Source organism: Agelaius phoeniceus, chromosome 23 (genome assembly GCF_051311805.1).
Source record: "Agelaius phoeniceus isolate bAgePho1 chromosome 23, bAgePho1.hap1, whole genome shotgun sequence".
Classification (NCBI taxonomy): Eukaryota; Metazoa; Chordata; class Aves; order Passeriformes; family Icteridae; genus Agelaius; species Agelaius phoeniceus.
Window position 1 is genome coordinate 7,455,822 of NC_135287.1, and position 270,108 is coordinate 7,725,929.

Genomic DNA, 270,108 nt, shown 5'->3' on the forward strand with positions numbered 1-270,108 from the left:
GCTGGGTCCAGCTCTTTCCTTACAAACAGATCCATTTCCTATTTTAGCCCAAAGCAGTTGGAGTATCTACACACAGATTTGTACCATTCCCTTTTTTTTTTTTTTTTTTGCTCTTGACAGGGTTTAATTCATCATCAGCTATAATCAAGCACTGCAGAGGTCATTTTTTTCAACCTCTCTCTCTCCTTGATTTTTTTTTTTTTAATTGGAGTACCCAAATTAAAATGACATGCAAATACAGCGATGTTACTGCAGCTCTGCAGTGCCCTTCCCAGCCTGCTGGCACAGTGGCCAGCAGATCCTCCTCTGCCATCTGGTTCTTCCTAACTGAGGTAACTCCTGGAATCCTGCAGAGCAGGAAGCGCCTTGGCCAGAGCCTGGCAGCTGTTCACCTCTGGGCCTTGAGAAACAAGCTGCTGAGACAATATCTTGTGCCCATTTTTTATCATTTTTGGCCATTATTCAGGTACCACTCAGAGCCAACCTCTGTCAAGGAAGATCCCATGTGGAGAGGAGCACCACCCTTCCCAGCCAGGCTGGTGGGGAGGCATCAGAGCACATAACATCTATAAACCATTACACAACACAGGTTTTAAAGAAAACCAAGTGCCCAGCCCTTAAAGCAGGGTCACAGCCAGGCAGCACCTCCAAAATACCAACCCCAGGCTTAGAATAGAAATGGAAGGGGAAAACAGAATTAAAAATAGAAGAGTCAAGAAAAGGCAAGCGTGTTCAGCTGTGAGAGTAAGCAGATTAGCAAGATAAAAAGAGGAACAGATTAACAGAGATTAATACAACTTTATTGGAATTGGCTGGTACAGATTTCCCTCTACATCTCAGCAAGGATCCCCCCCTTCCCTTCCCCAGCAGGCACAAGCCCTGGCCCTGCACATTTTAACACAGCAAGAGTTTCCAGCAGCCCCCCTGAGCCCCTGCCACCCCCCTGCTCCCAGGGAGCCCCCTGCCCTTCACCACAGCAGGATGGGAGGAGAACAGCCCCCTCAGGCCATGCCAGCCCAGCTCTGCCTCCCAACAGCAGGGAAGAAGCCCCCAAGCTCAGGAATGCCTCAGAGGGGCAGCCCAAGGGGCCGGGTGGGCTCCAAACCCAACCCCAGCGTTGCCAGGGGGCTGTGTGGGGAAGGAGAGCGGGGTCACCCTCAGGACACAGAGTCCCTGTTCTGGAACCAGGACACCCCAAGCAGCTCTCCCCAGGGAAAGGTAAGAGCAGCTCCCAGCTCACCTCCTGCTCCCTCCTCGCCTGCAGCACGTTCCCCTGGCAATGTCCCACCCAGGCTGGCCCCACACTCCCTGCTGACCTCTCTGCTGGCCACACAGAGCAGGGGACAAAGGCAACTGTTCCAGCCAGCTCCAGAGGCAGGGTGGAGGAGGTGGAGGCACCGGGGAGGGTCCTGGGGGTGAAACAAGCCCCAGCTGGGCAGCGACCAGCCTGCAGAACCAGACCCTGCTGTGCAGGACCCCCTCCCACCCACCCACACAGCTGCTGGGGCTCACAGCATCACTCAAGGGCTGGCCAAGGCTCCCAAATGTGCTGTGACCCCTGTGCCCCATTCCCTGCAGCTCCTCAGCAGCTGTGACCTGGCCCACGAAGTGATGCTGTCTGGGGAAGGACTGAGCAGGACAGAGAACTCCCTGTGAGCACCAACACAAGGGCAGAGAACCTACACCTGCACCAGGAGCTACGTATGGGGGGCAGGTTCACGGTCACCACGGCCCCAAATGTCTCTGGGGAACAGAACACACAAACAGGAGGGACAGTGCAGGCCACAGGTGGCTGCTGTGGCTACTTCTTCTCCTGCTTCTGCTGCTGGTACCTCCTGAAGTGGGTCTGGATGGTGATAGCTGCTCTCTCAGATGGGTCAGTGACCTTGCTCTCCTTGCTGCCATCAGGGGTCACGTCACCTGGGGGGCAAACAGAGCATCCCAGTGAGCACAGACAGTGCCAGCAGCTCTGAACAGGCTCCATGGAGCAGGGCAGGGCTCTGGCATCACCCCCAGAGGGTCAGTGGGCTCCCCATTCCCCAGGCAGGACAGCTGTCCCTGCTGCAGGGCTCACAGCATGAAACCACAGGGACACCCCCGTGGCAGAAGGAGCAGGGAGCAGGAGGCAGAGCAAAGCCCAGCCTCCCTGGCAGGGCTAAGCCCTCTATTTACCCAGCCCCAGTCCCCGAAGGCAGCAGCTTCCCCACGTTTAATCAGCACGTAGGATGCTCACTTACTTTCGCACACACAAATAAGATTAGAAGCCAGCCCGGCCCCGCGCAGCAATAAAGCTCTCACGCTGACAAATGGGAGCCCTCCCCACTCCTGCCTAATGTGGCATTAGGGAAGTATTGTGAAATTCAACAGGAACTGCATCAAAGGCACTCAGCGGTGCTCCTCTAAGCCACTGTGTCACTGCTAAGCACCCCCCGAGCAGCCATCAGCAATCCTGGGGCCAGATGCTGCTGAATAAACTCACCGCTGCCACCTGAACCCATCTCCTTTGCCTGCCTGAGAGAAACTGCAGAGTAAAAGGACAAATAAAAGGAGGCATTGGGCTCCTCTCTGCCCTGCTCAACAAGACACTGCCAGCTGTGAACCCTGCCAGGGGCAGAGGCTGAGGACAGGCACAGCTGGGCACTGGCAGGGTGAGCCCTGGCACAGACACATTGGGGGTATAAAATCAGCCCCTGGCACCCCAGAGCTGCCCCTGTTTGCAGGGAGCCCCAGGCTGGGCAGAGCCCCCGGGCCATGGGCAGGGTGGCACCCCCAGCCCCCCCACACCCATTATCCGCTCAGCACTGAGAATAGAAGGGCTCAAATCCTCTTTGCTGAGCACTGCAGGGCCTCGAGACAAGGCCAAAGAGAGGAGGGGGGATGCCAGGTGGTTCTCCCAGAAGCAGGAGAAGGGGCTGTTTGGTGGGACAGCATGGCCCCAGCTGAGCCAGTGGGGCAGATTTCCTGGGAAGAGGGGAGCTGGGGTCTGCACAGACACACTGGGGTCATAAAATCAGCCCTGCAGCACTGGGACTTCACTGGCTGATGCCACACACATTAACAATTATCTCACCATCAAATACCCCTTAATAACATCACAGACAGATCTGTGGAAGGAGAAGGAGGCCAAGAAGGATGGGAAGGAGAAAGACACCAAGAAGGATGCAGGTACTGCAGTGCCTGCTCTTCTGCTGCAGCCCCAGCCCCAGCCATGAGTTCCACCTGTTTCCTGTGTTGACTGGGGGGTTTTCCCTGCCTCCCTGCCTGTTCCACACTCACCTTTCTCTCCAGAAAGCGAGTAGATGCTGTTATGCCGGGAGTTCCTGCCTCTCTAGAAAGGTAGAGAAATAAAATAAAAGTTAGTTCTGTCCCAGGCAGAGGCAGTGAGGGCAGCCCCTCTCAGCCCAGCCAGGAACCCTTCCACTTTCCCTTAAGGAAACTGGAACATGCTCACTGCTGTTCCCTTAAAGAGCACTGATTAATTAATCTGCATTTATGAAATGACCTCCAAGGAGAGGCAGGCAATAGCTTTGCATCCAAACTCAGAGCTGTGAGATGCTGCAGTCCATGGATGGATGTTGGCACTGGCTATCCTCACTGGATCTGCATTTCAAACCAGTGAGGAGGCAGCCCCTACACCATGAACCTGCAGCTCCTGGGCTGCCAGGTCTTCCAGGAGATGTTTCCATTTCTAAAAATAAGCTTGAATTTGTCTGCAAATGCCAGCTTACCCTGCCCTCCTGGCATTACATTTCCCCCTTGCCTAAACCTCCAGGCTGCCTGGCTCACAGCTGCCCCTGCAGCAGCACTGCCACCCCCTGAGCTCAGCACTGCCAGCCTCCCTCACCTCACCTGGCTGTCCTGGCAGTGACAGCAGCCTCACCTGGCTGTCCTGGCAGTGCCAGCAACCCTCACCTCACCTGGCTGTCCTGGCAGTGCCAGCATCCCTCACCTCACACCTGGCTGTCCTGACAGTGCCAGCAGCCTCACCTGGCTGTCCTGGCAGTGCCAGCAGCCTCACCTGGCTGTCCCAGCAGTGCCAGCATCCCTCACCTCACCTGGCTGTCCTGGCAGTGCCAGCAGCCTCACCTGGCTGTCCCAGCCTCCCTCCCCTGTGTGTCCCAGCATCCCTCACCTCACCTGGCTGTCCTGGCAGTGCCAGCCTCCCTCACCTCACCTGGCTGTCCTGGCAGTGCCAGCAGCCTCACCTGGCTGTCCCAGCCTCCCTCCCCTGCGTGTCCCAGCCTCCCTCACCTCGCTGTCCCGGCTGGTGCGGCGGCTCTGGGACACGCACTGGATCTGCCAGGGCAGGGGCTGGTACACCAGGTAGGGCAGGGGCTCCTCACGGAACAGGTTGGTCCCCAGCTGCACACGGGGAAGGTTTTTCAGCAGGGAAGAGCACAGGAGAGGAAGAGGAACAGAAAGAGCTGCTCAGCCACGCTCAGCACCGGAGATCCCAGCCCTCCTGCCCAGGTGGTTTAGGAGGCACAGAGGCCGTTCCCAGCAGGGCAGGCAGGAGCTGCTGCCTCCTCTGCCCACCCCAGGCAGGAGAGAACAGCACTGCAGCAATAAAGCTCCCTCTGGGAGGACTCACCTGTCTGACCACCCTGACCACGAAGAACAGCGCTGTCATCAGGGTGCCCAGCATGGCCAGGGCTGCCTCGGCCCAGCAGCTCTGGGAGCAGCACTCCAGGACCTCCACCAGCAGAACTGAGCTGAGCCTCCTTGGGCAGGCACAGGCCAAGCCCCTTAATGAGCTTACAGCCCTGCTCAGCCCGCTGAAGTAATCAGGCCCTGCCCTTTTGCTCTTCTAATCGCAGAGTTTCTCCAACAGACAGTGCTGGCATTCCAGGAAAGGCAAATCCTCTGCTCCAGGAGCAGGGACAGCTCACCCAGCCCACAGCTGCTCCCTGGGGAGCCACCTCAGCAGGGTCACAGACTGGGATGTCTCAGAACCTCCCTGAACGGCTCAGCAGTGGCGTGGGAGACTTGGCCCCAGCAGTGCCTGCCTGGACACTGTGCTGCCTCCAGAGCTCCTGTCCTGCTCTCCAGAGGGCAAACACACACCAGGGCAGCTCAGGCACAGCAGCAACTGGGGCAAAAAAGCCTGGTGGTGGTTTGTTTTCTTTCTGAGGACAAAACTATCAGCCTCCACTTGTCCCCAAGCAGCTGATGCACACCCTGCTCCCCTGGGCCTCACCTGATGCACACCCTGCTCCCCTGGGCCTCACCTGATGCACACCCTGCTCCCCAGGGTCTCACCTGATGCACACCCTGCTCCCCTGTGCTTCACCTGATGCACACCCTGCTCCCCCTGAGCCTCACCTGATGCACACCCTGCTCCCCTGTGCTTCACCTGATGCATACCCTGCTCCCCTGTGCCTCACCTGATGCACACCCTGCTCCTCTGGGCCTCACCTGATGCACACCCTGCTCCCCTTGAGCTTCACCTGATGCACACCCTGCTCCCCTGTGCCTCACCTGATGCACACCCTGCTCCCCTGGGCCTCACCTGATGCACACCCTGCTCTCCCTGTGCCTCACCTGATGCACACCCTGCTCCCCCTGTGCCTCACCTGATGCACACCCTGCTCCCCCTGAGCTTCACCTGATGCACACCCTGCTCCCCCTGAGCTTCACCTGATGCACACCCTGCTCCTCTGGGCCTCACCTGATGCACACCCTGCTCCCCCTGTGCCTCACCTGATGCACACCCTGCTCCCCAGGGCCTCACCTGATGCACACCCTGCTCCCCTGGGCCTCACCTGATGCACACCCTGCTCCCCCTGTGCCTCACCTGATGCACACCCTGCTCCCCTGGGCCTCACCAGCTCCCACAGGCTGCTGGCAGGAGGTGAGCAGGAGATGGGAGCAGGAGAAGAACACATCACCAAGCCTCCCTAGCTCCTGGTTACTCAGAGATCCCACAGCACCCAGCAGGTTGCTGGGACAATTCCTGGCTGCTCCCAAAGCCAGGGGAAAGCAGCAGCCAGAGCCAAGCTGCAGTGAGACATCTTTCACAGGTCCCAGGCTGCCAGAGCGATGCCTTGTTTGCGTTTTGTAGTTTTGGTTTTCAGCTTTCTTCTCTCTGCCTCTGCATTTGCTACCCGGTCCAGATGCTTAAAAGAATAATGGCAACAAAGCCCCAGCGAGCTTAAGTGGTCTTGGGAACTGCCAGAAGTGACCTTGACAAGGAAAAACACGAGAGAGCCCAGAGGCAGGGGGAGATGTGAGAGGTAAGTACAGCTGGATACCCAGCTACAACAAAACAGAGTGACAACCACCAGCATCATACAAAACAGGCTCATGTTGATTTAATTTATACAAAACCAGATACAGCTGCTATCCCGGGTTTTAACAGGAAAAAGGAGCACGTTTCAAACCAAGTTATTGTTTAAAAAAATGGCATTTCCCTGCACCATTAATGCATGCTTCTCCCAAAACACAGAATGGACTCAGTGATATGGCTTGGGCCACAGCTACCACAACTGTGGGGTCCCCTCTAAAACCCCTGGCTGGAAGGACTGCCCTGTGTCCTCTGAGTATGCAGTAAACTAAAAGCAAAATCCCTGCAGGAAGGGGTTTGTGCAGTCCAGCAGCAGGGGCAATACCCTTGCTTGGATCCCTCCTTTCCTAGGAAGGAATAAGGCTACTGAGCAATTACAAAAACTCTAGAAAAACAGCAAGGAAAAATAAAATAAATACATTCTTAAGAGCTTCAAAATGATGTCCATCAAAAATATATTTCCCTATTTCTATTTGCATGTAAACATCCCCGTGCCAGGCTCAGGGTGTGTGCCAGGCTCAGGGTGTGTGCCAGCACGCCGCACCCAGCGAGCAGAGCAGGGGGCTCCCCCTGCCCACCCTGGCCCAGCCCAGGGGCTCTCCCAGCACGGGGGCCGTGGGGCAGCAGCTCCAGAGCCTCCCCCAGCAGCTGTGTCAGGAGAAAGGCTTTGAAGAGGGCTCCTCACAGACGGGCTCCTTGCAGCGCAGCGTCCTCGGCAGCCGCGACGGGCGGGCGGCTCGGCAGCTTTTTAAAGCATCAAATATTTAGAGTCAGCTCGGAGCAAATACTGACAAAGACGACCAAAGAGCACGTTCCCATGAAAGCCTGGCTCCTGCCCGCTGGGCAGGGTGAAAGCCCTCCCAGCCCCAAGCACCCCAGCGGGCTGGGACACCCTCTGCATGTGGCCCTTGCAGAGGAACCTGGTGAGCAAAGCCAGGAGCCGCTGTGAGCTCCAGGAGCTGCCCATCCCAACTCCTCAGCCACTCTCCAGCCTTCCCACAGCCCTGATCCCCACGGATCTGCTGCAGGAGCAACAATTTGGGGCTCCAGGATTCATGGCAGGGGCTCCCACCCGCGCATGAAAGGGATCCCAGCTGCTGAGCTGGATCCCTCTCCCCCCAAGGGCATGGAGGATGCAGGTGGGGCTGTCCCAGCACCCACAGGAGCTCCTCACGGTGCCTGCACAGACCCTCCTGAGTCCTGCCACCATCCTGCTCCTGCTGCCAGCACAGGGCAGAGCTGCAGCAGCTGCTTTGCTGCTCAGCTCTGGCCAGCCTGGCATGAAAGGAGCAGGGAGGGCTCCTCCAGATCTGCCACTCTTGGCTCAGCTCCCACACCCCAAACCAGCAGAACATTCCCCAGGAGCCAGCACGTGCCATTCCCTGATTTTACCCCCATTCTGCTGCTCCCACATGCCAGAGGCCACCTGGCACTGCCCACCTGCCACCAAGCACTGCTGGGCACGGGGGCAGGCTCATTCCCTGGCCCATTTCCTCCAGCAGGGCCTCAGCTGGATCCACATCGTCCCCCTTGACCAGTTAACTCCAATCCTCTGTGATTCACAGCCCTGCCTTGGCATCGCTGGAATACCAATGAGGGCAATGTTGATTTATTGAAGCCCTGATATGTCACTGCTGGATTAAACAGTCTATAAAGTATATTTGGACACATTACAGGATTAGAAGAACCCGCCTGGGAAGTTCTATTTCCCCTTCCTCACTCTCTTGCAGAATCACCCAGTTTCAAGGACGTGGCCACAGACACAGTGGAGGTGCCTGGGTGGGGATCCCCAAAACCCAGCCCATGGTGGGGAGCCTGCAGAGGCCCCCCCACCCCATCCCTGCAGAGGAGAACCCCACCTTTCAGTAGTGGTACACCTTGATCTCTCTGTTTTCATCCAGCCCCAGCTGCAGGAGGCTGGGGCTGCTGCCTGGGGGCTGCTGTGCCCGTGGGGAGAGAGCTCTGGCAGCTGGGTGAAGGAAAAGCCTGGTTCAGAGCAGGGCCCAGCCCAGCCAGGACAGGAACCGGGTACCAGAGCCAGCCCGGTGCACACAGGCTGTGCTTGGCCTGCTCCATCCCAGCCAAATGGAATTGGGGGGGATTAGGGAATTCAGAGGCACACCACGCTCAGGGCAGCACGGAGCCCACGGGGATGGGGCACTGAGGAGACACCCAGAGCCCAGCACAGCCTGGGAGCATCCCTGCTCGCTGCACAGAGAGGTCCTGCCCCTGGATCCAGCCCCGTGCTTCAGGATTCCTCAAACCAGACCTGGATCCAGCTCTGGGGGGAGCCCAGCCCTCCCTGCCCCACCAGTCACACACCTGCAGGGGCCCTCACCTCCTCCAGGCTGCCCAGCAGGCTCTGCCCATGCCAAGGGCTCCATCCACAGCACCAGAACTGGTCTGCAAAGCCAGACCCCCTTCCTGCCCACCCCATCCTCCACTCTGCGCTGTTTAAATCCGTATTTTAAAATCTTCACCTTCCCTGCCCAAACTGCTCCCCTACAGCTGAGCAGCATCACTGAACACCATCACAACACAGGGAAAGGAAGGGAAACTTCCATATTTTTAAATCTTCACCTTCCCTGCCCAAACTGCTCCCCTACAGCTGAGCAGCATCCCTGAACACCATCACAACACAGGGAAAGGAAGGGAAACTCCCTCAGTCAGGTACAGCCCAGAGAGCAGCACACAGATCACTCCTGCTCCATCTGCTGAACACCCCTGCAGCACCAGGAACTGCAACAGAGGCCAAGGCCTCGAAATTGCTGCTCAGTTCTTCATTTCACACCCCTCCTGCCACCCTCCTCCCACCTTCTGCAGGAAGCAGGAATGCAATTAAAGACCAGAGCCAGGTAAAAGATACACTTTGGAATCCTTCTTGAAGTCTTTCAGCCATTTCTTGTTGCTCTCAATCATCCCCTCAATATTCTTTGTCTCTGGTTCACTGAACTTGGAATGCTGGAAGAGCCTGATTTGTTCACTGTGGCAGAGAGAGAGATAGAGAGAGGGTAAGTGGGGGAAAAAAGAGGTCTGGGAAGAAATTATCCCAGAGATGAGAAAGTGATGGGCTGCGAAAACATCTCCAGTAATATATCTACTGATAGTTCACCTTTTCTCTTTAGTAAGTAGTTCACAGTAATTATCAAATTGTAATGTACTGGTTACGTGAGGAGTGACCAATAATCAGTGCAGAGAAACAAAGCAGCACAGGGGAACTCAAGGAAAAAGTCCTTACTCTGCAGGGACATAGCCCAGCTTGCTGTCCAGGGGCACAGGAGTCCCACCAAGCCATGAGAACCCACCTGCAAAACAGACATGAAACACAGAGCCCACAAAATGCACACATGAAACACAGAGCCCACCAAATCCACATTTCTGCAAGACAGACGTGAAACACAGAGCCCACAAAATCCACATTTCTGCAAGACAGACGTGAAACACAGAGCCCACAAAATCCACATTTCTGCCTGGGTGTGCTCTCCTGCCCCACAAGGACACAGATGGAGACCCCTGGTGACACAGGGGACAGGGCTGGCTCCTCCTTTGCTGCTCCATTGGGTATTAAAGAGCAGGAGGGCAGGATCAGCCCCCATGCTGCACTTTTGGAGGCAGCTCCTCATCCCTTATCCCCTTTGCACCCTTCCTAAGCAGCACCAGTGCCCCCGCCCTCCCCAGCACTGGAAGCCTGGGACCAAACCAGCAAAGCAGGTGGGGCGAGGCCAGGAGACTCACCTGGGAAGTACCTGTGCCATTTCTCTGCCAGCATGCTGTCCACTGACTGCCCTGGGCTGGGGTAACTGGAGCTGGGCCGGCTGCTCTGGGCCAGGGGGGACACCCTGGGGGGGTTCCCCAGGGAGGGGTAGGTGGGCAGGGGGATGCCCTGATGGGGTGTGGAGGTGAGCAGAGGGGGCTGGTGCTGGCTCAGGGAGTCCAGGAGCCCCAGGACCCCGCTGAGCTCGCTGGTGATGCTCTGCACTGAGTCCCTCAGGTGCTGGATCTTGTCCTGCTGCAGCACGGGCCACAAATCCACCCTCAAGTCAGCTGAAGGAAGAAAGGGGAAGAAAGGGATCACAGACCAGCCCTGACAGCAGCAGCCTGTGTGCAAGGAACCCAGCCCTGCTGCCTGCCTGCCCTTCCTCCCCCAGCACCCTCCAGGCAAGCAAAGCCCAAGAGAAAGCAGGAGCAGCAGAGAGGGAGTGGCAGCAGCTGCTCCTGCCATGGTGGAGGAAGGGCAAGCCCAGAGTCCTGCAGGAGAGCAATAGAGATCTGCAGGACCAGAGGGAAACCAGAGAGGTTTTATAATCCACAGAGGTTTAAAAGGCAGGTTCACCCACAGATCCCATCCCTCTTATCTGCCACTAAGGCAGGAAATGAGTTTTGGCAATCAGGGGTGGGACACAGAGCAGTCCCAGACCTGCCCTGGACACAGCTGAGCACAAGGACATCAGAGAGGTGAGAGGGAAAGGCAGAACAGGCCTAGAGCCTCCCATGCTGGGCACTTACACCTGGACTGGCCCAGGTTCACACTGGACGTGCTGTTTGTGTCCTCAGAGGTGCTCAGATCAAACGTCACCACCTTCCTGCACGCTGAGCTCTTCAGTGTATCTTCATCTGAGAGCTGCTCAGGAGCAGGAAAACAAAGCCAGTAAAAGCTGCTGTATCATCCCTGAAACATAAAAGCTACTGGAAATCTGCCTGCAGTGCTGGACTGCAGTCAGGCACAGGTCAAGTGAAGGCAAACTTGTCTCCAGCCCCTGACAGCACAGTCTGAATGTCCAGAGGCTGCTGTGGCTCTCAGAGTGCAGAGGCCAAAGCAGCAGCCACGTGAAGCAGCCCCTGCAGCAGGAGGTTTGTGCTGTAAATAACCTCAGAGCTCTTGCAGGGCTGGGCTCTCTGTGCCAAGGGCAGGAGTTTGACCACCAAAGGTCTGGTTCTCCTGCATCTGCTGCTGCCCTGCCTGAGGCCACGGGGCAGAGCCAAAGGCTCCGAGGTTTGCCTTGGTCAGGAGAGCAGGCTCCATCCCAGCTCACAGGAGTGACCTGCCCTGCTCTCTCCAGGCTCAATCCATGCAGCTTTTCCACGCTGCCTTCTGCAGCCACACACTCAGCACTCTCTGGTGCTCTCACACCAAGTGGTTCCACAACCCAGCTCTGCTGCCAGCACCAGGAGAGTTTACCTCCTCCAGCAGTGAGGACTCCAGCTGGCTGAGCTTCTCCTCCTTCTTCTTCAGCAGCATCTGTCCTTTCTGCATGGCCGACTTCATCTTGTCCAGCTCCTTTGCCTCCTGCGCAGACCAAGGAGGGAAATTAAACAGCAGTGACTGAAATAATCCCTGTCAGCAGCTGGGGTGTCACCACCTCACTCTGCTCAGCACAGGAACTGCTGCTGCAGTGAAATCCCTCCAAGCCCTCAAGAGCGTGGGAAGGGGTGTGCACAGTGAGCACATGGAGCTTTCACCTCCAAACCCCCATCCAAGAGGATCCCCAAGCCCAGGGTCCCCAAACCCCCATCCAAGAGGGTCCCCAAGCCCAGGGTCACCAAACCCCCATCCAAGAGGGTCTCCAAGCCCAGGGTCACCAAACCCCCATCCAAGAGGGTCCCCAAGCCCCCATCACGGGTCCCCAAGCCCAAGGACACCAAACCCCTATCCAAGAGGGTCCCCAAGCCCAGGGACACCAAACCCCCATCCAAGAGGGTCCCCAAGCCCCCACCAAGGGTCCCCAAGCCCCCACTCAAGAGGATCCCCAAGCCCCCACCAAGGGTCCCCAAGTCCAGGGCCACCAAGCCCCCATCCAAGAGGGTCCCCAAGCCCCCATCAAGGGTCCCCAAGCCCAGGGTCACCAAACCCCCATCCAAGAGGGTCCCCAAGCCCAGGGACACCAAGCCCCCACCAAGGGTCCCCAAGCCCCCACCAAGGGTCCCCAAGCCCAGGGTCACCAAACCCCCATCCAAGAGGGTCCCCAAGCCCAGGGACACCAAGCCCCCATCCAAGAGGGTCCCCAAGCCCCCACCAAGGGTCCCCAAGCCCCCACCACAGCAGCAGGAGCAGACCCCAGGGCTGCGGGCGCTCTGTGACACCCAGCACCCGTGCTCAGGCAGCGCCCAGGGCTCACCTCCTGCAGGTTCTGGCGCACTCCCTGCAGGAGCTGGGAGCTGTGGGGACCCTGCTCGGCGCCCTGGGCCCTGTGCAGGTGCTGGTGCCACTGCAGGCTGGCAGCCCTGAGCGCCGAGCGCCGCCGGCGCAGGGAGCGGCTCTGGCGCTGCAGGAACTCCTTGGCGCTGCGCAGGGACTGCCCCTCGGCTGAGAGGTAGCTCTGCACCCTGGGGGGAAAGGCAGGGCTGTGCTGGCTCCCTGTGCTGCTGCACGGCTCACACAGCAGCCCCAAAAGCAGACAAAGAGCAGGGAGCTCTCCTGGCACAGGCATCTCACCGGTCGAGCTGCAGCTCGCTCTCCTCGGGGCTCTGGGAGGCTGGGGAAGGCTCTCTGGATGAGTGCTGGGGGTGACACATTGCAAAAACCAAGTGTTTATGGAGGAAACAGAAGTCCAGGCCCCCTAAGGATCCACTGACATCACCATGGCACTGCCCAGATCAAGCACAGCACCAGGGCTGCTCTTGATGTGGCTCTTGAAGGAAACAAAGACGTTTCTGTCCCTGCTTTTGATTTGAGTACCCCACGCTCCTCTCCACCCACTAATAATAGACAGACACCTGCAAATACTACTGAACACACAGCAAAGAGAAATCCATCTCTGCACCTCAAATGGTTTCAAACAGAAGGAACAAATGCTGGGATTTTCAAGGGAGTTTCAGCCTCAGATCTCACAAGGCAAACACCTTCACAGGCTGCTTTACTCACAGCTTGAGGAGTTTCTCTCAGGTCTTCAACACAGAGCTCAGCTTTCTTCCTTGGAGATTCCACACTTTCTTCTGCCTCCAGTTCTTTCAGAGCCTCCTGCTTGCTCCTGATTGCTTCCTCCAGCTCTCTGCCACAGGAAAAAGCAGCAGCAGAGGCACTTGATTAGCCTGCAGTGGTGTCCAGAGTGAGCTCCAGATTCCAGCACAGAAATGGCCACAGGGCTGGCAACACCAGGGCTGGGCAGGGAAACTGCTTCCCACCCTTCCTGAGCAGCTCAGCCCCCTCAGGAAAACCTCTTTGCATTTCAGTGCCCCTCTCACAGCACCTCATTAACCACCCAAGGCGGGAGTGGAGGAGACAAACCTGACCTGCAGAGGTGAAGGAGCAAATTGAAATTCACACCCTGAGTTAATGAAAAATCTGGAAAGAGCCCCCAGGAACTCTGTGTCCCCATGGGCACCTGAGGATTCTGAAGGAACATGGCCCAACACAGAGCTCAGAGGTCGGGGAGAGGCCCAGGTTAGGTTGGGGAGCTTTGCCAGGGGCACGGGGCAGATTTTGGGGTATCAGAGGCAGTTTCTCACACACACCCAATGCGTTTGTGCAGCCTCTGGCTGCGGCTCTGCAGCAAATCCACCTGGGCCTCCAGCTCAGCCTTCTGGTCCTGCAGCTCCTGCAGGGTCCTGCGCAGCTGCCGGACCGACTCCAGCAGGCTGCAGTGCTCCTTCCTGCTCTCCTCCAGGCGCAGCTGAGAGGCCAGAGCAGCTTCCTGGGGGAAAACCACAAGATCCCTGACAGTCATTTCCCCGAGAGCCAAACAAGGGGCGCACAGCTCTCGGGCTCCCAGAGCCACACTCCAATCCTGGGAAAGCAGGACTGTTCTCTTTGGGGAGCTCAGCACTAGCCCACCTCCCTGCACTCTGCTTCCCTAAAGCCCCAGTTCTGAGGTGCTGCCCTCAGCCCAGAGCAGCACAGCCCCTCTCCAGAGCCCGGGGGTCCGTACGTCTCTCTCCAGCTGCATCCGTCCGTCCTCATCCAGCAGCAGCTGCCTCCTCCTCTGCAGGGACTCCTCCTGTCACAGGGGAAGGGCAGGGCAGTGACAGAGCCAGGACACTGCTGGTGCTGAGCAGCACCTCAGGCCTGAGTCTCATGACCATTCCAAAACAAGGAGAGTTGTCAGGTTTGCTTTGTGAGCCCTCTCACTGCCCCCCAGAGCACGGAGCAAACCCAGAGCTCAGACCTGCTCAGCAAACACCAGGAATGCTTTGCCCTGCTCTGACTGGTGACAAAGCTTCACCTCTAAGTGGGATGGCAGCAGAAGCCCTGGCTGAGCTTTCCTGAGCAGTTCCCTGTGCGGAATCAGCCCAAGGACTGGCACAGGTCAGGGGAGCTCTGTGAGCCCAGCAGAGGACTCACCTGGCTCTGGAGCTGCTCTGATCTGGCTTGGATGTTCTTCATGCGGATCTCAAGCTCGTTCTCTGAATCCTGGAGCTTTCTTTCCTGCACAGGGAGCTGACTTAAAGAGAAGGGCACAGGCTCCTCCCTCACCAGTAAAACACAAACTGGGAAGTGTCACCTGCTGCTCGTGTCCATCACCCTGCACTGGTGACGGACAGGGGGACAGGGTGGGGAGCCTCCAGGCCGCCCCTCATGAGCCCCAAGGGCCAGAGGCAGAGCCTGCTGCTCACCTTCTCCCTGTGCCTCTGCTGCAGGGCCGCCAGCCTCCCCTCCAGCTCTGCCTGCAGCCCCTTCAGGTCGGCGTCGTGGAGCTGCCGCAGCCGCGCGGCCTCGCTGCGCAGCCCCTCCAGCAGCTCCGACCTCTGCCTGCGCTCCTGCCAGCCCAGGGGGCAGGGAAACACCTCTGTGAGGCACAGGGAGCTCCAGAAATGCAGCAAGGACATGCAGGGATCCCCAGCAATGCAGCACGGACACACAGGCATCTCCAGCATGGACACACAGGGATCTCCAATGCAGCATGGACAGACAGGGATCTCCAGCATGGACACACAGGCATCTCCAACACAGCACAGACACACAGGCATCTCCAGCATGGACACACAGGCATCTCCAGCATGGACACACAGGCATCTCCAGCATGGACACACAGGCATCTCCAGCATGGACACACAGGGCTCTCCAATGCAGCATGGACAGACAGGGATCTCCAGCATGGACACACAGGCATCTCCAGCATGGACACACAGGGATCTCCAGCATGAACACACAGGGCTCTCCAATGCAGCATGGACACACAGGGATCCCCAGCAATGCAGCATGGACACACAGGGATCTCCAGCATGAACACACAGGGCTCTCCAATGCAGCATGGACACACAGGGATCCCCAGCAATGCAGCATGGATACACAGGCATCTCCAGCATGGACACACAGGGATCTCCAGCATGAACACACAGGGCTCTCCAATGCAGCATGGACACACAGGGATCCCCAGCAATGCAGCATGGATACACAGGCATCTCCAGCATGGACACACAGGGATCTCCAATGCAGCATGGACACACAGGGATCTCCAATGCAGCATGGACACACAGGGATTTCCAACAATGCAGCATGGACACACAGGGATCTCCAGCATGGACACACAGGGATCTCCAGCACGGACACACAGGGATCTCCAACACAGCACAGACACACAGGGCTCTCCAGCATGGACACACAGGGATCCCCAGCAATGCAGCATGGACACACAGGGATCTCCAATGCAGCATGGACACACAGGGATCTCCAGCACGGACACACAGGGCTCTCCAATGCAGCACAGACACACAGGGATCTCCACCAATGCAGCACACCCAGGGCTCTCCTGCATTGCATCCCCAGCAATGCAGCAGTGACACGCACCCAGTGCAAGTGCAGCCCCCCAGGCAGTACCTCCTCCTCGTAGTGCTCCTGGATCCGCTCCAGGGCCTCCCTGTGCTCCTCTCTCATCCTCTCCATTCTCCTCTCGTGCTCCTTCTCCACCTCCCGCCGTCGGTCACCCATCAGCTCGCTGAGCTGCAGGGGGCACAGGGGAAGAGGCTCCCCTGAACTGCAGCACTGCACCTCCCCAAAATCAGCCTCTCACCCAGCCCAAGGGCACGGTGGGATCAGGGACTGTGTCCTGGGGAGCACAGAGCCTTCACCCCGCTGAGGTGAGATGCTGAGGGATGTCCTGCCCCCTAAGGCAGGGATGTGGGCACCCAGAGCTCTCCCCATACCTGAGAGCATGAAGGACCTTCAGCACAGAGCCACCACTCACCTCACGCTCGTACTCCTTCACTTTTAGGGCTTTTTCCTGCACTTTCTGGTCTGCTCTCTGCAGCTCCTCACGGAGCTGGGCCTCCTGGCTGCTCTGTGCCTCTGCCAGCTGGGCCTGCAGGCTGGCAATGGCCTGTCAGGAAAGGCACCCACAGAGACTCCTCAGCCTCTGCACAGGGTCCATCCCGTGCCCTCCACAGGGCACAGCACAGCCTCACCAGCCCTGCCTGCAGCACGGCCAAACACTGAGCCAGACCAGAACCACAGCCAGGGAGGGGGAAAAAACTAATGCCACCTTTAGTGACAGCATGAGGGAAAAAATAAAAAACGACACTTGGCATTCTGAGGACACCATCCTCACCTCGCGGTGCTTCTCCTCTGCTGCAGCCCGCAGCTCCTGGAGCTCACTGGCAAACTGCTCTTCCAGCTCCTCTGCTGCCTATAGAAACACGAGCAGAACAGCCTGCTGGGAAAGCTCTGCATGTGGGGACAAGGTGCACTTGCAATTAAATTCTGTCCAAAAGCACCAAAAGGCACAGCAGTGACCCCCGTCCAAACGGGATCACTGCAAGTGCCCTTATTCCCTCTGTGCTCTCCCTCCAGGGGATCTCGATGAATCCCAGTCATGCTGGGCTGGAGGGACTGGAAATGCCCCACCAGGGCTCCCCAGGTGCCTGCAGGGCTGAAGCAGCAGCCAGAGAGGTGTTGGGGGCTGATGAAGTGGCTCAGCTCAGTTCTGATCTGATACCAGGGCTGGGGGGACACACTCGATCCTTATCTTGTCTTCAGATGCAGAGTGGCCATTGAAGTAATTGTTAGTTAATCAAAAACAACGGGGGGAGCTCTCCTGCCCCCTCCCTGTGCCTCCAACAGCCCTGGCACCTGCCCCTGGTGCCCCAAGAGAGCTGTCACCAAAGCCTACAGGAGTGAGTTAATCCCACAGCTGGCACTGCCCTGCCAGCCAGGAGCCCCTCAGGCCAGCCCTGCCTGGCAATAAAGATCTCACCTTCTTCTTCTCCCTGTCCAACTTGTCCCTGAGCTGCCTCAGGGACTCCTCCTGCTCCCGTTCCAGCTCCCTCATCTCCTTCTGCTGGGCCTCTTCTGCTGCCAGCTTCATTTCCTCCAGGGCAAGCTGCTGCTGCCTCTGCAGCCTCTCCTTGTCCAGCAGCTGCTGGGATTGCCACTCGTCCCTGAGCTCCTGCAGCCTGGCCTCCTGCTCTGCCCTGGTGGGTGTGGGACAGAGCACAGAACTGGGGTCCAGCACTGCAGGGGCCTCAGAGCTCATCCCTGCTGCGTTTGTGCCCAGCCCTCCCCTCCCAAAGCAGCCCTGCACAGCCCCAGGGATGGCAGCAGAACCCCCCACCTCATCCTCTGCTCCTCTGCCTCCATCTCTGAGGCCATTTGGGCTCGCAGCTTCTCCAGTCTCTTGGCTTTTTCCTCTCTGAGAACCAGCTCTTCCTCCTCCTGCTCAGACTTTGCTAAATCTTCTTCTGGAGAGCTGACAGAAAATAAAAACAGAGAAAATGGGTTCAGTATCTCCCAGTGCCCTGTCCAGGGGCTCCAGCTCAGCCAGACTGGGCTGACACATTCATTTCCAGCCCCAGCACCAAACCTGAGCAGTGTGGGTTTAAAACTTGCTATATCATCATAGTTTACACTTCTTGTGGGGATTTTCGTTTTTTTTTTTTGCAGGTAAGTGAAATCCACTCTCATTAAATGGATGCAGGCTCCCAGGCAAGGTACCTGGATGCATGAGCACATCTGGAAGCTCCACATTTCCATATTATACCTTTTGCTACACGTTTTTTTCCCCTTCAGGTGCCATTTCTGCATCTTCCTTCACACCCAGACTGCATCCCCATGATTTGCATGTGGAGATGCTGTTTCTGGCTGCTCAGAACGTGAGCACCAAGCCCAGCAAGGTAACAGAGAAAGCTCAAGAGCAGAATTCCCCCAGGGAAAGGACCCAGCCCTGCTCTCAGACCCTGCTCTGCCACAGCCATCCCTGCCCTGTGTAGAACAGCCCCTGGCAGAGCTGCATTCAGCTCCCCTGGGGTAAGCTCATCCCTAATGCTCCCATTTCCACCCTGCTCCCAGCACTTACCCAGGATCTGAGCAGCTGCCAGCTGGGAGAGCTGCAGGCACTGAGCTGGGATCTCCCCCCAGGTTCAGCAGAACCCAGAGCTGTGGCTCTGTGTGTGTGTGTGGCCACAGCTCAGCCTCAGGATGCTCTCCTGCCCCTCTGGAGGGTGCCAGAGCCCTTTCCTGAGCTGCCCTGGGTGTGCAGATCCTCCTCACACACTGAACTGCCTGTGCCAAGGCCTGTCCTTCCTCCTCCTCCTCCTCCTCCTCCCTGAGAGCCCTGATCTTGATCCTTCCCCATCTCTGCCCCACTTCCCAGTGGTGGCTACAGCAGCACTGAAATGCCACCTTGGAAAGGCTTGCAGGAGATGGAGTAAAAAAGGAAAGTACCTGAGGGGCTTTGCTTTTTGCTGATGAAGCTTTTCAGCTTCCTCCTCCTCCTTCTGCCTCATCTCCTCCTGGAATTGCTGGGTTTTCTCCTCCTTTGCTTGAAATAAATGTATTTCCTCTTGCTCCAGCTCTGTCTCCACCTCCTTGACTATTTCCTCCAGGGATTCATCATGAGGCTGGCTCAAGGACTGCTCCATTTCCCTCTCAGGTTGCCTACCAAAGACAAAAAGCTCCTTTGGCAAAAGGGTGGCAGAAACCAGAGTAACATAAAAGGAACAGGAACCTCCTCCACAGAGCACCAACTCCAAACCAACGATCTCAGAGCCACCTACTCCAAAAGCTTCGCTGCTGACCTCAGGGGGTCACTGCTGGATGCTCTGGGTGACTGCAGAGAATCTCCAGCTGATAACTGAACCCAGCCCCAGCTGCACTCCAGACACAAATAACTCCGATTTTGGCCCACCAGAGCTCACCTTGAGAGGTCAATAAAATCTGGCCTGAGGAAAAGCCCTGGCCAGGCTGCCAGGCACAGGAGCAGATGCCATCAGGACCTGCTCCCAGCCCAGGGACTGGTGCTTCTCATGGACCAGGTATCCTTCTGCAATTGCAGCCTAAAGTGTGCTGGGAATTTGCCAGCTCCAGGCAACAGAAAACCCTCAGCACTCCAAAAATTCAAACCCAATCTGGTCCTGATTAAGTATTTTTTTCAGAGAGACAGCAGCAAAAATACAAGCTAAAGGGAAAGGAGGGGAAAATTGAGATTAATCTAGGAAGAAAGATGTTTGTTCTTTGCTCGTGAAGGCTGGGGCAGGAAGGTCTCACCACGCTGTGAGACTGGCAGGGCAAGGCAGAGGAGCCAGGGAAATAACAGCCCCAGCTCCTCAGGCTCCAGTCAGGAGAGAAAAGGTCATTCCTGCAGCCATTAGCAAAGAGAGCAAGGCAGAGCAGAGTGCTGGGGCTCTGGAACAATCCCCCTTCACCACCTGCTGCAGGTGAGCTTTACCAGGCTGCTCTGCAGAGCAATGCAGCCCCTTCCACCTGGTTATCACCGTGCTCCTCTGCCCCAGCTTGTGCTCCAAAGGAGCCCCAGCACACACACACACACATGTACACAGCTCCTGGGAGAACAGAGCTCCTTCCCCACCACGCTGTCCCCAGAGACGCTGCAGCTGCTGCTGTGCCACTGGCAGGGATGCAGAGTCAGCAGCTCACAGCCCCTGAGCTGCACAGAACAGCAGCCAGGGCAGCAGCTCAGCTCTAACCCCACTATTTCAATGCTCCCAAGGTGCCCAGTGGCTGTAAATGGGGGGGATTTGTGGGGTTTTGCCCTTTTTTTGCCCAGCTCAGCCGCACTCAGCAGGTTCTGGGTGGGAGTTCCTCAGGGAGGGAGAATGACACAGTGACACCTGCACGGGAAAGGCTTTCCCAAAGACAAAGCAGCAGCTCCCCTCATCCCAGGGAGCCCTGAGCCACAGCCCCCAGGGCTGAGCTGCTGCCCTGGCCCTGCCCAGGCTGCTCACCTGGCACTGTGGCAGGGGCACAGCTGCTGGCATGGGCACACAGCCCCATTGTGCCACCAACCCCAGATGCAGCCACCCCGGGGACAGGGGGACAGGGGGACAGGAGCAGTCACAGCCACACAGCAGGCACTGAGCCAGGCACTGAGCCAGGCACTGCCACCAAGCCCTTACACGTTCTGTGGGCCAGGAAGCTCCTCAGGATCCACCAGGCTGGCCAGGGCTCCCTCCTGCTGCTGCACAGCCTCCTCCCCACGGGGACTTCCTAACCCCCAGGGCTCCAGGGGTGTCTCAGCAGCACTGGGATCCCTCTCACTGGGCAGCACAAAAGAGGGGACAGAAGATGAGGTGAGCTCAGGGCAGGGTGAAGGGGCTGCTGCAGGTGGGCAAGGATGTGCAGGTGACACGGGTGACACAGCCATGCCTGCCAACAGGACCCGCCTGGGGCTGCCAATGCCACAGGGAAGCTCCACACCATTCCCAGCGCCTCATTTTGGGCATTTTGGGCAGCTGAGGAGATGGTGGGCACCAGCTCAGAGTGCTGGACCCCTCCCCTGGGTTATCCCACTCTCTCCAGGCCCTTGGAGAACGTGCCCAAGGTGTGCCAGCCCTGCAGCCATACTCACACTGCTGTCCCAGTCAAAGATGGGAGGGTTGGCAGGCAGGCTTGTGTCAGAAGCACAGGGAGGAGAGGCAGGGCAAGCACGAGCAGCTCCACAGGCAGAGAGAGAGAGAGAGAGAGGGGATGCTCACTGGGAAGCAGGAACCAAGTGATAAGGAGACAATTCCTGCAGGCAGAACACGTTTTTGGAGACCCTCACACCAACAGCTCCTCCAAGAATAAGGCTGCAAATCCCACAGAGCAGTCATTAGGATGGACTGCAGCTTCCTCTCACGGCTTTTCCTGGCACAGGCAGCAGCTCCTTGGTTCCCAGGGCCCTGGAGAAGGTGTGACTCTGCTGGAGGCCAAGGGCTTTGACACCACTCATCTGGAAATGCCAGGCTGGGCTCTCCAAGCAGGAGGAGCTCAAGGGAGCAGCATTCCAACTGCTCCAAAGAAATCCCCACAAGGAGGCTGGGAACAGCTGCCCCAGACAGCCCGGGAAGGGCTCTGGGACAACAGCTGGTGACCTGTCCACGTCCCAGGACACAGAAATGCTCACACCTGCCCAAGGCCACCTCTGTGGAAGGCAGAGAACTGTTCCCATCACAGCTGGGCCCTCCTGGCATCAGGAACAGACACCTGAGAGCTTCAGCCACAGGCTCAGCCCAGCAGGACCAGTGAGGTGGCACCAGGCAGGGGCCAGAGGCCACATCAGCAGCCAGCACAGGGCAGCACCAGCTCAGACCATCCTGGCAAGAGCAGGGGGAGCTGTGGGGGAGGCAGAGGCCAGAGCCCAGCTGGGGCAGCCCCAGGGAAAGGACAGGCTGGCACTTCCACTGCCCACCCAGCCAGAAGCTGCTGAGAAAGGGAGAAGGAGGCAGCAGGAGCAGAGAGGCTCAGTGGGAAAGCCCCTGAGAGAGGCTGCAGCACAGGGAGAGCTGTGCAGGGCACACCTGGGCAGGCTGCAGGGCACACCTGGGCAGGCTGCAGGGCACACCTGGGCAGGCTGCAGCACAGGGCACACCTGGGCAGGCTGCAGGGAGCACAGCAGGGAGGGCAAGGCAGGGAGGGCAGCAGGAGCTGGAGCTGCCCAGGCCTCCCCTGTGCCTCTGGTTGTGCCATACCTCTCAGCAGCTTCTGCTCCTTTCCTCTGCTCTTCCTCTGCGCTGGCTTTGCTTTGGTCTTCCTCCTCTTCCCCCAGCTCCTGGGCCTGCAGGTAAAAGCAAACAGGGTGGAGTTTGTGGCTCCCTCAGCATCAGAGACCTCAGAGGAGTTCTGCTGAGTGTCCATGGAATCAGCTGGGCCACGTGGCACCCACAGGCTGTTCCAGAGTGCTGGAGGTGCCAGGCTCCTCTCCTGAGGGTACCCAAGGGTCTCCAACCATCCCAGAAGCACAAGGGAGGCCTGGGAGCTTTCTCAGGATAAAGGATGAACTCCCTGCCAGCACTAAGGACTTGGGACACAGGTTTGGCTTTTCTTTCCTGAAGGTCATTTTACAACCCCAAGTCCCACTGAACCCCCTGGAAAGCACAGGAGAGAAATCACCCAAAACAGAAATGTCACCCACACAGAGTGCTGTGGCAGTGAAGCACAGGATGCATTGTCTGGCACCAAAAACCACATCAGGACTCAGTCCTGTCTCCCACCTGGGCTCCAGGGTGTGAGGGGCTGCACAGAGTCACCAGTCCAGGCATTTCTGACTCCAGGGTACATCAGCAACCCAGCCCCCCTGGCAGCACATGAGCATTCAGATGGCTCATTTATGGCATAGTAAACACCAGAAATATGAATAGAAAATATCTGAAACTGTCAGCTGCTCCTTCCCCCTCCTGCAGCTCCCAGATCCCTCTGTCCCTGCAGCAGCAGGGACACCTGAGGAGGGCAAGGACTTCCCTCCTCACCTGTCAGCCCCAGGGGAAGCAGGGAGGGCCCATTCCCAGGGTTTTGGGGACCCCAGCAGGTGAGCTCAGCCCCGGCTGTGCGTGGAGCAGGGCCAAGGCAGGGCGGAATTAACGCCGCAGTAATTAATGCAAATGTGCAGCAGAGCAAACGGCAGAAGGATTCCCTGCAAGTGCTGTCACCTCCCATCACATCAGCCTGGGCAGGGCCCCCACCCAGCCCCTCCTGGCCCTGGAACTGATGGCTGCAGTTCCCCAGGACCGAGGGGCTCAGCAAACCTTTCCTGGCTCCAAATGGGCTCTGTCAGTGCACCCTGCAACAGGCAGGAGCCAGAACAATGGGGCAGGAACCATCCTGGAGAGAGGGGAGCTGCTCACAGAGAGCTGCTCTGAGCCTGGGGCTCCTGACTGGGAACTGCTCACAGGGAGCCCCTCTGAGCCCCTGCACAGGGATCCTGACTGGGAACTGCTCTGAGCCATGCACAGGGATCCTGATTGGGAACTGTTCACAGGGAACTGCTCTGAGCCATGCACAGGGATCCTGATTGGGAACTGTTCACAGGGAACTGCTCTGAGCCATGCACAGGGATCCTGATTGGGAATTGCTCTGAGCCCCTGCACAGGGATCCTGATTGGGAACTGCTCCCAGAGAACTGCTCTGAGCCCCTGCACAGGGATCCTGATTGGGAACTGCTCACAGGGAACTGCTCTGAGCCATGTACAGGGATCCTGACTGGGAACTGCTCACAGGGAACTGCTCTGAGCCATGCACAGGGATCCTGATTGGGAATTGCTCTGAGCCCCTGCACAGGGATCCTGATTGGGAACTGCTCACAGGGAACTGCTCTGAGCCATGCACAGGGATCCTACAGGGGAACTGCTCACAGGGAACTGCTCTGAGCCCCTGCACAGGGATCCTGACTGGGAACTGCTCCCAGGGAACTGCTCTGAGCCATGCACAGGGATCCTACAGGGGAGCTGCTCACAGAGAGCTGCTCTGAGCCCTGGGGCTCCTGACTGGGAACTGCTCACAGGGAGCCCCTCTGAGCCCCTGCACAGGGATCCTGACTGGGAACTGCTCTGAGCCATGCACAGGGATCCTGATTGGGAACTGTTCACAGGGAACTGCTCTGAGCCATGCACAGGGATCCTGACTGGGAACTGCTCCCAGAGAACCCCTGTGAGCCCTGGGGCTCCTGCTGCCCTCCCTGTGATTCCCTCCCTTGCAATCACAGGCTGCAGGAACCTCTGGACGCCTTGGGAAGGTGAGGACAGCCCCCATCTGCAGGGCACGAGGGCAGATTTGAAGCCCTGCCTGTGGAATCACCGGATCCTTGCCCCTCCTGCTGCCCAGGGTCCCTGCAGCCCCAGCAGCTCAGTGTTCTGCCCAGCTGCATCCCCGGGGGACACTTCCCATGCTCCAGACACAGAACCAGCAGTGTGAACACAGGGCTGACAGATCCTGGGCCACCTCCTCCCCGTGCACAGCCCAGGCCCCTCGGGAGCATCTCACATCAGCTCACATCACGCTGCAAGGTGCCAGCACTGAGCACCAGGGACAGCTCTGCCTTTTCCCTGAGGGTCTGGCACTGCCCAGGCTGCCCAGGGAATGCCAGAGCCCCGAGGCTGCCAGGGCACTCTCACAGGGCACACGGTGGGGTCTGGGCTGCCTCTGTGGGGCCACGAGTTTGACTTTGATGGTGTCTGTGGGCTCCTTCCAGCTCAGGACATTCTGTGGCTCCACAGTTCTGCATCTTGAACCTCCAGTCTGGGGAAGGGAAAGGGGAAAGGGAAAGGGGAAAAGGGAACAGGGAAAAGGGAAAAGGGAGAGGGAAAGGGAGAGGAAAAGGGAAAGGGAAATAGGAACAGGGAAAAGGGAACAGGGAAAAGGAGGAAACAGGGAAAAACAGGGGGAAGGAGCAGCCTCCCCTCTCCCAGGTCCAGCAGGACACATCCCACAGAGCCTCTGCAGCCACCACAGCTCCTGCCAAAACTCACCAACGAACCCCCTCCCATTCTGTGCTCACAGAGCTGCCAGAGGTGCCTTTTATTTTTATTTTTTTTTTTTTTAACAGGATATTTTGCCAATGAATTCAAAGCAAGGCAAGCCCCTCACGGGGAAGCAGGCACATTCCTCCAGCCCAGCCTCTGAGCACAGACACAAAAGAGCAGCTGCAGTTCTGCAGGGAGCTCCATTTCACACCCAGCTCTCCCCAAGCAGGGCTGTAACAAACCCACGGTGGCTGCTCCAAGCAGCATTTGCATGCACAGAGCCTGTGCAGGGAGGAGGAGAGGGCCAGCACAGCAGGCATTTGTTTTGTCTTCCCTCCACATCTGACTGTGCTCATCATTAGGCACAAGAGGACAGGTGCACTCTGCACACACAGCCCTGCAGACAGGACTGCTCCTCTCTGCTGGACAGAGGGGACTTTGCCACTCAGGGGCTCTCCTCCAGAGCAGCTGATGTGCTCCCAATCAGGGCAAGGCTGAGGAAGCCCAGCTGCATCCTCAGCTACAGAGACAGGGCTGGGAGGGCTCCAGAGGAACGTGGGGCCGAGCAAACCGGCTCAGAGCCATGCTGAGGAGACAAGGATGGAGCAGAGATCACAGCAATCTGCAGGCAGAGCTGCCTGGGCAGTGCTGCGTGCCAGGCTGGCACAGACATGTGCACACACGTTCACTCCATGTGCCACAGACCCGCTGAAAGGAGCCCCTTTCCCCCCTGCATTAAAGCAGGCAAGGCAACCAAATGCTTAAAAATAAGCTTCCCTCCACCAAAATCTGTCAGAGGGAGTTAACCTCCTTTTCTACCCATTGATTCCAAATCCTTCCCATCTGCTTAGGAGAAAGAAAAGGACAAATACACTCACAAAAGAAGAAAGGAGAGCAGACTCTGCTCCCTCCATTCCCCCAGGAAAAGCCATTTATTTATTGGCTCTCCTGCTGGGGCAGGGACAGCAGCCAGGGCAGCTGCCTGTGCACACCCCTCCAGCCACCCCTGCTCAGGGGCTTGTGCTCCTTGTGTTCCTGCACCTCCTCCCTGAAGATCAAACCATGCACTGCGGGTGCTGCTGGGACCCCTCACACACCGAGCCCTGCCCAGCTCTGCAGGGCCCTCACTGGCAGAGCCCCCCTGATCCCCCACACAGCTCTGACCTTGCTCCTGGCGCTGTCCAGGTCAGGAGACACAGTCCCCACACCCAGCACCTCCTGGGACAGCTGGCTCTTGGAGCCCAAGCCCTGAAAGAGAAAGCAGAAAGGATCAGTCTGTGATGAGCGAGCAGAGATCCTGACACCAATATCCCAGCACAGCTCAGAACCCCCCTCAGCACCCCCTGACAGCAGCTCAGCAGCATTTCCCTCCCTGTGGGACCAAGGGACACCAGTGCCACTCAGGGAGGGCACTGTCACCCCCCAGTGCCACCAACCAACCTCGGCAGGAGGGGGTGGCACAAGGAACACCCAAAGGGGGCACTGTCACAGGCATCTTTCATGGAAAATCCTTTCCTTGGGATTTTTTTCCTCCTGAGAAGCTGAGAGGCCTCAGGAGCAAAATGCAACCAATGGTTATCTGCTGCTGTGGAATGCAACAGGTGCATCTGGGATTGGGCTCATGTGGATGTTTCTGATTAATGGCCAATCACAGCCCAGCTGGCTCGGACAGAGTCTGAGGCACAAGCCTTTGTTATGATTCCTTCTTTTTCTATTCTTAGCCAGCCTTCTGATGAAATTCTTTCTTCTATTCTTTTAGTATAGTTTTAACATAATAACTATCATAAAATAATAAATCAAGCCTTGTGAAACATGGAGTCAGATCCTGGTCTCTCCCCTCACCCTGGGACCCCTGTGAGCACGGGCACAGGGCACATCTTCCCAGCCCCTCTGTGCTACTGCTGCACATTTCCAGGGATTTCTCTGCACATTTCCAGGGATTTCTCTGCACATTTCCAGGGATCTCTGTGCTCACAGCCAGCCCCCCAAGGTGTTCCCCCTTTGGGACAACCGCCCTGTGCAGCCTGAGGGCCCTGCACACACGAGGCAGAGCCCCTGGCCACACAGGCTGGTGCCACACAGGCAATAATGACATTTTCTGCCATTTGCTGCCCCTGCTCCCACTGGCAGATGGCAGTGGCAGCTTCCTGTGGAGCTGCAGAGATGCTGATGGGCATCTGCCCCCAGCCCAGGGCTGCTCTCCCCTCCAGACTGGGGTGTCCAGCCAGGCACAGCCCCCTCAGCACAACCCCTACTCCGTTATTTTCCTTCCTGCAATCACCCAAGCAGGCTCCCAGCTCTGTGTGAGCTATTTCTGCAGGGACAGCACCTCAGCCCAGCCCCAGGAGCCACGAGGGCCAGGGGGGCACTGCTGACCTGTGCCACACTCAGCTGGGAGGGCACTGCAGAGCTGGGCACTGACCATGCCAGGGGAAGCTGATGCCCACACCCAGGGGAAAAGGAGCAAAAGGAGGAAAAGGAGGGAAAAAAAGGAGAAAAAGGAGTTTTTGGTGACTCACCACAGGCTGAAGCACCTCATGGTCGGAGCTCTTGGAGACTGGCAGGTCCTGCTCACAGCCACTGAGCCCAGATGCCTTTGAAAGCTGAGAGGAAAAACCCATCACAGCCTGCACAGGTCCCACCCCTGCAGCTTCACCTGGGCACTGCCAGCCTGGCAGCTGCTGCTGCTGCCAACACAAATCTGGCCTGTCCCAGGGAAGAAAAGGTGACTGGACATCATGGGGAAGACAGCAAGGATGGGTGTGACCCACAGGACAGGGATGGGTGTGACCCACAGGACAGGGATGGGTGTGACCCACAGGACAGGGATGGGTGTGACCCACAGGACAAGCACAAAGCACCACAAGGGCAGGAGGGCAGGCTGGGCAAAGGGCAGAGAGGTGCTCCTTGGACACCCCTGATAAAGGGCACTTGCTTCCTCTCCATCTGCAAGGATCTGTGCAGCTCTCAGAGCTCCCAGCCCACCACGCAGCACAGCGCTGGAGCCATAAAAGCACTTTAAAATTCCACTTTGCTGTGCCTAAGTGCAGCGAGGGCCCCTGCATTCCCAGCCATTTGCAGCTGCAGGGAACTGCTCGATGGGAGCACCCTGTGGCCCTGCTGACCTCAGCAGAACAGCTCAGGTGCACAGAGCCCACGGATGAGCTTGGGAAAGCAGCACCCTCAGCTCTTCAGGGCACAGAGCCTTTTCCAGGCTCAGATTTGCAGTTCATCATTTCTTACAGACACTACGCATCAGTGAACTTGAGAAATGATCAGAACCAGCAGGAAGGCGGCCAGATTGCAGAGAGATCGTCCATCAGAGCCTGAGCTCTGGCTGGGATCCTGCTCTGGAGCGTGGGCACGGGCGGGCAGCGCGGCTCTGGCAGCCCAGCTGTGGGCAGGCAGCGTGTGTGACACAGCCCCAGCCCTGCTCCTGCAGCTCTGCTCAACACTGGGAGGGCTGGGAGCTTCTGTGCTCCCAGAATCTGTGCTCCCAGCTCCAGAACCAGCTCCAGAGCCAGCCCTGGGCTCTGTCCCACTCCCTCCCAGCTCTCAGCTCGTGCGGAGCCGCGAGCGCAGCTCTGAGCAAGCTGAGAGAAACAACAGCAGGAGAGAAACAAAGCAGCACAGGCAGCTGGGCTCGGTGTGAGCTTCATTGTCAGCCCTGCTGGCCCAGCACAGGCACTGGGAGCTGGGGCTGCTCCTCCTCCAGCCTCAGAACACGGCCAGGGCATTGTGGGCAGCAATGCTGTGTGCAGGAGGGAAGGATTGCCCTGCTCAGTCCTGAAGGTGCCCAGCTGGGGATTCAGAGCACTTGTGACCCCCAGGAATGACTGCCCTGCTGACCAGGAAAGGTTTGGGCTGGCTGCACAGAAAAGCAGACAGTGCTCCACGAGCTGGCCTGAGGCAGGGCCTGACGAGACGATGGGAACAGCCAACACCAAAAGCACACGGGCAGGACTCTTACTTTGCCATCATCCAGCCTGTCCTCTGACACTGAATCTGCTGCTGCTTCTTCCCTCTCTTCCTGCAGGACCTTTTCTGCACAGGACAGGGTGTCAGCAGTGGCAGCCAGGCTGGCTGGCTGATCTGTGCCTTCCACAGGCAGAGGAGCAGCTCGGGGCTGCCCGGCAGAGCTGGGCACCTCCAGCCCTGCTGAGCTCCTTTCCCCCTCAGACAGAGGCAGCTCCTCAGCTGCAGAGGCGTCTCCTTGCACCCCAGCATCTTCTCTGTGCACTGCCTGGTCGCCAGCAGGCTCCTGCTGCTCTGCCTGGGCACACAGGCTGCTGCCAGGCTCCCCAGAGAGGGGCTGAGCTGCAGACAGAGGGCACGCAGCTCCAGAGTCCAGGGAACAACACTCTGCCACCTCTTCAGGGTGCCTCGATTCTAAGGATTCCTTCTAGGCAGCAAGTCAAACACAATTACAGACCCAATATTCTCTCTGGGGGATGCAGGAGTGAGGATCAGCACAGGCTCTCCTACAGCAAGCAGCACAATCACAAATCTTTGGGTGACTCCAAGACCTGTTTGACTTCTTTCCACACAGTCCCATTCCAAGGCAAGGGACTCCACTGACATAACCTCACTCATTTCTTGGGCTCTGACTTCTTTTGATCTGTTGTTTTTTTTATTCACAGGGTCTCAGTGGGTGAGAGTGGCTGTGGAAGGCCACCAGCCCCTGTGAGCACCCACGTGCCCACTGCAGGCCCGTTTATGCTCCCACATTGGATCTGCCTGGTGAGAGGTGGAAATTTGTAAGAGACCACGACAGGACATTTCACTCCTGCCTGACATTTCAAGCAGAGGAGAGCAGGCAGGATCTCCATCCCACCTTCCAGAGGGACAGACTGGAGGGTGGGCACTGACTGATGCAGCACTCAGAGCTCAGAAAGAGCTTGTGACTAACACAGGAGGCTGAGAGATGGGGGGAAAAACAACCCCAAATTAAAGCTTAGTCAGTCACCCAAAGGTTCCACTGCCTCTCCCAGCAGAGGGGAGGCCACAGCACTGCCCAAGGAGAGGGGAATAGCCAGGGGAAGGCTCCCTCATCAGCATCAGCATGCAAACAGAGCTGCTGGCACGTCCCACTTCCTCACTGTTTTATTAATGCCACGGTGCCTTGTCAAACATTGCCTGCCTCCTGTGCACGCCGTGTTCTGTACACTGAGCGCATATTTTAGCTGTGTATTTTTATCAGAGTGCCTCTGGAATGCTCTCAGCTCCCAGGCCAGGGCTGCAGCACTGCTGGAGCGTGTTCTGAGTGTGTCACTGCTCTGCCACACCTCCCCGGGGCTGGGAGAGCATCCAGCAGGATGGAGAGGACAGAGGAGCCCAACTCCAGGCACTTCCCAAAAATCCTGCAGCTCTGGGGCTCAGCTGCAATGCCCTGGCACTGGCAGCAGAGCCCCAGGGTCACCAAGCAGCCACACCAGGCTCCCTGGGCACAGCAGGACCCAGAGAAAGGTGGGCACAGGGAAGTTCTTTAGCCACCCTCCTTTAGTGCTTCCCCTTTTACGGGGATTAGGGTGGCTGGAAAGTTTTGCTCCTTTTGCACAACTTGCTCCAGGGTTCTCCTGAGGACATCCCACCAGGGGACCTGGCAGTGTCCAGGATATCCCAAATGAGGCCAAACAGGGCCCTGATGCCTGAACACAGGATCACACACACCCCAAAATGGATCAGCACACCAGCAATGGTGTGCACACAAAAGGGCTTCTCCCCAGGCAGGTTCACCTGAGCTACTGAAATATCCCAGAATAATCTCTTTGGCTGGCAGAATCCTGTTTGAATGGCAATAACAGGCAATCCTTTTGTTAGCCTCACACCTTGATGATCACAAATGCAGATCTGCAGAAGAGGGACCCGTGGCAGTCAGACCCACAGGAGGAGGAGGAGGAAGAGGAGGAGGGAGGCTTTTCCTCCTGCAGCAACAGACTGGAGATTTTCTCTGGATTTCAGAGCTGGACAAATGAGCTGGGTTATAACTGGCTTTGGGTGATCTTTTCACAAGCTGTAACATTCCACCCACCCCAAGTGGCACTAGCTGATGGGAAATCCCTGCCTATCAAATCACTGCTCCCAGTGAGCAGCACCAAACTTTAACCAGCACCAGAAACAAGCCAAGCAGCTGCAGACACCACAACACCACAACACCAGCAGCTGCCTAGTGCATGCAAAGCCTGGGTGGCACCGTGCAAGCAGCCAGGGATGCCAGGGAGCCACTGTCACCTCTCCCAGGCTGGCAGCTTCCTCCTCAGGGCTCCGGTGGGGCTGGGCAGCAGCAGCAGCAGCACCAGCTGGGGAAGGGCTGCCACGCTCCTCCTTGCTGCTCTCCTAGTTGGGGGGACACAGCCACTTGCAGGATTCCCCAGAGCACCTTCCCAGGCTGGGGGATTTGCCCACCCAGGACAGGTCAGCACCCAGCACCCGCAGCCCTGGAGCACAAAGGGATCAGAGGCCCAGATTCCCAAACACCGAGCTGTGGGATGCCTCACTGCTGCTCTTCTGCTGGCCAGCTCCATGAACTCACTGCTCCTGCTCTGAGCTCCCTGGGAGCCCTGTCTGATGCTGCCTCTGCTCCACCCAACATCCTGGCTCAGCAAGTCACTAAAACCTCCTATTTCCTTCAAATACAGGCATCCAACAATGACCACGGGCTACATGAAGCAGTTTTTTCATTATTTCACCCATTTCTGCTTAGATTTCCCCCTTGGGACTTGCTACACAAACCCTTGTCTGCTGCTTTGCAAGGGAGCTGGAGAGAGGCTGCTCCTAGGAATGCTTTTCTACTGCCATCTCATGGAGCTACAGAGGAATTCTATTTTCCAGTCGGGCACTGCTGTCTAATCAGGACTAGGCTGTCACCCATCTGGGTTAACAGCCTGGCTGTTGGGCAGCAATTGCCATTCCATAATGGATTCCCAGAGCCCCATCCCCACGGCACTGAAATGCCAAGGCAGCTCTTTGTTCCTGCAGACATTAACATTTCAGTGAGGAACAGGGCCCCCACAGGCTGCTGTTGTCTGCAGATGAGAGAGTCAGGGCTCTCTTTGTCACATCCACTTTAGCATAAGCCTTTGCAGATCCTGCCCAGCACCCTGAATAGGTTCTCCAGCAAAGTACTTTACAGCTTAATTTTCCTGCGCTGTGAAAAGGATAAGGAAAATACTCCAAAACACTTTAAAAGAAATTAATTTGCCTTTCAGATACTGGAACAGGATTTTCAAAGCGGTGAAAAAGGATTAATGTCAGCACAAACAGTCGGGCCAAATCACCAGAGCTGCTTACAACGCACTTCCCATTGTGCCCTTGTCATCCTAAGCCTGATCCCAGCTAAGGAAGCGCAGGGAAAGCACAGCCCCAGCTCAAGGCCTTGGCTGCACTGCCTGCTCTGAGCCTCAGCCACGGGATTTAGCAGCAGGCTGGGAAGAAAGAAGAGCAGGTTTTGTGTTGGCACAGAGCAGGGGCCACGTGCAGCCCCCGTGAGGGTCCCTGTGGAACCCAGGGACAGCAGCAGAGCATTCCCAAAGGACGCTCCCCTGTGTCCTCCCCAGTGCCAGCACTGCCAAGGAGCCTTCCTCCCCACCCCTGATGAACAGAGAGCAGAATGGAGGTGCCTCTTCCTCACCGAGCCTTCCTCCACACCCCTGATGAACAGAGAGCACAATGGAGGTGCCTCTTCCTCACTGAGCCTTCCTCCCCACCCCTGATGAACAGAGAGCACAATGGAGGTGCCTCTTCCTCACTGAGCCTTCCTCCCCACTCCTGATGAACAGAGAGCACAATGGAGGTGCCTCTTCCTCACTGAGCCTTCCTCCCCACCCCTGATGAACAGAGAGCAGAATGGAGGTGCCTCTTCCTCACTGAGCCTTCCTCCCCACCCCTGATGAACAGAGAGCAGAATGGAGGTGCCTCTTCCTCACTGAGCCTTCCTCCCCACTCCTGATGAACAGAGAGCACAATGGAGGTGCCTCTTCCTCACCGAGCCTTCCTCCACACCAAGTGCAGCAGCACCTCTGACCCCAGAGCCTTTTCCTGCTGCCCCCTGGAAAAGCAGATTTCCCCCTTGCCAGCTCCACCTACCTGCCTTTATTTTCCCTGTCTGAGATGAAGCAGAGCTCCAGCCTGGGCAAAGACGTCTCCTCAATCCCAGCTCCCAAACCACAGCCACCCCAAGCACAAATGTCCCTTCAATGCCCACCCCACTGTCCTCTGTGGGCCACACCTGGCTTCCCCCAGCCCTGCTGCTGAGCCTTCCTCTCCTTCCCTCTGTTCCTCTCACAGGAAACTCGTCCCTCTGGCACTATCCCTGCACCCTCATCCCCTGGCAGTGCCTCCCCTGCCCAGCCCAGCACCGTGGTCTCACCTCAAAGTCAAAGCTGCCTGCCAGGGCTTCAACATCCAGGTACACGTTTCTTAACAGCCTTGAGGTCCCATGGAAACTCTGAAGGATAAAAAAACAAACAAATAAATGGCCAAAATTGAGTTCTGACCTGTGCAATGCCACAGGAGGGTTCCCCAGCAGTGAAATTGGGCAGCAGAGCCGTGGCAATGCACCTACAGCCAACTCCTCTTGGAATGACACCATGGCAGATGCTCACTAAAAGGGATTCCTTATGAAAATAGGACCAGATGATTTTGGGGACCAAGCAGCAGAAAGAAAGGAGAGCACAAATGACAGCCCAGGGGCAAACGGAACAGGGGAGCACCAGGAGGCTCCAGCACTCTGCCCACAGCCAGGGCACACAAATACCTCATTTTCACTGTCTTCATCTTCATTCCTCCATTTCTCTGGCACTGCCACGTCCAAGGAACTTTTCTCTTCACAGATCAAATCCAGCAGGTTCCTGGTGTGCCTGGTGGCCTTTGGGACCTCTGCAGGCTGTGAAGGCCAGGAGCCAGGGAAGTGAGGGGTCAGACACAGGAAAGGGGAGACACAGACCCACTGAGACACTGAGCTGCTGCGTTCTGGCAGTTTCCTACCGCTAAACATCTCTGTTTATTTCTGAAGGTGGTTATGTCTATGTTTTGCACACATTTTGCTTTGGCTTCCTTTAAAGGGTCAATTTCTCACCATTTAACAAGTTCTATTGACCCTCAGGCCGCTTTCTAGGAATAAATAAACAAAGCATTCCACATGGTTGTAAACCTTACACTCAGCGGGACAATAGCTCTTTTCATTTTATTCTCAAATAGAAGAGTGAAAACAGTTTATTAAATTGCATTATCTGCATTGTTTGCCATGCTTCATTTGGACACCAAATTCTACTAAAACTCAACACACTTTTTTCCTCTTCAATATTTATTGAAACAATTCTTTCAATCTGCCAAAGACAGCAGAAGAAAGCTCACCACTAATTTAGCACTAGAAATAGAAGAAAAGAAATAGCTTTTCAACATACAACAGTGCTTCCAAAGTGAGAGAAGATGGCAAATCCTGTCATTTAAGTGTCCCCACGCCTGTGGCCCTGTGCAGTGTGCTCCCAGGGCACATTCCCAGGGGACAGGGAGCCTCACCAGCGTTCCTTCCTTGGGGGTGAGGCTGGAGTCCACCACGTTGGCCAGGTCCAGGCTCAGGGCCCCACGGAGGGCGACGGAGGAAGGTGGGGTGAGGCCACGGAGAGGAGAGAGGCTGCCCAGGGCAGGCTGGATGGGGGCCAGCTGGGAGCCTGGGGGCTGCAGGAGCACAGGGAGGTCACAGCACAGCTCCCACCCCTGAGCCTGGGACGGGACAAGGAGCTCCCCTGGGCAAACAGGGGCTGTGGGACCAGCCCTGAGCTCCCCTGGGCAAACAGGGGCTGTGGGACCAGCCCTGAGCTCCCCTGGGCAAACAGGGGCTGTGGGACCAGCCCTGAGCTGCCCTGGGCAAACAGGGGCTGTGGGACCAGCCCTGCTCAGAGACCCCACACCCAGCACACGGGACAGGGCAGGAAATGGGGGTTGGGTCACTCACACTCTGCTTTCAGAATCCTCAGTGGGTCCTGGCTACTCCCCTCCCTCCCAGACACACCAAGAGTGGGTGTTTACTGCAGAGTGTCTCACAGCCAAAATCAAAGGTGATTCTGTACCCGGTGTTCCCATCCCAGCTGATTCACTGCCCATCACCCAGGTGTGGGGTCACAAAGCACTTTGTGTCCCTGTCATCCTCTGCCCAGCCCTCCCCAAAGCACTGCAGGCAGATCCTACTCACAGGGAGCTGTTTCAGGAGCTGCTTCTCCTTCTTGTCCTTCTTCTTCTCTTTCTTCTCCTTCTTGTCCTTCTTGTCCTTCTTCTCTTTCTTCTCCTTCTTTTCCTTCTTCAGGCTGCCCCGTGCCAGCAGCTTCTCCCTCTCCCTGATGACCAGCTGCTTGTAGTGCTCATCACAGGGGTGCTCCCACGTGGAGAGGCCACTCTCAAAGTTGAAGAAATAGATGTCACCCCCTGCAATATCCTGGCTGCAGGGCAAAAACAGCAGGGAAAGGTGAAAGAGCACAAATTAAAAATACAGTTGCACAGGCCAGAACACCCCTGCTGATGGTGGGAGCACCTGAAGCTCAGGGAAGAGGAGTGTGATGTGTCCAGGAGGCCACAAATGTCCCAGTGTGGGAAGCAGCTCTCCCAGGATGCTCCTACCCAGCTTCCCAAACCCTTCCTCCCCTTCTGCTGCCCCAAAAAGCCTTGAGCTCCTGATACCCCACCAAAGCCAGTCCTCTGCCAGCTGGAGCCGTTCCCCTTGTCCTGTCACTGGGAATGCCCAGCACAGCTGCTGCCAGAGCTCTCACCAGGCCTTCCACTCGGGGGGCATTGGGGTCACCAGGCACTCCCTGGCCAGCCACAGCAGCTCCGACTCCTTGTCGGGGTCAATCCCGATTGTTGGTGCAAAATCCCGGATTTCTGGGGAAACAGAGAGCAATCTGTGAGCTTGGTCCCCCCAGCAGAGCCACCCTCCTCAGGTGAAGCTGTGGGCACACTGGGAAATCCCGAGGCAAAGCCAGCAGCAGAGTCCTGTGTGCCTGTGGAGCCAGGCTGGGGACAGGGGCAGTGACATTCAGCTCTGCCTCCGCTGAAATCCCCCTCTGTGTTCTGCCCTCTCCAGCCACGCCAGAAACCAACCCCTGTGTTCTGGACACACCTGGAAGTGACCTGAGTGCCCGAACCCCCCCTCCCAGCCCCTGGGAAGAGGGGCTCACTCACCCTGCTCCTTAGGAACGTAGGACTCATTGTAGTCTTCTTCCAGAATGAGCTGGTCCCCGATGCGCACGGCTCCTGCCATGGGTGCCACACCTGGCATGGGGAGGAACCACACAGAGTCACAGCTGCCCTCAGGAAAGGCAATTCCTCAGCCCCAGCACATGGCAGAGCCCTTCTGCTGCAGCACACACAGCAAAACTCAACCAAAGAGCCTCCACACACACTTCCACGGGCTGTGGAAACGGAGAGCAGAGCTGAACTGGAACAAAGGTATAACCACATCCCCCAGGCCTCACAGCTCCTACAGGAAAGGTGCTTCAGGCACTTTCTGAGCAGGTACAAAATAAGCTGAAATGAGACAAGGAAGGAAGAGAAAGCAAGCACCTTTCCCAAAGCATTGCTTTGTGATTTAACTCCCAGAGCACACCACAGCTGGGCCCTTCCAGCCCATCCAGCACGGTTCCCACAGCTGGAATTCACCCAGCTCACCCCAAACACCCTCACCTGCGGCTCTGTGTGGCCACATTTGGCCAGCACAAGCACTGTGGGACCACAACTGCTGCTCAAACACACAATTGAATGCCAAGGTCAAACATTCCAGCCTAACCCCCCCAAATTCTCAGTGCAAAAAGCATTCCTGTGCTTTCCTTGTGAGACCCAAGGGGTTGTGGTACCTGCCAGGTACCCTCAGTGACAGCAGCCAGAGCAGGATCAGCACCTGTGACACGGCCAGCACTGCCCTCTCCACCTCCCTGCGTCCTCAGCCCACTCTGTATTTATAACTCTTATGTAAAGTAAGTCTTAGAGGCAGCCACTAACTAATCCTGGCACTCCCAGCTGATGATATCCTCAGGAGATCCAAACCACACCAGCAGCACTGAGCTCCCACCACTGCCCCTCCCAAACATCCCCACTCTGAGCGTTTGGGTGTGGGCACCTCGCTCAAGGCCTTCTGTTCTTATTTTCCTCTCCCAAAACTATCTCAGCCCCGTCTCCCATCCCTGGTGTTGGCACCGGGGGATGAATGATGGGCTCACTCCTCTCTTGGAGAATTTGCCTTGCCACATATGGGGGGGACCTCGGTGCGACCTTTCAGTGCTTGAGGGGCAGCTGTAATAGATGGGGACAAGGGGGAACGGCTTTAAACTAAAAGAGGAGGATTTAGGTGAGATCTGGGGAGGGAATTCTTTCTGGTGAGGGAGGGGAGACCCTGGCACAGGGTGCCCAGAGAAGCTGCGGCAGCCCCATCCCTGGAAGTGCTCAAGGCCAGGTTGGATGGGGGGGCTTGGAGCGAGCTGTGGTAGTGGAAGGCCCATGCCCATGGCATGGGGGTGGAACAGGATGATTTTCAGGTCCGTTCCAACCCAAAAAACCGTTCTATAGCCCTGTGCAAACAGAACCGAAGCCTCAGTACAGCCGCCGCCGCGCCAGCCTGGAGCCATGGAAAAAGCGCGGCGAGCAAGGAGAACAAACAGCTTTGGTTGATAGGGTATTTGAAAAAGTAGGGGGAAAAAAGCCATTTTCGCCCGTATCACGACAGCACCCACGCGACACTCGCACAGCCCGGAGCCCGCGTGCGGCGGGAGGCCGGAACCGCGCGGCGCGGGGCCGCTCCCCGCAGCCCCCGCTCACCGAGGGGACCCTCCCGGGGCCCGGGCCCGGCTCCCCGCCGCTGTGGGGCCCCTCCCCGCCCGCCGCTCACCGTGCCGCGGGCCCCGTCCGCCGCCCCGCGGGTGCCGCCGGTTGCCGGGAGCGCGGGAGCCGCCGCGGCCGCTGCCCCGGGGCCCGCCCCCTCCCCGCCATTGGCCGGCGGGGCGATGCGCGCCACCCCATTGGCCGCCGGGGAGGCGGGACGCATGGCGTCACCGCGGCGGGGCCGCCGAGGGCTGCGGTTGCCATGGCGACGCGTGGGTACCGCCCGCGGCCCGGCCCGGTCCGTCCCGGCGCGTCCCGGTGTGTCCCGGCGGGGCGGGACGGGGCAGCGGGACGGGCACGGGCAGGGGGACCGGCCAAGGGCCGCGGCACCGGGCAGGGCCGGGGCGGGTCTCTCGGCGAGCGCTTCCGCCGGCGGGCGGGCTTTCCGGGGCGGGTCCGTGCGCGCCGCCATGCCCGCCGCCGCCGCGCCGCCCGCCCGCCCCGGCGCGGCCGCCCCGCCGAGGCGCGGGGCGCTGCGGGCCCGCTGACCGCGTCCCCCGAGGGCTCCCCGCGGCCATGGCGCCCGCCTGGCCCTGGCTGCTGCTGTGGCTGGGCGTCCTGCGCGCCCTCCCGGCCCCGCCGCGCATCCGGCTGCCGCTGCGGGGCGGCGCGGCCCCGCCGTCGGGGCTCCGGCAGCGCCGGGCGCCGCTGGACGCCGAGCCCGACAGCGCCGGCAGCTTCGTGGACATGATCGACAACCTGCGGGGCAAGTCCGGGCAGGGCTACTACGTGGAGATGACGGTGGGCAGCCCCCCGCAGAAGGTGAGGTGGGAGGGGATCCCCGCATCTCTCGCATCCCCCGCATCTCCCCCATCCCCTGCATTCCCCGCACCCCGGGGGCTGCGGGTGCCCCTCCGGGCCGGTGCGGGGCTGCGGGGCGCAGGGCAGAGGCGCTGCGGGTGCCACCATGGCTCCGCGTGCCTCTCGCCGCACGGCCCGGGCAGCATTCCTGCTTCTCATCGCTCCGGCGATGCTTTTCCTGCTGCCTTTCGGCTAAAACTGGCCGCAGGGCCCCGCCGAAGGTGACCCCAGCGCTCCCGGGGCTGTCCGGGCACTCCGGGCGCGGTGGCCGGTGCTGCGTGTGCCTCTACGTGCGGGCGAACCAGGCTGCATCGCTCCATCCCTCCCTTCCCGCTCCATCCCTCCTCCCTCCGTGCCTCCCTCCCCGCTCCCGAGCCGAGGATGCCGCTGGAGCTGCGCGGGCTGTGGGCGGCAGGCGGGTGGGATGTGGCTGCGCAGCCCCGTGCCCGCCTGGAGCGGGCACATGCGGGCACGGAGGAGCCCACGGCCGAGCCGGGCTTGGCAGCTCCTCCCAGCACAGCCCCGGGCGCAGCTGCTGCCTGGCTCTGCCTGCTGCTCCCGGCCGCGGAAATTCTCCAGAAATCCTCCCGAGCTCGGCTTTCCCGGGGACCTCGTGATGGTTTTCGCTGTGCAGGAGTTGGGGCAGCGTGGGGAGACAAAGTGCAGGAAAATGGGATGGAAAGGGAGCCGGCAGAGCAGGCGTTGGTGCGTCACCAGGCTCTGATCCTGCTCCATCTTTTTGTCAGCATCCCTCACATGCTGCCCAGCTCGTGTGGCACTGTGTGCCCGCCTGCTGGGGACAGGGTGAATGCTGAGGGCCAGGTGCCAGTCACACAGCACAGGACAACCAGCTCCTCCCCTCTTTTATGGATGAGATCGGGGAGGTTCCCACTGCTAAATCCTTTTGTGCCCATCCTGATCCCCGTTGTCACCAGCAACAAGTCTAGCCCAGGGGTCCAGCTCAGTGATCAAGGCTCCAGGTTCCTTCAAGCACAGGGCCACATTCCTTTATGCCTGCCGTCACTTTTTGGGTGCTGCCAGAACAGCCAGCACCCACACAGGCTCTGAAATAAAGGCTGGCTTTCCCCACGAGCTGGCTGTGCTCTGCATGCGTGGTGGGAGAGAGAAACAGGAGCAAGATGTGGACGGAGGAACGATACCACTGCCTTGGAAATTGCATCTCTGGGAGCACTATTGTGTTGTCCCTGTGTGCCTGGGATATATTGCCTGGCAGGGTGTGTTTAGGAGGAAAAATAAAGGGAGGAGATTATTTCTAAAATCTGGTTTTAAATGTGATTTCATCATCTCCTGCCTGCCACGTGTCGCAGCTGCCAGATAATTTCCGTGCGAACCACCTGTTCCAGGCACCCGCGCGTTCCGGAGCCAGCCACCCTTTGGGCAGCATCTCCCAGCCTTGGATTGCTTCCAAATGCAACCGTGGTGCCTCTGTGTGTGTGTGTGTGTGTGTGTGTGTGTGTGTGCTGGAGCAGAATCCCTCCAGGCATTGCAATGGAATGAGAGGATTCCTATGAAAGAGTTGGGCTGTGCCTCTGCAGGAAATTGGGAGCCTGCTTGCCCCGGGGTGGGTGCATCCTTCCCAAAGGCTCTCACGAGGCAGGGAGATGGTGATCCATCTCCTCACCTTTCCTTTCACCTTCCCGATGCTGACAAGGAAGTTTCTGTATCCCCTTGTGCTTTAATTTTGGTTCTGAGCTGTGCTGTGCTGCCAAGTCACCGTCAGCAGCTGATTGCTCACACATTCCATGTGCCCAAGCATGTTGGTTTCCCTGGCTCCCCAGAACGGGCTGATTCATAAACACACAGGGGAGAGGGGTGAGCCGAGCAGCAGGAGCTGGTGTTTTGGGACAGATGGCCCAGGATTGGTGCCCCAGGAGCAGCACACAGCTCTAGGGGCATGTGTGGCACAGAGCCAGTGCTGCTGCTGAGGTGCCTGGAGGGGCTGTCACTTCCAGGGACAGGTTTCAGGCAGTGCAGGGACTGCCACACATGTCTTGGCCTCCCCAGTTCACGTGCCATGTCCTGGCCTGAATGGATGGCTGGGCTGAGTCTCAAGGATCTGGGTCCTCTCCACGTGGGTCCTGTGCGTGACCCCTTGAGCAGGATGGAGCCTGTGAGTTTAAAAGCCCTCCCTGCCTTCTCTCCCTGCAGCGTCAGCTCAGCAGGTCCTTCTCCAGGGAAACCAGTCTCCTCTGGGTGCCCTGGGGATTGCAGATGAGCTGTGTGGAGCAGGTGGCCCCTAATGGCACAGAGCTGGGAGCAGCCCTGGGAATGCAGGTGCCGGGTTGCCAGGCTGTGTGGTGGGTACTGGGGGGTTGAACGTGCTGCTCTGGTCTTTACCCACGGCCTGAAACGTTCCCCTTGGCAGGGAGGTGGAGCTGGGGCACTCAGGACATGCCAGCCCTGTCAGGGAGAGCACTGGGCAGCTGCAGCCGGTGCTGCTGCGATTAACACAAGCGCATTAACCTCCTTCCTCTGCCTCTGACTGCACAGATTAGGGGCCAGAGCCCTGGAGCTGCTGCCCGGGGTGCTGCTGTGAAGCAGCTCCTGGGTCTGGGGCCAGGGCTTACCCCGAGTTCTGCTGCCCAGCACTGCCAGGAGGCTCAGACAGCCCCAGTCCCACCCGGGCTGTCCCACCAGGGCTGTCCCCCCCGGCCATCCCACCTCTCTCCTCACCAGGGCCTCAGGGTCAGCTGAGGGCAGGGTCAGGCTGGCCCACTCCTGCCCTGCCAGTGGATGTTTGCCAAGCATGGTAATCCTGCCCAGGCAGGAATGAATCAGGAGCAGGGCTCAGCATATGGGTGGTGATTAGCGGGCACAGGGACCCACGGGGGCTGCCCACCAGCAGTGCCAGCAAATCTGCTTTCCTGGCAGGGGGAGCCTGTGCACCCTGTGTTGTGCTGCTGCTCTCCGGCCCCAAGACACCTGCCAAGTGCTTCCTGAGTCCTGCCTGTGCATTTGGGGGCTGAGGCCGAGCGAGGAGCTCGTGCTCTGTTTGCACAGTGCAGGATGGTGTTTGCTCTTTGTGCAACTCCCTGATGTCGCTGCCTCCTGCTCCACCTCCTCCTTCTCTCCGGGCACAACAAAAGGGGGTCCCACTGCACTCATGAGCCTTCCTGTCTTTCTTCCTTCTCCAGCTGAATATCCTGGTGGACACAGGGAGCAGTAACTTCGCTGTGGGAGCTGCACCACACCCCTTCCTCCGGAGATACTACCAGCGGCAGCTGTGAGTATTCTGGGGGCACACAGGGCACAGCTTCTCAGGCACACTGCTTCTCCTTGCTGCAGGTCTGGCCAGACCCTGCCAGGTACGGCCTCTGGAATGGCTGGGTGCACACAAACCCTGCTGGTCTGACTCGTCCCTTTGCTGCAGGTCCAGCACCTACCGTGACCTGCGGAAGGGGGTGTACGTGCCCTACACCCAGGGCAAGTGGGAAGGGGAGCTGGGCACTGACCTTGTCACCATCCCCCATGGCCCCAACGTCACTGTCAGAGCCAACATCGCTGCCATCACGGAGTCTGACAAATTCTTCATCAACGGCTCCAACTGGGAAGGGATCCTGGGGCTGGCATATGCCGAGATTGCCCGGGTGAGTCTTGGCTGACAGTCCTGGATGTCAGCACCAAAACGCTTCAGTTGCCTTTATCCTTGTCCCTGTTTGTCCCCTGGGGCACAGCAGTGCTGCTGAGGGGAGCTCCCATGGGTGCAGAGAGCTCCTGGAGAAGGGACAGCACTGACACATCCCTGTCCTGCCTCTGCTTTCTCCTCCCACCAGCCCGACGACAGCCTGGAGCCCTTCTTTGACTCCCTGGTGAAGCAGACACGGGTGCCCAACATCTTCTCCCTGCAGCTGTGCGGGACAGGCTTCTCTCCCAACGAGACAGAGGCCGTGGCCTCGGTGGGAGGCAGCATGGTGAGCCCTCCACAGGTGGCTGGGGGGTTCCTCTGTGGCACTGCCAGCGCGTGGTGGCAGCGCCGTCCTGTCTGCCCTGCAGATCATCGGTGGCATCGACCGCTCGCTGTACGTGGGTGACATCTGGTACACCCCCATCCGCAAGGAGTGGTACTATGAGGTCATCATCGTCAAGCTGGAGGTCAACGGGCAGGACCTGAACATGGACTGCAAGGAGGTGAGTGGGCAGTGGTGGGACCTGCCCCACGGGCACTGGAGGCACCCAGCATTGGTCAGGGAAGTGGGCTGGGGTCCTGCACCTGGGTCACTCGTCCTCTTCTGCCCCCCCAGTACAACTACGACAAGAGCATTGTGGACAGCGGGACCACCAACCTCAGGCTGCCAAAGAAGGTGTTTGAGGCTGCAGTGAAATCCATCAAAACAGCATCTTCGGTGAGTGGAACCCATCCCTTCCCCACAGACATGGGCTAGGGGCTGTGGGCAGTGCGGCTGCCCCTCACCAGCCTGGCATCTCTGCTGCCTGCCCAGCTTGGCCCCGCTCACCTTCCCTTTCCCTCTGGTAGACGGAGAAGTTCCCAGACGGCTTCTGGCTGGGGGAGCAGCTGGTTTGCTGGCAGGTGGGCACCACCCCCTGGCACATCTTCCCGGTCCTGTCCCTCTACCTGATGGGGGAGGCCACCAACCAGTCCTTCCGGATCACCATCCTGCCCCAGGTGAGTGCTGGGCTGGCCAGACCCGGGCTGGAGAGGGCAGGGCAGGCAGGGCCACGCTGGATGGACACAGCTGCCTCCCGTGCCCCCTTCCCTGAGCGCTCCTCTCGCCCTGCAGCAATACCTGCGCCCGGTGGAGGACGTGGCCACCTCTCAGGACGACTGCTACAAGTTTGCCATCTCCCAGTCCTCCACGGGCACCGTCATGGGCGCCGTGATCATGGAGGGTTTCTACGTGGTGTTCGACCGTGCCCGCAAGCGCATTGGCTTCGCCGTCAGCGCCTGCCACGGTGAGCTGGGCCCGCGGGGAGGGCATGGAGCGGAGTGGGTGTGTGTCACAGGCATCTTCTGTGAAAAATCCTGTCCTTGGGGTTCTTCCTCCTGAGAAGCTGAGCGGCCTCAGGAACAAAATGTAAACAATGGTTATCTGCTGCTGTGGAATGCAACAGGTGCATCTGGGATTGGTCTCGTGTGGTTGTTTCTAATTAATGGCCAATCACAGCCCAGCTGGCTCGGAGTCTCTGTCCGAGACAGAAGCCTTTGTTATCATTCTTTCTTTTGTTATTCTTAGCTAGCCTTCTGATGAAATCCTTTTTTCTATTCCTTTAGTATAGTTTTACTGTAATATTAAAATATATAACAATATTATATAATATATATATAATATTAATATATATAATTTTTATTTATATATATATATATAATATTAATATATATTATAAAATAATAAAGCAAGCCCTCTGAAACATGGAGTCAGATCCTCAGATCCTCATCTCTTCCCTCACCCTGGGACCCCTGTGAACACGGTCACAGGTGTGCAGAGACCAGACCGTGCCTCCCCTTCCCACAGTGCACGATGAGTTCCGGACGGCGGCGGTGGACGGGCCCCACCTGCACTCCAACATGGAGGACTGCGGCTACAACATCCCTCAGACGGACGAGTCCACGCTGATGACCATCGCCTACGTCATGGCGGCCATCTGCGCCCTCTTCATGCTGCCCCTGTGCCTCATGGTGTTCCAGTGGCGCTGCTTCCGCTGCCTGCGGCGCGACCACGACGACTTTGCTGACGACATCTCCCTGCTGAAGTGACGGCAGAGCATGGGCACGGCCCCGGGGCAGCAGGTGAGGCAGCAGGGCAGGGGCCTTGCTCCTGGGGTGTGGTGGAGTGTGGGGAGCTCACACCCTGGGGACTCGGTGTCCGTCAGGGCCAGCAGCCAGGGGAGCCCCGGCCCAGGCTCCATTTGTCTGGGAGCTGCAGCAGGAGCGTGGCACAGGGCAGTGGGAGAGCTCAGCAACCCCATCCTGGGAGCTGAGGGCAGCTTCTCTGCTCCAGCACCAGGACAGGACCAAGCTCTCCCACCGAGCCTTGCCTGGTTTGATGGAGTAATGCTGATGAGCCATCCCCTGCCTGTCCCCATCCATCCCTGTGCGTCCCTTTCCAGCTCACCCCGCTGGGAAGCTGCCAGCCCAGGCTCTCTTGTAGGGAGCTGTGCTGCAGCTGTGCCTCCCCTGTGACTCCCTGCACTGAGCCAGACTCCAGGGATCATCCTGGAGCCATCCAGCCTCGGGCTTTTCAGAGACAGCCCTGCAGGGCCAGCCTGGGCTGCCCAGACAGGGCTTTCCCTGCTGCCCCTACACTGCTCACTCTCACATTTCCCCTGCGTTTTCCTGCCTTCCCGAGCTGTGCTGCCACTGCTGCCAGCCCCAGGACTCCCTGCACCCTCCTGGGACAGGCAGGAGCAGGCACCCATCCTCTCCTGGGACAGGCAGGAGCAGGCACCCATCCTCTCCCCACATCACACGGAATGGGAAACTCCCTGCCCTGGCTTCCAGCATCAGCAGTGGCTGCCATGCAGAAGCCAGTGCCAGGAGTGAAGTTCCCAGCCCTGGCAGGGGCTGCTCCCCAGCCCACCCAGCCCTTCGAAAGCCATAGGGGAGCCTGGGCCCCCCCTGCAGCCCGCCCAGCTCACCGCCAGCGCATCCCACGGCACAGCAGCTCCTCCCTGCTCACTCCACACGTCCAGGCCTGGCTGTGAGACACCCTGGCATCCCGGGGACAGGCGGCAGCTGCGGGAACTGCAGCATTTATTGTTTTGTAAACACATGGTTGTATTTATTTTCTTTTTTTTTTACAAAGCGTGTCACTGGTAGCGCAGCTGCGCGTTGAGAGCGTGTACAGAGCCGGTCCCACGTGTACAGAGCACGGCCGCCTCTCACCTGTACAGTATATCCATATATCTCTATTTTTAATTCTAGCCCTGAAAGCCACTGTTCCAACGTTAGGGGTCGGTCCTGTTTTGTTTTGGGTTTTTTTTAAATCTTTTTAGCCTTCTGCTCAGCCCTCGGCCGCTGTGGGCAGCACGCAGGGCCAGGGCTCACGCTGCAGCCGTGTGTGTGTGTGTGGTGGGAGCACGTGGTGGTGGCTTGAGGAGGGGCTGCAGGGCTGGAGCACGTAGAGCAGTGGCTCACAAGCCCAGAGGACCCTGAGCACAGAAGGCACCTCTGTCCTCAGAGAGGATTTTCGGTGTGTGAGGACAGCCCCTCCTCCCCGTGCTGCAGGGTCACCGTCCCTTCCCCAGAGCAGACACCTGTGACCCTGCAGGCAGTGGTAGTGCTGTATTCCCTTGCTTCTCTGCCTCCAGCCTGGATAGGAAAGAGCCCAGACACAGAGATTCCACAATTGAAAGGCATAAGTCCTCCGTGAACAAAGAGGGGATACCTGCAGTGCCAGGGCCGAGCTGGCAGCTGCCCACGGAGCCACCGGGTCAGGCAGGGACAGACTGAGCACCCACAGCAATCACCGAGCACAGAGCTTGTTAATTAAACCCTGCAGCCAAACGTTTCTCTGGGAAGGCAGCGAGGCAGCCAGGAAACACAGGCAGAGTAGGAAAGCAGCCAGCCCTGCACGGGGCACTGCCACAACAGCCCCCACACTGCCCCTGCTCACACAGAGCCCCCCGGCCCCAGCCTCGCTCCAAACCCCAGCCAGCCACTCCCTGCAAGAGGACAACGCTCTGCCCCCACCCTCGTGCCTGCCCAGGACCCCCAGGACCCCAGAGACTCTGTTGTGGACTACTGCCTTAAAACACACCCCGAGCGCGCGCGCCGCAGGAGCCGGGTGGGCACCGGGGCTGCCCTGCCCTCCTGGGGCACAGGGGCTGCCAGCAGTGCCCAGTTCTGCAGCAGGTGGGCACCAGGGGCTGCCCTGCCCTCCTGGGGCACAGGGGCTGCCAGCAGTGCCCAGTTCTGCAGCAGGTGGGCACCGGGGGCTGCCAGCAGTGCCCAGTTCTGCAGCAGGTGGGCACAGGGGCTGCCCTGCCCTCCTGGGGCACAGGGGCTGCCAGCAGTGCCCAGTTCTGCAGCAGGTGGGCACCGGGGGCTGCCCTGCCCTCCTGGGGCACAGGGGCTGCCAGCAGTGCCCAGTTCTGCAGCAGGTGGGCACCAGGGGCTGCCAGCAGTGCCCAGTTCCTGCCACAGACTGACAGGAAACGGAGGGGATTTTTCGAGAGTCATTGCAAGATTTTCAGCGGTGCTGAGCACCTCGCAATCCCACCGAGATCCATGGAGAAAGGGTTGGTGAGCCAGCCCGAGCTTTAGGAGGAAGGACAGGAGGGGGAACGCAGGAATTTTGACAGGTTGGTTTATCCCGAGCTGCAGCGCAGCCGCGTCCCTCCGCTCCCTCCCCGGGCCCGGGGACAGCAGGGATGGGATGGGACAGGATGGGACCATGGGCTGTCGCTGGAGGCTCCAGTACTCTGTAACCCAGTGTCTATGTAAGAACAATGAATGTTAACACGGTAAATTATTATGACATTAAAATAAATGACCACAAAAAAATCGGCTCTTCGTCCACAACTCGTTCGCTGGCAGGAGGGGAAAAAGCAGGGGAGGAGTGGCAGGGATTGGGGGTGGTGAGGCTGCAGGTCACGAGGAATGGCCCTAGGAAAGGAGCTGATGGGAGCCAAGTGGGAAGAGGTGGTTCCCAGCAAGCAGGGAACGCTGACCCTCATTTGGAAGAAGCCAGCAAGGCTGCAGAGTAAGAAATGAGGAGCTGCAGCAGATCACTGCATAATATACACACTTTATTTATGAATTTGTATGTTTACAGACTTTCTATACACACATTACCTATATAATAAAAATGTACATGTGTATACATGATCGTATAAATATAGAACTGTAGAAATCTTAGAACTGATCCTGTCTATTCACAGCAACTCCTCCCAGGGGCCCACGTTGTCCCAGCAGCCGTCATTTGAGGCTTGGGCAAAAGGGGCAAGTGTCATTCGTGTTGGTCTGTGCCCAGAATTTGATGCACTGGAAGAGAGAGAATTAGTCAAGAGCCACTGGGCCAACCCAGAGGTGCCATCATTGTCCACAGCACTCGCTTCAGGGCTGGTTTCCTTTGCTCCTGCAGCCTCCAGCACAATGTCACCATGAGGAAGGAGCCCTTGTCACCCCTGCAGGACCATCAGGCCCTCCTCAACAGGAGTTTCCATTTCCTTGGGCTGGAGGTCCCAGAGCTGTTGGGATGGGGGGCTGCCCACACAGGTGACCCACTGCCAGACCCATGGGACAGGAAAGTCTCCTCCTCTTGCCAAGAGCTCCTCTCTGGCATCCCCACCCAGACACCTGGGCAGCAGTGGCAGCTCTCCCCTCACCCTGTGTTCCAGGTCCTTCCAGACTGCCTTGCTCCAGCATTTAACCCTCACGGACACAGCACAGGCTCAGGGACACAAGGGCAGCCTGTTCCTAAAGCCACCACCCACTGGCCATGCAGGGTGGCCCAGCCAAGAGTAAAGGATGGGATGACAGGATGCAGGGAAGCTGTTTATTGATCGTACCCTTCTCCTGGCAAGGTGTCAGGACAACAAGGACTGCAGAAGGGTCACCTGGAAGGACCAGGAGGAGGCTCTGAGCAGCAGAACACACTCACCTCCTTGTGCAGCACGTGTGAGCAGGCCATGGGGTGAAGGTCACCGGGCTGCACCAGCTTCTGGCACATCAGACACAGCTTACAGGCAGCTGGGGTCTGCGAGGGGCAGTGAGGGAAAGAAAGGAGGAGGCAGGGAAGTCAGACACACAGCTCTGACCACGGATTCAGCTGCAGCCCAAGGCCACAGGGTGTTCAGTTCCCTCTGCCCACAGCCATCACACCCATCATGTCTGGTGTCCCTCTGTTCCGGTGTGAAACCCAAAGGATCTGTGCCCCCAATCCTTCCCCCTTCACCTCAGCAGCCCAGGTAGCCGTGTGAGGAGAGAGCTCCCAGCTCCAGGGGCTCATCCCATCCCTTCAGGACCCCCAGGCAGGCTCCCCCCTCCCCAGGGAAGACAAGCAGCCTTACGTGCGACGCCGTTCCTGGGTAGGCGACCTGGGCCGGGGGCAGGAACATGGGCGTGCTGATCTGAGGCAGGGGAGCAGAGAACATGGGGGCTCTGATCCGGCCCAGAGGCTGCAGCGAGGCCGAGGAGGCACGTCAGAACAGCCCGGGAGGAAAGGACAGAGGAGTCACCCCAGGGAAAACTGTTCCCAGGTTACGCTGCAGTCAGCAGGACAGGGAGCCCAGGGACAGCCCTGACACACAGCCTGAGCTCTGTGGGGAGCCAGGGAGCAGGGGCAGCTCTCCTGCTCCCCAGGCAGCTCTCCCTGCTCCCCAGGCAGCTCTCCTGCTCCCCAGGCAGCTCTCCTGCTCCCCAGGCAGCTCTCCCTGCTCCCCAGGCAGCTCTCCTGCTCCCCAGCCAGCTCTCCTGCTCCCCAGCCAGCTCCCCCTGCTCCCCAGGCAGCTCTCCTGCTCCCCAGCCAGCTCTCCTGCTCCCCAGGCAGCTCTCCTGCTCCCCAGCCAGCTCTCCTGCTCCCCAGGCAGCTCTCCTGCTCCCCAGCCAGCTCTCCTGCTCCCCAGCCAGCTCCCCCTGCTCCCCAGGCAGCTCTCCTGCTCCCCAGCCAGCTCTCCTGCTCCCCAGACAGCTCTCCTGCTCCCCAGCCAGCTCTCCTGCTCCCCAGCCAGCTCTCCTGCTCCCCAGGCAGCTCTCCTGCTCCCCAGCCAGCTCCCCCTGCTCCCCAGGCAGCTCTCCTGCTCCCCAGGCAGCTCTCCTGCTCCCCAGGCAGCTCTCCTGCTCCCCAGCCAGCTCTCCTGCTCCCCAGCCAGCTCTCCTGCTCCCCAGCCAGCTCTCCTGCTCCCCAGCCAGCTCTCCTGCTCCCCAGCCAGCTCTCCTGCTCCCCAGCCAGCTCTCCTGCTCCTCAGCCAGCTCTCCTGCTCCCCAGGCAGCTCTCCTGCTCCCCAGGCAGCTCTCCTGCTCCCCAGGCAGCTCCCCCTGCTCCCCAGGCAGCTCCCCCTGCTCCTCAGGCAGCTCTCCTGCTCCCCAGGCAGCTCTCCTGCTCCCCAGCCAGCTCTCCTGCTCCCCAGGCAGCTCCCCCTGCTCCCCAGCCAGCTCTCCTGCTCCCCAGCCAGCTCTCCTGCTCCCCAGGCAGCTCTCCTGCTCCCCAGGCAGCTCTCCTGCTCCCCAGCCAGCTCTCCTGCTCCCCAGCCAGCTCTCCTGCTCCCCAGCCAGCTCTCCCTGCTCCCCAGCCAGCTCTCCTGCTCCCCAGGCCCCCTTGCAGCAGCCCCCAGGCTGTCCCACCTGAGCACCGGCTGCTGCCCGCTCCTGCTGCTCTGCCAGCTTGGCTGCCACCAGCTGGTTCAGCTCCTCCATGGTCAGGCCGGCCATGGTCCTCCGGGCAGTCTTGATCTGCTGCAGGATGTTGGTGAGCTGGGCCCTGCATGGACAGCAGCCTGCTAAGAGCTCCTGGTGCTCACACAGGGGGATCCCTCAGCCAGTGCTGCCTGCAGGAATCCGTGTGCTTCCCCTCCAGCCTCCCGTGAGGTGAGCCATGTGCTGAGGAGCTTCTGTCCCCAAACCACTGGGGATAGCGCAGGGAACCCCCAGAGCCAGGCTGAGGGGGCTGTGCCCAGATATCCCTGCCATCCTGCAAAGCTCCCAGTGATCCCCAGCACTACAGCAAACCTGCTGGAGACCACCACCTCTGCCAGCCTCCCTTCCCACAGACACCAGGAGCCCCCCTTGCCCTGATCCCAGCTCCCAGAGCCCTCACAAGCCCCTGCCCTCCCCAAACCACCAGCAGACCCTTACTTGTTGCACTGAGGGAAGCGAGTGAGCAGCTTCTCCAGCAGCTTCTCCAGCTTGTCGGCCGGCTGGGCCCGGGGGAACTCGGGGGCGCCGCCCAGGCCGGGCGGAGGAGGGATGGGGGCAGCGGGGGCCATGTGGGGGCTGTGAGTGCCCAGCAGCGACGCCACCACCGGGCTGCTCCTGCCCTGGGAGGCAGGCAGGGGTGGGGAGGCCTGGTTGGGCCTGGACATGGCAGGGTTCAGCAGAGGGAAGGACAGAGCCCGGGGGTCGGCACTGGGCATGACCATGGGGACGGGGACGGGCCCGATGGGGAAGGGCAGCCGGGGGGTCAGGGATGGGTTGGGCTGGAATGCCGTCAGCATGAAATCTGTCTGAGAAAGAAAAGTAGGGCAAGAGGGAAAGGCTGGTTAGAGCAAGAGCACCTGGAAGCAGAGCTGAGTGCCCTCCTCTGCAGGCAGCAAGGTGGGAACTGCAGGCACTGGTGGCTGGAAAGGGAAGGAGACCCTTCCCCTCCTCTCTAGTAAGCCCAGACAGGGAATGGGCCATCCCACACATGGGAATGGGAATGGGTCATCCCACACATGCCCAGCACCAGGCAGGCTGTGCCAGGGCCTGGCAGCACCATGCTGTGGGGCTGGAGAGGCACTCACTTCTGAAGGTGGAGGAGGCAGCGTCGGTGTCGGGATCTGGGGGAGGCTGCTCAGCTTTGTGCCATTCCTCACCATCTGGATGTGGTCGTTGAACTGATCCTGGCGGAGAGGAAAGAAAACAGGCAGGTCTATCAAACCTAAGCAAGTTTGGGCATTCTAAGGCAGGCGGTGGCAGGCCCTAAAGTGGCCTCCACTGTTTGGCTCCACAAGGAACAGAGAGGAGCTGAAGGGAGGAGCACTGTGTATGTGAAGGGCTGCTCACTGTGTATGTGAGGAACTGCTCACTGCTAGGCTGGGAGAGCTCAGCAGGAACTTACTCGGACGCTTTGCTTGGTCATACGTATCCTGTTCAGCCTCATCTCCCACTCCTGCTTTGGCCTCATGGTCTCCAGCGTGGGCGGCGCAGACCTGCAAGCACAGCTGAACTTTCCCACTTGCAACTGTGCTCTCACTGGCTGCAGAGTGGGAACAGCAACCCCCACACCCTCCTGGCTTCCCCTCCTCCAGAGGGGTGGGAAGGGCTCACCCCCAGGTGGGGCACCCCACAAGGGAGAGGGAATGACCTGGGGGACACAGGGACACCACAGCCAGCAGCACTGGCTGGTGAACAGTGACAGGGGACAAGCACAGCCCACATGCCCTTGCTGTGGGACATTATTGAATCACACTGATCCAGTAAGAAAAGCACAGGAAATCCTGAACTATTCCAGTCCAACCTCCAACATAAGCAGAGGAAGAGGAGATGGGACACGGGGACACCTGAGTGACCCTCCCTGCCACTTCTGACACAGACTTACTTGAGGTAGGTGAGGTGTAGCTCTGCTTCTTTTTCTGCTTCTTCTAGTTTCAACACCAGCAGCTCCTTCCGGCTCTCCAGGGACAGGATCTATGGACAGAGGCTCAGTTTTTGTACTCCCATTTCTTGCTGCCAGCCCAGGCACTGGGCAGGCTCCCTGCTAATGCTCCCTGCACTGACACGTGTTCATCTCTCCTCTCATCCCACAGAGTGAGACTTGGCCTTGCTCCTAATTTCACAGCACTGCCCATTACCCAGCTAGAACCTCAAACCAACCACCCTGCAGGGAAGGAGTCACCTGCTCACCTCTGCTTTCCAGGCCCGCTCTGTCTCCTCAAGAATGTTCCTGTTGATTTCATTGTGCTGGTTCTTCAGCTTGTCCAGCTCCATCTCCCACAGCTGCCTGCACACAGAACAGAACAGAACAGAACAGAACAGAGCAGAATGAGCCCCCTTAGGCTCAGGCACTGGAATGGCCCCAGGGGATGGATCCCAGGAGCTCTGGATGGCTGGGACATGGAAGATCAGCAGTCTCCAGCTCCCTGGGCTGTGTGAGTCACTGTCCCAGCAGTGAGCTGTTCCAGAGCACACAAACAAGCAGCGTGCAAAGAAGCTGGGCCAAACGAGGGGAATTCCCCTCAGCAAAATTCAGTCCAACCCCAGGGAAGATCTGTACCAGGAATCAACCTGAGCAGCTGTGCTGTTCTGGTCCTGGAGAAGTTTAAAGCTGGGCATTTCCACCGGTGCTTTGGGAACACCTGGAGCATCCCTGCCCAGCTTTAAATACCCAGAGCTTAGTGTAGCTGGACAGCTGTGGGGAGCAGACAGGGAAATCAGTCTGCCCTAATTCTGGGGAGTCGAAGCTCAGTCAGAAGTAGCAGTTACAAGCTGAGTCAATCCACCAAGCCCAAACTCTAATCTTGTGGGATCTTTATGTCACAAGTATCCAGGAGTCTGCTTGTGACTGGGATCAAGGAAGATTTAATCCAGAGCCCTGATGCTGAAAGAGGAGATAAAACCTCTAGGGCACGTAACTGGCCAGCAGTGCTGGCTCATTGTCTCTCCTCTGTCCCAACCAAAGCACTGGATTCCCCCTGAGGCAGAATGACAGGAAGGAACAGTGCTCTGGGCAGCACTAATCAGGTGAGGGATAAGAGCCTTACTTCTCATCAGACTGCTCTGCAATCAGAGAGGCAATCTTGTTTTCCTTCTCCTCCTGCTCCTTGAGCAACCTGCACGGGAGAAAAGGGACAGCACAGCTGGAATCCCAAGGGAGCAGGGCCCACATCCAAGCATCCCCAGGCCCAGCCCCACACCACAGGCTGGGGATGGCTCCCTGCACTGTGTGTGGGAAAACAGCCACCAACAGCAGCCTCTGGAGCACAAATGCTGCTGTCTCACGGCACTGCACAAAGGCTGTGGCACAGAACCAGGCTGGCTGCAGGCAGCTGAGCTGCTCCCCCTGCACGTGCTCTGCCACCGGCACTTGGGGGAAAAGGGCTGAGCACTCGGAGCCATCGCTGGAGGAGTTTTACCCAAAAACATCACCGAGCCCTCAGAATAAAAACCAGACCTCTATGACATAACAGAATGGCTCCATAAAAATGCCAATTCAAATATAGGGCCTATCCTAAATTCATCCATGTACAGGTCTGACCTAAATACTCGCTGCTTCCTAAAAGTTTAAAGCTCTTTGCTCCATCAGGCTTATATCACGGTTAAGCAAGGTCTTCTTCCCCAAAAAGAAACACTTGCTTTTCTGTACAAATACCTTCTGCCTTTCTCACAGAGCTTCTCAATTTCAGCTTTGAGATCCTGCTCTTTCTGCAGGAATTCTTTCTTTTCTTTCTCCATCTTTTTCTTAGTCTCTTCTCGCTTGATCGTAACATCCTGAATGGCTTTCAGGATCTCCTGGAGTAAGAGAAGCATCACACAGATACAGAGCAAAATTACCAAGTAATGGTTTTGATTTAAAATACTTTTTTTTTTTTGATTAATTGATTAATGAGATTACACAGCAAACTCTTTATTTTTAGCAGACTGAGTCAAGATATAAATTGGTTGTTATGAGGAAACTCAGGAGACTGATGCTCTGGACTGCAGGTTCTCCTTCCTCTTCACAACGACTTTAAAATTAATTACAGGGCGGGTTAAACAAAAAAAGTTCTTCACCAAATACCTGGTGGTTTTTCATCTCCTCTTCCCTCCGCTGCTGGAGCTGCTTAAGCTGGACCTGCAGCTGATTCTCCACCTGCCTCTGTTTGTCCAACACCTCCTGGTACCGCTCCTTCAGCAAGGCCCTCTCGGACATCATCTTGTCCTGCAGTGGAGAGCACAACTCCTCTGTGACAAGGACAGCCTGTAACAGCCTTCAAGGCTGACATTTGATGGTCTTGGTCTTTTCCAACTGCAATGATTCTGTGATTCTATTTTGACAGGAATAAAGTGGGAAGAACAGCTCCAGCTCGTGTGGCTGGGAGTGTGAGCAGCAGAGCCTGAGCACAGGGCTTTGATACCCACCAGGTTCTTCTCGATGTCCTGGTCCGTGTTCACGTCTGCATCAGCTGCCTTGAAGTCGGTCTGTGAAGGGAAATGATTGAGCTCAGCCCCTGCAGTGACCAGGGGGGGACTCCAAGCCCTCCCTGGGCACCTGTTCCAGTGTTCTGCCACCCTCCACAGAAAGGAGTTCTCTGTCACATTGTGATGAAACATATTTTAGTTTATGGCTATTGTTCCTCATCCTATAGCTGCGCACCAACAAAAACAAGCTGGCACCCTCCTCTGACACTCCTTGGAGATATTTATATGCATTAATGGGATCCCCTCTCAGACTTATCCAGCCCAACCAGGCCCAGCTCCTGCATCCTCTCCTTATTAGAGAGATGCTCCAAACCCCTCATCATCTTCACAGCTTCCACTGCATCCTTCTTCAATAGCTCCTTCTCTTTCTTGTACTGAGCAGCCCAAACCTGAACACAGCACTCCAGACGTGGCCTCACCAGGGTCAAATTTTAATTAAAGATTAATTAAAATTCAAGCAGAAAACTGGGCACACAGCAGCGGTACAGATGTGTTTTGCCCTTCAGTCACAGATTATTCAGTTCTTTGTCCTCTGGGTTCCACAGGAGCCTTGCAGAGCCCTGGCCCCGCACAGCACAACCCCGGAGCCCCGGGGGGAGCAGCACCCACGGGCACCGCGGAGCCCCGGGAGCTGCACCCACCTGCACCGCGATGTTCTGCGACGGCCTGGCCGGGGCCGCCTCCTCGTCGGGCTCCTCGGCCGCCGCTCCGCTCTGCCCCGCGGCCTCCGCGCCGCCGGGCCCGGGCTCCGCATCGCCGCCGGAGCCGGGGGCGGCCGCGGGCTCCGCGTCCCCGCCGGGCCCGGGCTCGCTGGGGCTCTCCGGGGCGGAGAGCGGGCTCCCGCTGCGGAACGGGGACATGGCTCAGCGCTGCGCCGCGGCCGCGTCCCGGCTCCATCCCGGCCCCATCTTCGCTCCATCCCCGCTCCATCCCGGCCCCATTCCGGCCCCATCTTCGCTCCATCCCGGCCCCATCTTCGCTCCATCCCCGCTCCATCTCGGCCCCATCTTCGCTCCATCCCCGCCCCATCCCGGTGCCGCTGCCGCCCCGCCGCCCCCCCCCGTTACCTGCCGGGCAGCGCGGCGGGGCCGGGCTCGCAGAGGCGCGGCGGATCGGGGCCGTCGCCCTGCGCCTGTTCCAGCGCCATGGGGGCGGCTGCGGGGCTGGGCCGGGCCGGCGGAGCGGCACCGGGCGGCACCGGGGGGCACCGAGCGGCACCGGGCGGAGCGCACGACCCGCGCCCCCGCCGCGCCGCCCCTTCCGCCCCGCGCCCCGGCGGATGTGACGCCGCTGTCAGCGGCACCGCGGTTCCGGCGGCGGCGGCGGCTCATGCCCGGTGAGCGCTGCGGGGCGGCACCGGCGGGCGGCGGGCTCCGGGCGGCGGGAGGGATGCGCACCGGGCCGGGGAGCGCTGCCGCCGGCTCCCCGCGGGCCCGGGCGGAGTGGCGGAGCGGAGCGGGGCTGCTGCGCCCGGGGGTGACCTCCGCGGTGTCCCCGGTGCCGGTGCCCGGCGGAGCGGGGAGCGCCGCGGCTGCCCCGGGGCGCTGCGCGGTGCCGCTGCCGGGGCGCTTAAAGCCCGACTTGTAGGGAGAGGAACGCGGAGTTCGGTGTCCAGCGGCAGCGGCAGCTGATGAGTTGTGTCAGAGGGGAATGGACCGGGTTGAAGGAGGAGAAGGGCCAGGAGTGTCGAGCTCCGGGCACGGCCGAGGCAGCGGGATCTCGGGAGGTGTTTGCCCCGCTCTGCGGTGCCGTGGTTTGCGGGCTGCGGGTTGAACCGGGGCTTGACGGTGATTTCTGCCCGTGCCAGGGAAAAGCAGGTTCCTCCGGTCGTGGAGCAGGTGAGGAACGAGTTCGGTGGGCTCCTGCAGAAGAGGAACCGGCTTTGGGCTGCCCGCCGAGCATGGCGGTGCCCGTCGTGTTTGTTCTGGGGAGCCACGCATCAAGAGTTTCTTATCAGTTCCTTATCAGAGGCAGGAGGGGGAAGTGGCTGCTCCTGCCAGCCCCGCGCGGTGTTTCCTGGCCCGGGGCTGGCACCCGGCAGGGCAGGGCAGGGCTGGGATCGATCCCTGGGTGTGCCTCCCGTTCTGAACCCTGGGAAGGAGCCGCCGGTGTTTCCCGGGAAAGGGATCTGCCGTGCAGCGGGTTGGTGGCAACCCCTATGGGGCTCTGTGGGACCTTCAGGTGGCCCTGGCCACCGTGTCCCTCATCAGGAGGGGTTGTCACCAGTTTCACGTCTGCTGTTACAGCCCTCGTGTCTGATGCCGCATTGGAGGCGGGGAGCGCCGCTATGGAGTGCGGGGATGGAGGCCACGCTCTGCATCCACACGTGCCTTTGGCTCAGCGCTTCCTGGATCCCCCTGGCCTCGCCGGCCCTGGACACTGAGGGCAGCCACGGGAAGCTGACGTGGGCCGTCAGCCTGGAGGCGCCCGAGGAGGAGCTGGAGCAGCGGGCAGAGGAGCTGGCCCGGACTGCAGGGCTGGTGAACATGGGCCGTGTCGGGGAGCTCAAGGGCCATTACCTCTTTGCCTACCAGCCCGATGGCCACGCAGCGGCTGAGCACGAAGCCATCAGGAGATCCGTGGACACTTTGTTTGCACAGCACGACAGCGTGCGGTGGCACTCGGAACAGAAGCTTCTGAAGCGCTCCAAGCGCAGCCTGCACTTTAACGATCCCAAATACCCCCAGCAGTGGCATCTGGTGAGTGCTGTCCCAGCTCCTGCTGTGCTCCCAGGCTCGGGCTGTCCGTGTGGCCACGGGCGAGCTGTCGTGCAGGAGGCAGAGCAGCCTCTTTCTGTGCTTTGGAGACGAGGGAGCTCGCTGAGAGCTCACCCTTCCTGCCGTGTGCTTGCTGTGATGATGGGAGGAAGCAGCTCCTGCAGCTGGTTGTGCACTGGTGGCACTGGGGTGGGCAGAGGGCTTTGGCTGGAGCACACTGTGTCCCCCACCTCATGGCTCCAGCAACTGTTGCTTGTTGTCATCCTCAATTAATCTTCCCTGACTGTCCTGTGAGTCCTTCCCGTGCTGGCCCCAGCCCCACACTTCATGTCCAGTGCCCCCAGGAGGTCCCCTCAGCACTGACCATGTCCCCTCACTGTCCTTTCTGGTGCTTAGAACAACCGCAAGAGCCCCGGGAAGGACATCAACGTCACGGGCGTGTGGGAGCGGAACGTGACGGGGCGCGGGGTGACGGTGGTGGTGGTGGACGACGGCGTGGAGCACACCATCAAGGACATCCAGCCAAACTACGTGAGTGCCTGTGCAGGCTGCAGGCCAGGCAGACAGGAGTGTGTGAGAGCTTGGAGTCCTGCCTGTGCCATCACTTTGGCTCAGCCAGGGCGGAAAGTGCCAGCAGCAAACCTTTCCTGGGAGGTTCTGCACCCAGGTTTTGGGGTTACCTGCCTTTGTGCAACCCGTGGGAGGCAGCTGGCATCCCTCTGACCCACAGCAGTGCCTGGAGCTGCCCTGGTTGGTCCTTTCCCCACAGCAGCAGCTGGCAGTGTTGAGCAGCAGCCCTATGAGGAAGCAGCCTCCAAGTTCCCGTGACGCCCAGCCCGTGTTGTGTTCTCTTAACTCCTCCTTTTCCCAAACTGAGGAGAGCAGAGCCCCAGTCCTGACCGTGGGTCTGTTTGCAGAGCCCAGAAGGCAGCTATGACCTGAACTCCAACGACCCTGACCCCATGCCTCACCCCGACGAGGAGAACGGGAACCACCACGGGACGCGCTGCGCCGGGGAGATCGCGGCCGTGCCCAACAACAGCTTCTGCACCGTGGGGGTCGCCTTCGGCAGCCGCATCGCGGGTAGGTCACCCTGCCAGGGCCTGCCTTCCGTCCCTGGGTGCTGCAATAGCATCACTAGAGCTGGACAGGACCTGCCTGAGCTCGGCTGGCCCTTGGTGCCACAATAGCGGCACGGGGAGCAGGAGGGTTTGCCCCAGATCCAGCAGGACCTGGCATTGCCTCAGCTCTCCAAAGCTGGGCTGACCTTGCAGGGTGAGCACAGCGGGGCAGCCTCGAGCCGGGAGTGTGTGTGCAGTTTGTGCAGCTCGTGTGACCCGTGTTCCTCACGTCCCTTGTCCTCTGTCCTGCAGGCATCCGAGTGCTGGACGGGCCCCTCACGGACAGCATGGAGGCCATTGCCTTCAACAAGCACTATCAGATCAATGACATCTACAGCTGCAGGTGAGCCCTGGGACCCTGAGCTGGCTGCCAGCCCTGCTCTGCCTGGGGATGGGCTCACAGCTCGTGGCTGAGTGCTCACACCAGCTCCCATCCTCCTGTGGCTGCAGTTAGCCTTGATAACCTTGTTATCAGATAGCCTTGTTGTTAACCACAATCCTGTTCCTGGAGACCTGTCCTGGGCTCTGCACAGCTCTCACAGGTGTGAGGTGTCCCTCTGTGTGCTGCTGCAGCACATCCTCTGGGCTGGCTGTGCTGGAGGGGGCACTGTGCTCCCCTCTGTGGTCAGGCAGCCCCGGCTGAGCCGTGTGACGGGGACTGGAATGTGTGAGAAGCCTCTTGTTAAATAAAAATCAAACATTTTGTGCACTGGAGTCTGACCCAGGGGCACAGTGCAGACACGACAGCCATGTCCCAGCAGCGAGGGGCCATCCTGATGGGTGGGAAAGTGCAGTGCTCTGCAGTCCCAGTCATGGCTCTGGGAGCAGCTGGGAGCTGGCTGTGGTGACAGGAAGAGCCTCCTGTGCCTCCTGGGGCTGTCACCTCATGGTGTCTCTCTTTGCAGCTGGGGTCCCGACGATGATGGGAAGACTGTGGATGGCCCCCACCAACTGGGAAAGGTAAATCCCAGCTCCAGCAGCCCTGGGGGAGCCTCCAGGGCTTGTGGCTGTTGCCTGCCCGTTCAGGGGGTGAGGGACATTGCTGTGACACTCTGCACATCTGTGTGTGTCCCTCGGTGCCAGCAGAGGTGTCCCTGTCACTGTGGGGTTGGGAGAGGCCACGCTGCAGCAGGAGGGCAGGGCAGGGTGAGCTTTCCAAGCAGAGGCTGCTTCCAGCAGGGAAGGGCTCTTTCACAATCTATGGAAGGTGTGGCACTGACAGCTTGTGCAGCCCATGAGGTGCTCTCTGCTCAGGAGGCCGAGCTTTCCCTGTGCTCAGGGTGGCTCTCCAGGCAGGGATGGTGCCCTTGGATACTGGGAGTAAATAAGGGGGGGTGGGATTGCAGTGGGAGGAAGAGTCAGAGCTGAGGCTGCTCCTTCCCAGGCCATTAAGGTTTTCTCCAAGTTCCTGTGCTGCAGAACTGCTGCAGAACACACCCAGCCTGCCTGTGCTGCAGCAAGGGGTCACCAAGGGGCCCCAAAACCAGCAGTGGGGTGTGGTTCTGCTCCAGTGCTCTTCTGCTGTGCTTTTCCAACCACAGCTCGGCAGCGCTGACAACCGAGCTGTTCGTTCACCATAACAAATAGTCCCCAGTCCTGCAAGTTAATTTATTCCCTTCCTGCCTGCAGAGACAGCTGGAACAAGCTCCAGGACACAAAGCACAGGCAGAGCTCGCTGTGCCACAGAGAATGGGCAGAATGTGCCCTCATCTGCCAGGGGAGGGAGAGCAGGGTGGTCACTTCCAGTGGGGTTGTGTTCTTGCTCATCCCTCAGACGTGTCCTTCCCCTAGGTGGGAGCAGAGTCTGGGCTGAAATGTGCTGCCAGGTGGGGCCCCAGCTGTGGCGTGTGCCAGCAAAGGCAAAGCCCCGGGGTCTGTGGGGCTGGGCACTCAGAGAGGGGCAGTGGGGAGCCCTGATCACACGTGCTGGGCTGGCTGCTGCAGGAAGCCCTGGGATCAGTGTGGAAGGAGCCCCTGCCCCGGGATCAGTGTGGAAGGAGCCCCCAGCCCTGGGATCAGTGCAGAAGGAGCCCCCAGCCCTGGGATCAGTGTGGAAGGAGCCCCTGCCCTGGGATCAGTGTGGAAGGAGCCCCTGCCCTGGGATCAGTGTGGAAGGAGCCCCCTGCCCTGGGATCAGTGCAGAAGGAGCCCCCAGCCCTGGGATCAGTGTGGAAGGAGCCCCTGCCCTGGGATCAGTGTGGAAGGAGCCCCCTGCCCCGGGATCAGTGTGGAAGGAGCCCCCTGCCCTGGGATCAGTGTGGAAGGAGCCCCTGCCCTGGGATCAGTGTGGAAGGAGCCCCTGCCCTGGGATCAGTGTGGAAGGAGCCCCCAGCCCTGTCCCTCTCCACAGGCTGCCCTGCAGCACGGGGTGATCGCGGGTCGCCGTGGCTTCGGGAGCATCTTCGTGGTGGCCAGTGGCAACGGGGGCCAGCACAGTGACAACTGCAACTACGATGGATATGCCAACTCCATCTACACTGTCACCATAGGTGAGCCCTCTGTCTGCTCCTCTCCCAGCCTGGAGCAGTGAGGTCATCCCAAAAGCACAGAGCCTGCCCATCTGGGAGCTGGCTGGATGCCGGGAATCTGTGGGGAGTGTCTGGGGACAAGCCTGGCAGTGGCTGGGGGGTGCTGGGCTTCAGCCCCCATCCCTGCAGTTTGGGGCTGAGCTACAGAGCAAGAGGAGGCCAGAGAAATTCCTGCCTGTGCCCAGGCCTCCCTCTCAGGGCTGTGACAGACTCTGCCATGTTCAGGGCATGATCTGGAATGCAGCATTCCCAGCATTTGTGTTAGAGGAGAAGTGTGAGATCCACGTTCTCCAGAGCAGAAGCTGCGTGAGGGGCAGGAGATCTGTGTGACACTGAGCACAGCGAGGGATTATTTATCATTGCTGCCCTTTCTGTAGATCTTCCAGGTGGGCAAAACACAGGCTTGGTTCTGATTTCCCTGCCCAGCTTCCAGGCCCTGGAGCAGCACGTGGCAGGAGAGGCTCTCAGGGCATCAACACCCCCAAGTCCCAGCAGTGGGAGCAGGGCAGTTTCACCCAGGGGGTGCCTCTGCTGTTTCCCCAGGAGCTGTGGATGAGACAGGCTCCATGCCCTTCTATGCTGAGGAGTGTGCCTCCATGCTGGCTGTCACCTTCAGCGGCGGGGACAAGATGATGAGGAGCATCGTGAGTACCTGTGTCCCCTGTCTGGGCCACCCCAGGGACAGCCAGGACATGGCTCTGTCCCCTCTGATTCCTTTGTATTCCCTCTGATGTGCCTTTAATCCAGGCCCTGCACAAACAGAGGGAGGCTCCTGTTTCTCAGCCCCTCAGTGCTGCCCAGCCAGCCCCCCTCTCCCTGCTCCCAAGGGGTGCTGGAGCATGGAGGGCAGGGAGAGCCTCGGGCTCTTTAAACCACTTGGCCCCAGCTTCTCCTCTGTTCTGGCACGTGGGCCTCTCCCAGCCGAATTTTTAAGAATATTTTTATCAGCTTTTCCCTTCTTTTGCCAAAAAACGACTTCTTGTCAACAACACGTCCTTTCTGCCCGAGCCAAGCAGCCAGGGCTGTTTTCCCCCCTGCAGGCCTGACCCAGCCTGTCCCTCCCTTGGTGCCAGGCTGCCCCCAGCCCAGTGGTGTGACCCCTTCCTGTCCTGTGGGGCCAGCAGAGACTGCAGAGCCCACCCGCCCCAGGGCAGCCTGGGGGAAGCATCGCTGCCTCCTGATATTTAGGGTTGGGTTGGCCACGTTTGGAGGATCTCCCACCAGGACAGGACTTCCCAAATGCACTTTCCTGTGCTCTGTGCCTGCCACAGAGCAGCTGAGTCCAGGCTTGTCAAACAGGGCTGGGGAAACCTGGGGAGCAGGGAGAGCCTGGGATCCTCAGGCACCTGGCTGGGACCCAGCCAGCTCCTCCTGCAGCCCAGAGCCAGGGCAGGCCACAATCTGCCACAGGGACAGTAAAACCCAGAGCAGGGCTGATTCTTGCTGCCAGAAATCCCTGCAGTTGTCCCAGGCTGGTTTGGAAAGTGCTGACCCTGGGAAAAAAGGGAAACCAGCGAGGGCTGTGCTGCATTCCATCAGGAGCTCCAGGCTCAGGGGCTGCTCTGGCTTCCCCCAGCACGGTGTGAGCGCTTTGGAGGTCACAAATACACATTCAATTTAAACACTGGCTTTGTGGGACACTAACAGGGGAGCTGGCTCTCCATGGGGCAGCCAGGGCGAGGTGCACACGGAGCCTGGGATCAGCTGTACCACAGTGGCTCCTTCAGCCAGCCCTAGCCCTGCTGAACCCCACACAGCCCTTTTCAGGAGCACAGTCTGCTCCTGGGCACCCTGCAGCTCGCTGCAGTGCTGCCAGAGTTAACTCAGAGTTCATTTCCCTGCAGCCATCTGCTCCAGCTTTTTTTTTTTTTTTTTTCTTTTACCAGACCATAAACTTTGTGTGGTTTCCTTAATGGGAAGAATTTAATACAGCTTCTGGCACTGGATGTGTTTCCTACTGAAAGTTTGTGCTCTCAGGGTGCTCTGTGTGGGACACTCAGTGTCCCAGTGTGAGCTGGAGCCACTCACAGCTGGAAGAATGGGATGGAGCCAAGCAAAAACACAAGAAACCCTTCAGATTTTGGGCTTTCTCCCCACGGGGAGCAGAGGGAGATGGATGCACTTGCTTTGCAGTGAGGTGGCACAATTTGAGAGCTGCCTGATGCCTCTTCAGAGGCTGTGTGTGCTCTGCACAGCCCCACGTGGCCCCTGCAGTCTGGATGTGACACTGATCAGCAGTGACAGTGAGGAAGAGCCCACACTGTGTCTGCCAGGGGTTTCCCTCAGAATTCCTTAGTTAGGGCTAGTTCCTCTCTGTGTCTCCAAAGGGAACTGTTCTCCATGCCCCATTTCCCACCTGGGATCACTGTCCCATGGGAGGTGGTGGACAGTGAGGTTGTCCCAGGGACCCCTCCTGACTCTGAGCAGGGCCAGTGGTGTCAGGCTGAGCTGTGGCTGGCTCGGGGCCAGGAGCACACATCCCTGTGCAGCCCAGCAGCCTGACAGGGGCCTGTCCCCCGTTCCTCGGCAGGTGACGACAGACTGGGACCTGCAGAAGGGCACGGGCTGCACTGAGGGGCACACGGGCACGTCGGCAGCCGCCCCGCTGGCCGCGGGGATGATCGCGCTGATGCTGCAGGTGCGGCCCTGCCTCACCTGGCGCGACGTGCAGCACGTCATCGTCTTCACTGCCACCAAGGTGAGTCCCTCCTTTCCTTCCTCCCTCCCTCATCGTCTTCACTGCCACCAAGGTGAGTCCCTCCCTCCCTTCCTCCCTCATCGTCTTCACCGCCACCAAGGTGAGTCCCTCCCTCCCTCCCCTCCCTCCCTCCCTCATCGTCTTCACCGCCACCAAGGTGAGGGCCTGGCCCCGCTCCTCCTCCCTCCCTCCTTCCCTCCCCTCAGGGTGCTGCAGGATGCTGGGCCCTGCTGTGCACATCCTTGTTTGTGTCTGCTGCCCCTCCATAAATCTCTGCCTCGTCTGCTTCTCTCCTCACCCCCTGTTCCTTCCAGGAATGTGGCTGAGGCATTTTCCCCTGTCATGATAATAAATGGGTTGTTTGCCTCAGGAATGCCTCCATCTGCCAATGGAGGGGTCTTCCAGGGGCTCAGCAGGTTCCAGAACTCAGCAGGTTCCAGGGCTCAGCAGGGTCCAGGGGCTCAGGAGGTTCCAGAACTCAGCAGGTTCCAGGGCTCAGGAGGTGGGGCTGGCCCAGCCCAAGGGCTGCCACCTCTGCAATGTCACCTCACAGCCCAGGCAGTGGGAAACAGGAGCTCTGCCCTGCCCTGGCCTTTTCCGGGCTCTCCAGAGAACTGGGCTCCTGGAAACAGGCACAACAGAGAGCTGGGCAGCAAACACAGCCCTGCCCTTCACCCAGAGCAGGAGTGGGAACTCACTGGAGGGATGGGGCTTCTTCCTCACCCCTCTGGGGAGCAGGAGGCCGTGTCCAGCTGATGCTGTGCTCTCTTTGGCATGGGACAGTGTTTTCCATAACTTCCAAGCCAATGTTGCCAGAGCAGTACAACTCAGTAAGTGATGGGACCCAGATCTGTCCTGCCCCAGCTCTTGGTGATTTAAAGGACTCGGTTCCTTCTCTCCAAGGCCTCTGCCATGCCACAGGCAGTGGTTTGGGCAGCAGGGAGCAGCTGGGATGTTTCAGAGCAGAGGCATTTGTGCCCTTTTGTGCAGCTCCATTTCCTTTCTGAGGAGCTGGAAGCCGCTTTGTCCTGGGATTTGTTTCAAACAAGGATCAACCTGTTCCTTTCTAATAAGGCCATGTGGGTTTGCTTCCCCACGCCTGTGGGATGTGTCTGGGCCTCCTTCCCTCCAGGCCTGGGGGTTCAGGCTGCCTGAGCCCCCAGGTGAGCAGAGCCCCTGTGTGTCTCTGCAGTATGAGGACCGTCACGCCAAGTGGGACACGAACCAGGCTGGCTTCAGCCACAGCCACCAGCATGGCTTCGGCCTGCTCAACGCCTGGAGGCTGGTGAACGCTGCCAAGGTAATGCCCTGCCCTGCCACACCTGCCCTGGGGGCAGGCACAACAGCCCAGCCCAGTGCAGCCCCATGGCAGGGACAGCTCCTGTCCCGCTGACACCTGGGGTGACACCGCCGCCGTTCAGCACTTTGGCCACCATCCTGCTGGCCCTGCCTCCGAGGCTGCTTTGGGTATGAGCTCACGAGGCTCCCAGCAGTGCCTGAGAGCTGCTGCTCTCCAGCACTATATATAGCCATGGCGAGGGCCCTGATCCACGGCACCAGGAGCAGCCCCAGCACCTTCCTCCCTCCACAGGGTCTGTCCTGCCCCAGAACCAGGCTGTGCTCAGCTGGCAGCTCTGGGGGAGTGGTGTGCTCACAGCAGGCTGGGGCATCCCCATCTCTTCCTCCTCTGTCACACGGAGCCCGGGGCACATCCCTTTGGCACTTGGTCCCAGCTGTGTGTGGAGCTCTGTGCAGCTGTGTCAGGTCACTGCCACTGCCAGCCGTGCCCCCGGGGTCACAGGGACCTCCAGGCTGCTCCCTCTTCCTGCAGACACTTGGGTGCTGCTGTTCCCTGTCCCCTGTACCAGGGGCTGGAGTGGAACAGCCCCAGCACACCACTCAGAGCCACTGTGACAGACACAGAGCTGGGGAGTCCCAAACCTTGATCAGCCCTCCTGGCTGCCAGGCAGTGACTTTCCCTCCTCTCCTGGGCATGTGGGCACTGCTCCCATCCCTGGGGTGTCCCAGAGCACCATCGGGAGAGGCCCCTTGGCCTGGGCCCACATCCAGCGCAGGAGCAGCCTGTGGGAGCTGGAGGGATGGGTGTGCAGGGAGGCTGCAATCCGTGCTGAACCCTCTCTCCTTCCCCTGGCAGATCTGGGAGTCTGTGCCCTACCTGGCCTCGTACGTGAGCCCCGTGCTGAAGGAGGGCAGGAGCATCCCCTGGCTCCCTCAGGAGCTGGAGGTGGCCTGGAATGGTAAGAACAGGTGTGCCATGGATGGAGAGCAGAACCACCCTGCCCAGTGAGAGCAGCTGTGCCATGGATGGAGAGCAGAACCACCCTGCCCAGTGAGAGCAGGTGTGCCATGGATGGAGAGCAGAACCACCCTGCCCAGTGAGAGCAGCTGTGCCATGGATGGAGAGCAGAGCCTGCCCTGCCGTGTGGCACAGCCATGCAGGACCAGCCCTGGGCTGCAGGAGTCCAGGAAGGGGTTAAATGCTGGGCTGCCTGGGCTTTTTCCGCTGCCCATCCCCAGGGGATCCCCTCCCCACATCCCATCCCTGCTCTGATGTGTTTGGGGAGCCAGACGGGCTCAGGAGCAGGGCTGGGCAGCGGCCAGAGCCGCTCTGCTGCCTTTGACCATTTTAGGAAATGCTGCAGCTCCCGACTTGGCCGGGCTGTGCCGAGCAGCAGCGGCTGCTCCAGGCTACCAGGGGCAGGGAGAGCTGAGCCCAGCCCTGCCCGGCCCCCAGCAGGCCTGCAGGCAGGGGACACTGCTGCCTCTGTGACCTGCCTGTCCTGCCATGTGCCCACATCCCCCTGGCAGGGGCTGGAGCACCCTCCCAGCTCTCCCCACTGCAGAGGGGCTGTGGTCAGCAGCTCTGGGGTCGTGAGCATTCCTGGAGCTGGGAACAGCTGGAGATGGGCTGGGCCAGCCTGGACACCTGGGTTCTGCTGCCAGCCCCACACAGGGCAGTGGGGAAGAGGCAGAGACCACGTGTGTGTCCTGTGAAGTGGCACCACAGCCCGGTGGGGCTGCCTGGCAGTGGGGACTCCATCCCAGCCCCACCAGCCCTGACCAAGCCCCCCTTCCCTTTCCCAGTGACCCCTGCCGACCTGCAGCTGTCTGGCATGAGGACCCTGGAGCACGTGGCTGTCACTGTCACCATAACCCACCCTCGCCGTGGCAACCTGGAGATCCGGCTGCTGTGCCCCAGCGGGATGATGTCCCTGATCGGCACCACCCGCAGCATGGACTCGTGAGCACCGAGGGCACGGGGCTGGGGCCGTGTCCTGCCCGCTGCCTCTGTGACCCCTCACGGGTTGTTTCCCCTCCCCTCTTGGCAGGGACCCCAATGGCTTCTCTGACTGGACCTTCTCCACGGTGCGCTGCTGGGGCGAGGAGGCGCAGGGCACCTACAGGCTGCTCATCAGGGACATCGGTGAGTGCTGCCCTCGGGCCACCCTCAGCACTGGTGGCAGCTCTGTGCCACGTCCCAGGAGCTGCCAGCTCATGGCCTGGTTGGCTCAGAGAGTTCCCCACTGGACCAGCCCGCTTCCTCCTCAGGCGACGACAGCCTGAGGCCTGGCACCTTGAGGCAGTGGCAGCTGACCCTGTACGGCTCCTCCTGGTCGCCAGCAGAGATGAAGGAACGGCAGAGGTAGGGCACCACGTCCCCCAGGGGTAGAACACCCCGTTCCCAGCAGAGGGGGCCTGGGGGGTTCATCCCTGCCTCCCTGTGAGCAGTGGGTGGGTGGGAGCCGTGTTGCTGCCAGGTGAGGCCGGGGCTGCCCTCACACCTCACAGGCCTGCAGAACACAGCTCTGTGTGCTGAAGGAGACAGTGCAGACCCTTTGTGGGCGTTTTGGAGCCCCTCCTACCCATGGGAGCCTCACAGGGTGTCTCTGTCCCCAGGCTGCTGGAGGAAGCCATGAGTGGGCAGTACCTGAGCAGTGACTTCTCCCTGCCCTGTCCCCCAGGGCTGGACATCCCCGAGGAGCAGCGTTACACCATCACAGCCAACACCCTCAAGGTGAGCCTGCCTGCAGGCTGAGAGCCCTGCATGCCTCAGGATGAGCTGGAAGAGCAGGACCCTGCTCTGTGCCCTCTCTGCTGGGCAGTGGGCAGGGCCCTGAGTGGGTTGAGAGCTGTGTTTTTCAAGGGGTTTCCCTCTGCAGACCCTCCTGCTCTTGGGATGCTTTGCCGTGTTCTGGACATTTTACTACATGCTGGAGGTTTGCCTGACGAGGAACGAGGTGGGGCTGGACCTGGCCTGCTCCAGCTCCAGCAGCTGCAGGTGGTACCAGCAGGGCAGGAAGCACCGAGCCCTGGAGAGCGACCTGGAGATGGAGTCGGTGCCACTGTACCGGGAGAAGGACGTGGACGAGGCTGAGATGGAGTGTGAGCACCTGGAGCCTGCCCAGGATGGGCAGAAGGGGTCCTGGAGCCCCACACACCCCAAACTTTCCAGCAATGGCAGAGCTGGGAGCTTCCACGAGGCAGCCCCCACTGGAACGGGGTTCCTGGGCAGGGAGGCATCGACTGAACTCCTCGGGGAGGACAGGGAGCACCAGCCCTGCTGACTGGGGCTGGGCTGGGGCCCTGCCTTGGTACGACCTGCCTGGGCTCGGGCAGCACAGACTCATTGCTGAGCCTCCACGGACCATTGCCACTGTGTCCTGCGGGAGGTGGTGCTGGAAGGGGCTTGGAAACACGGAGAGAGGGCTGGTACTGGAAAGGGAGATCCCCTTCCCTCCTCCTGGAAAACAAAGCAAGCCTTAAACCCTTTCCTGGTGGAGCCTGCCCTGCTGGACGCTCAGGGCGCCGTTGTGAGCGGGGTGCCATTCCCACCCAGCCCCTTCCTGCGCTGCAGCAGGGCCAAGACGTGTCCCTTTGTCCCTGATTTCTGCAGAGCCAGCCTGGAAAATGAAGCAGGGCCCCAGCAGCCTCCTCTGCAGGCAGGGACCCCGCAGCACTGGCATCTCCCTGGGCTGGCAGCCGGCCCCTACCCACCAGTTATCCCAGTTTAGAAGCAGGGAGTTATTTCCCTCATCTCCAGCCAGCGCTTCTGCCTGCCCCCGTGCTCCAACGCTGCTGATTCCTCCTCTCCTGCGGGCACAGAGCAGCTGTGGGCTGGGGGAGGCAGGAGCCAGCCTGGCTGGGGGCAGGATGGGCTGTCCCTGTGTCACTCTGCTGGCAGGTAGGCCTGGCTTGGGCTGGGGAGGGGAGGCTGAGTTGCTCTGGCAGTGGCTCGTCTGAGCAGGGTTGGCTTCTTCACATGGCTTTGGGTTCGGTGGTTTATTTTTTTAAAGCTGGGGTTTGTTTTTTAATCAGCAAAGCCCTTTTGTGTAGCTTTCCAAATAAAGCCTGAAAAACCCTCCTCTCCCCCGCCTTCCATCACTCTTCTGCCCTCCCAGAGCTTCCTCACTGTGGAAAAATGTGTCACGGAGCAGCTCCCAGCCCCGGGGCCAGACCCAGTGCTGGGGTGCTGCATCTGGGGGGGCTGTGAGCCCTCTGTGCCCTGGGGGAAAAGGGGCTGCTCCAGGCAGGGGGAGGCAAGGGCTGGGCCAGAGCATTGGCAGGAACAGGATAAAAGCGGCTGTCATGGTTCAGCGGGGAGAGGGCAGAGTTTTCCAAGCCAGGTAGGGAAAATCCAAGCTTTTCCCGGGTTTGGAGGTGGCAGAAGGAGCAGCTCCCTTTTAGGGAGAAGGACTTGGTCTCTCCAGGCGCCACCAGCAGGGCGGGTGGCAGGAAACCTCACCAGGCCACGCTCGATGAATATAACCCTTTAATTTTGACAAAAACGAAGTACAAAACCGAGGCCAATTCTCTCTTCTCCCCGTTGCAGGGATCTCTGCGGCGGTGGCGCGGGGCTGGTGCGGGCAGGGCGGGCGGTGCTCCCGGGTCCCACCCGAGGGTTCCGGCTGGCGGCGGGGGTGCGAGGCCGGGGGCTGCGGGGGCTGCCCGGGGCTCGGCGCTGGGGGCACGGCCCCGGGCCGGGGGCTGCGGCGGGGCTCGTGCGGCCGCTGGCGATGGGGCGATGGGGCTGGCGGGCGGATGCTCCTCAATAAATACCAATGGATGGGCGGCGGCGCTGGGCCGGGGGAGCGGAGACGGCGGTCCCGGCTGGGGAGGGCTGGGGGCGGCGCGGCAGTGCCTAGCTGATGATCTGCCGGGGCCGGCCGTAGCTCATGCCCGCCTGTGACGCTCCCTTGTTGGTGCCCATCTGTAGCCCGATGATGTTCTTGCCCTCCTTCAGCTGGCTCTCGGTGAACTCCCGCTTGTGCTCCTGAGCTTTCCTGCGGGGCACAGGGGGAGGCCGTGGGGCACCCGCACCCCCGGCTGCTCGGGAGCACCCCCCGATCGCCAGGAATGTCCCAGCCACCCTCCCTCCCCAGCTGAAGGTCGGGCATCCCAGCTCCACGCGCTTCCAGGCACAGCAGAGCCGGCTCTGAGCAGCCACAGGACAAGGCAGTCCCCATGCCCAGCTCTGCACTCCCGCACTTACTTCATGAACCAGTTGGGGTCCCCGTGGTAGTTCCCGTCGTTCTTGGTGACTGCCAGGCTGCCCAGGGCCATCAGCGTCCTCTGCACCGCTGCCATGTCCTTGGCTGCCCAGGGAGAGAGGGGCATGAGGATGGGCACGGCACAGAGGGACCCCCTGGGACCCCCAGCCCCGCCTGCCCCCCTCCCGCACCTTCAAACAGGTCCACGGTCTGGAAGATGTCTGTCTTGACCACGCCGTAGTCCTCGGCCGCCTTCAGGAACTGGGCAATCTGTTCCATCTGCTTGAAGACCATGGTGGGCGGCGCGTCGGGGATCTTGACGGGCTTGGAGCCGTCGGGGTAGAGGCTGTTCACCAGCCTGCTGAGCACCTGCCACAGAGGGGAGCCTGGGCTTGCTGCACTGCCCTCAGAGCTCCCCGTGCTGCCCTCGGAGCCCCCTGTGCTGCCCATGGAGCCCCCCATGCTGCCCTCAGAGCTCCCCACGGCTGCCCAGCCCCAGCCCCACTTACAATGCCGTTCTTCAGCCAGACCTGGAAGCCCAGGCGGCCCCGCTCAGGGCGCCCCACGGCAGCCCCGCACTGCGCCACGATCCACTCCACCAGCCGGTCCTCCAGCTCGTCATCGTACTTCTTCTCGATCTTGGACTGCACGTCCCTGCTCATGCCATAGGCTGGCCCTTTGTTTGCCATGGCTGCGGTGCTGGGAGACCTGGTGGCACGACAGAGACAGTCAAGCTGTGGAGATTCTGTCTCCTCTCCAAGGACCCCTCAGACACCATGGTGTCATCTGCCTGCTGCAGTGGGACAAGCCCTTCCAACTCTTCCCTCGCCCTTCAGCTCCATCCAGGTGTGTTTGGAGGAAAATTCACCACCATCAAAATCTGCCCAGACAGACGGTTGGTGTCCTGGCAGAGATGCCTCATCCCCAGCTCAGACTGTGCACAGGAGCAGCCTCATCCCTGTCCCTTGCCAGCCCTTGGTTGGCATGGATGTCCCTGCTGTGACCCATGCCAGGATCCAGAGGGCAGGGTGACCACATCAAGGCTGGCTGGCTGTGGCACAGTAGGGTGGCCATGGCACAGCAGAGTGGCCGTGGGATGGCCTTGGCACGGCAGGGTGGCCGTGGCACAGCAGGGTGGCCATGGGATGGCCTTGGCACAGCAGGGTGGCCGTGGCACAGCAGGGTGGCCGTGGGATGGCCTTGGTGCAGCAGGGTGGCCATGGGATGGCCTTGGCACAGCAGGGTGGCCGTGGCACAGCAGGGTGGCCGTGGGATGGCCTTGGCACGGCAGGTCCAGGAGCTGGGGAGGAGCACGGGTGAGGCGGGAGCAGCGGGAGCCGTGCCCGTGCCCTTGTAAGGACATGCTGCGGGCAGTGATGGCAGGTAGCCGGCTGCAGGCAGGCCCCGAGGGTGCCAGGGAGGATGCCAGGGAAGATGCCAGCAGGGAGAGGCTCTGGGAGTGGCAGCCAAGCCTTTGGTGGAGCTGGCATCGCTCCCTCCTGCCCAGCTCCTTGCTTGGCTGGGAGCCTCCGGGTGCCTCCATGAGCAGTGTGGATGTCCCAGATCCACACCGGCCTCCAGTGGGCTCCTCCTGACCACGGGGCACCCCAGCTCCCGTGGGCTGGGCTGAGAGCTGGCACAGCTCAGTGCAGGAGAGGACACGACCCTGCTTGCTGCCAGCAATGCAGGGGTGCCCCCTGAGCCCCGTGATTAATGTGGTGATACCCCACGAGCCCTACGGGCAGCGTGTGCCCAGACCCCATCATGGGCACATCCCGTGATGCTACAGATGCCCCAGCAATCCCACTCCGTGCCCTGGCCCCACCTGGCTCCGAGGGGTCACCCACGGCTCCCTCGGCCACACGGCGCTGCCTGTCCCAGGGCCCGCCAGCCCCGTCCCCATCTCCCGAGCACAGGGCAGAAACGGGCACTGGGGGCTGGAGCTGCCCCTCCATCGCTGCCCTGAGCCCCGCACGGCCCCACCGCGGGGACCCGCGGCTGCCAGCCCTGACGGGAACGCGGTCCTGAGGGGAGCAGCAGGACAGAACCTCGGCAGTGACCCCAGCGTGAGCGGGGGAGCCCGACCCTCCTCCGGGGAGCCGCATCCCCATCCCGGGGAGCCGCATACCCATCCCGGAGGAGCGGAATCCGCGGCACCCAGGGAGCCGCAAATCGCAGTCCCGGGAGCGGTGCCTGTCCCAGGTACAGGGTCCCCATCCCGGGAGCAGCACCCCCGTGCCGGGGGCTGGCGTTCCCACCCCGGGGACCCTCCCAGCCGCCCCCCTCCCCCGCGGCAGGACTTACAAGCGGCTGCGGACGGAGCGAGGGCGATGCTCGGCGAGGGACCAGCGCACTGCCCCGCGGGGACCCCGACCTTGTGCTAAAAGGCGGGCGGCGGGACGGTGATGTCAGCGGGGCGCGGAGCCCGGCCCCCCCCAAACCCTCCCTCCCGGGGCGCCCGGCCCCGCAGCGCTCCGTGACTCCATCCCAGGCACCATATTTGGGGAAAGACTCCGAAAAACCAGCGACGAAAGCCCGCGCTGGAGCATTCCCCGCGTGCCTCCGCCCCAGCGCGGCCGGGGCCAGGGCGGAACCGGGCCGGGGGCTGATGGAGTAAATCCTTTTATAGCCAGGCGGCAGCGCCGAGGGCTCCTGCTCTGACTTCATGGCTGGTTTTCCCGTGTGCTCACCACCGGCCGCGCAGGGTCCCCCCCGCGGGGACGCTGCGGGGGCACGGGTGACACCCACGGGGTCCGCCCGGGGCTGCCGGGACCGGCGGCGAGGCCGCGGCATCCCGCGGGCACCGCGCCTGGGCAGCCCGCACGCAGATGCCGGGATTCCCTCTGCCCGCGGGCACCAGCTGGAGCGGGTCAGGGCACAGCGGGGCACGCAGCAGAGCTGGCACCGCGCTGCGAGGATGCCCCAGCTGCCCGGGCATCCCTTACCCACCTGTGGGGCTGCCAGTCCCCTTGTGGCCCACAGGCCAGGGGAGGTGGGCTGCCAACGGCGGTTTGGAGGCTGTTTTGGCAAGGAATGGTCAGGTATATCGTGGATCATCAATTACAGAACATGCTCCTCTAGGTGGGTTTGGGCACCACCAAGTCCTTAGAGTTTTAGGCGTTGGTGCTCGTAGTTCTCGGGCGGATGCCTTTAGCAGGGGTAAGCATCAAGATTTAGGGCCAGGCATAGTGGGGTATCTAATCCCAGTTTGGGCCCTGGCTTTCATGGAGTCCAATTAATCATTGTTCTAAGATCTTCTTTGATGTGAAGGCCTTACTGGCATCTTGGGCTTGTGACAGCTCAGTTGCTTTTTAACCTTAGCTACTTGGATAACCCCACCCTCCCCACATGCGCTCTGCAGGGCAGCATTTCCCAGCCCCTGCAGCATCTCCCCCCTCCCAAAACCCTGTGGGGAGAAGGGACCCCTGGCAGGCAGCAGAGGCACGGGCAAAGTGCAGACACTTTAATGCGAGTCCCTTCCCAGCAGATCCCCGCGGGGAGCGCGGCACCTCGGTGGGCAGTGATGGGGACCCACTGTGGCCACCCCTCCTGGGACACTCCTGGAGGAGACACAAGTGGGGCCTCTCCGGCCACTGCCACCACCGTGCTGGCCCCACGCACCCCCCCTCCCACCCACTCGACTCAGGCACTGAAGAGAGACCCACACCCACGTGCTCGGGGGGCCACGGGGCTGCTGGCACGGCGCTCGCCCCAATCCCCCCCGTGCCCACGGGCACACGGACACGGAGCAGCAGCAGCAGCAGCACTTTTCCAGTGTCACTTGCCACAGAGGACGGATGCTCTGGTGGCCCCCCGGCCCCATTTTTGGCTGCGACGGGCCCAGGGATGGGCACGAAGTGCCTGGAGGGACCCGGCTGTCGGGGAGGAGGCAAACCAGGACCCCAGGGCTGTGTGGGGAGGGGGACAGAGTGGCTGGCAGGACCTGCAGCGCAGACATCCCTCCCCAGGGGCGGGTGCCCCTCCCGGGGCTGCAGCCGGGCGTTTGGCACGGTCCCAGGGCAGCGGGTGGCTGCAGGCTCCTAGAAGACGTAGATCTTGTCCCGCTGGACACAGTCCAGGTCATCGTCCAGCGTCAGCAGCACCTGTGGGGCGAAGGCAGTGAGGGGAGCGGGGCACTGGTGACCTGGGGACAGCGGCTGCCATGCTGGTGGAACCAGCACCTACCAGGAAGGAGCCGAACATGGCAATGGAGGAGAGGAAATGCCAGATGTCATGGTCGTCAAAGAAGTCGAGCAGGATGCAGTCACGGTTGTGCTCCCGGGATTCAGCTGGTGTTTTCTGCCAGGCACAGGGCCAGCGTCACTGCTCCTGCCCATGGCCACCCTGCCCACCCTGCCACCCGTGCCACCCTCCTGCTCACCTGCCAGGTGCTGAGCCCCTGGAAGAAGAAGAAGAGGGCGAAGCCCCAGACCACGGAGGTGCTGATGATGCAGAGCAGGGGGATGAGCTTGATGCGCTCGCCACTGCGGAGCTGCGGGAGAGGCCGGGGTCACCGTGTGGGCAGGAGCTGGCAGCAGTGCCCACCCCTGCCCTGCCCTGCCCATGGGGCCCAGGGCTCAACTCCCACCTTCATGATAATGTAGAAGGCGAAGTAGAGGAGGAGGTTGCAGATGCCGATGGCCAGCAGGTAGGAAGCAAAATCATTGGGGCGGACTATGAGGCCGTAGGCAGCGCTGGGGAGGCAGGGACAGGCAATGGGGTCAGCCTGGGGGTCCCCCTGCCATGCCCACTGTCCCCAAAGCATGTCTGCAGCCCCCAGGAGATCAGGCAGCACGTGGGGACTCCGGGGTGCCACAGCTGCAGGGGGACCTGTCATGCTGGGCTCACAGCTGCCATGAGCTGCCAGTCCCCAGCCCAGCTCCATGGAGGGATGGCAGTGCCACAGGAGAGAGGTGGGGGCAGCAGGGATGGGGAGAAGCAGGGTGGGATCTGCCACGTGCCCAGCTCTGCACTCACAGTGACCAGTTGATGATGTTCCCCATGACCAGGAGCACCATTCGGTCCTGCAGAAGAGGAGGGGGCTGTGAGGGGCTGGAGGAAGCTGCTCTGGGGGGGCTGCCAGGGACGGTCTCTGCAGAGCCGGGGGCCCCGTGCCAGCACTCACCACGTACATGGGCCCGCTGCACTGCCGCACGCAGTCCGTGTACAGCACGTGCAGGATCCTGCGCAGGATGCCCGAGTCTGTGGGGACAGGGGAGGTGACACAGGGGGGCCACCACACTGTCCCCTCCCACCTCGCTCCCGGTGCCCCCCCTCACCCAGCTTCCAGCGCCCCATGTAGTACAGCTGGGTGCTCAGCAGCAGCGTGGCCACGATGTGGATGACGGAGAAGACGATCCAGAAGGCCGTGTTCCCCTTCCCAAAGACCTGCAGGGCAAGCAGGGGGGCGGGCAGTGAGCCCTGGGGGCAGCCAGCCCCCCTCCCTCAGTGCCCACCACACTCACCACGCCCACCACGGAGAAGAAGATGACGAGGGCCAGGCAGGCGTAGGCGCTGTAGGCGCTGGCGTTGATGTCCGGGTGACGCTTCTGGTAGAGCTTCAGCATGCAGAGCCCCGCAATCATGTACATGAAGGAGGTGTCTAGGGGGGCACAGTGGTGAGAGGGGTGTGGGTGGCCCTGCTGTGGGTAGAGGGGACCAGGGGGGGCACTCACCGAACTGGAAGTTGGTGTAGTTGGGGCAGACGTGGTAGCAGGCGCTGAGCAGCCCCTCCATCATGAGCGCGGTGCCCATGGCGTAGAAGAGCCCGAAGTGCTTGGGGATGCCGCACTCCTGCGGGGCAGAGGAGAGGCAGGGAGGGGAAGTGGAGGGTCCCGGGAGGCTGAGCCCCCCCAGGCAGCTGGAGCCCCCCAGGCAGCCCCGTCCCTCACCAGGGCGTGGGTGTCGTTGCGCAGCAGCGCGCGGTTGTAGTTGATCTCGCGCTGCAGGATGATCAGCAGGAAGAGCAGACCCAGCAGCACGTAGCCCAGGTTGCTGAGGATGTTGTTGAAGGCGCTGCGAGGAGCCGGTCCCAGCATGGGTGCTGTGAACCCCCTCCCTCCCTGGGGTCCTGCTGCAGCCCAGCCCTGGGCACAGGGGACCCCCAGCACCCTCCACCAGCCCCCAGCCCACCTGAGGTTCCCCAGCGGGTGGGCGCACAGGAAGTTGTAGTAGCAGATGTCCTGGTTGCCAGTGACATTCACCACCTGTGGGCACGAGCAGGGTGAGGGACACAGGGGGCTCCCAGGGACGTCCCCACCATGCTGGGGAGCTCAGTTTGGGACTGCAGCCCCCAGAGCTCCCAGAGAGGAGCCCCTCCCCGCTGCCCTGGGCACACTCACCGTCTGGTAGGTGATGACGAGCTGGATGACGGGCAGGGCGTAGAAGACAGCGATGGTGGCGATGTTCCTGGGAGAGGGTGGGGCTGTCAGGGGGGCCCTGCTGTGCACCCCAGGCTGGGACACTGCTGGGTGCCCCCCTCCCCACTGCCTCCCACTCACCAGAAATAAATCTGGTACTTCTTCCGCAGCACCCGCTTGTCCTTGCGCGCCAGGTCGGCCACGCACAGGTATTGCTGGAAGGAGAGGGGGGTCAGGGGCCTGCCTGGCCAGCAGGGGCACGCTGGGGCTGGGGGGGACACGCACCTTGGTGCGGATGACGTTCTTGTCATAGTCGATGTCGGCCAGCGTGTCGTAGTCGTCCTCCTCCACGGAGCTGAGCGAGTCCAGGCGCGGCCGACTGGTGACATTCTCCAGTGACCGCTCCCCTGCGGCCGGGCCGGGGCCATCAGCAGGGCCCCAGGGCCATCAGCAGGGCCCCGGGTCCATCAGCAGAGCCCCAGGGCCATCAGCAGAGCCCCAGGGCCATCAGCAGGGCCCCAGGGCCAGCCCGCCTTGGTGCCCACCCCTCAGAACCCCAATCAGCCCCAATTAACCACTGGGCTGCCTCCCTGCCAACTCACACTGGGGACAGGTTTCAGCTCCCTACAGCCCTGCCCTGGGGACAGCTGGTGGCTGTGCCCACATGGGCAAGCATTGCCCCATGTCTGTTCCCCGGGGCTCTGCCACGCTGGGGAACACCGAGGGCCAGGGGCTCTGCAGCCCCGCAGGTGCTGTCCTTGCTCTGAGGGAGGGGAGCGGGGGTTCTGTGCCCTGGGCACAGCCTGGGGCTGGGCAGATTTCGCCTTCATTGGCCCGACCCTGCCCAGTACCAGCATCTACCCATGGGAATGCTCAGTGGCCTCGTCGGGGCGGAGGGCGTGCGCCGCTTGAACTGCTCCTGCCCTTCAAAGGAAAGCCAGAGTTACTGAAGCAGAGCTCCCTGAGGTGTGTCACACATGGAAACCCCGCTGGGGGCTGCACCGAGGGGCCAGCAGCCTCAGGACCCTTCCCAGAGATGGAGGGGACAGAGCCAGGATGCCAGCGGGCATGAGGCTCCGCAGGGCTGCAGCCACACAACTCACCCACGTAACTGTAGGAGACTTCTGCTGAGCCCAGGCTGTCTGTGATGCCCTCGGTGCTGCTGGAGGAGCCGTTCCCTGCAAGGACAAGGACAAAGGACAGGCAGAGGCTGGGCACAGCCCATGGGCAGGGCTGAGGGACAGGGGACAGTGTGTGGCACTCACCGAAGGAGCCGTAACCGTAGCTGTCGTAGGGGCCGTGGTTCAGGAAGGAGTCGGGGATGCTGCGGGAGTGACCTGTGGGACAGGAGGGTCCCTGTCACCCTCTGTGGCACCCCTCACCCAGGGCTGCAAGGCCATTGGGCACACAGCAGCTCCCACCACCCCTGCCCTGGCACGGAGTGAGCTCAGAGCCAAGGACAGAGCTGCACCTACCCAGGAGTGATGCTGGGAGTCCCCGGAAAGCCACGAGAAGAAAGAGATAGACCTGGTGAGATGCACAGCCCCAGCACAGCCCTGCCAGCCCCACAGCAGGGACCTCCCTGTCCCCCTGACACTGGGATTTACCCCCAGGGACTCAGGGGGATACTCCTGCAGAGGCAGAGGCTTTGCCACAGGCTCAAGAGGGCAGAACAATGAGGAATTCCCCAGGCAGAGCCCTCCATGCTGCTGGCTGCTGCCTCCAGCCCTCACCTGTGTCCAGGCTGGGCGAATCCATGGCTGCCAGGAGCCCCTTCCTCTTGTGCTGCCTGCCGAGGGAAGTGGCTCTCAGCCCGTCTGTGACACTGCTGGGGTGAGGGGACACGGCCCCAGGGTCCCCAGCAGGGCTGTGCCCACGGGCTCAGCACCCACGAGGGCAGTGACACCCAGCACTCACCGGCAGCTCTCCCAGCAGGCGATGAGCAGCGTGAGGATGTAGAAGGAGAGGAAGATGCCGAGGCAGAAGAGCACACTGCGCACGTAGGCCTCGGCTGTGCAGAGCCAGGACAGGCCCTCAGCAGGGGTGGCACCTCAGGGGCGCTGCCATGGGTCCCCACAGAGCACCCCCAGCCCCCCCAGCCCCTCCCAGACTCACAGGTGATAGCGGGTGACACCATCACCTCCAGTCTCTTCTGCCGGTTGTGCTGATCCACGGGCTCATCTGGAAGAAGGCAGGGACAGGGCTCAGCTCTCTGCCCTGTCCCCAGCTTGTCCCCACACACAGCCCACGGTGGCAGCCCCACTGCAAACCTGGAGAGGCATTCTTGGACAAGGGGTAGTAGGGCAGAGCCCCCCCGCACGCCTCGTCCTCCGTCTTCACCACCACCACCACATAGAAGCTATGGCTGGGGAAATCCTTCTTCTGCAGCAAGAGATGGGGTCAGCAGAGCCCAGCAGGGGATCTCCCATGCCAGAGGTTATCCCAGGGACGTCCTTTGTGGGCTCTGGCAGCACCAGGCAGGGCCCAGGCACAGCTCAGCCCTGTGGCATAGCCCTGTGCCCACCTGCACCGTGATGGCCGCCTTCTTCGTCATGGTCTGGTACATCCCGATGAAGGCCACGTTGTTGTCCAGGTCGTAGACAGGGCACTGCGGGGGCAGAGGGGCCGTCAGCCCCCATGGGCACCCCAGGTCAGCCAGAGAGGAGACCCACTGCCCAGACCTACCAAGATGTCCTGGATGGAGATGACGGAGCAGGGGAAGGCCATGGCTGAGGTCACCTTCACGATCACCGAGTCCACTTCCTCGGGGAACTCGTACTTGAAGTACTGTGGGGAGAAAGGTCCCATTGATTGCTGCCATGGTGGCCACGCTCCCCTCCTGGGCGCAGACCCCCTGTGCCACGCCGTGCTGGCTGCCTCACCTGCGGCTGGGCGGCCGTGGCATTGAAGCTGAACCTTTCATTGGTCCTGCAGAGAGCACGGGAGAGGTGATGGGTGGAGAGGAGAGCCCACAGTCCCTGCAGCCCCTACAGGCAGCGGGCAGGGAAGGGGACCAGGGCGCAGGGCTCCCCTCACCGCAGCACAAAGTTCTCCACACGGGTGACCCGCAGCTGGTAGGAGGTGTTGAGGGAGAGCGTGGAGACATCCACGTAGAAGTGCTGGGTCTCCACCTCAGCCTTGGTCTGTGGCTGGCAGAGCGTGCGGCTCACCTCCTGGTACGCGTATTTCCGCTGGTACCTGGGCAGGGAGAGCCCAGGTGTGTGCCCAGCCTGCCCTCCCAGGGACCCCTGCGTGGGGCATCCCAGCCTTGGGAACTCCTGCGTGGGGCATCCCAGCCTGGGGAACTCCTGCGTGGGGCATCCCAGCCTGGGGAAGTCCTGCGGGGAAAGGAGGAGTCCCTGCCCGCCCCCTGGTACTCACAGGCCCCGGAGGATGAGCGGCACCTGGAAGGAGACCACCGCCTCCTTCTGCCTCACCACGAAGAGGACGGGCTGGTCCTTCTGGTCCGAGAGGACATGGACCGACACCCGCACGCCCTCGGTCTGCAGGGACAGGGGCAGTTGAGGCGTTGGCCGGGCAGGTCGGGCCGCGGCGGCTCGAAGCGAGGGCTGGACTTTGCTCGGCCGCCGTGGCAGAGGCTGCCGTGCCCGGCGCACCCCGCAGCCGCCCCGGGCACGGTCAGCCCGCGGGGGACGCGACCACCCCGGCTCACCCTGTTCCTGCGGACGCTGTGGTTGAAGGCGTAGATGTTGAGCAGGTTGGCGTGTACCCAGTCGCTGTAGGTGGTGTTGAACTGCGCTTCCTTCTCGTGCACTTCGCGGTCCCCGTGGGGCAGGGGCTGGGGCCGGACGGGCGGCGGGGGCAGCAGCGCCCCGGCCAGCAGCGCCCAGGCCAGCACGGCCGCCCCGGCGCCCGACATCCCGCCAGCATCCCCGGCCAAGGTCCGCGGGGCGGGACGGCACGGACGGCACGGAAGGGACGGGTCGGGACGGGACGGGACGGACGGACGGACGGACGGGGCGCTCAGCCGGGGCGCGCCCGGGCGCGCTGCGCCATGGCCGGGCCGGAGCGGTGCCGGGCGCGGTGCGGGGCTGTGCCGAGGCGCGGAGCCGCTCCGGGCCGATCCCGGTGCCGGTCCCCTGTCCCCTTCCCGTTCCGCACCGCGGTAAACACGGACCGGCGGTGACGTCAGCCCCGGCGCACGCCGAGCGCCCGGCCGGGGAAGTGACGCGGCGGGCGGGGCGGGGGGACCGGCCCGAACCGGGGGAACGGCCCGAGCTAGGGGAACGACCCGAGCCTTGGGGACCGGCCCGGACCGGGGGAACCGGCCCGAGCCTTGGGGACCGGCCCGGACCGGGGGAACCGGCCCGAGCCCGGGGGGACCGGCCCGAACCGGGGGGACCGACCCGAGCCTTGGGGACCGGCCCGGACCGGGGGGACCGGCCCGAGCCCGGGGGAACCGGCCCGAGCACGGGGGAACCGACCCGAGCCCGGGGGGACCGGCCCGAACCGGGGGGACCGACCCGAGCCGGAGGAACCGGCCCGAGCTCGAGGGACCGGCCCGAGCCCGGGGGACCGGCCCGAGCTCGAGAGACCGGCCCGAGCCCCAGGGACCGACCCGAGCCCGGGGGACCGGCCCGAGCACGGGGAACCGGCCCGAGCACGGGGAACCGGCCCGAGCACGGGGAACGACCCGAGCCTAGGGGGAACGGCCCGAGCTGGGGGCACCAGCCCGGCCGGGCACCCCCGTCCCGCAGCACTGAGCTCCGTACCTGACCCCGCGGGGGAAGCCCGGCTCCATAGGGAACTACACAAGGGATGCCCTGTCCTACGGGGCAGGCCCTGTCCCATAAAATACCCCAAAGGGGAGTCCCTGCTCCATATGGGATCACATAGGGACAGCCCTGCTGTATAGGGGAGCCCCATGGCCATATAGGACCCCGGCTCCAAAGGGGAGTCCCTGCTCCATATGGGATCCTGTACAGGAAGCCCAGTTCCCTGTGGAACCCCACAGAAAAAGCCCTGGTCTGTAGGGCAGATCCTACCCCATACAGAACGCTGTAGGGCAGCCTGTCCTGTATAGCCCCTGCTCCATAGGAGACCCCATATGGAGCCCCTGGCCCAAGAGGGAAGCCCGGTGCCGTGCAGCACTGCAGGCACCCACCTAAACCCCTTGCCTGGCCTCCCTGCCCCTAAAGTACCGGAGGACATGGAAGAATCCTGCCAGAGGACGGGTGGCTCTGCCCCATCCCTTTCTCCTGCTGCTCTCTGGATTCCTACTGGGGTTCCTGCACCCTTTCCCGTTTGTTACACCCTTCACCACCAGAGATGGAATAATTCAAAGTAACTTGAGAGTTTTCCCATGCTTGGGGGAAGCAGGAGTGATGCCACAGTGGATTTTTGGTGTGTCTCCCAAAACACCTCCCAGTTCCAGCTGTTGCTGAGCCTCCTGCTTCCAGGCCTCTCTCCAACAGCTCTGTGACCTTTCTATCCCATTTTATTTGCCTGCAGCTGGGGGTTTTGATTTAAAATCCCCCTCTGAAGGGGCTCAGCCCTGTGTCGCCTCACTCAGAGCCACTTCCTGGGCTGGCTCTGACATCCAGGACCGCTGCCAGCTTCCTGCTCTGCTCCAGGGGACAAACGCCACGAGACAAGGCTCTGCTGCTATTGTGCACTTTATTTCTCCGGGCCCTCCTGTCCCTGAGGATCCCACAGCTTGGACAGTCTGCCCATGGTTTCCAGGTGCAGGTGGTGGCGCTGGAGGCAGATGGGACAACCTCAGGGACAGACATGCGGGAAGAGAAGCAGAATTCCGGCCGACTCCTCGGCCCTGGTGGAACTCGAGTCGCCTCTTGCAGGATGGCTGTGAGTGGGATTGCGTGGGGATGTGCAGTCCCTGTTTGTTCCAGGGCCATTTGAGATCAATCTCTCGGGAATCCAACACAGGCCGATGTCCTGTCGAGGGCCAAAATAAACCAGGCCCCTTCACCTGCAGCACCGTGCTCACAGGTTTGGGTGCAGCACCCAGATCTGCACGGGGAAAGGAGGAAAAACAGACAAAACCAGCCCCAAACGGAGTGGGGAAAGCAGGAATTAAACGAGGAGCAAGGATCTGGCAGAGCACAACTCCCAGAGGCGGGGAGGACCCGCAGTGGGAGCTTTGGCAGCGCCTGCCCGGCCCCATGGAGAGCTCCAGGAGTGACCAGGACAGGGCAGGAGACGGCTGGGCACACACACACACACACAGGCTGCGACACAGTGGGTGAAACATTGACATTTATATTGAAATATGCACTAACAGTGACTTCTACCAGCCGATGCATTTTTGCCAAAGCAGAATCACAAAGGTTGTGTCCCGGGGAAGGCTCAGGGCAGCGGGTGGGCAGCAAGGGGAGGTATGGGGGCCTCCCTGCTCCTGCCTCACCCTCCCCGGCACCTCACAAGACTCTGTCATTTCACATCTTTTGTTTGTTTTCCTCTCTGCTGCATAAACACAAAACTGGACATGCTCACTCAGAAGAGGCCACAGCTCCAGCCCAGCCCTGTCCCGAGGGACATCCAGAGCTGGAACTGGATTTTTCTCACAGGAGGCACTCGGATTTCAGCACGGGGTGAGCAGGAGGCAGAGCCCCTCTTGCCCACCACACCTCTCAGGTGAGCAGGGCAGTTTCCTGCCAGGCAGCAACAAGCAGAGCCGAGAGCACTGAACCAGCACAGAGCATGGCACCTCAGCAAGCCAAGCCTAAGCAGAGCCAGCAGAGCCTCCCTAGTGATGCCAGAGCCTGCCAAATTCCCCGGGCCACTCGGCACCCTGCCCACGGGGCTGGCTCACAGCGAGCACAGGGTGCTGAGCAGAGTCAGAGCTTTACTGCAGAGTACATTCCTGGTTAGCATCGCTTCAGCCAAATGCAGCAGCAGCAGGGAGGGAAGGGAGCAGGGGTGCAGAGATTAAACTAGCCCATGGCCTTTTCTCACAAGCCTGGAGATGGAAAGCTCTCAGGGAGCAAGAAGGGTTTTATCCCAGCTCCCTGAGGGGGCTGGGGATGGGATAAACCCTTCCCCAAGAACTCTCCACTGCACTGTACTTTTAACATTTGATTTTCCACTTGCCCTTCCCCAATATTTCCAGCCAAAGCTCATGGGAAGCACGAGCAGTGCTCTCTCAAAGCCTGCCCTGCAAGGCCGTGGAGCTCCAGGGAGCAGCACCCCTGGTCTGGATCATGGGGGTAGGATGTGATCCCTCCTCTCCCATGGCACTCTGCAGCTCCCTGTGTCTGATCCTGGCCAGGGGAATGCTTCACCTTTCCTTCATCTGTGTGTAGATCACATATACTGGAAACAAAACACACACTATGCATGCAATCCAGGCAGGAATCCTGCTATGATCAATCCTACAGGAGGAGGGGGATGAGGTGGGACGTTAGGGGATTCCTCAACGCTAGGTCAGAGTTACACACCAGCCCTTGGCTACAGCAAAGGGCAGACAGACTATGTACAGTACCTATGGGCTTCAGCAAAGCCACCTGACACCTGAACCCCTCCCTTGGAGCACAGAGTGAAGCTCTCTGTTCCTCCCAGGATTACCTGCCTGGCAACCCACAGGAAGCACAAACCCAGCGTGGCACCAACTGAGCTCCAGCTCCAGCAGGTAAGGCAGGGAGGAACAGACTTGGTTTAAGATAGGTTATTTGCAAGTTATCAATTCATCTAGGGCTCTGCCTCTCGGCTCCAAACCGCTTCTTTCTGGAAGAGAAGCTCTGAGTTTGAAATGAAAAGTTGTTTTGCTACAACCAGCCCTCTGAACTACAAACCAAACCAAAACCGCACGGAGCCACAGCCCTTTAGGAGGGCACCTGCCCCTCTGGCTCCCTTGCTCGAGGTGAGGAGCAGTGTCTAGAGCAGGAGAAGCTACACATTAACTCCACTTTTTACTCTAAGAGGCCGTAGTTGCTCAAATAAAATGTTTATACAAGTAAACCAGTAGTGATAAGGAAATATACACCTTGGGATCTGTAAAGCTTCAGAGTGATTTAGGCCTTGCAGCCAGGGACTCTTCATGTGGGTTTGCTTTAGAAAAAAAAGGATGTAACAGTCATACTTAATAAAAAAATAGAAAACAAACTGCGAAGAGCCCAGGCACCTCAGAGGGATGTCTGTCAGTTCCAGAGGAGTGAGGAAGTGACTGCCAATTACTGGATCATTAAAATCCTACACTGAGCAACTGCTAAAAGCCAGCAACATCACAGGCAGCAGGAGCAGGGGCCAGCAGCAGCACCCAAATGGGAGCATTCCCAGGAGGGCTGCGTGGGAGGAAGGGAAGGTGCCCCCGCTAGCAGGACTGGGGAAACGAGCACAAGACAAGCACTGGGGAGTGTTACACGAGTTCAGGTAACTGTTTGCTTCTTTGAATTTCTGAATTCCAGTTTCAAGCTGCTTCAGAAAGGAGTGAGAAAGCAACACGTGTCATTTAACCCCCCCTCAGTAAACAAACAAACAACAAACAAACAAAATAAACCCAAAACCGCCTAAAAGGTGGAACCGAGTTTGGAAAAATGCATCTGTTCTGGCTTTTGCAAGTGGAATGTGATTCTTGTTCCCAGGCAAATACACAGAGCACGATGGCTGCAGCCAGGAGCGGGCTGTCGGACAGGCTACAGGGGGTCTAGGACAACCACGGGGCAACAAGACATGAGAGGGGCACAGAGTGACAGTCCTGTTCTCGTTTCAAATGAGGAATGGTTTAAAAGTAAAACTCTTCTTCAGCTAATTTCCTCCTGCAATAAAACCAACCCAGCCGGCCCTCGTATGTACAAGACCAGTTAAACATGAGCCTTCCCCCTCAAAACACTAGGTACGGACATCCGGTAACATTCTACAATGGAAAGTGCTTTAAGAAAGAAGGATTCTGTAGTGCCAGTGACAGAACTGATCTGATGGGCTGGATGATGCTCTCCACGCTGACAGCAGCGACTCAGGCCAGGGCAGCTCGTTTCTCCTCGGGGGTCTCCTCCAGCAGCTGCATGATCAGTTCGTGGAGGGGCTTGCAGACCTTGGCGTAGCCCCCGCCCGTCAGGTGCAGGAAGTCGAACATGTCGTGGTAGGAGATGGTGCCATCCGAGTGCACGAAGCCCACGTCCACGTCCAGCAGCTGCACGTTGGGCAGTTTGGGCAGAGAGGCTTTCAGCAGATGGTTCACCTTGGCGTTCTTCTGCCGCAGCGGGTTTGGCTTCTCTCCACGAGGTAGCAGGCCCTGGCACGGGAGGAGGCAGAAAAGAGATTTGATGCTCTGATGGCACCAGGAGCCCTGCTTTCCCTTCCAATTCGGGCTGCCTGTCAAGACTTAGGATGTCTGTGACAAGAGGAAATCATCCCTTCAGTCGGAATTTGTCCATTCAGGACTAATGTGAAATGCAAGTGAAGGAGCCAGATGAGCTCCGAGCACTGACTGGCAGGGAAACTGCTTTCTTTTATTTTTTAAATGTATCAGCTTGTGCTCTTTCCATACACTTCCAGCTCCTCAGCAAGACAGGCGGCAACTTCCTCAGGACAAGGAAGCCAACTAGGATTCCCAATGCCAGCTGGGATTTGGGCACCTATTTTCCTCTTCACAGGGGAAACATTAACATTAATAAGGGGGATAGTTACTGGGAATGAGTCCACCCAGCTCTGGAATGGCCAAAGGAGGGCTCCTGCAATGCCAAGCCAGTGAGGGGAGGCACAAAGCAGAAGGCAGATCAGGGGACTGCCCTCCCAGCACCACCCAGTGACTCCCAGTAAGGCAGAGGCACAGCCCAGGAGCAGGGACGTACCAGCACAATCACTTTGGCCTGTGGCTGCTGGGTGTTTATCAGGCGCACGATGGCCTCAATTCCCCCTGCGACTTCTTCTGCTGTGTTTTCGTGGTTATTTGTTCCAACCCAAACAACAATGACCTGCAAGGAAAGAAAAACGTTTGCAGCTTTTCCAGAGGCAAGTGGTAACAGGGCTGATGACCCTGAAATCCCTGCATAAACATCATCTGTGGCCAGAGAGCTGCAGGGAGAGTCAGGCTCAAGAGTTCAGCCCTGGGGCTGGCACTGCCCACTGCCCTCAGGGATGGCACTTGTGCCAGGCCTGCAGCTGCAGGGGACCTTCACTGCACACCTGGATACCCTCACTAGCTCTGCAGCTCATACCTTGGGTTTAATGTTCTCCAGTTCACCGTTCTTCAGTCTCCATAGAACATGGCCCGTGGTGTCTCCACCAATCCCAAAATTCAGTGCATGGAGCGGTGAGAAGAGCTCTCGCCAGATCTGCAAGCAGAAACCAACATGCAGCTTCAGAGCAGCATCCTGCCTGTGAGGCAGAGACACCACACGGGGTCCTCGAGGTCACTGAGGGCAGGCACGAGCCCTGCTCTGAAAACTCTCTCCACAAAGGGCACTTAGACAAGAACGAGGCTTTATGTGGAGTCAGAAGAGATGGAGCTGCTGAGGTTCAAGCTCTCAGACCTGGCACAAAGGAAGGAAAGATCTCTGGAGCAGTGATTTGCTGCACTCATCAGAGCCCCAGAGCGCTGATTTACTGCAGACCATGGTGTCCCTAAGCACAGGGCCTTTGAAGAAGGAGTCTATGACCTGATTAAATCCTTCTCTTCCCCAGGTAACAAAACTAGAACAAAGGGAAGCAGCTCTTGCAGAACAAAGCTGCTCAGCTGCCACCACAGCAGAAGAGAACTCTTCTTTCCCTCAATAATTTTAGGGAGGAACCAGTGGAACAATGCCCCTGGCACCCTGAATTCTACAGGGTGCTAAGTGTGTTCTGGCCATGCCAGGTACAGCCACAGGGAACTCCATGGCCCTCAGGAGGCTGAGATCTGAGAGCAGCGGGGCTGTGCACGTGTGCCAAAATGCAGGCAGCCGGTCCTGGCCTCAGAGAGGGAGGCAAAAGCAGCCAGGTAAAGCAGTGTCCAGGCCCTGGGGAGTTCAGGAAGCAGGGCAGGAGGGCCTCAGGAGACAGCAGTGAAAACGGGAACAGTGGAAGTCATCAGTGATACACATGATCAGCCACTGGGTTGGAGAGAGATGCTCCAATTGCTCCCAGCCTCCCTCCCCTCCCTACCTCGTACTGCTGTAGCAACTGCACCATGGAGTCCCCCACGAAGAGCACGTCGGGCTCCTTGTCCTTGCAGTCCAGGACAAACCGATTGTGCTGCCAAAGAGAGGACAAGGTGAGCTCCGGGTGACACTGCCCCAGGGCATCCACCCCTGCTGCAGCACAGGGACAGCTGCCCTGCCAGTTCCCCCCGCCATGCCCTCCAGCAGCCCTGCTGGCATTAACCCCTGAGCTGCTGGACACTGCCCCCAGCTCCACAACCCCGGGAGGATCCCGGGTTGGATGGAACTTGGCGTGGTTTAGTTCATAGCCATTGCTCCTTGTCCTGTCACTGAGCATCACTGAGCAGGGTCAGGCCCCATCTTCTGGAGATTTTGTGTGGATTGATGGGATCCCCTGTCAGTCTTCTCAGGACTAACCCAGCTCAGCTCCTGCAGTCACTCCTCATCAGAAAAATGCTCCAATCCTCTCTTTGCCCCATCATGGCAGGACACACAGGTGTGACACAGGTGTGACAGCTGCCAGCTCCAGGCTGTTGTGATCTCGGGGTCCCAAGTGTAGCCTGGCCCAACACCCCCCCAGTGAGGAGGATCCCCTGCCAGCCTTACCTGTGACATCCACCTGTCATCTCCCTGAATGTCCTCAGCGGCGTGTGGGACTGCTGCCGGGTTGGAGTCCCCCATGCCCATCCTGTTCCTGTGGGAAGAACAGTTCACAGCTGCTCCAGCAGCTCCCACAGCAGCAGGGCTGGCAAAGGGCTGCAGGAATCTGCTGCACACAACTCCTGCCTGCTCCTGTGCCTGCTGGCAGCTGGCTGGGAACAGCAAGACGGATGTTGCTCCATGCCAGAGTGACTCTGCAGCACACGTTCCCCTGGAGCCAGGCCCCGATGGATGCCCCAGCACAGAGAACAAAGCCCAGCTCCAAGGATGCTCTGCAGCCCCACACCTGAGCCATGAGGCTTTAACAGCTCAGCAACAACGGCTGAGACTCCCAGGATAAGTCCCTATTAGTGCCCAGGGATCCAGCTTACAGCTGCTGAGCTGCACAGTCCAGGTGGATAATCTGGCTCTGGGAGCAGAGCAGCGTGGTGGGATTGATCCCATTGATCCCAGAACCATTACAGATCGGGAGGGGTCTCTGGAGATCACCCAGTCCAGCCCCCCTGCCAAAGCAGGGCCAGCTGGAGCAGGTGACACAGGAATGCATCCAGGTGGGTTGGAATGTCCAGAGAGGGAGATCCCCATCTCCTGGGCAGCTGTTCCAGTGCTCTGCCGCCCCGCAGGGGAAGAAGTTCCTCCCCACGTTGCGGTGGAATTTGCATTTTAGTTTATGGCCCCTGCTCCTTGTCCTGCTGGTGGGCATCACTAACGAGAGCCTGGAACCATCCTGTGGCGCTCCCTGGAGATATCTGTGCGGATCGATGGGATTCCTTTCTCCGGACTGGCCAGGCCCAGCTCCCCATCATCTCCCCATCACAGAGATGCTCCAGCCCTTCATCATCCTCGCACATCCCAGAGGATCTACGGCGGGAAGAGCAGCGGGACGATGCTTCCCGCGGCCGCCGCTCGCAGCCCCCCGCGGCGGGCCGGGCCGGACCGGGCTGGGCTGGGCTGGGCCGGGCTGAGCAGGGCGGGTTCCCCCCACGGCCCCCTCCCCTTCCTCCTCCCGCTGTCCCCGCTCCCCGGCGGTGCTGGCGGGCGGGCGCCGCCCCGCCCCGCGGTGCCCCCGCACTCACGGCGGCTGCGGCTCCTTCCCCCGCGACTCCATGGCGGGCGCGTCCCCTCCGCTCGGCCCCGCGCCTGCGCCGCTTCCGCTTCCGCTTCCCCGCGCGCGCCCCTGCCGCCGCTTCCGCCCCGCGCCCGCGGAACTCCCGCCCTCCCCGCCGTGACGTCACTGCGGCGCTCCCGTGACGTCACGCCGAGGCGAAGCGCCACCCAGGTGGGGGGTGATGGAGTCACTCCCTGATGGAGTGATGGCACGAGGAATCCTCTTCCTGTTTATCGTGGGTTTCACCCTAAAACCGCGGCACCTCCCGCCCCTCGCCGTGACGTCATTCTAACGCCCCTGACGTCATTCTGCCCTGCATGTGCGGGGTCCCTGATGTCCCTACAAGGAGTCATGTCACAAGAACAAGTTTCCAATTACCGTGGGTTCTGCCCCAAAACACAAGCAGCTCCCTGGCCCCGGGGATGCACCAGATGGGGCGGTCTCACCATGACATCATTCAGCTATCCCCACTGGAACGTGACGTCAGACTCATCTCCCATATCTCACTGGTTTCTCCCCAAAATCGCAGCACCCACGGCCCACCTCAGCCTCTCTCCATGACGTCATTCTCCTCCCGAGATGACGCGTGACCCAGGTGTATGTGACCGGGGGAGGGGGGCCTGTCCCTGATGGCGTGACGTCACGCGCGGCAAGTTTCCCATTTCCCGCGGGTTTCTCCCCAAACCCGCAGCGCGCTCCTTGCTCTCCCCTCTGTCCGCCGCGCGGGGGCGCCCTCCGCGGCCCGCGCGCCCGTGACGCGAGCGGTGACGTTAGAGCGCCGCCCCCGTCGCCATGGCAGCCGCCCGCCCCCCGGCGCCCCCCCGCGGATGAGCTCACGCGGTGCCGCAGCCCCGCGGGGGGGTTCGCTCCGCGCGACAAGATGGCGGCGGCGGCTGCGGCGGGAGGAGGCGGCGGAGCGGGGGCTCCCCCCGCGGCCCCCCGGCTCTCCCCGGCCCCGCCGCCCCCGCGGCCCCCCGGGCCCGCCCGCATCGGCTACTACGAGATCGAGCGCACCATCGGCAAGGGCAACTTCGCCGTGGTGAAGCTCGCCACGCACCTGGTGACCCGCGCCAAGGTGAGTCCCCCGCGGGGGTCGCGGCGCCGGCCCGGTGAGCGGGGAGCGAGCGGGGAGCGGCCCCGAGCCCCCCCTGCCCCGGGCGGGCGCTGCCGGGGAGCGGGGCCGCTGTCACGGGTGACACGGGTGTCCCCGCGGGTCCCGTGGCTCCGGGATAACGTGGAGGTGGAGCGGGGGGATGCTCCCGCGGTACCCGGAGATGCTCCCGGCGAGCCGGGGGGGCGCGGAGCGCAGGTGGGGGACAGGTCGTTTCTTACCGAGACGGTGGGAATCGATCGTGGCCGAGCCCTCCGGGCCGTGGGAAAGCGCAGGGAGCAGCGCGAGGAAGGAAGGGCCTCCCGAGGGAGCGGCGGATCCAGGTGGATCCAGGTACGGCCGCGCTGCCAGGTGAGCCCCGGAACACGGCGGGAGATCCGGGTGGATCCCGGCACGGGCGAGCCCCGGAGCGCGGCAGGAGATCCGTGAGGAGCCGCTCTGTTGCCGCCGTGCTCCCGGTGGTGCCGGTGACACCGGGCTCCCGGGCACGGCTCGTGGTGCTGCATGCAGCAGTGCCAGCCCGGGGTGGCCCCGGAGCTGCGGCAGGAGCGGGGCTGGCACGGGCAGGCAGCAGACAGGCCCGAACCAAAGCCCTGCGCCTGCCCTGCTCTTGGCTCCGCGCTGGCTCCTGGAAGCGCTGCAGAGGGAGGATGGTGTTGGCTGGCCTTGTCCCTCTGTCAGTTCCTGGGCTTGTCCCTCTGTCAGTTCCTGGGGTTATTCCTCTCTCAGTTCCCGGGATTTTCCCTTTGTCAGTTCCTAGGGTTGTCCCTCTGTCAGTTCCCGGGGTTGTCCCTCTATCAGTTCCCGGGGTTGTCCCTCTATCAGTTTCAGGGATTATGCCTCTGTCACTTTCTGGGGTTTTCCCCTCTGTCAGTTCCAGGAGCAGCATTGTTTTGAAACGGGAGGAGAAATCCGCCATCGCCTTGGTTTGTTGGAACTCTGGCTCTTTGCCCGGATAATAAGATGAAATTAATTTCAGGGGCTATTTAAACATCAGTTATAACACCTCCTGGACAGTTCTTTTCAGAGCTGGGCTGTATTTGCCTGCCCTGACGGCTATTTTGTGCCTGCAAGTGCTCGATGCCACAATTTAACCTGCACTTGAGGCTCTGTGCTGTTGTTCTCCCCGTGATGAACCTGAACCTTGCTGAGAGTAACAGGGTGATGGGTTCAGGTGCTCCAAGTGCAGGGCACTGACCCCTCTGGAGATCATTCCTGGAAAATGAGGGATCTAGCTCCAAGCTGCTTTCCTGTTCCTGTTTCCAGACTCCCTCCTTGGGTCAAGGTTTCTTCTCAGTGGTGCTGACGCTGAAGTTTGCAAAACACCAAACCAGAGACCATCTTTTGTGCAGGAATAGTTGATTTTGTCCAAAGAACGGCAGAGTACACACACACATTTTGTCTGGAAATTGTGTTACAGGTTTACAGGGCCAAGGCTGGATTTTGCATGTTGGCCTTTCATGATGGAAGGGGACACTAAGCTTGGAAAGCTTTGCTTTGCAGCAGTGTACACTCATTCCTACTGCCCTGGAATGACCGAGGGTGGGCTGTGGAGTTGAGGAAGCAGCTTTCTGGTGGGATGGTGAGGTGCTGGGGACTCTGGAGCAGCGGCTTTGACCTGCAGCACCTTCCCTGCATGGAGGAGACCCAGTCCCTGTCCCTCTGAACTCTGGGGGCTCCCCGAGCCTGGGGAAATACCTGTGCTGGAACAACTGCCATCTGTTCGGCTGAGCTGGGATAGCTTGGAGCTGAAACTTGACCTGGAAGCTTTCTTAAGTCCGAGGTCAGGTTTCCTTTCAAATCCCAGCCTCTGGAGAGGAGTGTGAGTGAACGGATTGGATTCTGCTTGCAGACCCTGAGCACTGTGGCCTCAGTACTTTTCCTTCACTGACAGAGCTGTTGCTGTTGGCTCTGGGAGAGGAGTGGGGAAGGAGAAAGGAGCTGCTTGGTTCAGGCTCTGGGACTCATGAGATTAGGGGGGAGGCGTTGATGTAAATGCATTGGAAAGGCCAAATCCTTATGGGGAAGCATTTTTGACTGGCAGCAGAAATACAAAATAATGCTACTGCGAGCTTGTCTTCATCACAGTTACACTTTTAACACTTTGACTTAATGGAAACAACTTGGAAGCGAGTGAAACCTTGGCAAAATGGTCCCATTTAGGCATCTGAAAGAATTCTTTGATCACGAAACGCAGGCGCAGCCCGGTTGCTGCCTGTGCTGGCAGCCCCTTCCTGAGGTGATCCTGCTCTCGCAGTAGTAGCTGCGTAAGAGAACCGGGCAGCTCAAATATAGCCACCAAATCCCTGCACAAACTTGACCCCGTGTCACATTCTCTTAGAGAAAAGCGGGTTTGCTCGTCACGGCCCCTCCTCGGGAACCGCGCTCCTGCACCATCTCAGACGGAATTCCGCTCTGAGTGGCTGTGTGAGCTTGGAAATGATGTACCCCGTGATTTGGGGCCTTTTCCAGAAGGTGGAACTAGTGATGGTGTGGGCTGGTGTCCATTGCTGAGCCTGGCGTTAGAGGTGGTCTGTGGATGGGTGTTGGATCCTGTTTTCCTTTCTGATGGACATTTACCAGGTCAAGTGGACTTTGACATGACAGCTCGAGATAAACAGCTGGAGCATTCCTGGCTTGTGTCCCCTTTTCCCTAAAAAGAGAAGTGGAGGTAGTTGGGTCCTGATCTTAATGGACTGAGATTTTCCTGGCCCTTGGGAAGTTGAGCACTGCATTTGCTTAGAGAGAGGAGCAGAGCGCCTGGCCCTGCTGGGCTGGCACGTTCTGCTGACACCCAACGTTGCAGTTTACATAGAACTGCATTTCAGGAGCTGAATGTGGGTCAGCAGTGCTGGGGACACTGAGGAAGGGGAATGTTAATCATCCCAAAGGGCAGGAGGCCTGTATTCATAATTGTCTCCGCTGGAGCCGATGGAATAGAAGGGAACAGTCTGCAATTTACGTATTAACCAAGGCAGCAATTTACATTCAGTCCCTGCCCATGCAAAGTTGGACTCTTGTGCTCTGTCAGAGCTGCTCTGATGGCTGGGCAGGAGCTGGAGCCACTGCTCTGACCTGGATGAATTGGGCACCTGTGGGATACCTTGCTGCATCCCTCCTTCTGTCCCCCTTCCTTTGTCTCTTCTCATCTTCTACAAGAAACCCTTGTTTCTGTGCTAAAAATCTTCAGAGTGACCTGCTGAATGAATTGTTTTCCACAGAATTTCCATTTATAAATCATCCAAGTGACTTCATTAGAATTCCAGCTCTGTTCAGGCAGTGGGGTTGTTTTTAATGCCACATTTTTTCACGAGGGCTGGTCAGGGAATGTTGGTGAGTGTGCCAAGGAGCACATACCTTATGTTCCCATGCCCTTTGGGTGCTGTGTTTGAATCTTCAGGAGCTGTTGGGGCTGAGGAGGACAGAGGGACGCTGTGGTCGCTGGGCACTGCTGAGAGCTCTCTGCTGTCCTGGTTCCATCCCTTCCCTTCCATCAGCTCCATGTGGCTGGAGATGCAGCTGGGGCACGGGGCAGCACATACCTGCTGTGGCTGCGCTGCTCTCACTGAGTGTTTCACTGGGACATAGGAGTCACTTTCATGTCCATCTTCCTCTTGAAATGGGATTGACAGTCCTGGGAGAACACAGCTCCTGCCCAAGTGCAGTGATCTTCCTGCTGTGCTGCCTTCTCTTCTTGAGGGCTGGTTGTCAACTTAGGTTTGAGTTAAATTTCAGTAATATCTGGATGGGCAAAGCTCAGAGCATGTTTCACTGTCGTGAGATCCTGTTTAAGGGGTACCTGGAGTTATTTTAGTGGGTAGTCACCCAAATCCATGATGCTTTAATCCTTGGCAGAACACAGCCCTTCTACCAGCACAAGCACTGGAGAAAGGCTGGAATTGAGCTGATTTTTATTGAGGTTTTCAAGGAGCTAAGCCTTTTCTGGAAAACGGGAGGCAGCTCTGCCCTCACTGGGAGAGGACATTCCCTTCCATGAGACAACAGGCTTAATGTCTGTGGTTTGTCTTTGTGTGAGTTGGAGTCATCAGTGGAACACATTTTTCACCAGAGTTCTTGGAGGTGGGCAGCGTGGCACTGGAACCCAGGATGAAGAGCAGGCTGGCACTTCATGGGGAGTTGGGCTTTGCTCTGGGAGGGCTCAGGCTTGGTTTGGCACACTGGGAGTGCTCAGGCTTGGTTTGGCACACTGGGAATGCTCAGGTTTGGTTTGGCACACTGGGAATGCTCAGGCTTGGTTTGGCACACTGGAAGGGCTCAGGTTTGGTTTGGTTTGGTTTGGCACACTGGGAGTGCTCAGGTTTGGTTTGGTTTGGCACGGTTTGGCACACTGGAAGGGCTCAGGTTTGGTTTGGTACACTGGGAGGGCTCAGGTTTGGTTTGGTACACTGGGAGGGCTCAGGTTTGGTTTGGTACACTGGGAGGGCTCAGGTTTGGTTTGGTTTGGCACACTGGGAGTGCTCAGGCTTGGTTTGGCACACTGGGAATGCTCAGGCTTGGTTTGGCACACTGGAAGGGCTCAGGTTTGGTTTGGTTTGGTTTGGCACACTGGGAGTGCTCAGGTTTGGTTTGGTTTGGCACAGTTTGGCACACTGGAAGGGCTCAGGTTTGGTTTGGCACACTGGGAATGCTCAGGTTTGGTTTGGCACACTGGAAGGGCTCAGGCTTGGTTTGGTTTGTCACAGTTTGGCACACTGGGGATGCTCAGGTTTGGTTTGGTTTGGCACACTGGAAGGGCTCAGGCTTGCTTTGGCACACTGGGAATGCTCAGGTTTGGTTTGGTTTGGCACAGTTTGGCACACTGGAAGGGCTCAGGCTTGCTTTGGCACACTGGGAGTGCTCAGGTTTGGTTTGGTTTGGCACAGTTTGGCACACTGGAAGGGCTCAGGCTTGCTTTGGCACACTGATCTCTGTGCGCGGGGGCTCCAGGCCTTGCCTGGTTTCTCTGCTCCGATGCAGAGCGCTCTTGGCCCAGAGGGTGGGAGAGCCTTGGTGGCTCTCTGTGCTGCTCTGGCCGTGCTGCAGCGAGCACGTGGCTCTGGGCTGACTGAGGGCTGCTCCCTGCAGCCAGCTTGCCCGTGTGATAAGCCCCGTGCCAGCGTGCCCTGACTCATCGGCCTCGTGTCAGATGGGATTGTTCAGTACCGGTGCCACGCGTTTTGTAATGGCCCACACCTGCTCACCTGTCATCAGTTATTTTCTTTTGCAGTGTTTGGTGGTGCTTCACCTGTCCTGCTTCTTATTTCTCCTGGCCAGAAGGAAAGCCTCTGCTGTGGATGGCTAATTCCTCAGGCAGCATGATCCTGCTGCTCACAGGGCCTTTGTTCTCCTCGCCTGTGTGCTGCAGGAGAGTTGTATTTTAGTTCTCATTTGGTGGGGAGACTTAGCAAAAGCCTAAAAGCTAGAAATGAACTTTGGCTAAGCAGAGTTGCCACAGTCAGGATAAGAGGGAATATTTCCTAAAACCTCAGAGAGCCATTGCCTGTATCAACTTTGGCCTGAAGTACTGACATTTTATGTTTCATTGCAATGTTTTTCTTGCTATAGCAAATAACATTTGATTTCCAAGATGTTAATGCCAGAGCATGATTGAATTGTAGACCAGGCTCCTTCTTGAGATGCTAACAGGTGGAAACAGGAGAGCCAGCTGACCGTGGGCAGGGTTGAGCTGGGGGGCCTGTGGCATGTGTCCTGAGCCTTTCTGGGCACGGAGAATATTCTAAGAGAGCCAGGATAGTTAATACCTACCTCTTGGCTGTGTGGCTCTTAGCTTATCTGGGGGGTGAGGTGGGTACAGGTTCTGTACCTCTTCAACCTGGCTGCCTCCCACCTCCTCTCTGGAGTCCCTTCCTCCCGAATATTTGCTGTCCCAGAGCTTTGGGGCTGCTGCAGCAGGAGGCAATCCACACCTGATGAACGAGGTGGGGGCACCTTTGGGCAGGTACAGAGGCTGCCCTGTGAGGAAAAGCCACTGACAGGAGCAGGAGGAGGAAGGGCTGTGACAGACAGGGATCAGTGTCTCTTTTCCAGGAGGGTCTCACAGAGGTTTGGTGAATGCTGCAGAGGCCTAATGAGGGTTTCTAGAAGCTGTCTCCTCATTTGTGTTTGAAGGAGGAATTACGTGAGAGGGAAATAAGGAAATGGCAGTGTGTTGCTGGGAGACTGGGCTCCTTGGGTATTAGACATTTTCACAGAGAAGCAGCTCTAAGCTCCTTTTTCCCTTGTCCTCTCTCTGGGTCCTGTATCAGCCCTGTGCAGTGGCTGTACAGGGTGCTGCCCCTTCTTGCTCTCACCAAGACGATTGCATAACAGCTCTGTGTTTATCCCCTTGAAAGTAAAGCTTTGGGAAGTTGCTCCAGCGTTGCCAGCAGAGTAGAATTCACAGTTTGTGGTGGAAGTTCTCCCTTCCTTTCTGGCTGAGAAGATTCTCATGAGAGTTGTGACTTCCCTGTGTGACCACGGCGGGTCTCGTGCTCTGCACACCCCCAGCAAGATGCTGCATTTAGCTGAACCTGCACCAGCAAAGGTTGGACTGGCTTGGAGCTTGCACAGGTTTAAACAGAGCAATTTGGAGATTCTCTAGTTAAGCCATTGTACTCATTTAATGCATTCAGGGCCTTTCTGCTGATCCCAGGCCAGGGGTTTAATATGCTGCGTTAACACTTAAATGAAGAAACCACCGAAGGCTGATTCATTATTAGTCATTATGTGTCTTTTTCTAGTAATTCTGACCCCAAGTCTCTATAGTTGAGGCTAAACCTCGCCCTCTCTGCTAAATGGCCATCAAAAGGGTTCCATGAAAAGGGAATTATGTGGCTTCAGCCAACTTTCAAAGTAGTCGAATCATGCTATCCCACACAAACAAACTCCCACAGCCAGTGGAACTGACACGCTGAGCTCAAAAATAGCCCAGTGTGTGTGGGGGGAGCCGAGCTGAGCTCTGCTCTGCACATCAGAGGATGGGCAGGAGATCCTGGGGCAGCACAGCAGCAGCAGAGCTGGGTCTCCCTGGAGCTGTCAGACCTGGCTGGCTGTTATCTTGAAGCTTTGGGTGCTTTCAGAGTGCTTGGTCTGATCCCAGAGAAATGTTGCTGATGCTTCTGGTTTCTTCTCTGCATCCAGTGTAGGGGACAATTTCCAGCTAGGGCAGCTGCAGCTTGGAAGAGCTGCAGGAAGGAGCTGGTCCTTGTGCAGTGCAGGTGTGCTGGGAGTGACTCCAGCATCCCTCTGTGCAAGATATGGAACTTTATCCTGGGAGGTGGGCTCGGGCCTGCACTTTGTGGCTGTAACTCCATAGCAAGAGTGCAGGGGCTCTCCTTGGAGCTGCTTTGGCCATGGAAGGTTTGAAATGAAGGTATCAATGAGTATTGGCTCGTGCCCTCAGCTGCAGTGGGTGCAGGAGTGGCCGCCTGTGCAGGGTTTGTGACGGCTGTCAGAGGCAAACACAGCACTGGGAAACCTCCCCGTGGGATTTGGGAGCTGCAGTTCCTGAGAAGCTGTCTGAAGGAAGGTGGGGATGCAGACACACAAACCAGACGGGCTCTGGCACAGTGCAAGGTGCAGCAGCAGGCTGTGGTTCACCTGCCTGGATGGCAGTGCTGGGGTCAGCTTGTGCACAGGGTGATTCAGCACAGCCTGCAGCAGGTCAGCTGAGCCACGGACAGAAACTGGCCCTGTCCTCCAGGGCCTGCAGTGGGAGTCCAACCCGCCTCCCAAATCCTGCCCTGGCTGCCTAACTAGGGCCTGCTGACAGCAGTGATCTGTGTGTTGAGTTACCGCCTCGATTTGCAGAGGGACGAAGGGACTGGCCTGAGCCAGTGTTGTGCAATGCAGGGGTGCCTGTTCCCCAGGCCCGCTGGGGTGTTGCCATTGGAGTTTGGGATCTCCTCGACGTTCGCCACTCTCCTGTATGGTTTGGCTCTGCCTCCAGCTCCTTAAAGCGTCGGCTGCAGTTATAGAGCATTAATTACAGTACATTTGGAAGATGGTTTAGAAGAAAAGGAGTCTGTGGGGTATCAGCGTGCGACTGCGGGCCCGGAGCTGGAGGCCAGCGTGGTTTGACAGGGAGCCAGGCCCAGGACGACTGTCAGAGCTCCATTAGCTGAGCACACGCCTCGGCACCGCTGGGAATACAGAGAACGCGGGGCCGCGGCAGCGCATTAAAGTGTTTCAATTAAAGTCTGCATTTGGAGGCTGTGTGCGTCTGCTGCCTTTCAGCAAGCAGATGGATGTTTCTTGTCTCCTTCCAATAACTTTTAAAATGTGGTTGGTCCTGTTGGAAGGAGTTCTGAATGAGAGGGATGCAGCGAGGTGTTTTCAAGGCTGGGGAAGTGTGCGTGGATTTCTGCAGCAGAAGGGAAGACACATTTTTTCCAGGCTTTTCTTACCTACACAAGTCAGTCTCAGCTTGTCCTGGCTCTTTGGCTGTCTTGGCCTTCAGCTGTGCCTTTTCCTGCATAACCTCTGTCTGTGCAGAGAGTTTAATTGCAGGAATACCTTTGGAATGTGTATGGAGGATAGCAGGGATGGGTGTGTGACAGGCCCATGGCCATCACACTGTGGGCACAAGGGTTTTTTTAAGGCTCTGGGATTTGCTGTCATGTAACCTGAAGCGTTTCTGAATTTTTTACCTGTGTTCAGGCTCATCAGGTACTTCCAGGTGTGTTTCTGGCCCCTCTCAGGGACACTATCTTTAGAGCCCTGAGGCTTCTTGCTGTTGGGCGAAGGCAGCTGCACTGAAGCTGATGCCTAAAAACTAATTGTGGCATTTCGCAACATGAAGTGCTCCTAATGGAAGGAGTACGTTTATGAGCTGTGTGTCATTGTGTGTGTGAAGTGTGATCAGATAACACGCTGAATTGCAGCACTGAGCCTAATTGGAGCTGGTTCCTGTCTGTGGAATGGAAGGATACAGTCTGTTCGGGTGTCGTGCTGCTCCTGCAGGCTCGCAGGAGTCTGGAGCGGTGCTGATGCTCAGGGTACCCTTGCCAGGTAGATACAGTCTTCAGACAGTGACAGCGAATAAACTAGGGGAAAAATGCCTTTTGTCGTCACGTGTATATCTAAATTCTTAAAGATGTTTGTCTGTGCCCCTTTCAGCTGAAATAATTAGTGCTACAGGAAAGGGTTTGCTTTTGTCAGTCACTGTGACAGTGTGATCATGTCTCTGCGCGCCCCAAATTTTCCTTTAAGCTCACAGCACTGGCAGCAACCAAAGATGAAAAGTATTAGTCTTGGTACTTAGTCCTTCCTCTCTGGATGTGCTTGTAGGAAATCCTTGGGCTGTAATCTGGCAAGTGGCTCTGTCAAGGTTATCAGCCTGGCTGGAGTGCCGCTGACGGACGGGCTCCGGGCAGCCTGCGCGGCTCTTCCCGGCTCCCACCGAGCCAGCGCCGCTGCCGGGAATTGTCCTGGCCTCTCCCCTGCCTTGGACAGAGAAAGCATCATGTGCTGGCTGATTTATGGCAGGTTTGCTCGTTCCCAGGTGGCCGGCAGACAATGGTGCTCTTTTGTTGTAGCCGGTGTCCTCTGCAGCCCGAGGCTGGAGCAGCTGGGGCTGCTTTCAGCAGTTTTGGAGGTCGGAGGACCCCCCCAGCAAACTGATTATGATACAGCTTAGCTTGTGCTCTATTTCTTTGCACATGTACCATTAATGAAATCGAACTGCTCCCCAGCAGCCATGGAGGAGCATGTTCTCAGCTCTACAAAGCCCATCTATGTTCTCCCATCTCTCTGACACAGTGAGGGGGTTGTCAGTCGTACAGCAACTGTTTGTTTTCAAGCACAATCTCATTGGAAACCAATAAAAATCATTCTGATTCATTCTCTGTACGAGGATTTTAATACTTGGCTTCCACAGAGGCTGTTTTTCCCCTGAGCGGCTCTGGGAAGTGTAAGATTTAAAAAAATCCAAAGACTTTTCCTTTCTGCTGGTTAATTCAGCTGGTTTATGTTAGAAACAAAGTGCAGAGCTGGTGGAGAGGGAAATCACGGTCGCTCCCTCCCCCTTGCTGCAGCGTGGGTGTCGTGTGCCCACTGCCCTGGCAGAGCTGAGGTACATGGGGAAACCTGTGCTTAGTCAGAACAAAATATTCATGTGTTTTTCATCCAAGCTGAGACTCCCATTACACAGTAAAATGACAAGTGAAGGCTGACTATAGGTATTTTCCCACTCAGTGGGCGCTTGTGCAGTTTCTGAGTCATCAGCTGACAGTGTGGGCCTTAGTCTCTGCTTTTCCTCATGTGTGTGTGCGCTGCTGGTCCCAGTTTGGTTCCACAGACACAACTGGATCCTTGTTTTCACTTACCATTGACACAGTCGGGAATGAACTCAGTCCCTTCATGTGAGCCCAAAGGAAAATGGGGTGGTTTGGTGACTGGAGTCTGGGATTTGAGATGCACCACCTTCTTTTAAGGTAAGGTGGGCTACAGCCCCTGATTATGAGATCACTGAATTGTCTAGTTCCTTTTTGAGTGATGGTCAAATCTCTAGAACTTTTGTAGGGCTTAAAGGCAGATGGGTTTAGGATATTGAGGAGGTGTAACTGAAGTTGCCTGGAGCAGTTGGCAGTGACCAGCACGTGGCTGGACCTGCTCCCTGTTTCTGGGGCTCTTGGGGTTCCTTGTTGCTGTGCCATGCCAGTGAGGTGCAGAGCAGCAATTGCTTTAGTACAGCAGGAAATTAGTGGGAAAACTAAACGTGTCAGAGCTTTCACCATGGCAACAAAGCCCAGCTGGCTCACAGCACAGCGAGACAAAAGCGGGTCAGGTCTGCACAGAGCAAGGTGGGAGCCTTCTCCAGGCTGAGTGTCTCCAAACCTGCCCCTTCTCCTGGGGAAAGGGCTGGTGAGGTGACCAACAGCAGGATTTGGAGCTGGGGATTAAAGGTGTGCTCCACTGATCTCATTCTTATGTCATCAAGGCACCTGCCTTGGGAAGTGCCACAGCCCCAAGGCTGCAGGAGCTCAAGGAGTGTTTGGACAATGCTCTCAGGCATATAGGGGGATCCTTGGGGCTGTCCCGTGCAGGGCCAGGACTTGGATTCCATGGGTCCCTCTGACTCAGGATACTGTATGATTCTGTGCTTTTTGCAGTGGATGGGAATGTTTTCTAGAGGCCACGCAGTCACTCTGATTGTTTCCCTTTCCCTGAAACTGTTTGTAAATAATGGAGAGGTTGTAAGTCTGCCTTGTGTGACAGTGCCCAGACACAGTTGCTTAATTCCTGGGCTCTTTCTCTCGGATTTGTGAGCGGCCCAGAGGTTGCACGAGCACTAAGTCACGTTCTGGTGGCACACCATCCGTTTGCTTATCTGTCTTCTCATTCCATGTGTTCCAGCATTTTCAGCTCTTTGGTGAGGTCAGCACAAGAAGGGTTGAGGGCAGTGGCAGTGCCAGTGACACGTGGAAGGGCTGTCTGTGCTCTGACAGTGTCTCAGCGTGGTTTGGCCATCCCCAGCCAGGCTCAGCAGCGGGCCCTCAGCGATGCTCCTGCCGTGCTGCTGCTCAGGAGTTGTTTTCCTCATAATTGAGCGGGATATTAAAAGGTTTATGGTTTACAGTTACAGGCGTTGCTCCGGCCGGAGGAACGTCGAAATCGATACGGCAATTACTGCCTGGCTCGTCACGGGTTGTGACTCTCACATGCTTGGGGAGACAAAAGTGGAAGTGGCTGGAGGAGTGCCACCAGCGGGGTGGCCACGGGCTCGCCTCCAAGCCAGGGATGGGGTGCTGGGCAGCATTCCTGAGACGAGGATGGGGTGGCACACGAGGAACTTGCAACTGGGCTGTCAGTTTTGCAGAGCACGAATATTCAAAGAGAAAAAAAGTAACTTTAGAAGCGCTCTAAGAGCAAATTTTACACAATTTTCTTGTTCTTGTCATCTTCTCTTTGGATTCGTCATCCAGGCTGGGAGTGCAACTGGAGGAGGGTAATGGCAGCAGTGACCAGGCCTGGGTGGCCCTGGTCGGGAAGCGCCGCTTCCTGCCGGATTTGCATCCCAAGCCCTAAGTCAGCACTTCGGGGCTGTGTGTGGTAGGGTGCCCTGGCTTGTTGGAGTGAGTCATCATTCAAATAGACACCAGAGCAAACGTGCTTGTCCAAACAAGAGCAGCTCTGCAGAGGCTGCTCCGTCTGAGGTGAGCAGCAGAAGGCTTCTTGTTTCACCACCTGCAGGTCTCCCGGTGCCAACCCTCGCGCAGTGTCAGTGTCGGTGTCGGTGCTAGCACCGCCTTCCCTCCCTGCTGCCTGCAACAAAGCTGCCTTCCTGTGCTCCGAGGTCAGATCCTATCGCCCTGGAGGGAGCGGTGCTCTGGGCCTGGCAGATGTTTTCCTCACCAGGTCCCAGAACAAAGGCTGCTCTGCACATTCTGCCATGGTGCCTCCTGCCCCTCGCTGCTGGAAACCTCAGCCCTGCATCTGAGTGTTGGGATTCCGTGCTCCAGTGGTTTTGTTAGAATAGGAGTATCAAGTCCCAATTAAAATGGTGATTAAGATAGCTTTTTGGGGTTTGCTAGCTGTTTTTTTCTTATCTTAAATGTGTCTGAAGATCTTGAACAGCAATTCCAGTCCTCTGTTTGCTTTGATCCTTTGGTTTCAGGAGAGGCTGCGAGCAGCTCTGCAGGAATGGCATGTGTCACAGGAGCTTTGTTTGAGTCCTCTGTGCTCCAAATTCGGGGCTGGAGTAAGAAGTGTTTATGATGTGTGACTTGAGTGAGTCACCTCGAGTTGGAGGCAGCTGTCAGCCACGGGGACCTGCACAGCCCAGCCCATGTGCAGTACACCTGGCTGGGGTTGTCCCGAGCAGGGCACCTCGCTCAGCAGGCTCCTGGCTGGCTCTGCTCCTTCTGTCACACAGAAACCATTAAAGCTGTGTGAGAAAAGCACTGTCACGTCAGCTGTGCTCTGCCTCCTGCCATGCTCCTACCTTGTCATCTTTGGAGGGATTCCTCCCCCAAATGCCCTCCCAAAGGCCAGCAAGAGAGTTGTGCCCTACACAAAGGTGCAGATCAGCTCCTGCTGGCACGGTCCTGCTGCTCTGGCCCTGGTAGCATCCATTTGGGGTGACACACTGGGCTCCCAGTGTGGGAATCCTTCCATGGAGTTCATTTTCCTCATTGTTGGCAAATTGTGAGCCAAATGTGTACACAGTTTAGAGCAACAACTTCCTATTGACAGTGCTTTCAGAGGAGCTGTTGTTTATAAAGTGAGGGATTTCCAGCTTTGTTTTTCTCTCTCTCCAGTGCAGAGTAAACTCTTGGAATTGAATGTTTCATTTTTCGACTGCCTGATAATAGTTGTTGGATTCTGCTGCTGTTGGTGAAGCCCACAGGCTGAGGGGACGGCTGTACTCTGTATTTTGGATGTTTTAGATCTATATGCAGTGTCAGTCCTCAGAGGATGGATGGGATCTGGGTAACAAAAGGTGTGTCAAAGGGAAACACAGATGTCCAGCTGAGCCTTACACCTTGCCTATGTGTGATATCAGTAGAAAGGTCTTGACACAGGCTCTGTCTGTGTTCCAGCTGGAAGAGAAATGGGAACAAGAGAAAAAATGGCAGGAAAATAGGTGTATCCCTGCAGTTTGGTCTGTGTGTGTACAGGACTGGGGGCCTGAGCAGTGCTGTGCTGCTGTCCCGTGTGCTCAGACTCACTGCTCAGGTTTTTAATCCAGGCACTGCAGGAGCATTGCCAAAAGCTTGGAGGGAAGTGCAGGAGCTGGGATCCATTGGGCTGCTATCAAGCTGGTGTGTACAAAGTACCTTTTGATGCCATTGCCCAGCCAGTTCCATCTGGGTGAGCGGGGCGAGCTCCTCTCTCCGCATGGTTGGGCTTCGCGCCAGGCTGTTCCATCTCACACACACGGATGAGAATGTTGTAAAAACACAAATCCCTAAGCCTCTCCTGGTGATGTTACTGTCATTACTCTGCTGGTCGTGTTCAGAAGTTGGGGTTTAAGTGGTTCCTTGATTCTGCCCTCTCCTGTGATATGTCTCAAACCGCCCCTGGAATTAGTGCCAAGCGCCATGGTTGGGAGTCAGGTTGAGTGACGCCTTCGGCAACCAGCTCAAGATCAGCAGGAGGAGATACAAGATACTCGGGTGCTGCTCGAGCTGATAGTGCCAGAGAAATATTTAGCACATAGGTGACACTTCTAATCTTTAAAGCACTTCATAAACATTGGCTAATCCCACAGTGCAGTCTTGGTTGGCAACCTATCTGTCTTCCCTGGAGAGAACAAATGGCTGGAGGACTCTGGGAAGCTGCAGTGCAAGGCTGTGATAGAGCTTGGATTTCAGTTGGATTTTTAAAAGTATAATTCAAGCTACAAGATCCGCTGCTTCTGTGACCTGAAGCACATGAACTGCCTGCACTTCACTCATACCTGGAGTGGGGGTTCCCTGTCCTCATTCACGGGACACGGGGCTGAGCCTGCAGCCAGGCAAGAGAGGATGAGGAGAGGCTTCAGCTCACCTGCTCCCTTCAGCACAGCTGGGGCCTGGCCAGGCAGCTGCAGGAGGTGCTGTGTGAGTACCAGCTGTACAGGAGAGTCATGAGCAGTCAGGGTGGGAGTCCTGAAAAAAAACCTGTGGCAAAATGCTGTTGTACAGCTGCCATTTGCTGTGAGGAGGAAACCTGAATGACTTCTACTCTTCAAGAACTTGGCCTTTTCCTTCAGCATCCTGCTGTCATGGAAAGAGCAAATCCATGGGCAGGGAAGGTCAGTGCTTCCATGTTCTCCTGCAGCCACGTCCTCAGTGGCAGATGAGCACTGTACCCTGTGGGTGAGTGAAAGGGAGCTGGGAAAGGGCACTGAGTGTGATACCAGGTGAGGCATCTCCTCGAGCCTTGGGGCGTCCCTGACTCCAGTTCTGAGAGTGCCCAAATCCTCAAGCTACCGGCTGAGGAGGGAGGAGAGGCTCTGCCTCTCATGTTGAAACCGGGGCACTGTGTAGGAAGGAACGTAAGATTTGTATCATCAAAGGGCTGAAAGCAAGAGAGAACATGATTTTGTAGCCTAGTGATGAGGGAACTCCCCTGGGAGGGGATAGGGATCAGCTTCCATCTGTGCTCCAGGGACTGTTTATGTATTTTGTGTTGAGAATTGCTGGATGAGGCACATCTCGAGCAGCAGTGAGTTACTGAGGAGTAACTGGCAGCTCTGCTGGGCTGGCTGGCTGTGCCTTACCACCAGTGGGGCTGCTGCACTCACCTTGTCTCTTTTAGACTGTTTTTAGGACAGGGACCGTGGTTATTTACAGCTGAGTTACCAGAACTTAGAGAAATAATAGACCTCATCCCACTGCAAGTATTAAGCAGCCACAGGAGTACTACCAGCCTTCTACAAGGAAACTAAAGTGTGTTTGTTTGACCTCCTTCAGACACCTGAAGGTGTAAAGATAATGCAGTGTGTGAGACAGCTTGGACCAGAAGATGGTGGTTATCTGGAATTACGAGGTGACGAAAACCAGTGTTGTTTAGATCTGGCGATTAAGAGCCTTCCTTTCACTTCTGATTTACTACTCGAGTATCTAAATTGCTTAATGAGAGAGAGTAATATGGAAAACTAACAAGGTAGGAAGCCTGGTTTCCAGTAAAGCTTAAACCACAAGGAGTTTATCACAACCTGGTGGGGGGCAGTCCTGCTATGTATTAATAAAGAAACCAAAAGGCTGTCTTTGCTTCACAGCTCAGAAGACAGAATATATTCTGTATTTTTTTCAGGCCTTGGTTCATAAAAGATGGCAAAAGGCAGCCAGGTGAGGTGCACAGAGCTAACTGCTCGCTTGCTACCGGGAGTAGAAGCTACAAGGGCGTTGCACCAAACAAGCCCGGTCCTGTAGCATTTTGCTTAGATAAAAGATACAGAGAACCCTGGGCAGTAACCTGCAGTTATTTCCAAGTGCTTGTGAGTTAATGAGCCGGTTCTGTGGGGCTGCCAGGTCAGGCAGCACAGCTGGGAGGAGGCTGGGGCAGGGAATGGTGTGACCCTGGTGCCAGGAGAGGGTCACACCATTCCCTGCCCCAGGGTTTGGGGTAAATAAACTCTGATCTCTGCAGATTTTCTGTACAGGATCAATATGAGTGATAGAATTCACCGTGAGCTGGCAGCGAGCGCTCGCAGCCCAGAAAGCCAAGGGTGCCCTGGGACACATCCAAGGCAGTGTGGGCAGCAGGACTGGGGAGGGAATTCTGCCCCTCTGCTCTTGACAGACCCACCTGGCGTCCTGCACACAGCTCTGGGATCTCCAGCACAAGCAGGACATGGACCTGTTGGAGCAGATCCTGAGGGGGGCATGAAGTTGATAAGAGGACCTCCCCTACGGGGACAGCTGAGAGCTGGGGCTGCTCAGCCTGGAGAAGAGAAGGTGCTGTGGAGACCTGCCAGCACCTTGCAGGATCTGGAAGGGTGGTGAGGTCCTGCACAGGCTGCCCAGAGCAGCTGTGGCTGCCCCATCCCTGGAAGTGTCCAAGGCCAGGTTGAACAGGTCTTGGAGCAACCTGGGATAGTGGAAGGTGCCCGTGGCCATGGCAGGGGGTGGAACTGGTTGGTATTTAAGGTCCTTTCCGACCCAAACCATTGTGGGGCTCTATTCCATGCTCCTGTCAGTGGGCATTATCTGGCAGCTCAGCTCTGGCTGCAGCACGCTGCCTGTTGGCTGGGGAAGTTGTTTTGATTAGCTGCATCACCCTCGTGTGTGCAGGGATGAGTGTTTTCCTCACCCCTCCATAGTGAGGAGACTATCAGCTCGTGTGCAAGAGGAAGGGTCTGAGCTTTATATAATCTGTTGGCTCAAAGACTTTTCAGAAACAAATCTTGCAACGGAGCTAGAGGCTAATGACAGCAATATGTCTGCTGGCAGGCAGCAGTGATTCAGAAGAGCTTTGGATCTATCCATATGCTCCTTTCCTTGCGTTACTTCTCAGCAGAGCCGAGTGCACTTGAGGAGGGGTTTGAGGAGGGTGTGTGGCATGGAGAGATTCCAGCTTACCTCCTGTCGGGGTGAATCCACTGCCTGTCAGCGTGAGGGAGTCATCTGCCTCTGTGCTGTTACCTCCTGCGTCAGAACATGTCATGGCCCTGGAAATAAACCCCCACCTAGGGAAGAATGGGCTGTATTTAGAATTGCTGGGGTGCTTCATCTCTGTAAATGAATGTCCTTAAGCAGCCACTGCAAGAACTGTGATCTGTGACTGGATGCTCTTTTGGAGTGCAGCTTCAGGAGCCCAGGAAAGCCTGTGTGTAATGCAGAATTCCTGCTGGTGTCAACCAAGACTTGCATTCTTCACTTCTTTCTCCTTAGGTAAATGGCTACAGTGCTTCAGCAAACCCTGTCAGCTCTTTGAGACAGGGAATTTCTCACAATGCTTGTGGAAGGATGAGTCCCACCATTCCATGAGTGTTTTGGGATACCATGAGAGTGCAGTGGAGCTCATGTCACCCACTCAGAGCTGCAGTGGTGAGGAGGTGGCCCTGCTGCACAAAGAATCCATACTTTAGGGGTGGTTTAGGTCTTGCTTTCTGCTTTTTATGGCTCTTACCTGGTGGTTTTGTACTGCAGCTGATAAGTTACTGCTACTGCTCATCCTCCTTCCTGCACACCTCTGCAGGGATGTGCAGCCGAGGCAGGGATGAGTAATGCCTCTGGAAGAAGTGTTACCCTAACCTTTTATTCTGGGTGCGTACATCGAACACTCGAACCTCTACATTTTCCATTGCATTGGATGACTGTACATTCCTATCAGATGATTCATTGGATTAACATAACTTTTCTGTGAACCAAAATATCTCCTCAGACCCTCAGAGCTGAAGGGATCTTTAGCAGATGCACTGTTGGATGCTCCATGTGTGCCTTCCCCAGCCCCGTGCTGTGTACACACGGGCTGGAGTGTGAGGCTCTCCTTTCTCTCCCCCTACAAGTGCACTTGGTTCCCTCACATTCCATTTCAGTGACGTTGGAAAGCTTTTTTCTTCCTTTTTCCCCAGAGGGACTGAGCAAAGCTGTTTACCCTCTGCTGGCCAGCTTCCCCTTGGAGAGCAGGGCTGGTGAACACAAGGGGGAAGGACAGCAGAGCACAGGCTTGGGGTGGGAGCAGATTGATCCTCACCTGCTCAGGTGCTGTGCTGCTGCTTATTCTGCTTTGACAGCTGTTCTGCAGCTCTCTTTGGGCTTTCAGACTGGCCCTGAGCTGAGGGGCTGTGCTTGGGGCTCTGTAGCTGCCTGTGCCCGTTGGTGATGGAGTGCCATCCCTGCAGTGGTTCCTGCTTCCATCCCTCGACAGCTGCTCCTTGGAGAGTTGCAGGCTGCAAAGCTGCTGCCCAGAAACGAGGCGTGCTCTGTGTGAGCAGCACAGCTCAGCTCACAGCTGCCAGAATCACAGCCTGGGTGCCTGTGGTACCACTGTGGAGATGAGTGGATCCCAGGTTTGCAGGGAGATAATTCCAGGCTGTTCCTCAAGACTTGCCGATGTGGGGGCTGATTTGTTCCTTGGTTGTTGTGAAACTGCCCTCGGTGTGCGCCTTATCTCAGAGCTGCTTGCCTGTCCTGCTCATGTCCTGCTCCTCCTGGAGCCCTGCTCCTGCTCCCAGGCAGGTTTCCAGAGGTGTTTATCTGCGTGCTGCTGAGCTGCAGTCCTGGATGAGTTTGTTCCTGGGCAGTAAGCTGGGAATGATTTCAGCTGGGCAGTGCTGGAATGCTCTGTGCCCATGGGGAGCTGTGGACTGTGGACCATTGGGTGTTATGTGTGCAGTGACCTCGTGTCCTGCTCTTCTGGTGACGTTCAGTACCTTGATGTCCCCTGGCTCTGGTCCTCTCTGTGGCCATTGAACTCTGGCTACACCACGCCATGAGCTGGCCCTGCAGCTGTGTTCACCTGTGTTAGGGTGTGAAACTATTATTTAAACACTTACCTCCTCTTCATGTGAATGTTTTTTGTCATTTTAAGCATCTCCAAGTTGTTAATCCTGCTGGAATGATGGCCCTGGCTTTTGCAGCTCCCTGGGATACAGGGCTGTGTGATCTGAGGGTGCAGCTGATGACTTTATAGCAGCTCTCACAGCCTGACCTCGGAGCCTGCTGGTTGTGTCTGGGAATGAGCAGAGGAATGTGAGGCGCAGAAGCTGTGGCTTGTAGGAAATAAGTTTTTGTGGAGCCTGTCTGATGGCAGTGACTGGCTCCCCAGCAGCCTTGTGGGCTCTTTACAAGGTGCACATATTGGTCCTGGATCATTATAGTTATCTCAGATATCACGTTTATTGTCTGACACTCTACCCCATTCTGCAACCAGGGAAAAATTCTTGTTTTTCCTGAGGCAGCTGTTGCATTTATGGAATTTTTGGTATGTGCTAGAATAGAAACTCATTTTCATTTTGTACCTGAATCATAGAAAGCCAGGCTAACACGACAGAGCTCGTTGCTGCAGAGACAAAAGTTCTCCTGCACCACACAAACCTCTGGCTGTGCTGGCTCCACTCAGCTCTTCCCTGTCCTCACTCCCCCACCTTAGCACACCTGTAACTGCACGGGGCAGGCACCCAGGGCAGCTGCCTTGTTGAGGGGGATGTTCCTGGAAAAGTGACCGTACCTGCTGTGGATTGGGGAGCAGCACCCCTCACCCAGCAGGGTGGAGCAGGAGCAGGACTCTGCATGTTCCCTGCAGGCTGTGGAGAGCAGAACTGGCCTGAGCATTCCCCTTGCATGCTCTGAACAGAGTAAAAAGCAATCCTTGGGCATGCAGGATCTCCTCTCTCCTGGTGGCTGACATCTTCCTGATCCTGCTGCTGGGATTGAGCTGAAATAAGCTGATCTGGTTGCTGGCACTCAGAGCAGCCATCAGTTAGTGTGGCCAGTCCTGCAGCTGGTAAATAAGCTTTGTTTTCATCTGCATCTAGAGAGAGAAAAAATACTAATCAGCCTGGTGAGACAGCGCCTTCAGTTTCTTGCTGCTATCATTCAAATTAATAGAAATCTCATTTATCTCCTTCTGGTGATATATGTCCCTGGAGAGCAAGGTCATGGCAGATGATACAAATGAATGAATAGGGGAGATGGGAAATATGATCTGAAATTCCTGCAGGCTCGCTCATCTCGCACCCTCCGTGTGTCAAGGGAGCCTGGATTTACGTCACTGTGCCTTACATAAGGATCTATAATGTGATAGCTCCCGAGGTTGTGTGGGTCTTGGGAGGCTCCTGTGTAATTGGTTCAGTATGTGCTCAGCAGAGCTGCACAGCTCTCGTGGACAGCTCTGCAAGGCTTGCTGCTCAGGAACCTTTATCCAGCCCTAATGCTTTTTTTTTTTCCTATAGCATCACCATTGTCTTTGGGGTTTCAGCTGTTGCAGGTGTCTCAAATGGTTAAAAATGCTTAAGGGGGGAAGAATTCACTTAAGGTTAAATCAGCTCCCTGAAGCTGAGCACTCAATATTTCACAGAATCCCAGAATCACTGAGGTTGGAAAAGACCCCCCAGGACCATGGAGTCCCAGCTGTGCCCCATCCCCACCTTGTCCCCAGCCCAGGGCACTGAGTGCCACCTCCAGCCCTTCCTTGGGCACCCCCAGGGATGGGAACTCCGAACCTCCCAGGGCAGCCCCTGCCAAGGCCTGAGCCCCCTTTCCATGGGGAAATTCCTGCTGATGTTCACCCTGAGCTGCCCTGGCCCAGCCTGAGGCCGTTCCCTCTCCTCCTGTCCCCGTTCCCTGGGAGCAGAGCCAGAAGGGCCCCCCTGATCCCCCTTTTCTCCAGGCTGAGCCCCTTTCCATCTCCTCAGCCTCTCCTGGGGCTCCAGCCCCTTCCCAGCTTCATTCCCTTCCCTGGACACAGAGGCAAGGAAAGAATTTGGGTAAATGTTGATATCAAGTGTGAATAAGCAAGGCAATGTTTTTGGATTGCTCCACTTCTCTGTGCTTACTTGTACAGCTGCAATAAATCCCTGCCCAGGACTGGTCAGTCACTTGTTCGATCAGCTGCCCCCCTCTCCTAGTCCAGGCACTCCAGATGCTCCCTGTGCCCTGGCCAATGTGCCTGTCCCCACATAAGCAGAACTGCACATGAGGGCTCGATGCAGAAGGTCGGTGCTCAATCCCTTGCAGCTTTGGGGCACACTCAGTGTTTTGGCTGCAGGGCTGGGTGCGAGCAGGCACTGCTGGGCCTGACATTTATGTCGTGGTCTTGTGATAGTCCAGGTTTAGAAGGCAGGCAGGCAGGCAGGCAGCTTGTTTTACTGGGCACGTCACCCGAGAGCCGTACAGTGTGAGCTGCTGGCTGCAGCCCCTCTGACTGTACAGCCCAGCCAGGAGGGCTTTGGAGCACTGGAGCTCCAGGGCCACGTAAAAAACTGTGTGTGAGAAACCTGCCCTGCACTGGCTTTGTGCTCACAGGGATGGATGGAGCAGCCTCCCTCCCTTGAGATTGGACTCTTGTCATCCTTGAGATAAGAAAGAGTCACTTCAAGTCGCATCTGCACTTTGAATTTTATTGTGGTTTTGTGTGGATGTGCAGAAGAACAAAAACCTGCTTTCTGAGTGACACTGAGGTGCTGGAGGCTGTGCAGAGAAAGGCAGTGGAGCTGGGGAGGGGTCTGGAGCCCCAAGAGCAGGCGAGGCTCAGCCTGGAAAGAAGGAGGCTCAGGAGGACCTTGTGGCTCTGCACGACTCCCTGACAGGAGGGGACAGCCTGGGGGTCAGGCTCTGCTCCCAGGGAACAGGGACAGGAGGAGAGAAAACAGCCCCAAGTTGTGCCAAGGGACATTTAGATATTAAGGGAAATTTCTTCACCAAAAGCATTCTCCAGCCCTGGAACAGCTGCCCAGGGCAGTGTGGAGTCCCCATCTCTGGAGGTGTTTTAGAGCCATGCAGATGTTGCACTTGGGGACACAGATTGGTGGTGGCCTTGGCAGTGTCACATTGTCACATTGTCCAGCCTAGACAATTCCATGATTCCAAGGCAGCAGCACAGACCTTTATTTGCTGAGGCAGGGTGATGGTGGTCTGTTCCATACACAGCACCTTCCTGGGCTGCCATTTTCAGTTAGGAGTTCTTAAAACAAAGTCCTGTAAGGGAAATGAAGCCCTGCCTTGGCAGCCCTTCTGTCTGATCTTTGGTAAGTGCAGATGTGCATCTTGGAACAATTTACTCCTGGTTGTGTTTAGGGCTACCAGAGTGACTGTTCATTCCCACATATGGAGCATGGTTTCAGAAGGTAATTTAAACAAATGGAGCGCCACTTCCAATTTTTCAGGCTTCTAGTTTAGGAGCCAAAATTGTTCTCCTGGCTCCAGCTTGCCCACCCTGGCTGTATCAGTTCCCACATGGCCTGCCAAGTTTGCAGAGAACTATCTATGGTCCCTTTTCCCTTCTGAGGAGGCAAAACTCCCTTGGCTGAGCGTGGTTTGGGCTTTGTTGGGACGTGGGGCGGGGCAGGGTGGGCAGGGAAAGCCCTGCCTGGGACTGACCTGTGCTGTTCTGAAGTCACAGGGGTTTTGTGAGCCCAGCTGTGCCTTTGCCCGTGTGATGGGGTTAACACGAGCCATGAGGTGCTCCTGGCTCCTGCTGGATGCTGCCAGGTGCCATCGGTTCCTGCTGCTGCACTTTGGGAAGGGTAGTCTGGGATCAGAAAGTACCCTGGGCTGTGGGGACAGGGAAAACACACCTCTGTTTTGTGGCTGTTGGCACTGGAGGGTTGCCCTAATACGTAGTTCTTTTGCTGTTCCATGGCTCTCACTGGACTGTTAGGTCTAGGCTAAGTGAAATGATTTAGTAGCACATCAGCTTGTGCTTGTGAAACTAAATATTTTTGTTCTACTGAAAGCAAATGGAAATGTGTGGTCAGTGTCCTGGTGCAATAAGTCCTGACCTGCTGCTTGGAAGAAGTAGGAAATGCAGTGATGAGGGAAAAGTGATGTATTTGAGCTTGGTGTGTGTGTGTGGATGGGAGCAGTGCTGCACCCCAGAGAGGCACAGCAGTTCCCCAGGCACTTGCAGTGGCCAGGGGCCCATCTCCTCTGTGCTGCTGTTACTCAGTGGTCCCGTGAGCTGTGAGTACCCACTGCCTGCCCTGGGCTTTGTGCGCGTGGAACGGCTCAAATACCCAAAATTCAGACGCGCCGAGCTGTGTGCTGCAGACTTGGTTTAAGACCCCCAAACGGATCTGTACGTTGGCTGTATTTGTTTGGTTTTTGTTTTCTTGCAGTTTCTGCACATATAAAAGAGGCTTTGTCCTCTGTGGGCCCTGAATTTCCCATGTACAAGGAGAGGCATTGAGAGAATTCCAGGCTGCGGCTTTGCTTCCACGTGCCCCTGCTGCATTTACCTGTATTTAGTGCGTGTCTCTGACTCAGTGTTTACTCTTCAGTATTTAAACATTCCCTAGAAATTAAATCTTTTAAGAACATTATTCTTCACACCAAGTGCTTGTAGAAGCCCAGTTGTGCAATGCCTACGCTCATGTATTGGCTGCTGTCTTACTCCCTCGGAACAGGATTTATGGTGGCAAAGCAAAGCAGCAGCCACAATTAGAATTTGGGTACTACAGCGCTGAAGTGCTTTCAAAATAGCAGTGTCTGTGCTCCAAAAATACTCCATTGTCCCCTGCTTTGAGAGCTGGTGACAGCCATGGTTGCCAGCCTCACGTGAGGGCTGTGTTGGTGCAGAGGGCAGGATCTCCCTCCCAAGTCTGGGGGCACCTGAGCCCTTGGTGCTGCCTCTTGGCACCAGCAACGAGTTTGATTTGCATGGCTGGCGCAGCAGGGATCAGTGACACCCATTGCTGTTTGATCTTTGGCCCTTTGCCCCGTGCTGTCACCAGCCTGGGGCTAATGGCCGTGTGTGACATTTGGGAGCCTGGCTGGGGTGATTAGTGGGACGCTCCAGTCCAGACCTGAACTCACTCCTCGGAGTGCAGAAAGCGAATCACGAGCCCGAGGTCCATCCTCAGCCCTGCAGTGACGCCCAGCCTGTGTCCCAGTGGCTGCCCTGCTGTGAGCCAGGCTGCTGGGGTGGCTCTGGCAGCCCTGGCACAGGGCACTGTCCGGGTGCCCTTTTGCTCGCACCGTGCTGCGCCACGCGGCCCCGAGAGCCTGGGGCTGGATCATGCCTTGGCTTTGAAGTAGGGTTTCAGCTCCTGAGCATGTAATCTGTGGGTTTAAGTCATTTCTGCTGATAAGGGAAATCAGATAGTCTTGTTGGAAGTGGCTTGTAGGCTTCTCTAGTGTTGTAATTCAGCTCCGTGCCCAAGTGAAAGGTGATTCTTTAACAAGTTGGTCCGTGCAGTTACTGCTGTGGAAGATTCTTCTGTCAAGCTTGCTTTGTTATGAAACAAATTCAAATTTCAAGCAAATCTTTGTGGTTTTGGGGGGAGCAGAAACTTCCTGAAGTTCCAAGAGGCAGCTCCTGTGTTCTGACATCACTGGGAGGTCTTAGTGGAAATGGCTGCACGGGTGTTTTGTCCTCAGCAAGCTGGAATGAGATTCCCTGATTGTCCCTTGCTAAAAGGGAGGGAATTTCTGCCTTCACTCAGGTAATACCACTGTAGAACATCAGTTTATTTTAGTCTGGACTTTACAATCAGACCCAAGCTGCCAACCTTTCACCTTCCTTTGTTATAAACTCTGCTGAGGGCAGGCAGGGGGCTGGGGCAGCCGGTGCTTCTCCCCCTAACCGGGGGTAAATCCATGGTGCTAAAGCTGGCACAGTTTGGTTTGCTTCTCCTGCAAAGCCTGGGCAAGCTGAGGGTGAGGAAGGGACTCTCCATCGCTTGGATGTGGTTTATCTTGGTTGTTGAGGGTTAATGTATTGAAGCCTGCATTCCTCACAGTTTCACTTTTGGCTTCTCTTTCTAAAAATTTCCACTCCATTTCATAACAGTTCTGGAGTGAGGGGTGGTGATACTCGGGAACCTTTGAGTCTGAAAATGTTCTGTGTAATCGGGGGCTGGAGGCAGCCACAGTTGTTTTCAGGCCCAGGGGAACCAGTCTTCCTGACAATAACATTAACCCTCCCTAAATCAGCTAATTGAAGGATTTTTAATTAACTTAAGGGGTGGGGATGGTAAATAGAAGCAGTGGTTTTGAGAAGAAAATTGCTTTCTGCTGTAGTCTTGTGACTGATGAAAATTCTGATGTTTGAAGCTAAAAAATAGTGTCTCACTAGTTTGATCATTTCTATTGCTTTTGGAGCCAAGCACAGACTCCAGTGACTGGGTTTTGTGGCACGTAACAAACATCATTATTGATGGAGGAGTGTCTGAGAGGCAAACTACAGCCTTCCAAAGCTTTATGTGCACACAAAGGCTGGATTCAAGATTTTGAGTGTAACAACTGCACTGACTTTGTACTGAAAATACTTTGGGTGTATCCTGATAGTTCTGCCTCCCAAACTGATAACCAGAGCTGGAGTATCTTTGACAGGCTGCACTGCAGCACAAGAAACTTTCCTGAGACTCAATGCCTCCATCAGTGTCTCTACAAGACATCTTGTGACAGGGCCACTGCTTGTTTGTTCCCATAGAAACTGCCATCTGATCGTGGCAAACTGCACAAAGGCTCCTGCTGCAAACGCAGCGTCTAAAAATTCCTCAGTGTATCATCCAGATCTGGCATGGTGCTTTATTCCTCTCTTTCCTGGCAGAATCTCGGCCCCTTCCCGCTCCGTGGGCTCCAGGACCCGCAGTGTTAATGCAATTGGCACCTTGAAAATAATCCTAGAACTAGAGGTGATGGTGTCACCTCCTAATTGTGGTCTCAGAGGTGCTGGCAAGGGAGCAGTGTTTGCAGTCTCTGCCAGCAGCAGGATGATGCACATGGAAATCATAAATACTCAATAAAAGGTATTTGATGTATTTAAAATCTTCAATATTGGGGGAAAATTCCTTTTCTGTAAGTGTGTGGCTGTTGCTTTTGACTTGTTTTGAATATCCAGCTAGTTTGACTTTGGTATAGAAAAAACCCAACACTTAGAGGTTTAGGAGAATATCTGTGCAAGTCTGTTTGGGAGCCCAGAATCCCACATTCCCAAATGGACCTGGTGGCACATGAAGAGGAGCAGCGGTTCCTTCCATCCTCTCTGCCCCTGTAGGTTTTGTGTGGTGATCCCAGGGTGATATTTAAGGCTGCTGCAGCCCTGGTGTGAGCAGGAGCTGCTGCACTGGTGCATGGAGCTGCACACAGGGTACATGCACGCTGCAGCTCCCGTGCATGGTGCAGGGCCCAGCCTCCCCTGGAATGCAGCAGGATCCGGAGCAGGAGCCCAGCACGGAGCCAGCACCACGCTCGGGCTGCTGGGCTGAGTGAAAGGGATTGTTATACGGGATGACAGATTCCTCTGGAGCTTGTTGCTGTTTGCAGAAGGGAAGCCAAGACATTGGTGCTTAATATCTTCCAGAAGTCCTTGGCTTTAACCCTTAGGGAGCCTCAGGAAATCCACTGGAAGCCGGTGCAAAGGCAATCCCAGGCAACCAGCAGCAGGATGAGAGGACGTGATGGCCCCAGGCTGTGCCAGGGAGGCTCAGGTTGGACATCAGGAGGAATTTCTTCACAGAAGGGGCTGTTGAACATTGGAAGGGGCTGCCCATGGAGGTTTGGAGTGCCCATCCCTGGGGATGTCCAAGGAATGCCTGGATGTGGTGGCACTCAGTGCTCCGGGCTGGATGACAAGGTGGGGATTCCATGGTCCTGGAGGTCTTGCCCAGCCCAGATGACTCTGTGACTGTGCTGCACGTTCTGGTGCAGTGCCAGGTGCTTTCCCAGGATGCAGTTTACTGCAGGAGCATTTCTGTGGTGCACGGCAGGCTGGGGAGCCCAGCCAAGGGCGCCCCTGCTGCGTGTGTTGGTTTGTCATTAAAAAATAGCCATTTTCTATCATTACAAAATAGCTACTCTTAACTTGTGCTGCACCAGTGCTGGGTGCTCCATATGGGTTAGACAGGAGTGAGGTGAGGTATTCCCTCTCAGGAGACCTCTCAGTCCAAGTGGTGTTCTTTGCAGGATAAGCATTGCTTAAAAAAATCCAAACCCTAACGTACAGTGTGTTCTCAGCACATCACTTCATGCACACCAGCTTCTAAATTTCCTTTTTTCGGAGCTTTTTTATTTTATAATCCAGAAATTCAAAGCTGCCTCTGACTGCACACTCTGTACCTGAAATGCACTATTTTCCCCTGTCACTTGCATTTTTAGGTCACGACTGAATTAGAGCAAAATGACAATCCAGGAACTTTGTATAACACTTTCAAAACCTGCTTGCTGTAATATCCTGGCAGCTTCTTAAAGACTTGTCTTGATGTTTGAGCCAGGCCTTTCCCATGAAACCTGGCAGGTGACTCCATGTCTCACGGTCCCGCTGCTCTCAGGGATGGTCCCCACTGGGGCTCTGTTCCACAGCAGCATTCCTGATGCATCTCCTGCTGTCACAGATTTCTTCCTGCGTGCAAATACATTTCCAAAACTCTGCTGCTAAGCAACTCTCTCCAAGGCTGGAGAGTAAGGCATGAGGAGCAGCTGAGGGAGCTGGGGGGGCTCAGCCTGGAGGAAAGGAGGCGCAGGGGGGACCCTCTCATTCTGTATAAACTCCTGACAGGTATTGGAAGGGGCTGCCCAGGAGGAGGTGGAATCCCTGGAGGTGTCCAAGGAAGGGTACTCAGTACTCTGGGCTGGGGACAAGGTGGGGATTTGGCACAGGTTGGATTCAATAATCTCAGAGGGCTTTTCCAACCTCAGTGATTCTGGGATTCTTTAAATGCTTCAGTGGCAACCTCAGGAGAGGTTTGGAGGCAGAATCCTGCACAGAAGTCAGTTGCAGTGTTCAACTGACATCTCCTGAAATAATACTGACAGGTGGCTGTTCAAGGTGTTGGTGAACTGAACTGGATTTGTTTCCATGAGATGTTTAGGCTGCAGTGCCTGAGTTGAGGGGAGAGCAATTGAGCGAGTGCTTTGAACGGGCAACCTGGACTGGAAGGGGACCAAGGCGGGCAAGTGTCCTCCCAGAATTTGATTTCACCTCTTGGCTTTGCTTGCCTGCAGGTGGCTGGGAGGCCGAGCTGTAGCTCGAGCAGGAGTGCAGTCAGGCCTGAGCAGAACTGCAGTGCTCCCATCTGCTGTCACAGAGGCTGGAGCTGAGCCTCCTTGGCCAAGCAGTCGAGCTTACGTGACCGGGCTCTGCTTTTTCACATCACATTTGTTAGTAAACCAGTTTGCATCGATTTAAATGCACCTCCATGAGCTTCTGCACCAGTTTAAGTGCATTCAAAAACCGGTTTTAATTATCAAGTGCAGTCTTTGTGTAGTAAGTGCCAAGAGTGCTTTTAATTTGCATGGAAGCCATGGAGGTAGTGCTGCAGACTGTCAGCAGATCGTGGGGCTGCACCACAGCCATGGTCAGGGCTCAGCCTTCATTCCTTCCGGTCAGCAGTGTCCTGCTGCATCCCACTAGAATTCCTGCTGATGCCACAGGCAGGAGCTTTTACAACCTGCCTATTACCTCAGCCTCTTTTCCTTTGGCTTAAGCTGATTTTTAATACTTGTTCTTAGATATTCTGCTTTTATGGTCCAGGCATGGAGGAGTTTGATGAACTGACCTCCCAGGCATGCAGCTCTTGGTGCCTGCTCTCTGTGGATGGACGTGTGGACATGTTTCAGGTAGCAGCACTCACTGTAGGCTGCCATTTGTCTGTGTGGTTTGCTCTCTTCCCTCACCAGGATAAATAATTTTCCATGCCACCTCTAATTCACGTTCTGACTCCTGTGAAGTTCTCAGCCTTGCATCTGGGAAGCATTACAGGAATTTTACAAGGCTTCTGAACTAAAAACAAATTACTGGCATAAATGTCAGCCGAAGCTGTTGGGGCTGGAGGGGTTTTCTGCTGTAACAGAGTGAGAAATGAAAAGGCAGGGAGGTCAGTGGGAATGCAGACAGGGCACGGTGTGAAGCTGTGGAATCCAGCAGACAGGAGTGGTGTGGCTATCCCGTGCTGTGTTTGAGGTGGTTAGGTGTGGCTACCTGCAGTCTGCTGTGCTGAGACTTGCTCTGCCTTCGGCTCAATCCCATGGAGTCTCTTGCTGTAGCCCAGGAGAAAAAGGCAGCACTGGCAGGGACCAGGAGATTCAGTGTCTGACCAGAACTTTAAAAAGCTTTGGAAATCTTGTCATTAAGAAGGATAAGGGCTAGAAGGAGATGTGGTGTAGCTTAAGGGATTCCTGTTCTTAAGCTGTGCGTGGCTGACCTCCTTGGTTGCCGCTTGGTCCTCTGAGTCCTGCTCAGCCTGAAGCCCAGGGAAGTTGCTGAGCAGCCATCAGGTTTTGTGGGGCTATGTGCAAATTCCATACAGCCTGGGTAGGCTCTTCCCAGCCCTGTGTGGAGTGCTGTGGCCTGTCCCTGTGCTCGGCCTCTTCCCAGGTGTGTGTTTGCAGCCCCAGGTGATGATTCATGGCGCTCGCCCTCGCGACACCTCCCGTTTGCAGCGGGAGGTTCTTCGTGCACCAGGATGGTTTGTTTATCTAATTGGCATCTCCAGCTCCCTTCCCTATGCCTTTCTCTGCAACCCCAAAGCCCTTGATGCTGTTCAGCATGCTCTGATGTAGTGTGTGTCAGCCAGGGCAGGTAACTCTGAGTCTGTTGTTTCCCGCTGTTGCCCCAGGTGATGAAATAATGAGGAGAAGCTCTCCAGGAGGGTTTGGGACCTGGCATCCAGGTGAGTGTGACAAGTAGAGCTCTAGCAATGTGAGCAGGCTTTCTCGTGACTGGCAGGACATTATTTACATAGCTATGCTGTGGCTGAACATGACAGAATTTACCTCTCAGCCCTTGCAGCTTCAGAATGGGAAAAAGTTTGCATTTGGGATTAAATCACCAGTGAACTGGCACTGAGGCTGTGAAGCAGCAAGTGTCAGGTGGGGGGCACTTACCTCTCAGACCTTTTTGATAGCTTCTGTTGGAAAAGAGAAGCTGCAGCTGCTGGCATGGGGTTAATCCAGGACTGGGAAAGGAGGAATGCAGCAGGGATAAAGGCTGGGATCCTTGGGGGTGCTCTGGGTGAGCTTCCTGTCCTGTGACATCTGCAAGCTGCCCTGAAATGATGAGATTTCCTTACCTGAGTGTAGCTGGTTGTGTGAGCCGTGGATGTGAATGTGGGGTTTGTGCTTTGGCCACTGAAATCCCAGCTGTGCTCCCTCTGGGACGAGGAGAGGTCACGGCAGAGCACGGCGCTCACACAAGCCGGGTATTAACACTGCAGCCGGCCAAGAGGATTTGGGTGTATTGACTTTTCTCGTAACACCATCAGTATTTTCTTCACCTTGTGCAAGACACAAGTCCCTGCATTGATTGTGCAGAGGGATGTGGACAAGGTGAGAACTTCCTTCCTGAGCTAATGCAGCTTCTCTGAGCACATCTTCGTCCACAGTTTCCTGCTTTCAGTTGCTGCCAATATTTGCATTTGTGCCACCTCCAAAAGCCACTGATGTTGCTGCAGACTGGCCTAGTTTTATTTGCTGTATCACTTTGACTTAGGTAGGTTCTGTGTTGGTTAATTCTGAGGAGGAGATGCCCCCGTGTTACCCATGAGCTTGCCAAGAGAAGTCTGGGAATCAGCAGCATCAGTGCTTCCCTTTTGTCAAGCACTTTCTTATGACTAAAAACGGTACAAATTGCCTGTTTGCATGGAGAGAGCTCGCTCTTGGTGACCCCAAACACACCAGCAGGCTTGTGCTGACAGCTTGCCTCAGAAACATGTGCCTCTGCCATCAGAGTGTCCGTGTGGCGTTGTGTGGGGTGACATCCACCCAGCAGAGCTCCTGAGGAGGACACGGCCTGCAGTGGCCTGGAGCTGACGCTGTGGTTTTGTGTTTTTATCACAGCCCTGTGTCCATATGCCACTTGAGTGCCTCTGTGTGTGCCTCATACACGTATCTCCAGCGTGCTTCCTTAGCCCTCTGTTTTCCCCCTTCTTCACTGTAATTCTGGTCTCTGCTGCTGGAGTTCTCCTGTGCAGCTCTGGTATCTGCTTACAGCAGTGATTTTTACCCCTCCAGCAGCTGCTTAATCCAAACAGGCCGTGTTCCCGAGCTTCCCAAGTGTTTGTGGCAGGCAGGAGCAGCTGGAAGAGCTGTTCCCTGCCAGCCCCTCTGACAGCTCACGTTGTCAGCCCGGGAGGGCTGCAGTGGACAGGGAGGAGGGGGCTCCTTTGCTCACTGCAAATGCAGGAGGAATTTGGGTGGATGAGCCTCCTCCAGGTTTATGAGCTTGTTCCAGAGACCCTCTCCGGTGACAGCTCTCAGTGTGGCTGCCACGTGCCTCCATCCATGGCACAGGACACCCTGGGACTGTTTACTGAGCCTTTTCCAGGAGGAATCTGGAGCAGGAGGACTCCCCAGGACAGTTCTAGGAAATGTCTTGCTCCCAAATAAACATGTTGGTTTTCTCAATGCAGTTGCTTTGCCGGTGCCATCTGTTGGCTCCCATTCCATGGAGGAGATCCGTGCTGATTTACAGGAATGCCACTGCCATAATTACACTTTTACAGTGGTCACTGATCACACTGAGCACATGGGCTCCTTTGGGAAGAAGTGAGAGTTTCTGATTTTCACTCAGGCCACTGCAGAAACAACTGAACTAAAAGGGAAAGGGTGATTTCTTTATGGAATGATCACTCATGCAAGAAATTTTATTTATCACTGGATTATATTAGATCTAAGCAGATGCCTGGCATGAAGGAGCAGATTTTAGCCCAGGCCAGGGTCTCTGGCTTGTTCCTTTGTTCACAGCACAGAAATAAAAGGAAGCAGTGTCCCATGGCTCCTTTCCACTGAAAACAGACCGTGCTTCCACCTCTTTCTCGCTCAGAGCCTTTGCAGGCAGCTGGAGCAGTGCAGGGCACAGTGGCTGTCCTCTCCCTGCCCATCCGCCTGGGCACCCAGCAGCTCATTTCCCTTCCTGTTGGCAGGGCACTGTGCATTCAAGGAAGTCTGTCTGGATTGTTATCCACACTCAGCTGAGAAACAAGACGTCCACAGAAATTTTAACTCCTGCAAGTTGATATTCTCCTCTCTCCTGTTCCAAGCCTTGTGCCTTGTTTCAGAGCCCCTCACCTTGGCATATTTAGCTCTGCTGGCTGCCAGATTTGAAAATCTGGTATCTCAGAGCAAAGTAGGAATTTATAATGTTGTTTATGTCACACTTTGAGAACTTCAGGAGAATCCTGTGAGTTTGAGAGCAAGAATTGTCCAGGCTTTGTGTGCTGGGCTGAAGGAAGTGGTCAATGCTCAGGGTGAAGAGGCAGCCTGGGCTCCTCCCCACATCTCTGAGCATTCTGGGATGACTGAAGCCACCTTGCCTTGCCTGACACATGCCTTCCATCCCTCCTGACTGATCCCATGGGATGCAATGGGATGTGCTGCTACAGGGATGTCTGGGTGCTCCTCTGTGGCCCCCAGAGTTTTGGTACCCCTCCTTCCATTTTCCAGCTACCCCTTCTGCTTTCATGTGGTTGGAATTTCCACTCCTCCCCACAAGGCTTTGCCTGGTGTGCACATCCACTCAGCACAGCTTTGGGATCACAGGAGTTACAGAGCAGAGTTCAGCTGAGCACCAGGAGGAGAAAAATCTGGAAAAGCAGTGAACGAGCCACCTGCAACCTGCAGCTGTCACTTGGAGCACCTTGCCTGCTCTCCACCAATTGTTTCTAGCTACTTGTCATTTCTCCCAAGTAACAATTCCTTCCCAAATTACTAGTGCAAGTTTTACTTGGATGCAAGAAGGAATAAATGAACTGTTTACAAGTGGCGGGAACATTTTGTTAATTGGTAGCAGCATGCATGCTCCAGGCTTGGCATTTATCCTCCTGCCTGTAAGCTTCATTAACTTCTGATAAAAGAATAGTTAATTTCTCAGACTCCTTTTTTAAAGTATTTCATTGTTTGAGAATTTGGATCATGGTTTTCTTCCACTTCTACTTGTGCCTGAATTTTTGCTTTACTTAATGATGTTTAGTGTTCCTCTCTATTTTATGTGGTGTTTGTAAGCATGAGGGAATGCACTCGATTTTGGGGTTTATTATAACTGAAGCTGATTCCTTTTGCATAAATAATTATATATATATATATATATTTGGAGGCAGGGCAGTTATCACCCTGACAAGGATTTTATCATAAAATACGAAGGTTAGTTTTCATATGCTTTAGATTTTTCCCTTAAAGATCCTTTTGTTTGGCTGTTTTTCTCCAATTTCTAATCTCCAATAAATAATTAAATAATAAAATAAAGGGCTGAATTCATTGTGGCCATCCCTTGAGCTTTAGATGGAGTCAGTGTGGCTGGTGCAACACAAGGAGCTCAGCCAGTCCCTTTTCTGTTGAAGTCCCAAATCATCTTTCGAGGGAAGGGGGAATATCAGCCAGCTAGGAGATGCAGGAATAGAGAAACCAACCTGATCTGTTCTGGAAAACCTTTACACCAGTCCTTCCCTCTGGAAAAGTAGTGATTCTCCAAAAGAACCCAAAGAGCAAAGCTTTGGAACAGACCAGCTGCAGCTCCCCTGCGGAGCCCCGGGTGGAACATCAGCCCCCTGAAATCCTGAATTCCCTGCGTGTCCCTGCTGCCCAGAGCACAGGGGATTTCCTACTTCCACCCTCGCAGGGTCCTGAGGAAGCTCTGCATTTCCTGAAACCGAAGCACGAGGTGCTTTCCCCAGGATTTTTCAGGAGACTTTTGCCTTTCATGTTGCATCGGTTGCTGGAGGCATTTGTGTGGAATGAAAACATTTGGAAGGAATCCCTTCAGGTCTCTCCTGCATGAAGGGTGGGTTTGGGTTTGGGGCTGCTTGGCTGAGCTCAGGATGAGATCCTTCTCAAGGAGAACATCTCCTGAGTGCTGCAGGTCTGCCTTTGCTCCCCATCCAGCTATTGTGTGTCTTGTGGGTGTGGAGTTTCACTCACCGCGTGGAAATCCCGCAGCGTCACGGGGAGACGGGGAGGTGGCAGCCTGGTGCTCCCTGCCCTGGGTTATCAGGGAAAACCAGAGGAATTCAGTTCTGTTGTGTCTGGCCCTGCTGACCAAGTTGGGTGCAATCAGATGCTCTACATACCCTGAACTTGGCCGAGAGTGTCAGCTCGAGCCATATAATTAAGCTGGGAAATGAGAGTTCCTTAGAGCAAATACAGAGCTGGGAATGAGTAAGGAGCTCAGGAATACTCCAGATCTGTGGATTTTCATTTACGTCTTTGGGCCTGAAAATGACTCATGTCTCTGGGTAGACATCTTGGCTTTGCTCTCGGAGGAAGCGTCTCTTAGCTTTTACGTGTATTTATGCTCCAGCTTTACAAAAGCCCGTTCTTGCAGGAAAACCTTGGGTGCAAAGCATGTGGAGAGTGTTTCCCAATGCCCCTCTGGCTCTCTGTGCATCCCCAGCTCTCTCCTGAGCACTGTGCCTGGGTCCCTGCGGTGTGGATCCGCGCTGGGCTGCCCCTGGGGCTCTGCCCCCCGTTAATCGCGGCCCCGGTGCCTGGCAGCCCCTGCTGCCGTTTCACCTCGTGCCTGGGCTCCAGCCCCTCCTGCCAGCAGCTCCCAGCGCCGAGTGCCAGACCTGGCTGCCGTTCAGCTCCCGCTCCTGCTGGAGGAAGCATGCTCAGTGACTTGGAAGGCTGGAAGCGTTCCTGCGCTCTGAATTAAAGGTTTCAAATGAAAGAAACAGCTTATTGTGCTTGGGTGCCTTTTCGGGATTCTGCTGGGTTCTGCTCACATGCAGGGCGGTTATTGCTCTGGCAGGGATTTGATCATAAAATATGGGACTTAATTTTCATGTGCTTCAGATTGTTCCCTTAAAGAAAGATTCCCTTAAAGGATCTGAAGCTGCTTTTGTGTGGTTGTGTGCGTGCCTGTGAGAGCATCCCTTAGCCCTGCCCTTGGGGCTGGCACTAGGACAGGGACATGTGTTTGGGTCGTGTGTCCCCGTGGGTTTGTGCCCGTGGTCCTGGCACACTGCCGTGCACAGGGCACTTGTCCTTGTCCCCACTGAGCTCTGGGGTCTGGGACAAGCCAAGCATTTCTGTGTCAGATCTTTCTGGCTGTGCATCCTCAGTGGTTTTCGTGGCAGTGCTGCTTTGCATGCCCTTCCCCAGGCCTTTGCATGATCCTGCAGCCTTCCTGGGCAGGACTTGTGTAAATTAGGCGCTCCAGCAAAGCAACCAGGAGATTTGTAGAAGCAGTTCTTTTCCCAGGGAGAGCCCTCTCCGAGTGAGAAAACCTGCTGGGGGATGGGAGCTCATCCCACAAATCCCCAGACTGGAGCTGCTCGCTCAAAGGGGTGTTTCATGGTGGGGAGGAGGATACTGAAGGCTGAAATTTGATTTAGAAGCAGCAGGGCAGATGTTCCTCTGCCAGGCAGAGCAGCTTTTTCTCTCAGCTGTTTTCTCCATCAAGGTTTCACTCTGCCTTTTCTCTCCTGTTCATCCTGGCATTCCAGAAAAGATTCCTGTCCTTGCTCTCTGTGTGTGGATGAAACAGGGCGCCCAGTGGACTTGAGGACAGGTGGTTCTTAGCACAGAAGTGTCTCCACATTTGGAGTCTGGTGGTTCCACAGTCCATGCCCAAAAGAGCTGGGAGCTGCCAGCACCAGGGAGGTGGAGGGAAAATCTTGGAGACTGGAGAGCAGCTGACTGGAAGCACTTAGACTTGTTTAAACTCCATTAGTGTAGCGTTACAGAGCACTTCTGGTTTAAAACAGATAAATAAACACCTCAATTGTTAAAAGCCTGACACTACCCCCCATTCCCATCCCTGCTGGGTTTATCAGCCCTGGTGCAGGGAGCTGCTGTGTGGATCATGCAGCTGGGTCAGTAACTTCTCTTCTGTTTCCCCTCTGCCAGGTTGCAATAAAGATCATTGATAAGACTCAGCTGGATGAAGAGAACCTGAAGAAGATATTTAGAGAAGTTCAGATCATGAAGATGCTTTGCCACCCACATATCATCAGGTTGTACCAGGTAGGAGCATTCAGCCATGGAGCTCCCATCCCTTGACTCCACACTCGGCAGCAGCACTTCCCCCAGAGCTATCCCTCCATTCCTTCCACATGGAACTGGGAAAGCCCTTGATGTTTTCAGGGTCTCAAAGTGCTCTGACTGGAGGGGCAGGGGGAAAGTGTAGCTAATCCTTCTCTTTCTGGGCCATCGTGCTTCCGCTGTGGGCTGGCCTCCTGCCACTTGTTTATGGCCATTGTGCTTCTCAGTTTCCCAGTTGAAACCGGATGCAGGTTCCCCTTCTCCCTTGAAGGGAGGGAGTAAATCTCACCCAGGAGCGGGACTGGGCTCTCCTCTCCCTGCCCAGCTCCCTGTGGCCCCCAGGCCCTGCTGATCTGCTCAGCCCTTTCCTGGAAGGGGATCAATACTGGCAGCAGACCTGCTTTTGAATATTGTTTGCAGACTTTTTTTCCAGCTTGTTTGACTTTTTTTTTTGTCTGCAAACAAAACCCCCAGAGGCAGAAGCCACGTAGTCTGCCCTTTACACAGGTAGCTGGTTGTGCCCCTCTGTGAGGAGGGTGCAGCAGAGTGATGGGAGCAGAGGCATTAGGGACTCTGCTTCCCATCTGTGCTTGAGTGATATGAACATTTATTTGGACTCCATAGAGTTAAAACTGAGTGGAAGTGACAGAGGTTAATGTTTAGCTCCTTTGGCCAAACCATGTGTGAGATGCTTACAGGGACTGTGGCACTTTCAAGGTACCCAGGGAGTGTTTCTTTGCAAACTTACTCCTTAAACCTTTCTTTTGAGCCAAAAAACCTTTTTAAACCTGTTTCATTCCATCTAAAGCTTTTGATGTGGTATTGAAGAGGTGACACTTGGGGCTTGGCCTTGTTTAGGGTGGGAGAAGAGCAGGGTGGCAGCCCTGAGAAGTCTCCCAGGCTGCTGGAATGGACAAGACCTGGGAGCAAATGCTAATGGGAGGGGAGACAGACCAGGAGGAGGAAGGTGCAGGTGCAGTGTAATGTGTAGTTACAGATTCAGTGTTTGAAACTTGCTGTTTCATCCTTACTGTCCCCATTCCTGTCATCCCCGCACATGGCTCTGGGAAGGATGGGAAGGTTATAGTTTGGATTTGATGAAAGCAGTTCCCTGTGTTACAGGGGGAATAAAGGTGGTTTTAGGGTATTTCTCGCTGCACTCAGCAGTCTCCTTATGTGTCACTGCTGTGTCCTTGTGTGCAGGTTATGGAGACGGAGCGGATGATTTATCTGGTGACAGAGTATGCCAGTGGAGGGGAAATATTTGGTAAGTACATTTATTGCATTCTTTAATCAGATAATGCACTTGGTCAACTACAGTAAACTGAAAATAGCCACCACACTCTCTTGTTTCAGCCGAGAGGTGCCCTTCAGCCTGCAAACTTTCCATTGACAAGAGGAGTAAAGGAATAAATGAGACCAACTCAATGGAAAAATAGCCCCCATAACCTCTGTTTCTTCTTTGGGTTTCATTGACAGGTGGTGCTGCTCCTCTTTCGTGCTCACTTTGGGATTAAAGATGTTGGAAATAGTCATGCAGTTGGATTTTAGTGTTGCTGAGTGCTTTGTTCCCCAGCAAGTTATATGAACCTTGTTGATGATAGTGGAATTGTTGGGATGTGTCAGTAGCTTTCAAAGAAACAGGCAGTCCTGCAGTTCTGGAGGGTTTTGTGCTCAAAACCATGTCTTGTCTTTTCTTTTTGATATCTGATGTTATCGTAGCAGGCATTGGTTACATTCCTTCCAAGCACCATTGTCCCAGAGAGTTTTGGCTGAGTGTTCTTGACCACAGGAGCTGTTCCTGAAAGGGAAAAAAGTATCTGGGTAGCACAGCTGAAAGAGCTGTGGGCTGATTGATTCATTTGTTTGGTGAGCAATAGCAAAACTTATAGAAACAGGAATTTACTTATACACTGGAATTTTGTACGGGTGACAGAGTCGGGATTTTGCAATATTGGTTTGTACTGGCTTTGCCAATATGAGCCTCCAAAAAGGGGGAAAATCCTGTGTGCTTGAATTAGCTTTGTCAAGGAAGTGAGGACAGTCACACGTGGTCTGTCAGCTCCTGGGAGCACTCCCCCTGTCCTTGTCAGTCATTGCAGAAGATTCACTTTTGATTTTACTTCTCATTTCTCTGGAGGAGAAGCTGAGTTGTAATAAAAGACAAAGCTTTTAGTGAAGCAAGAGAAGCCCCAAATTAAGGAAGCTAAAAGCTGAAAAGTGCTGGTTTGCAGCCACTACAAACTGCCACCAGTTCCTCAGTACCTCTGTAGATGGTTGCCATGGCTTCTTGTCAATATTGTCCATGTCCCTTGGATTTCTCCCTGAGAAGGTGACAGCCGAAGGGGAAGCAAGTGACAGCTGATGTTTGGGAAGTGTGGATTGCCTGGTGAAAAACTGACTTGCTGAGCCTTCCAGTTGTTTATTCAAATATGAATCATGGCGCTGGACACACTCAGCAGTTCCAAAGGCTTGTGAAATTCACCTTCCCATGCACAGCAAAATCACCTGCACATGTCCTGGAGTTGGCTTGGGCATGTATCACCACAGAAAAGTATAAATCTCTTTTTACTTTTTCTCCCTCTTCTGTTGAATTTGGCAGGGATGGGCTCATCTTTTTTTAAATCTAGAGCTATGTGCAAGCTCACATACAAACTTGGAATGAATTCTTTGGTTACAAAAATAGCCTTCTGCGTGAGTCGAAGTGAAAACCTAATTGCTTTCTGAAAGATTTTCTGCTGTAGTAAATTCAGCTCATTAGCATGGCTAATTTCCATGTTGCTGCCCAGCATTTTATCCTCACTGATAGCTGGGAGCAGCCAGCTCTGCAATAGCGTGAGGCATCTCCAGACCCAAGCCAGGAGGTCGTGCCTCTCTCCCCAGTTTTGAGGATTCTTGGGCACTGCCCTCAGTGCAAGAGCAGAGAGGGGAAAACTCAAGTTTCAGCTTTTTGTATTCAGGGTTTCCTGAGGAGCCATTGAGACTTTGTTCTACCAGCGGAAGCAATTTGCAGGGAGGAAGCAGGAGCCCATTCTGGGGAGGTTTCCTTGCAGTCCTGCATCTCCAGCGCTGAAGGGTCTCACGTCCTTGTGTGCTGGAGACAGAGCCCATGGCAGCGTGGGCAGCTGGGCTCTCCTCTTGGGTAAAACCTCACCTGCCCCTGCTCTCAGCGCCTGCCCCTGCTAGGGCAGCTTGGGAATGGCTGCAAGAGCTGCAGGGATGGTGTGTGAGGTGTGTGTGGGCAGTGCAGCCACTGGCACCGTGCCTCTGACTGGGCACTGGGGGTTCTCTCTGAAATAGCCTGTGCTGAGTCTCTTCAGTCTTCTTCTGGCTCATGTCTTAACACCTGCATGATGTAGGCATTAAAATGCAGTGCTGGAGCGTAAGGGGGGCTGACAGCTGTGGTGTTCTGGGGGCCAAATGCCTTGTGGCATTTGAGTGCAGCCCCATAGAACCAGGGTTGCAGCATTGTGCCATTGCAAACTGCAGGTTTTTGTAAGGAACACAAATTGCTTCTCTGATGCTTTCAGAACTTCCCAAGGCTTAAAGCTGTCAGTATTTCCCAGGCAGTGCCAGAGGTCAGAGCTTTCAGCTGCAGCAGCAATGGTTTCTGTAAATGGCTGCAGTCAGTCAGTCAGGGCTGGCCATGTGTCTGGCCTGTCCCTGCCCTGGGAGCTCCACAGGGATCCCAGCTCAGCACCTGGGAGGGCTGCACCACCTGTTTATCCCAAGTTCCAGTAAAGGGCTGAGCACTCCTTCAGCGGCCAGGCTGTGCCGTAAGAGTCTTTGATTCATCTCTTACTGGAAATGTTTGATAATTCACTTTGTTTGCGTAGCAGGGACCAGGGACAGGCCTTGGGTTTGCTGTGGGCTCCAGCAGCCAAATGTAAATTGTTATTTTTGTCCCTGTCCGTGTTTTGCGTGTGGTTGGGTCTCTGGTTTGACATTATGAAGAAATGAATGTCTCCTTTTAAACATAGGGTGGTCTCTATTCCAGGTCCCTCGAGTGTCCTTTTTTGAGGTCAGATGGAATATAGTCTAAAAATCTGGTTTGCTTTCAGATGTTTACTATGAAAACTGTAAATAATCTGCAGTCCTCACTGATGGAATATGAGTTCTTGGTTGATTATAAAAAAAAAAAATCACAGGAAATTTAGAAAATTATCATCTGGTTGATGTGGTTCCCACGTCTGCCCTGTCTCCCCACCCGCCCGCTTGTCCTGAGCACTTTGAGCCTGAACTGGGCAGACACATTAAACAATGTTGTGGTGCCTGTCTCTAGAAGGTCAGACTGCTTCTGACATCACAAGGTCACCAAATTCACTGGAAATGTGACTTAATCCCCCACACAGAGGAGATGTGAAGCTTCATCAGCGTTTGTTTTCCAGACAGAAAGCAGCTTAAAAGCACGAGGCGTCTGTCCAGAGGCGGGGAGTGGAAACTTGTGTGTCAGTGCTCTCTAAACCAAAGGTGATTTTTTCCCAGTGTAGGATTGGATTGTTTTTTTAACACAGAGAGCAGCGTCAGGTGCCTCATGTAAGTAGGGAGAGCAGTGACTGATGTGTGTAGGGGTTGTGCAATGAAATGATGCATTCCTTCCCCTCTGGAAGGCACCCAGAGGAGCATCGCTGTGCACGGCCCAGCCAGGCTCTGGGTGCTTGGCACGCTCAGAGCAGGGTGCTGGCTCCCAGCTCAGCACTCAGGTCAGCCCTGTAACCTCCCCTGCATGGGAGGTTTGTGCAGAATAAGCTCTCAATGGTTAATTTTGGCATACAGTTGCCCTTGGTGGTATGTGAAGTATTCTGTAGCCTCATTGTTTCTGTCCTTCCTCTGGAGCTGGTGCAGAAATGTCAGTGGGCTCAGAGCGCGGTGCCTACGTGCAGAGCCTGCGCCTCTGCTCCCAGTTCTTCAGCAAAAGTGAAATTTCACGCCTAACCTAAAAAGGGCTTTTTGCAGCCTAAGCAGGATGGCTGGGCCGAGGGGCAGCAGAGTTTCTGGGTGAGAGGTGTGGGGCAGGGGTGCCCCAAGTGCCAGCATTGAACGCGGGTGTCACCGGCTGTGCAGGGACTGGTGAACTTGGTTTGGGCAGAAATCCACTTAGGAAAGCCTTGCCGAAAGACACCTGCTGCAGTAGCTGGGTTTGCTTTCTTGCCTGCAGAATTGTTAAAATATTTCAGAATTTGTTGAGAGATTGGAGCCTCGTGCTTTGTTTCAAGGGCACTTGCTGTATGGACAGGCTGGCTCCAAATCCCAGTGGAGCAGAAGGTGTGAATGACCTTGTTTAGGAGCTGAGCTATTACCTGTTGATCAGTGGCTTAAATTGGAGCAGCCCTTGCTGTGCTCTGCTGTCAGTCTCCTTAGAGTCACAAATTTATGACCATGCAAATGCCTTAATGAAATACGACGGGGCAACTTGAGATGGTGACTTTGCTTTGCCCAGCGAGCGAGCTGAGGGTCAGACTGGACTTGGTGATGGTTTTCCTTCTCCAGCCCTGGTTCAGATTTGCTTACAGAATAAGTTTATCCGATGAACAAGAGTTAATTGACAAGTTCTTTGAAAAACACCTCGAGTCTGTTGCACAACGTGAGTGGGCAAAGGCAGAAGTAGGTTGCTGTGCAGTCAGGAGCAGCACAACTGCTTTGATGGATCTTGGTAATTAGTATTTACTGCGAGTCAATTATGTCGCAGGTATTTTAATGAATGGGTGACTGGGGAAAAACACAACCACCCGATGAGAAACCTGCACAAGTGATTTATTGTTATTATTTTCAAGAACAGATATCTGTATTGAGCCCCCAGTTTAATAGAGTTTAGGGAGGGATATGGATAATTTCAGCCTAATTTTGGCTAGAGATGTTTTGAGGCCAACTCGATGGCCTGACCAAGGAGTTACAACCTCCTGAAGTTACCTCCTTCTTTCTCTGCCTTTTCTGCTGCCTGTCTCCTGCCTGTCCATCCCTACTCCTGGGACAGTGACAAGTGGCTCTTGTGAGCCTGGTGCTTCCAGGTTTTAAGTGGACTGAACTTCAGCTGGGTCACTGCTGTGTGCCTGCCTTTGTGATCTCTTGGAGAGGCTTTTCCTGTCCGTGTGTGCAGTGCTGGCTTCCAAGGAAAGCCCAGCTGGCAGCAAACACTACCTTTGAGTGAGAGTACAGGCTTTCAGCAAAATATTTGGGAGTGCTCAGATTTCCGTAGTGGAGGCCAGCTCCATTTTTATAATGAAATGCTTTCTTGGATTTCGCATCGATGCACAGAGAGGGAGGATGTTCAAGCCCTCCTGCAGCTGCTGGTAGCTGTGCTGGCTGGAGAGCTGAGGTGAGCAGCTGCTTGTGGCTGTGAGTACCTGGGAACTCGCTGGTTCCAGCAGGAGTTAGACCAGAGAGACGTTTCCTGGGGAAAAGCAGGGGGAAGGAAGGATGCATGTGGCCAGGAAGCTGCACCTCTGAGGTGATGTGGTACCGGGCTTGGGGTCTGACTGAGGGCAGAGGCTGGAAAAGCTTCATTTTTATTTTGATGAAGAAAAGATTCTAAAACCTTTGCCCTTGTGTACAAAACAGTTCTGATTTTCCAGGCCTCCCCTCAGCTGTCCTCTATATAACATTAATTTCCAAGCCAGCCCAGGCGAGGACCGGTTGGCAGCGGTGTGCCCATCCCTGCCTGTGCCTCCTCCACGTCTGCTGCTGGAGCTGGGAACCACGCTGTGCCCACGTTGCTCCCACCTCCCCAGCTCTCTCCACTGTGTCCATAACCCTGTGTTCTCCTCACCTCACAGATCACCTCGTGGCCCACGGGCGCATGGCCGAGAAGGAAGCCCGGAGAAAGTTCAAGCAAATCGTGGCTGCTGTCAACTTCTGTCACTGCCGTAACATAGTCCACAGGGATCTGAAGGCAGAAAATCTCCTCCTGGATGCAAACCTGAACATCAAAATAGCAGGTGAGCTAAGCTGAGCAGTGTGGGAGGAAGGCAGCTGCTTTCAGGAGTTAATAAATGTAGGCACTGGCTGCTTCCAGGTATTCAGGGAGAAGGAAACGCGGTGCAGCTAAAGGAAGCTTTGGATTTCTGTGTGGCCTGCTGCCCAGAGCTGGGACTGCCAGGTTGTAGCCAGGAGATTTATACCTCCCTTCGAGTAGTGCAAAGTAAAAGAAGAAGGGAAAAAAGGCAGGTTTGGCTTCCCAGGCTGCAGACACTGCAGCGTTCTCTCCTCTGGGTGATGGGTGAGACAGTGTCACAAAACTGACCTTGTTCTGAGTCCTGCTGCTGGTTCAGGGCTTCCTCAGAGCAGGTCAGGCTAGGTGAGAGAGCAGGAATGGCAAAGTAGGGATGACAAGGTGGATGGGGGAGCAGTGAAGGGGAAGCTGTGCTCCTGGAATCGTTCTTGATGTGCTGTGACAGAGCCAGAGTGGCCTCAGTGCTTTGGGGCTTTATTCCCTGCAGGGAGAGAAGCTGAAGCAGCTGAACACAGGGGCCCTCACTGCCTGCTCCTGGATTTTGCAGGGATTTTTTTGTCACTAACTGCCCTTCCAGAGAGCTTCTTCCCTGGGCACTTCTGTCCTGACCTAACACAGGTGCATGTCTGTGATCCTCTGACCATGAGACTGAGCCTTGGCTCATCTCTGGGGGGCACTGACTAGGCTTGACTTTACTGGGCTTGGTGGGATTATGACCAACTGAACCAACGAGATTTAACATTTAAGAGCTGGACTCAATCCTCATGGGTCCTTTCCGACTCAGAACATTCTGTGATCCTGCCCTGGTCATCTCATTTCACAGGCTTTGGAAGTGGTAGATCTTGTACTCAGCATTTAATTCTCCCAGAGCCTAGAGCACAGCAGAGCACCTTTAGAAAGCACTTGGTTGCTCCCTCTCCCAGGACACTTCTGGGTGAGATTGCTGTCTTTTACAAGGGTTTGTAACTTGATTTTTTTAAGTGCTGAGGGCTACAAAACTTCACTCTGAGCAATGTTACTTCTGGGACGTGGGAAATACTCCTCTGTCTAGATAGCATCTTGAAGAAAGGAAACAGTCTAGCTCATTGTTGCTGTTCTCTCGTGTACCATCCTGAGGTGTTAGATTAGAGCTCAGCACTCGGTTTGTGGTAAAATCATCAGCAATTTCTTATGCTTCCCTCACACTCCATCTGTGGGGAGGGAGTGGGGAAGGAATAGGAAGGAGAGCAGGACTTCATGGACTTCCCTCTGGTGCTTAACAGTGTGAACCACGTCCTCCTTGGCACAGGGATGATAACCTGCTCCTCACTGTCCTGGGAGCAGCAGATAAGGGACAGAGGCATTGCTGATGAAGCAGGAGTGCAGCTCCTTGGAGAAGGAGTGGAGGGGCTCTGGAGCTCAGGGAGAGGCTGCTGGGGAAGTCTCTGAGCAGCACTTTCTGGTGTTCCATGCAAAGGCTGCACTAATGGTTTGAGGCCATCTTGTGTTCACGGGAAAAATCCGCTCTGTGTGGAGGGGGAGGGTGCCTGGCAGACAGCGAGAAGTTAAAAACTAACCCAGGTGGAAACTGGAATTCAGCTGGATTTGCTGGAGAAATGTCCACATGAGCAGGCTGAGAAGCTCTGGAAATTGTGGAGACCTTTTTTTATCTGAGGGAGTTGGAAACTATTTTCCTTCCAAATCTGTGCTCCCAGAATGACTCCAGGAGATAGTCCCCACCCTGGTGGTGGCAGTGTTTGCCTTGGCAGGAAGATCTGTAGTGCTTTGAAAAGTAGCCTGGAAAAGCTGATTTATGGTATAGGATTTTCCAAGTATTAAGTTTTCTCCCTATAACTCATCAATTACAATTTGACACCAGTTCTTCCATTGTTTCAAGAGGAAAAAAAAAGAAAAAGTGATAGCAACAGATCTGCTTCACAGCAGACCTCCCAGGAGAAATGCTAGAGAAATGCACACACCAGTTAGAGAACCAGCTGAACCTTCACTTATTGGGCCAAACCCATTAACTGTGTCTAACTCAAACTTTGGAGCCTTGCAGACTCTGATCAGTGCAGATTTTCTGGCACTTTCTGCCTGACATCCATTTGAAGCTTTAAATCCCTTCCCTGGCATTCGGCAGGTGCCAGCTCCCGGGGTGGGCAGTGCTGCTGCTCTCACTGGTGGTGGGCACTCTTTGGGCTGGGTTTTGATTGATTCATTGATTGATTGATTGATTGATTGCTGCCTCGCTATTTTTCCGTAAACAGCGCGATCCCAACGCCGTGACCCTCGCTCTCATTTTTCCCATGGATGCTTTTTCTCCAGTGTACCTTCTCAGAGGCTGAGTCAGTAGCTGCTGGCACTGTGTTCCCTGTGCTCCCAGCCCGAGAGTTCAGCCAGGAGTTGATGATTGCTAAACAGCCCAGCCTTGCTGGGGATGGTTTCGGAGAGGAATCTGATCTATGCGTCGCTTTGCATTCGTCGGCAGGAGTCAGCTGCTCCTTCCTCTCCTGAGGATCAAATCCCTCTTGGGCAGAGACTGAAGCCACTCCCTGAGCTCAGCTCCAAGGAAACTTGAGGGACTGGACCCACTGTTTTGTAGCAGGGATGTTTGTTTTAAATGTTTTCCCCGTATCATATCATTGTGACTCACCTTGCTGCTCAAAAATGCCTCTTTCCCTCTGCATCTGTTTGTGGAATGTGACCTGATTGCTCCCTGAGGATTTGGATTTATGCATCTCCTTGGCCATAGATTTTAAGAAAGTTTATTTAAGTTGTAATTTGTGTTTTTGTTTGGTTTAGATTTTGTGCTTAGTTGCTCCGGGGTTTTCAAGTCCTCCCATGAACTTTCCTTGGGTTTTTAAAGCCCTGCTGTTTTCCGCAGCCTTGACCTCAGTCCCGCAGCGCAGGTGGGATCTGGAAGCTGTTTCCAGCCTGGGAACAGTGTCCCTGGGCAGGATCTGCTGGCTCCAGCTCCCTGCAGAGCCCAGCAGCCTGCCTGCCTGCCCTGAGCCCAGGAGGGGCTGGGCACAGCAGCACCCCTGCCCAGGGAGAGGCTTCACCCTGAGCCAGGGCAGCTCTGGGACCCGCTGGCCCCGTTCCCCTAAGGACAGACTCTGCATTTCCCCTTCTCCCCACCTCCTCTCCCTGCCCAAAAGAGCTGTGAATCCCTGGATGAATTTCAGCACCATGGGGAAGGGGTGAAGTTTCCCAGCTGACCAATCTGCAGGAAGCAGAGGAGGGTGCAGGAGGCAGCTGTTGCGTGTCTGTTCCGAGGCTGCGGTGCTGCCAGCTGGCATGGCACAGCCCTGGAATGGCACAGCCCTGGAATGGCACGGACCTGGAATGGCACAGCCCTGCCCCTGCTGCTGGCACTCGCTGTGACCTGTGCAGCAGAGTGGGGAGCACCTCGGGCCTCTCACCTGAGCAGGGCTGGAGCTGCTCCTGGCTGTGCACTCCTTGGGAAATCCAGGTGGTTCCCCAAGGCCCGCTCGTGTGCTTACAAAGACAAATCAAGTAACTAAACTAGGATAACTTGCTCAATATATGGGAAGTGCCAAAATTCCACAGTCATAAGGAGTTTATGTCTAAACCTGATACAAATGCTGTGTGTTGGGAAATGCATCCAGTGCTGCAGCGTTTATTGCTGGCTCCGGTGGCCGTAACTCAGGCGATTGTTCCATATCCTGCCTTGAACGTGAGACAGCAGCTCAAAGGCTTGCAGAGGTGGAAAAGACAATTGTGCAGCTGTGTGCTATTTCCCTGGAATTGTCCTCCAATGGCTGACTGGAGGTTTAGATGGCTTCACTGCCAACAGTAAAAACCCAATGGGCGTGTAAGTGCCTTGTTTTGATTCCACAGCGCCTTTAAAGAACATTTACCATCTCTGCTCTGTTTGGAGCTGGGCTTGGAGCAGTCTGGTGTGTACTCCAGGTGTTTCCACAGGAGCAGGCTGCGTTAGGTATTCTCCATGTGCATAAATCATCTCCACAGTGAGAATTTCCTCCCTGCAAAGGGACAGGGAGAAGGGATTTGGCTGTGTCCCCCTGGAGCTGAGCTGGCCGGAGCGGTGCCAGGTGGGCTGCTGGGTTCTGCAGACGCTGTGCAAAGGAGGAGAGGAGTCACCTGAAATTAGGTCATGGAAAATCCTGTAAGGAGAACAGCAAGAGGGAGCACGGACTCAGCAGTTAGTGCATTCTGGGGAGTGCTGGTGGGATTTGCCTGCCTCTGGCACAGAACTGTTGGCATCACTGCTGATCCTCACTTGGAATTCCGTGTGGAACTGGTAGTTAATTGGTAACTAGCTGGTAATATTGGGTAATCTTAAACGTGTTAGAGAAAACATGTGGACACCTCAGAACTCCTCTCTGTGACTGTGATTGCTTCAATTCAATTAAGAAAAAAAGGAAGGAAACTTCTTTTTTTTTTAACAAGAACCAGCTCCCTTCTCTTGGATCCAGACTGGTTTCCTTGCCCTTTGCAGTGCAGGTCCCAGCTGTGAGCCAGGGGGAGGCAGATTAATTAACAGAGAATGCCATTAGTGCCCACATAAACTGATGGTTGGCTGCCTACGAGGTGAAGACCTTTCTCTTTCAGGATTTGTTATTTACTCGTGGTGAAGGATTTGACTGTTGGTAGAGCTGCCCACCATAACCCTGTAGTGCTTTCTGGAAGAATCAGAATTCCCAGTCTTTTTCCTTTTGCACTCTGTCCTTGCTGGCACTGCCCAGAGCTCAGGGCACCAGGGAGGGTTGGAGTTACCACCCCTGGAGGTATCCAAGGAAAGACTGGACATGGTACTCAGTGCTCTGGGCTGGTGACAAGGTGGGGATCAGGCACAGGTTGGACTCAATGACCCTGGAGGTCTTTTCTAACCTCAGTGATTCCATTTCCAGTGTCTGTGTACCAGTTACCTATTACAGGATGTACGTGACCTTACCAGACTCAGCAAGTCACTGAAATACCATTTGTTCAGGACAGTTGGAGTGAATCACATTCCTCTCATCGGTTCTCTTTGTTCTTTCAGATTTTGGGTTCAGCAACATCTTCACCCCTGGCCAGCTCCTTAAAACCTGGTGTGGGAGTCCTCCCTATGCTGCTCCAGAGCTCTTTGAAGGCAAGGAGTACGATGGGCCAAAGGTTGATATTTGGGTATGTGATGAGCCTCTTCCTCTCTGACTTTGATCTGATTTTTGCTGTGTTTGTTTGGCTTTGCTTCCTGAGCGCTCAGTACATGTCTTGGAGAAAAGCCCTGACACAGCAAAAAGCGTTTTCCAAAGGAACATTTCCAGAGCTGCATTCTGGCTACTCCATCCTGTATTTTCCCCGTGGGGAGGTGCCAGAAGCATGCCTTGCCCAGGGATGGGTTTTCATTCAGTGTGGTGCCGCTGACGGGGTTTGTTTGGTGCAGAGCCTCGGCGTGGTGCTGTACGTGCTGGTGTGCGGGGCGCTGCCCTTCGACGGGAGCACGCTGCAGAACCTGCGCGCACGGGTGCTCAGCGGCAAGTTCCGCATCCCCTTCTTCATGTCCACAGGTAAGGGGCTTCTCACTGCACCTCCCTCAGCTTTTTACTGCGTTGTGGGGCATGAATCCACAGCAACAGCCCCGTCAGAGATGGGCGTTTGTGTCCTGCTGCTGCAAAAACACTCTGATAATAAATCTTGGGTGTGGAAAGTGTGATTAATTTTCATTTAAAATCAGCTTAACAAAGAGTCACGTGGAGGTACTTGGTTGCCTGCTGTCAGGTTAAGGAACAATTCTGCGTGGAGTTTCCTAGCTGAAGACTTCCTTGCTTGCTGTCTTATCTGGGGAAGAGGTTCTCTCCATGCAGAAAATTCTGCTAAAATATGGAGCTTTCAAAGCAAACTTAGATCCCAGCCTAAGCAGGAGAGCCTCAGCAGTCCCTCTTGGTGACAGCACAGGTGTAATATGATGGCACAGCAGTGGACTGGAGAACATTCTAAGGGTCCTTTGCTCTCAACCTCCAAAATCCACTCACATCAGGATGGGGGGGACAGGGTGACAGGGCTCTGTGTAGCCAGGGTGGCTTCTCTCCTTCCTGGCACAGGGGAGTCAGTGTCTGCAGCAGTGAGGCACGATGGGGACCAGCAGGTGTGAAGTACAAGGAGAAGCAGTATTTCTGTGAGGTGACTCCACAGAGGGGAGCTTGGAAAGGGAACACTGCAGCAGCCATGTCCCTCCCCGTGGGTGACCCGGCCTCTCTTCCCTGGCAGAGTGTGAACACCTGATCCGCCACATGCTGGTGCTGGACCCGAGCAAGAGGCTCTCCATGGAGCAGATCTGCAAACACAAGTGGATGAAGCTGGGGGAGGCTGATGCAGAGTTTGACAGGGTGAGCAGCAGCGAGCAGGGTCTGCTCAGTGACTCAAACGGGCTCCGGGCACGTGGTGCTGCAGTGTTGGTTCTGCTCTTTGGGAACACTCATTCCCAGGCGTGGCCTTTCCCTTTTCTCTGTCTCCTGGCCTTGCTTTCCACATCACTCCTTATCTATGTACATTTTTTATCTTCCCCTGTGGCACTGGGAGCTTGGGGCAGTGGATTTGGATCGGTTGCCATCAGACCTCACGCCAGCTGCAGCCAGAGCCCGGTGCTTGGGCTCTTGGGAGCTCTGTGACTCATCAGTGTGCCTTTGGGAATGTCAGCTCTGACTGTGTGCCTGTGCCCTCACAGCTGATAGCAGAGTGTCAGCACCTGAAGACCGAGAGGCAGCTGGAGCCGCTGAACGAGGACGTGCTGCTGGCCATGGCGGACATGGGGCTGGACAAGGAGCGCACGGTGCAGGTGAGGCCTGGCATATCCTGCCTGCTCCTCTTGGTGATAAATGGCTGTGTTTGGTGGCAGCTGAGCAGCCCCACACAGTATAAAATGTGTTTTACCACTGCCCAAGAGGGGGTGACCGCTGTGCTGTGCCTTGCAGTCGCTGCGAGCCGACGCGTACGATCACTACAGCGCGATCTACAGCCTGCTCTGCGACCGCCTCAAGCGGCACAAGAACCTGCGCATCGCGCCCGCGCCCAGCATCCCCCGCACCATCACCTTCCCCACCTCGGCCAACATCCAGGTGCCTCCCCTGTGCCAGGGTTCCTCCAGCCCTGCGAGGCCAGCCAGTCCCTTACCTGCTAAACCCAGACTTGCTCGGGGGTGCCCACACCTTGGCTGGGTGTCAAACGTTCCTGGTCTGAGAGTTTGGGGGGGGCTTAGGGTGCCCTAATCCTGAGTTAGGAATAGTTTGTGCATTGGCTGAACATCCTTCAGACAGTCTCCTGCTCCCTTAGTGACAGAGGGGAAGGAGCTGAGGCAGTTATTGGGAGCTGGAGTTCCCAGCCCAGGGCTGCTGTGTGATGCTTCCTCCCCACCTGTGCTGCTGATGGAGCAATGAGCACGTGCTCTGGGAGAGGCCAGGCCATGAGGGAAGCAGAAGAGATGCTGACCCTGCCTGAACAGAAGGAAGGGGGGTAAAAGAGGCAACCTCTTGAGAATAAGCAGCTCTTCACTGGCTCCAGGGTCACCTCCCTGTTCCAGGTGCTTAGGGCTGGTGTTAATCCAGCAGTGTTTGTAAAGCAATGCTGTGTTTGTGTCTTCTGACCCTGATCTCTCCACTCAGCAGACAGAACAGACAGGCAACACCATGAACATCAACGTGCCCCAAGTCCAGCTCATCAACCCTGAGAACCAAATTGTGGAGGTGAGGCACATCCCCATAAGCCCTGCAAAGCTCTTTTTCTGGCTCACATCGAAGCCTTTCCTTTGATCCTCATGTTGCATTTCAACATCTCCCACGTTTGTCCTGCCCAGACTGATGGAACAATGAACTTGGACAGTGATGAAGGGGAGGAGCCATCCCCCGAGGCTCTGGTCCGCTACCTCTCCATGAGGAGGCACACAGTGGGAGTGGCTGACCCACGGTGAGTACTGCACTCCAGCCTGCACATTCACCCCAGCACGTGGCTTTGGTCCTCCTGGGTGTTCCTTTAAAGCTGCCAGTCCCCCTGCACAGCTTGGTCACTATTTTAGATGGGGATGAGGTACTTTCCTCCTGCCCTTCCCGATCAGTTCTGGGTAAGCTGTGCTTTGGTCAAGGCAGGTGTCTCATCTGAGCTGCACTGCCGTCATGTCCAAGGTGAAGCTTTTGTGATAAATGCCATTGAGGTTAATGCCCAAGAGCTAATTCTGCCAAATCTCAACATGGAGGGGAAAAAAAGGGACAAATAAAACCAAAGAATGGCTTGGCTGCTCTGTGTGACCATTTTCCAGAGCAGTAAGAAGCTTTTTGTGAAGGGAAGCGGGGTGTACTGGGTCTGTGAGGGGTTTCCTCACATCATGGCTAATTCCCTTCTCCAAATGTGGCTGTACAGGACGGAAGTCATGGAAGACCTGCAGAAGCTCCTGCCTGGCTTCCCCCGTGTCACTCCTCAGGCTCCGTTCCTGCAGGTGACCCCGAATGTGAACTTCATGCACAGTGTGCTGCCCAGGCAGAACCTGCAGCCCACAGGGCAGCTGGAGTACAAGGTACTGCCCCTGATCCCTGCTGTGCTCTGTGCCCTGCCAGGTGGGAGGGTGTTTGTCACTCCTTGGACTGCATAAGCCTCAAGAATTACCCTCTTTATGTATGACTCCAAGTAGGTTTAGATCAAATACTAGGAAAATATTCTTTATTGTGAGTGGTGAGGCACTGGAACAGGTTGCCCAGAAAAGCTGCAGATACCCCATCCCTGGAAGTGTCCAAGGCCAGGCTGGATGGAGCTCTGAGCAGCCTGGGATAGTAGAAGGTGTCCCTGCCCATGGCAGGGGGTTGGAATGAGATGATCTTTAAGCTCCTTTCCAACCCAAACCATTCTGTGATTCTGTGAAAAAGCTGAAGAATGAAAGAGCAGTGCAGTATGAAATGAATAAATGGGCTGGGGAGAAACAGGACTGTGCTGCCTGGCTTTGAGCTGCAGGTTGCAGCCTGCCTGGCAGCTAAAGCAGCGTGCAGGGAGCTGCAGAGTTAAACCCTGCTCATGCACTGACACTGCCTGCCCCTGCCCCACATCCCTCGAGATGCTGGTGACATCCCTGAAGCCCAGAGGGCTTGTCCTGTCCTGCTGTGTGCCCTGGGGCTGTGGCAGGGTGGGTGACAGTGCTGTGTGTGTGTTGCAGGAGCAGTCCCTGCTGCAGCCCCCCACGCTGCAGCTGCTGAACGGGATGGGCCCGCTGGGCCGGCGCGCGTCCGACGGCGGGGCCAACATCCAGCTGCACGCACAGCAGCTGCTCAAGCGGCCCCGGGGCCCCTCACCACTCGTCACCATGACGCCAGTGAGTAGCACAGGGAAGGCACAGAGCTGAAAATGTCCCCTCCTGCAGGCAGAGGTGGCCGTGCCCAGGTCACGGCAGGCCCGGCGCTGCAGGGATGTGCCTGCTCGCTGCCCAAGGTGCTCCTGCTCCCCTTGCAGCACTGCCGTGCTCTCCTGGAGGAGGCAGGTGGGGCTGTGTGCTCCTCTCTGGAGCTGAAGGTGTCTGTGCACTTTTTAATGGTTGCTTTTGTCCTTCGCTGATCCCATGGAGAAAACCCAAGTGTCCATCTCAGGCGCGTTCTCGCTCCCTGGCTGCATCTGTATCAATGAATTCCCCAAGCAGCAGCAGCCCTGCCCAGGCACTTGGACTGGGGAAGGAATGTTGGAAGGGGTTCTTGGCCAGGTTTCCTCGGTGCTGCAGAGGAGCCAGCACACAGCCCTGTGGAAGCTTGTTTGGGAAGATCAGGTGTCCCCTGCATGGAGGGGACCGTGCTGGGTGTCCCCTGAGCCGTGGCTTGTCTCTCCACAGGCTGTGCCAGCTGTCACCCCTGTGGACGAGGAGAGCTCCGATGGGGAGCCGGACCAGGAAGCTGTGCAGAGGTAACTCCCACTGTTAACATTTGCCCTTCCTACCTCCACAAGGCTCACCTTGCCTGTTCCAGAGCTGATTCAAACACAGCCACCTCTTCAGGGCACCACTGGTGATTTTACAGCGAAGGCTCAACACTTCTGTTCCTCTGGGTGCTGATTACTGTAGGCAGTTGCTCCTCTGGCACTTCTAGGTGCTTGCAAAGCTGGATTCCCCTGAAATGGGTAGCTGATTGAGCAGTAGGTTCTCCAGAAACTCTTGAAACTGCTAAATTCCTTTGCTTAGTGTGCACCAGCATGCAATCCACACTAACCTGCCAAGTGAGTGCCGAGGGATTCCCCTCCCTGCTGGGTGCTGGAGGTGGGAGAATCTCCTCTGTGGCCTTGGGTGCCAGTGCAGCAGCTTTTGTATCAAGACATGCAGTAAACATTCAACTCTGATGCCTCAAACAAAGTGAGCTTGCTGGAATTACGGGTACCTCTAGCTGCTAATTATAGCATCAGGCCTTAAAATAGTCTGCTCCAATAAGGGAAGCATTATTAGCTCTCAGGCTGGGAACTTCTGTTCTCTGTGTCTGCTCTAAACACATTGTAGGAAGTGGGTAGAATGTGCTTGTACTTTCTCAGTCCATCAACACACTAACCATGGCCTTGCTAACATTTTCTTAGGAGCTTTTGCATAGTTTCCTCTCTGCTAACCAGCTGGGCACTACGTGTGGTGGGTGCTCCTGCTTCTTACCTCAGATTGGAAGAGCTTTCTGGATCCCCCTTTGTACAGGTCATCACCTGGGTAAGGGAGTGGCTCCTCAGGGGCTCACGAGGGTTCAGCTGGGGGTTGTTGCAGGCAGGGTGACACTGGGGTGGGTGCAGATCATGCTCCAGAGCCTTGGCCAGCTGTGCTCCTCTCAGTGCTCCCAGGGAACAGTGGGTGTGAGCAGTGACAGGCTGTGCACTGAGACTCCCTTTGCATACCTCAGCCTGGAAAGTCAACTTGTAGCCTCAGTAATAGCTCCAACAGCCATTAACAGTTCTAATATAGGGCCAGTAATGTCCTCTGACAGCACCTCAGACAGCAGGTGGTCTTCTTGGCTGTGCAAACATAAATCTCATTCTTGGCAAGGGCATGCCTGGACATCTTACCTGGGCAGATTTTCACTATTCTAAACCTGAAGGTTTTAGCTGAGCCTTTAAAGCATTAGCTCAGCTGGAAACATTTTGAAACCCCTCTGCAGTGTTTTGCAAGGCACTGAAATGTTCAAATCCCACTGAGAACCAAGTCCCCTTGGACTCAGAGGTCACTTCACTGCTCTCCACAGTGCTGCCCTAAGTTCTTTCACAGCACATGCTCTTCTTCCACCAGATGGCCTTGAAAAAGCACCATCCAGGTTGTGTGTTAACTTGTTCTCCACCCCCTTGTGTTGCAACATGTCAGTAGTCATCAGAGGAGAAGGGTAAATAGCATTAACATCAGGGACAGATGCAAATATTTAGCTTCTCAGGACACTGCCCCAAATACTCTGTTTGCAGCCACCAGTGAGCAGCTTTTGCCCTCCTTAATCTGACCTTGAAAGCAGAGCACAGTCTTCTCTCTGTTCCAGGGAGCAGTCACATCTCCTTTGAGCTTTGGGAAACTTTCTTCCACCCAAAACGCTCTTAGAGCTCGTGATTGGATTGTTCCCTGGAGGGCTGAAATAAAATGATCTTAGCAAACCACAACAGTAAAGCTCTTTGGGAACCTTTCCCTGTCTACATCAAATGATTCTTAAACAGCTAATGGCACGGGCTTTGGCGGGGCACCACGGCACTGTTAACCTGCTGCTTCTGCTTAAGTGGCTTCAGCAGCAAACAGAGGCTGGGTTTGGGCAAGTCTGTGCTGCTTGCTGCTCTTTCTGCTTCCCGGGGGCAGTAGCTGGGTAAAAGAGCAGAGGTGAGGCCTTGCAGGTGTCAGTGCCCGAGTGGTGCCTGGCCTGGTTACTGGAGCTGCCTCGTTGCTATTTGTGTTCACAGGGCACAAAGGGTTCAGCTCATCCCAGCGGCCTTGAGCAGGCACAGCCTGGTGCAGGGCCAGCCCTGGGCAGGGGCTTCAGCCCCTCTCTGCCAGCTCAGCCGTGCCAGGAGCAGCAGGCAGGCAGCAGCTCTCAGCTCTGCCTGGCCCTTCCTCACATCCTTGCCGGAGCAGAGGCTCCGATTTCCTCCTCCCTGATCCTTGGGGGCTTTGCAGGAGACCCGCAGCTCTTCTCCAGTGCACAGCAGGCTTTTGTTTAAGCTGTCGCCTCCCAGCCCAGCCCTGGTGCTGGTGGCTCCGGAGGGAGCTGCTCGGTTCCCGTTCCCTGCGCATCCCGGGCCGTTCCCGACTTTGAGCAGGGACTAGATGGCGCACTTGGACCGGGCTGGCACAGCCTGCCTCAGCCCAGCCCTTCCTCAACTCCTCGGGCAGCCTTCCCCTGCTGGGACGAGGTGGCCACTGCTAGTGGCCGGAGCCAGGGTGGCCCAGGGTGGCTCTGAGGAGCCGAGGCTCCCGGGCAGAGCAGCAGCTCTGCTCTGTGCCCAGCTCCCGCTGGGTTACCTCTGCCCGGGCTGGGGCACAGGGCCAGACCTGCTCTGCTGCAGTGAATGCCCGCTGAGGGCAGGTGGGTATTCCCAAAGGGACATACCAGCATTCCCCTTGAGGTGAAACGTGGCTTTCCTGCTGGGAAGAGCAAACGGCTCCTCTTTCCTTCCAAGGCCGGCAGTGGAGCAGCAGCAGCTGCAGCTACATTTGTCCCCAAAGCACTGGGAAGCCAGTGCTGTGACGGGCATGGGCAGCGTGTCCATGGTACGTTCTGAGCACTGCACAAGCTTCTTCCTTCCCGTGTTCTCTGGGTTATCTAACACTCCCTGTTTTCGGAGTACTCCCATCAGTCTCTTATAAAATGTGCTCCTGCTTGTTGCAGATACTTGGCAAATAGGTCAAAAAGGCACACTCTGGCCATGACCAACCCTACAGCTGAAATCCCTCCAGACTTGCAGAGGCAGCTAGGACAGCAGTCCTTCCGACCCCGGGCTTGGGCTCCACACCTGGGACCCGACCAGCACCGGTGAGTAACGGCACCGGCCGGCCGGGCAGCTTGCTCAGGAACCCTGCCCAGGTGGCCCTGGAACGGAGCACTGAGGACATCCCGCTGGCAGGGAGGGGTGAGGAGGAGGAGGAGGAGGAGCAGGGACAAAGAGCAGACCCACAGAGCAGAGGGTGTCTGACCCCCTGCCTGCAGGGACCAGCAGGAACCAGCTGGCTCTTCCCTCCAGTCCCGCTTTTGTGGCTGGAAGTGATTGCTGCAATGGCTGCCATCACAGAAATATTGGGAATAAGCTATTTTTTTTTTAGAGGAAAGCTTTTCCCTGTGTAATGGTAGGCATCGAAGTAGCACATTTGCTACAGAACATTTTTGGAGGCAGATGCAGGCAAAAGATTGCACCAAGAGTCATCCACAGCAGAGCTTAAAACCCTCACTGTTCTGCACCAGAGTTGTGTGTTCTGACTGCAAAGTCTCTGTGCAAAGCTCCTCGAGAGTAATTTCATTTCTCACCTGAACCCTTGATGGGAATGATGTGAGAAAAGGAATCTGGGTGGGGAAGGAAAGAAGACCAATCACAGTGTTTGGGAAAGAGGGAACTTTTGAATTAGATCTAAATACACTCAGGATGTGTGGGAGGGACAGTCCTGGTGAGGCATTAATGTGACAGAGCCCTCGTCACAGCAGCCAACCAGAGATGCTAATGCCACAGAAGGAGCTTAAATTCCTCTGAACAAAAAAAAAACCCTTCTAAAAATGCTTAAAAATGCTCTGACACCTCAGTGCTAGGAGCAAACCAGCTGCACACTGGGGTTTGCTGCCTCTTGGGAAAGCAGTGGCTGCCAGGCCAGGCTGGTGCTGCTGTTCAGCCCCTCAGGCAGCTCACAGTGGCAGGCTTGACAAAGCCCTTTTTATTGGAGCCAGAGACCTGCTGAGCTGAGCACTGATGTAATCAGCAGGGACAGGTGAACTCTGAGCAGACTGAGACAGTGCTAGTGCCACGCTGGAGCTGGAAAGCCAAGATAAGCACCTCTCTGCCCTCAAGTTACTCTTCAGAGGTGCCTGGGGGATGGGAAGAGCAGAGGGGAAACATTTCTAGGGCCACAGCTTGATAGGAAGAGGAGTGCAGCGTGCAAAACAAGCAGAATGTGCTGTGTCCTGCTTTCAGGATTGCTGCAAATCCTAAAGGTAAGCCAAGTCCCTCACGCACAGCAGGAACGGAATTTTTACAAGACTTTAAACACACTTACCCTGTAAATAACATTGGTGTCACCTCTGGCTCTTGGCTCTGGAGTCCTGAAGCTGTTGCATCATGAGCAGGGTGGTATCTGCTCGTTCCACTCTTGGTGTTGTAACGTGCTGTGAGCCTGTCCTGTGTTTTTCCTGTGAAATCACAGAAATTTCATCTGACCACGGTCTAAACACAGTGTTCCACAGTGAGTTCATTACATACCTGGCACAGAAATTAGCAGTCATTGTGTAAATAAACCACATTATTGAACGGCAGGTGGGTTTTATTTTAGCCCTTAACCTATTTTAAGCCATCTTATGTGTGTTCTTATTTGTCACGTTAAATGTCTGAAAGCAGAATTGAAGTCCAGCTGTACAGGGAAGTGCAGCTGTTCTGCCTTGCCCACACGGGTTTCAAAAACTCAGCATGATTTTATCTGTAGCTTCTGCTTTCCACCAATGCAACAGGAGAACAAATGGATCAGGATAATGGATGGGATGGCTTCAAAAGGCAGGAGCACGGCTCTTTCCTTGGAAGGAAGCTGAACTGTGTCCTCCCAAGGCAGAGACAGGGACAAAACAGAACCCAGCCTGCTGGAAGTGGTGCAGCATCAGTCACCTTGTGACAAGGGGAGCTGGAGCAGGCCCTCAGAGTGACCTCTGGACCACTCCAGCTGCAGCCAGGCAGGCTCCTGCTGGGTTTGGTGTCAGAGGTGCTGTAAAGACCATGTCTCCATGACCTTCTCACACACAAAGGCTGCTGCTGGAGCCTGTGCATTAAATGCTGCTTGCTGGGTTCTGGAGATGGCATCTGCAGAATCTTTACAAAAGAAATCCTTTAGTGATGGGATAAAATCCTCCCTGTGAGGTGGGGAGGCCCTGGCACAGGGTGCCCAGAGCAGCTGTGGCTGCCCCATCCCTGGAGGTGTCCAAGGCCAGGTTGGACAGGACTTGGAGCAACCTGGGCTAGTGGAAGGTGTCCCTCCCAGCCCAAACCATCCTGTGTTTCTGTGATTTGCACAGAAATCAGGTTCCAGAGATAGCACTTGCCCGGAAGCCATGAGGGCAGGCAGAGCCCCAGTTGTTTATTGTGAGGCACGTTGTGCTGAGTGTCTGCCAGGTTATCTCTGCTCCTGATAACACAGATGGCACCTAATGGCAGGGCAGGAGCTCAGTGATAATGGGGAGCCCCAGCTTCGGGAGAAAACAGCTCCTGAAAAAAATCTGGCTCCCTCTGATGGCAAAGAAACCTCATTGAGAAGGGGAAGTGCTTGAGGTGCCTTGGGCACAGCTTGGTGCAGATGTGCCCATTCTTATTGCCCAGTGTGGAGCACCCAGGCAGCTGGGAGGCTGGTGGAGATGGAAAGCCTGTGCTGCAGTTTGTGTTTTGGCTGGTGTCATGTCTCTAACCCCCTTCCCCCTGTGTTCAGTTCTATTTACAAGGACTCCAACACTCTGCACCTCCCCACCGAGCGCTTCTCCCCGGTGCGGCGCTTCTCCGACGGGGCTGCCAGCATCCAGGCTTTCAAAGCCCACCTGGAGAAGATGGGCAATAACAGCAGCATCAAACAGCTTCAGCAGGTGAGAGAGGGCCCTCAAAACAGCCTCCACCAGGAATTCTTACTGCCTCGGTCTTGCTGCTTCAGGAGGCAAAAGAGGAATCTTTACACGCTGGGGCTGTTCCTGCCCTGTATGACTGCAGCAAACCCTGGGTGTCCTCTGGATGTATGAGCTGTTCACCTGCAGTTGGGCACTGGGGGCATTCCTGCCCCCTCTTTTCTGGGGAGAACCATCATGCTGTGCCCACCCATGGGTGTCCTGCCTGTCCCACCAGCACTGTCAGACAGCAGCTCCTGCTCTCCCACATTTCCTCTGGCAGCAGTTTGGGGCTGTTCCAGGGTGTCCCAGGAAAGGGCAGCTCCTGAGTGTGTTGTGGGATATTCCCTGCACAGCCAGGCACAGCTTGCCAGTGGCTGGAGCAGGATTTGGCCCCAGGACAGGCCTTTCCCCTTGCAGCAATGGCACAAATGAGATGCTCTCCTCACCTTGAAGTGTCGTTCCCAGAGCTTGCTGCCTGCATTAAGGGAACACAGCAGTGCCAGCTCAGTGTCACGTGCACCCGTTGCTTTCCTGGCTTTTTGCCACGTCCCTGCACACCTGATTCTGTCAGAGGGAATGGATTAGGCTTGCTTTGCCAGCTTTTCTCAGAGGGGTGGGCTGCAGAGCGTGCCATTCCCACACAGCAGGGTACTGTGCACCAGAAGGTCATTTTTGGGACGTGCTGGATTCCTTGCAGGAGTGTGAGCAGCTCCAGAAGATGTATGGTGGGCACATGGATGAGAGGACGCTGGAGAAGACGCAGCAGCAGCACATGTTGTACCAGCAGGAGCAGCACCACCAGATCCTTCATCAGCAGATTCAGGTAGTGCAGCCCGAGCCAGAGCTGCTGAAGGCTCAGCTCTGTTTTCCTGTGTTGCTGCAGACACAACTCGTGAGCAGGTCCCGGGGGGATTGAGGGAGGGGCGTTTGCTGGGCTTGCTGTAGCGGGAAGGCTGAAGGATTTCAGCAGAGATGTTTGCACAGCTGCTGTGGTAGCTGTGGCAGCCAGGGCTGCAGTCAGGGACTGACACTCAGTGAATCTGGATATGTCCTGCTTCACCCAGCAGTGTTTCTAAATTTACTGACTGAGACATTGACTGCAAACACTTCTTGTTTTCTTGTGGTGCCTGGTTCAGGACTGTATCCGGCCTCCCCAGCCATCTCCACCCTTGCAAGCTCCATGTGAAAACCAGCCAGCTCTGCTCACTCACCAGCTCCAGAGGTAAAGAAATGGCTTTAGGACAGCTCTGGGTTTGACTCTTCCTGAAGCCCAGGGATGAGCTGACACACTCAGGAGAGGCCAGGCTGAGTTGGAGGTTTATGGAGTCAGAATGACACTGACACTTCCCAGGTGAATGTGCCTGGTCCTTTGGGCTGGATTCTCTCAGAAGGACTTTAGAATCAGAGAAATCTGATTCAAAGGCACAGACCTGCTTTGAGCAGAGGATTGACAGTCCTGGCTTTTGAGTGGCTTGAAGCTCTCTCATGCTTCCTTGGGTGTCTCACACCTTGCCAGGCCCTTGGTGAGCTCAGCCTCCCTGCCCTCAGCACCCTGACTTGTGGGTGAGGGAGGCTGAGTTACGGGAAATGACAGCAGGGTGTCTCACCAGGTGCAGTGACTCAGGAGGTGAGTCTGCAGTGTCCTTGTCCCCAGGTTTCTGTGGTAGCCACCAGGTCATGCTCACTCCCTGTGTGATTTGGACAAGGGAGGTGGCTCTCAGAAGAGAAGCCAAGCTGCAGAGACCTTGGGATCCCCAGCAAGGGCTCGATGGTGTTTATTTTGAACAAGACACACAGTGTTTGGCATCAGTTCTCACAGTTGAGACAGCATCTTGACAAGGAGCGGGTCTGGTGAGAAGGTGCTTGTTTCCCTGCGTAGGTTACGGATCCAGCCATCCAGCCCACCCCCAAACCACCCCAGCAATCATCTCTTCAGGCAACCCAACAGCAGCCCGCCCCCCGTGAGCAGCAGCGTGCTCCAGCCCCATGGTAAGCAGTTCTGGGAGCTGGGCAGGGCCGTGGGATCCCATCAAAGCCTGCAGGAGCAGCCTGGGGTTGCCAGGGCTCCGTTCCCCCCCAGCCCAGGCCCTGCACAGTTTGCTGATGATGTAAAAGATTCTCCATCTGGCAGCAAGGGCTGCTGTTATCGAGAGCTCAGAGAAGCTGCCAGCTGGAATGTGCTGTCAGGTTCCTTGTCACAAGATCCTTACTTATCTCTCCCGGGGGTGGGGAGGAAGGGCTGATATTCTCAGGTTTATGCAAATCCCTGTCAGCTCCGCAGAGTTTCTGTTTTGGTGCAAGGGGCTCTGGCTGTGACCTTTGCACGCTGGCACAGCATGACAGAGCACCCATACGGACACATACTGGGCTCCCAGCCTGGCCCAGAGTCATGGAATGAATCACAGCATCACAGCCTGCTTTGGGTTGGAAGGGACCTTAAAGATCATCCCTCTCCAGCCCCCTGCCACAGGCAGGGACACCTTTCACTAGCCCAGGTTAATCCAAGCCCTGTCCAGCCCTTCGGGGAACAGAGCAGATCTCTCTCCCAAGGCTCACCCTGGGCCAGCAGAGGTGCTGAGCGTCTTTGTTCCTTGCAGGTGCTGCCTCCCAGTCCCAGTTCCAGGGGATGCCATCCCACAACACGATCTTCCCGCAGTCGGGTAACTGTTCTCCTCCCCCGGCCATGGGGCTGACGTGCCTGGCCCTGCAGCAGCAGCAGCAGCAGCCCCAGCAGGTCACCATCCAGGTGCAGGAGCCCGGGGACATGGTGGGCAGCAGCCTCCTGCCCGGGGCCTCCCACGCCCGGGGCATGTCCCTGAGCCCCAGCGCCAGCCAGATGCAGATGCAGCACCGTGCCAACCTGATGGCCTCGCTGAGCTACGGCCACCGGCAGCTGTCCAAGCAGCTGAGCGCCGACAGCGCCGAGTCGCACAGGTGAGGGCCCCTCCTGCCTGCGGGGCTCGGGCAGCAGGGAGGGGCAATGTGAGACACACTGCCCTCACCACTCTGCCTTGTGCCTCTGCTTGCTCCCTCGCCGGCCCTGGGAAGGACCGGCTGAGCCGGGCTAGGGCTGCTGTGCCACGTGCCTGGGGAAGCCCCTCGGTGCAGGAGCAGCTCTGGCTCCCTCTGAGCAGCACAGTCACTCGTCCTTTTCCTTGTCCTTGCAGTCTGAACGTGAACAGGTATCCCCCCGCCAACTACGACCAGGTGCACTTACACCCCCACCTGTTCCCGGAGCAGCCCCGCGTTTCCCCCAGCAACTACAGCCCGCCGGGAGGGGTGGGGTTCCCTGCAGCCCAGCAGGCTCTGAAGGTCCCACAGCTTGAGCAGTACCCCAGTTTCCCCCCGAACGCACATCAGCAGCAGCAGCAGCACTACACGGCATCGGCACTACAGCAGGCACTGTTGTCCCCGACCCCGCCCGACTACAGCCGACACCAGCAGGTACCACACATCCTCCAGGGACTGCTCTCCCCCCGGCACTCGCTCACGGGGCACACGGACATGCGGCTGCCCCAGGCAGAATTTGCACAGCTCATCAAACGGCGGCAGCAGCAGCAGCAGCAGCAGCAGCAGCAAGAGTACCAAGAGTTGTTCAGGCATATGAGTCAAGGGGATGCTGGGAACATGGGCACCAGCATGGGACAGAACCTCTCGGAGCGCCAGTCGTTGTCTTTGCCTTATCAGAGTGCTGACACGTACCACCCCCAGAACAGCCCCCAACATCTCTTAAAAATCAGGGCGCAAGAATGTATCCAGCAGGTCCCTGCCTCTGTGCCACCGCAGGGATACGGACACCAGCCAGCCCTGTTCCACTCGGAGAGCATGGAGGAGGACTGCGCCTGCGAGGGAAACAGGGACAGCTTTCCTGACAGTAAGAGTTCAAACACATTGACCAAAGGTTGCCACGAGAGCCCTCTGCTTGTGAACGCAGGAGGGCACGGGAACCCCGAATCTTTGCTAGGAACTGCTAACCCCGCGCAGGAGCTGGCAACGCACCAGTACAGGCATCAGCCCGCATTCAGGAATAAGGTGCCCAGCAGAGGTAAGGCTCCCTGCTGCCCGTGCAGGCCAGCTGTCTGTCTGCCCGTGCAGGCCAGCTGTCTGTCTGTCTGTGCAGGCCAGCTGTCCATCTGTGCCAGCCACTCACCTTCCTGCCCAGGACGCCGTCCCACCCGGCACACCAAGGGTTTCCTGACATGCTCTGCATAGCACAGAATTACCAAGATTCTTTCTGGCTTTTGTGGCCTGAAGTAAATTGCAGGCACAGCCTCTGTAATAAACAGGGTTGAATAAGGAAGGAGCCCCATGGGCTGCTTCCCTTGGGAATTTGACCTACTTCTGCAGGCAGGTAAAGACCAGGGCCCAGCTTGGTGCCATCTTTTCAGGGGTGCTGCATGGTGGCCACAGATTTATTCTTGTTGGTGATGTTCCCCATCCCCTGTAAAGAGGGGATAGGAACAGCTCAGCTGCCAGCACACCCCAGCTGTGGCAGTGCAGCCATTTATTCCTGCTCTTAAGCACAGACCCTCTAGCCCAGGCACTGCTAAAGCTCCCACAAACACACAGTAACAGTGTTGGTCAGTGTCCTGTGGCTCCAGCAGCCTCGCAGTCTCTCTGGCACTTTGGGAAGCAGCAGCAGCAGCAAGATTCTATCCCTGCTTGAACTGGGAAGGGTGGATTCTGGAGAGAGTGAGTTTAAACTTGCCATTAGGATCTGAAGACCTTTCCTGCTCCTTGGAAGCAGCTGCACCTTTGCTCCTCAGTGGCTGCTCTGGCAGCCCTGGGCTGTCAGAGAATTCCTGCCTGAGCTGTAATCACAGGCTCCTCTGCAGGAAAAACACCCCTTGAGCCCCTTGCTAAGAGGGCTTTGAGGAGAGGCTGAGTGGGCAGATCAGTATTCCCTGCAGGACTCGGGGCGCTGGGCTGCAGCCACCAGCTGGCCCTTGGCACTCGGGGCCCTGTTGCGGAGGAGCTGTGTCCAGGGCACAGGAGGCCCAGCTTTGTTCAGGGACACAGCACGGGTTTGTTGGGAAAGTACCGGGCTGGAATAGGCTGGCTCGGAGGGCTGAGTGGGGCTGCCAAGCCCTGGCCCCCCAGAGCGTGGGCGGGGGGCAGGGACAAGGCTGGGCTGTGCTGAAATCCTCCTCAATTCTGAATTCTCTTTGCTCTCAGAGCTCTGCTTCCCTGCTGTGCTTGGAGTGGGGGGAATCGCCCCAGGCCCAGCGGAGATTGGAAGCTCTGGAGGGGTGTTTGGTGTGAAATCATGAGTCTGAATCTTGTCACTGAAGCCTGGTAGATGGACAGTGAGGTCTGCTGAAGTCAGAAGCCAAATCTCAGCCCCCACACTGCTGGTGCAAGGACTGGTTACACAAAGGAGAAGGACTTTAGACTGCAAGGCCTTGTAAATGAGTAAAAGCAAATAGATGTTTACAAATAGGCTTGTGTAAGCCCTTCTGACAGGGCTGTTTGTAGTAAACTATGTCCTGGGATGCAATTGCTTGTACCGTTTTCCCTATGGCCTCCATAACCCACTTGGACTCAGGCCTGCGCTGCCTCAGGTCCAGGCAGAGTCACCTCAGAGCTTCCCAGGTACCCTCACCTACAGCAAATCCTACACCCCTGGGCTTTCCTGGTTTTGACCTACACCAAATCCTACATCACTCAGTTTTCCCACTGTTCACCCACACCAAATCCCATATCCCTGGGCTTTCCCACTACTGACCTACACCAAATCCTGTATCCTGGCTTTTCCCACTCTTTTCCCTAGACTGTGTGATGAGGGTACAGTTTGAGGGTATCTTCCCTCCCTGCCTCAGCTCCCCAGATGGGTTTCCCTGGAGCAGAGTGTAGTTTTCCTGTGGCTGGGGAGTGTCTGTGCTTCCAAGGGCGCGTGCTAATGCCGATCACACAGCTCTGGATGTCTGTGCAGCAGCTGCCAGGGATGGCAGCCGGGGACCTTGAGAGCCGACCAGATCTGTTTGGGATGTGACTGAGCTGCCTGTGAACAGCCCTGCTCCAGTTCTGCTCCAGCGTGGCCGTCCCGGGGCTGGGAGCGCTGCCCATGGGAAGCCTGAGCAGAGGGAGCCGGGCTGGCGGCAGCGCCGTGCCAGCGTCACATGCCACGGGGACACAAAGGATGTGGGCATGAAAGGCTCTCCTCTGCAGGGCTGGGGGTGTCAGTTCGGGCTGTCTGTCCCTTGCTCTAGAGCAGCATCCCCAGAGGTGAAGTGCTGCCATTGGGAAGCAGCTGTTTTTGTGTCCTGGCTCATCCAGGCCGAGGGAACTCGTCACCCACAGCACAGGGGCTGGGGCCGGGGCTGTTTGTGGAGCTGGAGCAGCAGGCTGCTGGCCCCAACCACTGTTCCCACACTTGGAGCAGCATCCCAGGCCGTGTGTGGGTGGCACTGATCCGCTAACATCTGTTACCTCATGTTTTCCTTCTCTCTTTTCCGGGAAAGCTGACTGCTAACCGCACGTAACCCCACGGTTGTGCAAAGGAAGGGGGAGGCTGCATCTCTGCCTGCCCTGGGACAGGGCTCCGGCAGGAATGCCACATTCCTGATGGAGGAAGGGCCCGGGGAGCAGTGTGCTGCCTGTGCTGTCCATGCTCTGCCATGCTCTGTCCATGTGCTGCCTGTGGGCAGCGTGGGGACCACATGGGATGGGGTCTCACTTGAATTCTGCTGAATTTGTGGACAGATTTTGGGACTGCTCTGCGCGGGGGCAAGCATGATCCTTGTGGGTCCAGGTGGGGATGTTCTGGGATTCTATGAGATCTCTTTGGGGAGCAGTTTTGTGGCAGTTGCAGTGTCAGCTGGGCCGTGCAGTGTCCCAGCACAGCAGGACATCACTTCCCACTGGCCAAAGCCCTGGGAAAGCTCTGGCTTTGCGAGGGATGTACCTGCAGCTGTGTCACCTCGGGGCAGCTCCCCAGCGCTCGGGCGTTTGTGCTCAGCAGGGTCTGCACTCAGCGAGCTCAGCCCCGATGGAGGCTCCTCCATGGCTCAGGACTTTATCCAAAACATCGTGTACTTGATGATGAGAGGCTTTGCCAGATAGGAATGTGGCCTTTGCCCTCAGTCACAAGAGCTTGCAGTGCAGATGGACTTTGCCAGGCAGAGCACTCGTGTGCTCCCGCAGCCAGATTGTGGGAGGGCAGGGAGAAGTCATCTGATAAAAGTGAAGATCCTGGCCAGCTCTTTCAGCAGGATTATGTTGCTTACAATTGCCAAGGGGCCCTGCTGGAACATCCCGTGTTGGAGGCTCCCCCAGCTCTTGTGTAACAATGTGGGGGTCGAGCTGAGGCTCGAGGGGAAGGCAGAAGTGGGAAAGGGTCTGGTTCCTGTGCTCCTGCCCCACTGCCTCCAGCCTTAGGCTGCTTTTGTAGACCTGGTGGAAGGCAGCTAGCATTGGGATCTTTTGGGATATTGATGGGAGGGAGAGGCCTCTGTGGGTGCAACTGGGGGCACTGGTGCTGTACCACTGTAACTGGAGCAGCCGGGGGTCCTCTCCCTGCTCTGCCAGCAAGGAGCGTTTGTGTGTGGCACAGGAGGCTGCAGGTTCCTTGTACTAACCTGTCCTTTTTCTGTCCTGTCTGGTTTTCAAGAGTCCATCGTAGGGAACTGCATGGACAGGAGCTCCCCTGGCCAAGCCATGCAGGTGCCTGACCACAACGGCCTGGGCTACCCCGTGCGCCCCTCGTCCAGCGAGCACCCGCGGCCCCGCAGCCTGCAGAGACATCACACCATCCAGAACAGTGATGATGCCTACGTAGGTGCCTCTGCCTGCCAGGTCCCTGCTCTGAAACAGCCTGGCCTGCCTGGGGCCACACAGGGCTCTGCAGACACAGCCAGCCCAGCAGTGAAGGAGCTGGTCAGGGTAGCCCAGACCTCAGTGCTCTGTGCCCTCTGGGGTTTGGGGTGCTGGGGAATGTCCTGCCCAAATCTGGATGTGGGCTTTGCTACAGCTCCCTTCTGCTGTAGGTGAGACTGTCAGCTTCAGTGGTTCAGTGGTGCCCAGTGACAGGACAAGGAGCAATGCCAGAAACTAAAACACCAAGTTCCACCTCAACATTAGTAAGAACTTTCCATGGAGGGTGGCAGAGCACTGGAACAGCTGCCCAGGGTAGGGCCTGGAGTCTCCCTCTCTGGAGACATCCCAAAACCAGCCAGATGTGTTTCTCTGTCACCTGCTCCAGGTGTCCCTGCCTTGGCAGGGGTTTGTGCTGGATGATCTCCTGATCATCCTTCCAGCCCCAGCTGTGCTGTGATTCTGTTAGTTCAGAGGCATTTGGACCATTCAGTCCATCCTCCTTTTGAAGGGACAGGCTACACTCAAGCTGTGCCTTTCCCAACCCTTGCTGAAGGTTTGCAGAGGCTCCCTGGGCACCCTGTCCACGGGCAGATGGGGAACAGCAGGACCCTGAGCTCCCCCTGAGTGTGTCCTGCCGTCTCCACAGGTGCAGCTGGATAACTTGCCTGGGATGAGTTTGATGGCAGGGAAGGCGCTCAGCTCGGCCCGGATGTCGGACGCCGTGCTCAGCCAGTCGTCGCTGATGGCCAGTCAGCAGCTGCGCGACAGGGACGGCGAGGGTGAGCAGGGGAGGGGGCCTGGGCAGCCCCTGGGGGAGCCGAGTCACTGCCACGGCTGCTGAGTCTCCTCTTTGCCCTCCCAGAATGCGGGGAGGGTTTGGAAGGTCAAGAGCACGCGAACCTGGGCGACGGCAGCCAGCACCTCAACACCTCCTGCTACCCCTCGACGTGTATCACGGACGTCCTGCTGAGCTACAAGCACCCGGAGGTGCCCTTTGGGATGGAGCAGGCAGGGGTGTAACCAGGAGGGAGTGAGTATCCCTGTGTCCTTCTCTCACCACACCACACCTCGGGCCTCACTCCCATGGGTCGCCTTTCCTGCTCATTGCTCCGGTGCTGGGGTTGGACCATCCACTCAGAGCTCCTGTGCTGAAGCTGTTTGCTGTGCCCCGTGTGCCCAGGGACAGCATCCCTCCTTCCAGGCTTGTGCTGCACTCAGACCCCTCTGCACAGCAGGCTCTCTCTCCTGGGGCAGGGTCAGGAATGGCCTGGGAGTGCTGGAGGGCTGTGGGAGGAGATGTGCTGTCCTGGTGTCCCCTAACATCTTCTTTCTCTCTCTTGCAGGGTTTGTGTACAGCTTTGAAATGAAAAGGTCCATTTTAAACCAACAGTATCTAGCAGCATTGCGCCAAATTGCCGTAGTATTTCTGACTAACTGGAATACCATGGCCCCCTTCCTCATCCTCACTTCATCCAGTGTGTCGTTCCTTTGGGTTCTTTAATTTCTGCCACACTTGCCTGTAACTCCAGCTACACCCAGAGCCCTGAGCCCGACACGGAGGATCGGCCTCGGCACCGGGGCTGCTCTGGGGGCTGGCCCTGCCCGGGGCCCCACGCCGGGCTGAGCCTCCCTGGAGCCTGCCCTGGGCAGCTCCAAGGGGGCTGGAGCCGCTCCTGGATGGAGGCCACGCTCTCCTTCCCCCCTGTCCTCTGCACTGGGGGGTCTGGGCCTGGCAGGGCCCTCCCCACCCCGGTGCAATTCACTTCTTGTCTCACCTCTGTCTGCTCTGTTCCCTCTCGTGTGTCGGGGTGCTGACAGGATCACCCCTGCCCTGCCCTCCCTCCCCTTTTCTTTCCAAATCTGCCACGACTTGGGGTTTTTTCTTTTCCTGGCTAATGTAGGGCAGACGGATTTTTCTTTGTTTCCTTCGCTTTTCCTCCCGATCACGTAGGAATTGTTTTTTTTGGTAAATGTTGTTTTATTATTATTGTTATTAATAAAAGGCAAAAGGAATTTCTGTTTGAGAGAAATTTTTAACTAGATTCTGTTCTATATGAATTGTGACTTGCACCTTTTGTTCAAAGTATTTTATTTCTTTTAATGACATTGTACTTGTGACTGGTTTTCTCTCGTGCCAGTGGCGACAGTGGTAATTCTCCTTATACAGTCGGGACGTGCAGAGGTCTCTTCTTTGTCCCTTTTCCATCCTTTCCGTGGTGGATGGAGCGGGAGGCCCCCCCGCCCCGGGGCTCAGGAGCACGTGGTGTCACTCTTGCCTTTGGGACTTGACAAGCTCCAGCTCAGACCCTTCTTACTGACATTTTTTCCGGAATATTTTTTAAAACTAAAGGAAACATCGACCCAGCCCTCCTGACTTTGCACAGAAGGAAGTGTGAAACCAGCACGGCAGAGGTGACTTTGCTATCCTTACCCCGTGCCTCTTCCCGGCCTCCCCTTCTCCGGGAGAAGACGCTGACAGCTCTGCAATCCCGAGAGTCAGAGAGGAGGGAAGGAAGCTCCAGAGCCCGGCCCCGCGGGATGGAGCGGGAAGGGTGGGGAACGCCGAAAGCCTTTTGCTCTGTCCCTTTGGTTCATTTTCCTTTTGTTTACATGACACTGTATCCTGGGAGAGTCGCCGGGCCCCCCCCAGCAGCAGCTGCCCCGCAGGGCCGTCACCGTGCCATCCGCAGTATCACACTTTTTTTATCATGGCTTTGTATTGTAGTAATCAATACGCGCAGTATATGTTGAATGTATATTAATATACTTTGCTATTATTTCTGTTTTTTGGAAATGTCAGAAGTATTTTTTTTTCTTCCTCATTTATGTTGGACTAAAAACGGAACAGGAAAAAAAAAGTTTCAGTAAATCTTCAGTCCATTTTTTGTGGGTCACTTGCAACTAGTCAATTAGTTGGACAGTGGGATCATAACAAATAAAACCATGATTATGATCTTCCCTGGGCTCTTGTTTGCCTTGTTGCCCAACACCAAAGTCCAAGGGGCGGCAGCTGCTGTGTCCCCAGCCCATCCCTGGCGCTGTCACTTGCCCGGGTCCCCAGCAGCCCCCCCTGGCCGGGTTTCCCGAAGCCCCCCGGCACCCGCAGCCCCCTGAAGCCCGAGCCCGGCTCGCCGTGGGGCGTGGGGACCGGCAGTGCTGCCGATCGGAGCCTGCCCGGCATCTGCTGCCCTGGGGCTTTTCCAGCTGCAGGCAGGGTCTGAGAGGCGCGGGGAGCTGAGCTGTGCCTGCAGCACCTGCGGGGGCAGTTCCCGTGCGATGCCCTGGCGCTGCCCAGCGGGCTGCCACGGGCTGGGGCTGCAGGGAGCCGGTGCCACACAGAAACGGGAGCATCGTTCCCCTATAGCAGCTGCCCTGGCGGTGCCAGCCCTGCACAGCCCCTGCAGCCCCTCTGGGGACACGGCCCCTCTCTCCCCGTCCCCTCTCTCCCCTCGCCTGGCCGGGCTCAGCCTGATTCCCGTGCATCCCTGCACTGGTGGCAGTGGGACAGGGAAGCTCTGGGGCTCGGGCTGAGGGCGGTTTTGTGGCGGCCGTGCCAGTGCTGGTGCCTGCTCTGAGCCTTCCCCTTGCCCAGGTCCCCAGCGAGGGCCGGCGTGGGCGGGCAGGGGACCTGTGAGCTGGGGACACAGCGGGAAAAGGGGGTGACGTGAGCGGCCCCGTGAAGGACGGGGCACAGACCCGCGGCCGAGGCGAGGGGTCCGGGTACGGCAGGCCAAATCCCTGCGGGAATAAACCTTGTCCCCGGGCCCGCGGCCAATCCCTGGGGGCTGCGAGGGGCCCCGGCAAGGCCAGCGGGAATCTGGGTCACCGGGAGCGTAAACAGCTCCTTGGCCGGCGAGGCGCGTCCCGCGGGGAGCTCCTGTTTGCTCGCCGCCCCTGCCAAGCCGCGCTCCGCGGCGATGCCGCGATCCTTGAACCCTGCGCGCACATCGGGGGCCGCCGCTGGCTTATCTCCGCGGAACTGCCCCTCCGGCATAAATAGCGGCGGCGGAGCCCCGGCCGCTCAGACGGGACGAGCAGCAGCGGAGGAGAGAGCTGGTAAGAGCCCGGGCTGCCCCGAGGAGCCGCCGGGACAGAGCGGGACCCCTGAGCCGGGCTGGGGGCTCGCCCCCCCCGGGCTGGCTCTGTCCCGGCTCCCCGCGCCCAACTCCCTTGCTCTGCCCGCAGGTCCAGCGCGAAGATGAGAGCCGTGGTGCTGACCCTCGCCCTGCTCTGCCTGACGGGTAGGTCCGGCCGGGGCTGCGGATCCCCGCGGGATGGAGCGGCACGGGCGGGACGGGAGCGCCGCTGGAAGCCGCCGCTTTCCGAAGCGCTTTGCCTTGGAGCCGGGCTGCAGCCGAGGGGCTCCCCGGTTCCTCCCGAGCCGGGCAGGACCCCGGCAGGGCTGGAGCCGTCCCCGGGCGGCGCGTCCTGAGCATCGGCTCTCTCCGCAGGCACCCAGGCCCGCTCCTTCTGGCAGCACGATGAGCCCCAGGCGCCCCTGGATCGCCTCAGGGACATGCTCGATGTGTACCTGGACTCCGTGAAGGCCAGCGGCAAGGAAGCCATTGCCCAGTTCGAGGCCTCCACCGTGGGCAAACAGCTGGAGTAAGTGGGGGGCGAGTGGCGGGGGGCTGGGGGCGCCCGGGCGCCGTGCGTGACCTCCCTCCCTCCCTCCCGTCCCGCAGCCTGAAGCTGGGCGAGAACCTCGACACGCTGGGCGCGGCCGCCGCCAAGCTGAGAGAGGACATGGCCCCCTACTACAAAGAGGTGCGGGAGATGTGGCTGAAAGACACCGAGTCCCTGCGCAAGGAGCTGACCAAGGACCTGGAGGAGGTGAAGGAGAAGATCAAGCCCTTCCTGGACCAGTTCTCTGCCAAGTGGACGGAGGATCTGGAGCAGTACCGCCAGCGCCTGGCACCCCTCGCCCAGGAGCTGAAGGAGCTCAGCAAGCAGAAGGTGGAGCTGCTGCAGCAGAAGCTGACCCCGGTGGCCGAGGAGGCGCGGGACCGGCTGCGCGGGCACGTCGAGGAGCTGCGCAAGAACGTGGCCCCCTTCAGCGATGAGCTGCGCCAGAAGCTGAGCCAGAAGCTGGAGGAGATCCGGGAGAAGGGCATCCCCCAGGCCGCCGAATACCAGGCCAAGGTGGTGGAGCAGCTCAGCAGCCTGCGGGAGAAGATGACGCCCCTGGTGCAGGACTTCAAGGAGCGCCTCACCCCCTACACCGAGAGCCTCAAGGCCCGTTTCCTCAGCTTGCTGGAGGAGCTCCAGAAGACCGTGGCCTGAGCTGCCGGCCGGCGCGGCCAGGGACTGACCCCAGCCCCGCTCCGCCGCTGCCCCGGGCGCTCCCTGCCCTGCCCCGGGCACTTCTCCTCAGGGGGCTCTGGGGACAGGCTGCAGGAGCCCTAGGGTGTCCTCCCCGGAGACCCCCTCTTCCCCTAGAATTCCCTCCCCAGCCCGGCGTCGCTCTCAGCTTTGCCTCCCTTTTGAGAAATAAACTTGACTTAAGTTATTGGAGCTCGCTCAGTCTTTGCAGTGGATGCTGGAGGGGGCAAGGGGTGCTCTGAGCTGGGGGTACTGGGGGATCCAGAGGGACTGGGGAGACAGGGAACTGCTGAGGGGTGCCCTGAGCTGATGAGGGGAGCCCTGGGCTGCTGAGGGGAGCCCTGGGCTGCTGAGGGATGCCCTGGGCCGATGAGGGGAGCCCTGGGCTGCTGAGGGATGCCCTGGGCCGATGAGGGGTGCCCTGGGCTGCTGAGGGATGCCCTGGGCCGATGAGGGTTGCCCTGGGCTGCTGAGGGCTGTCTTTGAGTCCAGCTCTGCCCGAGGTGCAGCTGAGCTCAGCCCCACACAGGGTGCTGGGTGTGTGGCACTGAATGAGCAGGAGTTTTTTGGAGCATCACCCGGCTCCTGCCACCCTGGGCACCCCGACACGGCCGTGTGTACCCTGGTGCTGGTGTCTGTCCCAGCCCTCCCTGCCCCTGCGGGTCCCACTCCTCCCAGCCAGCCCCCAGTGATGGCAGCACAAGCGTTTGCATCAGCCCCGCTTTATTGAGAGCACCACGACACGGGGGGGAGCCGGGGGTCCCCAGCCCCGACGGAGCCCGGGCAGCCCCTGGCGAGGCTACGAGGCCGGAGTCTTCTTCAGGAGCTCGGCCAGCTGCTCCTTGAGCCACGCCAGCCGCTGCTTCGCCAGCTCCGCGTTGTCCGACAGCCACTGCCTGCACCGGGAGGGGAGAGGAGGGCAGGGGAGGGCAGGGGGTCAGCGCGGGGCCCTGGCCGGGTCCCCGGCACCGGGAACAGGGACAGGGCTGGGGTTCGGGGGCACCTGGCCTGCTGCGCTGCCTCCGACTCCCGCACCCTGCTGAAGGCGTCCTTGGTCATGGCCGAGACTTTCTGGGCCAGCTCCTGCACCTTCTGCACCAGCGCCTTCGGCTCCTCGGACGTGTCGGCCCCTGCAAGGGCGAGCCTGGTGGCACTGGGGGCGCGGGGTCCCGCGGCTGTGCCCCCCCCCCGTGTGCCCCCATCGCCCTGAGCCCCCACCCCTCCTGCAGCGCAGCCCCCGGCCCTTACTCGCTCCCAGCGCCAGGACGGCCGTGCAGGCGAGCAGGAACAGCAGCGACGCCTTCATGGCTGGGGAGAGAGCAGAGCGCACGATGTGGGTCCCGACCCCGTCCCCTTCCCAGCACGGCCCTCGCCGGGGATGTCCCCACTCACCTGTGCCGGGCTCTGACGCGGGGGCAGCCCCGGGCTCTCTCTTTATAGCCTCCCCACGGCCGCCCGGGGGATTCGTGCAAAGGTCAGGGCAGGGCGCGGGGGGGCTGCAGGGGCGCTGCGTCCAGCCAAGAGTTGGGAAATGCCGCGGGACGGAGCTGCTGGGGCCCCGCGTGTCTGTGCGTGTGTGCACACAGCCGAGCGTGGGCACACGCGTGTGCGCAGCCAGCGCGCTGCCCGCGGAGGGGACAGCCCGGGCACGCACGGCACAAGGGTGACATCCAGCGGCCCTGTCCCCGGGCACATCGCCCTCGGGCACCGCGAGGCTCTTCGGACCTTGGCACTGCCCCTGCCCGGCCGGTCCCTGCCCTGCCCGCCGTGCCCTTTGCCCGCAGGGACACACGGCCGCGGCTCCGCTGTGCCCGGGGCTGGGCCGGGGGCTGCCCCCGGTGCGTGCTCAGAGCCCGATGCCCACGGCCGGGGACACGCACGGGTCCCTGCAGCATCCCCAGCCCCCGTGTCCTGTCACACTGCCACCCATCCCAGGCACTGCCCTGCCAGCACTGACAGAGCCACTGCTGCCTCCACAAAGCACTGAGGTGTCCCCCAGCCCAGGCCCTGTCCCCAGGAGGGGCTCGGTGGGTCCCCCACTCCTGTCTGTCCCTGTCCCCCTGCTGGGGGCCGGCGGGGCCGCGGGTGATGTCAGGGCCCTGGGTGATGTCAGGGCTGCGCACACGTCAGGCACTTCCACGTTGTGACCGACTAAAGTCCAAGCCCTTGCTGTGTCACAGCCTGCGTGGAAGCTGCAGGAGCCCTCGGGCTGCATAAATAGTGCTGGGAGCTGCCGGCTCTGCAGCTACCGCGGCACTGGCAGCACAGGTGAGCAGTGCAGGGAGCCAGGAGGGAGCCGGGAGGGAGACGGGAGGGAGCCCAGCTCTCCATGGCCTCTGGCTGGGGGCTGCTGGTCCCTGGGCCTTCCTTCACCTCTCTCTGTGCTCCCGCAGGAGTCCCCAGCCCTCAGGATGGCGCCCAAGGCGGCCGCCCTTGTCCTGCTTCTCCTGGCGATCTCAGGTGAGGTGTTGTGCGGGTGCCCGGTGCCAGCAGGGCGGGGATGGCAGCATCCCCGCTGTCGCTGGGGGAATGGGACTGTGCGGGTCCCTGGTGCCAGCAGGGCGGGGATGGCAGTGTCCCCGCTGTCCCCGGGGGGATGGGACTGTGTGAGCTCTGACCCCAGCACCCCCTGCAGGCTCCCGGGCTGATGTGAACCCTGACGAGGTGGCCAGCGTGATCTGGAAGTACTTCACGGAGCTGGGCAGCAATGCCAAGGACACGGCGGAGCAGCTGCAGCAGACCGAGCTCAGCAAGCAGCTCAAGTGAGCCCAGCCTTGGGACCGGGGGGCTCGGGGGGCAGGCAGGGCCCGGGGGTGGGGGCTCACAGGCCCTGACGTGTCCCCTGTCCCCAGCACCCTGCTGAAGAGCAACCTGCAGAGCGTCAGCGCCTACGCCGAGGACCTGCAGCAGCGCCTGGAGCCCTTCGCCATGGAGCTGCAGGCCAAGCTGGCGCAGGACTCGCAGCGCCTCAAGGAGCAGATCCAGCGGGAGCTGCAGGAGCTGCAGGCCAAGCTGGCGCCCTACGCCGACCAGGTGCACCAGCAGATCGGCACCAACATCCGGCAGCTGCAGGCCAAGATGGGCCCGTACGCCGAGGAGCTGCGCTCGCAGGTGGATCAGAGCGCCGGGGAGCTGCGGCGGGCGCTGGAGCCCTACGCGGCCGAGCTGCGGGAGCGCCTGCAGGACAACGCCGAGAGCGTGCAGGCCTCGCTGAGCCCCTACGCCGAGCGCCTGCAGCAGCAGATCGACGGCGGCGTGGAGAGCGTCAAGCAGCGGCTGTCGCCCGTGGCGGACGAGCTGAAGGCGCAGGTGGAACAGAGCGTGGCCGAGCTGCGGCGCGGGCTCAGCCCCTACGCGCAGGAGGTGCGGGACGGGCTGGAGCGGCAGCTGCAGAGCCTGAGCGCGCAGATGGAGCGGGCGGCCGAGGAGCTGCGGGCCCGCCTGGCCGCCAGCTCCGAGGAGCTGCGCGCCCAGCTGAGCCCGCTGGCCCGGGAGCTGCGGGAGGCGGCGAGCGGCGACGCCGAGAGCCTGCGGCAGCGCCTGCAGCCCCTGGCGCAGCAGCTGGAGCAGCGCCTGGGCCAGAGCCTGGAGACCTTCCGGCAGCAGGCGGCTCCCTTCGGAGAGACCTTCGGGCAGCAGCTGGTGCAGCGGCTGGAGGAGATGCGCGGCAAGCTGGACTCGGGCGCGGCCGGCGTGGAGGATCACCTGGAGCTGCTGGAGAAGGAGGTGCGGGACAAGGTGGCCGCTTTCCTCAGCACCGCCGCGCCCCCGCAGAACTGAACCGCCCCGCCCCGCCAGCCACACACGTTCCAAACGCTCCTGGCCACTTGAAGTGGCAGAAATAAATCTCCTTGTGATGCACGTGCTGCTCCGTGTCCGTCCTTCCTTCCCGCAGCATCCCCCTGTCCATCCTCCCCTGGGGTGGGGTACCTGGGGCACCTCAGCTGCTCCGAGGGGGGAGCATCACCCGGAATCAGCAGGGAGAGGGAGCAGAGGTGGGGTCAGGCGGGTGGGAGGTGTCTGTGGCGGCACCCAGGTGAGCCCATGGGTGAGCCCAGGCCGCGCTGTCCCCTGAGCACAGCTGGGGACACCCAGGGGGGGCAGAGCCGCGGGGTGCGGCCAAACACCCGCAGCGCGGGGTGGGGATCTGCGGGTGGGGACAGATCTGTGGGTGGGGGACACTCGCCTCGTCCCCGCGGCGCAGCAAGGGAGCTCGGCGGGTCAGCGGCAGGGGAAGGGGCCTGAGGCGCTCTGCCGGCGGGACGGGACGGGACGGGACGGGACGGGACGAGTGAGGCGCGGCCAGCGCTGCCTGGAGCGACCTCACGTGTCGGCGCAGGCCGTGTCGGGGAGGGAACCGCGCGGACTTTGGTGCCGCAGCAGCGCTGCCGCCCGCTCGGCGCTTCACCCCGACCTTGGCCCCGCAGCCCCGGTGCCCGGGCTCGTTCCCGGGGAGAACCAAGGTGGAAAGGAAAGGACTCGAGCGCGGCGGTGACCGGCGGGAGCGCGGCCTCGGAAGGGGAAGGTGCGATCCCGACCCGCTCATCCCCGCCCGCCCCGCACAGCCCGAGCCGGGCTCGCCCTCCCGCGCCCACCGCGGGGCTCCGGGCTCCCTTTGCGCCCCGACAGGAGCGGCACCGCTGTCCCCGTCCCGCGTTCCCCGCGGGATGCAGCGAGCGGCGCCGGGCCAGGGCCAGCCCCGTCCCCCGAGCCCGGGGGACAGCGGCCCCCAGGTCACCTGCCCGGACCTCCACGTTGTGTTTACACGGAGTGAGGTCCAAAAAGCCTTCCCGTCCCAAAGCCGCCTTATCGGCCGCTCCTCGGCCGCCCCCCGAGCCTACATAAGGGCGGGCAGCGGCCGCCTCCGGGCGGGAGGGACACGGGAGGCGACCCGAGCCAGGTGAGGGGCGGGGGCCTTTAAGTCTGTGCGGCCGGAGGAGCTGGGCGTGACTCCAGCGGGGCAGCCGAGGTGTTCCGGGACCCACAGGTGTCATGGGGAACCCCGGGGGTTTTTAGGGGAGCTGCGGGTGTCCAGGGGACCCCAGGTCCTTGCGGGGAGCAGCGAGGGGCCGTGCAGCCCCCCGTAAGCACTCGGACGGCTCCTGTCCCCTCTCCCGCAGCCCGAGCATGCTGCTGAAGGCCGCGCTGCTCCTCTCGCTCCTGGCCGCCTGCCCAGGTGGGTGCGGGCCCGGGGCGGGCTCAGGGGTCCCCCCGGGGGCTGCGGGGGCGGCCGGGCAGCAGCAGCAGCGGCGCTCCCGCCCGCAGTGTCCCCGGCCGAGGCGGCGCAGAGCGGGCTCTGGCAGTACCTGAGCCAGCTGACGGGGGACAAGGACAGCCTGGAGCGTGGCCACAGCAAGCTGGGCAGCGACAGCACGTGAGTGCCGCGCCCCGCTCCCCTCCGGGCCGGCAGGGCAGGGCCCGCGGGGGAAACAGCGTTTATTGGGGTGCGGGGCACGGGGGGGCCGCGGTCACTCGGGGCTCTCGGGGGCTCTCTCGTGCAGGAACCTGAAGGAGAGCATTCAGGATGGGGTCAGCTCCATGGGGGCCTTCCTGGAGAAGCTGTCCCCGCTGGGCAGGGGGCTGCAGCCCCCCCGGCTGTACGAGGACCCGGCCAGCCTGCGCAAGGCCCTCCGGAGGGAGCTGGACAGCCTCCGCCTGCAGCTGTCCCCGTACGTGGACGAGGTGCACCAGCAGGTCGGCAGGCAGCTGGACGAGCTGCGGCAGCAGCTGCGGCCGCTCACGGAGGAGCTGCTGGACCAGGTGTCCCTGCGGGCCCGGGAGCTGCGGCGGCACCTGGTGCCCAGCCGGGAGGTGGCGGCGCAGCTCCTGGACGGCGCTGACGAGCTGCAGCGCTTCGTGGCTCACTACGGCGACAAGATCGCCTTCCACACGGAGCAGGTGAAGGACATCTTCCAGCCGTACGCCGAGCGGCTGCTGAGCGAGATCCACCGCAACGTGCAGGAGCTGCACCGCGGCGTGGCCCCGCACGCCCGCGCCAGCCCCGAGCAGCTCAACCAGCACATCCAGGAGCTGTCGGCCAAGCTGACCCGCAACGCGCAGGACCTGCACCGGCAGATCCAGCGGAACCTGGAGCAGCTGAAGGCCAAGCTGAGCCTGTACCCCGGCGGGGCCGCGGCGCCCCCGGGCCGCTCCCGGGAGGCGCTGGCGCGGGAGGTGCAGCGGCGCGTGGAGGAGTTCCGGCGGGACACGTACGCGCAGATCCAGGCCTTCACCCGGGCGCTGGACCAGGAGACCGAGGAGATGCGGCTGAAGCTCAGCGCCCGCCCGGAGCCGCCCGAGGGGCCGCTGGACGCGCCGCCGCCGCCCGTGGAGGATCTGCGCGCCCGGCTGGACGCGCTATGGCGGGACCTGGCGCTGAGCCTGAGCGAGCGGGGCGGGGAGGGCCCCGGGGGGGATCCCGGGGAGGGTCTCGGGGAAGGCCCCAGTGCGGGCCCGGGGCAGCTCCTGCGCTGAACCCCAATAAAGGCGCCGCCATCGCGGCCCGCGCAAGTCACATGATCCGCCCGAGCCACGTGACCCGTATACGTCATCTCCCCGCGCCGCCGCCTGACGCGCCACCATCATGTCGGCCCTCGGGGCCACCGCGGCGGCGGCTGCGCCCGCCGGGGCCCTGTTCCGGCCCCTGAGCGCCGAGGACGGCGAGCAGCAGCCGGCAGAGATCGAGTCCCTGTGCATGAATTGCTTCCGCAACGTGAGGGGCCCCGGGAGGCCGGGCAGTGGCGGCCTGCGGGGACTGGGGGGCACCGGGGCCTGCGGGGGCCGAGGGAGAGCAGGACAGGGACGTGCGGGGCCAGGGCCGGTACAGGGGGAGAGCAGGACAGGGGTGTGCGGGGCCAGGGCCGGTTCGGGGGTCTGTGGGGTTAGAGGACGCACACCTGTGTGGGCTGGGCTCGGGGGTCTCCAGTGGCCGTGGGGAGGGGCGGGCAGGGGCTGCTGGGGGGTTCCAGTGGGGGCAGGAGCGAGGAAGGACCTGCTGGGGGCCACAGCTGCTCTCGGAGCAGGGGGCGCTGGTGGGGTCGGGAGGGCTTTTCCAGGAGCTCCTGGGGGGTGAGGGGAGGTTTGTGGGGTAGGCAGAGGAGGGGCAGGGACCTGCCCGTGCCGGAGGTGCTGTCAGGGCCATGGCCCCAGGCTCGGTTCCCACAAAGCCCCTCACTGCCCCCGCAGGGAGTGACCCGGCTCCTGCTCACCAGGATCCCCTTCTTCAAGGAGATCATTGTCAGCTCCTTCTCGTGCCCCAGCTGCTCCTGGTCCAACACAGAGATCCAGGCAGCGGGCAGGATCCAGGAGCAGGGCGTGCGCTACACCCTGGCCGTCACCTCCCGCCAGGTGGGCACTGCCCCACCCTGCCCTGCTGCAGGCCCAGCACCTGCACATCCCTGGCTGGGCCAGGCCTCTGGGTTCCCCCTGTGTGCCAGGGGAGGCTCAGGCTGCTCCCTGCTCTGTGCAGGACATGAACAGGGAGGTGGTGAAGACCGACTGTGCCTCAGCCCGAATTCCAGAGCTGGACTTTGAGGTGCCTGCCTTCAGCCAGAAGGGAGGTGGGTGAATGGGGCCGTGCTTGGGGGGCTCCTGGGGATGCCTGGGGTCTGTTCATGGTGTTGTCAACTCTGTGTTCTTGCTTTGCCAAGTGCTCACCACCATCGAGGGCATCATTGACAGAGCTGTGGCAGGCCTGGAGCAGGACCAGCCCACCCGCAGGGTAAGGGCTGGAAAGGGAAACTCCTCAGGGATGGAGAGTGCTTGGGGTGTCCATCCCCTGCCTGCTGCAGTCACACGGGGCTGCTGGGGACAGCTCTGTCTGTGCCACAGTCACCTTTGGGCTGTCCCCAGCAGCTGAGCCCCACCTTGAGCTGTCCCCATTTTAAGGGTTCTGTGGTTCCATGTCCCCTTCCAGGCAACAGACAAAGAGGTGGCCAGGAAGATAGATGAGTTCATTGGTAAACTGAAGCAGCTGAAGGAAGTCAGCTCCCCCTTCACCTTTGTGAGTGCTCAGGGCAGGGCAGGGCAGGCCTGGCAGGGTGAGGCTGCAGGGCATCTCCCTCAGGCCCTCCCTTGTCCTGCAGATCCTGGATGATCCCTCTGGGAACAGCTTTGTGGAGAACCCGCGGGCACCACAGAGGGACGAGGCCCTGCTGGTCACTCACTACAGGAGGAGCCCCCAGCAGTGTGCCCTGCTGGGCCTGCAGGTGACTGCAGCAGCCCCTGCTCCTTGCCCTGCTCCCTGGGAGCCCCAGCAGGGAGCAGGAGCTGACTTTGCTGTCCTTGCAGGGAGAGGAGGTGGACGCGAAGCCGCCGGACGCTGCCGAGGACCTGAGGGACGAGGTGGGGGCTGCTGCAGCCTCAGGGACACTCAGGGACACTCAGGCCAGGTGCTCTGGGCTGGCTGGGACCTTCAGGCTGCCCCTTCCCTCCCCAGGTGCTGCAGTTCAACACCAACTGCCCCGAGTGCAACGCCCCGGCCAGCACCAACATGAAGTTAGTGCGTATCCTTGCACAGGGCTGGGGGCACTGCATGCCTGGGCTCTCCCTGCTGCTCCACAGGCCTGAGGCAGCTCTCAGCTGGGGCCTGCTGGCGTGCAGAGCTGACTCAGGGCTGCTCACAACTCCTCTCAGTGGGGTTCTGCCATCCCTCGGCTGCTGCTTTGATGTTTGCCTTGACTCCCTGCTCCAGAAATCCCCCACTTCAAGGAAGTGATTATCATGGCCACCAACTGTGACTCCTGTGGGCACAGGACCAATGAGGTGAGCTGGGCAGAGGGCAGGGAGTGGAGCTCCGTGCCTGTGTCCCTGAGCTCTGCTTCCCACCTGGGCTGCTGGGGAGGGAGACTGCACCTGGGGCTTTCTGCTGGCTGCTGAGGCCACTGTCCCAGCTTTGGAGAGGCCTCTGGGCTGCTGGGCTGAGCCTGTTAAAGCACAGGGGGAGGGCTGGGTGTGAGCTCACTGCCAGCTGTTTCCAGGTGAAGTCTGGAGGAGCCATCGAGGCGCAGGGCACCAGGATCACCCTCAGGATTACAGATCCCTCCGACATGACCAGGGATATCCTGAAGGTGCAGTGCCCAGGATCCCTGCCCCGTCCTCCTGGGGTATGTGGGGGGCCCAGCACGGGCTCATGGGGGGCTCCCCTCTGCAGTCAGAGACGTGCAGCGTGGAGATCCCTGAGCTGGAGTTCGAGCTGGGCATGGGAGCGCTGGGGGGGAAGTTCACCACGCTGGAGGGGCTGCTGAAGGACATCCGGGACCTGGTGAGTGCTCCTGGGGGGCTCAGCCCCCTGGCTGGCCCTGCTGGGGGGGCTCAGCCCCCTGGCTGGCCCTGCTGGGGGGGCTCAGCCCCCTGGCTGGCCCTGCTGGGGGGGCTCAGCCCCCTGGCTGGCCCTGCTGGGGGGGCTCAGCCCCCTGGCTGGCCCTGCTGGGGGGGCTGGCTGCCTCACAGCTGCCTCACCTGCCCTTGCAGGTGGAGAAGAACCCCTTCACCCTGGGGGACAGCTCCACGGCCAGCAGGACAGGGAAGCTGCAGGAGTTCATTGGGAAGCTGCAGGACGTGAGTTTACTCTGGATTTTCTGTGCTCTGCACGGGTGCAGGAGGGGCTGAAGGATTAGGAGGAGCCTTAGTGGGACATGCTGTGTTCCTGCAGATCATAGAGGGGAAGGCCCAGGCTCACTTCATCATGGACGACCCTGCAGGCAACAGCTACCTTCAGGTACAGCCCTGGGCCCTCGGGCTGGGCTCCCTGAGCCCTTTGGGGGGTTCATTTCCCTGGCACGTGGTGGCAGTGGGCTTCCCATTGGAGCTCTGGGCACCAGGAGATGCTGGAAGCCCTGCTGGCTTTGTGGGGGTGCCCAGGGCTCCCAGCCTGGGGGCACAGGGGAGTGCAGGAGCTGTGCCCTGTCCCCACAGAACGTGTACGCCCCGGAGGAGGACCCGGAGCTGAGCGTGCAGCGCTACGAGCGCACCTTTGAGCAGAACGAGGAGCTGGGCCTGAACGACATGAGGACAGAGGGCTACGAGGCAGAGCCGGCCTCGGGCCGGTAGCGGGGGAGCCCAGCCCTGCCACCCCCCTGCCCCAGCTGCGCCAGGGACCAGGACTTGTGTGGGGCCAGGGCTCCTCTGCCCTTCCTGGGGCCGGGGAGCTGTTCCTGCCTGCAGCAGCGGCTCGGGGCCTCCCTGCGGAGCTGTGCTGTGAGCTGCTGCTGCTGCTCATTTGGGGCACGGGGTGGCTCCCCAATAAAGCTGCTTGAAAACGCTGATGGCGTCGTGGCCTCCTGCTGCTCCATTCATAACCGCCACCGCCGCCTGGCCACGCCCACGGCCCCGCCCGCAGCTCCATTTATGGCTTTGGCCGCCGTTTGGACACGCCTACAGCCCCGCCCTCTGCTCCATTTATGGTATTGGCTGACCACACCTAAAGCTCCGCTCCCACTCCATTTATGGCATTGGCCGCCGTTTGGCCACGCCTATAGCCCCGCCCTCCGTTCCATTTATGGCCTATCCGCGGTCTGGCCACGCCCATCCCGCTGGAATTCCATATATGGTAGTGACCACGCCTATCTCAGCCCGCCACGCTCATGCCCCGCCCCTTCCTGTCGGCGCCGCAGTTTTGCGTCAGAGCGCGATGGCGGCTCCGGGGCTGTCGAAGGCCGAGTACCTGCGGCGGTACCTGAGCGGCCCCGCCGAGCCCGGCCCGCCCCGCCGCCGCCGCAGGAGGAAACCGCCGGCGGGCACCGCCAGAGGCGGGTGAGTCCCGGGGAAGGGGCAGCAGGCGCGACCCTGTGCGCTGCCCGGCCTTGGGAGCCGCCCCGAGCGCACCGCCCCGAAATCCCCGCTCCGAACCGAGCCCCGAGACCCCGGGGCCAGGACCCTCCCTGGGGCTGCCCCGCCGCGGATTCCCCCGGTCCCCACCGGCCCCCGGGGCTGCCCCGCCGCGGATCCCCCCGGTCCCTGACCGTGCCTCTCCCCGCTGCCAGGATGCGGATCGTGGATGACGATGTGAGCTGGAGCAGCATCGCCGCCGCCCCGGAGAAGGAGGAGGACGAGGAGGACGAAGGGGACATGCCCGTGGTGAGCGGGGAGCCCCGGTGGACGCGCTCTCACAGCCTCAGTCTGTTCTGGCGCTCACCTCCCGTCTCCCTTAGGGAAGAACTCGCTGGAGCGCCTCTCTTGTGGCGTGTTCTGCCTCGGGGGTGGGCGGGAGCCCTGCAGGAAGGAGGGAGCTCCCTGCGGATCCAGGCAGCCCGTGCTCTGCGGGCCAGCATGGGGCTCTGTGCTCCAGAACGGCTGCTGGAGCAAGGCAGAGGGACTGGGGTAGCTGCTGCCTGTGTGAGCAGTGGGAGCTATGCCTTTTGCTGAGCCCCTGGTGCTCGCTGGGTGTTTGTAGGTGGCAGAGTTCATTGATGAGCGCCCCGAGGAGGTGAAGCTCATGGAGGAATTCCGAACAAACTCCAAATGGAAGCTCCTGGGAGGTGAGAGCAGCCCCTTCCACCCTCTCTCCCTAATGCCTGGTTTCTCCAAACCATGATGCAAGTTCAAAATAATCCTGCAGGTGCTGGAGTGCTGCTGGGCTGTGCAGAGCCCTAGTAATGGTGATTGCAATTGTTTTCCCTCAGATGAGGACTCGCAGAGTTCGGATGTTTCGGGACCTGCCAAGTCTGCCACAAGGTATGGGGGCTCAGGCAGGAATATTGCCTTCTGCTTGGCTGGCTTTGTCTGTCTGGTTCTGTGCTTTGCTGGGAAATGTGGGCACTTCTTCCAGCTGGAGAGCCCCTGCCTGGGGTGGGGCACTGGCAGCTCTGGGTGTTTGTGACACTGCCAGGGAGACTGGAGTGATGGTCCCTGTGAGTTTTAATAATGGCGGAGACTCTCCCATTGCAGCTCTGCTGGGATCCCGGCTGCCTCGGAGGGTTTCTGGGGTCTGCTGGGGCTCAGGGCTGCAGCATCCCAATGAATCCACCTTCACAAGCTGTTCCCAGCTCTGGGGTCCTGCTGTGTTTCCAGACAAGCCAGGCACGAAGGGAGCTCACTGTCACCTTCTCTGCCCTCACAGGCGGCGGCGCCACGACTCCCCAGAGCCCTCGGCCCCAGCAGGGAAACACAACGGCTCCCTGGGGCTCTCTGCTCCCAGGAGACAGAGACACGACACCCCGGATGTGTCCCCTCCCAGGAGACAGAGACACGACACCCCGGATGTGTCCCCTCCCAGGAGACAAAGACATGACACCCCTGACCCATCCCCTCCTAGGAGGCACCGTCACGACACACCAGACTTGTCACCTCCCAAAAAGCAGCGTCGTGACACCCCAGATCTGTCACCTCCACGGCGGCGGCAGCGTCACGATACCCCCGACCCCTCACCTCCCAGGAGACAGCGACATGACACGCCAGACATGTCACCTCCCAGGAGACAACGACATGACACACCAGACATGTCACCTCCCAGGAGACAACGACATGACACGCCAGACTTGTCACCTCCCCGGCGGCGGCCGCGACATGACACCCCAGATCTGTCTCCTCCCAGGAAACAGAGACATGACACACCAGATGTGTCCCCTCCCAGGAGACAGAGACATGACACCCCAGATGTGTCCCCTCCCAGGAGACAGAGACATGACACCCCAGATGTGTCCCCTCCCCGGAGACAGAGACATGACACCCCAGATCTGTCCCCTCCCAGGAGACAGAGACATGACACCCCAGATGTGTCCCCTCCCCGGAGACAGCGTCAGGATTTGTCACCTCGCAGAGAGAAGCTGGGGTCCCCGAGTGGGAGGAAGAGCAGAACGAAAGGTGAGTGTCACACGCTGTGTCCTGGGGAGCCGCTGGGATCCACGCTGCCACAGGTGAGTGCTGTGTGCTGCTGCTCTGCTGGCACAGCTGGCAGTGTCTGTCCCTGTGAGCACAGCTGGCAGTGTCTGTCCCTGTGGGCACAGCTGGGTGAGAGTTCAGCCAGCCTGCAGTGCCTCTGCTGCAGCCTGGGCTGTGTGCACCTAAGCGTGTTCCTCCTGGGGGAGTCAGCAGACCCTCCCTCTGATTTATCTCCTCCAGGACGGGCTTCTCCCACCCAGAGGGACCAGCAGAGGTCACGGAGCCCTCCGGAGCACTCCCCGACCCACTGGGGTGCCAAGGGCTCTCCCAAGAAGGTAAAGGCTGTCTCTTTCCCTTCCAGCTGTGGAAGCCCAATGATTGGGAAACTGGGGAAGGTTCTGGCTCTAACAGGGCTGTCCCTGTGGTTTGGGTCACCCCTCGCTCTGGCTGCCCCTCTCAGCCAGCTGTAAATGGGATTTGTGTGTTCTCCAGGCTAGCACGATGTCATCCGGAGCCAAAGCAGGCCTGGTGTCGGCTGATGTGCTGCAGAGGGAGAAGCAGGAGCTCAAGAAGCACGAGAGGAGCACCAGGCACCTGGAAGGTGGGAGTGAAATGCAGCCTGAGCCCCAGCTCACTCCTCTGCTCTGTCAGGCCCTGGCACTGGGATGCTGCTGGGAGCATCCCTGTGGAGCTGCAGCTAAACACGCTGCTGAAAACCTTGGCCAGGGTCTCTGCTCCACATGGGGAGTTCACAGCAATGCCAGGGAAGTCACAGGGAGTGGGAAATGCTTCTCCTCTGCAAGTCTGAGGGAGCCGATGGATAGTGAGAGCTCAGGGTCTGTGTGGGGCAGCAGGGAAAGCTCAGCACGAGCTGAGATCCTGCCTGGCTTTGGCTGCCAGGCTCTTTGGGAGATGAGGACAGGCCAAAGAGAAGTCACAGTTAAAGTCATTGAATTGTCTGGAGATGATGAAATGTTCCAGAATTGTGACTTGAGGCATCTGTCCCCCCAGAGGAATCCCGGAACGCTCAGACCGTGTTCCGAGACAAGTCCGGCCGCAAGAGGAACCTGGCCCAGGAGCAGCTGGAGCAGAGGCTGAAGGCTGAGGCAGAGGCCAAGAGAGAAGAGCAATATGCCAAGTGGGGAAAAGGGTGAGGAAGGGACTCCAAAGCACACTCCTTGGGTTCCCATCTCCTGATGTTAGTTTGGCTCTGCTGCCAGACTGGTGTTGTGCTCTGAGGCTGAGCCTAGCACCAGCACATGTTCCACGTGTCTGAAAACCCTTCCTGTGCTGGAGGTGCTCTGGGAATGCTGCACAGGCAGTGGGAGTTGAGGGGTGTGACCCCTCCTGCACATTGAACCACTCCCAAGGAGTGATGGCTGGGGTTTGGGTGACACAGTGTGTTTTCCAGGCTGGCACAGGAGAGGCAGCAGCAGCAGAACGTGGAGGATGCAGTCAAGGAGATGCAGAAGCCCTTGGCCCGTTACATCGATGACCAGGACCTGGACCGAATGCTGAGGGAGCAGGAGAGGGAAGGAGACCCCATGGCTGCTCTCATCAAGAAGAGGAAGGCCAAGGAGAACAAGGAGAAAGGTTTGCCCCTGGAATACACCTGAGTATGGTTTAATGTGTCGGCAGTGCAAGCACAAACAGCCAAGGGGAACTTGTGGACCCTCTGGAGTTCCTGGCCTGTTCCCAGTAACAGTTGCATGAGTTGTTAGCTGGGAGAGCAGGGCCTGCTGACTGAGAACTCAGCACTTTGTCACAGGGAGCAGCTGTAGCTGGCTGCCAGGAGCCTGTGCTCTCTACCTGCAGACACCTCCTGGGTGGGAGGTGTGCTGAACACAGCTGAACACAGCTCCTCTGCTCTTTGTGTTCCAGAAAAACCCAGGTACAAGGGACCAGCACCTCCACTCAACAGGTTCAACATCTGGCCCGGGCATCGCTGGGACGGTGTGGACAGGTACTTGTTCCTGTTGGAATAACAGTAAAAATAAAGGAGTCCTCTTCAGGGCATTGCCAGTTATGTGGTGAGTGAGGGGGTTGGCACTGCAAGGTTGAATGGGTTCAGTTACAAATGGGTGGTGGGACAGATGGGACAAGGCAGGTGAGGAACTTCAGAGGCATCAGCTCTCGGTAACCACAGGTCCAGGTGGAGACTGGGCCAGGGTAAATCACTGGAAAGGTTGCAGGAGTCGGGAGAGCTGGAGGCAGCAGCTGCTGTCACTGGGTGTCCCTTGCAGGTCCAACGGGTTCGAGCAGCAGCGCTTCGCCCGCATCGCCAACAAGAAGGCAGTGCAGGAGCTGGCCTACAAATGGAGCGTGGAGGACATGTAGGGAGACCCCTGCAGTGCCCACAGGCACCACCTCTGCCACAGCCCTGAGGAGTGGCCTGCTCTCCCTGCAGCCAGCCCCGTGCTCGGCATTCAGCTGCCCCCTGGGCCATCTTCTGAGAGACCAGGCTGGATTCCCCTGGCAGCCAGAGCCTCCAGCTCCATGGGAGGGACTGGTTTCTTGTTTGTTTTCTAACAAACTTCTGTTCTATGCCAAATGACTTCTGAGGGCAGTTCCCAAGTCTTCAGGTGTCCTAAATCTCAGGTGAAAATCTGCTGAACGCTTGGGCTTGGGAGAGTTGCCCTCATTCTGTGGGTCAGTCTGCTCCAGAACTCAGGTTAAGTGGAACTTCTGAACTTCTGTCAAGTTTTGCAGTTATTTTGCCATGTAGATCCCAGAGTCACCAACGTGCAGGAAAGTTCAAACTCAGCTTCTCCTGACCCTGTCCAAGCAGGAAACTGGGCAGGGAATGCTCTGGCACTGGAAGAGAGAACTGCAGTGCTGCTGCATTGGGCAGCACGATCTTCAGGAGCCTCAGCAATTCTGCAGGGCTCCATTTTTAGCGGAAGTAAATGTGTGGAGAGTTAGGACTTAAGACCTGGAATTGCTTCCCTCATAGTTTGGAGCAGCTGCTCCCCCCAGACCCCTCTGGATTTGGGGCTGATCTTGGCACTTGGCTCGCTCCAGTGGAAGGTGTAACAACCCTCTCCTGTCATCAGATTTGTCTGTCTTGGAGCTTCCCTTAATCCCTGTGTGCCAGAAAGCACTTGTGGAAATAAATACAGTTGTTCTTGTTGAGGTCCCAGGGAGCAGGGATGAATGCAGGCAGCAGTTTCCATGGAGATGCCTTGGCTGCAGCAGTGGGCAGGGCAGGATCGCTCCTTTCAGGGATTCTCCAGCGTTGGGAGGGCTGTGGGTGGGAGGGACAGCAGCACAGTCTGCCCTGGAGTGCCAGACTCTTGGGACTCCCCTGCTTTTCATCCCTGTGCCACATTTCCAGCAGCCCTGGAATTGCTGTGTTTACCTGTAAATAAATCCTTTCTTTTTATACTCGATTCTGCGTGCTGGTGCTTTTTCCAAGGCAGCTGAACCATTCCAGCCCTGCTGCCCTGCTGGGCAGGAGATGGTTTGGGAGCAGGGGCTGGTGGTGTGAGGTGGCAGCACATTTCCAGGCAGCTGCTTCCAGCTGTGCTTCCCCCTTCTGTCACCAAGGCCCTGTTCCATTCCCCCCTGCAAACTGAGGCAGCTGCAGCCTCCACAAGAGCAGTTCCACTTGACACATTCGTTTTTGCTCTCACTTAATCTGAGTGCTGCTGGAGATGTGAAGAACCTGCTGTGGAATGATTGGATTCGCCCTGGTGGGCAGAGCTGGATGCTGGTTCCTTCCCCACCTGCCTGGTGACAGTGGCTGCTCTTGCAGAGCCACAGCTGCCAGCAGCTGCCTCGAGTCACTCTTGGGACTGTAGGCTGCTCTTAAGGAGGAAAAGCACTTTTAAATGCTTGTACTAAACAAAATGTGCTTAGGACCTGAAAATGGCATCAGGTTCTGCTCTTGCAGCTGACTTGGAAGGCTGGGGTTTTAAAATTTTAGAGGCACTACCCTGGGGACCTCCTTGTTCATCACAATGCTGCATTTATACATCTGTTACTCGTTCACTACCAGATATTGTATTTTTAGGAGATATCTGTGAGGAAAGGGGGGCTCACGTGGTGAACACCTCCCTCCCTGGTGCCATCCCGTGTGCTGCCTGGGGAGAAGGGAGCTGGGCTTGTCCCTGTGCCCTTGTTCTCCATCCCACATCCCTTGTCCCAGCTGTGGCCTTGTCTGAGCAGTTCTGGCAGCAGAGCAATTGCAGAATGCTGTGGGATCCTGTGGGATGAGCTGGGTGATGGAGATGGAGCAGTGACACCAGCACTGGATCTCTTCATTAGTGGTTCTGGAAGGGCAGAGCCCCGGTCTTGGCATCGAGCAGCAACTTTGATTAGCTTTAACCCAAAAAAATGAATATTAAAATCTTAATTTAATTTAAACCACTGTCATTCACAGTCATGGCAAACAGCAAGCAGAGTAATTATTATGCAAATGAGACAGATAGAAAAATGATTAATAATTGCGCAAATTAAAAATTATTGTAAACATCCTGTGAGTGGTGATAAGTCGGGGAGGAGCGAGCGGGGGAGGCAGCGGGGCTCAGCCACCTCCTGCATCCCGATTTCCTCATTAGCAGGAGCAGCAAACCAGGAGCCCAGGGCTGCCTGGGGGAGCAGGGCCAGGCTGGGATCCGCTCCAGCCTCTCTTCACTGTGGGAAACGCTGGGTTTAACCATTTCCCCCTCCCTGGGGTTCCTGTGTGTCTGTGTGTCCCTCTGCAGCCTGCCAGGGGATGCCAGCAGTGCTCCCCAAAGCTGCTCACGACCCTGGGTGCTCCCCCCGACAATTACCAGCTGATTTGTCTGTGTTTCTCTCTAATTGCACAGCCCTATTTTTCCCCATTTTCCTGTTGTGCTTTTTCCAGGGAGCAGGATAATTCCAGTCCCAGGCTCTCCGTGGCTCCTGGGCTTCCAGGGGCACCGCTCGTGTCAAGGACGAGCAATTAAGCCCGGCCTCGCACAGCGTAATTAGATTTTTGTTGATGAGCTCGTGGTAATGTGTTTAGTTTAGATTAAGAGCTTAATTCCTGGGGTGTGACACTGCCTGTCCCCAGGAGCCTGTGGGACACGAGTGGGGCTGGTCCTGGGAGGGACCCTCGGCCACCACCCTGCCCGGTGTCACCTGTCCCCACAAAGGTGAATGTGGCTGCTCCCCCCGGCTGCCTCTTGCCTGTTGTTTTTTTAGCAGCTCCAGCAAAGTGGTTTTTGGCAGTGTTGTGTTATTGCTCCGTTTTCCTGCTGAGTTCTATTATTTTTTAATTAAAAAGAGCCTGAGATTTGTCATTTAATGTCTCTCTAAGCGGCAGCAGCTGCAGGTCGTGGGTGCTCGGCAGAGCTGGTGGCTCCCTGAGTCATCCTGGGCTCCCAGCACGGATCACCTGGGCATGGGGGCACAGTGGGGCTCCCCCCGGGCACAGACACCCCCTCTGCCTTTTGGGGAAGAAGAGTTTGCCCTGGGGACTCCATCCCACAGCGGGGCTGGCAGTGAGAATCCCTGAGACTGGCAGGTTAGTGATTGTATATGCATATGTGCACTTTCCCTAATTATGGAATAATTAGGGACACGCAGAGATAAAAATTACTAATAATATTTACTCTAGACTCTATTTTTTTTCAATAACCTCTCTCTCTCTTCCTCCTTCACCGAGTCTTGGTGGAAATAACTTTGCAGATCCCAGCTAATGAATATTTGTAAATGCAAGAACATTCGGCGCCGGAATATCCAGAGGGCATCCTCTCTCTGCCTTGTAATTTTTTTTTCCACCAGATATTTAATATTTATGGTTCCACAGCCTCGTGAATAAAGAGCCACACGCAAACCCCCAGGAGCTCAGGGGCCGGGATATTTATGGTGCTTCCTCTTTTCCTTTTCAATTACAAAGACACCTCACATAATTAAGTGCTAATAACCTTGTTAATCTAAAATTGATACTCTTTCTCCTGGCTATCTCTTAATAGAATTAAAAACAGATTAATAATCAAGGGTAGGAGAAGTTGCACGGGATGCAGGGAGAGGGGGCCACGCTCGGAGCTCCCGGGAGCCAGGCTGGGATGGGCAGAACCAGGAAAGGGCTGCCAGGGAGCTCTGCTTCCCCCGTGCTCTTTACACAGCTTAAATTTTTAAGACAAACAGCCATGTAACACCATCTCCTAATGAAACTGTTTTATGTTAATTAATTATGTATCAAGGCTCATTTTCATGCACGGCCCGGCTCCGCTTCCCCTCCGCCGAGCCTTTGATCTGTCAGAGGCTAAACGGGAGATAAATAATCAAATGGAGAGGCAGCCTGGATGGAAATAAACACGGCTTAGATGTGTTATCTGGAGGGTGAGCAGGGCCCTGGTCATGGGGCTCAGGACTCAGCCACGCTCTGCTGCACCCCCGGGCTGGGGAAGTGTCTGTGCCTCAGTGTCCCTGGGGACAGCACCGTGTCCTGTGCCTCAGTGTCCCTGGGCCACTCCTGGGGACAGCACCGTGTCCTGTGCCTCAGTGTCCCTGGGCCACTCCTGGGGACAGCGCCGTGTCCTGTGCCTCAGTGTCCCTGGGCCACTCCTGGGGACAGCGCCGTGTCCTGTGCCTCAGTGTCCCTGTGGCCCCCCTCCAGCAGAGGATGTGGGAACAGCCCATCCTTCCTGGGCAGGTGGAAGGGATGCAGGTGAGCACCCGTGCCCTCACCCGTGCCCTCACCTGTGCCCTCACCTGTGCCCTCACCTGTGCCTCTGTGGGTGGCAGAGGGGAGGAGCAGCCCTGGGTGGCTCCCCTGGCGCATCCTCGCTCGGGTGGCGGTGCCAGGGTGCGAGCCCAGCCCCAGGGACGGTGCCCAGCGGTGCCAGCCGGGCTCCGGGCACCGCCGCCCTCTGCAGCCACCAGCCCGGCCGTGCGTCCCCTCCAGCCCTGCCCCGGGCCCTGCCTTTGGGCTTCTGAAGGCTCTGCCCCAGCGCTGCCAGCTCTGCTGAATCCGCACATCGGAGCCGCAGCTGCCGAACGCCCTCGGGAGCCCTGGGGATCGCTCGCAGCAGCAGCAGCGGGGCAGGGGGCTCGGAGCTGCCCAGGGCACAGCACGGGCCCTCGGCCAGGGGCGCTCTGAGCTGCTGGGAGGGTGTGGGGTGTCCCTGAGCAAGGATGTAAAACAGCAGGACATGGTGCTCTGGTCTGCTCGGACACCTGGTGATCACTCACAGGTTGGACTTGATGATCTTGGAGGTCTTTCCCGACCTGAACGATTCTGTGGTTCTGTGGGGAAAAGGCAGCAACATCTCCCGCGTGTCACTTGTGTGCAAGCAAGGAAAAGAGATTTAGCAAGAAAACCCACAAAAATCAAGCAGAGAGGGTGCTGCTGCACTCTGAGGAGTGGGATTTGCCTGCCGAGGTCCTCCCTGTGCCACCGTGGCTGCAGACAGGGATTCCCTGCCAGCCAGCTAACCAGGTCAATGCATTTTTAACGGGGCATAGGAAATCTTTATATTTTCTGTCAGGCTCATTCTTCTCCCCGTCTCTCTGTGGGGGCTGAATTATTTAATGCTGAATATCAAGCAGGGCTGGTTTCCCTGCGCTGGCTGCTGACTCTGCATTTTGGGGCTGCTGAGATTGGCAGCGGCTGAGCTCTGAGCCGGCCTGGGGGAGCCCGAGCAGCAGCACATTACCGGCCTGCAGCCAGATTTATGGAACACCTCGGGTCCTCCTGGGTGTCTGAATTAGTGGGACAGGTCTGGAGAAGGGATGGGCAGTGCCGGAACAGGGTGCTCATAAATCACACCATGCCCCGTGTCCCTAATGCACCTCGGTGTGCAGCCAGAACAACAGCTGGAGTTTGGGGTGAGCTCCGTGCTGGGGAAGGAGTTTGGGGATGATCTCCACACTGGGGAAGGAGTTTGGGGATGATTTCCATGCTGGGGAAGGAGTTTGGGGATGATTTCTGTGCTGGGGAAGGAGTTTGGGGATGATTTCCATGCTGGGGAAGGAGTTTGGGTTTGATTCCCATGCCGGGGAAGGAGTTTGGGGATGATCTCCACACTGGGGAAGGCTGGGAGAGCAGAGCAGGGGATCCAGCAGCCTCAGTTCAGCACATCCCTGCTCTGGGGCACCACGGTGGGCAGGCCTGGGGTGGCAGGGACCTGTGGCAGCAGGCACAGGTCGTGTGTGGCCAGGAGCAGCCGTGGGCACTCAGACACAAAGGGCTGGCTTGTGTATCGGGGCTTATCTCTCCCATTAATGGCTTTCTAAATTGGTGGCAGTGGAGCAAAAAACCCAATCTGAACTCGGAGCATGCATGATTACTATTGTAATAACCTTGGCTAATAAGAATATGATGTGGTGTTAGGCTGGGAAAGAAAACACATTTCTCATTAGCTTTTTGATTAATTACTCCACATAATTTCCTAGGGGGACATGCCTGGGACTGATTGCCTTTGCTTTTGACGCGTGGAAGTGGTTTACCTTAAGTTAATAATTTTCTCGGTGACATTTTAATGGCAGGCCTCAATTAATCTCCAGCCATGGGGCAAAGGCCAGGCCCCTGCCATCCTCTGGGGGCTCAGAGCACCCCCCTTGCCCACCCTTCCCCAGGACAGGGCACAGGAGCTGCCTGGGGGTGAATGTTAAGGTCAGGCTTGGGCAGCCCTTGGCAGAGGTTTGGGCTCCAAGGTCCTGGACCCCCCTGTCCTGCCCCACACGTGATGCTGTGGCTTCTCAGGGCTTTAAATACCAGGGAATGGAGCAGCTGTGCAGCCCAGTGCTCCCCCAGCACTGCCAGGGATCCAGCTGTTCCCAGGCATATGTTTACATGGCCTGGAAGCACCGATTTCCTTCCGTGCCTTATAATATAAATATTTTACAGGAGCTAAAATATTCAACACTTGTTTGATGTTGCCACATGGAGTGGGATCAAATGAGGGTGGGAAGGAGGGGAAAACAGGAGAGGGGAGCAAGCAGAGACTCATTTGTTTCCCTGCCTGGAGATGGAATGATGCTGCATATTTCTGCATCAGGAATCACCGGGAACAGCGATCTCTGCTCCTGCTCCCCAGCAGGTGCCTGGCTGGGGCAGCTCTGCAGGGCATCTCTGGTGTGCCTGGGGGTGGGACTGTCCCAGGGGCTCCTCCTGCACCTGGGACCTGCATCCCATGCCCCAGGTGCATCCAAAACCCACCCTGCACTCTGCAGCCGAGCCCATGCTCTACACAAACTTTAAAACATGGGCAGGTCCAGCCAAACTCCTGCCAGCTGAAATGTCAGGGTAATTCCAGGCCTTGCCCTGCCATTCCTGGGGCTGTTGCCTCAATGCTGGGCTGGAGGGATGGGGATGAGGGTGGGCACGGCCGGGCAGCGCCCCTGGGCATGCTCACCTGGGGCAGGTGCTGGCCGGGAGGAGAAGAGCAGCAATATTTATGTTTCCATCCAAATGCATGGATCAAAGCTGACACTTTAATCTGCTCAACAACATCTCAAGGATAAAAAAGTTGCAGGCAAATCACAGGCCTAAATTGGTAATATATTTCTGCTTGTCAGTTGACAAATCACTTTACAAACCCCTTCTGCATCTTCCCTCAGTCCCTGGTTTGCTGCTTTGGGCTGTGTCAGCCTTCACCCCTGGGTGTTGAGGTGTTTGTGCCGCACTCCTCCTCAGGAGGGAGGCACTGGAGCTCAGAGCAGGCTCTGGCAGCAGCTGGGAGAGCTGGGGCTGCTGCTGCTCAGCTTTTCTGCCTGTCCCAAAGCAGCTTCACTGCCCCAGTGAGGCTGGGGACATGCCCAGCCCAGCCCAGCGTGCTGATGGTGGCACAGCAGCCCTGTGGATGCAGGCCAGGCTCCAGTGGGGAGCCAGGAGTCCCTGCCAGACCCGGCTCAGAGCAGAGGGATCCTGCAGGGAGACAGCACTCGCTGCCAAGGGCTTTTTCTGCCTTGACTTCTTTTTATTGAGTTTCTCTTTCTCTTCTTTCCCTCTCCTGGCCAGTGCCAGGCCGAGTTGATGAATTATCCCAATATATATTCTGTCTGGAAAGAAAACACATATCATATGTATCTTTGACAAGTTATTATTCTTCCTTATCAGAATATGTGTGCATCCAGCCTGGCCATAACTCACCCTCGGCGGGATCCAGCCCTGCTGGGATGCTCCGGGTGCGGGGACGGGCAGGGGAGGGGGCCTGGGCGGAGGCGAGAGCACCACGTCGAGCTAATTCAGCGCCTGCCTCACCTCCAGCTGATTGCTGCAAATTAAATTTCACGCCAATGAGCCGGAGGAGGCGGCGTGCGGCGCGGGGGAGAGGGGATGGTGCGGGCACGCTGCGGGGCTGGCACAGCTCCTGCCCCACGGGGGCACTGGGGGGGTGTCTGAGCCTCTGGGCTGGCCCTGAGCCCCCCCAGCCCTTCCTGTCTGAGCCCTGAGCCCCCCAGCCCATCCTGTCTGAGCCCTGAGCCCCCCAGCCCATCCTGCCCAGCGCCCTGAGCTCCCCAGCCCATCCTGTCCATGGACCCCGGGCTGGCCCTGAGCCCCCCCAGCCCGTCCTGTCTGAGCCCTGAGCTCCCCAGCCCATCCTACCCAGCGCCCTGAGCCCCCCCAGCCCGTCCTGTCTGAGCCCTGAGCCCCCCAGCCCATCCTGCCCAGCGCCCTGAGGCCCCCAGCCCATCCTGTCTGAGCCCTGAGCTCCCCAGCCCATCCTGCCCAGCGCCCTGAGCCCCCCCAGCCCGTCCTGTCTGAGCCCTGAGCCCCCCCAGCCCGTCCTGCCTGAGCCCTGAGCCCCCCAGCCCATCCTGTCTGAGCCCTGAGCCCCCCAGCCCATCCTGCCCATGGCCCTGAGCCCCCCCAGCCCATCCTGTCTGAGCCTCTGGGCTGGCCCTGAGCCCCCCAGCCCATCCTGCCCATGGCCCCTGTGCCCGTGCCCCCACAGCGGCAGTGCCAGGGTTGGGCACGAATCAGAAATCAGAAATCAGAAATCAGGAATCAGAAATCAGGAATCAGGAATCAGGAATCAGGAATCAGGAATCAGGAATCATTCCCAGATGGGTGAGCAAACATTTTGGGCTGTTCCTCCCTCAGTGACAGCCTCAGGCCCTGCAGTGAAGCCAGCAGCAGAGCAGCTCTGCCTGCAGTGGGACAGGGCACAGGGCTGGGCTGCTCGGGGTGCAGGGTGGGCTCTCCCAGCTGGAGCCATCCAGGTGTGCTCAGCATGTCTGGATGCAGGGCTGCCAGCAGCAGGAGCGCTCCCATCCATCCCTGCTGCAGAGCCTTTAATGTTGGACTTATTAAGATAATAACTGCTCCATCTCCGCCGGTTTGAAACATGATCTAATAGGAATCTTACAACAAAAGTTGCCAAGCAGCCAGGCCAGGATTTACTAATAGACTCCGAGCGTGCTGTAACTGAGATGGAAATTAATTTAGTGATTAGGAGATTAATAAATGGAGCAGAGCATATCCTTTCCTTTAAAGGCCGGGAGGAAGCACTGGGATGTGGCGTTCCCGTGGAGCCTTCACGGGAAGTGTTCAACTCTTTAATCTCCACGCTTCCTCCCGGCTCTGGGGCGAGGCTGCAGGAGAAGCTGTGCTGCCTCATTTTCTCTTAAATCCCATCTTCTTCCCCAGCTGTTTGTTAGAATTCTTTTGTCTTCACTGGCACCTGAGCCTGGCACCTGGGGAGAAAATTCCCGATCTGCCCCCTCCAAGCCGCCTGAATCCGGGCCAGCGGCAGCACTGGGAGCACAGGGGGGAAGGAGGGAGTGCTGCTCTGAGCCTGCCCCTCTTTGTTGCTGCTGGTTCTGCTCAGCAGCAGCTGTGCATCCATATTTATTGAGGGGAAGGGAAGGAAAACTGTCGGTAATCCCAGGGCACTGGAACATGTTGTAATTACCCGGGCAGCTCGGCCGGCGTGGGCACACGGGGGATCCAGGGAGCCCTGGGTCACCCCGAAGGGCAGACGGGAAAGGTGGGGTGTTAAACATGCTCTGGGCACTGCAGGGGGAAAGGGGATTGATGCACAAGGGGAGCTGGTGGCCTCCTAACCTGTGGCCCCTTGGCTGGGGTGAGGTGAGAGCTGCTTCCCTCCCCAAAATGCTGCTGGCACCAAAAGCTCGGGTGGGAGATGGTGAGTGACAGGGAATGTGGCAATAATTCCCTGGCTGTGCTCACAGCATGGCCAGAGGGGGTGAGGTGGGCATCGGGAGGGAGATGCCAATGCTCTGAGGGCACAAGGTGCCCCTGCACCCTGGGTACCCCTGGGCCAGGGGCAGGAAATGGAGCCCAGGACACCAACAGAGCTGGCAGCTGCTTTCTGCTGGCATTTCCAGAGGGGAAACGTGATCTCTTACAGATGCTGATAAGGCTTCTGAGCCAGGGCAGGAGCTGGAGATGAAGGGGAGCATGTGTGTGCGTTTCTTCTCCCTCACTTTTTCTCTCCCTTGCTATCTCCAGCACAGCCTTGCAAGAAGAAAAACTTGTGGGCATCTGTGCTTTGCCTCTGCTTTCCCTGGGGACCATCAATATGCAGGGACTGTTACCTGGGCCGGGGCCTTCCCCTCTGCTCCTCAAGGTCATGCCAGGAGCTCCTGGCTGCCAAGGATGGTCCTGGAGCAGAGCAGGGCTGCTTGGGCACAATGTGCTGCCCTGGAAGAGGAGGAGGATTAGGATGGGTTCGTGTTGGGGTCCTGCTGGTGGTGTTAGAGTGCAGCCAGGCTCCAGGACCCACTCCCAAATCCGTGGTGCAGTATTTTCCCAGTGGAAAATCCACCCTCCTGCCCTCAGGGAGTGAAGGTGGGCGGACAGCATCCCTGCTGAGGACGTGGTTTCTGTCCATCCCTGCTCCCCAGGTCCTGGCACTGGGATGAAGGCAAATATTTGGAGAACGGCAGAGCCCGGCTTGCTTCAGACAGAGCCGGCAGCCTCTCGGAGGCTGGGATTAATTTGAAGGAATTTACTGGTGGGGTTTGTGGCAGAAAGAACAGTTTGCTTATTTCACACTCGTATGGCCACCTGCTACGAACTGTTTGTTCAGTTTCAAATTCTTTAATTAAAATCAACATAAAACAGATTGAAAACATCCCAAGAAGGGGATGCTTGATTTGCTGGAGGATATTGCAGCAAACGAGCCAAAGCACTCAGAGGACACGGGATCAGGGAAGCGCCCTGGGTGGACACTCAGGTGTGCCCGCGCCACCGGCCTGGGGCTGGGGACAGGTGGCCCTGGGGCATCTCAGCTCCAGCACCGGGGCAGGGTGGAGGCGCTGCCTCCTCCTTTCTCAGGATTCCCTCCCCAGCGTGGCCGTCCCGGCAGCGCCCGGTGCGGTGGCGGCTCAGCCCTCGGCGGAGCTGATCAGAGGCCTCCTCCAACAAACATCAAAGCTTCAATTAACGGGGGCCGCGTGCGACCCTCTTGCAGAGCGCAGATAAGAATAGAAATTTCCCTTGGAAAACGGATTTGTGTTTGGCTGCGTGTGCCGGGCGGTAAATGACCTGCGCCGGAGAGGGGCCGGGGACAATTACGGTGCTCATTGGGAGCCGGTTATCTGAGGGAAACAGGCGCGCTGCTATTTAGCTGTCTAATATCCCAGTGGGAGGGGAGGCGGAATTAAAACCCGTCTCTTTTCAGAGCCATTTCAATCTGAAGGATTCTTCCTTTATGCGGTGGCTTTTCATTTCAAGGGGCTTCTTCCTCTCTCCCGGGCCCTGATCTGCGTGTGGCCGCCTGCAATGGAGAAGGGCGGCGAGGGGAAGGAGGGCTTGGCTGGGTCTGCACCCTGCCATGGAGCCTGGGGGTGCTCGGGGAGAGGAGCAGCCTCTCCGTGGATTCATCCCAGTGCTGGCGTCTCCCGCTCCAATCCTGGTGAAACAACAGCAACCACGCGGTGCAGAAAGTTAATCCAGAGCCAGACAGGCGTTTTAATCACTGGAAAGGTTAAAACAAGCCCTCCCCAACTGTGCATGGGCTCCCACCAGCTCCCGCGCTCCTGCGGGCCTGGGAGACCCAGAGCACCACGACTGTATTGATTCAATTATTCTCTACAATGTAATACTCTGCATTTGTGTGATAGCAACAAACAGAGTTGAAAGACGTACAAAAATAAATGATCTGAAAGTTAATATGGCTGAATGAGCAGCTCTGAATGAGGGGAGAGCGCTTTGGTTTTACATTGTGGAATCAATGGCGTGCAGAACAATGTCCTCCCTTCCCCGGGGCCCCGGGGGCCCTGCCTCAATCGATCACTATGCAAATTAATTGAATTCATGAAACCTGCATCACTGGGTAATTGATGCTTCTTATAATTACCTCCAAGTTATGAGCTTTTAGGGGATTTCATTGATCCCTGCTCGGGGCCGGGGCCAGGGCAGGTTCCGGGGGTGAGGCTGAGGCACTGGGGGCTCACTGGGATCCCTGGGTATGCCAAGCACTGCCCAGAGCCTGGATGCTGTGTGGATGCAGCCCCTCAGGAAAGCACCTTCCCCTCCTTGGGGCCCAGAGGATGCAGAGGTGACAGAGGTGACAGGTGCCACGGGAGCACGTGGCCGGGCCAGCCGTGCCTGGCTGGTGGCTGCTGGGAGCGAACAGGTTGTATCCAAAGGGATAATAGGCTTATACAGCGCATTATTTAAGAAAAAGGGACAGGCAATTGAGCTCTGCAGACTAATTAGATTAAACTGATGAGCTCATCAGTATTGTGTGTAATTAAGATCAGAGCTAATTGCAGCACTTTGATGCCCTGCCTTATCCGAGGTGTCCCTTGCCCAGCTAGTGGGAAATGGCTGGGCTGCCTGGGCTTCTGCTCCCTCCAGGGAAGAGCAGGGGACAAGTGACTGTGCTCAGTTCCTGCTGAGCTGGGGGCCAGGCAGGAGGGAATCTGCAGGTTTGAGCAAAGAGGAGAGAGCAAAGGGGGAGTAGGACGGGCTGCATGGAAAGTTAGAGAAGCAGAAGCCAGCCCAGGTTCCAGGGGAACTGCAGCCATTGCTTCCAGGAGGATGGACAGGATTTATCCAGATGGACACTGCCCCATGAGACAGACAGTTGTGGCTGTGGTGTGGCAGCAGGAGCAGCCTGGGTACAGCTTTTATCCTGCTCTTCCCTGTTCCTGTCTGATCTTTCTCCTGCTCCTGCACCACCACCTCCTCCCCGCTTCTCTCCCGTTATCCGCCCACCTCGCTTCTCTCCCTCTCTGTCTCACCTGCCTCACCCTCCTGCTGCCCCTCCCTGACACAGAACCGCTCTGTGCCCCTCCAGGGCTGCACTCCCGGGCCCTCCTGCAGCCCTGGGCAGGGGCTCCCGCCGTCCCTGCCGAGCCCCTCCCGATGCTCCCCTCCCGCTCCCGCCCCGCGCTGCGCTCCCTCCGCTCCTCCGGGCTCCTTGTCTCCGTCTCCAAGGTTACACCAACCGCTTCCCGCTCCTCTCCCGAGCTCCCAGCGGGATTTCCCGATGCTGTTCACCAGTTGGGTTTTGTTCCTCGCTGCCTTTCCCAGTTCTCCCGCACCTTTCTGCATCCTGCCACTGCATCGTTCCTCGGAGAGCATCGCTTGCACCTGACTGAAGGGAGGGCAGGACTTTGCAGCACCTTCTCTCCAGAGAAATCCCCCATAACTCAGGCTGAGCATCCAGGACCCCTCCAGGCCATCCTGGCCGAGCTAGCGGCCATCGGGGGGACCCTGGACAGCTCCCCTGAGGTGGGGTGGGTTCCTGCAGGGGCTGCCTTAGGAGAGCTGCTCATCCTGGTGGGAATCTGGACAGCAGGAGAGCAAACGGAAACATACAGCATTTCTTTCTTTCTTGTGAACATACAGCATTTCTTTCTTTCTTGTGAACATACAGCATTTCTTTCGTTATTGTGAACATACAGCATTTCTTTCTTTCTTGTGAACATACAGCATTTCTTTCTTTCTTGTGAACATACAGCATTTCTTTCTTTCCTGTGAACATACAGCATTTCTTTCTTTCCTGTGAACCTACAGCATTCCTTTCTTTACTGCTGGCTGCAATGGCAGCTGTGGGGGCAGGAGCAGGCTCAGCCCCTGGACAGGAGCCCTGAGGTGCCTCTCTGCCTGTCCCCTCCTCACAGTGGGGCTGCCCAGGGCTAGAGAGAGGCTGGGAGTCCTTCCAGCCCCCCCTGCAGCAGGTGTCCCCTTGGCACACCCCTTCTGGGCGAGCATTTGGGGACACTGCCTCGAGATGATGACAGGGAGGTTTAACTCTAATCCTTGCTGCGAGGCTGTTTGGTTCTTACGGCCTGGGAAGTGACGGGGGTGGGGGAAGCAAGCAAACCCCAAACCCCTTCCCAGATGCACGAGCAGCCTGAAATATCCCTGGCTTCTCTCTCTGCAATAACTGCAGGGAACAGGAGCAGATGTTTATAGGTCACGCTGCTGGTTTTTCCCTTTCTTTTCGACCGAGTGTTTATTTTTCTCTGGTTTCCCCTGCTAGTGAGGATTCGGGTGGCAGCATCCCCATTCCGCGGGTGGCAGCCGAAAGCCCGGCAGGTGCCCCCGTGCTGGGGGGGCTGTCCCGGGCACGGCGGGCCCCGGCAGCGGAGCAGGGGCGCGGAACCCGGGGGGACACGGGCAGAGGGGTGGGTGGGCGAGCCCCGGGCTGTCCCCGCGGCGCGGACGGGAGGTGGCACTGCTGTACCGGCACAGCGCCCGCAGCACCCGCATCCCGCTCGCTGCGATCGGCGAGGGGCTCTGACAGCACCCGCATCCCGCATCCCCCATCCCGCATCCCGCATCCCGCATCCCGCATCCCGCATCCCGCATCCCGCATCCTGTATCCCGCATCCCGCATCCCGCATCCCGCATCCCGCATCCCGCATCCCCCATCCCGCATCCCCATCCCGCATCCCGCATCCCCCATCCCCCATCCCGCATCCCCCATCCCGCATCCCACATCCCGCATCCCGCATCCCCCATCCCGCATCCCACATCCCCCATCCCCCATCCCCCATCCCGCATCCCCATCCCGCATCCCGCATCCCGCATCCCGCATCCCACATCCCCCATCCCACATCCCCCATCTCACATCCCACATCCCCCATCCCACATCCCCCATCCCGCATCCCACATCCCTCATCCCCCATCCCTCATCCCCCATCCCACATCCCCCATCCCGCATCCCCCATCCCGCATCCCGCATCCCACATCCCGCATCCCGTATCCCACATCCCGCATCCCGCTCGCTGCGATCGGCGAGGGGCTCTGACAGCACCCGCATCCCACATCCCCCATCCCGCATTCCCCATCCCGCATCCCCATCCCGCATCCCGCATCCCACATCCCCCATCCCGCATCCCGCACCCCCCATCCCGCATCCCGCATCCCGCATCCCCCATCCCGCATCCCGCATCCCCCATCCCGCATCCCGCTCGCTGCGATCAGCGAGGGGCTCTGACAGGACCCGCAGGGCTCCGCGGTGCTCCCGGCCGCAGTGTCCCCGCCTCGATGGCAGCCTGGCTCCCGCCAGGTCGGGACTGGCCGTGTCCCCGCGCCGCTGGTGGCACTGCGGTGATGAGGGTGCCCTGAGTGTTGGCCTCATGGGCTGTGTCTGTCCCACGCTGCTGTGCCGGTGCCCCAGGAGCTGCGCCAGCCAGAGATGGCCCCACAAGGTCCTTTTATCCCTGTAGGAATAAAGGCTCCTTCTGCCTCCTGATGGGCGCTCAGCTCAGCCACACGCGGGATGCAACAGGTCCCGAGTGTGGGCCCCGTGCTTTTGGGGTCACAGTAGCCTGCCCTAAACACCCCCAGTGCCTTTGGGGTCACAGCAGCCTGCCCTAAACACCCCCAGTGCCTTTGGGGTCCCAGCAGCCTGCCCTAAACACCCCCAGTGCTTTTGGGACCACAGCATCCTGCCCTAAACACCCCCAGTGCCTTTGGGGTCACAGCATCCTGCCCTAAACACCCCCAGTGCTTTTGGGGTCACAGCATCCTGCCCTAAACACCCCCAGTGCCTTTGGGGTCACAGCATCCAGCCCAAACCCAGCCGGGGAGGGGCTGGTGCTGCCCGCACTGCCGGGGGTGTTGCCAGATGCATCCAGCTGTTTCTGCTGGCACAGGAGAGGGACAGGAGGGCTGCTCCTCCCTCTGGGGGCACGTTCCCAAAGGAAAGGTCTTGGAACAGGAGAGATTTCTCTCTCAAGGCTTTTCTTTGTCTACAAGCTCTTTTGGCGGGGGGAGTTTGGAGCAGAGGAGAGTTCAGACAGATCTGATTCCCCTATCTCAGACAAACACACTCGCCTTTCCCTGACTGCAGATCAACAGGACATGTTCCAGGGAAAGATCATCTCGAAAGAAATGGATTTTCCCCCTACTGCTTTGCCATTTTTGCTTGTATTTCTGAAAGACGGAGTGACGGGTTGTGAACTTTAAGGAGCGATTTCTACTCCCCGCTCTCGTCTGACATGTGGGCAGTGGGACTGCGAGCCCGAGGAGGAGACAGGGCTGAGCAGCTCGGGGAGGATGCCGAGGGCGAGGCAGCAGCTTCCTGACTCCCAAAGCAGCTTCTCCTCCGAGCCTGCCGCAGGGAACTCCGCGCAGGGTGGAGGGGCAGGGGCTGCTCCGTGCTGGGGGCAGTGCCCCGGCAGTGAGGGCTCGGCGCTAATTGCAGCCAGCAATAAACACCGAGAATATCAATAGAATGATGGCATGTAATTAGTATCCAATGGCTCGTATGGATTTCTGCGTTAGATCCACATTAACATGAGATTCTCTGATCCCGAGTAGCGTTAGGAACAAATGCTTAGGGATTAGTCCGGGTGCAGTGATCCTCGCCATCTCCAGGGAGAGGGAGGTCCCTGCAGGTGTGTCGGGATGGCATCTGTCCCGTCCTTCCCCTTCCCTGGGCTTTCTGGCTCTTTTCCCAGCACAGAGCTTTTCCAACAGGTCCTGCCCAGCTGGGCTGGCGGCGTCCACAAACAAAAATCCCGAGAAATGGAAATGAAGTTTCTGAGCTCCACCCAAACCCGGCGCCCTCCACATTAAGTGAAGCCCCCCCACCAGCCCCGCAGCCTTTTGAGTTTTGTATGAAACACTCATTATACCTTTGGTGTGACAAATGATTGAAAAGTGTAATTTGAAAGCTAAGCTCCCCATCACACTCTTCCCTATTGTTTATTTGCCAGCTCCAAACGGGTTGGCTGCCAAGGAAAGTAATCAGAAGGTAATAGCCTGATATCGGATGAATCCCCAGAGCTGCCAGCAAGCTGGAAAACTACAATCTCAGTGCCGCCTGCAGTATTGATGCGCTGAAAATAATTGTGTAGAACAGCAGAGCTGGGATCAAACTTGGGCTGACACTCGGCATTGTACGGCTCGCGGTCGGCGCGGTCTGATGTGGTTATTTGTGACTGGCTCGGGGCAAGGCAGCCAAAAGCGTCTCAGGGAGAGCTGCCGCGCTCTGTTTGCCCATGTAGATGAGAAAACACCTTCCCAAAGCAAAGTGCATCTCTTTATCTCCATCCCTCCCTCCCTGCCTTGCCTCTTGCTTCCCCTCTTGCTGCGATCCCGGGAAAGCGCTGATTTTATTGAGTGTGGCAAGTGGCAGTTCATTAAAAAGTGGGAGCAGATGGGGAAGGGATTGTAGAAGAAGATTAATGATGCGCACCGACAAGTAAATCGGCCCAGGTTCTGGAGTAAACACAATCACGCCGGCTTCCTGGGAGCGGGTAATCCTCCTCTGTCAGCTTGGGCCTCGTTAGCCGGCTGCTGGGGCTGGAGCTAACGAGCAGGGATGCCTTGGGAGCCCACGGCAGGCCTGGCGTGGCCAGAACCCGGTTCTGGTGCTGGTGCCAGCAGGGACTGGGAGCAGGCATGGCTGCAGGGCTGGCACTGGCTGCTGGAGGCCATCGTGGTGCTGCCCTGCCCAGGAGAGGCCGTGAGAGCATGGCAGCCTCTTGTGGGGGTTTCCAGCACGGTGGGCTCTGTGTCTGGCAGCCTATGGTGGGGCTCTGTGTCTGGCAGCCTCTGGTGGGGCTCTGTGTCTGGCAGCCTCTCGTGGGCCCTGCTGGCACAGGGGGCTCTGTGTCCTCACCAGTGCAGGGTCTCTCTGTGCCTCCCTCCCTGCCAGCTCTGCCCTGGCTGAACTGCTCCTGGCTGAGCTGTGCCCGTTCCCTCTGGCAGTGCCCAGGGAATCGTGGATGATGGATGGCCGGGGTGAGAGGGAGCCCAGTGCCCTGCAGCACTGCCCAGCTCCCGTGGGAGGAGCAGCGTTCCCGTCCGGGATGCTTGGGATGCTTGGTGACACCGCCTGCCTGGGGGAGCAGAGCTGTCCCAGCAAAGGGAGGAGAGTGGGGCTGCTCCCATTAAACCCCTGCCTGCAGCCTCCACTCTCAGCCATGACAAAGCTCACCTGTCCCTCCCTGCCCCACCTGCCCTGCCCTGTCCTGTCCTGTCCTGTCCCGGGGCTCTGTTCGTCCCCTGCCAGCCCTGACCTCGCCGTGTGCTGATGGAGAGGCTGTGCACTGATTTAAGCACAGGCTGCAGCCGTCGTGCAGCAGGACAGCTGCTCCTGCCAGCCTCCCCTCCTGAGGACAAGCCTTTCATTATGGATGGGGCTGTAATTTTGCTGCAATTTCCAGAAAAGCGCCTGGCTCCTTGTTTGAACACCAGCAGGAGCGGGATGAGGGCACATCCACATGTGGTGCATTCAGCAGTGGCAGGGGGCCCGGGGAGCTGCTGGCCCTCGCTGGTGTCAGGGATGTCACCCTGGGCAGCTGCAGAGCAGGATCCAGGCAGGACAGGGCTCTGGGATCCTCCCAGGCTGGCATTGCTGCTGTCACCGCTGCTGTCACCGCCCCTGTCCCCGCCTCACCCACCACCGCAGCCACCCAGCACAGGGGGACGCTGCCAGGGAGGGCCACTGCCCAGCTGAGCCACCGCCAGGGGCATAAATAATTTAATAAAGGAACTTTGGAAATTATATTGCCCTAAATAATATAATAAACCCTAATTTACTCACATTTATCTCCCGGAGTTTTTTGTGAAAGCAGTAATCTTGCATCTTCTACAGTGATGGATTAGCAGGAAGGAAACTCCGCTGGGGAATAAAAACCCACATCGTGTAGTTTTTGACATGTTATTATTCAGTTTTATCTCGGGTTGCTCATTCCTGGGCCATTACTCATGTTCACAGGGATTTTTCTCCCCCCTTATTTATTTATTTTTACCATGACCAGAAGCTGAGATGTCAACAAATCATCCCGCCTTTCCCTGCTCCGTTTGGAGGGGACAGTGTGGGGGTCCTGGTGGCACCCCACGCCACAGGGCGCTGCAGGGAGGATGGCACCATGCAGGTCCTGCCACCCTCCCCGCAGCACCCCGGCCGTGGCAGCCAGGGAGGGACACAACTTAATTAGCCCATGAGTTTCTAAGAAATCTGATCGATGGGACAGATCAGAGCTGTGAGTCCTGCCTGTGCTGAGGGTGCTGGATAAAATAACCCGGGCAGGGAGCCGGGCCCTGGCAGGGCAGGGTGCCAGGGGACGACGCTCCAGCAGCCAGGGACATGCCAGCACCTCGGGCCATGGCCCAGCAGGGATGGCACGGGTGGCACTGCTCCCCTTCTCCGTGCCAGGGGGCTGCAGTCAGCACCGAGGACACGAGAGCCCTCGGGGAGCTTTAATTATTCCTAAAAGTCAGCCGTTATTGCTCATTAGCAGCTGTGAGCGGCAAGGCAGGATGCGCGCCCCAGCACTGTGCCCTCGGAGGGAAGGATTTTGGCTGCCTTGCTTAAGTCACAAGGAGGTTATTAAATAACTGCAATTACACGAGGAGTGCCGGGATGGTGCCTCTCATTTATTAGCACTGCTTTGTTTACTCCCAGCCTTGAAAGGAATGGTAGAATTGGAGCAGCAGGCAGTGCCCAGCAGAACCATGATGGCATCAGAGCGGCCCATCCCAGCGGGATCTCCCACAGAAAAAATATTGGGAAAAAATTCCTTACTTTGAGGGGGTGAGGCCCTGGCACAGGCGCCCAGAGCAGCTGGGGCTGCCCCTGGATGCCTGGCAGTGCCCAAGGCCAGGCTTGACTGGGCTGGGAGCAGCCTGGGACAGTGGGAGGTGTTCCTGCCATGGCAGGGGTGGCACTGGATGGACTTTAAGGCTCCCTCCAACCCAACCCTTCCTGGGATTCTTTGATCCTACAAAACCAGTCCCCACTGTGGGGTTGGCAGCCCGGGACTGCCCCAGCCCCACTCCCAGCCAGCTCCAGCCCCAGCTGAGGACAAGCAGGCGGCGTTTCCTCCTCTGTGTACAAATACAGAGAGCTCTGTTTGTTTGGGTGTGCTGGAACGTGCCTGCTGCATGCACACACACAGAAATATAAATATAAATATAAATATAAATATAAATATAAATATAAATAATATAAATATAGATATATGCACAGGGGCCGGGCTGGGAAGCACGCAGCTCGCAGTGGGAAGGGGTTGGCAGAGCAAAAAACCCTGGAAGACATCCAAAATAGGGGAATGACAGTACATATGGGCCGCCTGGATGATGGGGGAGGCAGGACTGTGTTCCTTTCCCCACCACTGCTGCAGGCACCGCCCGGGGGCTCCGCCAGCCCCTCCTGATCCCCCCCACCTCCCAAACGCCCTGTGCATCATCCCAGTGTAAGAACCAGACTGGAAGAAGCAGAACCCCCTCCCCTGCAGGGCTGAGCTGGAGGGGTGCAGAGCGGGCTCTGTGATGCTGCAGGGGACCCACAGCCCCTGCACAGCCTGGGTCCCATGTGGGGTTTCTGGCCCAGCTCTCCCACAGCAGTGACCCCCCAGACCCGGCCAGCAGCTCCCTGTTTGCCCAGCCCTGTCCAAGTTTGCTCAGCTCGAGCCTGACCACGGTGAGCAAACGAGCGGCTGTTTATCCTCACACTAATGAGGAGCTGAGTGAGGGCAGCTGGGCAGGACAGTGTGTTTAGTGTGTTTTCCAGGGAACACCCATCCAGCACCAGTTTTCCAGCGAGCCCAGGCTCTCGGTGGCACTGGCATCTGTTCTCTGCCACGTCAGTGCCCAGCACTGCCCCCGAGCTGCCCGCTCTCCTGGGGCACCAGGAAATCTCATTTACTGCAAGCAGGGATGGTATTGAGCCAAGCCAGGAGATGATCAGGGGCCCCTGGAATTGTCAGTGGGGATGCTTAATTAGAGCTCAGTGAACACTCATCATTCCTGCTGCTCTGCTCTGATCCCGGCTCCGTGTGCCCGGGCTGCCCCAGCACAGGGAGCCGGCTCCAACCTGAGCTCCATCCTGGGCTCCATCCTGGGCTCCATCCTGGCTCCAGCCTTGGCTCCATCCTGGGCTCCATCCTGGGCTCCATCCCAGCTCCATCCTGGGCTCCATCCTGGGCTCCATCCCAGCTCCATCCCAGCTCCATCCCAGCTCGATCCTGGGCTCCATCCCAGCTCCATCCCAGCTCCATCCCCAGCTCCATTCCAGCTCCATCCCAGCTCCATGCTCATCTCCATCCCAGCTCCATCCCAGCTCCATCCTGGGCTCCATCCCAGCTCCATCCCAGCTCCATCCTGGGCTCCATCCTGGGCTCCATCCCAGCTCCATCCCAGCTCCATCCCAGCTCCATCCCAGCTCCATTCCAGCTCCATCCCAGCTCCATGCTCATCTCCATCCCAGCTCCATCCCAGCTCCATCCTGGGCTCCATCCCAGCTCCATCCCAGCTCCATCCCAGCTCCATCCCCAGCTCCATTCCAGCTCCATCTCAGCTCTTTCCCAGCTCCATCCCGGCTCCATCCCGGCTCCATCCCATCTCCATCCCCAGCTCCATCCCAGCTCCATCCCAGCTCCATCCCAGCTCCATGCTCATCTCCATCCCCAGCTCCCTCCTCACTCCCTGCTCCTGCCCCTCAAGGTGAGCTCGATGGGGGTCAGCCCTCTCCAGCGCTGATTGCAGAGCTGGCAGGAGCTGCTAAGATTTCTAATTAAGATTAAAGAATGCACACAGCTTATAAATGCTTCCTAGGAATGTATAATTTGATTTTCTTGTTTCCTCGTGTCTCCTGCTCCCGAGGCAGCTCAGATGGCTCCTGGCCACAGGCTCCAGCTGCCCCTTACCCATCCCAGGGATGCAGAGCCGGGTCCTGGTGCCTCTCCCGCAGCATCCTGGGCAGGGATGGCATGGAAAACACCCTGGTGAGGGCTCTGCACGGCAGGGAGGACGGGCAGGGCGCCCCGGCCGGGTGCTGTGTCGTTCTGCATAAGGAGGAGGCACGATGAGCCCACGGTGCCTTGAAAGGAAGCTTGGACGGGATTTCTGTACCAGGAGGGCCGCTGGAGGACCCCTCTGTCCCCTGCCCCGGCCCTGGCCCTGCTCCCAGCCCAGGCACCGGCCCAAGGCGAGCCCTGAGCAGGCACAGGGCCGGTACCTGTGCAGGGGGGACAGCTGTGCATCAATATTTATTCAAAACTCCCGGGAAACCTGGATGAAGTGTAATTATCTCAGCTCAATCAACCAGGATTAGCATAGCATCCAGTCACCCATCAGACGGGGTTTGATTTCGGGGATCAAAGCCGGCTGCAGCCGCTGATGAGGCGGGTGCAGGGAGGTGGGAGCGGAGCTGCGGCCGCTGCCGCCTCTGCCCGGGGCTCCCCGCTCACTTTTCCCTCCCAGAGCCATGGGGTGAGCGCCCACCGCGCTCCTCCTCGCTCCCCCTCAGCATCGCCCCCTCTGCTCCACTCCCCGTAATTAACAACTAAATATAGATCTTAATTAAGGCGCTGATGAATTTAATTTGGAGTGGCATTACTGCCTTAACTTCCAGAGCTCAACGCCTTGTTTGGATAATGTATAATATAAGCTAAATGAGTGCTTACTTGTTACCACCATAAATAATTCCTCACAAATCCCTTCAGATATGTCTCAGTCACTAATCCATCTCCTCCTACGGAATATGCACAGGCACCAAGCCTCTTCCTGCAGATTTGAACATAAACCTTGAGCCTCATGCCAAATTCCCCCCTGTGAGCCTGCTGGGGAGGGACAGGGAAGAGGTGGCAGGGGAAAGATGGGGACGTGGGTGTGAAATCAGCTCAGCCCCGAATCCCCTGTGAGGAGCCTGGGCTGGGGATGCCTGGCAGCTGCCAGGAGGCTCCTGGTGGATGAGGAGTCCAGGTGGGAGCAGGTGCTGCAGCCCCTGGCTCTGGCACACGGCCCTGGCTGGGGGATACAGGTGGGTGTGCAGGGATGGAGCTGGAGGGGGGCACAGGGGGCACCACGCGGGTTAGGCCTGGTGGGAGGGAGGCTGTCAAGTGCAGCAGGAGGCCGCATAGTCAGGAATCAGCTCCTGCCTTTGATTAAATAACTCCCACAATAATTTTCCTCTGCAGAGCAAGTCCAGAGCCGTGTTGGGAGGAGAAATAAACCCCTGGGTTTGCTCTGCACTCAGCCCCGAGCCACGGCTGTGTCTTGCTGCTCAAAGGATTTCTGGGAAAGCTCCTCTGCTTTCATTCCTTAAACACAGAGCAAAACAATCAATGGGATTGGATATCACCTAAGCCCTGCTCATGGGGAGCAGTGGTGAGAGGATGGAGCTGTTCCAGCCTGAGAGGGAGCACGCTCAGGAGAGGCCACAGCCGGGATTCCCAGTGCTGCCACTGCCCTGGCCTGCCACAGCAGCTCTGTGCAGATGGAACGAGGACCCTGCCTGTCCCTGCGAGGCCCAGCTGGGACCACCCCTGCTCCAGGCTCCCACTGGGACCCCTTTGCTTTGCCAGCCCTGTGCCTTCGTTTTCTCACCCAGGGCACAGCACTCCACAAGGGATCCAGTCCCACTCTGCCTTTTGTCACTTCAAGGGCATGGAAAACTGATCTGAGACCCTTCCAGTTTGTTCATCACTGGAAGGAAATAAACATTCCAGATCCTGCCTAATAAAATCATGTTGGTGGCAGACACGTTCATGAGGGAGTGACCTCAGGGAAGGGCCAGTCCTTGGATGGCCAGACAGGCTGTGTGACACCATGGGTGTCCTTGCTGCCTTCCCAGTGGGTCACAGCAGCCAGGCAGGGCTGGAGGAGCGACAGAGCTGGGCCCCCACCCTGTCACTGACAGCAGTGCCAGCACCCTGCTAAGGACAGCAGTGCCAGCACCCTGCTAAGGACAGCAGCTGCCCTGGGCACTCAGCCATGCCCTGTGCCCTGTGCCCTGTGCCCTGTGTGCCCTGTGCCCTTTGTCCTGTGCCCCATGTCCTGTGCCCTGTGCCCTCTGTCCCCGCTGTCAGCGCTTCCCTGGAAGGGATGTGGCCCATGGCAGTGAGATAAAGGCTGGTTCACCCCATGCTCGAGGCACAGGGACATCATGACAGGGCCCTGGCCAGGCTGGGCACTGCTCCCTGCCCCGGCCCTGCCCCTCCTGTCTGCTCCACTTCCCTGCTCCTGCTGTCCTGGTACAAATCATTTGCTCAGATAACAGATGACGTGTTTGTCCCAAGGGATACAAGCCTGAATATTAGGATGTCAAAACCAGCTGCATTTGCAATACGTTACTGTCAAGCGGAGAATAAAAAGGGAGTTGCAGTTATTTAATTTGGTGCCAGCGCAGGAGAGCGGGAGCAGGGGGAGCAGTGGCTCCTTGCCCAGCTGGGATCCAGGTCCCTGGGGCTGCCAGGGGCCTGGGGAGGGCAGGGCTCGCTGCTGGGAGGACGCTGCACTGCTGCCTCTGCTCCCCTCACGCCCAGCCTGGGAATGGGGGAAGCCAGGCAGGGCACGGGGGGCACGAGGCAGCTCATTCATCCGCGCCAGCCAAATTTGTACTTGAAAACATTTGTTGGGAAAAGAAAGGCTTTTTTGAAGGCAAACATCCCAGCTCCTTGGGGAAGGCTCTGAGCTTGCAGAATACCAATTAAAAATATGAAAGTGCTTTTAAAGAAACAAATGTGTGAAGGTGAGTTCTGAGGTGGGGAGAGGGGGCTGGGGGAGGTTGGCACACGGGGTCCTTTGGCAGTAACCAGGCCAGGGCAGAGCAGTCCCTGCTGCACATCAAAGGCAGGAGCTGTTTCCTCAGGTGTCCCAGGTGCCAGGGGCAGCTGCCACCTCCTAGGGCAGCACGTGCTCAATGGCACCGTGTCCCTTTTGCCCCCCTGAGCCCCCCATGGCTCACGGCAGCACCACCTGGCCCAGGTGACCTTCCCAGAGGTGGCAGTGGGGCAGGGGACACTCGTCCTCTGTCACCTCAGGGCCTGGTGAGTGACAGCCTGCCCGTGGCAGGGACCAGAGCCTCCCTGCTGATGCTGAGATAATGCACTGGGTAATACTTTTTGACATATTTCATTGAAATGTAACAAAATATTTGCATAGCTTTATTAGATAAAGGGGAGCTGACTGGAGGCAGAGCTCGTTTGGAAATACGATGTGAAAATTCATTTAAAATGAAAGAATCTGGAAGCTTAAGTTTATGGTAATAGATTGATCGCCCAGAGTAGCTAATGACTGCCAACAAATAGATCTCAGCGGCTGCATCCTGCTCCCCTGCTGCCCTGGAGTTAACAAATCCCCATTTAGGGGTGAAACGGGGCTGTGGGTGCCGGTTCTGGCCCAGACTGGGAGCACTGGGAGCACTGGGAGCCCGTGGGGCAGTGGGACGGGAGGAGGAGGAGGAGGAGGGAAGGGGCTGTGTCACTCCAGCTTTAATTTCCATCTCCTGATGCTCAGGCAGATTGGAATGAAGGCACCAAAAAGCTGCAGACGAGAGGTGGGGAAATTAATAATGTCACAGTAATAACAGTAATGAGTGGCTGTGCGTGTGCTAATTAGTTTGGAGCCCTGTCTGCAGCTCGGGCCCACCTGTGCGTGCCAGGTTCCTCAGCAGGGAGGAGCTGCCAGATGGGAGCAGCCCTGCTGCCCCCTGAGCTGGGCTTTGCCCTTAGAACCAGGGAACTGAGCTAATCCAGAGCTTTCCTTGGTGGGAGCAGCCCTGCTGCCCCCCTGAGCTGGGCTTTGGCCATAGAACCAGGGAAAGGGGCTAATCCAGAGCTTTCCTTGGTGGGAGCAGCCCTGCTGCCTCCCTGAGCTGGGATTTGCCCCTAAAACCAGGGAAAGGGGCTAATGCAGAGCTCTCAGAGCTGCCCACCTGGGCTGGGCTTTGGCCATAGAACCAGGGAACTGGGCTAATGCAGAGCTCTCAGAGAGGGGTGGCCCCTCCAGCCCAGGGCTGGTCACAGGAGCTGTGCCAGGTCCTGGTTGGCACCAATGGCTCCTCCTTTGCAGCCCAGTGGGACAGGGTGGTCCTGGGGGCACTGCAGGGTCCCAGACCAGGCTGGAAGGGCCCAGAGAATTATTTTCTCCCTGCTTGCAGCGTTTCCCTGGATCCCATCAAGCCCACGAGCAGCCCCAACTCAAAGCTCTCGTCAGGAACCAGCTGCCCATGGCTTCTCCTGGCACCTGTTCCCTCAGTGCTGGCGTTTCCCTCGAGGGGATGGTGCTCAGGAGGCTGAGCAGAGAAACCTGCTGCTCACAAGGGGGGAGCTGGAGATTTTTCTGCACAAAGCTGCACATGGGAATAGCAGGAAGGGTTTGCTGCTTTCCTCATCCCTGTCTCCTGTGTGGATGCAGCTCCCATTAGTATTCGGGGCTGGTGGGAGCAGCCACTTAGGCCTGGAGACAGCTCTGCACAGGCACGGTGGAAATGTCTCTGTAAGTGACCGTGGGTTTGAGTGACGCGCCCTTCTTAAGCTAAATAAAATGAAAGATAAACCTCCTAAAAAATACATGAGCTAAACATCCCTTCCACACTTCATTATGCAAATGGCTCTGCCCATCGCCGCAGCAATTAGCTGCTCCCTCGAGCTGGGGCCAGGGAAACCAAACCGGGCCTTTCTCCTCCTCTTCCTGGCTGGGAAGGGAAGGGGAAGCATCCAGCCATGGGCTGCTTGTGGCTCCGCAGGGCTGGGCTGGAGTTTTGGGATGTTCTGGTGTGAACGGTCACCTCTGGTGACAGCTGTGTGCCCTGGCCAGGTTTGGGCAGTGAATACCCAAGGGAGAACAGATGGGAACAGATGAACCCTCTCCCCTCTCTGGCTGTGGGCCCTCCAGGGCTGGCAGGGTTTGCTGGGAAGCAGGTTCAGGAAGAGTTCCTGCATGGGAAGGGGTCAGGGGTTGGACGGGGCTGCCCAGGAGGTGGTGGAGCCCTCCAGGGAAGGGCTGGGTGTGCACTCAGTGCTCTGGGCTGGTGACAGGGTGGGGATCAGGGCTGGGTTTGATGGTCCTGAAGGTCCTTTCCAGCCTCAGGGATGCTGTGCTGACCACGGTGGGTGGCACTGCACTGGTGAGAGCGGAGGTGGCACTGCACTGTGTCCCCTTCCAGCCATGGGTCACCCATGGTTCCATCTCCACTTGCCTGTGTCCTTGTCAGGGCTCTGTCCCCTCAGAGTCCCCCCTGCCCCTGCACACCATGCAGATTTACAGGTTATCAATCCTGCTCTGGAGCTGCTCCATCAGTGAGATCCCTCCCTGCTGGTGCCCGGGCTCTGCCAGGGCCCTTATCAGGTTTGCAATTTGGGATCTGCGTTAAGTGCTCAGAAATCAATTTTCAGCTTATTTTGTGCTACAAAATTTGCCATGCCTGGATCTCTGATACTAATTGAACAAGAGCAATTGATGTTTTAGTAGTAATTAAAGATGGTAATTATTACCAAATCTCCCCGTGGCCCTGCATGTTTGCTTTGGACTTGTCAAAACTGGAGGCAGGTGGAATCAATCTTAATAAAGTTGGGACTTCAAAGCTGCTTCCTGGTAATGGCTTTCCACAAGGTTGGTGAGGAGTGGAAGGCAGAGATGGAGAGAGAGCCTTGAGCCTTGTAGAGGGCAGGGACATTAACGGGACCTTTCCAATTAAATGAATTTTAAAATCTTTATCCAAAATGAAAACTCCCCATGGTTTTTTCATCCCAGAGTGGCTGGAGTGGCATTTGCAGGCTGCAGGGATGCCATGGCTGTCCCATTGCTGCTGGCCCGTCCCCTCCCCAGCAGTGAGGGGCTCCTGGGCCTGGCTGTGCCTTCCAGGGTCACAGTGCCCAGCCCTGACAGTGGGGATGCATTGCTGAGCTGTTTATCAGCACCTGCTCCACCCAGCGGCGCCTTTCCCTGTGCTGGCAGAGCCCAGCATGCCCTGGGGACACGGGGGATGAGTCTGGGACATGGGGGATGAGTTTGGGGCACAGAGGATGAGTTTGGGGCATGGGGATGAGTCTGGGGCACAGGGGATGAGTTTGGGACATGGGGATGAGTCTGGGACACAGGGATGAGTCTGGGACATGGGGATGAGTCTGGGACACGGGGGATGAGTTTGGGACATGGGGGATGAGTTTGGGACACGGGGGATGAGTCTGGGACATGGGGGATGAGTTTGGGACACGGGGGATGAGTTTGGGACACGGGGGATGAGTCTGGGACATGGGGGATGAGTTTGGGACACGGGGGATGAGTTTGGGACACGGGGGATGAGTTTGGGACACGGGGATGAGTCTGGGACAGGCGCACTCCCTGGGGACACGGGGGATGAGTCTGGGGCACGGGGATGAGTCTGGGATATGGGGGATGAATTTGGGACATGGGGGATGAGTTTGGGACATGGGGGATGAGTTTGGGACACGGGGATGAGTCTGGGGCACAGGGGATGAGTCTGGGACACGGGGATGAGTTTGGGACATGGGGGATGAGTCTGGGACATGGGGGATGAGTTTGGGACACGGGGATGAGTTTGGGACACGGGAGATGAGTCTGGGGCACAGGGGATGATTCTGGGACACGGGGATGAGTCTGGGACACGGGGATGAATTTGGGACACGGGGATAAGTCTGGGACACATCCCATGGGGATGCACTATGGTCAGCAGGACGGGAAGGAGGAGAAGCCTCTGTGCAGGAAGGCTGGCAGTGCCCAGCTGCGTTTTGGGGCGGGTGTGGAGATGCTCCAGCCAACAGGGGAGCATGCAGAGACAGAAACCTGCTGCCTGCATCCACCTGCTGCTGCTCCTGTGCCAGGCAAACCCATCTTTGGGCTGAAAGGGCTCCTGGCTGGGTTCTGCAGGCTCGGGCAGGACCGCAGCCTCCGTGTCCCCATGGAAACAGCTGCGGGATGCTGCAGAGCAGAGCAGAGCAGAGCAGAGCAGAGCAGAGCAGAGCAGAGCTCCTGCAGCCCCAGCCCCGCTCCACAGCCCCGCTCCCGCCACAAGAGCCCTCGAGCAGGGGGGGCTGAGCCCCAGCTCCCTTCTCCCTCGGGAGAGCGAGACCCTCTCTTCAGGGGAAAATGGAAATGTAATCAGATCGGCTTGTGTGGAGCAAATAGAAAATCAGTTTTAATAAAGGCAGAAGAAATGCAAAGCAGCCGCTTGTGACGGAAATGGTGCTAAATAGGCGCCTCTTTAAGGAGAGCTGCTCCGGGGATGTTTATCGGGAGAGGCACGGCCCTGGGCTCCCTCCTGCTCCTCTGCTGATCCCGGCGGGCAGCAGCAGCAGCAGCAGCAGCAGCTCTGGCATTGGGGCAGGGGCAGCTCCCTGATGGGACTGGCATTGGGGCAGGCAGGGGCAGCTCTGTGCTGGGACTGGCATTGGGGCAGGAGCAGCTCCCTGCTAGCAGCAGCATTGGGGCAGCAGCAGCTCTGGCATTGGGGCAGCAGCAGCTCTGTGCTGGGACTGGCATTGGGGCAGCAGCAGCTCTGTGCTGGGACTGGCATTGGGGCAGAGGCAGCTCCCTGATGGGACTGGCATTGGGCAGGAGCAGCTCTGTGCTGGGACTGGCATTGGGGCAGCAGCAGCTCTGTGCTGGGACTGGCATTGGGGCAGGAGCAGCTCTGTGCTGGGACTGGCATTGGGCAGGGGCAGCTCTGGCACTGGGCAGGGGCAGCTCTGTGCTGGGACTGGCATTGGGGCAGCAGCAGCTCTGTGCTGTGAATGGCATTGGGGCAGCAGCAGCTCTGGCATTGGGGCAGCAGCAGCTCTGGCATTGGGGCAGCAGCAGCTCTGTGCTGGGACTGGCATTGGGCAGCAGCAGCTCTGTGCTGTGAATGGCACTGGGGCAGCAGCAGCTCTGTGCTGGGACTGGCATTGGGCAGGAGCAGCTCTGTGCTGTGAATGGCATTGGGGCAGCAGCAGCTCTGGCATTGGGGCAGCAGCAGCTCTGTGCTGTGAATGGCACTGGGCAGCAGCAGCTCCCAGCTGGGACTGGCACTGGGGCAGGAGCAGCTCTGTGCTGGGACTGGCACTGGGCAGCAGCAGCTCCCTGCTAGCAGCAGCACTGGGGCAGCATCATCCTCCCTGGAGGGGCACGGGGCACCCCCATCCCAGCGCCCTCCTGGGGCAGCCCCTGAGGGGGGAGCGGCTCCCCCGGCACCGGGGGCTCAATTATTGCTCAGAGGAGCCACTTTGCCTTTATTGCCTCCATTTATTACCCGGGGGCCAGCGCCTGTTTTCTGAGGCAGCTATCTGGTTACATCGTGGCTGATAAGCAATGCTGGTCTGTCTTTATAAGACAGCCAAAATTTATCACTTTCCACTTATTTATTTATTTGGTGGGGCTCTGGTGGTGGCCTGTATTTTTCTTCCAGTGACGTTTTGCAAAAGGCTTTATTTTCCAGTTCAGCCCCAGGGGGAAAAAAGCAAACCCAGCCCAAAAGAGGAGACAGCTCTGTAATGAACCCCACAGGAAGGGAGAGCAGGAGATAAGAGTGTGCTGGGCCCCACGGGGCAGCCACTGCTGGGTTCATTTGCCAAATGAGCTCTGGGGTGGTGCCCAGGTGGCTGAGGCACAGGGTGAGGGGCTGAGATGGGGGTGGGATGGGTTTCCCAGTCTGATCCCCTTCCCAGTGGTGTGGGATGGGTTTCCCAGTCTGATCCCCTTCCCAGTGGGGGTGGGATGGGTTTCCCAGTCTGATCCCCTTCCCAGTGGCTGTGGGATGGGTTTCCCAGTTGGATCCCCTTCCCAGTGGCTGTGGGATGGGTTTCCCAGTCTGATCCCCTTCCCAGTGGCTGTGGGATGGGTTTCCCAGTTGGATCCCCTTCCCAGTGGCTGTGGGATGGGTTTCCCAGTCTGATCCCCTTCCCAGTGGCTGTGGGATGGGTTTCCCAGTCTGATCCCCTTCCCAGTGGCTGTGGGATGGGTTTCCCAGTCTGATCCCCTTCCCAGTGGCTGTGGGATGGGTTTTCCCAGTCTGATCCCCTTCCCAGTGGATGTGGGATGGGTTTCCCAGTCTGATCCCCTTCCCAGTGGATGTGGGATGGGTTTCCCTGCCACCATGCCCAGCTCCTGCTGGGGAGCCATGGATTAAACACCTCAGCCCTTCTCTCTTCCTCACTCTGTGCTTTCCCCCACTGGGAAGCTGCTCCAGAGATAAATGGCAGCGCTTCCCCTTTTCCACCAGCCTTTCCAGAAGGAAAGGGTTGGGTGTTTGGGGGGCAGGGGGAGTGGGAAGGCACACAAAGCCGAGGCAGGATCAGTAATTGGCCAGCCGTAATTTCATAATTCATCTCTGTGAAACACAATGAAATTAAAAGAGTTTAGATTCCAAAGTGTAATGATCATCAATTAAATTCTGCCGGGGCTGAGCTTCCCTCTCATTTGAATTTTATTTTATTATTATGACTTCTCTGTGATTGCGAGAGGATGAAAACAAAAGCTGCTGCTGGAGGTGGTGGTGGTGGGGAATTAGAGCCAGCAATTACTGCTGGGTGACAGAGGGACCCAGGGACAGGCGGCGGCTCCTCGGCCCAGGCAGGGGCATCCATCATCCTGAGCCTAATCAGTTAATGCTGATAAACTGCCAGCAATAACTGACAATTGAGCTGGGGGCTCTGGGCTCGGAGTTCATTCATTTTGAAAGTGCCATAACTAACCCATTAAAGCCGGGAAAGCACAAAAGCAGGGCCCCGGCCCCTGCCTGCTGCCCTAATGAAGGCTGCTGTTGATTCCTTCAAGTGCGGATGATGATGTGTTTAGCGGCTATTGATGCCGGGGGTTTAGCCCGGGCTGGAAAAGCCGCTTGATGCTTTGAAGAAAGGAGTTTGTGTTTATCCCTGGGTGCGATAATCCCGGGCTGGGGGGGCCGCGGGTCAGAGCTGGGGCTGAGCTGTGTCTGCAGGGCCCCAAAGTGTGTGTGATGATGGCAGAGAGCTGCTGTTCCCTGGGGCATCCCCTCATGGGATGGATCCTCGTGTCTAAATTCCTCCTCGTGTTAAATTCCTGCTGCAAAGGAGCCGGGCTGGGCGGCAAAGCTGCCCTGGGAGGGTCAAACACATCCAGCAGCACAATCCAGCAGCAGAATCCAGCAGCAGAATCCAGCACAATCCAGCACAATCCAGCACAATCCAGCAGCACAATCCAGCAGCACAATCCAGCATAATCCAGCACAATCCAGCACAATCCAGCACAATCCAGCAGCACAATCCAGCACAATCCAGCACAATCCAGCAGCACAATCCAGCACAATCCAGCACAATCCAGCAGCACAATCCAGCACAATCCAGCAGCACAATCCAGCACAATCCAGCACAATCCAGCACAATCCAGCACAATCCAGCAGCACAATCCAGCACAATCCAGCAGCACAATCCAGAGCACAATCCAGCACAATCCAGCACAATCCAGCAGCACAATCCAGCACAATCCAGCAGCACAATCCAGCAGCACAATCCAGCAGAATCCAGCACAATCCAGCAGCAGAATCCAGCACAATCCAGCAGCACAATCCAGCACAATCCAGCACACATCCAGCAGCACAATCCAGCAGAATCCAGCACAATCCAGCAGCAGAATCCAGCACAATCCAGCACAATCCAGCACACATCCAGCAGCACAATCCAGCACAATCCAGCACAATCCAGAGCACAATCCAGAGCACAATCCAGCAGCACAGCCCTCCAGGAAAGGCACTGGGGATGCTGCCTGGAGCTGCTCCCCACCCTGCAGTCCCTCCTGCCTCTGCCAGTGCTGGCAGGGAGCGAGGGAAGGCTCTGACACGGGACACAGCCCCAGGAGCCGACAGTGCAGAGGCCGGGCACAGGGGATGCAAGGGGTGATTCCCTGCCCCAGCCCTGGCTCATTCCCTGCCCCAGCCACGGCCCCTGGCTCTGCTCAGCCCTCTGGCTGTGGCCTGGCTTCCATCACAGCCACAGGACAGCGGTGTTCTGATTTACGCCCCCAGGGGATCTGCTCAGCCAGCGCTCCGCAGGGAACGGCTTCTCCCATAAATGACATCAATTATACAGCTGGATAGAATACAGAAATTACACGGCTCTCTTAGCTGTGTACCAGGGGCTGGAGGTGCACTTTTCCCTTGGTGGGGGCGTTTCACCCACACGCCCTGCAGTGCTTCCACCATTCCATGTGCTGGGATGTCTTGCCCAGCTCCCGATGTCTCATCCCCCTCAGTCTGGTGCCTGCATTCGTCTGGCTCCCGCTCCCAGGCACTGTTTTTTTTCCACCTTTGTTGTTAGACTGAAGAGCCCTCTATTATCAATTTTTTTTTTGTTCTCTGTGTAGGTATTTAAGACTTTGATCAAGTCACCTCATCACCTTCCCTTTGTTAATCTGCAGAGACTGAACTCCTTGAGACTTTTGCAATGAGGCAGGAATTGTGCCTCTGTGTCCCTCGGCTCCTTTGAAATTCCCAGCCAGAGAGTCGAAGGTTGGGCACCTGAAAACGAGAGGGTACCTGGAGAACTTGCCCCATCGGGGCTCTGTGCTTCTCTCCTGCTTTTGCGGCGGGCTTTGACACTGTGTGAGGGACTGTCGGGAAGTTTCTGATCGTGTTTTTCCTTTTTTCTCCCCGATGGATAATAACTCCTCCTCAGAAGCAGATTTCCCAGGGAAACGCCGTCTCTTCTCTGAGTGTGCTCTCTGCCCTGAGCCAGTGGCCCATGCTGGGATCTGTGGGGTCTGTGGCCAGAGGAGCTGGGGAGCTGCTGTTTCTTCCCGTCCTTGCCAGCATCCCACCCTCCCACACCCCGCTCTTGTCCTTCCCTTCCCTCTCAGTGCCACCAGCAGCCCCTGGTGTGTTTGGAGAGGTGGCAGAGCAGCACCCAGGAGTTGTTTTCCTGGCAAATCTGCTGTGCTTGGCGCTGTGGATCAGCCCAGGAGGAGCAGCTTTCATGTGGGCCCTGCAGCCCCCTCTGCACGGCGCTTTTGGGGCTGGGCTCTCCTGGGAGCCCGCTAAAGCTGATCATCAAAGCTGCTGAGACTTTGCAGGGAGCAGGATTGCAGACAGACTAAACGGCTCTGAGGGGATGTTTCACCTCAAAGAGGTCTGTTTGCCAGGCTGGCTCTGCATTTCAAACCCTGGCTGCGCCCTGGGCCCAGCCTGGTCCCCAGAGGAGCAGAGTGCAGCGTGTTTGATGGGCTCCAGGCTGGCATTGCCTGGGCTGTGCCTCTGAGCCCCACGAGAGGCTGGTAGCTGTGCCAGCCCTGTGCCAGCCCTGTGCCAGCCCTGTGCCAGCCCTGTGCCAGCCCTGGCCATGGCTCTGCCCCTTGTCCCCCAGACCCCCTGGCTCTGAGGCTGCCCCTCCTTGGGGGCTGCTTGCTGCTGGCCTCACACCACGGGGCCTTCCTCCCTCCCTCAGCCTCCTCTGCCAGCTGCCCTGGCGTAATGGGTTGTCAGGATGGTGAGGATGGACGGGGCGCACGGGGTCCTGATGAGATGATACAGCAACAATTCCATTTCATCTCGAATTTGACATTAAACTTTAATAGTCTCAAGGACAAGAAGCCAAGAGATATCAGATGTAATGAGATAAAGCAAAGTTTCTCTGACAGCAAATTTGATCACAAATGGGCTCTGAGATTGCTTCTTTGATATAAATGAAACATAATTCATCTTTCAGTGCCTTGAATGGGCTTTGAGGCCATGTGTAATAACAGTGTCGCCATTGCTGGCTCTGACAAGTGCCAGCGTGGCACAGGCAGGAAGGGCCCTGAGACGCTGCTGCTGCTCCTGCCTGGCCCTGCTGGGACGTGGAAGTGGCAGGAGCTGGAGAGGGGAGCCACAGGCAGGGACAGGCAGCGCTGCTCTGCTCCCCAGCACGGCAGAGGGGCTTCCAGCATGCTCCTGTCTGTAGGAACCCAGCAGCTGAGCTCCTGTGCTGCATGCAGGGATTTCCAGCCCCCTGCTCTGGCTCTGCACTCGCCTGGCCAAGCACAAGGCAGGGCTCAGCCTTGTCGCAGACACCTTTCCATGAAAATCTTTTCCTTAGGATTTTTTCCTCCTGAGAAGCTGAGAGGCCTCAGGAATAAAATGTAACCAATGGTTATCTGCTGCTGTGGAATGCAGCAGGTGCAGCTGGGATTGGGCTCGTGTGGATGTTTATAATTAATGGCAAATCACAGCCCAGCTGGCTCGGACTCTCTGTCCGAGCCACAAACCTTTGTTATTCATTCCTTTCTATTCTTAGCTTAGCCAGCCTTCTGATGAAATCCTTTCTTCTATTCTTGTAGTACAGTTTTAATATAATATATATCATAAAATAATAAATCAAACCTTCTGAAACATGGAGTCAGATCCTTGTCTCTTGCCCAGTCTGAAAACCCCTGTGAGCACCATCACACAGCCTGGCATTTCCTGGTGCCCCTTGGCACAGCATCCCTGGTGGTCCTTGTCCCCCGGGCAGGATGAGGAGTGCCTGGCAGGATGAGGAAGTCTTTCTGCTGCAGTTGCATTCGTGTCAAATATCTGTGGAGAAACGACCCGGCCCTTTTTGCATGATAAAGAAGCCTGAAAATCGAGGATGGCAGCTGCTTCATTTCCTGTTGGTTTTTTTTTTTTCTAATTTTTATTATCATTAAATTGCTTCCAGTGACCTGTAATATTTTTGTACAGTGGCAATTACAGCTCTTGGAGGATTAAACTGCACTCACACACACACACAGAGCCCGCTGGCTTCATCTAAAGGGCAGAGCCAGGGCTCCCTGCAGCGAAGGGAGCTGCATCCCATGGAATAACCCCTCTCTCTCCTGCCAGTGGCCTCCAGCAGGGCAGTGGTGAGAAGAATTCTCCCCTCGCTGCTCCTCTCGTGGCCAGGAGCACAGAGCAGTGGGATCCAGCCTGGCTGTGCAGCTGCAGCTCCCTCATTGCCCCCGTGCTGCTGGAGCTGGAGCACAGGGGTTGAGCCCGGCGCTGATGGGGCCCTTCCTGCCTCCAGCTCCTGGTGAATATGAAAACTCCAATTGATTCCCTCTAATAAATGAAGCAGTTGGATGTCTCATTTGTAACTTGACATCCACGCCGGCGCTTCAGCTGCTGCTGCTCACCCCTGGCTGGGAGACGCTCTTATTATTGAGATGGTTTTGTGCAGAGCCATTGCCGTGTGCAGGCACCAAGCTGCATGATTGTCCTGATGGGCTCGGGGCTGGGGAGGGGCTGCTGGCAGGGCCAGGGTGGGACAGGGCTCTGGGGGCTGTGGGTGGCTGTTCTCTGATCAGAGATGAGGGACAGGGCTGGGGTGGCTGTGGGTGGCTGTTCTCTGCCCAGAGATCATGGACAGGGCTGTGGGTGGCTGTTCTCTGATCAGAGATCATGGACAGGGGCTGTTCTCTGCCCAGAGATCATGGACAGGGCTCTGGGGGCTGTCGGTGGCTGTTCTCTGCCCAGAGATCATGGACAGGGCTGTGGGGGCTGTGGATGGATGTGGCTGTGCCCGCTGCCCTCCCCTCCTTTCCCCTCCCCTCGCTGTTGCCCTTCCTCCACGGGCTGCAAACAATCAGGACAAATCAGAAACCCTCCCCTGGCCTCAGCAAGGCGCTGGGAACTCGGCATAGGAGTTTATCCATCCTAAATAATAATGCACTGGAGCTGCCAGCTCCCCGCTGGCTCCATTTGCATGATGCTAAAAATCAATGACCCGGGTGACTCCTTGGTGGTGAGCAGAGCCCAGAGGACTTGGAGCTGGGCTGTGCAGGGATGCTGGCAGTGAGGAGGCTGGTCCGGGCTGGCCATGCCTGCCTCTCACACCAGTCTGACAAAGGGAGCTGGCTGCTGCCAGGGCAGAGCTGGGGCCGATTCAATCTTTGTTTAAGGGCTTTAAGGGCTCCAGAGCTCCATTCCCTCCATCAGGAGGGAGTTAATTACACAGGGAAGGTGGGAGGTGGGGGCTGAGGGCATTTCTGTGGAGGGAGCAGCACGGACAGTGTGGCAGAGGGAGCCAGCCCTCGGCACCACCGTCTGCTTGTGCCCCTCCCAGCACATCTGGGGGCAGCTGGAAACCTCCAGCGTGGTGCCACCTCCTCTCTGCCCCTGCTTTTCCTTCCTCTCCCCCATGGAATCTCTGGAAAATGGTGCTTTTCCCAGGAATTCCTTGGAGCTCCTCTCCAAGGCCAGTGCAGCTGCTGCCTCTCCAGGCCCTCCATTTGAGTCTGGGATTTTGTTTTGGGATGCCCAGAATTGGTTTCCACTTCCCTGTCAGGAGTGGGAGGCTCCGTGGCAGCCCCTGCTGCTGCCACTGGGCTGTGCCAGGCCATGGATTATATTCCTGCTTGCTCCATGGAAGATCCCTGGTGATATCAATTAGGTTTGTCAGAGGCACCCAGGGGAACGTTTCTGCTGTTATTTATTTATTGGTGTCGGGGCCATTGCCGGCTCCCAGAGCGAGACACATAATGTCTCTCACCTTTCTTCACTCACACTCCCTCTCCTGCTTTTTATGCTCCTAATAAAGCCCAGCAAAGGTTATTTCCAGAGGGGAGAGGCTGCTGTGGGTTCCCTGCCGTGCTGGATGGAGCCTCCCTGGCTGTGCTCACCCTCCCTGAGCCAGAGCACGGCTGGGCCGTGTCCCCTTTGCCCTCCTGCACGACTCCCTGAGCCTCCTCATTCCCTCTCCAGTGGAGCTGCCAGCTCAGTGTGCCCTGGGCAGCCCTGGCACCGGGCAGAGCCAGAGGCACCCTCAGCCCTGGCAGCCCCGAGTGCCACCAGCTCCTGCCACAGGTGCCAGCAAGAGGCACCAGAGCAAATTTAATTTGTGAGAAAGCGGTGCAAATAATTAAAATCTGTCAGGGCTGGAGGCAGAGAGAGATGGGAGGCATGAAAGGAGCCTTGGTGACTCCTGGGTACATCCACTGAGCAGCTGCTGTGTTCTGGTGCGAGGTGCAGGGACAGGGAAATGTCACTTCATGGTGTCAGATTCTGTGTGCCAGGTCCCTTCTCTACTGCAGGGAGCTGGGGGGTTACCAGAGTGAGGATTGGCTCAGGAGGAAAAGGTGTAAGCAGCCTGAAATGTAGGGTTTGTCTTGGACCAGGCAGGGATGCTGGTGCCCAGGCTCTGCAGAGCTGCTGCCTGCACACCCCAAGGAATTCCCCAAAAGGCTCAGCTCCCCTGCTCTAGAGGACGCTGCTGGGTTTGCTCTGCGCTGTTGGAGGGCTCTGAGCTCCTGTCCTGCAGCCCGGCTGCTCTGCAGGGCCCGTTAATCTGGCCGGGATGAAATACTGCTGCCTCCTGTCATCATCCATCTCCCGCTCCCCCCGAGGTCAAGTGGGGCCCTCCCGTCCATCCCAATGAGCAGGGCAGCCCATAAAACATGGTTTATGAGCGCTGCTAACGAATCCCTCCCCTGAGGCGTGTGCTGGGAGCAGCTCCTCTCCATCCCCCGAGCAATTTCCTTGGGGCTCCAGGGGGTTTATTCCAAACCGGTGGGGTTTCTTAGGAAGATCAGTGTGCTTTATTGTCCCCAGGCTCTTGCTGGGGTCCCTCATGCTCCTGCGTCACCCCCATCAGGTTTGGGGGGTCCTGCCGCTGCCACCCCCCCGTGAATAAATCACTGCACCCCATCTGGGAGCTGCCCAGTGGCAATGGCCCGGCTTGCTCCAGCCCCATGCCGCGGAGTGAGTCCCGTTTGGATGTTAATGCCTCCAGGATGGAACCTGCCCGATGAAATGTTAGACTTGCAGATGGCTTTGGTAAATAGACCTTGGGAAAGGCGGGACGGAGCTGCTGCCTCATCGCAGATACAGCAAAAAGCAGCACTTTGTGATTAGGTGTGAGATTCACTCTCGCAAAATGGGAGTCTCCAGGGGCTCTTTTCTGGTGAGAAATCCTTTAAGTGCATAAATTTATGGCAGTCTTTATTTCCCCAAACAAAAAGAGGTCCCCGGCTGCTGTGGGCGGCTGAATGGGCAATTAGGGAGTGAGGAGCAGGAATGGATGGCAGCCCTGGCTGGGTGAGGTGGTGGCCGCTCATATCCCACCCCAGCGCTGGGGGCAGTGGCACAGCGGCTCACAAGGCTCGGGGGAAGGTGGTGTTGTGGGAAATGCCTCTGAGACCGGGATTAATCCATCCAGTGCTGCACCCTGCGGCTGCTGCTGCTGCAGGGAATGCAGGAATTGCGGGCAGCCAGGGGGATGGAGCCTTCTGCTCCTGGGGAAGCGCTTGAGCATCATCATCTGTGGGTGGGGAAGCGGAGGCAGGGAGCAGAGCTGCAGCGGGGCAGGGAGAGATCTCCTTCCCTCCTGCCTGCCCTGGGAGCAGAGCTGCAGCCGGGCAGGGAGATCCTTCCCTCCTGCCGGCCCTGGGAGCAGAGATACAGCAGGACAGGGAGATCCTTCCCTCCTGCCGGCCCTGGGAGCAGAGCTGCAGCGGGGCAGGGAGATCCTTCCCTCCTGCCGGCTCTGGGAGCAGAGATACAGCAGGACAGGGAGATCCTTCCCTCCTGCCGGCCCTGGGAGCAGAGATACAGCCGGGCAGGGAGATCCTTCCCTCCTGCCAGCCCTGGGGGCAGAGATGCAGCAGGACAGGGAGATCCTTCCCTCCTGCCTGCCCTGGGAGCAGAGCTGCAGCGGGACAGGGAGATCCTTCCCTCCTGCCGGCCCTGGGAGCAGAGATACAGCGGGACAGGGAGATCCTTCCCTCCTGCCGGCCCTGGGAGCAGAGCTGCAGCCAAGCAGGGAGATCCTTCCCTCCTGCCTGCCCTGGGAGCAGAGCTGCAGCGGGGCAGGGAGATCCTTCCCTCCTGCCGGCCCTGGGAGCAGAGCTGCAGCCGGGCAGGGAGATCCTTCCCTCCTGCCTGCCCTGGGAGCAGAGATGCAGCTTGACAGGGAGATCCTTCCCTCCTGCCGGCCCTGGGAGCAGAGATACAGCAGGACAGGGAGATCCTTCCCTCCTGCCTGCCCTGGGAGCAGAGTTACAGCAGGACAGGGAGATCCTTCCCTCCTGCCTGCCCTGGGAGCAGAGCTGCAGCCAAGCAGGGAGATCCTTCCCTCCTGCCGGCCCTGGGGGCAGAGATACAGCCGGGCAGGGAGAGAGATCCTTCCCTCCTGCCGGCCCTGGGAGCAGAGATGCAGCGGGGCAGGGAGATCCTTCCCTCCTGCCGGCCCTGGGAGCAGAGCTGCAGCAGGACAGGGAGATCCTTCCCTCCTGCCGGCCCTGGGAGCAGAGTTACAGCGGGGCAGGGAGATCCTTCCCTCCTGCCGGCCCTGGGAGCAGAGTTACAGCAGGACAGGGAGATCCTTCCCTCCTGCCGGCCCTGGGAGCAGAGATGCAGCAGGACAGGGAGATCCTTCCCTCCTGCCTGCCCTGGGAGCAGAGATACAGCAGGACAGGGAGATCCTTCCCTCCTGCCGGCCCTGGGAGCAGCCCGTGTCTCAGTTGCAGCCGAGGATGGATTATTCCAGCCTGGCACACGGGCTTCCTTTATTTTCCCCACGAAAAAGCGAGCCTGGATTTGAAACACCTTTAAAAATGCAGATAGTGGGGCAGCCCGCCGTGACCCCTGTGCACGATACAGAGCAGGGCTTTAATGGGAGCCTTGCATCCATTCTTATCTGCAGCGCTGGGAAACGCTGCCAGGAAAGCAGACAAAGGCAGTGCCGGAGCTGGAGCCCGCATTTAGCACGTATTAAACCATTTGTCTTTTGCTCCCCTGCTGAGCAAGAGCACACGGGGCTGCTGCAGCCCCAGAATCTGGGGAGAAAGGCAGCAGAGGCAGGCAGGGTGTGAGGGGAGAGGGCCGAGCTGCATGCAGAGTGCAGGGTTTTCCTTGAGCTGCTTTGCTCTCTGGCAGAATCTTCCCGGTCTGGCAGTGCCTTCTCCCAGGTAACCAGCAGGAGCACCGGAGGGAAGGGCCTCAGGAGAGGCTGAGATGGACATTGGGACCTGTTTCTACACTGAAATTGTGGTCCAGACCTGGAGGGATTTAAAAGTGATGTAAGTGTGGCACTTGGGGGTCATGGTTTAGTGGTGGCCTCGGCAGCGCTGGGCTGGGCTTTTCCATCCTAAACAATTCGATGACCTCTCTCCCCTGCCCATTGCTCTCCTGAGCATTCCTGGGATTGGATTTGGGGCTTCACCTCCTGGCCCTGCGCTTCTGCTGGGGAGCTGGGAACATCCATTGGGAGCCAGAGCTCTGATTTACCCACCCCAGATCTCCACTGCTCTGGGTATTGCAACATTCATCATCCATTCACTCCAGAGCAATCTCCAAATGATCCTGGCTCTGAGCAAGCACGGCTGCACTCACTGGGTGTCAGCAGGGACTGAGATTTCCTGTGCCCACTGCAGCCCTCAGGGAGGAGCTGGTGCTGTGCCATGCAGGTGGAGGGGGCATGTCCCACCTGCAGGAGCACTGGGAACACCCAGATTTGTGTGGGGCATGAGGCAGGAACAGCTCAGGTGGGGCTGGTGGGGTGGGCACGGACAGCACCTGCAAACCCATGGATGTGGGAGGGTTCCTGTGGGACAGAGATGAATGGAGGAGCCTGGCGGAACCCCCTGGGGAAGGGATGGAGCCAGTGGGGTGCCAGCTCCTGGCTGAGGCACCGTGCCAGGCTCAGCATCACACCCCCTCCACTGCCATCCTCATGGGCACAGCCCGGGCTTGGCTTGACAGCATTCCTGGGAAAGTACTGTAAATAATACATGAAGTTCCCGTGCAGTTCAGGGCTCCGCGCTGGTTTACCAGCAGCTGTGGCGCATTCCCGTCTGACAAACACGGCTGGTGTATATTCTGGATATCCCATCCCGGTGCCAGGCTCACAGGGAGGTGTCTCGGGTCAGTTCCCGTCTGACAAACACCCCGGTGTATATTCTGGATACCGCACACCTGTGCCAGGCTCACAGGGAGGTGTCAGGTCAGTTCCCCTCTGACAAACACCCCGGTGTATATTCTGGATATCCCATCCCGGTGCCAGGCTCACAGGGAGGTGTCAGGTCAGTTCCCCTCTGACAAACACCCCGGTGTATATTCTGGATACTGCACACCTGTGCCAGGCTCACAGGGAGGTGTCAGGTCGGTTCCCCTCTGACAAACACCCCGGTGTATATTCTGGATATCCCATCCCGGTGCCAGGCTCACAGGGAGGTGTCAGGTCAGTTCCCCTCTGACAAACACCCCGGTGTATATTCTGGATACTGCACACCTGTGCCAGGCTCACAGGGAGGTGTCAGGTCGGTTCCCCTCTGACAAACACCCCGGTGTATATTCTGGATATCCCATCCCGGTGCCAGGCTCACAGGGAGGTGTCAGGTCAGTTCCCCTCTGACAAACACCCCGGTGTATATTCTGGATATCCCATCCCAGTGCCAGGCTCACAGGGAGGTGTCTCGGGTCAGTTCCTGTCTGACAAACACCCCGGTGTATATTCTGGATACTGCACACCTGTGCCAGGCTCACAGGGAGGTGTCAGGTCGGTTCCTGTCTGACAAACACCCCGGTGTATATTCTGGATATCCCATCCCAGTGCCAGGCTCACAGGGAGGTGTCTTGGGTCAGTTCCCCTCTGACAAACACCCCGGTGTATATTCTGGATATCCCATCCCGGGGCCAGGCTCACGGGGAGGTGTCTCAGGTCAGTTCCCGTCTGACAAACACCCCGGTGTATATTCTGGATATCCCATCCCGGGGCCAGGCTCGCGGGGAGGTCTCGGGTCGCACAGCTGGGCTGTTTGCCGTGCATGAGGATGCGCCTGCGGGAGCATCCCCGTGTAAACACTGCCGGGAAGCTCCGCTCGGAGCCGCCCCGCCGTTAGTGAGGGAGTCTAATCGCTACATCTAATTACCGAGACGGGGAAATCGATACGGAAGATTTCCAAGTGGCTTAAAATACCCTGAATTCCCTCCCTTGCAGGCGGCTGCTGGCTGGCTGCGGCGAGCTCTGCAGCGTGGGGGTGATGAGGCTGCGGGGCTTGACCGGGTGAGGGAGAGGAGGGTTGGGGATGAAGGAGGCTTGGCTGCCTCTGGGCCGTGGGCAGCGCTGACAGAGAGGGGAGTGGAGCTGGCACAGGGGGCTGGAGGGCACCTGGACTCTGCTTTGGGGGCAAAGCTTTCAGTCTGGGGCTCGGCTCCTTGGGTGGGGGTGTCCTGGCTGGAGGAGACACAGGGAGCAGAGGGCACCCATCCAGGCTGGATGGGGATGGGGACAAGGAGGAGGAAGCCATGCCGGGTTTGTTTTTGTCTCAGGCTTTTCAGAACACAGGAACAAACATTTCCTACATCCCACAGTGAATACTCGGGGCTCAGATTTAATCTCCCATTTATTCACATGCTGATGAGGCCCCAAGCATCCCTTTCCAGGAGCTGTTGTTCGAGCTTCCCCAGCCCCTTTCTCAGCCAGAAAAGCTTGTAGAGGCTACAAGCGGCCTTGGCTGCCTTCCTGCCCGAGCAGCAGGGGGGTCAGAGCCCCCATCCCATCGCCCCCACCCGCTCTCCACCCCGCGCTGCGGGGGAAGCGAGCCAGCCCCTTAATGAGATGAGCTGGGGCTCTTCCCTCGCTCGGCAGCTAATTGAGGTGTGCGAGCTGCTCTCCCGTTCGGCAATCACCGGAGTTTGTCTAAATCCATCGCGGAGGATCAAAGGGCCGGGCTCTCCAGCCTGCCATGCCCGGGCTGCTGACAGTGCCTGCTGCCACTTCCCTGAGTGACTGCTTGACACAGTAAATCTGTGGGAGAAGGAGGCAGTTCTGATCTGCTGTCATCTTCCCCAAATGCTCCTGATGCATTTTCTTTCCTCATTACACATGAGATGTCAAGTCCTCACCTGTGAGAGTGCAACTCGACATCTCCCCTGCGCGTCCTCCTCCCCCTCCCGGCTGACAGGGTCCCTGTGGAGGTGAGGGAGCTGCCCCCCACCTTCCCAGCGCTGCTCCCTCACCTGGCACCCTCCTGTCCCGTGCTGTGCCCCTCTGCCCCATGGAGCACAGGACCCGGGGTGTTGGCTGCCCCATCCTCCCCTTTTTTGGGATGAGCCTCTTTGGTGCCTGCAGCTGTGGGGACGGTGGCCTGGCTGCGGCTCCAGGAGCTCCTGCGGGACTGCCGGGGCTCGGGGAAGGGCGGCAGAGCCGTTCACCTCCAGCCTGCCTCTGCGAAGGAGAAGGAGCAATTAGCAGTCTGATAGCAAGATTAATAGCAGATGCTCATAATTAACTCACTGTGCATGTAAGCAGCTATTGTCTCCATTTTGCCCTGCGTGGATTGATATTCAGGAGTGACTCATTACGGAGACAGAAGCGATTTTGCCTGCGGAGCGCAGCCACCAGAATGGAAATTGCAATTAGAGTTGGCTGTGTCCCTGCCAAAAGCTTGAGGAGCAGCCACTGGGTGGGCCAGGCCCCCCTGCCTGCCCTGGGGGGCTGCACTGGGCCCCCCAGCCGTGCCCAGGCCTGGGGGCTCCCCTGCTCCCAGCTCACCCCAAAGGTTTGTGGCTGCAGAGCTGGCCCAGCCCAGAGACAGATGAAAAATGGCTGGAGAAGCTGGAGAGTGGCCAGAAACTGCTGAGACTTGCAAAGGGAAGCAGAACAAAGCGAGGTCAAACGCTGTGGTGCTCTCCAAGCCAGAAAAGCCTTTTTTTCCCCTAGAAATGCCATCCAGGCTGGCCCCTCCCATACTGGTGTGTCAGGTACCCTGTGGCAGCAGCAATGGGGACTTTGCAACGTGTGACACCCCAAGAAGGGCTTTGTGTGTCTGTTAAAGGGTGCAGGAGCAGCTTCCCTGTGCCTGGTGCTGGTTTTGGGGGCAGGAACACCGTGGGGCACCTGGCCTGTCCCTGCCTGAGCCCTGTGAAGGGCCCCAGCCCCAGCGGGGCACATCAATCCCATCAGGGCCCTCCAGCACATCTCTCAGGGCTCCAGAAGGGCTGAGCGCCAGCCAGGACACCCAGGGGTGACTCGGGGCATGCCCTGAGCCCAGGGAGCCTGTCCAGCCTGGTGAGAGCCATGGTGTGAGCCCTGAGCCCTGTGGGGTTTGATGTGAGGCTGTGGCTCATCCTCCCCTCTTTTGGGGTGAGCCTGTGCTGTGTGCTGGTGGCTGCTGAGCTGCAGGCACTCTCTGGCCCGGCTCCTTTGGCCATCCCAGTAATTGCTTGTGTCAATTCACTTCCCTGGAACAGCTTCTCTGAGGAGGGCCCTCCCTGGGGAGAGCTGTAGAGCTGCTGCTGCTGCAGTCTATCTTTTGTGTGGTTTTCTCCCTCCCTGCCACCATCACCTCGCAGAAGTGAGACTGAGGCAGGAAAGGTTTATTTGTGTAAGCCTGTGAAGGATTTTCACTCTCTGCCACAGCAGGCAGCAGTTCTGTCCCTTGGCCCAGCAGGGATGGGGGTCCTGCATGGGGGGATTTGTTGGGGGACCTTGGGGGGCATTGCTACAGCACCCACACCAGAATAACCACGGGTGGGCTTTTGGAGAAATGCTGGCTCCCCTAGAAACCTGTGTCTATGAGCAGCTGAGCTCTGCTGGAGAGGTGGGATGGAGCTGGAGGGATGGATGCCAGGAGCAGCACTGCCCGTGGGGAAGGAGGGCAGGGATCCCTGTCCCTGCTGCTGTGGGGCTGTGGTGGTTCCTGTCACCTGGTGAGCATCCTGTGGCACTTGGTGTGCATCCTGTGGCACTTGGTGTGCTCTTGACACTTCAGATTTGGCATGAAACAATGAACAGGTGGGGAGCCTCCATGGCACCCATGGCACAGGGAGTGTTTCAGGGGTGGCACAGGGAGTGTTTCAGGGGTGGCACCCGTGGCACAGGGAGTGTTTCAGGGTTGGCACCCATGGCACAGGGAGTGTTTCAGGGGTGGTATCCATGGCACAGGGAGTGTTTCAGAGGTGGCACAGGGAGTGTTTCAGAGGTGGCATCCATGGCACAGGGAGTGTTTCAGGGGTGGCATCCATGGCACAGGGAGTGTTTCAGGGGTGGCATCCATGGCACAGGGAGTGTTTCAGAGGTGGCATCCATGGCACAGGGAGTGTTTCAGAGGTGGCATCCATGGCACAGGGAGTGTTTCAGGGGTGGTATCCATGGCACAGGGAGTGTTTCAGGGGTGGCACAGGGAGTGTTTCAGGGGTGGCACAGGGAGTGTTTCAGGGGTGGCACCCATGGCACAGGGAGTGTTTCAGGGGTGGCACCCGTGGCCTAGGGAGTTCTGTCACACTCACCTGCTGGGGGGACCCTCTCCAGCCCCATCCTGGCCGGGTTCCCTGGCTGGGAACGCTGCAGATCCGTGCCTGGATGCTCTGGGTGGGCTCAGCCCGGGCAGGCCATGGGCAGAGGAGCAGCAGCAGCCCCACAGCTGCTCCTTTCCTGGGCTCTGGGCTGCCAGGCTGGGCTGCCAGGCTGGCAGGGAAGGAGCTGGCTCTGCCCAGCCTCCAGCTCCTTGCTCCTGCCTCTCCTCCCTGGCTGGCGCTGCCATATGGTAATGCATATTTAACTGGTATTTACATTCAACAGTGTCTCTCTGCAGCTCTGTTTTCCTTCCCAAACGCTCTAATTCCTGCCGGCTCCCAGCTGGGGAGGCCGGGGAAGGCGGGTGCCCTTGGCAGGGGTGAGAGGGGCTGGGCTGGTGCTGCCTGCAGGCTCCTGCTCGCTGTCTCCTTTGCTGGGGCAGATTTCCTGTCTGCAAGCCAAAGGGCAGAGATGCCAGCCCTGGGTTGGGAGCCCAAAGTGTGCTCTGAAGGCAGAGGAAACCCTGCAGGGAGCTGCTCTTTGGGGAAAGCACCTGGTGTTTCCAGGGAAGGTGGGAGAAGGTTGTGTTTGGGGCTGCACCTTGGGTGTGCTGGGTGTCCTGCCCCAGCCTGGCTTCCCCCAGGGCTCCCACCCACCCCAGCCCCTGGGTGAGGGTCCTGCTGTGCCAGGAGAGTGCTTGGCACAGCCACTGGCACCAGCAGGCCTGGACATGTCCTGGTGTCTCTCTCTGGCGCTTTTACCAAAGGCTGAGAAATGTGAAAACCAATTAAGACCAGAGGGGAACTGTTAAGGCAAAGAAACAAATAGCTCCTGTTGCAATTGACTTTGCTCCTTAATCCTGGTGCTCGGGAGCTATCGTTATTCCAAACATACCGGCATAATAATTAAACATAATTACTTGTAGGTTCTGGGCCGGTGACTATCTATACTGAACGCTCCTAATGAAATTTCTATTAAGCACACACTGACTGGTTAATAAATAATAACAAGGCCTCAGTGTCTGGTCAGGGAAGGGCCCTGCTGTGTCCAGGAGGGAGAGGGCTGGGAGCAGAGGGCTGTGGAGCAGCATTGCCCCGTTCCATCCTGCTGTGGAGCAGCATTGCCCCGTTCCATCCTGCTGTGGAGCAGCATTGCCCCATTCCATCCAGCTGTGGAGCAGCATTGCCCCGTTCCATCCTGTTGTGGACCAGCATTGCCCCATTCCATCCTGCTGTGGAGCAGCATTGCCCCGTTCCATCCTGCTGTGGAGCAGCATTGCCCCGTTCCATCCTGCTGTGGAGCAGCATTGCCCATTCCATCCTGCTGTGGACCAGCATTGCCCCATTCCATCCTGCTGTGGACCAGCATTGCCCCATTCCATCCTGCTGTGGAGCAGCATTGCCCATTCCATCCTGTTGTGGAGCAGCATTGCCCCGTTCCATCCTGCTGTGGAGCAGCATTGCCCCATTCCATCCAGCTGTGGAGCAGCATTCCCCTGTTCCATCCTGCCGTGGAGCAGCATTGCCCTGTTCCATCCTGCTGTGGAGCAGCATTGCCCCATTCCATCCTGCTGTGGAGCAGCATTGCCCCGTTCCATCCTTCTGTGGAGCAGCATTCCCCTGTTCCATCCTGTGCCATCCCCTGTTCTCCAGGAGGTGCTGGAGCCCTGAACACCCTGCAGGGCCTGGCTGTCCCATCCTCACCAGCCGTGGGGGTCCCCACCAGCTCCTGGCCCTTAAAATGCAGCCTGGGGTGACCTGTGAAAGGCCCTTCAGGGACTTTGGTCTCTCTGTATTGATGTAAAAGCAAACGTTGGGTAATGAGGACGTTTTCGGAGCTCCAGAGAGAGAGAAATCACCTGTTCAGCTCAGAACATTTTCCTTGAGAATTAATCCTAATATAGGATCCAATTATAAACATAGAGGGTAATATAATGGCCTGAAACATTAGTCAAGGCAAATTCTATAATTGATGAGTGCTAATGTGAAACAGTTGGAAAATGAGGACACATTTTGTTTTTAAATCCTCCCTCCTCCCCCTCCTCTGAGAAATCCTCGGCTTTGGGAGCTGGAGCACTTCAAGAGAACAAAGACCCTTTGAAAGCTCCTTTTTTTCCCCCCTTTCAATGCTTATCTGAAAGGACATCTCTCTCCCCTTAGTTGCTGTAATCATAAAAGCACAGGTGACAAACTGCTTCGTACCAGGCACCATCAATTCCGAGCTGGGGATTTTATAAACACGTTTGTGTCTGTGTGTGTGTACACACTCGGCAGAGGCAGCAGCGGCTCCGTGCCAGCAGATGATTCCTATCAGCCCCCCGGGGGAAGGCAGCCAACCAACTTTTAAAGGAACAACTTTAATCTCGGTGTCCCCTGGGCAGGGACAGGGGGCCTGGGACGCACCGGGTCCCTCCCTGCCCTGTGGTGATGGCGGTGATGCTTGGCAAACATTCCACAGGCGAGCTTTGCTGCTCTTGTGAATACTTTCATCCCTGTTGGGCTTTGCTGCTGTGGGAAAGGAAGATAAATGTAATGTCAGGGCTCAGAGGTGCCCCACACAACGTCCCTGGGCAGCCACGGGATGTAGTTCTGAGTTTCAGCAGCCTTACCCCGATTTTCCCCCTGCCCAGCTCACCCCAGCACAGCTCAGAGTCTGCTTGGCTCAGGGGCCTTGCTGTGATCCACGAGCACAGGTAAAATAGGGCTGCCAACCCCTCATGGACACTGCCCACAGCACTGGGGTGAAACACCTCTGACAGGCACTGCTGATGAAATGGGGCGATGGATCTGCAATCCACGTGTTAGGGGAAAGGAAGGAATGTGCCCACCCAGCCCCAGGGCTGTGAGCCCCTTCCCTCCTCACAGCTCTGAACGAGCAGAGCAGCAGCTCCTCAAAGGCCAAACCCAGCCCAGGTCCTGCTGCTGCTGCTGGGCAGGTTCTCCCTCTCCCTCCTGCACGGGGCTGGGACCCTCCTGGGCTGGGACCCTCCTGGGCTGGGACCCTCCCTGCCAGTGCCCAGCATCTCCTGGCCCAGGGCAGCATCCCCTGGGGCTGGGCAGCCGCTGGACCTCGCTGCTTCCCAGGGTGGCAATCCTCTTCCCAAGGGGACAATCTCATTCCCAGAGTGACAATCCTCTTCCCAAGGGGACAATCTCCTTCCCAAGGTGACAATCTCCTTCCCAAGGGGACAATCTCCTTCCCAGAGTGACAATCTCCTTCCCAAGGGGACAATCGCCTTCCCAAGGTGACAATCTCCTTCCCAAGGGGACAATCTCCTTCCCAGAGTGACAATCTCCTTCCCAAGGGGACAATCTCCTTCCCAGAGTGACAATCTCCCTCCCAAGGGGACAATCCTCTTCCCAAGGGGACAATCTCCTTCCCAAGGTGACAATCTCCTTCCCAAGGGGACAATCTCCTTCCCAGAGTGACAATCTCCTTCCCAAGGGGACAATCTCCTTCCCAGAGTGACAATCTCCCTCCCAAGGGGACAATCCTCTTCCCAAGGGGACAATCTCCTTCCCAAGGTGACAATCTCCTTCCCAAGGGGACAATCTCCTTCCCAGAGTGACAATCTCCCTCCCTCTGCAGGCTCTGAACTCCCAGGTGATTTCTTGTCTCTGAGCAGCTCCTGGGGCCCGCTGTGTTTCCCTTGCTGTGCCAGGATGGCTCTGCTGCCCAGGCTCTGCTCCTTGCTGTGATCCACAAAGTGTGTGGGGCAGATGAGGCTGGCTCAGGCTGTCACACACTCACAGCAATAAATAATAAATAATAATAAATAATAAATATTAAATAATAAATACCTGGCTCTGGAAGCAGCGTGCTCACCCCTGTGGAGAAACTTCCTGCGTTTTTCCCACTGGTGTTTTCCTCCTCAGGCTCAGCCCCGGGTGGGCAGAGGTGAAAGTGGACTGGAATGAATTCCCTTGGTGGGCTGGGGGCTCTGGAAATGGGTGGGGGGTCTCAGATGGATGGGAAAGGCACAGGTTGGATCAAGCTGAGCACCCCAAAGCCTCAGGAGCAGTGGGTGGGGGAAGCTGGGGCTGGTCAGGGGTGCAGGGCACAGCTCTGCCCCTCACTCCAGCACTCTCAGCCACCTTCCCTCAGGCTTTCATCTCCAACCTTTTGTCAACGATAAAAAGCAAAGGGAAAGGGAAAAGAGAAAAATCCGAGGAGGTTGAAAGTCGTCCTTTGAGGACAATTTTATTGTTGCTTTGCCGTCTGAGTGGCTGAATCCACTGACAATCGGTGCCAGGCAAACACCTGAGCTGTGTGAGCTCACGGAGCTTTGATCCAAGCACACCCAGCCCGCTGTGCCCCTCTCCCAGGCTGCCTGCACACCCTTGCATGTTTGCATGGCTGCTTCAGCTCTGTTTGCCTGCTGCACTTGCACTGCAGGGGGGTGCTCAGCCCCCACCCTGGGGGCTGTGGGGATTGTGCCACATTCCCGGGCCACATTCCCGAGGTGTGTCCACATTGTCCCACATTTTGCTCTTGGAATCCCTGTTCAGATGCAGGGGTGCCCATCTGACACCTGGGGTATCTCAGGAGCTCTCAACACCCTCAGGGATAGCAGCAAGGCAAAGGCACAGCCCAGTGAGGCCAGGCTGAGCTGTCCCAGGGCACCATCACAGCCTGGTGTGCTGCAATAAAATCTCATTTTCACTCCAATTTCATACCAGCAGGCAGTTTCCAAGCTCTCAGAGCTGTAAACAGCCACGGGGGGACGTTTCTTGTGCCCCTGAAAAGCCCAGCCTTGGTGCTCAGCCTTGGCTTGCCTCATTGCCCCGGGGTGGAGGCTGGGGCACCTTTCCTGGCTTTGGGAGGTGTTTTCTTTGTAATCAGGAGATTTCACACACCAGGAGATGGAGGGATGAGGCAGGGAGTGACTGGCCCAAGGTGGCTTGGGGCTGTTTGTGCCTCTCCTTGGCTGGTGCCCGGGCACTGTGAGCCCTGGCATGGCTGGCAGGGCTGGCACCAGGCTGGGCACCGTGGTGCACAAAGTGACATTTGAGGACAACGTGGCAACTTATTGCTGAGCAGAGGAGAATAAATCTGCGGCGCAGGGGTGGAGGCACAGTGCTGTAAAGCAAAGAGCCAATATAACAGTCTACATAACACCATTAGTCTGCAGCCAGGCAGTTGATATAGAAGGAGAGATGGCGTGAGCCAACAGGTCCCCGCTTTATTTTTTTCCCCGTGTTTAATACAGTGTTCTGGAGCTGCTCTCCATGCTCAGCGTGTTTTATTGTTTTGCTCACCCTGAAAGAGGAACTGCTGGGGCTTTGATAAATGGATGGAAGGGCTGGGCTGGCTGTCGCTGCAGTTTTCGTGTGTGTTCCGACCCACAGGCCTGGTCCCTGGGCACCCCCTTTTCTCCTGGCCTCTTCCTTCTGCTCCTCTGTCCAGTGCTCATCCTGAACTCTGGTTGGCACCCAGGATGGCATTTGGAGCCTGCCCAGAACTGTGAGTTTATTCAGTTACTGATTTTTTGGATGAAAGGGAGCTGGGGGACTGAGGGGAACACAAGTGGCAGAAACATCCACTGGGACATGGAGCCCTGATTGCCCTCCCTGGAGGGACATGGAGCCCTGATTGCCCTTCCTGGGAGGACATGGAGCCCTGATTGCCCTCCCTGGAAGGACATGGAGCCCTGATTGCCCTCCCTGGAGGGACATGGAGCCCTGATTACCCTCCCTGGAGGGACATGGAGCCCTGATTGCCTTCCCTGGAGGGACATGGAGCCCTGATTGCCCTCCCTGGAAGGACATGGAGCCCTGATTGCCTTCCCTGGAGGGACATGGAGCCCTGATTACCCTCCCTGGAGGGACATGGAGCCCTGATTGCCCTCCCTGGAAGGACATGGAGCCCTGATTGCCCTCCCTGGGAGGACATGGAGCCCTGATTGCCCTCCCTGGAGGGACATGGAGCCCTGATTGCCCTCCCTTGGTGCTGGAGCCCAGGGCTGGGTCTGTCTGGGTACCCTTGGCTCAGTGTTCCCGTTAGTTCCTCGCCCCTCTGAAGTGCTGGAATCCAAAGGGCAGTGAGGGATCCTGGGGTGTCCCTGGGCTCTCCCCTGCTCCTGCCTGCCTTGGGGTGAGGGTCTGGCCCCTGGAAGGCTCCAGGCTCGGCTCGGTGTGACCACAGCACGGGGGGAAGGTTGGCAGAAGCGCTGAACAAACCCTGCAAGAAGGAGCTGGGGAAAGGCGCTCCCGACTGAGAAAGCAATTTTGGAAGACAAATGTAATCTGAGGATCTGAATATCCACAAGTGAAACAGGGGGGAAGATAAAAGGAGCAAGGAGTCAGGGAATCCAAGCACTTCAAAGGGGAAGGGAGCTGGCTCATGGATTTAGCAGCGGTCGGCGTGGAGCAGGGAGCCAGCGCGGCGCAGAGCCGGCCCCGCGCGGGAAGGGGAATCTGAAAGGCAAAATTTCAGACGCCTGATTCCCCCTGGGTGAAATTACACAGAGAAATATTCTGGCAAAATACGAAAGGGACTGAGATGAAAGCAGAGCCCAGAATATACATTGCACAGGAGGGACAGGGGGCTGCATCTCCAGGGCTGCATCTCCAGAGCTGGGGGCCCGGGGGCATCACCTGTGCTCAGGTGCTGGGGGAGAGCTGAAAACTGCCCAGCTTCCCCTGGGGCTCTCAGGTATTGATTGGAGCTGGACAAACCACACAGAGATGGGCTGGGGGGGCTCGTGTGAATCTGGGGTGTGGGAGAATTTGCTGGTCTGGAGCTGGATGGGCCATGACAGTGCCAGGGAACTGGAACTGAACCCTCCTGGTTGGGCCATGACAGTGCCAGGGAACTGAACCCTCCTGGATGGGCCATGATGGTGCCAGGGAACTGGAACTGAACCCTCCTGGCTGGGCCATGACAGTGCCAGGGAACTGAACCCTCCTGGCTGGGCCATGACAGTGCCAGGGAACTGAACCCTCCTGGCTGGGCCATGACAGTGCCAGGGAACTGGAACTGAACCCTCCTGGCTGGGCCATGACAGTGCCAGGGAACTGGAACTGAACCCTCCTGGCTGGGCCATGACAGTGCCAGGGAACTGAACCCTCCTGGCTGGGCCATGACAGTGCCAGGGAACTGAACCCTCCTGGCTGGGCCATGACAGTGCCAGGGAACTGAACGCTCCTGGCTGGGCCATGATGGTGCCAGGGAACTGGAACTGAACCCTCCTGGCTGGGCCATGACAGTGCCAGGGAACTGGAACTGAACCCTCCTGGCTGGGCCATGACAGTGCCAGGGAACTGAACCCTCCTGGCTGGGCCATGACAGTGCCAGGGAACTAGAACTGAACGCTCCTGGCTGCAAGGGGCAGGGTGGGGTGGCACTGGCAATGCCCTATGTGATGCCCCCAGCTCAGATGGATGGGGACAGTGGGGACAGGCTCTCTGGAGCGTGACCTGCCCAGTGTGAGTGGCCAGGAGAGGGAGGGCTCGGAGCAGGGAAGGCAGGGGCGGGTGCAGAGCAGGAACAAAGGCACCCCATGGCTTGGAAAGGTTGCCTTTGCTTGTGGCTGAAAGCGCCGGGTAATAATAATCAAGATTTATTGCTTGGCAATCACCATGGCAACATCAAAACACAAGTGGGAGAGAGATGCTCCCCGGGGGGCTCCCTGCATCTCCTCCTGCTGCTCTCAGCCCGAGCAGGAGGAAGCAGAGCCTGGCAAAGGGAGGCTGGGTCTGCTGCTGGATGAGGGAGCTCCCCCAGCCGCCATTGAGCCCTGCCTTGCAGCAGGGACACTGCTGTCCCTTGCCACCTCCTTTTCAGGTGCCAGCCAGCTGCTGGGTGCAAGCAGGGTGTGGGAAGGAGAAAACGCTGTGTTTCCTGCACTGGAGGTGCTGGTGGCTCCTTGTGCTGCTCCAGAGGAGGAGCAGGCTCCTTGCTGGCTCTGGGACTGGCACCAGCTCTGTCCTGCTGCCCCTGGGCAGCTCTGGATGGAGCACTCGCCCTGCTGGCACCATCTCCAGCCCTGTCTCTGCTACCAGAGCTGCTAAGCCTCCATAAATATGCTTTTATTAATCAAGCAGTGTTTGTTTAGCATAAACCAACTCCCCTGCTAAATGGCTGCAGGAGCAGCACGTGGTTCCCAGCCATGACTCAGGGCTGCCAGTGCCGCTCTGCAGGGCTGGGAGGGCATCATCCATCTCTGCTCCTCACTGCCAGCTGCCTCTGGAGCCCTGGGCACCGCGGCCTGGCTCCATCCCGGCTGCTCCCCTCGGGGCTGGGTGCTGGCAAAGGCTCCCCAGGGCTGTGCTCGTTCCCTGGAATGTGCTGAGAGCAGGATCCATGCTGAGAGCACATCCCTGCTGGTGGGAAGGGGTGATGGAGCCCCCAGCAGGGAGCACTGGCACCCCCCTGGTGCCCAAAGGGCACAGCTGGCCAGACAGAGCCCGAGCCTGGGGCTGCAGCCACGGCCAGGAGAACACAGCAGAGAGGATCCCTCTGCAGGGGCCGCTGCCTCTGCCCTCTTTGGGAGCTTATGGAGAGATTGGAATGGGGGGAAAAGCAGCTCCTGCCTTTGAAGGGGCAGCCAGGCTGTGTCTGCTGGGAGAGGAGCTGCAGGCTGCCGCCTCCTCCGCTTGCTGATCCAATGCCAGGCTGCAGGGGCTGGAGCAGCCTGTGGAGTTAGCAAAATCCTTTATTTTACATTTGATATCTTGTTCAGATCAATAAGGATTCCTTGAGCAATTCGGGGGCTTGTAGTCTCCTGATTAGCTGTCCCTTTATCCAGTTAGATTTTTCTTATCTAGAGTAATTGTTGTTCCAGAGAACATCTACGGCTGCAACATGACCTTAGCAGCAAGGGTACGGCTCCCCGAGAAATACAGCTCCCCACCCGGGCCCTCCCCGCCGGCCCCCACACCTTATCTCCCTGTAAATTGTTGCTGCAAGCTTTTGTTGCCTTCCCAAGGTGAGCCGGGGCGATCCAGAAGGCAAATAAATAAATCTCCATTGCTGAAAGGCCCCGGCGCTGGCCGTGGGAGGAGGAGGAGGAGGAGGAGGAGGAGGAGAGGAGGAGGGGGGATGTTTGCTGCTCTGCTGCTGGTGTCCTGCAGGCTCTCTCCAGCAGATCTCTTGTCCCATGGTCTTTGACAGGAGTTTTTTATGAACCACTGTGGCTCCTCCATCTATTCCCAGCCCCGGCACCTTCGGTGGGTTTGGGCTGCAGCCTCAGATTGGAAATAAATTGATGGCTAAAATAAAACCCCTCTCCAGATGGGAGGGTGATGAATGCGGGAGGAGAAGGGGATGCAGGGAGGTTTCTCTCTTCTTGAGTTGCTGCTGAACATTTTGGTTTTGCCTCTGGCTCCCAGGGATGCTCCTGGATGCTCTGGCCCTTTGCCTGAGGGGAATGTGGTGTCTTGGGTTTTCCACTGGGATTTCATCTCTCCTCCTGATGGGATCTCTCTTTGCCCTGAATAGTTAATGGAAACTAATGCAGGGCTGCCACTGGAGGAGAGCTCGACAGCAGCCCCTCAAATGGCACCTGACACCGGCAATTCCAGGGAAACAAACAGCTCCATTAAGCTCCCTGCATGCCAGAGGCTCCGGGGCTGCTGTCTCCATGGAGCACCTGCCTCTGCTCCTCCCTGGCTGCTCTGGGAGAATCACAGCCACGGCTTTTCCTGTGGGATGCCCAGCTCCTGAGCGCTGGCCTGCCCAGCCCCAGGGGGATGCAGCTGGCAGCTCTTCCCAGAGTGAATTACAAGGAACCAGGGACAGAGACGAGGTGAGCTCGGGAAAGCAGCCGGTGGCTGGAGGTGTGGGCGGCTGGGTGTTCTTCCAAACACCTGGCAAATGAGCTCCCCACTGGCTCTGTGGAGGACCAGCACTGCTGAGACTGAATGTGGCAAGAGGCCCAAGATGTGATGGGAAAAATTATCAACTCCCCCAAATGCTTCAGCATTTCCAAAATAGACCTGAGTCCCTTCAGGTTCTGACTCTGCTCTGGTGTGATCCTGCAGGAGGGAGGAATGGACAAGGATGGGATGGGATAATGGGATGGGATGGATGGGATGGGATGGATGGGATGGGATAATGGGATGGGATGGGATGGATGGGATGGATGGGATGGATGGGATGGGATGGATGGGATGGGATGGGATGGGATAATGGGATGGGATAATGGGATGGGATAATGGGATGGGATGGGATGGGGTGGGATAATGGGATGGGATGGATGGGATGGGATGGATGGGATGGGGTGGGATGGGATAATGGGATGGGATGGATGGGATGGGATGGGATGGGATGGGATGGGGTGGGATGGGATGGGATGGGATGGGATGGGATGGGATGGGATGGGATAATGGGATGGGATGGGATGGATGGGGTGGGATGGGATGGGATGGGATGGGATGGGATGGGATGGGAATGCCAAGTGGGCACAGGGACAAGGACAGGCACCTGCTGTGCCCAAGGAGTCCTTGCCCAACCATCACCAAACCATCCTCGGGAGCACCCAGGGAAGCCAGCCTTGTTTATTTATGGTTTCTTCCTTTCCTCTCACTCCCTGTTGTGTGCAAATTGCCTGGAGACTCTGGAGAACCCTGACTGTGTTTAGGTGCCCTTCCAGCCCTTTTCCTGCTTGGCTGGGGGCGAGAGCACAGGGCTGATGGACCCACGGCTGCACCCCCGGTCCCCTCAGCACCCCCGGTCCCCTCAGCACCCCCCGGTCCCCTCAGCCTCCCCCGGTCCCCTCAGCACCCCCCGGTCCCCTCAGCATCCCCCGGCCCCCTCAGCACCCCCGGTCCCCTCAGCATCCCCCGGCCCCCTCAGCCTCCCCCGGTCCCCTCAGCATCCCCCGGTCCCCTCAGCATCCCCCAGTCCCTGCAGCACCCCCCGGTCCCCTCAGCATCCCCCGATCCCCTCAGCCTCCCCCGGTCCTCCCCGGTGCTGCCGCCGGGAGCCATGAGGGGGAGCTCAGCTCATTCCTTCCCTTCTCCCGGGCTGCGAGCGGGGCTGGAGCGGCTCTGCCGAGGGTACCGGCGGCACCGGGGAGCCCTCGCTGCTCTGCCCGGGACACCGGGCGGGTTTCACACCCCAAACACCCCCTGGATGTGCCCCGAGCGGGGGCAGGAGCCTGGGCAAGGCAGGACTGCTGCCCCTGGGGAGCCAGGGTCCAATCGCAGCATCCTCATCCTCATCCTCATCCTCATCCTCATCCCCATCCCATCCTCATCCTCATCCTCATCCTCATCCTCATCCTCATCCTCATCCCCATCCTTATCCTTATCCTTATCCTCAACCCCATCCTCATCCTCATCCTCATCCTCATCCTCATCCTCATTCTCATCCCATCCTCATCCTCATCCTCATTCTCATCCCATCCTCATCCCATCCTCATCCTCATCCTCATCCTCATCCTCATTCTCATCCCATCCTCATCCCCATCCTCATCCTCATCCCCATCCTCATCCTCATCCTCATCCCCATCCCATCCTCATCCCCATCCCCTCCTCATCCCTATCCCCATCCTCATCCCCATCCTCATTCTCATCCTCATTCTCATCCCATCCTCATCCTCATCCTCATTCTCATCCCCTCCTCATCCCCATCCCCATCCTCATCCCCATCCTCATCCTCATCCTCATCCTCATCCTCATCCTCATCCTCATCCTCATCCCCATCCTCATCCTCATCCTCATCCCCATCCCCATCCCCTCCTCATCCCCATCCCATCCCCATCCCATCCCCATCCCCATCCCCATCCCATCCCCACCCCATCCCCATCCTCACCCTCACTCTCTGTCCCTGCACCGTGTGTGCCACCCTGGGGTGTCCCAGCTCCTGTGGGTGCTCTGGGCTGGCCCCCCTGGCACCCCTGTGCCCACCTGCCAGGTGAGGGGGCCCAGCTGGGCTGAAGGAGCCCCTCAGGGTCTCACCCAGGGCTACAGGGAGATCCCCAGCTTGCAGGGAGTCTGAGGCATCCCCTTGTCACTCCTGGCTGACCCCTGACTTGTGTCAGCAACAGCAAAAAGGGCAGAAAATAGGGGAGATTTTCTGAATTTCAGTTTTCTGAGAAAAGGAGAAATCCCATCCTATGTCTGCAATTATTTTATTATGCAGCACTAATGAAAAATACACTTGAACATCTAAAAAAGGCCTATGGTAAAGAGTTACTTAATGGAATAAATCACTCTAAATTAAGCAATTATGCCTTTGATTTTTTTTAATTTTTTTTTTTTTTAAATTTAAACCACCAATTGGCCAAAGGTGCTTCAGTTGTGTGAGATAAGGGCTGTGGGCACAGGGAGGGCAGAGCCCAGGGCTGCTCCAAAGCAGGGCTGGGTGTGCTGGGAGCCCCTGGATGCTGCAGAGCTGAGGGGGTGTGGGTGGGCATGGATGGGGCGGGGATGCAGGCACAGGGCCCATCCCAGGTCCCTGCTGGCAGCTCGTGCCAGGCCCATGGAGCCTCTTCCACCACAGCTCAGGCAGCTGGAGCAGGCCAGGGAGCAAATAAACAAGCTGAATTAATAGCTGGGCTCTTCAAGGTGGAAATCAGGCCTGTAAATTAGGCAGGGATAATCTTGTGATCCCAGGAACTGAGCTGTGTAAATACGGCCAGGCTAACGTGCCCCGGGGTGAGGGAGCAGCCCTGCAGGGCCAGGCAGGGCAGTTCCACCTTCTCCTCCCTGGGAGAAGCCATCCCTGGGCAGCTCTGGGCCAGCAAACAGAGACTCCTGGGTCCCTGTGCCATTGGCACCTGCTCTGGTCCCAGCTCTGCACCCAGCCCCGTCCCCAGCTCCACCCTCCCTGGCTTATTTGTTAAATATCCTGTAATTATAGAGAAATAAAAGGCTCCTACAGACGAGGGGGTAATTATACTTAATAGGAACAGAATGAATATTCCTGGTTAACCATTTGGGCTGGGGAGGCAGATGGCACACGACCCCAGCTTCCCCGAGCGTGGCAGCCCTGGCAGTGCTCTCATTAACCAGTTGCTCTCATTAACCAGTTGCTCTCATTAACCAGTTGCTCCCTGGCTTGGGACCAAAGGCCTTCATTGGTTGATCACCCCTGCTGGCACTGCTGGCTGATCTGGCCTTGTCCTTGAGCTGGGAGCCCTCCCTGGCTCTGGGGAGGCTCTTTGGGCTCCTGCCCTGCCCTGCTGTGCCCAGGCCAGAGCTCTGGGTGCCCCCTCCTTGGGAGCACAGCCCGGCTCACCCAGAGGCGCTGGCAGGGGACAGGCACTGCCCACAGCGCTGGGGATGCTGCTGCTCCCACCCAGCCCCATGGGAGATGCAGGGGCTCCCCTGCTCCTGAGATCCTCCTTGCCCCTGGCAGTTTGAGTTTTGTCCTGTCTGGCACCGTGGTGAGACCCCAGGCAGAGAGGCTGCAGTGTGGGCAGGGGCTGACAGGGGCCAGGGGGGCCCTGTCCAGGGCCTGGGGAGGAGCTGCCCCTCAGGAGCCCCTGGGGCTTGGGCAGCCCCTCCTGGAGGCACCAGGGCTCCGTGTCTGCTCTTGGCAGCCCCTTTGAGCACGGGCACTATGGAGTGTTCAAATACCATTAATAAATACAGCAGCAGCCACAGGGAGAGCTTGGTATTTACTGTAAATTCAGCATCTAAACAGAGACATCGTTTTGTCTTCTACGCTTTAACACCATTCATAATTCCGTGTTTTAGCAGACTTCCCCTGGGGCCCCGAGATGCCTTTTCTATTTGAGGCTATTCCCAACCCCTGCTGCGCCCCTCCAGGGCTGCCTGCTGCTAAAACACACTCAGGGCTGCTGGGGCTGAGCCACAGAGGCTGTGCTGTCACCCAGAGCCCTTCTCTGTCCCCTTCTGAGACCCTTGGGCCCCTGCCCTGGTGGGAATTCACTGGTGCTGCTGCCTGTGTGTGTGCTCTCCTCTGGGTGAGTGTAAATAAACACATAAAAATATAAATATATGTAGGTTTGATTCATCACAGTGGCCACAGAGCCTCTCTCCTCCTCTGAGGGCCTTGGCAGAGCAGAGCACTCGAGTCCCCTCTTGTCTCATTTGGGGCCAACCCCCCCAAACCTGCACCTTCTTGCCCCCCATTAAAAAACTGTGAAAAATGGATTTAGCGAGGTGTGAGCTGATGGCGCTGGGCAGCTGCTGTCATTCCCTCCCCACAGGGGCACGGTGCCCTGCAGAGGGTGAGGGCAGCCCTGGCAATGAGCTGTGCTGGGCCTGCCTGCCCCAGGGCCTGCCCGCCCCAGGGCCTGCCCTCCCTCCCGGGCCCAGCTTGCTCGGGAGCCGCCAGGGGTGAATTTATTGGGCTCTTTCCATTTACCTGCCCTCCCTGGCAAATGAACGAGTGTGCCTGGGATGGGAGGCAGCTCAGGTGGACCCAAGGCAGATCCCAGGGGAGGTCTCTTGGTGTCCTCTCCTCATTTTGGGTCCTTGGTGCTTCCAGCCCCTCTGATGGGGGATGCTCTGGGAGAGCCTCTCCAGGCTGGGGCTGCAGGAGCCCCTGTCCTTGCTGGGGCAGGTTCCCCCTGCTCCCCATCGTTACCCAGCCCATCTCCCTTCCCTCCGCTCCCAGCTCTGGAGCTCAGCATCCAGGGCATCAGCTCTGCCTCTCTCCCTGTTTTCCTCCTTCCCTGTGCAGTCTTGGGGAACCCCAAGGGCTTTGCTGGGGGAGCCCCCGGCCCTGCTCCTGTTCCCCCATCCCAGCAGCTTTAGGGCTCCATGTGGGAGAAGGAAGGTTTCGCCACCTAATAAATTTAGATTTAATTTGCAAGTGAAAAAGAGTGTTTTCTTTTGTAGCTGATGCTACAGCCCAAATGTCTGAGCTTCTAGGGTTTAAGTCTAATTAACTGCATTTCACAGCTTATTTAAAGAAAAGAATGGAGGCATTAAAATTGTAAAATCTAATTTTTAAGTAAATCTTTCAGCACAAAATGAATGTCGCAGTCTCCCAGCCGCCTTGGCAATATATCTCTTGTCTTCAAATTTCAACATGAGCTTTTGCAAACATGAAATTATTCATTAGACCGTCTGGTAAAAGGATAAATAAGTGTCGCTTCACATCCAAGATCTCCCGGTTTTCCATTTAGCAAAAGATTGGTTTATTCAGGATTATGCAGAGGGGCCGGTGGGAGGCGGGAGGGAAGGGAGAGCCCAGTGGCCACGAGCTCTGCGTGGACTCTGCTGGGCCGTTTGGGCAGTGAATCTCCCTGGAAAATGAATGAGTCCATGAGCCCAGCCCAGCCCTGGAGTTCTGTCCATTTCCCTGGAATTTTATCCTCTTTATTTTCCACTAAAGGCCAGCATCACTGTCCCACAGCCCTGCCCTTGGCTGTCCCCTTCCACACTCCTCACGCCATCAAAGGGAGCTTGTTCTGCCCTCCTTAAAAAGGAATGGGCTTTATGGAATTTAAACTATTATTTTAACAAATCCATATTTTTTCACCACTTTAAAATACCCCAGCCATTTGTCCTTGGCTTAATTAAAATCACAATTAGCTGTAGGAGCGAGGTGTTCAATGTGCCCTGGGATGTGCCCGGGATGTGCCCAGGATGAGCCTCGGGATGTGCCCCAGGATCTACCCCTGGATGTGGTTGGCATGTGGCCAGAATATGGGCGGGATGTGGCCGGGATGTGGCCCTGGATGTCCCTGGGATGTGCCCCGAGATGTGGCCGGGATGTGGCCGGGATGTGGCCCGGGATGTACCCCTGGATGTGCCTGGGATGTGCCTGGGATGTGGCCGGGATGTGCCCCAAGATGTGGCCGGGATGTGGCCCGGGATGTCCCTGGGATGTGCCCCGAGATGTCCCTGGGATGTGCCCCGGGATGTGGCCGGGATGTGGCCGGGATGTCCCTGGGATGTGCCCCGGGATGTGGCCGGGATGAGCTCGGCCCAGCCCAGCCCAGCCCCGGGCGTGCTGCTGCCGAACTCTGCCGTAATTAACGGTGGGGTGCAGAACTCAGCAGAGAGGTAATTAACAGCTGAGGAATGCTCGGACAAATGACGCTCATTAGCACACCCCGGGATCCCGGGCTGGAAACGGGGTGTGAGGATGTGAGGGATGGGTTGGCACTGCCGGGCACGGTGTGGGGCACGGGGAAGGGGGTCCCCACCTCCCCTCCCTTCCCCAATGCCTGCAGCACCGGCCAGGGGATCCCAGCATGGGCTGGGATCACCCGGAGGAGGATGAGCTGTGTCAGGGACAGCAGGGCTGACACGGGGCCCCTCTCTGGTGACAGCCTCATCTCCTGCCCTGCACTGAGGGACGGCCTGGGGCTGCCTCCGGGATGTGGGGGCATTCCAGGGAAATAATGACCCACACAGGGGCTGGCCTCCACTGAAATACCTCAAAAATGACTGCTGAAGTGAGATGTCTCTGGTTTAATTTCATTTTACCAGTATCACACAAAGGAAAGCAGAGGAGTGGCTGGAATCTTGTGTCAAGCCAGGGAACTGAAATGCAGGGAGCAGCATTGGTCCTGAGTCCAGCTCATTGCTGCCAGTGTGGCCCTGCTGGTGCTGAGGGATGGCTCCTCTGGGAGGGGGCACACGGGGCCCTAGAGGGGTGTTTGCCTCCAGCAGAGCGAGGTCTGGGCTGGTCCTGGGAAGCAGAAGCTGATTTTTCCCCAGCCAAGGCAGTCCCATCTGATGTCTGCCCATCTTGTGCCTCTGAGCAGGGCAAAATCCTGCCAGGATGGAGGCGGGAGTGGGAGCAGTGCTGTGGGTATCTCCTTGCAGCGCTGCTATTTCTTGTTGGTTTTTAATTCTGAATTACAATGCGTTTCTGCAGGCTCTACTGTATCCCTGGAATCACGCTCTGTGCTAAATCAGTCTGTGGCAATCAATGCTTTTCTAATGAGCTCTGAATTCCTGATGTCAGGACATTGTGCTGCTGCTTGTTTTCTCCCTGCCCTTCCTTTTCCTCTGTGTTATTCCTGTGAGCTGCAGAGCACATATTCCATGCATATATATATATATATATATATACAGACACACACACATATATATATATATATGTTATTTTTTTTCCCTTCCTCCCCTCTGCAGACCTCATTGGCAAAGTTAATGGTGTGTTTCTGGAGTAATTAGAATGATTTAAATGGCCTCATAACAAAGTTCTTCTGCAGGAGCAGAGGCTTCTCACCCTCTGTATCTGTCACCTCTGGGCTGGGAGTGGTGGTGGAGGGAAAATGTGGTAGGAAATGGAGGGGAGCAGCCCCTGGCCGGCAGATCTGGGTGTGGGCAGGTGGAATTAATCATTCATGGGCAGCAGCCCGGCAGGGTTTGCTTGCACACCTGGACATCGATGGCAGCGAGGGGATGGGTGACCCCTCTGTCCCTGCCCTGGAGCTGGCACAGCAGAGCTCAGCTCCTCCCGTGCGTGGGAGGATCCCTGCCAGCACCACAAGGTTCAGGAATGTCTCCAGGCTGGCTTTGGCTGCAGGAAGGCGCTGGCTCTGCAGCCAGTGGTGCTGTGGAAGCCGTGGCTGCCTCAGCCGTTTGTTGTCCCCTCCTGATGAGCAATCCCAGACCTGCTCCGGCCAGCGCCAGCCCCGGGCACCCGCAGGGCTGCGAGGAGGGGCCCATCCCCACGGGACTCCCAGCCCTGCACGTCCAACACCTGCATTTGGGCCCCAGGGATGCTCTCGCCATGGCAACCGCTCCCGTGGCCAGCGGTCCAGCGTCCCTGGAGCATCCCCGGGAGGCAGCCCAGTGTCACCACGGTCCTGGTGCCCCACTGGGATGGAGCCTGCCTTTGGAGTCTCCTCTCGTGCTCCCAACAGCGCCTCAGAAATTAAGAATCAATCCGATTATTCAAGCCCATAAACAACATCATAAAAATAACATCAATTTGCACAGAAAGGCGCTGCATTAATGCGCCGAAATAATGATGCACTTTTACAACATAAATTTACAATCAATCTTGCTTTTAACACCGTGAAACAACAGTTGGAGGAGGATCAATCCTTCGCCTGAATTAGACGCTTGAGTCAGAGATGCTCCGGGGGTTATTTTTGGAAGCTTTTAGCGCCCAGGCTCTGGCAGGGCTGGCGCTGCCGGCTCCGGCACTCGCGGCGAGGCTCCGGAGGGGGCAGCGGCAGCTGCGGGGCTCTGCCGTGCCTGCCCTGCCTGCCCAGCACGGGGCTGGGGCCGGCAGAGCCGCGGGAAGGGCAGCAGGGAGGGGGAACTGCCAAGGGCAGGCTGGGCTGGGGCAGCTTCCAGCCCCCAGCTGGGCAGAGAACACAGGGACCCATCCCTGGGCAGGAGGGAGCACAGGGACCTATCCTGGGGCAGGAGGGAGCACAGGGACCCATCCTGGGGTAGGGGGGAACACAGGGACCCATCCTGGGGCAGGGGGGAACACAGGGACCCATCCTGGGGATGGAGGGAACACAGGGACCCATCCTGGGGCAGGAGGGAACACAATGACCCATCCTGGGGCAGGAGGGAACACAGGGACCCATCCCTGGGCAGGGGGGAACACAGGGACCCATCCCTGGGCAGGAGGGAGCACAGGGACCCATCCTGGGGATGGAGGGAACACAGGGACCCATCCTGGGGCAGGAGGGAACACAATGACCCATCCTGGGGCAGGAGGGAACACAGGGACCCATCCTGGGGCAGGGGGGAACACAGGGAGGGACCCATCCTGGGGCAGGAGGGAGCGTGTCTGACTGCCCTGTCCCGCAGAACTGCCCCAGCCTGGCTGCTCTGTGTCCCAGGAAATTGCGTGTTCCTGGATAAAGCCACACAACTGCGACTCTGTGTGCCGGCCTTGCCAAAAACCATCCCTGGCATTTCCCCCACCTGCTCTGTCCTGGAAGGTGCCCCAGGAGGCTCAGCAGTGACCACAGCTGCTGCTGGCCAGACCTGCATCCCCCCCAGGAAATCCTTCCAAGCACCTTCCCAGGAAAGGCCCAGGCTCTCTGGACTCCAGGCCCTGTTGCCACAGCTTTTTAGCACGGCTTTCTATTTTTATTATTTTTACTTATAAATGGGCCCCAAAATGAAATCTCTGCTTATGGAGAGATTGATTAGTGAACCAACTCAATTATGTCTTTAGCCGAGAGCTATATTAAGTAATGCAGCAGAATTATTGCCATGTGCAGATCCAGTTTGTTAAGCAGCTGTTGGCTGGCCCGAGGAGGAGAAGATGGAGGTTAAAATGTTGTTGTTGTTCTGGAGACCCCCAGGGACCCCAGGGCCATGGGTGGCTGATCCCCAGGGAGGCAAGGGGACAGTGTGAGCCCAGCGTGGCTGAGCTGGGGCTGCTCCCCAGGGACCCCAGCTCCAGGAGGGAACCAGCCCTGGGGCCAGGCTGTCCCTCTGGGCCCTCTCCAGCTGTGGAGCCTCTGCACATTCCCTGGGTTTTGGTGCCTGCCTGGCTCTGCCATGGCAAAGGGCCCACAAAGCCACAGCTCAGGGAGGGATGGAGCAGCAGCAGGAGCATATTTTACATTTCACTTCCTGGCTGATGGGTGTTCCTTGGTGTGGATTCCCTTCCCTCTCCTTGTCCTGCTCCCATGCCCACTCTGGACGCTCAGTGCTGGGGTTTGGGGCAGCTGCTGTCAGCACACTGTAAATAAGGGCTGGGAGACACTGACAGCCTCTGTGTCCTGGGTTACAAAGAGCAAGGCTGGGGAATGCCCACCCCAATGCTGCTGGGCATTCCTCTGGCTCTGCAGGGTGCTCTGGGGGCCCCTCCTTACAGCCCCTCATAAAAGAGCCCGACAGCTCGTTCTGCCCCACAGGCTCAGGTGGAACAATGAGTTTTCATTGCTGTGCCATAAACTTTATGGAAGTGATAAAGGAATGGAGCTCTGTGCCTGTGTGTGCTGGCACCAGGGAGTGCAGGGGGGGCTTTGGGCACCCTGTGAGTGATTGGTTGGGTCAATGGTGTCACTGGGGCTCAGCAGGGCTCCCCTGGCTGGGGCAGGAGGGCTCGGGGGCTCTGTGGGGCTGTGGGGGCCAGGAGGGACATGGACATGTGCAGGGAGAGTCCCTGAATTAATCCCCAGCCCAGCCCTGTTCCAGCTGCACACACAGGTCCCACGTTTTATTGACTGTGGCACCTTCCTCTGTTCCAGCCTGACATTTCGGGTCCTTCCTCCTCCTCAAAGCTTTGCTTTTATGATAGCTCAGCTCCCCAAAGGCAGCTCTTTTCTCCTGCTGCTTTTCCAAACCTCCTGAGGATTTCTTTCCCTGCTTATGCTCAAAGCTCATCCTGTTCCAAGCCCCTGCCACGAGCAGGGACGCCTCCCACTGTCCCAGGCTGCTCCAAGCCCTGTCCACCCTCGCCTTGGGCACTTCCAGGGGCGGCCACAGCAAGAATTCCTTCCCAATATCCCATCTAACCCTTCCTTCTCCAGCGGGAGCCATTCCCTGTGTCCTGTCACTGCAGTTCCTGGTGAACCCTTGCCATGAAATTCACCCCAGCCTTGGGAGAAGCTGTCTCCGTGATCCCAGGGGGTTCCTGCAGGCCCAGGGGTGGTGGCAGGGCTGTGGCACTGCCCTGGTGCCCTCAGCCTGCCCCGTGGGCAGAGGGATAGCCTGGGCTCAGCAGCACAGCCCAGAGCTGCAAAGTGCGCTATTAAATATTTAATTCAGCTTAACAAGTCAATAGAGCCAGTGCTATCAGAGGGTCGGGGCTCGCTCCCAGCCTGCTCTGATTAACAAAGCACCTGGGCAGGCAGGATCTGCTGATCCAGGCAGCCAGGGCTGTTACCCAGGCTCGAGAGGCAGCATTAACTGGGAAGCATCGATTTCGACATTAGCCGGCTTTTACATTCGAAAGCAGACGATGCAAGGACCTTCAATTATCTTCAAAGCAACTGAAGGGAAGGAAATTGGTCTTAGATGTGGTAAATAGACTCCACAAACTCTACTGAAGCATGCAAAGATGTACACAAGGGAATTACAGATCCTCGCCTAACTGGCTGGAGTTTACTCAAAAATGTGATTGGAATTCTCCGCATTTCACGGGAGGATGTTTTGGAGCTAATCCGATCTGGGGCCTTGTTAATCTGATTGGGATTATTCCTGCAGGAAGCAATCTCCAGCTGGTGTTTCCTGAGGTCAGCCCCTGTGCAGGAATGCTTGGAAAGAGAGACTTCCTCCCAAAAGAGCTCCATGACTTATTGCCAGTCAGCTCACTGGCTTTTCTGATACCCTACTGTATTGCCTGCATACATGGAGCCAGATTTCCCCAGGAGCAGCCAGGGAATGTTCCTTTGCTCCTGAACCACCCCTCTATCCCTGTGGCTGCTGTGCACACAGAAAGTTCTGTCCCAGCTGCCCCAGAGCCTGGTGGCCCCTGTAGGGCAGGGCTCCCCATTCCCAGGGGAATCACCCTGAGCTCCCCATCCCACACAGGGATCCCCTGGCACAGGATTCCCTGGCACAGGGGTTCCATGGCACAGGGGTTCCATGGCTCAGGGGTGTGATGGTGTTCGCAGGAGTCTTAGGATGAGGGAAAAGACCAGGATCTGACTCCATGGTTCAGAAGGCTTGGTTTAGTATTTTATTATATATATTATATTAAAACTATACTGAAAGAATAGAAGAGAGGATTTTCATCAGAAGGCTGGCTAAGAATAGAAAAAGAAAGAATGATAACAAAGGCTTGTGACTGAGACAGTCCGGACAGCTGGGCTGTGATTGGCCATTGATTAGAAACAACCACATGAGCCCAATCCCAGATGCACCTGTTGCATTCCCACCTGTTGCATTCCACAGCAGCAGATAACCATTGTTTGCATTTTGCTCCTGAGGCCTCTCAGCTTCTCAGGAGGAAAATCCTAAGGCCAGGAATGTTCATCGAAGGTGTCTGTGACACAGGGGTTCCCTGGCACCGCTCTCCCCCCGTTTGGCTCCGTGCAGGATCCCAGCCAGGCTCCCGGCGGTGCTGCCTCCCCAGGGCCCTGTGTAGAGCACACCCAGCAGCATTTCCCACTCACCACCCTCTGCCTTTCCACGGGGGACAGCAGCGGGCCCGGCTCCCCGTGTCCCTGCTCCCCAGGCAGTGCTCAGTCGCAGGTGATTAATGGTCCCCAGGAGCAGGGCCCTCCCTGGGAGCCAGCGCTGCTCCCCCTGTGCCAGCAGGAACCCGCAGCAGGAACACGCTGCTCTTACTGTGCCGAGGCTTACGGGAGGAAAGCCTGTGTAAAATGGTTTTTTTCTCCCAGCCTTGGTGGTTTCCTCAGCCCCAAAGGTTGCACCGAGCAAACACACCAGCTCCTCCCGAGGAGGATTATTGACTGGGAGTCACTCACTGTGTAAACAGGGCTGGCAGGTTGGATGTGCAGCGTGGCCGTGGCACTGCTCCCATTGCTCCCATTGCTCCCATTGCTCCCATTGCTCCCATTGCTCCCTGGGCTGGCTGGGTGGAGCAGGGCTGGCAAGGCTGGCAGGGGGACACCTGGCATAGGCTCTGAGGGCACGGGGAGGTGCAGGACTCAGGCCCTGTGCTGAGGCACCGCCGCCCAGCCCAGCAGGGGCTGTCTGCAGCAGGCCAGGCTGGGTTTGCTCTTCCCATTGCTTAGCAACACAGCAGGGCCCGCGAGGAAGAGGAGAACCACAGGGGGCTGAGCTGGGCTGCGGCTGTGCTCGGTCACAGCAGTGTCAGGATGCTGTCCCTGTCCCCATCCCAGCCTCTGGTGATGGAACTGGGCTCTGTGGGAGTCTCAGGCCGTGTTTATTGCTGTGTTTGTTTCAGTCTGTGTGGAATGGGTGCTTTATGCTCTGCCATGGTGGGTGGGCACTGCTGGAAGCAGTTTGGGGCATCCTGAGCTGCCTGCTCGGTCAGGTGGAGTGCTGGCACCTGGGGTGTCCCTCCCAGGCTGGGACAGTGTCCCCTAACTGTACACAAGGAGCACCTGTGGGGTGGACAGCCCTGGTCATGAGCCCCTTCATGGGAACGCTGTCCATGGGAACCCCAGGCTGGGCTCTGTCCCTGCACCAGCCCCAAAAGGGGCAGCCAAGGGTGAGGGATGGCATCCCAGCTGAGCCTGGCCTGTCAAGGAACCTTCCCTGCAAACTAGGCTCTCATCAGAGATTTCTGAGGAGCAGAGCAGCTCTCAGCCGTGAGGCAGCAGCGGGGGCTCGGCACCAATGAATGGCACGAGCAGAGCTGCTGGGACAGGGCTGTCACAGATGGGTTTTATGGAAAATCCTGTCCTTAGGATTTTTCCTCCTGAGAAGCTGAGAGGCCTCAGGAGCAAAATGCAAACAATGGTTATCTGCTGCTGTGGAATGCAACAGGTGCATCTGGGATTGGACTCATGTGGATGTTTCTAATTAATGGTCAATCACAGCCCAGCTGACTCAGACTCTGTCTGAGCCACAAACCTTTGTTATCATTCCTTTTCTATTCTTAGCCAGCCTTCTGATGAAATCCTTTCTTCTATTCTTTTAGTATAGTTTTAATATAATAACTATCATAAAATACTAAACCAAGCCTTCTGAACCAAGGAGTCAGATCCTGGTCTCTTCCCTCACCCTGGGACCCCTGTGAACACGGGCACACAGGGGAGCAGCAGCGCTGAGCTGCTGAGGCACACGGAGGGAAGGAGCCTCCCTGCCATGGCCCGGAGCCAGCGGGGTTTGTGCAGGGACAGGGGGGGCAGTTCCACGGGTCTGGTGCTGGGAAATCACTCCTGTGTTTGGATGGAACACAGAGCTCCACAGCAATGAAAAAGCCCAAACACAGCCTGCAGACTCTCGACCACAGCACGGGGACCTGAAAGCCTCGCTGAGGATTTTATCTCCCCTGGGTATGGCTGATGGGGTGCAATGGAGTGAGGGAGAGCTCGAGCCCTGAGCATCCCCCAGCCCAGCCTGGTGGGAGCAGCCCTGGGCATCACACGCGGCTCCCCAGAGCTCCCTGCAGAATATTTTATATTTTTACCCCCAAGTAATCCGCCCTCACTCTGTAATTACCCTTCTCCAGCCACATTTTCTGTTCTCTGGTAATTAAATCAAGCAGCACAAGGGCAGAAATACCTCATGAGCTCCACTCTGGCGATACATCAACACCTCGGAGCTGCCAATGCCTCAGTTTTCCTGCACAGCTCCCCACTGCTCATGGGGAGCAGACTGTTTCCTCTCATTGCCCATCTCCTGGGACCCTGTGCCAGGCTGTGCCAGGGGATGCTGCCCCAGGAGCGAGGTGCTGCCTCTGCCCAGGGGTTCCCGAGCACTGTGAGCCAGCGGGGGCCCAGGGGCAGGGCTGGGGGCTCAGTGCTCACCTGGAGCAGCAGCCCTGGGTGGGTCAGGGCTGGCAGCTCCAGCAGCCCCAGCCGCGGGCGCCTGGCCCGGGCTCTGCTCCGTTTGCCTGGGATGTGCTCCAAAGCGTGGCCAGTCACTGGGAATTTTCAGCCTGAACGGTGATTTGGCTCCATCCTGGAGGCAGCAGAAGGTTTCCTGTGCTGCCGGGGGGCTCCAGCAGCTCGGGCAGGGACTGTGGTGCTGTCCTTGGGGCTGGAGGGGGCTGGCAGGGCTGGTGGCAGGGCAGGTGCCAGAGCTGGGAGAGGACGGGGACACCCTGGGATAACGCATTCCTGGGGTGGGACAGGGCAGTGCCCACTCCTGGGGTGGGACAGGGCAGTGCCCACTCCTGGGCAGGGACAGGGCAGTGCCCACTCCTGGGCAGGGACAGGGCAGTGCCCATTCCCGGGCAGGGACAGGGCAGTGCCCATTCCTGGGGTGGGACAGGGCAGTGCCCACTCCTGGGCAGGGACAGGGCAGTGCCCATTCCTGGGGTGGGACAGGGCAGTGCCCATTCCTGGGCAGGGACAGGGCAGTGCCCACTCCTGGGCAGGGACAGGGCAGTGCCCATTCCTGGGGTGGGACAGGGCAGTGCCCATTCCTGGGGTGGGACAGGGCAGTGCCCACTCCTGGGGTGGGACAGGGCAGTGCCCACTCCTGGGCAGGGACAGGGCAGTGCCCACTCCTGGGGTGGGACAGGGCAGTGCCCATTCCTGGGGTGGGACAGGGCAGTGCCCACTCCTGGGGTGGGACAGGGCAGTGCCCATTCCTGGGGTGGGACAGGGCAGTGCCCACTCCTGGGGTGGGACAGGGCAGTGCCCATTCCCGGGCAGGGACAGGGCAGTGCCCATTCCTGGGCAGGGACAGGGCAGTGCCCACTCCTGGGCAGGGACAGGGCAGTGCCCACTCCTGGGGTGGGACAGGGCAGTGCCCATTCCCGGGCAGGGACAGGGCAGTGCCCACTCCTGGGGTGGGACAGGGCAGTGCCCACTCCTGGGGTGGGACAGGGCAGTGCCCATTCCCGGGCAGGGACAGGGCAGTGCCCATTCCCGGGCAGGGACAGGGCAGTGCCCATTCCTGGGCAGGGACAGGGCAGTGCCCATTCCTGGGGTGGGACAGGGCAGTGCCCATTCCTGGGCAGGGACAGGGCAGTGCCCACTCCTGGGGTGGGACAGGGCAGTGCCCATTCCTGGGGTGGGACAGGGCAGTGCCCATTCCCGGGCAGGGACAGGGCAGTGCCCACTCCTGGGGTGGGACAGGGCAGTGCCCACTCCTGGGGTGGGACAGGGCAGTGCCCATTCCCGGGCAGGGACGCTGCATGCCCAGAGCACCCAGTGCCCAGCAGCCCTGCCCGGGGAGATGGGCGCTCCTCCCGCCCTCCGAGCTATTTATCCTGGGAGAAACAGAGGAATATTTTGTATCTTTGACAAAGCAGCACTTTACAAGCGGTTGACACTTTATTAACTAATCTCTGATACTTGAGTAATTTATTATGTTTAAGCTGGTGCCATCAAGTCTCTCAGCAGTGTCCGTGTGCGCCGGGAAATAAATTAAAGACTGTCCAGAGATACTTGGCTCATCGCTGTGATTGCTGGGCTGGCGAGATGGAGGGCTAAGGTTCTCTCCTCCTGCAAATTGGAAATTAGGAATTAATAAGATGACAGGCCAGAGAGCCCCGCTGGCTGTGTCTGGCACAGAGCTGCTGGAGGGGGAGCGGGCACGGCGCTGGCACGGCGGGCACGGCGCTCGTGGTGCCCATCCAGTGAAGCCTCCTGGCCTGGTGGCAGCACTTCCAGGGAGTCACTGGGATAATGTGGGTAATTACAGCCCTGCCAGGCGGGCATCAGCCCTGGACAACGTGATGGAAGAGCTGATGTGGGAGCTCGTTAATAAAAATTTAAAGCAAGTGATGCAGCAAACGCCAACCAGCGCGGGGTGTGGAGCACGGCCCCTGCCAGGCTGAGCTGGGATCGCTCTGATTCCATTGCAAGCTTGCCTGGTAGAGGCATCAGTGCTGGTGAGGCGCTCCTGGGCTCCGGGACATGGCCCAGTTGGGCTCCGAAGGTTTGGGATGGAGGCTTGGGGTCCCCTCGGGGCTGGGGGGCACCGGCTGGGGCAGCTGGCAGCTCTTCCCACAGCGGTGCCACCGGGAGATGCTGAGCTGCCCCATCCGCCCGTTTCCATGGCAACGCACAATTCCTGGCTGAGAGAGGAGGGAGCAGCCCTGGCAGGAGCCGCTCTGCTGCCGAGGCTGGGCTGGGGCTGGGGCTGAGCCTGGGCTGGGGCTGAGCCTGGGCCGGGGCCGGTTCCTCCTCCAGCAGCCACAGCCCACGCGAGCGCTTGGGCACAGTCCGCAGGTAATGAAAACCTGTATCATTAACAAACAACAACTGAAACTTTAATTACTCAGGCTGCACCTGGGTTTCCCCCTCCCCAAATTGCCCAACTCAGGGAAAGAAGCAGGAGTAGGGAAGGAGGCTGAGGGCAAAACCTGATTACATTTATTAAGCCAATACAAAAACGTGGTGCTGTAACTGTAATTAAATGAATTTAAAAAGCGATTTGCTCCCAAAAATGGGATTTGACAGCTCCTGGGGTGCTGCATGGATCTGGCAGGGGAAGTGGGCAGGATGCAGCCCCCAGCCTGACCCCCCCAAGGTGCCCAGGTCTTTGCTCTGGGGTGTTTGCTCGACTTGTCACATGCCTGGCAGGATGGATTCTGGGGACAGGCACAGAGCTCTGTCCTGCCTTTCCCATTGTGGCTTGGCCCTCAAAGGCAGCTGAGCTCTTGCTCTGGAATGTTGGGTTTTTGGGTGAGACGTGCAGGAAAGAGAAGGGAAAGGCAGAGGAGAAGTCACCAGAGGAATATCTCCACTCCCTTATCACATCCCATTGGATGCCTGCCCTCTGTAACCTGCCTGGTGCCAGTCAGGGGACGGTTCGTGACTTTGTTGAAAGTGAAAAATCATCTGCTGAAAGATGAGAAAAGTGCTGGCTTGGAAGTGACACGTTTTTGGCCCAAGCTGCTGGGTCTGGAAAGCTGCTCAGAGGAAGCAGATTGCTTTCAGCCAGAGAGGGTTTGATTGAAAACCTTGTTTTCTGTGGGAGGGAAGAAGTTTTGACAAAACGTTTTTATGGTAACCTGGGCCCTGTCTCGCCGCCGGCTCTGGAAGCCGCTCTCTCCTCTCACTGGAGCTGCTGTGCTGAGGTTTCATCTGGAGGATGCTTCTGCAGCCAGGCACAGGGTGGGGATGGGGCAGCACCGCTGGGGTGATGGAGCACGAGGGAGGAGCTGCCCCAGCCTGCTTTGGCTTTCCCCTGGTCCGTGTCAGTACCCACAGTGCTGCTCCCAGATGGCCTCTGGCTGCCATGGAGGGCAATGGGCTCCCTGTTTTCACAGCCTGTGGGTTCTATTTTGCCATTCTGCCTGCTTTAGTCAATGATGGAGGTGGCTTCTGCCATGCAAAGCAGGTCAGAACCCGAGCAAAGGGTTTTGCAAGTGCCCTGGACTGGGAAGTGGGAAGCACCGAGCTCTCCTCTCTCCTGTCCTGCTCCTTGCTCCAAGGGCATGCTGGCATCTAACCACTCTTAACCACTGGCTTTGAGCAGTAGATTATAAGTTAAATTATAAGTCATGCTCAGCTCTCACCGGGCTCTGTCTGTTCTGCCTGTGCAAGAGATGCTCCCCGAGCCCAGCTCTGCATCCAGGCCAGTGCAGTCATTGCGTCTGTGGGGGGCTGAAAAATGCAGGAGCCTGCTCCTTCCCTGGGAGGGGGGCAGCTCAGCCTTCAGCCTCCTCCTCAGCCTCCTCATGGCCCAGGAATGGGCAGCTCAGCCTTCAGCCTCCTCCTCAGCATCCTCATGACCCCAGGAATGGGCAGCTCAGCCTTCAGCCTCCTCATGACCCCAGGAATGGGCAGCTCAGCCTTCAGCCTCCTCCTCAGCATCCTCATGGCCCAGGAATGGGCAGCTCAGCCTCCATCCTCCTCCTCAGCATCCTCATGGCTCCAGGAATGGGCAGCTCAGCCTCCATCCTCCTCCTCAGCCTCCTCATGGCCCAGGAATGGGCAGCTCAGCCTTCAGCCTCCTCCTCAGCCTCCTCATGGCCCAGGAATGGGCAGCTCAGCCTTCAGCCTCCTCCTCAGCCTCCTCATGGCTCCAGGAATGGGCAGCTCAGCCTCCATCCTCCTCCTCAATATCCCCTGCAGCCCGGGAGCAGCAGTGGAGCCGTGCTCTGCCTCCATGGGAGTCCAAACCCTCCTGCTGCTGCTCTTGCTGCAGCTGGCACCGGTTCCTCACTGCAGCTTCCAGAAGGATCCCATTTTACCCCAAGCAGTTGTCCCGAGAAGCCCTGGCAGTGCCAGGGGTGCCCAGCCCACCTGGATGGCAGCTTGGCCCGGGTGGGGTCACACAGTGATCCTGCTGTGGCACTGCCTCGTGCAGCTGGTGGCATGCAGCAGGAGGAGACCCAAACCCCCAGCACTCATGGGGGTCTCCATGCTTGGCATGGAGCAGGAGGGCACCTCCCTCTGGGCTGGAAGTGCCAGTCCAGCTGTAGGGACACAAAAGCCCCGGGCAGAGCACAGAGAGGATTTGTTAAGGCAGCAGGAGCCTCCCGGGCAGGTCTCAGGGAGATGAGAGAGCTCTGGAGTTGCCCGAGTTGAGCAGAGCAAAGTGCTGGCTAAGCTGCTCCTCTGGCTCACCCCTCCGTGCAGCTGTAATGGATGGAGAGGAGTGGGACTGAAGGTCCTGGGGGCAGAGCAGACAGCGCCTGAGCCATCAGTCAGGTGCAAAAGCAAAGGAGTCACATTTCAGGGCAGTAATTTTTAATAATTTATGAGTTTCACTCGGTTCCCAGAGTGTTATTACCTCACTTAACATCATTTACAAATTACACATGATCCCATCAATTGTAGTAAAGTGAGGAAGTGTCTGGGAGACGCTCAAAAATCAAATGCTATGGAGCAAATGAGGATTTATGGAGCCGGGCGGGCTGCAGGGGTGGCGAGGCAGCCACACAGTGCTGGTGTCACCCCCCTGACCCACCCAGGGCTGCTGCTGCTGCTGCTCCTGCACTCCTGTGGCCCTGCCACCAAGCGTGGTGGCTGCAGAGGCCGACAGAAGGGACAGGGAAGAGCTGTGGGCCTGTCCACGTGTGTTCTGTCCCTTCCCTGCAAGGAAGGAAGGCAGCAGGCGAGGAGCCCTGGTCCTGCTCTCCTCCTCCTCCTCCTCATGGTTAGCGCTGCATCCCAGGCGAGCCCGGGAAGCGCCACTTCCTCAGTGGCACAGAAACCTTCTCCATGGCAGGGGGCAGGGATGCTCTTCCAGACGGGCACTGGGCCCTGACGGGCGGCACCAGCAGCGAGGCCTTCGGGGGCTCCAGCAGAGCCCCTGGCGGTCTGGAGGAAGGCAAGGGACTCCCAGTGGCTGCAGCCCGTGGCAGGAACAGCTCACTGTGCCCTGTGACCCCTGTGTTCACAGGGGGCCCAGGATGAGGGAAGAGACCAGGATCTGACTCCATGGTTCACAAGGCTTGATTTATTATTTTATGATATATGTTATACTAAAACTATACTAAAAGAATAGAAGAAAGGATTTCATCTGAAGGCTGGCTAAGAATAGAAAAGGAATGGAATGATAACAAAGAGTCTGAGTCAGCTGGGCTGTGATTGACCATTAATTAGAAACATCCACATGAGCCCAATCCCAGATGCACCTGTTGCATTCCACAGCAGCAGATAACCATTGTTTGCATTTTGTTCCTGAGGCCTCTCAGCTTCTCAGGAGGAAAAATCCTAAGGACAGGATTTTTCATAGAAGATGTCTGTGACAGTGTCCCCCGTGGGATGCTGAGCAGGGCTGGGTACCCTGGTGTGGGCTGAATCAGGGGTCTGGGAGAGCCAGTCCGAGCACCTCCAGCGCCTCCTTTCTGTTAATTAAAGGTATTAATTGGCATGCACCTGTTTATTTCCATGGTCCTCCATATCCGTGGTCCTCCCGTCCATGCTCTGTGTGGCACGGGCAGAGCTCCCTGGGTGGGGAGCTGCCATCCCCACATTGCCAGGGATACTCGTGGGCTCCACGGCCAGGAACTGCCTCATCTACAAACAGATTATTTTTAAGTGAAAAGACAGCAGCAGCTGCTTAAATGCATTGACTTGCTGGAAACCACACGGATTTGGATACCGATGGCACCGAGCGCTATCGCTGAGGTGTCTCGGCCCATCTGCGTAAAGCAACTATTGATTTTGGTTGATATGCATCGATTCTAAGAAAACTGCCCTGCTTTGAAAATGAACTTCCAGTAGTTTCAAGGGAAGAAGCAGCAAGCGGCGCCGCTCTCGCAGGGCCCCCTCGTTTCGTTAAAGGTGGCTCCAGCATCTGAAAAACGGGAGCGAAGGCAAACAAATAGCTCGGGGGGAATTAAAACGCATCGATCCTCGGGGCAGGGGATAATGGCCTCCGCTAAAAGCTTTTGGAGACGTTAATACATCGCTTTGAATAAAGATCTGCCTCCGCCCGCTCCTGCTGGGGCGGGAGGTGCGGAGTTCAGGGCTGTGCTGGTTCTCAGGGCTGGGCCATCTGTCCCTCCCTGTCCCTCGCTGTCCCTTGCTGTCCGTCTGTCTCTCACTGTCCCTTTCTGTCCCTCGCTGTCCCTCCCTGTCCCTCGCTGTCTGTCTGTCCCTTTCTGTCCCTCCCTGTCCCTCCCTGTCCCCCTCTGTCCCTCACTGTCCCTCGCTGTCTGTCTGTCCCTTTCTGTCCCTCCCTGTCCCTCCCTGTCCCCCTCTGTCCCTCTGTCTGTCCCCCTGCAGTGTTTCCTCCTCGCTGGCATTTTAATTGGCAGGCAGGGCAGTGCCTGGCCAGCGGGTCCTGGGCATCCTGACCTGGCAGAGCTGCACACCCAGAGCAGCAGGCACAGAGTCCATCTGGGAGAGCCAGTCCGAGCGCCTCCAGCAAGTCCTCTCTGTTAATTAAAGCTATTAATTGGCATGCAGGCTGTTTATTGAAAGAGGCAGTGGCCTCTGCGGTGCCTGGCAGCAATTAGAGCTGCCCAGAGAGCCGGGCACAGGGACAGCAGAGTTTGGGAGGCACTTCTGTCCCGGCCTGGCAAGGACAGGGCTGGTGCTGGCAGCCCAAGGAATGCCCAGCTGGATCTGTCCCTGCTGTCCCCAGTGTCCCCCAGAGCACCCAGAGCACGCTGTGAGCCAGACCTGCTGCAAGCAGGAGAGTTGGGATGGCAGGGAACACGATTCTGCTGAAAGATGTGTTGGGTGAGAGATGTGTTTCCTTCCTTGCACGGATTAATTTGCACCACAAGCCACCAAAGGGAGGGACCCTTTGCTGCTGTACTCATGATCGTTCCTGAGCAGCCTGGGCACTGTTCCTGCATGCCAGGAAGGGCATGGGAGGCAGCCCTGGCCCTGGCACCGTGCCCTGGCCAGGCAGACAGCAGTGACAGCCCCAACACTCCGCCCTGACTCTGTTAAAGTCCTTGCACTTCCATCTCTGAGCGCAGTCTGGGAGCGACACGAAAATTAGATCTAATAATGAATGATTACAACTTCCAAGGTAAGTCTAGTTGGTTGACTAATCAATTTGGTTAAGTGAAAATCCATAGCAAATGAGGCAGCCGCAGTACAACATTCCTCCATCCAATTTAAATTAAAACACCAACCATAATAATTTCACAATTACTCTGGGAGGATGCACCAGGGACTTGGCCCTTGAGAAGGGAGATGTCAAGGACTGCAGCAGAGGCCCTGGGAGCGGGCAGGAGCAGGGAGCAGCCTCTGGCATGGCTGGCTGCCCATCAGGTGCCCACAGCTCCCAGGTGAGCCCAGCCCAGGAGCTGTGGAGGGGAACCTGCTCCCTCCCATCCCGTTGTAATTCCTCTGTTCTGCTGTGGCAGGAATGTGAGGGACAGGAACACGAAATCCCCTGGAAAGTCGCTGCCGCAGCAGCCTTTAGTGGCCTGAATTATTGATGTGAGTGCAGTTGTGCTGTGAGCCAAACTGTGCCCAAAATAAACCCCAGCAGCCCTGGGGTCTGCATTGGGCACGGGGGCTCCGGGGCACGGGGTTGGTGGTGAGGGGGGCCTGGAGGGGGCACCAGCCCTTCCTGCTGCTGTTCCTGGCTGTCCCTTCACCTGTGGCCAGGGATAATGAACAATCCATGCCCTGGGGCTGCCAGGGTGCCCAGTGTGGTGCTTCCCCGGGGGCTGGGGCCAAACTTTGTAGGACTGTGGTGATAAATAATGGAGCAGCTTCTTCCCCCGTGGCTGTGGAAATGCTCCTGCCTGGAGCAGGAGAAGCCTCTGCACGGTTTGGATATAAAGGGTCAGGCGGCGGTGAGGGAGAGCCAAGGGACATTTATTTTCATGCTGGAATGCAGAGGTCCCTGCACGGGCACTGGCTCAGGAGCAGCACAGATCTCAGCGTGGTGGCTCCTGATTCACCTTTCCCAGCCTGGGGAACGGGGGTTTGTGCCTGAACACACAAAATGGTTGCTACCATTGCTGCAGGAATTGTAGCATTTCCCCTTGGAAAGCTTCGGGGAAAAGAGATGATCAGACGTGGCTCGTGTAACAGATGGATTTATGGATTATTTGGAGCCTCTTGTGCTAATTTTGCAAATGCTGTATGTCTGCAGGCTCTTAATAGCTGCATTCCTGGCTAAATGGATAAAGAATATGTCCTGTGGGGACTGCAGGCTTTGGGGAATAACTCATGCAAGTGCTCCGTGCTGAGCGCAGGTGGTGAGGAGCTCCCTCTGAGGACACTCAGAACTGCTTGGTGTCACCCAAGGCCCAGGAGGACAAACCTGGTGCAGCAGGGGTGTGGGGTGGGCCCAGTGCTGCCCTGGCATGGGGGATGTGTGCTCTGATGCAGAGGGGCCTGTGGTGGGACCAGGGGATGGAGCCCCCGGGGTCCCATTCCAGAGCCAGGGCTGGTGTCCCAGGGCTATCCTGCCGTGTCCCTGCTCCAGCCAAGCATCCCACCCTGGTGCAGGGATTTAGGATGTCCTCTGAATGTTGAGGCTGTGGGTTTATTACCACTTGAGCTCTGCCTAAGAGGGAGAGTGCGGGCAGAGCCGCAGCCCAGCTGGAGAGCAGGAGTCGAGGTGGTGGAAGATGCATTCCAAATGCAAGGTGGAGGGGAGAGAAATTATTAAACTCTCAGATAGCAACAGAGCTTCCTTTGTGAGCGCTGGAGATGGGAAATTATGCTGAAGCAATGCATTGCAAATCACCCTCTGAAAGGCAGAGAAGGGCCTTTTATCCTGCGGCCCTGAAGTTTTCCTGGTATCTTTGTATGCAGAGGCATTCCTTCAGGGGAGAAAGAGAAGCCAGCAATTTTGTGCCTGATTGGCAGGCTGTCCAGCGCTGGAAAGATATTTGTTTTTTCAGAGAAGGGCTCACAGGCTGAAATCTCGCTCTTGCATTTTCCATTACAGAGGAAAATGAAACTTGGAAGACGCTCTCGGTGAGCTCTGCTTGGCCTCGCAGTAATCGTGGTGCTCCAGCAACTGCAGAGGAGGGCTGCTCCTCCTGGGGGCTCCAGGGGCATTTGGGGCAGCTCCAGGGGGATTGGGGCAGCTCCAGGGGGGATTGGGGCAGCACAAGGGGAGGATTAGGGCAGTACAAGGGGGATTGGAGCAGCACAGGGGGGATTGGGGCAGCACAAGGGGAGGATTAGGGCACAAGGGGGGATTGGGGCAGCACAAGGGGGGATTTGGGCAGCTCCAGGGGGGATTGGGGCAGCACAAGGGGGGATTGGGGCAGCACAAGGGGGATTTGGGCAGCACAAGGGGGATTGGGGCAGCACAAGGGGGGATTGGGGCAGCACAGGGGGGATTGGGGCACACAAGGGGGATTGGGGCAGCACAAGGGGGATTGGGGCAGCACAAGGGGGATTGGGGCAGCACAAGGGGTTGCTCAGCCCCAGTGCCCTCCAAGGCTCTGGACAGGGTCTGGGCAGAGCCCAGCAGCCCTGGCTGCCCCGTGCCCCCCTTGCCAGGCTCCTCCATGCCAGGCAGAGAGCAGGAACATCTGCTCCCAGCAATGCCTCCTGCTCTGCCTGGCTCGGGGAGCCGAGCTCTGGAGAGCGTTCAAGGAGCGGCACGGCACAGCCTCCAAATCTCACTTTCCTTCCTCACTTCAGGAAAGACACTGGAGTGCTGGAGTGGGTCCAGGGAAGGGCAGCGAAGCTGAGGAAGGGTCTGGAGTCAGTGCCATAAGGAGCAGCTCAGGGGGCTCAGCCTGGAGAAAAGGAGGCTCAGGGGGGACCTTGTGGCTCTGCTCCCAGGGAACTGGGACAGGACAAGAGGAAATGGCTTCAAGTCGTGCCAGGGGAGGCTCAAGCTGGACATCAGCAGGAATTTCTCCATGGAAAGGGCGGTCAGGCCTTGGCAGGGGCTGCCCTGGAGGTGTCCCCAGGACTGGAGGTGGCACTCAGTGCTCTGGGCTGGGTGACAAGGGGGGGATCAGCCACAGCTTGGACCCAATGAACTTTAAGGCCCTTTCCAACCTCAGTGGTGCTGTGATTCTCTAATCCTCAATAAGAGTCAGAACTTCCACCAGGCCTGTCCTCAGCACGTGGGGAGAGCACCAGGGATGGGATTCCATGCTAGCAAACACCTTTGCAGCACCTCATTAAATCATGGCGTTTCTGAAGCACAGCGGGACCCTTGTGTGAATAAATAGCGCAATCTCCCCGGCTGAAGTATTTTCACATCTGAGTTATTTCCTCTGCATATGATCAGCTCCTTCCTTGGGCTTGTTCTCTCCCCCGGCTCTGCCACCAACGATTTTCACTGATGAGCACAATTAACAAATGAGAGACAAAGTTGAAAAAAACACATCAGCCCCCCCAGCCTGCCTTTAATGAACAAATCGCCCAGGAAAATGGAGCAGCAGAGATCGCTGGGGCTGATCACAGCACAGCCTCTCCCTCCTTGCTGCTTGTCTTTGTAGGTGACAAAATGACAATAAAAGAGAAAGAGAGAAAAGGGGGTGGCCAAAAAGCCCCGGTGGAAAGAGAGACGGGGTGTTTATGGGACCAGGGCTGCCAGATGAGGGCTGGGAATTGGATTTAGGAGTAAAGTTAATTTACTTTAGTTAAATTTACTTTCACACAGTTTGCAGCCTGTAAAAGCCGTGTGGGAGCTCTTCTACAAGCAGAGGGGTCCCCCAGCCTCAGCCTCAGCTGAGCCAGGCTCTGTGTGTGCCCAGGGCTGGTGGGGCTGGGGATGGAGCTGGGCTGGGGAGGCCCAGGGCAGGGTTTGGGGGGTTCCCACTGTGGCATCCCTGGTGACCCCTCCAGCTCCCAGCAGCTGCTGAGGGACCCCAGCACACCCCAGCTCCCCCCGTGCCCCCTCCTCAGCACCTTCCCCAGGAAGTGTTTGCCAGCACGGTCTAATTACAGGGTGAATAACGGGCCCTCCCTCGCAGTTAATGTGTGAGGGAGCTTTATTGCCAACAGGAGAGAGATGACACACAAGGATATTGCACACGGTGCTGCTGGTAATTATTTTTATGGCTCCGTGTGAGGTTTATGGTGGTGGCTCGGCGCGTTCAGAGGTGCCACCTCCCATTTTGGGGTAATTAATGTTCCCTGTGCCCGTGGGCGGGATGTGCCGGGTTAGGGGCTGTGCTGGGCACTGGGCTGGTGCCAGGGGAAGGCTCAGAGGTTCTGGTGGTGCCTGCACTGCTCTGCCTGCACCCTCATGCCCCAGTGCTGCCCCTCCAGACCTGTTCCTTTCCCCTCCTTTGTGCAAACCCTCCCTGGGCAAATCCAAGGATTCCCCTTGGCAAAGAACTCATTGCCCCAGAGAAAACGAAGGGATATAAACATCCTGAAAGGTGATGAATTCTCATGGCCTTTCTCTAGTGAATTTTGCTTCTGTAAATCTCTCCCTCTTTCTTTGTGTCTGCTAATTGGTCTTAGCATTAATTAATCTGATTTCATTTTATTCTCTTTAATTTGTCAAGATATCATTTTTTTCTTGGGCAAAGAAACGCTTTAGAGGTTTGTCACAACTGGAATAATTCCCCCCCCTTTAAAATTACCAGAGAAGTCATTATCAATTAAGCTAATTTGCATATACATTAGAGTAATCATTTTAGCTTAGCCAAATTTGTGAAAATTTACATAGTATATTGACCTTCCACTCTTCCACTTAAGCACATAAAGTGCAAGAGGGACTCGGAGAGGCCTCAGCAGTGGAGTGGGGTTTATTTTGCAGGGCTCTGGTACTCAGAGAGGCCTAATTAGACCAAGTAATTTTTTTTCTTTCAGCCATAATTGCAAAACAAATAGGTTCTTCTGCAGTTTCTTCCCTTTCTCTCTGCTGAGGAGACGCTGCCAGAGGTTGCCAGAGGGACCTGCTCCCCCTGTGGACACCTTTGTGTCCCTGGCTCCTCTCTGGGGCACAGCAAAGAGGAGCTGGGACCCCCAGGCCGAGCAGGGCCCCCATGAGCCCCAAGGCACAGCTGGTAGAATTCCCACCCCTGCCTTGCCCACGAGGTGCAAAGCAGCACAAAAATCCTCCTGTGGCCTTGGAAGCCAGCAGCCCTCTTCCCCCAGCAGCGCACATTTTGGCCTTGAGTGGTTTTAACGGCAGCCTTCATGGTCTGATGGAGGATTTTACACTAATGCAAGGCATTACCTAGTTAATTTGGCCAGAATAGAGTGTAATTTTGCACGGTCAAAGTCATTGCTGCTTGAGCTAAAACTTCCATTACGGTGCCCTGCCCACCCGTGGGGGGAGATGAGAGCTGCTCTGCTAATGGGGTCCTGGGGAGCCCCCGAGGGGCTGGAGCTGTGCCAGGGACAGCAGGGCACAGCAGCTGGGCAGTGACCAGAGCCTGGGGCTGTCCTGGGGCAGGGGAAGAGCTTTGGGATCACCCCTGCCCTGCCCTGCCCTGCCTGGGTCTCGTCAGGAGCACGGTGAGCTGGATTCCCTGCTTGTGTCCCTGGCCAAATGCCCCCTCCCCAGAGCCACCTCTGCTGTCCCCAGGGCTGGGGCTGGGTCAGCAGAGGGAGCAGCCCTGGCAGCCGAGCCCTGGCTGCAGCACAGTCACCAAAACATCACCAAACCTCTGCAGGGTGAGCCCTGGCTGCAGCACAGTCACCAAAACATCACCAAAACCTCTGCAGGGTGAGCCCTGGCTGCAGCACAGTCACCAAAACATCACCAAACCTCTGCAGGGTGAGCCCTGGCTGCAGCACAGTCACCAAAACATCACCAAAACCACCGAGCCCTGACTGCAGCACAGTCACCAAAACATCACCAAAACCTTGGCAGGGTGAGCCCTGGCTGCAGCACAGTCACCAAAACATCACCAAAAACACCGAGCCCTGGCTGCAGCACAGTCACCAAAACATCACCAAAACCTCTGCAGGGTGAGCCCTGGCTGCAGCACAGTCACCAAAACATCACCAAAACCTCTGCAGGGTGAGCCCTGGCTGCAGCACAGTCACCAAAACATCACCAAACCTCAGCAGGGTGAGCCCTGGCTGCAGCACAGTCACCAAAACATCACCAAAAACACCGAGCCCTGGCTGCAGCACAGTCACCAAAACATCACCAAACCTCAGCAGGGTGAGCCCTGGCTGCAGCGCAGTCACCAAAACATCACCAAAAACACCGAGCCCTGGCTGCAGCACAGTCACCAAAACATCACCAAACCTCTGCAGGGTGAGCCCTGGCTGCAGCACAGTCACCAAAACATCACCAAAACCACCAAGCCCTGGCTGCAGCACAGTCACCAACACATCACCAAACCTCTGCAGGGTGAGCCCTGGCTGCAGCACAGTCACCAAAACATCACCAAAACCTCTGCAGGGTGAGCCCTGGCTGCAGCACAGTCACCAAAACATCACCAAAACCACCAAGCCCTGGCTGCAGCACAGTCACCAACACATCACCAAACCTCTGCAGGGTGAGCCCTGGCTGCAGCACAGTCGCCAAAACATCACCAAAACCTCAGCAGGGCAGGAGAGGCTGCAGAACTGACACCAGCCCCAGGCAGCCGCCTCGCCATCACACACCCGGGAGGTTCCCTGGTAAAAAATGCATCCCCCAGTGTATAAAAATAAATAAATAAACCCTGGAGTCAGCCCAGCTCTGCCCTGTGGCCACTGTGGTGTTTTGTTTGAGCTGAGGGATGCTCTGTGCAGGCTGGGGGCACGCAGCTGCCTGTGCCTGCTGCAGGAAGGGCAGACGCGAGAAAACACCTATTTCTGCTTGGAAAGATCTGGCCACAGCCTGTGATTAGACTTCAGGACACATCTAGCACCAAAGCCAGGCTGTTTGACACGGCCAGATGAGGTCTGGCAGCCCCCGCCCCACGGGTCACACCTGGCTGGGAGGAATCGACCTGGGGGAAGGCAGAGATGCCCCAGTCTCTGTGTGAGGGGGTGCAGGGTGGGTTTGGGCTCAGTGTGAGGGCAGCAGGCGCTGGGGCAGGGGCACAGGGCGTTCACAGCCCTTGGGACACACGGCAGCTCCATCGTGCAGCACCCACAGCCTCTGGACCTGCCTAATTACAGCGGCAGAGAGCAGAGGCGTCTGCCGGGGTGGCTGTCGAGCTGTCAGGAGGATGAGCTCGCCCTGAGTCACAGACGTGCAAAGCGCAGGAGGAAGGGAACAGCCTTGATCAGAGGCCAGGGCCTCTCCAGAGGGCCCAGTTTCCCCCGGGGCTGTGCAGAGCAGGGGCTCATCAGCCTGAGGTGCCCCCGGGCACTGCCGGCCACCGGCACCCCCAGCCCTGCCCTCTCCACCCCAGCACCTTCCCCAGGCCAGCCCTGCTTTGCTGCCCCTCCCTGTGCCATGTGAGGGGGGAAATGTGTTCATTGCCTGGGCCCTGCTGCTCTTTGCATCTCCACTGCTCTATTGTCAATAATAATAATTACAGGGTGATTATTTTTGGCAGCAATGCAAACCCTTCACCGATGCAGAGGGGGGGATTTTTTCCATCCATCCACCCACCTGTGTAGCGTTTCTTGTGCCTGGTTAAAGATCATTAGAGCCTTTGTTAGCAGAGCTGACTGACAAGGGGAGTAGATTAATATTAGAACACCCTGTCAAAAGTGGTGAAAAAGCTGGATTGATTTGATGGGAGTTTAGTCAGAGCTGTGTGCAGAGCCCTTGGGTGGTTCCACTGCGCTGAGCAATCTCCTGGATTAGCAAATCCCCCTGGGACAGGCAGCTCTGCTGGGTATTGCAGACAGGCTGGCTCTGCCCCCCTGGGAACCCAGCACCCCAGACCTGGGTCCCAGGGCTTGGCCAGGACTCTGAAAAGAGAGTCACGAGTTTTAATGAATGTCTTGTTAAGCCTTCTGTCTGTATCCTTTCCCTATTATTTAACATAGTATAAGAGAGTATAATGTAATGTAATATAATATAGAATAATGTAATATAATATAGTATAATGTAATATAATATAATAATGTAATATAATGTAATATAATATAATATAATATAATATAATATAATATAATATAATATAATATAATATAATATAATATAAATGGTATAGTATATTGTATGATATAATATATATCATATCATATATCATATCATATCATAATAAATTGGCCTTCTAAGAACAGGCAGTTCTTAGAAGAACTCTCTGGGTGCCCTCCGAGCCCTGCCCTGGTGCTCTCAGTCACCGGCACTGGCCCAGGGCAGGAGGGCAGAGCTCAGGGGCAGCTCCGTGCCAAGGAGCCAGGGCAGGCTCACCAGTCCCTTCCCCCTGGGCCCCATCACTCCCCTGTCCCTGCCTGGGACCCTCCCTGGTGCGGATCATCCTTCCCCTGGCACTGCCACTTCCTGCACTTCTCCTGCCCTGGCCCCCATCCTCTGCTTCCACTAATGCTCTTCACTTTCAAATGCTAATAATCCTCAGCACTAAAAGGCTCAGAAGTGGTTCTAGATTGTTTGATCTTTGCCCTGTGATCTACTTTCATCTCCCAGCTTTCAAATGTGACTCCGGGTTTGCTTTGCCCCATTAGGGCTCTGGGACACACAGGCAGGCACTTGGGCTGGGTTTTGGCAGCAAATCCACCAAACTCTGATGGAGATGTGCAAGTTAAACTTCGGGACGTTGCCCTTTCCTGGCAGCTCTTCACCCCCCATGGCAAACACAGGCAGAGCTGTGCTTCCAGAGGCTTCCAGAGGTGCTGCCTGGCCACCAGGAGAGGGGACGTGCTCTGACTCTCTGGGGACCAAGTGCCACCCCCCTCTGCCTCCCCCCAGCTGCAGGGCCCACACTGTTTAATATTTAAACCCAAGCAGTTTAATATTTAAACCCAAGCAGCTCAGGCAAAGCTGCTTTTCTTCTTTTTTATTTATTCTTTTAATTAAATGCCAATTAGAAAGGAAGAGAGAAAGGAAAAAAAAGGCATTAAACACTTAAATACACACTACACCCAGGTTGCTCGAAGTTGCTACGAGCTAATTAGCTACTTAAGTGATCATTTGAAATTCCATATCAAACAATTCATAATCTGCTCCAGAACCTGCAGCTAGCAAGGAAAATCACAGACTCACAGAATCACAGGGTGGTTTGGGTCAGGAAAAGCCTTAAAGATCCCCTCATTCCCCCCACACTGCCATGGGCAGGGGCACCTTGCACCAGACCAGGCTGCTCCAAGCCCTGTGCAGGTGCCTTGTGCCAGCCCTGGCTGTGCCAGCCCTGGCTGTGCCAGCCCTGCCTCCCTGCAGAGCCTGGCACCAGCTTGGGCCCTGCAGCCCGTATGGACCAAAGGGCCAGGAGCCCCAGATATCCCCATTTGCAGGCGGTTTTCGGGTCGGTCAGCTCCACCCGAGGATGGCTGCCTGGTTCCCTGCTGCTTTCCTTGCTGGAGCAGCTGCCCTGGGGGCTGGCAGCCCTCACCCCAGCAGAGCTGGCGTCAGGAGGGGCCCAGCCTGGGTCGTGCCCTTTGCAGACAGAGCCGGGCTCTGCCCCTCGTTAATAAATGTCCTGAGGGGCTTTTCAAAGTCACTTTGGCCTCTCCTGCCAGGGCAGGGCAGGGGGTGCAAGGGGCTGGGCAGAGCTCGGGGCACGGGAGCCGGCACAGCAGCGTGGGGAGCTGGTTATTAGCATTTGCATGTGCACTAATAAGAAAACATCATTCCAGGCTTCAGCCCTCATTTGCCTGCCAGCAAACAGCAGAGCAGCTCGAGCAGGAGCGTGCTGTAAATGCGCCGGGGAGATTTCAAAGGCACTTTAAAGCGGGAATGTGGTCTGGGGAAGAGGCTGTTTTCAATGCAGATTTGTTTTTGTTTGAATTAGTTGATGCTTATTTTAAGCTCCTGTGGCACACTGTCATCTCTGGATTGCTTGTTTTCCTGTGCCAAAGTCAACCTTAATTTCTCCCCTCCTTTCAAGAGGGAGCCGTGATTTTCCCTCTGCTGCACTGAGCATCAGATGGGCAGGACAGAGCCGGGCTCTCTAAGCGAGGCTGACAGGATTACCTACTGATTGCCGGAGTAAAACCCTGCATTCCAACTACGGCTGGGGCAGATGGCGCAGGAAAGCACTGGAAGCTCGTCTCTAATTCCTACTGAAGGACAAACCTCGCAGGGACCGGAGATTCACTGTGGATAAGCTGGGAAACTTCTGCTGCTTTTCTAAAGCTCATCTGGCAGCGCTGTGCATGCGGAGCTGGGCAGCCCTTCCCGGGCTCGGGAAGCCCTGGCATTTGTGTGGCCCCGGGGGGAACTGAGGGGCCCCTCCGGCGTGGTTTGCTTTGGGAAAAAGCGAACATTTGGCTCGGCTTTGCAGGGGAGGGAACGGGAGCACCGGCACAGCCCGGGCTGGCTCCGGGGATGTGCCGCCCACAGGAGGATGAGGAGGGTGAGAGTTTTCTTGTCTGAGAGCATCCTCTGCCACCCTGGCAGCTGTGGCAGGGTGTGCCAGTGCCAGTGCCCCCCGAGGGTGTGCTGGGCACAGGGCACACCTGCACAGGTGTCACCTGGGATCATTGAGGCCGCACACCAGGGAGGGGACAGAGCAAGGGCAGGGTGTCCCCCCGAAGGTCAGTGGTGGTGATGGCACGGCCTTCAGCCAGGCCCCAGGGCACAAAGGATCAAATGTTAACTAATTAGCTAATTAGTTTCTTCTTAACAGCTAATGGCCAGAAACTTCATGGCCCCTGTGGCCCTGGCAGGCAGTTGGGTGGGTGCTGAGGCAGCTGGGCGTGAAGGGGGGCACAGGGATGGTGGTCCCAGGAGCACCCCCCACTGCCCAGTTTGTGACACCTCCGTGGACGTGGTTCTGTCCTTGGCACCACTTCCTCTGAAGATGGGCACCTCATAAATTATTAAAGGCAAGAAGTGAAGCTCTTGACCTTTCCTTGAGCTTGTCCCCAGGCTCTCTCCTCCTGTGCCATGCCTCAGCCTGCTGTGCTCCCATTCCAGAGCTGTGCCTGACCCTGCTCTGCTCTGCTCCCATCCAGGAGCTGTGCCATGCCTCAGCCTGCTGTGCTCCCATTCCAGAGCTGTGCCTGACCCTGCTCTGCTGTGCTCCCATCCCAGAGCTGTGCCTGACCCTGCTCTGCTGTGCTCCCATTCCAGAGCTGTGCCTGACCCTGCTCTGCTCTGCTCCCATCCCAGAGCTGTGCCTGACCCTGCTCTGCTCTGCTCCCATCCCAGAGCTGTGCCTGACCCTGCTCTGCTGTGCTCCCATCCCAGAGCTGTGCCTGACCCTGCTCTGCTCTGCTCCCATCCAGGAGCTGTGCCTGACCCTGCTCTGAGGTTTAACAGGATTTCTGCAGCCTACACAGGGCTGCTCCTCACCTGCTGCTGTAATCTGCGCCACTAAGCCTCAGCTCTGGGCACAAAGCTGAACTTTGCTGTGCTTATTTGCCTTCTCTCTTCCCCTGCATCCTGCAGCCCTATTTCAGGGAGGAAAAGTTAATCTGCTTCCCCTTTGGCTCTAGACAAAGGCATTTGGAAGGAGACACAAATTGCTGATGGATTGCTCAGGTGGGACAGGGCCACTTAAGGAGTCCCCAGCAGAGGGGAGAAGGTCACTTGCACAAGGTGCTGAGGCCTCACACGCTGGGTTTCAGCATTTCCAGGTGCTGCATGGATTAACAGAAAATAACTGAGGAGTGGGACGTGGCTCATGCAGTGACACCGATGGGGCTGGGGTGGCTCCTGAACTCCTGAGCCTCCATCCCACACCTGCAGCAAACAGAGCCCTGAGCATCCCTGCAAGGGCTTGGCCGTGCCTCAGTGTCCCAGGAGGAGGCTGGAGGCTCTGCAGGGCTCCAGCAGCTCTGACTCAGGAGATAAACCTCCAGTTTCAGCTGGAGGAATCCTCTGGTGAAACTGCAAAATTAGAGCTGTTGGCTTTGGAGCTCCCAGCAAACGTTTCCTCACAGAACCCGAAATGACCGAGATTAGATGGAATTAATATGTGCGTTTCTCCATAAAGATTTCCAGCACAAGCATTTCATAAAAATGCAAATCTCAGCTGAGATTTATAATTAGGAGGGATATGCGTGGAGCTAACAAATGATCAGCACAGCCCAGCTCTCCATGGATAATTGCTCGGGGCTGCCGCGGGGTCCCACGGCAGCCTCGGAGCCTCGCGGGTTCTCTGGGAAAGCAGCCAGAGCTCTGCAGGAAAAGGATGTGCAGGGACTGGTGAAGTGTCCAGGCTGTCCTATGGCACTTCCCCCAAGAGGAGGGGGTGGGATGGGGGCTCACAGACCACTTGTCCTCAGCAGAGCAGCAATCCCAGCGCTGGTCCTTCTCTGAGCTGTGGATGTTCCCATGGATGTTCCCATTGATGTTCCCATGGATGTTCCCATGGATGTTCCCATTGATGTTCCCCTGGATGTTCTCATGGATGTTCCCATGGATGTTCCCATGGATGTTCCTGTGGATGTTCCCATGGATGTTCCCATTGATGTTCCCATGGATGTTCCTGTGGATGTTCCCATGGATGTTCCCATGGATGTTCCCATTGATGTTCCCATGGATGTTCCCATGGATGTTCCTGTGGATGTTCCCATTGATGTTCCCCTGGATGTCCCTGTGGATGTTCCCATGGATGTTCCCATGAACATTCCCATGGATGTTCCCCTGGATGTTCCCATGGATGTTCCCATGAACATTCCCATTGATGTTCCCATGGATGTTCCTGTGGATGTTCCCATGGACGTTCCCATTGATGTTCCCCTGGATGTTCCCATGGATGTTCCCATGGATGTTCCCATGAACATTCCCATGGATGTTCCCCTGGATGTTCCCCTGGATGTTCCCCTGGATATGGGACAGGGCCCCGCTGTGCTGGGAGCTGCAGCCTGCCACGAGAAGCAGAGAGCTGTGGCAGTCTGAGATGTGGCAGTGCTGTTCCCTCTGGAAGGGTCCCTTTGGAAGAGATGAGCTGGCACACACTGATTTTCACAACATTTCAGTGTCAGGACCATCCCTAAATCCCAGCCCCTGAGTCAAAGCCTGCCAAGGTTTTGGGGAGGCAGCGAGGTGGGAAGGGGCAGAAGCTGTTGGAGCAGCGCTCCTCCCCCAGGCCCTGCTCCACACCTCACTGCAAGGCTCCATTTCCCTTCCCTCTCTGCCATTCCTTCCTAGGCCAGGAGGAGACCCTGGTGGGATCTGAGCTCCACGGTGGCCAAGTGATTATTTATTGCAATCATTGCTTTCAGGTCCTTTGGCTCCTCTCTGTTAATTAGGTGCAGGGTGTAATAAAGGTGATGGAAAGCGGAGGGAGCTGGAGCTGCTCAGGGAGGAGCTGCCACATCCAGCCTTGGCACTGGGCAGGAGGGCACAGGGACCTCTGGGCTGAACTGCCCATCCTGGGCCCTGGAGCCAAACCCACTGCCCCATGCCCTGCTGTCCTGGCACCCCAGAGCATCCCAGGGCATCCCAGGGCATCCCAGGGCATCCCAGAGCAGCTCCAGGGCATCCCAGAGCAGCCCCAGGGTATCCCAGGGCACCCCAGGGCATCCCAGGGCACCCCCAGAGCACCCCAGGGTATCCCAGGGCATCCCAGGGCATCCCAGGGCATCCCAGGGCACCCCAGGGCATCCCAGGGCATCCCAGGGCACCCCCAGAGCACCCCAGGGCATCCCAGGGCTCTCTGCCTGCAGGGATGGAGGACGCTGAGCACATCCCAGGCTGGGTGGAAGCCAGGCCTGAGGCAGAGCTGTCCTGCCCCTGCCCTGCACAAATATCAGGGAAGGAAGTTGAAATGAGCTTGTTTAAATGACATTTGGATCCCCTGCCCCAGGGACTGCTGCTGAAGCAGGGTGTGAATAGAGTGGCTGGGAGCCGAGAGCAGCTCTGCTCCAACAGTTATTGGAAATTTAAACCCACAAATGAAACAGATTCTCTTTGATGGTGATGGAATCCATGGCCCACGTCCCCCAGCACCTCTCACTGCGTGCAGGGGCTCCTTGGACACTGATGGCAGCTGAAATGTTGCTGTTCCCTGCAGCTCTCCCTTCAGCCGGCTCGGATGGATTCTCTGGGTGCTGAGCAAGGCACCACCCTCTGCTCCCTGGGGTTTTTCCAAGGTGTGGGAGAGGTGAGAGATGAATCTTGAATATGGGAAAGAAATCAGCATCATTACCTGTCCCTCTGGGCAGCCAGAGCAGGCTCTGAAGCCACGTTGGCCAGGAGGAATTGTCTATTGACACCTTTCCCTGCAGAACCAGGGGATTCATTAATAAACAGGCTGATGGAATGTGTCCTTTTTGCTCCAAAACTCCCAGATTTGCTGCAAAAAGCCAAACACCACCGAGCGCTTCCTCAGCCTCCATCACTCCCTTCCAGCTGCCCACACACAATATTTTTGGGTTATCAGGGTCATCTTTGGCAAAAACATGTCAGTCCTTTGTTCTGTCCCTGCTGTTTTAATGAGTACTTGGGGCTATTTAAAGAAACTTGACAGTTTCTAGACCTGAGCCTGTGCTGTGAGCTCGCTGTGCAGCAAAATTTCAGCAGATCCTCCTCCTCCTCCTCCTCCTCCTCCTCCAGCTCGGTGACTCTCACCTGCATGGCCAGAGGTGCCTGCCCTGGCTGATTGCAGCAGCAAGGGCAGGATGGGAGCAGGGCTGCAGCTCCTGGCTCCTTCCCGGGGCACTGAGCTGCCTGGGACTTTGGGAAAAGAGATTAAAAAGGATTTGGGGCTCGCTCCAGGCCTCTGATGCCGCGCAGGGCAAAAGGGAGAGAGGCAGAAAAAGCTATTTTATTTCAGTGCAAAAGTATCCACTTTAAATACCCTTTTTATTACATTATCTGCATAGTAATACTAATAATAGATCTTGTTGGCAGTTCTAATGAGGCTGGAGAATATAAAGTTTCCAATAAAGTTAATTGTTGCCTTTAATACTCTCATACATTTATACGTGGTAAATCTTTAAAGAAAAAGCACTCGTTTCTTTTCCATTAAGCACTCAGGAGTGGCCCAGCCTCTGGGGGCCCAGGGCTCATGTGCTGCTGGGTCAGGCTCTGCCAAAAGAGCCGAGTTATCAGCGAGAAAAGCTCTGTCCAGGAGTGGAGTGGGAGCAGGCAGCAGCAGAGGGGATTTTCCTTCCCTGAGGCTGGCTCCTGCCTGGGATTCCTGCTGAGCAGGGTTTGTTTGCCCAGTGAGAGCCTCCAGGGACTCTCAGCAGCAGCTAATCCTTTACTGAAAGCTCTGTTAGGCATTAGCTTGGAAAAACAACCACCAGCCACGCTCGGGAACCACGCAGG

General features: G+C 57.7%; 15 protein-coding genes and 1 long non-coding RNA gene across 41 annotated transcripts; 8 read left to right on the forward strand and 8 right to left on the reverse strand.

Moving 5' to 3' along the window:
- Window positions 1-805: 805 nt before the first annotated feature.
- On the reverse strand, window positions 806-6,132 carry LOC129129641 (uncharacterized). Its single transcript, XM_077189916.1, has 4 exons — window positions 4,592-6,132; window positions 4,252-4,362; window positions 3,277-3,328; window positions 806-1,920 (listed from the first exon to the last, which is right to left on the reverse strand). The coding sequence occupies exons 1-4, from the start codon at window positions 4,643-4,645 to the stop codon at window positions 1,802-1,804; spliced, it is 336 nt and encodes a 111-aa protein (XP_077046031.1). The 5' UTR covers window positions 4,646-6,132; the 3' UTR covers window positions 806-1,801.
- Window positions 6,133-6,286: 154 nt separating this feature from the next.
- On the reverse strand, window positions 6,287-38,079 carry CEP164 (centrosomal protein 164). 7 transcript variants are annotated; one of them, XM_077189897.1, is made up of 34 exons: window positions 37,761-38,079; window positions 36,062-36,151; window positions 35,650-35,761; window positions 35,079-35,322; window positions 34,406-34,564; window positions 33,642-33,770; window positions 33,255-33,332; window positions 31,118-31,222; window positions 28,857-29,288; window positions 27,406-27,489; window positions 26,051-26,134; window positions 22,121-22,206; window positions 21,146-21,238; window positions 20,567-20,707; window positions 18,876-19,088; window positions 17,767-17,901; window positions 17,410-17,626; window positions 16,765-16,842; window positions 16,405-16,536; window positions 16,038-16,160; window positions 14,834-14,977; window positions 14,562-14,645; window positions 14,149-14,217; window positions 13,736-13,914; window positions 13,146-13,272; window positions 12,717-12,781; window positions 12,400-12,607; window positions 11,463-11,570; window positions 10,790-10,904; window positions 10,019-10,327; window positions 9,522-9,588; window positions 9,150-9,266; window positions 8,143-8,245; window positions 6,287-7,027 (listed from the first exon to the last, which is right to left on the reverse strand). In XM_077189897.1, exons 2-33 carry the CDS (start codon window positions 36,138-36,140, stop codon window positions 8,146-8,148), a joined length of 4,416 nt encoding a protein of 1,471 aa, XP_077046012.1. In that variant the 5' UTR covers window positions 36,141-36,151; window positions 37,761-38,079; the 3' UTR covers window positions 6,287-7,027; window positions 8,143-8,145. The 7 variants fall into 7 exon arrangements, with proteins under 7 accessions (XP_077046012.1, XP_077046013.1, XP_077046011.1 ...); XM_077189898.1 differs by having other exon boundaries at window positions 6,287-8,245; window positions 28,857-29,285; XM_077189896.1 differs by having other exon boundaries at window positions 6,287-8,245.
- A 71-nt stretch (window positions 38,080-38,150) lies between these two features.
- On the forward strand, window positions 38,151-68,228 carry BACE1 (beta-secretase 1). 8 transcript variants are annotated; one of them, XM_077189911.1, is made up of 11 exons: window positions 38,151-38,515; window positions 41,710-41,798; window positions 41,946-42,162; window positions 42,349-42,486; window positions 42,569-42,703; window positions 42,817-42,918; window positions 43,050-43,199; window positions 43,315-43,486; window positions 44,047-46,385; window positions 46,455-46,564; window positions 46,634-47,039. In XM_077189911.1, the coding sequence occupies exons 1-9, from the start codon at window positions 38,270-38,272 to the stop codon at window positions 44,286-44,288; spliced, it is 1,491 nt and encodes a 496-aa protein (XP_077046026.1). In that variant the 5' UTR covers window positions 38,151-38,269; the 3' UTR covers window positions 44,289-46,385; window positions 46,455-46,564; window positions 46,634-47,039. The 8 variants fall into 8 exon arrangements, with proteins under 8 accessions (XP_077046026.1, XP_077046027.1, XP_077046023.1 ...); XM_077189912.1 differs by having other exon boundaries at window positions 46,455-46,496; XM_077189908.1 differs by having other exon boundaries at window positions 44,047-46,317; window positions 46,386-46,496.
- RNF214 (ring finger protein 214) lies at window positions 47,261-55,262 on the reverse strand. The gene is given in 15 exon segments (XM_054647595.2): window positions 47,261-47,516; window positions 48,136-48,231; window positions 48,545-48,652; window positions 49,818-49,953; window positions 50,328-50,695; window positions 50,975-51,073; window positions 51,292-51,382; window positions 51,772-51,860; window positions 52,077-52,173; window positions 52,934-53,002; window positions 53,542-53,681; window positions 53,950-54,090; window positions 54,291-54,350; window positions 54,992-55,196; window positions 55,198-55,262. Coding segments are annotated over 15 exon segments (1,815 nt in total). The 5' UTR covers window positions 55,248-55,262; the 3' UTR covers window positions 47,261-47,450.
- Window positions 55,606-68,210, forward strand: PCSK7 (proprotein convertase subtilisin/kexin type 7). 4 transcript variants are annotated; one of them, XM_077189904.1, is made up of 17 exons: window positions 55,626-55,686; window positions 55,938-56,188; window positions 56,597-57,049; window positions 57,464-57,598; window positions 57,985-58,150; window positions 58,441-58,531; window positions 59,094-59,148; window positions 60,539-60,677; window positions 61,260-61,360; window positions 63,247-63,414; window positions 64,607-64,714; window positions 65,570-65,672; window positions 66,520-66,676; window positions 66,765-66,859; window positions 66,985-67,078; window positions 67,333-67,450; window positions 67,596-68,210. In XM_077189904.1, the coding sequence occupies exons 3-17, from the start codon at window positions 56,609-56,611 to the stop codon at window positions 67,998-68,000; spliced, it is 2,376 nt and encodes a 791-aa protein (XP_077046019.1). In that variant the 5' UTR covers window positions 55,626-55,686; window positions 55,938-56,188; window positions 56,597-56,608; the 3' UTR covers window positions 68,001-68,210. The 4 variants fall into 4 exon arrangements, with proteins under 4 accessions (XP_077046020.1, XP_077046019.1, XP_077046018.1 ...); XM_077189905.1 differs by lacking the exon at window positions 55,938-56,188 and having other exon boundaries at window positions 55,606-55,686; XM_077189903.1 differs by lacking the exon at window positions 55,626-55,686 and having other exon boundaries at window positions 55,703-56,188.
- Window positions 68,229-69,188: 960 nt separating the features above from the next.
- Window positions 69,189-73,252, reverse strand: TAGLN (transgelin). 2 transcript variants are annotated; one of them, XM_054647419.2, is made up of 5 exons: window positions 72,873-73,252; window positions 70,433-70,631; window positions 70,115-70,292; window positions 69,926-70,028; window positions 69,189-69,716 (listed from the first exon to the last, which is right to left on the reverse strand). In XM_054647419.2, exons 2-5 carry the CDS (start codon window positions 70,610-70,612, stop codon window positions 69,575-69,577), a joined length of 603 nt encoding a protein of 200 aa, XP_054503394.1. In that variant the 5' UTR covers window positions 70,613-70,631; window positions 72,873-73,252; the 3' UTR covers window positions 69,189-69,574. The 2 variants fall into 2 exon arrangements, with proteins under 2 accessions (XP_054503394.1, XP_077046030.1); XM_077189915.1 differs by lacking the exon at window positions 72,873-73,252 and adding an exon at window positions 72,228-72,653.
- Window positions 73,253-73,371: 119 nt separating this feature from the next.
- SIDT2 (SID1 transmembrane family member 2) lies at window positions 73,372-80,450 on the reverse strand. 4 transcript variants are annotated; one of them, XM_054647414.2, is made up of 28 exons: window positions 79,956-80,450; window positions 79,664-79,785; window positions 79,319-79,480; window positions 79,165-79,210; window positions 78,968-79,069; window positions 78,807-78,890; window positions 78,553-78,664; window positions 78,398-78,463; window positions 78,200-78,293; window positions 78,016-78,071; window positions 77,758-77,769; window positions 77,548-77,619; window positions 77,386-77,460; window positions 77,144-77,206; window positions 76,568-76,689; window positions 76,424-76,497; window positions 76,265-76,331; window positions 76,056-76,129; window positions 75,815-75,938; window positions 75,599-75,716; window positions 75,389-75,525; window positions 75,203-75,311; window positions 75,049-75,125; window positions 74,901-74,947; window positions 74,512-74,617; window positions 74,305-74,415; window positions 74,109-74,222; window positions 73,372-74,026 (listed from the first exon to the last, which is right to left on the reverse strand). In XM_054647414.2, exons 1-28 carry the CDS (start codon window positions 80,160-80,162, stop codon window positions 73,964-73,966), a joined length of 2,616 nt encoding a protein of 871 aa, XP_054503389.2. In that variant the 5' UTR covers window positions 80,163-80,450; the 3' UTR covers window positions 73,372-73,963. The 4 variants fall into 4 exon arrangements, 3 of the variants coding, with proteins under 3 accessions (XP_054503389.2, XP_054503386.2, XP_054503387.2); XM_054647411.2 differs by lacking the exon at window positions 77,144-77,206; XM_054647412.2 differs by lacking the exons at window positions 77,144-77,206; window positions 77,758-77,769.
- Window positions 80,451-81,902: 1,452 nt separating this feature from the next.
- PAFAH1B2 (platelet activating factor acetylhydrolase 1b catalytic subunit 2) lies at window positions 81,903-89,214 on the reverse strand. The gene is made up of 6 exons (XM_054647417.2): window positions 89,076-89,214; window positions 87,946-88,033; window positions 87,344-87,433; window positions 86,419-86,535; window positions 86,053-86,175; window positions 81,903-85,493 (listed from the first exon to the last, which is right to left on the reverse strand). The coding sequence occupies exons 1-6, from the start codon at window positions 89,105-89,107 to the stop codon at window positions 85,215-85,217; spliced, it is 729 nt and encodes a 242-aa protein (XP_054503392.1). The 5' UTR covers window positions 89,108-89,214; the 3' UTR covers window positions 81,903-85,214.
- Window positions 89,215-89,906: 692 nt separating this feature from the next.
- Window positions 89,907-159,691, forward strand: SIK3 (SIK family kinase 3). 4 transcript variants are annotated; one of them, XM_054647401.2, is made up of 25 exons: window positions 89,907-90,182; window positions 126,092-126,208; window positions 127,430-127,493; window positions 133,000-133,161; window positions 138,181-138,305; window positions 138,565-138,688; window positions 139,389-139,507; window positions 139,846-139,956; window positions 140,093-140,236; window positions 140,780-140,860; window positions 140,971-141,080; window positions 141,531-141,684; window positions 142,315-142,470; window positions 142,978-143,048; window positions 145,970-146,113; window positions 148,750-148,900; window positions 149,616-149,741; window positions 150,055-150,140; window positions 150,798-150,907; window positions 151,516-151,852; window positions 152,086-152,963; window positions 156,528-156,691; window positions 157,380-157,512; window positions 157,596-157,763; window positions 158,077-159,691. In XM_054647401.2, the coding sequence occupies exons 1-24, from the start codon at window positions 89,988-89,990 to the stop codon at window positions 157,751-157,753; spliced, it is 4,020 nt and encodes a 1,339-aa protein (XP_054503376.2). In that variant the 5' UTR covers window positions 89,907-89,987; the 3' UTR covers window positions 157,754-157,763; window positions 158,077-159,691. The 4 variants fall into 4 exon arrangements, with proteins under 4 accessions (XP_054503376.2, XP_054503377.2, XP_054503378.2 ...); XM_054647402.2 differs by having other exon boundaries at window positions 140,783-140,860; XM_054647403.2 differs by lacking the exon at window positions 145,970-146,113 and having other exon boundaries at window positions 89,908-90,182.
- A 960-nt stretch (window positions 159,692-160,651) lies between these two features.
- Window positions 160,652-162,242, forward strand: APOA1 (apolipoprotein A1). The gene is made up of 4 exons (XM_054647415.2): window positions 160,652-160,789; window positions 160,919-160,974; window positions 161,185-161,338; window positions 161,419-162,242. Exons 2-4 carry the CDS (start codon window positions 160,932-160,934, stop codon window positions 162,014-162,016), a joined length of 795 nt encoding a protein of 264 aa, XP_054503390.1. The 5' UTR covers window positions 160,652-160,789; window positions 160,919-160,931; the 3' UTR covers window positions 162,017-162,242.
- A 519-nt stretch (window positions 162,243-162,761) lies between these two features.
- APOC3 (apolipoprotein C3) lies at window positions 162,762-163,765 on the reverse strand. The gene is made up of 4 exons (XM_077189860.1): window positions 163,448-163,765; window positions 163,304-163,363; window positions 163,059-163,185; window positions 162,762-162,951 (listed from the first exon to the last, which is right to left on the reverse strand). Exons 2-4 carry the CDS (start codon window positions 163,359-163,361, stop codon window positions 162,855-162,857), a joined length of 282 nt encoding a protein of 93 aa, XP_077045975.1. The 5' UTR covers window positions 163,362-163,363; window positions 163,448-163,765; the 3' UTR covers window positions 162,762-162,854.
- A 673-nt stretch (window positions 163,766-164,438) lies between these two features.
- Window positions 164,439-165,835, forward strand: APOA4 (apolipoprotein A4). The gene is made up of 3 exons (XM_054647306.2): window positions 164,439-164,515; window positions 164,691-164,817; window positions 164,908-165,835. Exons 1-3 carry the CDS (start codon window positions 164,467-164,469, stop codon window positions 165,833-165,835), a joined length of 1,104 nt encoding a protein of 367 aa, XP_054503281.2. The 5' UTR covers window positions 164,439-164,466.
- A 1,265-nt stretch (window positions 165,836-167,100) lies between these two features.
- On the forward strand, window positions 167,101-168,529 carry APOA5 (apolipoprotein A5). Its single transcript, XM_077189861.1, has 3 exons — window positions 167,101-167,255; window positions 167,288-167,429; window positions 167,557-168,529. The coding sequence occupies exons 1-3, from the start codon at window positions 167,183-167,185 to the stop codon at window positions 168,527-168,529; spliced, it is 1,188 nt and encodes a 395-aa protein (XP_077045976.1). The 5' UTR covers window positions 167,101-167,182.
- A 71-nt stretch (window positions 168,530-168,600) lies between these two features.
- On the forward strand, window positions 168,601-172,318 carry ZPR1 (ZPR1 zinc finger). Its single transcript, XM_054647318.2, has 14 exons — window positions 168,601-168,767; window positions 169,241-169,402; window positions 169,524-169,614; window positions 169,705-169,775; window positions 169,971-170,057; window positions 170,140-170,262; window positions 170,345-170,398; window positions 170,493-170,559; window positions 170,748-170,818; window positions 171,034-171,123; window positions 171,207-171,317; window positions 171,527-171,613; window positions 171,708-171,773; window positions 171,971-172,318. The coding sequence occupies exons 1-14, from the start codon at window positions 168,639-168,641 to the stop codon at window positions 172,103-172,105; spliced, it is 1,344 nt and encodes a 447-aa protein (XP_054503293.1). The 5' UTR covers window positions 168,601-168,638; the 3' UTR covers window positions 172,106-172,318.
- A 330-nt stretch (window positions 172,319-172,648) lies between these two features.
- Window positions 172,649-178,263, forward strand: BUD13 (BUD13 spliceosome associated protein). 3 transcript variants are annotated; one of them, XM_077189858.1, is made up of 12 exons: window positions 172,649-172,807; window positions 173,038-173,131; window positions 173,448-173,532; window positions 173,677-173,728; window positions 174,114-174,460; window positions 174,539-174,856; window positions 175,115-175,209; window positions 175,367-175,475; window positions 175,886-176,024; window positions 176,286-176,467; window positions 176,756-176,837; window positions 177,118-178,263. In XM_077189858.1, the coding sequence occupies exons 1-12, from the start codon at window positions 172,686-172,688 to the stop codon at window positions 177,209-177,211; spliced, it is 1,719 nt and encodes a 572-aa protein (XP_077045973.1). In that variant the 5' UTR covers window positions 172,649-172,685; the 3' UTR covers window positions 177,212-178,263. The 3 variants fall into 3 exon arrangements, with proteins under 3 accessions (XP_077045973.1, XP_077045972.1, XP_054503290.2); XM_077189857.1 differs by having other exon boundaries at window positions 174,114-174,421; window positions 174,461-174,856; XM_054647315.2 differs by having other exon boundaries at window positions 174,114-174,856.
- Window positions 178,264-220,263: 42,000 nt separating this feature from the next.
- Window positions 220,264-221,416, reverse strand: LOC143695648 (uncharacterized). Its single transcript, XR_013185069.1, has 3 exons — window positions 221,153-221,416; window positions 220,876-221,083; window positions 220,264-220,663 (listed from the first exon to the last, which is right to left on the reverse strand). It is a non-coding gene; the product is annotated as an uncharacterized LOC143695648 (long non-coding RNA).
- Window positions 221,417-270,108: the final 48,692 nt, after the last annotated feature.

Bases quoted from the DNA above. Each gene is read 5' to 3' on its own strand.
- LOC129129641 (XM_077189916.1), bottom strand. From the start codon at position 4,645: ATGCTGGGCACCCTGATGACAGCGCTGTTCTTCGTGGTCAGGGTGGTC. The intron at 4,363-4,591 runs GTGAGTCCTCCC...CCCCGTGTGCAG, and splicing joins TGGTCAGGGTGGTCAGACAG to CTGGGGACCAACCTGTTCCG. The intron at 3,329-4,251 runs GTGAGGGAGGCT...CTACCTTTCTAG, and splicing joins GCACCAGCCGGGACAGCGAG to AGAGGCAGGAACTCCCGGCA.
- CEP164 (XM_077189897.1), bottom strand. From the start codon at position 36,140: ATGGCAGGAGCCGTGCGCATCGGGGACCAGCTCATTCTGGAAGAAGAC. The intron at 33,333-33,641 runs GTATTTGTGTGC...TTTATCCTTCAG, and splicing joins ATGAAGACAGTGAAAATGAG to AGTTTCCATGGGACCTCAAG. The intron at 19,089-20,566 runs GTAAGGGCTTGG...TGTCTTTGGTAG, and splicing joins CTTCCTGGCCCACAGAACGT to GCAACCTGAGAGGGAAATGG.
- BACE1 (XM_077189914.1), top strand. From the start codon at position 38,270: ATGGCGCCCGCCTGGCCCTGGCTGCTGCTGTGGCTGGGCGTCCTGCGC. The intron at 42,163-42,348 runs GTGAGTCTTGGC...TCCTCCCACCAG, and splicing joins CATATGCCGAGATTGCCCGG to CCCGACGACAGCCTGGAGCC. The intron at 42,919-43,049 runs GTGAGTGGAACC...TCCCTCTGGTAG, and splicing joins CCATCAAAACAGCATCTTCG to ACGGAGAAGTTCCCAGACGG.
- PCSK7 (XM_077189905.1), top strand. From the start codon at position 56,609: ATGCCGCATTGGAGGCGGGGAGCGCCGCTATGGAGTGCGGGGATGGAG. The intron at 57,050-57,463 runs GTGAGTGCTGTC...TCTGGTGCTTAG, and splicing joins ACCCCCAGCAGTGGCATCTG to AACAACCGCAAGAGCCCCGG. The intron at 63,415-64,606 runs GTGAGTCCCTCC...GTGTCTCTGCAG, and splicing joins TCGTCTTCACTGCCACCAAG to TATGAGGACCGTCACGCCAA.
- TAGLN (XM_054647419.2), bottom strand. From the start codon at position 70,612: ATGGCAAACAAAGGGCCAGCCTATGGCATGAGCAGGGACGTGCAGTCC. The intron at 70,293-70,432 runs GTAAGTGGGGCT...CCTCTGTGGCAG, and splicing joins TCTGGCTGAAGAACGGCATT to GTGCTCAGCAGGCTGGTGAA. The intron at 70,029-70,114 runs GTGCGGGAGGGG...CTCCCTGGGCAG, and splicing joins GACCGTGGACCTGTTTGAAG to CCAAGGACATGGCAGCGGTG.
- SIDT2 (XM_054647414.2), bottom strand. From the start codon at position 80,162: ATGTCGGGCGCCGGGGCGGCCGTGCTGGCCTGGGCGCTGCTGGCCGGG. The intron at 76,332-76,423 runs GTGAGTGGGAGG...ACCCTCTCCCAG, and splicing joins AAGTACCAGATTTATTTCTG to GAACATCGCCACCATCGCTG. The intron at 75,939-76,055 runs GTGGGCTGGGGG...GGCTCCTCGCAG, and splicing joins CACCCGCTGGGGAACCTCAG to CGCCTTCAACAACATCCTCA.
- PAFAH1B2 (XM_054647417.2), bottom strand. From the start codon at position 89,107: ATGGAGTCGCGGGGGAAGGAGCCGCAGCCGCC. The intron at 86,536-87,343 runs GTAGGGAGGGGA...TTCTGCTTGCAG, and splicing joins AGTTGCTACAGCAGTACGAG to ATCTGGCGAGAGCTCTTCTC. The intron at 86,176-86,418 runs GTATGAGCTGCA...CTTTCCTTGCAG, and splicing joins TGGAGAACATTAAACCCAAG to GTCATTGTTGTTTGGGTTGG.
- SIK3 (XM_054647401.2), top strand. From the start codon at position 89,988: ATGGCGGCGGCGGCTGCGGCGGGAGGAGGCGGCGGAGCGGGGGCTCCC. The intron at 140,861-140,970 runs GTGAGGCACATC...TGTCCTGCCCAG, and splicing joins CTGAGAACCAAATTGTGGAG to ACTGATGGAACAATGAACTT. The intron at 150,908-151,515 runs GTAAGCAGTTCT...TGTTCCTTGCAG, and splicing joins CAGCGTGCTCCAGCCCCATG to GTGCTGCCTCCCAGTCCCAG.
- APOA1 (XM_054647415.2), top strand. From the start codon at position 160,932: ATGAGAGCCGTGGTGCTGACCCTCGCCCTGCTCTGCCTGACGG. The intron at 160,975-161,184 runs GTAGGTCCGGCC...CTCTCTCCGCAG, and splicing joins CGCCCTGCTCTGCCTGACGG to GCACCCAGGCCCGCTCCTTC. The intron at 161,339-161,418 runs GTAAGTGGGGGG...CCCGTCCCGCAG, and splicing joins ACCGTGGGCAAACAGCTGGA to CCTGAAGCTGGGCGAGAACC.
- APOC3 (XM_077189860.1), bottom strand. From the start codon at position 163,361: ATGAAGGCGTCGCTGCTGTTCCTGCTCGCCTGCACGGCCGTCCTGGCG. The intron at 163,186-163,303 runs GTAAGGGCCGGG...TCGCCCTTGCAG, and splicing joins CGTCCTGGCGCTGGGAGCGA to GGGCCGACACGTCCGAGGAG. The intron at 162,952-163,058 runs GTGCCCCCGAAC...CTCCCGGTGCAG, and splicing joins GAGGCAGCGCAGCAGGCCAG to GCAGTGGCTGTCGGACAACG.
- APOA4 (XM_054647306.2), top strand. From the start codon at position 164,467: ATGGCGCCCAAGGCGGCCGCCCTTGTCCTGCTTCTCCTGGCGATCTCA. The intron at 164,516-164,690 runs GTGAGGTGTTGT...CACCCCCTGCAG, and splicing joins GCTTCTCCTGGCGATCTCAG to GCTCCCGGGCTGATGTGAAC. The intron at 164,818-164,907 runs GTGAGCCCAGCC...CCCTGTCCCCAG, and splicing joins GAGCTCAGCAAGCAGCTCAA to CACCCTGCTGAAGAGCAACC.
- APOA5 (XM_077189861.1), top strand. From the start codon at position 167,183: ATGCTGCTGAAGGCCGCGCTGCTCCTCTCGCTCCTGGCCGCCTGCCCA. The intron at 167,256-167,287 runs CAGGGGTCCCCC...GCGGGGGCGGCC, and splicing joins GTGCGGGCCCGGGGCGGGCT to GGGCAGCAGCAGCAGCGGCG. The intron at 167,430-167,556 runs GTGAGTGCCGCG...TCTCTCGTGCAG, and splicing joins AAGCTGGGCAGCGACAGCAC to GAACCTGAAGGAGAGCATTC.
- ZPR1 (XM_054647318.2), top strand. From the start codon at position 168,639: ATGTCGGCCCTCGGGGCCACCGCGGCGGCGGCTGCGCCCGCCGGGGCC. The intron at 169,403-169,523 runs GTGGGCACTGCC...TGCTCTGTGCAG, and splicing joins TGGCCGTCACCTCCCGCCAG to GACATGAACAGGGAGGTGGT. The intron at 170,399-170,492 runs GTGGGGGCTGCT...TTCCCTCCCCAG, and splicing joins CCGAGGACCTGAGGGACGAG to GTGCTGCAGTTCAACACCAA.
- BUD13 (XM_054647315.2), top strand. From the start codon at position 172,686: ATGGCGGCTCCGGGGCTGTCGAAGGCCGAGTACCTGCGGCGGTACCTG. The intron at 175,210-175,366 runs GTAAAGGCTGTC...TGTGTTCTCCAG, and splicing joins CCAAGGGCTCTCCCAAGAAG to GCTAGCACGATGTCATCCGG. The intron at 175,476-175,885 runs GTGGGAGTGAAA...CTGTCCCCCCAG, and splicing joins GAGCACCAGGCACCTGGAAG to AGGAATCCCGGAACGCTCAG.